Raw genomic sequence first — 288,358 nt, 5'->3', positions numbered from 1 at the left:
TGCAAACATCCAATTTTCACATTTTAATTAGAACCAACTTGTTTGGATAGCATACTAAATCACAACTAGTCAACCACATTTATGCCTAACAAGTTGTGTAAATTCAGCTGTTGTGGATAATTTATGGTAATCTTGTGAGCCCATAAAGCTGGTTAAATATCTATTCCTAAGGATAAATGTATTTTGTGGATATCTCCATGTGTTTTCTTTAGAAATTAATAAAGCTCACTTCCAAATGTCCATCAGAAGGTAGTCCAGCAGTTCTTTATAAAATGCATGCAATTGTAGAAGAGCCCAAATTTCAGAGGATGGAAGTTGTTTAGCACTTTTCTCTGTGCTGTACAGATGTTGCAAACCATACATGCATCCCAGCAACGACTTTTCTGTCCTGTGATAATTAGGAAAGTGAAAGATATTTGTTCTCCTTGATCAAACAACAGAAGGAATGGAGATCCATTAAAAAAAAATGGAAAAGTTGAAACAAACCTTCCCCAGCATTGATGCTGTAAGTCCACATGACTAAATTTCAATTATTTATTTATTTATTTATTTAATAATTAAATTTATCCCCGCCCATCTCCCCCTGATGGGGGACTCTGGGCAGCTCACAACTCATTAAAACAATAAATAAATATACAATTACATAAAACCTAAAACCTGTACAAAACAATTACTAAAAAAGAAAGAGTCCAGGAGGCCAATTGTTCAGAGCAGCAAATGCCAGGCCTCTAATGGGCTAGCCATCCCCACACTTGATGTCTTCCCTCCCCATCCCAGGCCAGATGGCAGAGCCAGGTCTTCAAATCCCTCCAGAAGGCCAGAAGTGAGGGGGCCAATCTCACCTCCAGGGGCAGGATATTCCAAAGGGTGGGGGCTAAGGCAGAGAAGGCCCAACTTCTGGACCCTGCTAGTCAGACCTCTTTTACTGAGGGGTCCGGAGCATGCCCTCTCTGTGTGATCAGGTGGGATGGGTTGAAGTCATGGGGAAGAGGCAGTCCCTCAGGTAACCTGGTCCCATGCCATGTAGGGCTTTAAAAGTGATAACCAACCCCTTGAATTGAACCCGGAAGCAAACTGGTACCCAATGCAGCTCGCAGAGCAACAGTATTATGTGGGTCCTTCTTGGGGCTCCAAAAATAGCCCGCACGGCTGCATTCTGGACCAGCTGTAGCCTCCAGATGCTCTTCAAGGGTAGCCCCATGTACAACACATTGCAGTAGTTTATCTGGGAGATAAGAAAGGCATGAATGACCGTTCAAAGGGCATCCCGATCCAGGAAAGGGATAACTGATGCACAACCCAAAGTTGTGCAAAGGCCCTCCTGGCCACGGCTGCCACCTGCTCTTCAAACAGGAGCCATGAGTCCACGAGGACTCCCAGATTATGCACTGGGTCTGTCTGGGGCAGTGCTACCCCATCTAGCACCGAAGATGACAAAGTCCCGAATACAGAGGAGCCCTTAACCCACAGCCACTCCATCTTACCTAGGTTCAGCTGAAGCCTGTCGTTCCCCATCCAGACCCTTACAGTCTCCAGGCACTGCGAAAGGGCAGTCACGGCATCACTTACCTCACCTGGGATGGAGATGTATACAGTAATTGAGTATCATCAGTATGCTCATCCCATGATGGCAGATGATCTCACCCAGCGGTTTCATGTAAATGTTGAAAAGGAGTGGAGAGAGAACCGAACCCTGTGGCACCCCACAGAGGAGGGGCCGAGGATGAGACCTCTCGCTCCCTATCACCACTGATTGGGATTGGCCCTGAAGAAATGAGGCGAACCAGCACAGAACCGGGCCCCCCACCCCCAATTCCATGAGTTGTCCCAACAGGATACCATGGTCGACGGTATCGAAAGCCACTGAGAGATCAAGGAGAGCAAGGATGGTCACACTTCCACCATCCTGCTCCTGCCAGAGATCATCCATAAGTGTGACCAATGCCGTTTCTGTTCCATAACCAGGCCTGAAACCTGACTGGAAAGTCAGGATTATCTGACTGGTCCAGATAATCCATTTCCTCCAGAACCTTTTGGAGCTGTGGTGCCACCACTTTCTTAACCACCTTCCCCAGAAAGGGGAGGTGGGAGACTGGATGGAAATTGTCCAGTACAGTAGGATCCAGGGAGGGTTTCTTGAGGAGGGGGTGCACCAATGCCTCCTTAAAAGCAGCTGGAAACACTCTCTCCTGCAAGGATGTAATAACCACCACCTGGATCCAACCATATGTCACCTCCCAAGCTGCTTTCACCAGCCAGAAGGGGCATGGGTCCAGATGGCAAGTGGTGGCCTTCACAGTCCGGAGGATCCTGTCCACTTCCTCAGGAACAACAGGATCAAACTGTTCCCAGATAACTGGGTAAGAATGATCCCCTGGTATCTCCCCAGACTCTGCCCAACGCTCAGAGTCTAACTTAGAACGAATCCGAGCGATTTTATCCTGCAGATGCTCTGAACATTCCTCCATGCGGCCCTGCAAATGAATCACCAGATCCTCCTTACCAAGGAGGGATCTAGTGATCCCAAACAGGGCCGCTGGGCAGCACTCTGCAGATGCAATAAGGGTGGAGAAGTATTGGTGCTTTGCTGCTCTTATCGCCACAATGTAGGCCTTGATAGTGGCTCTAACCTGTGTTTGGTCGGATTTGATCTTTGTCTTCCTCCAGTGACACTCTAGACATCTCTTAACCCTCTTCAGAAACCTCAACTCCTCCGTAAACCATGGGGAGTTCAGGGCCAATGTAGCAAGAGAGGTCGCATAGGCGCGATCCTGTCCAAGGCCCCAGCCGCCTCCCTATTCTAGGCAGCAGCCAAGGCCTCTGCTGGACCGTGCAGCAGATCCACAGGAATACCCCCCAGCTCCCTCTGAAACCCTGATGGGTCCATCAAGCGCTGGGGGCAGACCAATCACATGGGCCCTGCCTCCCTGAGGAGGGGAGTGGCATAGGAGGTCACCAGGATGTGACCTGACCATGACAACAGGGAAAGCTGTAAATCTCCCCTCAGATCACTTTGCCATTGCTCCAACAAGAAGACCAAATCCGGCATGTGGCCACTGTTCTTGGGTTGGGTTCCACACAATTTGAGACAGGCCCATGGCTGCCATGGTAGCCATGAATTCCTGCACCACCTCCGAGGTCCATTCCAGGGATGGCAGGTTGAAGTCCCCCAGAACCATAAGCCTGGGGAATTCCACCACCAGCCCTGAGACAGCCTCCAGCAGCTCAGGGAGGGAGGCTGCCACACAGCAGGGAGGCTGGTACAGTAGCAGCACTCCCAACTGTTCACGGGAACCCAGCCTAAAGAACAGTGTCTCACAGCCGGAGACTTGTGGAGAAATGCCCCTGAGGGCCACCAGAGATTCTCAGATGACAACAGCCACTCCTCCCCTGCCCTGGCATCTCAGCTGGTGCCACACCATAAACCCAGCTGGGTACATTTCCGAGAGGGGCGCCCCCCCTTGGGCCCCAGCCAGGTCTCGGTAATACATGCCAGGTCCGTCCCCCCCTTGGTGATCAAGTCACATATGAAAGGGGCCTTGTTTTTAACTGACCTTGCATTAAGCAGCAGCAGCCGAAGGCCAGAGCCCCTATGAATCTGCTGACCAGGGCCTGGGATGGGCCAGAACACACCACCAGTAACACACACCAGGGGCATCTTCCCCAAAGATGGCCTACCCTCTAGCTCCTGCAATATTATCCCCTACCCATCACCGCCTCAATAGTGTAGCCCACTGCACTATTTAAAAATGGAGAAGAGGAAAGAACAATTCTGGAATAATTACAGATAACTTTAGAGAACTCAGTACTCCTTTCCCATGAATAATCCTACCCCACCCCCCTTTATTAGCTGCATGATAGGCAGACATTCAAACAATTCAGCCTTTCCAGGGGAAAGGAATGTCTTCTTGGATTTCTGTTTGTAATGCAGCTGTGAAGCCTATAGCAATGGGGGTTGCAGAGAAGAGAAGATGCCAATCCTATTTGCTACATATAGAAAATTAGTCAGCCTCTTTGCCTGGAGCAGCTCTGTAATACAAGCCACCCAGAGCATGCCTTCGTTTTTCTTTGCAGATGGAAGTCATTAGTCCCTGTCAAGGTGGAGAGACCAGTTAGAAGATGATTTTGTCCTGTTATCCTAATTCCAGGGAAATGACAAACATTCCTCCCTTAAAATATATGCACACAGGCTGTACTCCTTAGGTTGTAAAAGAATATTATTGCACTTGTGCTATTTGCCAAGAAAAGAAAATTATATTAGTTATGAGATATTAGGTAACTGATTTTCAGATGCTTTTAATTTAAAAAAAATGTATGATGTATATTGCAAGCCATATTGCAGGCTCAATATAAGCTGAAAGGGATCTTGAATGTTTAAGTAATTTGTTTTTAAAATAGCTGAGTCAATGACCATGTAAGACTCCACCAGGATGGAAGAGTTAATTCAAGTTATTGCGAGAGATTTGCAGGAACCAACCCATTTTTCTTTGCTACCCATATGTGGGAAACTGGGGGTGGGGGAAAAAGGCATATAATTATAAGCCTCATGCAATGCCTTGTATTGCACACTTCATTAATGAAATGATTCACATCTTTAAAATTTGTGTAGCAACATCTGTCTCCTGAAAAAAAATGAAGGTACCAGCCAGCTTTTGTTAATTGGAGGTAATTAGATAGCTATGTTAATATTGTAAGTGTATAGAATGGCACATATTATGCTAAGGAAGCAGGAGAGAGTCACCTCAGTGGCATAAAGGAGTATAACACCACTTGAGTCAATTGTCTAAATCAGTTGTGGAACCAAGAGGGATCATGCCATAGTAACAGAGCACAAGCTCAGTATACTAGTCCTCCCTGAACCTGCTGCCCTTCAGCTGCATTGCAATTCCTTCATCACTAATCAGCTGTCATTCAATACATCTGGAAGGCACTAGACTGAGACAGGCTGAATAGTACTTTCTTTCAATTTGCAAAAGTGGTCTGCAAGGTTCTTTGGTTTCTTCTTCAGAAGAGCACAAGCAGAGTCAGCTCAAGGTACAAACACACCCTGGGCAAAGCACCCATTGAGGAGCACCTCTTCCTTCTGTGGGATTAAACAGATTTACCCAGCTGAACTGTTAGTGATCCAAATGGCATGGGCAGTTATGTCTAATCTCCCTTAAGTTTCCCACAATGCCTCAAAGCAATGCCAAGTCACAGTAATCATGGGAACTTAAAAAAAAAGTTAAAAAGAGAGGGCTTTGCAATCCCGACACATCTAGAAGGAATTATAAGATGTATTAAATACCTGCGGAGAGGATAAGTAGCGATAACACAGAAGCAACAAAGAACCAAAGTTTCCTTTTCCAAACTCCTTAAATCATTTTAAAGAATTTAAAAGATCATTTTATTTGGTAAAAAGATTTTAATAATGCCTGCAAGAATAGTCTTTCTCAATTGGATGACTTCCTCATGTGGGGGGACTTCAGCACCCATTGGTCATGCTGCCAGGAATTCTGGAAATTGTACTCTCAGCAATGTTTGCCTGTAGCTGCATAATCAGTTGCTGGTTCCAGAGAGAACATTTTCTGGATACTCTGTATTTTGTCTCCATTTAATAATAACAAATTCAAACATAGGCTGAATTAATCCCTGTTTGTTTAACCTCTGGAAAATAGTTGGAATACTTTGGATGCTTGGGTGTCCATTAAGCAACATGTGGTGCCTGCTTTTGTTGCCCCACCTTGTCTGGAAGGAAAGTGAACTTGCTCCTGGGCATTTTCACAGACCTTGAGATTCATTCAGGGGGGGTATTTCAGAGAGCTGGTCAGAAGCAGCCAAGCTCTTCACAAACGCAAAAAAAGAAGAAAAAGAAAGAAAGCCACCCATCACCCTTTGCATGTTCTTGTAGGCGAGGATTTTTAAAAAGTGAAACTCAATAGGGATTTTCCTTTCATAAAGACCATGTATTATCCAGGCACAAAGTATAACTGAAAAGGCTTCCTAGCTTATGAAATGAGGTAAACTTAGAGGTTGATTGCTAAGTTTGCTTTGGATGCCTGCAATGTGAACTATCCGTCAGCAAAATGCTTATTAATTTCTTGTTAAATACTTAAGGGCAAAATGATATAGAATAGGGAAGGAAGTGGGAAGATTGACATAAACTCACCCCCTACCACAAAAAAAAAAAAAAAATCTGGCAAAAATGGGGAGAGAAGAAAGGACCATGGGAAGGTGGCCAAAAAGGGACAAAGGAATAGGGCCAAGCCAAGGCTGATTAGTAGATCATAAAACAGAGGTAGGCAACTTTTGGGCTACAGGTTACATTTGGAATCTGAGAGAACGTTGCAGATATTCTCACAAAAAGAGGGTTCTGGAGATGGACTTGTCTTTTAAAAAAAGGTTCGGTTCAGCTTTTCCTAACTGGCAACTTTCAGATCTCCCATAAATCACAGTCAGTAGCACACACACACCCAAAGCCCAGTAGAGTTCAAAGGCACCAACAAGAGAAACATCATTGTAGTTCACATTTCAGCAATCTGTCTTTGTTCAGTGTGGCTTTGTATTACCCCAAGTTTTTCTCCGTTGATGGAGAAAAACCTCACATCTCTGAAAACATACAGTAGACCTTCTGCAAGTCTCTTATAAAAGTATCTTTGTCCAGCATTACTGTTGGACGGTCTTTTTCTATTTCTCACTTTCTGAATCTACCAGTAATTTTCCACACAACCACACTGTTGCCTGCACAGGTATTAAATGTGAGAGCTGAGCCTTCTTCCTTCACTACTGCAAAGACAATTATCACTCAGTGAGCTTGGTCTTAGAATGCTCAGTACTAAGTCACTGACTTTAACATTGCAGGCTCTAGAATATGGCAGAAATTTTCATCATGCAAATAACTCATCATTAGCTGTACAATGCAAGAAGATGTCATTTACAGCCTGCATGTAGAACTAGTTATGGGAAGTTGCTTGGTCACAAAGGTCTGAAATGCGGACAACTTTCTCCTTCTTTGCTCTATGGATGTTCAGTGCAAAGCTGGAGATATTTGGCATAGTTAAAGTCTAGCACTGATGAAATTCAGTATTATAAAATTATTCCTATCATAATTTAAGCTATGATAGACTTTACATATTAGTCAGTCTCCAGCTCAGGAATCTGCTATGCCTCTGAGCAAAATCTTGGGTGGTAAACCTACCCAGGAGCCTTGTGTGTGGAAAAGACTTCACAAAGAACTTAAATTGAAGCAGAGATTAGCATATTTTCAAATCCCAGGGCTCAGCTGTAATATACCACTGAGGACAGACAAGACCTTAACATTGAGTAATCATAAAAGTAGTCCAATCTCTTGCACAGCCACATAGCAGGAGGTCTGATTTCCAGACCCACACCCCAATGCCTCTGATTTAACAAATTATACATACGCTGTAAACTGAAAAGCAGAAGAATATTGATTATTGCTTGTGGGAAGGTTTAGGAAAACTCATATGGAAGACAGACTTCAGAACAATGCATAACTATTTACAAGATATGTCTTCATCTTAAGGTAGTATACATTAGTTATTTCTTTGAAGTACAACAGCAAAAACTTCCTTTTTAATAGTGGTATTTTTATATACAGTTATTAATCATTCAGAAGTGGAGTGTACAACAAAAGCAAAATAGAAAATTTTAAATGACAATAAACTTAAATATAAAATAGCTGAATCAATAAATGGAAAGAGGAAAATTATATTAACTGATAAAATAGTGTAAAAAAAAATCTAGATTCAAAGGGGTATATTTTCTAACCTGAAAAACTGAGATCTAGTTTTGAGGTTTCATTAACTTCAGTACACAGCTCAGTAACATTCAGTATATGCTAAAAGATAACAAGCTCAAATCTGAAACAAAAGCTAAAAACCAAATATATTGATATATTTACAGGAGAATTTTTTTTTAAAAAAAAAGTAAAATAGACCATAGAATCACATCTTGTTACCTTCAAAAGATCCTAAATAATTCATTATGTAGAGTTATGATTCATTATGGTATTGAGGGGGAAAAAACCACATTTTACCATTTTATATACATTAGAGAATGGGCTTTTATTGGAAAGTTGTTGTATAAACTGAAATTTAACCATGATTTTGTAGACTGTACAAATTCCTGTCCATTTAATCAATGCAGTTGTATAAGATAATGTACATAAATGTAAAAAATAACATAGAACATTCTGGATCTTTGCTCTTTTGCTTTTAGATCGAAATAAGGCTATATTTGCAGCTAGGTTAGTAATTTATCCTGGAAATTAATAAATGAAATGTAGATTCACCAATCAGTCAAAGCATATTCTTTCCAAATACATACCACTATTTTTTATATCTCATATAAAATCAAAACATTTATTTTAAAAATTTAGAGGCAATGGGATTAAAGCAATAAGAACCAGCTGAAACGGCTTCCCTAGTTCCTAGCTTTCAAGGAATTGGCAAATGTGATCAGTGTTGACTAATTTCCTACAGGTTCCAGTAGAACAAAATCAGCAGGCTTCCTTGAGGATAGAATTCCACAAATGGAGCTCCACAGCCAAAGAAGTCCTGTTTCTAGTCATCTTAATTTGGATGGTGACTGTACTCAGTTGTGTTCCATATGTAGGTCTCAAATTATGGAGCTAAAATATCTATATTTTGCCTTTCTGTCCCAAGATCCTTGAATAAATAAATTAATATACTTCAGTATAAAAACAAAATACTGAAGTATCATTAAAAATAGCATGAAGTAATAGTATAATTGTAAAAAAGAAGAAAAGAAAAAAGAAAAATCAATGCATTAGCACTATCATACCCATTATATCAACTGCTCTTTGAAACAATAATTAAAAAGTATCCTGACAGTCCCCTTCATGGATCACTGCCTTGTCGTGGCGAAGGGGCTTGCGTAACTCAGTGAAGCCATGAGCTATACCGTGCAGGGCCACCCAAGACGGACAGGTCATGACAGAGAGTTCTGACAAAATGTGGTCCACTGGAGAAGGAAATGGCAACCCACTCCAGTATCCTTGCCAAGAAAACCCCATGAACAATGTTAAAAGGCTAAAAGATATGACGCCGGAAGATGAGCCCCTCAGGTCGGAAGGTGTCCAATATGCTACTGGGGAAGAGCGGAGGGCAATTCCAAGTAGCTCCAGAAAGAGTGAAGCGGCTGGGCCAAAGCCGAAAGGACGTTCAGCTGTGGATGTATCTGGAAGCGAAAAGAAGGTCCGATGCTGTAAAGAACAATATTGTATAGGTACCTGGAATGTAAGATCTATGAACCAAGGCAAGCTGGATGTGGTCAAACATGAGATGACAAGACTGAACATCGACATCTTGGGAATCAGCGAACTGAAATGGACGGGAATGGGTGAATTTAATTCGGGTGACCATTATATCTACTACTGTGGGCAAGAAACCCTTAGAAGAAATGGAGTTGCACTCATAGTGAATAAGAGAGTGGGAAAGGCAGTAATGGGGTACAACCTCAAAAACGACAGAATGATCTCAGTGCGTATCCAAGGCAAACCATTCAACATCACAGTAATCCAAGTCTATGCCCCAACCACTGATGCTGAAGAAGCTGAAGTTGACCGCTTCTATGAAGACCTACAACACCTTCTAGAACTAGCACCAAAAAAAGATGTCCTTTTCATCATAGGGGATTGGAATGCTAAAGTAGGAAGTCAAGGAGTAATCGGAATAACAGGCAAGTTTGGCCTTGGAGTACAAAATGAAGCAGGGCAAAGGCTAATAGAGTTCTGTCAAGAGAACAAGCTAGTCATAGCAAACACTCTTTTCCAACAACACAAGAGACGACTCTACACATGGACATCACCAGATGGTCAATACCGAAACCAGATTGATTATATACTTTGCAGCCAAAGATGGAGAAGCTCTATACAGACAGCAAAAACAAGACCAGGAGCTGACTGTGGCTCAGATCATGAGCTTCTTACTGCAAAATTTAGGCTTAAATTGAAGAATGTAGGGAAAACCACTAGACCACTCAGGTATGACTTAGATCATATTCCTTGTGAGTACACAGTGAAGGTGATGAATAGATTTAGAGGATTAGATTTGGTAGACAGAGCGCCTGAAGAACTATGGACGGAGGTCCGTAACATTGTACAGGAGGCAGCAACTAAAACCATCCCAAAGAAAAAGAAATGCAAGAAAGCAAAATGGCTGTCTGATGAGGCTTTACAAATAGCTGTGGAAAGAAGGAATGCGAAAAGCAAGGGTGAAAGGGAAAGATATAAGCAACTGAATGCAGATTTCCAGAGAATAGCAAGGAGAGATAAGAAGGCCTTCTTAAATGAACAATGCAAAGAAATTGAGGAAAACAATAGAATGGGGAAGACTAGAGATCTCTACAAGAAAATTGGAGATATGAAAGGAACGTTTAGTGCAAAGATGGGCATGATAAAGGACAAAAAGGCAGGGACCTAACAGAAGCAGAAGAGATTAAGAAGAGGTGGCAAGAATACACAGAAGGACTATACAAGAAAGATCTTAATGTCCCTGATGTCCACGCTGGTGTGATCACTGACCTTGAGCCAGACATCCTAGAGAGTGAAGTCAAGTGGGCCTTAGGAAGCATTGCTAACAACAAAGCTAGTGGAGATGACAGTATTCCAGCTGAGTTATTTAAAATACTAAAAGATGATGGTGTTAAAGTGCTGCACTCAATATGCCAGCAAGTTTGGAAAACGCAACAGTGGCCACGGGATTGGAAAAGGTCAGTTTACGTTCCAATTCCAAAGAAGGGCAATGCCAAAGAATGCTCAAACTATCGCACAATTGCACTCATTTCACATGCTAGCAAGGTTATGCTCAAAATCCTACAAGCTAGGCTTCAGCAATACATGAACCGAGAACTACCGGATGTACAAGCTGGGTTTCGAAGAGGCAGAGGAACTAGAGATCAAATCGCCAACATTCGCTGGATAATGGAGAAAGCACGAGAGTTCCAGAAAAACATCTACTTCTGCTTCATTGACTATGCAAAAGCCTTTGATTGTGTGGATCACAACAAACTGTGGCAAATTCTTAAAGAGATGGGGGTACCAGACCACCTTACCTGTCTCCTGAGAAATCTGTATGCGGGCCAAGAAGCAACAGTCAGAACCGGTCATGGAACAACCGATTGGTTCAAAATAGGGAAAGGTGTACGACAAGGCTGTATACTGTCACCCTGCTTATTTAACCTATATGCAGAGTACATCATGAGAAATGCCAGGCTGGAAGAATCACAAGCTGGAATCAAGATTGCAGGGAGAATCATCAACAACCTCAGATATGCAGATGATACCACCCTAATGGCAGAAAGTGAAGAAGAACTAAAGAGCCTCTTGATGAGGGTGAAAGAGGAGAGTGCAAAAGCTGGCTTGAAACTCAACATTAAAAAAACTAAGATCATGGCATCTGGACCCATCAATTCCTGGCAAATAGAAGGGGTAGAAATGGAAGCAGTAACAGACTTCATTTATTTGGGCTCCAAGATCACCGCAGACGGAGACTGCAGCCATGAAATTAAAAGACGCTTGCTCCTTGGGAGGAAAGCTATGGCAAACCTAGACAGCATATTAAAAAGCAGAGACGTCACCTTGCCAACAAAGATCCGCATAGTCAAAGCTATGGTTTTTCCAGTAGTAATGTATGGCTGTGAGAGCTGGACCATAAAAAAGGCCGAGCGCCGAAGAATTGATGCCTTTGAACTGTGGTGCTGGAGAAGACTCTTGAGAGTCCCCTGGACTGCTAGGAGGTCAAACCAGTCAATCTTAAAGGAAATTAACCCTGATTGTTCATTGGAAGGACTGATAATGAAGCTCAAGCTCAGATACTTTGGTCACCTAATGCGAAGAGAGATCTCTTTGGAGAAGACCCTGATGCTGGGAAAGATTGAAGGCAAAAGGAGAAGAGGACGGCAGAGGATGAGATGGTTAGATAGCATCACTGAAGCAATGAGCATGAAACTGAGCAAACTCAGGGAGGCAGTGAAGGACAGGAAGGCCTGGCGCAATATGGTTCATGGGGTCACGAAGAGTCGGACACGACTTAACGACTAAACAACAACAACAATCCTGACAGTGTTTCTAAAACTCAAAAAGTAAGGAGACCAGGTAGACTTCCAGGAAAAGGGGTTTCAGAACTTAGGTAGAATCACCAAAAAGATTGTCCCACATATTTAGAAGGCAGGAGGACAGAAAGTGATGTCACAGATGAAGATCGGAATCTCAGGAACTATGCAGTCACTCCTAAAGAGAACCTGATCTGGCCTTTTAGGACTTTAAAAACAGTATGGTTGTTTAGCTATTAAAAACCTATAGAAGCTATATGCCATTTTTTCCAACAATGTTAATATAGGACCAGTGTAACTTATATTACTATCCTTTGGGGAGGACTCAAGTCTATGTAATAAAGTATATTTAAATCCTGGAAGACCGGATAGATGTCAGAAATATAAATACAAACTGCTTTGTGTGGAAACTAGTACTTACTGAAAAATATATCCACCCACATTATAATTGCTTTAGCGTGCATCCTTTCCTCTCTCCTTTTTTATATCATCAAATATGAGGTTATGACATGTTCTTGAATGCTCTGTTTTGAGATTGTGTGGTGTGGTTTTGAAGACATATCAGTATCCAGTATGCAAAATCTATAGACATAAATGATCAGCATGGACAGCAGAACTAGTTACCAAGACTTTGAAACTGCAATAGCTTCTCAGATGATTACTTGATGGCCCAGACTCAGTGCTCTTGGCATTCCATAGAACCCTTCCAAAGTTTAGAAGTGTATTGCCATGGCAATGAAAACATTATTTTTTCTGTTTTGAAAAACAGCTGTCAGAAATGTTGAATCTGAGAAAAAAATTGAAAGAGAGGAAATTCTGAGAAAATGAAATAAATGGGAAAGGTTTTTGATTTCAGCTTTCTGTTCCCACCCTTAAAGCAGCAACTATGAAGAAAGAAAGAAAGAAAGAAAGAAAGAAAGAAAGAAAGAAAGAAAGAAAGAAAGAAAGAAAGAAAGAAAGAAAGAAAGAAAGAAAGAAAGAAAGAAAGAAAGAAAAAGAGAAATCACTATGAAAATCTAATCTCTAGGTTCTAAGCTGTGCAAAGCTGATAAGAATTGGGGAGCATTTGGGTTGGAAAAAATAATCCCTAAAAGATGTTTTTGATTTTTCAAATGGGAGTAGAGTAAAAAAAACCAAAAATATATAAGGCAATGTGATAACTAATCAGAGGCCAGTGGAAAGGGGAAAATACCCATGCCAGAGACATTTGGTGAGGGATAGAGTATACCTATTTCTAATTATTTCAATTATTTATGGGAAACCTCAGAACAAAGATAGAAAAGTTGTAGTGCTTGGTTTAACTAAAAATCACATACAGAGTAACAAGGAATAGACAGCATACAAATGTAGGTAAATAAATGAAATATATGTTACAGTTCTACAGATGAGTGTCCTCAGGTTATGGTAAAAAAAAGGTCCAGGTTGCAGCCTCAAGGCAACCAAAGCTCTGCCTGTTTTTTATGTGCAGTGCACATTACCGAATGGGTGGAGCTTTGATCGCGACATCATGGCTCCCATCTGGACCTTTTTACAATGACCTGTAAATATCCCTGTCTACAGAACAGATAGGGAAGGATACACTGGAGCTAGCATAGCTTTTGGCCATCAGAGACCTTTGTGCCAAACAAATAAATTTCAAGAGAGGGAGCCTCCTTTTTTAGAGTCAATATGGACAATAATACCAGATCCCCAAAGTAATTTTGTATTATGGACATGGTATTGTTCACCTGAACAAAATGCTCAAGTTAATCTTAAAGTGGAAATTGAAATTTATTTATTTATTTGCCATATTTATATAGCCACCCATCTTGCAAGTCATGACTCTGGGTGGCATACAATAAAAAACAAACCATAAAATAAGCAATATTTTTTTTAAAATCTACAATTAAAAACATTCATAAATGTTTACTATTAACAGATTAGCAGCCATGCTGCCACCTTGTAATTGGGAAAATATCCAAATTAGAAAGTGGGCAGTAGAGGGTGATCTCCTTATCTCTCCTACAGACTAAATGAAGACAAATTCCAATTACACGAAGAGGCGAGCATTTTAATCATTCTAAAAAAATGTTATCAGAATAAGTCTTGGAACAGGAGGCATGTCTGCATTTAATTCTAAAAGGTATCCTTCTTGCATATTTTAGTGCAATATGTAAGTATTGTTGAATCCTATTGGGGATAGAGATCACAGGGCATAGATACAGATAGAATTTTGTTATAAACAAATCTCAAAAAAATCTATAAACAATATTAAAAACAAGCTAGGGACAGCAAGCAGAGCATGGCTTCTGGAAATCTTATTCCTTTACCGGCGGTGGACGCAGGAAGTGCTTGTGTTTTTCTGTGTTGTGTATGTGTCTCCTTTCCTTCATATGTCGCCAATGTGCATTTGTGTATGTACTTTCTCCCCTGGAACTAATGCATATATGTTGTGTGTGTGGATGGGTACGTATGTGATGTCAAAACTTTCTAGCAGCAATCAAAACTGAAAACAGACAACCAAACAGCAAGTTTCTATGAGCTCTGATTAGTAAAATTAATTGGGAAAAAAGATTAAAGTAACAGCACAAGAATTCTGACAAGTGCTTTTGCTTTCAAATGTGAACCTTATATATAGGCAATTCAAAGCTGTGAAGTTCTTGTTTCCTTTCAGTGCAGGAGGGGAGGAATCCTGTCTCTTCTAGAAGGCAGGCTAGCCGGCACCTGGTTCTTGCTTGGATGGTCTCTTTATCAGTGTGAGAATCCACTTTTGCACATGTTGCCTCTGTGTGATTCTGTTCTCTCTTCATCTTGCCTCTCCAATGTTAGAAGTATATGTATATGTAGAGTATATGCTTTACTCTGGGACTCATGACTGGCAGGGAGGGAGACTTAGAATGGAGCAGTTGGCAGTCCAAGCCTCTATTGAACTGGCCCTCTTTGGGAATGAGTTCGGAAATTGGGTGCTTGTAGTGGTAGTCCCACAGTCTCTGGCTAGATTCAGCCAATTTTTTTTTTTTTTTTACTCAATCTTTAATCTGTCAGGTTTTTTAGCACATGCCAAATTTTGTCCTACTCTGTTCTGGTTTTGCAGAATTATTCTGCTTGCAAATAGATAGCAAATAAACAGATTCCAAGCTGCTTTACATAATGCCTATCCAACATTCCACTGGGTTGGAAAGAATAAAAATAACTATGGAGCTCAATCAAGTATTAACCTTTGCCTCATAAAGCAAATCAGATGAGAAGAATGAGGAACCTGTGAAAAGCGTGAGGTGTGTCCTCTGCAGCTGGAACTGAGCCTAGGAATGGCAAAAATCTGCCCATTTTCTGGGAAAGATTTGACTGCACTAAATATGGAGTCTCTTCTTTCACTGGAATTAAAATTAGTTTCAGCCTCACATGCATGTATTAAATCTCATTTCATTTGCAGCTGAAATAGTGATTCATAGTAGAAATATCTAACAGCTGGAATTACAAAGTGTGAAAAAATATTCAGGCAAAGGAAATGTTAATGTTAATCATTCTGTCAAAGACACTAAAACCCCAAGATAATGTTTTCATCTTATATGCTGTGATGAGAAATCAAAGGGCCTCAGCTATCTACCCCAAACAATCTTCCATATGCATGCGACTTCCCCAGGGTACCAGGCAGATGTTTTAACTCGATGTTTTTCAACCTTGGCAACTTTAAGATGTGTGGACTTCAACTCCCAGAATGTTGGCTGGGGAATTCTGGGAGTTGAAGTCCACACATCTTAAAGTTGCCAAGGTTGAAAAACACTGAGTTAAAACATCTGCCTGTTACCCTGGGGAAGTCACATGCATATGGAAGATTGTTTCTGATGCAATGTATCACAAATCAAAGTATAACCTATAGTAACTTAACTAACTTAGTTATTTAGTGGGCATAGGTAACAATTTCACCCTCCTTGGTGTACAGTATGAGTGCAGCACTGAACTAGAGAACGGGTCATAGGATAGGATGGCCTTCATTTATTCATTTAGGGTAGGGGTCAGCAGCCTTTTCAGATAGTGGGCCACCATATAAGTATGAAATTTGAGCACCAAAAAGAAACAATGTTTTTAATGTCCATAATCTCACCAGATTGCCATATTTTACCCAGAATATTTCAAGAGATCTCATATAAGAAAACTGAAATCTCACAAGATTTAATGAGCTTGTAGTATTTTAGCTTTTAAAAAATTACATATCCTTTTTTGTGTTGCCTATGGTCCCATTTATGTCACCTCTTCCACCACCTATTTATTCCTATGCTGGCTGTGATTCTCTTAGAAGTTCACAATGAAGTTATACACAAAATTAAAACCTGTAGTGTTTGTGTCATCACCCGAACCATGTGTCTTGCTGCTGCCAGAAATACCTCAGGCTTCTTATCGGCATTTGACCGCAGGTTGGGTGAGGCTTCAGTGAAGGGGAGGGGCCTTAGTGAGTTGCATAGCGACACCTGACAGGCTGTAGTAGCCTGCAGGCTAGAAGTTCACCACTGCTGTTTTCAGTCCTCAAATATATTTGTGGAGGATGAGCACTAAGTGATCGTTTGTTGCACTAACTTTGTTAACTAGATGGAACCTTCCATGGACAGCACGGTACTTCTGAATATCAGAAGCTGGCTGTTGCTTGAAACTGAACCATAGGCTCTTAGAATCCTTCAGCAAAGTAATTCTTATGGATTGATTTCACAATCTGAAAATGTGCAGTATGTAGGATAACACAGGAAGGAATGGGCAACAAGAATGCAAGTGTGCGTCAAGGAATGTCAGACAAAATTGCACCAAAAGACAACAGGAATATCCTGTTCCAACCATGTTATGTATGACAATATTTAAAAATAAATAGTAATGTGCCTGATTTTTCAAGGGGTGTGTCTGAAGGGTGGATAATTACTCAGCTCTATAATTATGATAAACTACTACTTATGAGATACATAAGTGAGAGAGTTGGGATTTGCAAATAACTGGAAAAAGAGATTTAGTGCAAAGTTGAAAGTTGGCAATGCCAACTTTTCAAAACCTTTATCCCAAATGGCCTAGTTTGCATTATTGAATGAAATCCTGTCTGGGATATATCTGAAATCATGTAGAAATTTGCAACCTGCTATTGATTGTTCAGAATATCTAAGAGACAGTTTGTAGAGACATGCATATAAACTCCAATTGTCCATAATTTAAATCATATTAAAGAAATTCCAGTGCTCTTAGCTTTTTTCTCCCAACACATAGCAATTGCTGCTGTCACAATGGATATTTCCTACAAGTGTAAACAGGAGCCTACAGAATTTCTCAATTAGTATGCAATCTAGATTAGGAAAATATTTCAGAGCTCAAGTTACGGAAGAAGGATTTGAATACTGGCAGAAAACTGGGGCTTATTCATAAGTGAAAAAAATGTAACAGCTCACCCTGATACTTTGTAGCATACTTTCCTGCCCCCTATCCTCTCCAGCAACCATTGTCACCTCACTTTACATCTCCCATCACTGTGCATAGAAGATGAATGACCTCATGTGCCATGATTTTGGAATGAACACTCTGTTCACATTCTTGGACATGGGATTGGAATGTCAGCACTTAGCCTGAAGCCAGAAGCCACATTCCTTCATGATATTGCTCCCAGAAATGCTATGATTCCCATTGGAGAAAATGCAGGAGTACTGTTTATGTTGGGGTGAAGGATCCCCATTAAAAACACTGCTGGAGATCAATTACTGTGGTTGTTTTTGAACTGAAATCTCTAAAGAGTTTGGAGGATTTACAACACATCATCAGGAAAAGGACTATTGGAATTCTTGCCTTCAAAAATGCATTGTTCCCGCTCCCTCCACCCCCTGATCTGCCTATGTTCCAGCCCTTGAGGACATTTTATCAGAATGCTGGAATTTTCCCTGTATCAGACATGGTCAGATACTTCAGAAGATAAACCAAGTATTGATCAGTCAAATCAAATGACTAAACAGCAAGGAGAGTTTAGGAAAGAGAAGAAGAATTGAACAAATAGATAGAAAATGAAACATGCAAAGCTGAACAAAGTTGATTTGCCATATAATATGAAGAGATAATCTAACACAGGCTCTTTCTTATATCCTTCCACCCCCCTCCACTACTGTGATTAATTAGTTTTCAAGTTTTAGTTTGGAGTGTAAGAACACCCCAGCAGTTCTGAAGCCTGTTAAGGTGAACATCCTGAAGTTTCAGGGTTGTATGCATTCTCTGAAAGCTGTGGATGTGGCACCCAGAACCTCTCCAAAAGTTACTGCTAATTTACAAATTCAAAGTGAGAAGAGGAAATTATTAAATTCATATTAAATGTGGTAACAGTAACACTTCAAAGACCAAATAAAGTCCTTGGACAAAATAGTTTATATACTTCTAGTTAGGTAGCACCTTTTCCAATTAACACAATTTATTAAAACACATATACTTTAATGACCTTTTGAATGAATTTTTTAAGTTTGAAAAGGTGTTATCAGACTCCTTCTGATTTTTTGCCATCATAGACTAACACAGCTGTCCTCCTACAATCCACCCCTAGTTAAAGTTTATGCATTCATTTACTAGGAGTTGGATGGAAACATCATCTACATTTAGTAATCAATGAAGATTTTTATCTTCCTTGTATTTGGCTAGTGCATCCTTGACCCTAATTATCCTACTGGAATGTATGCATCTTGTCCTATAGGGCTGGTCAGCTATAAACTGTATGAAAAACATTAGCTTCCATTTACTTCTTGATTTATAAATCTTTTCCATATTACTCAAAAGATGACACTTCTCATCACCAAGATTTTCATTCCTCAAATTCTCAGATGCAGTTTGAAGGGAAGCTATGGCTGAAAATCACCATCACTACAACACTGCAGCAAAAAAAAAAAATCAATTAGCCTCTACTCTATACAGAAAAGAAAACCCTTAGCTATTGCAGCCAATTCTTTTGCAGAATTGAAGCAGCAAGAAACTGACAAACCACATGTCAGTTTCATATCTGCTGTTTCCTCTGGTCTTCTGCAAAGCCATTGGAACATATGCTTCCCTTAAGAGCTGAATCACAGAATGAAAGAGAAGAATGAAGGGGAGATTTCCAATGAAGAAATGGAAACATAACTTCTCAAAAACAAAACAAAACGAAGGACTAGCTTCATAGCATTTCAATTATATTGCATCTGAGCCAGGAATAAATCACCTCAGCTCTCCATTCTTCTGACATCATGGGAACAGAGAGATCTGGAGCTGCTTTCAAACTGGCATAGTATCCACATGTGGAAGTGGATATTAGCTCGTATGCAGCAACAATACAAATAGTACATTAATTAAACACCAAATGAAAAATAGTTCCAACAATAGCAATGCCATGCAAGCCAGAAATATCAGTTGCTGACAGATATTGGTTATCTTTCTTTTAAACTTGGATGTTAGAATGACACATGTATGTGATTCATTAATTTTACACATAGCATTCATTATTTTATATCTCCACCCACATATTTTTCCCTAAACTTTATTGACCTTTCCACATGAACACATTAAGATGCTATTTGCACATTTTATCCATTGTTTGGCTGCTCCATACACGATGATTTGGGGTATTCTTGTTGTTCAGGTGCCTCACTGTATCACTGAGGAATCTGTACAGTTGTTTATCACGTTGATTATATAAACACATGGCTGGGTATGCATTTCCATGCAAAAGCCGTGTACTGGAAAAGCATACATGTAGAAAAAATATGCTAAATGTATATGAAGGATCAATGGACTTCAGTTAGATAACGTTGGACTGTCATATTCTCCAAAGTACAGCCTTTTGCATCTTAAAAGGAGATGTGCACACCATGTGTAGCAATAGAGAAGCCCCATGCATTCGCTGGATAAAATTCTGACCACATGGGAAGACTAGATGTGTATTGGCTTTTTATTCCTATGGAAAAAAATTAATTCTGCTATTCCCATTTCTATCATATCCATTTAAAATGAGATTATCAGAATTTTAGTGAATCAGCGGGCATACCATTTAACTACATGAAATTATTACATTCTTTTTCTTTTCTTTTTTTTTTAAATGGGTTCTCTAGATTACATGCAACAGTTTCTTTCAGAGACATCAAATTACCTGTCCATTAGTTAAAGGGATGCGAAAATAAGTTTCTTCAATTATTTCTAAGCAAATATCTGAAAGGTTTTCCTCTTAAAACAAAAATCTTGCCAGTGTGAGAAATATATAACAATTGATGATTACACAGATGGAGAATTTGCCTGAAAACAGTCTGTGATGAAGAAAAACTTATGCAATAATAAATGTGCTAGTCATTAAGATGCCACAAAAATCTTTTTTTTCATTTTTATACTGGATTCCTTCCTGAAGTCATTTTTATTAAGCCAGAGTCTTTGAAAACACTGACACCTAGTGGTATCAGGGCATGCCTTAATCTTGCTTATTATATTACATTATAATATATACCTGTTATATCTTTATATTATTTTTTCTGTGCTGGTTCTCTTAATAATTCATATTGCAGAGGGCATTCCAGCACCATCATTGAGAAGATGACCCAGTGATAAAATACCATTGGTCTGTGACTTTGTTCCTGGATGCCCAGTTGGTGACTATTTTGTTTTTGCTTTGTTTCATCTGGTACTTCAAACCCACCATCTTTAGGAAGGCCAGACTTGGCCGAGATGATATGTGCCTGAGTTGATGCACCCAGATTGAATTACTGCAACATACTCTAATTTCATTTGGCAAATCTCTGAAAACTAATTTAGAATGATTGTGTTTGTACGCTAGCCGATCATGTTTTAGCCTAGGGTGCTGTATGAATCTAGCCTTTATTGTTGATCCATGGTTTAGTGAGTTGTACAATCCAAAACACTGAGCTGAATAAACTAGGCTTTAGTTAATCTTGGGTGAACTTGTTAATAGCTGATGTGTCAACAAGGGAATTTGGTGAGTAACCTCATGCTGGAAGCATGTAAGACCTCTTACAGCTGCACTGGCTTTCATTACAAGGATATCCACGGCTGAGATGGAGGTAGGGGGGAGTGATTCAATGTGTATCACAAGTCCCAATGCAAATTCTGCTGTTTACATACGTACATGCAACATTGCAATGCAAATAAAAAAGGGCAGAGGTTGCATTCTGCTGTCACAGCGCACATTTGTCACTTTGATATCATTGCAGTTAGGAATGGATGTGTCAGTAAGCAGAGTTGTAAGTAGTGATTACTACCTTAAAACCCATAAGATAAGGCTAGGGAATTTAGCGCTCTCTATATATTACTAAACTTTTTAATATTTTATAAAATATTTTATATTTTCACAACATTTTATTTAAAATTTTAATATTTTTAAGTTCCTTAGCCAGTGTTAGCAAGTTCATAATGGATATCTAGAAAGATGTTTCCTTGCCTGCCTTTTCATGATGATTTGCAGAGACGTTTATTGATGGTGTCTTGTGGTATGATGGTGGGGCTTAGATTATGAAACTTCTGCACAAGATGGTCATCTGCTTGTTATTATAGTAGGCATGTGACAGATCATGCTGAGAAATTTTAAACAATGAATACCTTTTTTCCCCAAAGCATTTAAAAGTGTAGCATTAAGTTTTATGAATGTTTTTTAGTTGTTTACATTTGTGAAAACTGCTGCAGCATTATGATCACAACAGAAGGGTTGAGTATAACTATTTTAAAGAAGTCGACACATCCTATATTACATTTATTATCTGGGTATATATATATATTTATTTTTCCAATGTGGCACATCCAAGCATAAAAGGGATGGAGGTATCAGCAAGCTTGTGGGAAATCCCAAGGTTTACACTGAAAAGTATGTAAGAAGAACAGTCATAAAGAAGTGAACCTGTGCCATGGTTTCAAAAGCCAACTAGTTACTGGAAAGGTGATGGTGGTCAATGAGGAAGCAAGAATGTAATTAATATCCTGGAAGAAGCAAGGCTGGTTGGCTGGCTAACCTGAGCAAAAAATCTGCAAGATCTACTTGAAAAATGTGTGGAACACTGCCTTCGGAAATCTAGTTTTCACTATTAAAAGTTAATCATCACCATCTCACTAAAGCTGTGTTTCTCAACCTTGGAAACTTTAAGATGTGTGGACTTCAACACCCAGAATTTCTCAGCCAGCATGGCTAGCTAGGGAATTCTGGGAGTTGAAGTCCACACATTCTAAAGTTCCCAAGGTTGAGAAACACTGCACTAAAGCAATCCTCCATTAATTGTTTTTTTTATTTTTATTTTCAAGGGAAATATAAAGAAGTATGATTTATAACAACAATAAAAACTAGGTTATATTGAATAACATTTTGCAGTCTTCCCATGATGAATATTGCCATGAAGATAAATCCTATGAATGTAATGCATTCGATACATGCTGGACTGCCACACGCTAGTTGTCTGGTAATTTTGGTTATTTTGGCCTTGGCATTCTACCAAGTGATGCTTAGATGACCAGATATGAGCTTCTTTCCACCACAAGGAAAAATGGTATCACATTTTTATCATGTGATAATTTCAACCATGTGAAACTGTAACCAAGTAGGATTTTGATGTTCTAAAAAGAAGGCATTTTTTAAAAAAATTATGAGGTTGATTCGTTCTTTTATTTAGTATTTTTTTTCAGTATTCCATCCTGTGGATAAACTCAGTGGGAGGGAGAGAGGGAGGAAGAGAGAAAAGAAAGAAAGGAATTGTTGCACTTTATTCTTTAAATATTTACAAAATAGAGTCATTCTGTATTTTATCACAGTAGCTCTATTTTTTAATCCAATGAATTCAAATTTCTAATGGTTTGGATAGATGACCCTATAATTCATTTTCGAAATAGAATCAGTCTAGAATAAAAAAAACAGTACCAGCTACAGCATACCCATTGCTGCAGAATTTATTTATTTATTATTATTTATTTATTAAATTTTTCAACTGCCCATCTCACCCCAATGGGGGAACTCTGGGTGAAGAATGATGGATGCTGGAAGAAAGGAATGGAATGGAAAAGTAATCTGGAAAAGACACTTTGCTTTCAGGGATCCAGAAGATAAGTAAATCACACAGCAGCTCTGGGTGGAAAGGTGGGATATGATTTAATCAATAAACATTTTATAGCATTCGTTTTTGATTGCCAAGCAAGTAAACATAACCCCACTTTTTGGACACTTGCAGTTCTTCTTTACAACAGGTGGTGGCAATGTAATAGCCTCTGTATTTCCACATTACTGCAAACGAGCTGCATTGGGGAGGTGGCTTCTAGTGGCATCAGTCAAAATATATTGTGCAGTTACTCTGTCTTTTCTACCTTCATAATGTTTTTGTGGCTATAAACAAGGCAAAATGTGTGGTGGCAAAACAGTGGAAGGTTTACAAGTAAAATCTGATGCTAACCAGAAATCCATCATGTTCTGTGCATAAGGGAAGATGATAAAGGTAGAGTTGAGTCACGCTTGAATCCTGGTGACTACATCAACATGTTGATGTACTTTTCTTGGCAAGAACAGAAGTTGTTTGTCCTGCCTTCTGGAATTTTTTTTTTTTTCAATTTCCCACCCTAGTCTGCAGCAAGTAGGATACGGCTATATAAATGTGATGTATAAATAAATACACAGAAGATGTGTAGTAATTGAAAGCCCATCTTATACAACGATGAAGGTGATGAGAGACCCTTGCTCAAACCCCCATTTATGCAAATTGCTCAAAGGGTGACTTGAGCCATATTTTATTTATTTATTTATTTATTTATTTTCAAATTTGTATGCCGCCCATCTCCCCCAATGGGTGACTCTGGGCATCTCACAGTAATAAAAAAGAAAAAACACAGGACTCTCCAGACATGGACATAATCTATAAATAGTTAAAAAACATATATAAAAATGGCCTAAAAACCTCCTATAATTTGGCCCTAAAAACCTGTAAGATGCTGGGGGGGACAACCCCTCACCCCACCAGCCATCTCCACAGGTGTGGGCCCCCCTCTGGCCCCCAGGCCTTCTGGCAGAGCCAGGGTTTGATCTCTTTCCTGAAGGCCATGAGGGAGGGGGCACACCACAAAAATATGCCCTCTCAGCCCCATCTGCCGCATAGATTTGTGGAATGGTGACAAAATGAAAGAAAAATAGACCACTATGTCATTTCTTTGGATTCCAAAGAAAAGGCATCACCAAAATTCACAAACTATAAATAAAAATAAAGGAATACATGTCTATACACATAGAGTGAACCTATTCTCTCAGTACAGTAAAGATGTAGGAAGGAGTATTGGCACATACAGTATCAGTGAAGTTCTTAACTAGGTAAAATGCAATCTGTACATCTTAGTGCAACTCTTGTTGTCATTCTCATTCTTAGTTGATTTTCTCGCATCCCTGGCTCTGCACTAAATTCAGCCACAGGAATTTATAAGAGTATCATATGGGAAGAGATGTCCTTGCTTCCAAAGTTACTCCACCCCCCCCAAAAAAAGGGTTTTTAATTATTATTTTAATTAACATGTTGGGATTAACAATCAGGCGTGTTCAGATGGCACACTAAACACTGCGAAATGCAACGTTCTTTCTCAGAACTGTTGTAGATAAAGTTTAAAAAAACAACCCACAGAAATAGTTACCATCATCATCCGACCTTTCTACTCATATGTACTCAACAATAAAAAATAAAATGCGAAGTTAAAAAAATTATAAGGACAGTTAAAATAGGTATTAACTAGCTCAGTTTGCCCCTTCATGGATCACTGCCTTGTCGTGGCGAAGGGGCTTGCATAACTCAGTGAAGCCATGAGCTATACCGTGCAGGGCCACCCAAGACGGACAGGTCATGACAGAGAGTTCTGACAAAATGTGGTCCACTGGAGAAGGAAATGGCAACCCACTCCAGTATCCTTGCCAAGAAAACCCCATGGACAATGTTAAAAGGCTAAAAGATATGACGCCGGAAGATGAGCCCCTCAGGTCGGAAGGTGTCCAATATGCTACTGGGGAAGAGCGGAGGGCAATTCCAAGTAGCTCCAGAAAGAGTGAAGCGGCTGGGCCAAAGCCGAAAGGACGTTCAGCTGTGGATGTATCTGGAAGCGAAAAGAAAGTCCGATGCTGTAAAGAACAATATTGTATAGGTACCTGGAATGTAAGATCTATGAACCAAGGCAAGCTGGATGTGGTCAAACATGAGATGACAAGATTGAACATCGACATCTTGGGAATCAGTGAACTGAAATGGACGGGAATGGGTGAATTTAATTCAGGTGACCATTATATCTACTACTGTGGGCAAGAAACCCTTAGAAGAAATGGAGTTGCACTCATAGTCAATAAGAGAGTGGGAAAGGCAGTAATGGGGTACAACCTCAAAAACGACAGAATGATTTCAGTGCGTATCCAAGGCAAACCATTCAATATCACAGTCATCCAAGTCTATGCCCCAACCACTGATGCTGAAGAAGCTGAAGTTGACCGCTTCTATGAAGACCTACAACACCTTCTAGAACTAGCACCAAAAAGATGTCCTTTTCATCATAGGGGATTGGAATGCTAAAGTAGGAAGTCAAGGAGTAATCGGAATAACAGGCAAGTTTGGCCTTGGAGTACAAAATGAAGCAGGGCAAAGGCTAATAGAGTTCTGTCAAGAGAACAAGCTAGTCATAGCAAACACTCTTTTCCAACAACACAAGAGACGACTCTACACATGGACATCACCAGATGGTCAATACCGAAACCAGATTGATTATATACTTTGCAGCCAAAGATGGAGAAGCTCTATACAGACAGCAAAAACAAGACCAGGAGCTGACTGTGGCTCAGATCATGAGCTTCTTACTGCAAAATTTAGGCTTAAATTGAAGAATGTAGGGAAAACCACTAGACCACTCAGGTATGACTTAGATCATATTCCTTGTGAGTACACAGTGAAGGTGATGAATAGATTTAGAGGATTAGATTTGGTAGACAGAGTGCCTGAAGAACTATGGACGGAGGTCCGTAACATTGTACAGGAGGCAGCAACTAAAACCATCCCAAAGAAAAAGAAATGCAAGAAAGCAAAATGGCTGTCTGATGAGGCTTTACAAATAGCTGTGGAAAGAAGGAATGCGAAAAGCAAGGGTGAAAGGGAAAGATATAAGCAACTGAATGCAGATTTCCAGAGAATAGCAAGGAGAGATAAGAAGGCCTTCTTAAATGAACAATGCAAAGAAATTGAGGAAAACAATAGAATGGGGAAGACTAGAGATCTCTACAAGAAAATTGGAGATATGAAAGGAACGTTTAGTGCAAAGATGGGCATGATAAAGGACAAAAAAGGCAGGGACCTAACAGAAGCAGAAGAGATTAAGAAGCGGTGGCAAGAATACACAGAAGAACTATACAAGAAAGATCTTAATGTCCCTGATGTCCACGCTGGTGTGATCACTGACCTTGAGCCAGACATCCTAGAGAGTGAAGTCAAGTGGGCCTTAGGAAGCATTGCTAACAACAAAGCTAGTGGAGATGACAGTATTCCAGCTGAGTTATTTAAAATACTAAAAGATGATGGTGTTAAAGTGCTGCACTCAATATGCCAGCAAGTTTGGAAAACGCAACAGTGGCCACGGGATTGGAAAAGGTCAGTTTATGTTCCAATTCCAAAGAAGGGCAACGCCAAAGAATGCTCAAACTATCGCACAGTTGCACTCATTTCACATGCTAGCAAGGTTATGCTCAAAATCCTACAAGCTAGGCTTCAGCAATACATGAACCGAGAACTACCGGATGTACAAGCTGGGTTTCGAAGAGGCAGAGGAACTAGAGATCAAATCGCCAACATTCGCTGGATCATGGAGAAAGCACGAGAGTTCCAGAAAAATATCTACTTCTGCTTCATTGACTATGCAAAAGCCTTTGATTGTGTGGATCACAACAAACTGTGGCAAATTCTTAAAGAGATGGGAGTACCAGACCACCTTACCTGTCTCCTGAGAAATCTGTATGCGGGCCAAGAAGCAACAGTTAGAACCGGTCATGGAACAACCGATTGGTTCAAAATAGGGAAAGGTGTACGACAAGGCTGTATACTGTCACCCTGCTTATTTAACCTATATGCAGAGTACATCATGAGAAATGCCAGGCTGGAAGAATCACAAGCCGGAATCAAGATTGCAGGGAGAATCATCAACAACCTCAGATATGCGGACGATACCACCCTAATGGCAGAAAGTGAAGAAGAACTAAAGAGCCTCTTGATGAGGGTGAAAGAGGAGAGTGCAAAAGCTGGCTTGAAACTCAACATTAAAAAAACTAAGATCATGGCATCTGGACCCATCAATTCCTGGCAAATAGAAGGGGTAGAAATGGAAGCAGTAACAGACTTCATTTATTTGGGCTCCAAGATCACCGCAGACGGAGACTGCAGCCATGAAATTAAAAGACGCTTGCTCCTTGGGAGGAAAGCTATGGCAAGCCTAGATAGCATATTAAAAAGCAGAGACGTCACCTTGCCGACAAAGATCCGCATAGTCAAAGCTATGGTTTTTCCAGTAGTAATGTATGGCTGTGAGAGCTGGACCATAAAAAAGGCCGAGCGCCGAAGAATTGATGCCTTTGAACTGTGGTGCTGGAGAAGACTCTTGAGAGTCCCCTGGACTGCTAGGAGGTCAAACCAGTCAATCTTAAAGGAAATCAACCCTGATTGCTCATTGGAAGGATCGATAATGAAGCTCAAGCTCAGATATTTTGGTCACCTAATGCGAAGAGAGATCTCTTTGGAGAAGACCCTGATGCTGGGAAAGATTGAAGGCAAAAGGAGAAGAGGACGGCAGAGGATGAGATGGTTAGATAGCATCACTGAAGCAATGAGCATGAAACTGAGCAAACTCAGGGAGGCAGTGAAGGACAGGAAGGCCTGGCGCAATATGGTTCATGGGGTCACGAAGAGTCGGACACGACTTAATGACTAAACAACAACAAAGCTCAGTTTGAAAAAGGTCTGGGTGAAGAGAAGGTTCACCCTCCTTTCCAAAATGTGGAAAGAGTGGGGTCCTAGGGCAACTCTTAAGGAACTGCATTCTGAAGTTTGGGAACAACATCTTTTGGTGGCTGCTTTATCCCAAACAGGAATGATAGGAACAAACTAGAGGGGGAAAAACATGAATAGAAAGGAGAAAGCCAGCATCCCTGATTCAGAGGAGACACCTTGTAGAAGGAGCCAGTGGAAACAACTTGAACCTTCTGCACCAGTGCTTGTTCACTGGTAAGCCCAATTCTGAAGGATTTTGGCTTACTGAGTTTTATGAATACTGGAAACCATGTGCAGCTCTGGGTGTTTATAGGCTAACTAATGTTTTCTTTCTGATTTTTTTTATTGTCCTCTGAGAGAATCAGGTAACAATAGTAAGCCAGTTACCTGAAATATAATGGGGGTCAAATAGAAATTCAGCTTTGTGAGCTGCCTTGAGCTCCGAAAGGAAGTGTGATATGTGATGATGATGGTGACCATATGCAAGTCACTATCACCTTGCTTCAATTGCTTCACAGGCATGTTGTGAGTTTAAAAAGTCATCCTTAAAATGGACAGGATGCAACTCTAATATCCTATCATCTCTGTAATATGGTGATATAGAGAAAAGAGGTGGAATACTTTCAGGGATGCTTTTAACATTTCAAATGTTGAAAAGCGAGCAGCTCTCTGAAGTTTATTTTGGGGAAAGAACAAGGAACAGGGAGTATCTTCATCTTTTCTGCCAGATTATACTCTAATCTGCTAAACAGAAAACAGAATCACGTATGACTGGAAAGTAACGCTTTGCTTGCAGCTGGCATTGTCATCTACTCATCATGACACTGTTTCAGAAATGTAGGATAAATTAATATTCAAATTACACTGAAGTCTGGCCAGCATTGAGCTTCACACAGAAATAGGCATATGAGCAATGGCCAAATAGAGAATCCTGGAGAAAAAGCCCTTTCATGCTGAGTCCCATTATACTGCACATCACACACACACACACACACCACGCCTTATAAGGCAAACAAAGGAATGGTATGTAAGCTCCTAACCACAGGGTATAATAATGTGCAGATGCTCTGCTCTTTTCCAGCCTCGATCCACATGTGAATGCTTATTCCATGTAATTGTAGAAGCAATTAGCTTATTAATGTTTCAAGGCTGTGTTTTCCCCAAATTGCCTGTATGTTCAGTGCTAAATTTCCTAAATGTTTGAGCATAGAAAGTAAAGAAGCCTCCGTAAGCCACTCTGCGTCCTCTTATGAAACTGCCCAGCTTCTGAAAGGCAGTTCCAGCTAGTGAAAGGGACTGAAGGAATCTCCATCACTATGAGCATTGATATATGAATCATTTCTACAGCAACCTAGACATTAAGCCTGTTTTTATGCTATGTATTGGATACATCATCCCCGTCCACCAAATTGTTTCTTTAATGGTGCAGAAAAAGGAGGGATTACCCAGTGTTATGCTTAGAGCTCTATTCTGCTGCTGTTGTGGATAAGAAATGAGTTCAAACTAGAATGACCAAAGGCCACTCTTTTGAGGACTGTCCATGCTAATGACCCACAGTATTGTTTCCAGTGGCTCTGGAAAGTTCTGTTTCAAACAAATGGATATAATTCTTGCATATTGTTCTTGTTTCTCTCTCACACTGCCTTTGCCTGCCTTTGACCTGTTTTGCCAGGTAAATATTTTGGATGATTGCTGATGCTTAATAAATAAACCTGAAGCTATATTTTTGCTAACTGAACTGAATATGTATGTGCTTGCTTTGATCTGGCTATAGGGATTAACTGGGAGTGTGTAGAGTGCAAACTAAACTGGAAATTACCAGCAGAATGTTTCCAACACTATGTTGGCAATTAAAAACACAATCATATATTAGAGAAAATTAGGTATGATAATTACACATTCATAAGGATATTCCCAGAAAATTTTATTACACAGACACACAAATTGTGAAAGAAAAGAATGAATTCACTCCCTTGATATTTGGTTATACATCTTCAAACATCAAGGGAGTAGGAAATGTAGCCCTCCAGATGTTGAACTCCAATTTCCATCAGCCCCAGGAAGTATGGCCTTTGGTCAGAAGGAGTTGCACTCCAACCACTTCCTTGTTTACCAGCCAGTTACTGAGCAGGCTCCTGAGCCCTGGGTGCTAATATTTGCCCAAGATCTTAAGGATTTGGTTCAAAAAGTATATTTATGCAAAAGGTTCCTAGCCAACAGGGCAAAGCTTCTACACATGTGGATTTGGATTCTGGATATTAGGTCTTGGAAAGTGCAGGCTTTCCTAGGTAACTAGATACTAGTAGCATTAGTCAAAGGTCATTGTTCACTGAATGGGAAGTAGAGCCTGAAAGAACCTGAGTGTCTCCAGATTTTAGTGGAAGTGGCAGGGCAGCCAGCTCGGGTATAAAGGCTGTGGAACAAGCTTCAGTCTGTCTGAGCAGTAATCTGGCCATGAGATGGAGGCTTCATTGTGAGGACATGTCCTCAACAAACTGTAAGTGTGGGCTATATTTGAGCTGGGGCAAGGAGGCTATATTTAGGCATTTTTGAAAAATCTGCTTCTTCCAACTAGTAATTTTAAGTGGCTTTATCACCTCCACATGTCATAGCTTTCATCTATTCCTGCATTACAGTCCTTCACAAACTAGTCTAAAGCCCATCTTTGTCCTTACTGAGAACAAGCAGGGAACACCAAGAATCAGTCAGTTTTCCCTTCAGCTGGCCAACAGGCACATTTTTTTTAAAGGCAGATTCAAACAGAATCCCACCCTCTGAGCTGCCACAGCTCCTGGAGTAACAATAATCACTTTGTCCCCATTCTCACAAAAGAAAATAGATTCCCTCTCTTCCACACCCACACCCACACCCATCTTCAGTACATTTTGTGTATGTTTGTCTGGACAGCTGCAAATAAATAAGCAGTTGTGGGCAGGAGCCATCTTAACATGAATGTTTCATTTCTTCTGTTTCTGTTTAAAGATTCTGCGAGTTGTGATGCTGGAAAGATAAAATGGCAGCATTTTTACAACCTATTTTTAAAATTGCTGTTATGTTTGTAAGTTGTAGTGTACAGTCTCTGCACATATGTATTTTTTAAGTAAGCAGTATACATTTACTGGTCTGAGATGGGCGGCTATATAAATTGAATGAATAAATAAATACATACACACATACATACATACATACATACATACATACATACATACATACAAAATAGAGATTTAGCCCAAGGTCCTCTTGTTATGCAAGGTTTGACTATCTCCCCTCTTCTATTTAACATCTACATGAAACCACTGGGGGAGGTTATCTGGTGACATGGAATTAGATATCATCAATATGCTGATGATATCCAGCTATACATCCCAACCCTTTGTTGCCCAACTGATGCCATCGAGATTCCACTTCAGTGTCTGGAAACTGTAAGGAACTAGATAGGACTCTAGATAGGCTTAAACCAGCATTATGTTTTGGAACAAACTGATTCTGGAGATTTTCCATCTCTAGTTCTGGATGGGGCTTCACTGCCCAGTCAGAACTGGTATGCACACTGGGGATCTTCCTGGGCTCAGGCCTCATGCTTGAGGATCAGGTGACAACTGCAGCTAGGACAGCCTTTGCACAAACCCATGTTATGTACCAGTTGTGCCCATTCCTGAATCAGGAGGCCCTGCTCAGGGTCACTCATCCCTTTATGGCATCTCACCTGGATTATTGCAACATTTTCTCCATGGGGCTGAAGACCCTGAACGCCACTTGGAAGCTACAGCTGGTCCAGAATGCAGCAGGATGTTGTGTAAGCCATCAGTATGTATCAATATGTGTCCTGGGAATTACTGTGCCCAGTACTATAAGTATTATGTACATCTCAACTTTGTTGGATTTTTATTAATGATGTAATGTTTGGGCTGCGTTATAATGTCTATAATCTTTTTAGCTTTGCAGGGTTGCTTGGCAAGTGGGCAGCCATACGAATTAAATAAATAATTATTCAGTATGCTTTTGAAATAAAGTGTAGACTTGTAAATCTTGTAAAAATGTTGTCTTGTAAACCTGAATTGCTAGAATCCAGTCACAGGTGGTAAATTGTATTGCTTTTCTTAATGTATAATTTCTGTATGCATTTGAAAATTGTATCACCTGGCTCCAAACAGATCACAAATCATGCTTCACCCATGGCTTGTGACATGTCACAATTATTGACCATACATGCTGGCTGGGGAATGCTGGGAGTTGAAGTCCACACATCTTAAAGTTGCCATGTTTGAGAAACACTGTCATACAACAAAGACAGACCTTCTTCACATATCACAATAAACCAGGGTTTATTGAATAAACCAGAATAAACCAGAATGGCTGCATTCATACAATATGCTAAGTCAAAACCAATATTACGGTTAGTGCAGTACATAACTAGATTGTCCTAGTCTGTTTACAAAAACTAGTCTTCTGTTTTGACAGTATCTCTTAAAATATATGTAATTCTCTTCCTTTTGAACCTTGTCTCTACAAAGATGCTTGATCCTAACAGTCAGTTTGAGCAGGTACTACTTAGTAAGCACCTTGAAACATGCTGTAATGTCTATAATCTAAAAACAGGATCCGTAGATTCAGTGCAGCTGGAGCATCAAAACCAAAACATATAATCAATAAATAATATATAATCAATATATAACGCATAATATATATAATATACAATCAGAATCAAAATATATAATCCAACTGGACTCCTTTGCAGTTTCAAATACTTGTAGTCTTTTCTGAGTATATGTTACTAAAGTGGAACTTTAATGCTCATCTTGTAATGATTTGTAACTTTCTAATAACATGGCAAAAGTTTTGCCAGTTTGGAATTCGCAACCTTATGAAGAATTCAGTGTACTGTTGAAAAAATCACACTCTGTCTTGAAATTTTTTTATTCTAATTTTATACACAGATATGTGCACAATTGTGTGCAGAAGTATAGGCATCTCTGGTCAAATTTCAATGAATCTCTAAGTGAATAGAAGCTGACACAACATCTATACACAGCAAGTTAAACATAAATTTGCATGTATTTGTGCTATTTATGTGCAACTGTTTACAAATTTATAATAAGAAAGCAATGAACATGGCAGATACAGATGTTAGGACACTCTTCCAATTGATTCAGTGCTGCTGCTTCTGCTTCTACTACTACAGTTGTGTTAATAATCCCCAAATGGTGATTGACTCATTAGGCCTACAATGAGCTGCTTTAAACTGCTGACTTCAGCATTTGAAATGGATACAGTAATTCACTCTTACCGTGAGAAACATTGTTAAAAAATGAAAGTTACAAGTGTTGAAATCAAATCAACATTATTTATAGTATTGTATTTATACCCACTGCAATTGGATATAAATACAATACTGTAAATAATGTTGATTTGACTCAGGGAAACCTGTTAGAACTGCCTAAAAATTGATCAGATCTGCAAAACAAAATCCACAGATCACTACAAATGTACTAGCTGACACTGAAGTGGATATCCACAATAAAGTATAGCTTATAGAATAGTGATCTGCATGAGAGAGTTGTCTAAACGAAACCTTTTCTTCAAGCTCATATGAAAGTCATTATCTAAAGTATGCAAAGAAAACCTTGATAAGCCTGAAACCTTTGCAACAAAGTGCTATGGACAGATGAAACTGTTCGGCCACAACAACACAAGATACATTTAGAGAAAAATGGGTGAAACATTTGAAAAAAAGAACACCTTGCCAGCCATTAAGTGGAGCGGTGGGGGGAGGCAGGTAGCTCTATTATGCTTTAGGGTTATGTCACAGTTTGTGGCACAGGAAGTATTATGCAAGTGGAGGAATGGATTCAACTAAGTATCAACATATCCTAGAAGCTAATCTCCCATAGTCATTGAAGAAATTGAAGCTGAAAAAAGGTTCGATATCTTAGCATGGCAACTAAGCATACCTCCATATAAACTGTGAAGTATTTACAAAAAAGAAAAAAAGGCTTTGGATGGCCTTCACAGTTCCCAAACTTGAATATTATTGAAAATCTGTATGGGGTCACAAACCTGCAGTCCATGGGAAGAAACCTGAGAATATTTCTAAACTAGAATTCTACAAGAGGAGTTGGAAAACATTCATAAAACAACAACAGAAAGATTCTTAGCTGGCCACAGGAAACCATTGGAACCCATTATTTTCTGACAAAGGAGATATGACTGAAAGGATAGCCAAAGTTTTGCACCTGCCATATTTACTCAATCTCATGTACTTTGTGGCATTAGAATTATTCTCTAAAATCCTTACTGTTGCTTTTAATAAAATAAATTCATTCCATTATTATTATCATTATCGTTATCATTATCATTACTCCTCCAGTGTTGGATCTGTAATCTACCACTATATCCTCCAAAATCACTTGACCCTCATAAAAGGAGGAAAAGTGGGGCCATTATTCAAAGGCTTCTTCTTGGGAAGGGTGATGTCCTGCTTTGCTCCATCCAGATTCCAGTCAACAGAGGCATCTCCCTCTTCAAGAACAGGTGTTTTTTGAACTGGGCCTGAAACTATTTCACATGGGGAAATAGCCACAACCCAATAACCCAGAATTAAGATAGAGGGTTGTGAGGATTAGGGCTTGAATTAAAACTAAATGCAATTTCCATTTGGAGGCAAGGAATTTCCCTCCCAGTGACTTCAGTAGGAAGAAATAAAAAGAGCCATCACATGAATAATCTTCATGCCAACTTCACCACAGCAAATGATAGGGAATTGTAGGATATGGAAGAAAAGACATGTGAATTTGCAGTCTGCTCTTGCCTCATATAGCCATGATCAGGATGCGGGATGAACACTCCTTGGACATTTTTCTTCTTTTTCTTTCCTTGACAAACACCTACTATCAAGATTCAGGAACTGGATGCTCCACTGCTGATTACTGCTATTGGTTTTCTATTGTTGAATAGGTTCATACATCATTCTAAGCCAGAGGTCCACAAATTCAAGTTACAGGATCATACTTGTTTCAAAAGTTATCCCTGAACTATAATACTTAAAGTGATAGAAGGGGAAAATTATTAAATGCATGAGAGTAATCATGTTTTCAGTAATTTAATTTAGCCTTCACGGCAGTTTAAATGGAATGAAATCAAGTTTATTTTTTGTTTTGGCCTCACATTATTTACAGTGTGACAATCAACACACTACCACCCAGAAAAAAGTTAAGCACCTCTGCTCTAAGCCATGGTTTATTTAACCAAATGACAATGGTGGTCAATGGCATGTTGGGATCCTCCTGATTTGTTCCAATTGGCCTGTGGACCACATTGAGGTTACAGAAACTTCCTGCATGTCAAAATGTAGCTATCCAGCCCAGCCAGGGCTCAGAGGCATTCTTGGAAATAAAAATGATGCCGGAGATTGGCACTTTGTTTTGATGAATGCTAATTCCCCATTTAAATTTCTTTTCTTTAATTAACAGAATGTAAGAGAAAAACAAAACAGACAAGTGGCCTGGGAGTCTCATGGTTGTAAGATGTCTCAGAGTTTCCAAAGGTGCCAGGTGTAGAAAACTATGCAATGCTACCATTATAAAAGTGTTTCTCAACCTTGGCAACTTTAAGATGCACGGACTTCAACTCCCAGAATTCCACAGCCAGCATCGTTTCTGTTTCTCTTTACCTCTAGCAGGTATCAGAGGCTTTTAGTAGCAACTAGAGCTTCTTTTCTTTCAAGGGGAGTTTCCATTAATGGTTTATCGATTCAGGTATAGATTCTAGTAAACAGATAGCTCATGCTATGAGTGGGTTCATACATCATACTTAACCATCTTTGAAATCATGGCTTACTAAATCTTAATTGTTTCTAGTAAATTTTAATTGTCTCTAGATATTAATATGAGGCTTAAACTCTATTTGCGAGCCACTGTGGTCAAAGGATAACCCACTACAGCAAAGCTAAACAATCCTTATAATAACTTAGAATGCTCAATGAATTCTTCTAATGTTCTAAGTGAGCACCAGGTAACAGATTCAGGGAGGACACTACTGTACTTTAGAAATGTGACGTGAGGAAAAGGAATGTGACACTTCCCATTACGCCTACAGAGAACTTTCCATGTTTATATGAAGGTTCTTTCGCGCAGGCGCGAGGAAGCGGTAGCGGGGAAAGAGAAATGCGCATGCGGAGAGGCCCGGGCCTTGCCTGTCCGCGTCGGCTCCGCTGGCTCCTCGGCCGGAGGGGCGGGCCAAGAGAGCGCGAGCGCGCGCGAGGAAGGAGCTCATGAACCCGGCCCTGAGGGCGCGAGCGCGCGTGGCCGGAGCATGAACGGTTGTCGAGTGTGAGGCCTCGGGCCGGGACCCGGTTCCCCTCCCCAGTGGGGAACCGGGAGCAAGCGATGGTGCGGGGCGGCCGGCGGGATGGAAGCTACGACGCCGACGCTGCCGCCGAGACGCGGGTCGCCCGCCGCCTCCGTTCCCTCCTGCTGCTGCTACTGTTGCTGCTGCTGTCCCCGCCCGCGAGCTCCGAAAGCCAGAAGGGCCCGCTTCAAGCACCCATTCCCGCCACCGGGCCCGGCCTCAGTGTTTATATGAGTCAAGAAGAGGTGCTGCGTCTTATTGGTGAGTGAGAGTCGGATGTGCACTCGCTCCCGGCTTGTGTGTGTGTGAGAGAATGGGGAGGATTCTGACGTGTGATCAGGGTTCTCTTGCAGGGGATGTTTTTGCGACGACAAGAGGGAGATGCCCGCAGCCAAAGAGCTCCGATCGGGTGGGAGGGTGGATTAAATGGCGGGGATTGCTCCTAGGTTGGCGTTGGGATCGTTCCTCTTCCTCTGGCCAGGCTACCCCTCCCATTGCCTGGCCCCTCGTTCCTTGTTGGGCCTTGCTGCGTTAGTGGTGCTTAACCATCTTTGTGCCGTGAGCACGCCGCCTTGGATGGGATTTCGGGGTGGAAACAAATACAGCACGTACGTGGCTGTGGAAGAGGAGGGAGAGTGCCCGTTTTAGGTTTAGCGTTGCATTTTGATGGCCCTTCAAAGGTGCTTCACCGAGCAGTTTCCAGATTACGTCCTCGTCGACAGCTGGCTGGGATTGTTGTTCTTCCCGGGTGGGAGGAAACTTAGAGCTGGAGAATTCGATTTTGCCACCCAAGCAAAGTCACGGTGAAGGCGAGAGCACTCGTTCCCCAGATCCAAGGCTAATGTTATTTTGCAAATAATTATTTTGCTTTGTAGAAAGAAATATCTTTGACAAGAAACAGTTCCTGTTTCCTATTGACACGATGATGTTTTTACAGTACTTTCAGAAGAAATGATTTTGTAAAATTTGACTCTGGCATATCATACTTAAAACTTATATATGGATAAAGCATGGCTAAATACTCCCCTCCTGCCAGTTAGCTAATGTTGATCTTGTATATTTTATATTCAGAAATGGTGTCTGTAGCTTGGAAACGTACAGTTTTCAATGCATATTTCATTGTTTGCATTTTTCTTATTTATTTATTTTATGCAATTTCTATAGCTGCCCATCTCAATCCAAGTAACTCTGGGTGGTGAACAATTTCAAATTTGTTTTTTAATTTTTATTTTTCAATTTTAAGCCACTCAGAGTTGTTGGGAGTTGGGTGGCCTGTAGTTTTTTTAAAAAAATAAATACTGCTTATTTATTTATCAACTTGTACGCTGCCTCAGTTACCAGAGTAACCCTAGGTGGGTCTGATTATACCCATGCCCTTTCTTTTTCACAGAATTTTATAGTAAATAGTAATCGTTTATTGATTGATTAGTCTTATGACCATATCAAAGAAATAAAATAAAGATAAAATATGTCTATTTCCAGGATAAAATAGGTAAAGGAAAATGCAAAATACATCTGTGCTAGAAATTTGCAGTGGAACTTAGCTAGATTGTTCTCAGTTGGTAACCTTCTGATGTTTCCCACCATTTCTTCTGCCCAGAATCATTGAGTCAGGCAGCATACATGTTTAATAAATTATTATTATCATCTTAACAGAAAAAGAATAAGAGGAAAAGATGGAAAAGTTCCATGAATTTTTATAGTATTAACAATCATCTACCTGAAAATACTTTTTGAGATACTTGTGCAAAATCTCAGTATGAATTATAGTCTGAAATGCATTTTAGAGCACTAATATTTCTACATCCAGAAAAACATGGAATTATCTGGTCCGATACTTTCAAATATCAAGATGTCTTTTACCAAATTGTAATGTTTAGTATAATAGAGATGAAAAATGTTTAAATACATGAATGGTGAGTAAGCAATTGTTATTAGGTTTAAATATCAGTGACATTCAATTCATATCAATTACATGAAAAAAAACAAACCCTCACATCCTCTAGTTTTGGATATGTTAGCCTCTGAAATAAGATTAAATTGCCAAGGGTGCCTTTTGGTCCAGAAAAAAACCTGCTATAAATCATAATGTACAAATAACAGTGACTGGGTTCACACAACAAGCCAAACCAAACTGATAAAACATGACAATATTATTTTAGGAAGCCAGGAGCATTAAGACTCTAAATGGTGCTTGTAGTTCCAGACACTGCATGTCTACAGTGCAATACACACACACATATACATACACACACATTGTATTTTCTACCATATTTCACAAAATTCTGCTTTTCATAATATTTTAAAATTTACACAACACTTAGTCCAACATAGTTTATTTATTTAAACTCAAACCATTTTTAAAACATATACAAATAGAATTAAAAAATAGAATTAAATTAGATACTTACATAAATCTAAGCAGTAAAATAATAAAACACTGATAAACAATAAGACAGTAACTGCCATTAGAAAATGAGCATTTTAGTTTCCTAAATGGCAGCTGGTTAATCCAGGCAAAGACAGGTTTAAGCCCATTGACTTAACATTCAGTTCAGTGGAACAGAATCTAGTGACTTTCTTAGACATTTTTATGGAAATACTTGCCAGTAAAAACTGTACAGTTTTGGACTCAATCCAGCCCCTTTTTCTAACAAGTGAATGTAATAATGTTGGTTGCTAGTCCTGGTATAATGGCTAGTACACTTGGATGTGGGCTGTTGCTTCAGTGACTGCTGGTGAGGTTATGCAGTGGTGATCTAGTTAAGGCAGTGTAATTGAGTTACTCATCCACCAGGTCCAAGAGTAGGGCATTGAATCTAGCTAATATAAGTGCCTTTCTATGAGGGTGAAAATATCTTCAAAAGATAGTTTGGAAGGGGGTGTGATAAAAGTTCCCCGAAACATAACTTGGAACTTCAGATCTGTCAGCATGTAAATCAAAGCCAAGGACACATTTAACCTCAGAGATAGCTTTTTCCAGATCCATCACAGTTAGCGCTTCAGAGAACAATCATTGCAGAAGCCAAAATAATTGGTAAGGGTTTTTTTCCCCCATGTGGAATTAAATTTATCTGGAAGAACAGATTACATCAGTGAATAATTTTCAATGTTTAGTTTCAGCTAGTATCTTAAGCAGCATATTTTTTACCTGGACATCAGTGGAAGGCGATCCTAGTTCAAGTCTTAATAGGGCACTGGGGATAAATTGAGGGGTATAGAGAATGATTCTTCCAAATTTGGACTGCACTGCTTCTAAAGGTTTTATGTGTTTATAAGAACAGAGTTGCATGCCGTAAAGCAGAAGGGGAATCACCTCCCACCTTGAATAGTTTACCTGCTTCAGGAACAAAGTTGTTACCTTTACAGCATACGTATCTAAGTATTTCATTTGTGGCCCTCTCTACATTTCTGGATTTGTTGATTCGATGTGGAGAATAAGTGGAAAGTAATAGTTAAATATTTAAAGCACTTAGTTTGCATTATTTGTATGCAATTGCCATTTAGGTTGACAGATAGAGCATCTTTTTTGTAAATAGGACAACTTTCATTTTGGCATAATTAATTACAACTGTTTATTGGTGGCAAAAGTTAGCCAGGCTCCCCCAGAGCCTTCATAAAACATGGAAAGAATAATGATGCCCATTGGCATATAGTGGAAGGGGGATGGGTCTTTATGTTAATGCTGGTGAATGAAACGTGTTACTTGATAAAGCCTATACTGTGCAACTAAAATAATATTGAATAATGGGGAAGCAAGAATGCATCCCTGTTTGACATTCATTATGATGGAGATAGGGTCAGTGAGGGCACCATTAGCATCATGTTTTACTTTTGTATAAGTATTCTCATGAATACTTGACTATCCGTATGATAGTCAGAATCACAGTGATCAATAGAGGTTGCTGCTAGTTTCTCCCACAGCCTTTTTCTCAAGATTGTATCAAATTCTGTCTTGAAAATAATGAAAGCAGCATAAAGAAATCCTCATGGCTGAATGGGGTATCTTGGCAAGATGGTAGAAAATGATATAGTAGTCAAAAGTTGAATGGTCAGGTCTAAAACTAGTTTATTGTGCAGTATGTTCTCCTGAAGCAAGAGCGTTGTTACATGGGTGCCTAGCATATAGCTAACTAACTACTTAGAACACTTGTTGGATGTTGGTTTAATGGATTAGATTTATCAGCTTTTTAAAATACAGGGGATAGTCTTGCAGCAGCTGCATCAGTTGGTCTGTGTTTGTAAATAAGGGTGATAAAAGAGGAACACTTTTTCCTGAGCAACACTGTTGGTAAATTAACTGAAAGTGGAATTCATAAGATTTGATGTTTGTGCTTTTATTCAATAATCTAGATTACAATCAGTATAGGTTTTTATCTGAATTTCTTCATATATGACAGAGGCAGAGAGAGAGAGAGAATGTGTTGTATATCACTTGAGTTGCTTGGATGACTGAAGCAGCTTATAAATTGAACAAAAAAATAAGCTGCATCTGTCTAACTTTCTGCAATTCTCCCATCTTATTGCAAAATCCTGTGTTACATTTTTGAGCTTCTCTTTGGTCCCCTGACCTGATAACATTGATTACACCTCATGACAAAGTATAGTAACTTAGACACCAGATATCCTAAAAATAAGTGATAAATAATAGTTTGAATCTGCCTTAGACAACTCATAGATATAACTTCAGATATAACTTTATTTAATTATTGTAAAACTACTTTCTGTGGTTTGTTGAATAAATTTACAAATGCTAAACCATGGTTTGCAGACTACAACAACTTTGTTCAAACATGCTAAGCCAAATCAAAGCCAAGGTATGCTTTGTGCAGTATGTGGGCTTCCAGAACTTTTTCCTGGAGCACAAAAAATTGACTGTGCTACCTGTTGAAACCTAGTGAAGTTGTAGTGTAGCAACATCTGAAAGACACACAATTGTCTACCCTTTATTTGGTATTAAATGTATGAATAAAGACAGTGGATGTTAACTTCCACAGTCCTGCTGGTCTTTGTAATTCCTTTTCTCCACTAGGCTTACATGAAATCAGAAACAATGTAGTATTTGACAAAAAGAATTTGCAAAGACCAATTGCATCATAAACAGTCATGCTGAAATTCATTAAGAAATCAATATAGCTCTCACAGATCAGATAGAAAGCAGAGCTTCTTATCACACTACATATGTTAACTAACTACATGCATACATACATACAGTGGGGCAAAAAAGTATTTAGTCAGCCACCAATTGTGCAAGTTCTCCCACTTAAAAAGATGAGAGAGGCCTGTAATTTTCATCATAGGTATACCTCAACTATGAGAGACAAAATGAGAAAAAAAAATCCAGAAAATCACATTGTCTGATTTTTAAAGAATTTATTTGCAAATCATGGTGGAAAATAAGTATTTGGTCACCTACAAACAAGCAAGATGTCTGGCTCTCACAGACCTGTAACTACTTCTTTAAGAGGCTCCTCTGTCCTCCACTCGTTACCTGTAGTAATGGCACCTGTTTGACCTTGTTATCAGTATGAAAGACACCTGTCCACAACCTCAAACAGTCACACTCCAAACTCCACTATGGCCAAGACCAAAGAGCTGTTGAAGGACACCAGAAACAAAATTGTAGACCTGCACCAGGCTGGGAAGACTGAATCTGCAATAGGCAAGCAGCTTGGTGTGAAGAAATCAACTGTGGGAGCAATAATTAGAAAATGGAAGACATACAAGACCACTGATAATCTCCCTCGATCTGGGGTTCCACGCAAGATCTCACCCCGTGGGGTCAAAATGATCACAAGAACGGTGAGCAAAACTCCCAGAACCACACGGGGGCACCTAGTGAATGACCTGCAGAGAGCTGGCACCAAAGTAACAAAGGCTACCATCAGTAACACACTATGCCGCCAGGGACTCAAATCCTGCAGTGCCAGACGTATCCCCCTGCTTAAGCCAGTACATGTCTGGGCCCGTCTGAAGTTTGCTAGAGAACATTTGGATGATCCAGAAGAGGATTGGGAGAATGTCATATGGTCAGATGAAACCAAAGTAGAACGTTTTGGTCTAAACTCAACTCGTTGTGTTTGGAGGAGAGAGAATGCTGAGTTGCATCCAAAGAACACCATACCTACTGTGAAGCATGGGGGTGGAAACATCATGCTTTGGGGCTGTTTTTCTGCAAAGGGACCAGGACGACTGATCCGTGTAAAGGAAAGAATGAATGGGGCCATGTATCGTGAGATTTTGAGTGAACACCTCCTTCCATCAGCAAGGGCATTGAAGATGAAACGTGGCTGGGTCTTTCAACATGGCAATGATCCCAAACACACCGCCTGGGCAACGAAGGAGTGGCTTCGTAAGAAGCATTTCAAGGTCCTGGAGTGGCCTAGCCAGTCTCCAGATGTCAACCCCATGGAAAACCTTTGGAGGGAGTTGAAAGTCCGTGTTGCCCAGCGACAGCCCCAAAACATCACTGCTCTAGAGGAGATCTGCATGGAGGAATGGGCCAAAATACCAGCAACAGTGTGTGAAAACCTTGTGAAGACTTACAGAAAACGTTTGACCTCTGTCATTGCCAACAAAGGATATATAACAAAGTATTGAGATGAACTTTTGATATTGACCAAATACTTATTTTCCACCATGATTTGCAAATAAATTCTTTAAAAATCAGACAATGTGATTTTCTGGATTTTTTTTCTCATTTTGTCTCTCATAGTTGAGGTATACCTATGATGCCCCTTCATGGATCACTGCCTTGATGTGGCGAAGGGGCTTGCATAACTCAGTGAAGCCATGAGCTATACCGTGCAGGGCCACCCAAGACGGACTTTGGTCACCTAATGCGAAGAGAGATCTCTTTGGAGAAGACCCTGATACTGGGAAAGATTGAAGGCAAAAGGAAAGAGGACGGCAGAGGATGAGATGGTTAGATAGCATCACTGAAGCAATGAGCATGAAACTGAGCAAACTCAGGGAGTCAGTGAAGGACAGGAAGGCCTGGCACAATATGGTTCATGGGGTCACGAAGAGTTGGACACGACTTAACGATTAAACAACAACAACAACATACCTATGATGAAAATTACAGGCCTCTCTCATCTTTTTAAGTGGGAGAACTTGCACAAATGGTGGCTGACTAAATACTTTTTTGCCCCACTGTATATGCCAATCATGCTATTCTCTTTCATGGTAAACTGTATTATATATAGCACAGAAAAAGAGTAAGGAGCAAGTGAAATTAAAGGCAAGAGAAAGAAAAATGAAATATAGTTAAGGCTAGTTTACACCAACTTTGTTCATTATACCTGACCATAGTTTTCTTTTCTTGCAAACCTTTTTGCTTTCATCACATCCATATACTGATTCATTTGCCTTTTGTTCTTTAAACTTACCTCCTCTCTTTTGGGTACCTCGTCAATTCAGTGTAACCATTACTTTCTCAGACTTCCCCATCCTCAACTCATTCACTCTTCCTTCATATATTGTTTTGCAATTCATTCCTCTTTCATTCTTTTTATATGGCCCAACCCTATCATCTTTTGTACTGGTCATTTTTATAATCAGTCTGCATTCATTCATTCACTTCTTTCACTATACAGGTAGTCCTTGGTTAATGACCACTTATTCAGTGGCCATTTGAAGTTACAATAGTGCTGAACAAGTGGTGGTTACAATCGGTCCTTGAAATTCTGGCCATCCTAGCACCCCCACAGTCACGTGATTGCAGTTGGGATGCTTGGCAACCTGCTTGCACTTATGACAGTTGCAATGTCCCGTGGTCACATAATCGCGATTTGCGACCTTCCCTGCCTGCTTCCCACAAGCGAAGTCAATGGGGAAACTGACAGGGAAAATTGCAGGTTGCTTGGGTAAGTCTCCCCTACTCATGCATCTTCCCCTACCCCCTCTGCACTCACCCCTTGCTGGCCCCCCCATCTTTGCACACCTTCTATGAGCCTCATTGCACTCACGCCACAGCTCCCCAGCTATCCACACACTCTTCCCGACCACTCACGCACCCTCTCCCACCCAGCAGCAGCCATCCCAAGCCCTGCGGCACTCATGCCGCACCACCCCAGCCACCTGCACACCCCCTCGCTCCCTCTCATACCTGGCAGCAGCCATTTACCTGCCTGCTGGCCTGCTTGCAACCCTCCTGGGATTTGCAACTTCCTGCCGGCTTCTCCACTGACTTTGGTTCTTGGAAGCCAGCAGGAAGTTGTGAGGAGATGCTCATTTAACGATCCACAATCCTCATTTAACAGCGGCAATGAGGACTGCAAGGATTGCCATCACTAAGCAATGTGGTCATGTGATGTTGCACTTTATGACCACATCGCTTGGCAACAGAAATTCCAGTCCCAATTGCCATGGTAACTTGAAGACTACCTATAAGTTTATTTCTTGCAACAGATCACATACTTTCCATTACCTTTTTATCAATATTGATATGTCTTAAAATTTCTTCATCCACTTTTCCATTTTCACAACCATTTTATCGATCTACTTGCTCAAATTTTCTTATTCACACTCTTTTCCCTGTTAGTTACAACCACCTTGATCTTCAAAATAGACCCCTCATTGTATTCTATAGTTTGTCTAATACTCCTGGCAAATTATTGGGTGATAAACCAATTCAGTAATGTGCAATTGTCTGCTTATAAAAGTAAGACATTTATGCTGTAAGGCAACACACCTCTAACATCATGATATTTGATTGATTAGTATCAACTGTTTAGCAACCACATAGATGGACCTTCTTTAGAATGATTTAGTGCCAACCTGGCCCTTCAGGTCTTCCAACAGTGCCCCATGGCCACTGTAAATGAGCCCATCCACTTCATTTCTTCTAGTTATCCTCTTCTCTTTTGTTCCACCTTTCCCAGCATTATACACTTCTCAAGAGACCTAGATTTTTGTATAATATGCCCTTAACAGGAAAATTTGAGATTGATCATTTATGTCTCAAATGAGAACTCTGAATTGATTTGTTCTGTGATCAATTTGTTTGTTTTCTTCTCTACCTATGGTATTCTCAGGAGTCTTCTCTAACACTAACATTCAAAACTGTCAATATTCTTTCTGTTATGCTTCTTCAAAGTTCAAGTTTTGCTTCCATAGAGTATGGCAGGAAAAACTATTGCCTGCACCACTCTGATCTTTGTAAGGATAAACATGGGATGGTATCTGAGTATTTTTTTTTTTAAGGTCTTGATTGCTACTCAAGCAAGTGCTAGTCAGCAGCATATTTCTTGACTGCTGGTTTCTTTAGTGTTAATAATTGAATCTAAAGTGCAGAAACTGTCTACCACTACTTTATCTTAATTGTCAGTTCTACCACTGGGTGCTGTAGCTGTCATTAGTTTGGTCTTTATATTTATTCTTAGTCCCATTTTTTTCACTATGCTTATTGACTTTCATGATATGAGTTTCCAAATCATTTGAATTTTCAACTCTCAGAGTAGTGTCATCGGCAAAGTGCAGGTTATTGATTTTTTTCCTCCAGTTTTAAACCCATGCTGATCTTCCAATCCAAGCTCCCTCAATATATTTTCAGAATTACAGGTTGAATAAATAAATAACCCTTGTGTCACCACCCCTTTGTTGATCTGGTACCAGTCTGTTTTGCCATATTCCATATGGCTGCTTCTCCTGTTTATAGGCTGGCCATGAGGACAGTTAGATGTTCAAGGATTCTCATTTTCGTAAGGACATGGTCAACACAATTGAAGGCCTTTCTATAATCAGTGAAAGATGCATTGACCTCTTTTTGGTATTTTTGGCTTTCTTAATTAACCCGCATGCATCAGCAATAATATTTCTTATCCTTTAGCTTTTCCTAAAACCAGCTTGAATATCTGATATCTCGCTTTCCATGTAGGGCTCTAATTTCCTAAGCATTATTTTGCTAGCATATGAAGTTAAATATATTGTACACTAGTTTGCACACTCTGCTAAGTCTCTTTTCTTTGATATTGGTGTGTAGATTGACCTCCAATCCTTTGGTCATTGTGCTGTTTTTGAACTTTGTTGGCATAGTTTGGTTAAAACTGTTATAGGTTTTGTTTTTTTGTTTTTTGTTTTGTTTTAGTTGCATGCCATATTTCTGTAGATATTCCATCAATTCCTATAGCTTTCCAACTTGGTAATGACCATAGTGCTGATTAAACTTCTAGTAGCTCTTGTAAATAGGAAATATCTTCTAAGGTATCTTGAATGTCGACATCTCTACTCAGTTTCAGTATATTCTTTCCATCAGTTATTATTTGTCCACTGGGGTCCTTTAGCATAGCAATTCAAGTTTGGAAACCCATTCTGACTTTGGAGAACTTTTGGAAGACTTTTCTTGTTTTTCTGTTTCCATCTCATCTTTACAGATGCCATTGTAATACTGCTTCTTGTCTCTTCTAACATCTCTCTGAAATAAGTTCCTTCCTCCATTATAGAAGTTACCCTCTTTATCTGAGGTTTCATGGAGTAATGACCAGACCTCAGCATATGTGTTATGGTTACAGATTTCAGGTATCTGTAGTTTTGGCCTTGTTTTTTGTTTATTTTGTTTGTTTCTTTATGCATGTCCAAAATGGTGGACAGGTTTTGCATATGCATAAAGTACATATTTTAAAGGTTTAGGTCTTCTACGTAATGTATTTGCTCATTCTTCTTGGTCAGTCGTTGTGGATATTACTGGTTCAGCTTAGTTGTGGGGCTGCATATGGCTTCTGCATGGCAACTGTCCACCTTCTTTGGAGCAACTTGCTTGGCTGCTGATGGAGATTGTTGTTCCACTTGCACCATGCTGGCTTATTAACATAATTTTTTCACAATCTTGGTGGTTTTGACTCTCAACTGCATTGCTAGATGTTTGTGTTGCTTGCAAACCGTGGCTTACTATGATGACTACATGGTGCTTATTGTTGGGGCCGTATTATTTAAAGCCTTGTGATCTAGCTCAGCAAAGTCCATCACAACTAAACAGGAGAAGGAGAACTAAATGCACTGCATAGGTGATCTCAGAAGATGGAAGAGAAAATACTTGTGGAGGAAGAGAACTACTGTAGGTTTTGGAACCTAGCCTCCCAAATCCCATAGTCTCGAGGTTTCATTGTTTGCTGCTTCATTATCTGTGTTATTACATTGTAACTGAACTCTGCATATTATAAGGACCACTTGTTATTTATTTATAAATTCATTCAGTAGTCAGGGGGACATCATACATCTCTGTTTTATTCACTGCTCAATGTTGAACTGTCCTATTGAATAAATGGAATGTGCCATGCATGCTTGACTTCATATGTCACTCTTAGTACATTCAGTAACTAACTTTCAATTCTATATCCTTATAAAACATTTCATAATTCAAACCTATTTACTTTATTTCAACAAACCAACAATGATACAGTAAACTTTCTCATGTCAGTACATTTTTTGAGGCGGGAGCTTTATTTTAATCCATAGTTTCTGTATTTCTGCCAAGAAAGCAATATTGGAGTGCCTATTTATTTTATATCCTGCATTTCCTTCAGGAGTTCATTGTACATTGCACTACTTTTTCAGTTTTTCTCCTCAACAGCAACACTGTGGAATAGGCTGAGCTGAGAGAGAGAGAAAGTGGCTTAAAATTAGTTGGGTGAGCTTCCATGAATCTGGGTGTCTCTAGTGCTATTTCAACATCAAGCTTAGTTCAAAAGAGACCTTTTAATATCTGTTTTCAGGATATGGATTACCCTTAATCTCTCCTGCCACACACTTTAAATTATTGTGGGTGGGGGGGGGCGTTATATGTGGTTAGGATAGAACAGAAAAATGTAATTTCTAGTACAGTACCCTAGTATTTTCCATCAAGAAGGAAATATATGGATCAGGACAACATCTGGAAAAGAGTTGGATTGGCAGGTGTTTAGGATGGAGAAGAGAGCAATTTTATCAAGTGAAAAGACTGAAGAAGGCAAACAGTGGAATTATTACTCTCTATAATTATAACAATGTTTCTCAAAAGTGCCAACTTGATTTATATGTTTTTTGTAGTTTTTTATTGGCATTAAAAATGAGCTTGTTTTCCCTGAAAAAAATACAGCTGTGAGCTTTTTCTTGAATTGATGTTGTTTCTTGTTATAACTTTGCTTTCAGCCTTCTTTTATTATTTTAAAAATATTTAGGTATTGATGCAGAACTTTATTATGTGAGGAATGACCTGATCAATCACTTTGCTTTGTCATTTAATCTACAAGTACCAGTAGAGACAAACAGCCTTCATTTCACTTGGCATGCGAAGTCCAAGGTAAGGAATAGCTATTTTTCTGAATGAATTAAATAGAATCATTATTCTTTGTGTGCCTTTGCAGGATTGGTCTTAAGGTGAAAATGCTGTGAACAGTCAGTGCAGGCTGAATTTGCACTCCTACTTTAAATCTGTTTTTTTCACTGCAATGAGAATAGCCAGTTGGAAATAGCAAGATTATATATTTTGTGTACTTGAAACCACAATATTCTGAGTGCAGCAAAAATCTTTACTGTACAGCAGAATGCCTCCCAATAGAAGAGTATGCCTCATTTATTTGGAGGAAGAACAATATTGAAATGAAATTAGTAATATTTTTCTTCATTTTTATGATTTATATTTTAAAATATGAATAGTTTTGTCCAAAAGTATTCAAATGTTGTTACATAACTAACAAATACTGGCATGTTTCCAGATTAGATCTTTTGAATTTAAAAATTCAAACTGCTGTTTGGTGAGAATACTTGTGCCATTGTTTTTTGAGAATATTTGTAAAAATGGGAAAAATAAATAAACTTAGCTTGCTTTCATTAAATATAATTGTTAGAGGATAATATAATCAAACATTTCACATTTTACTCTGGGAGAAAGAAAACAGCTAAATACAATAGAATAGGTTTTCTCTATATATTTTAAAGGTATTCCTACTTTTATGCATGTATGTTTGGAATACAAGTTCCATTGTGCATTACTAAGACTTGCTTTATATATATACCTTCCAAGTAGTTAAAATCACTGAAGACATTTGGATGTTTTTGAGAAAGAAAACAGCTAAATACAATAGATTAGGTTTTCTCTATATATTTTAAAGGTATTCCTAGTCTAAAGAAGCAAGAGACAAAAATACTTAAACAACATTATAAAATTCTGCTTGTTTTTATTAGTGTTCATTGCTTTCAGATAAAGGAAAAGGATAATTATGCTTGCAGTTAAGGTTAGAGGACCAGGTAGAGATTTTTGTCAGAGTCACAGTGAACCCTGGAAAGAAAGGCAGGCCTAGACTTGGAACAGCACAAAAATAACCCTCAGCTCTTCCCTTCAACACTAGAATGGAAAGCTAGAAGCAACAGTTTGGATATTACCGTATTTTTCCGACTATAAGATGATACTTTTTTCTAAAATCCTTACCCTAAAAACTGAAGGGCGTCTTATTCAAGGAAGTCAGCCGAGAATCACGGTTGCAAAACTGCCAAACTTTGTTTCTGCAGAGAGGCTTCTTCCTATTGCTAGCCTCCAATCACGAGTGAAATAGCTTGTCTCCCAAACAGACTTCCTCCAATCACGAGCCTGATGTAACTGACGTCAGCTGATGCTGAACAAACCAATTAGAGGAAGGCTGTTTGCAGAGACAAGCTATCGGCAGTTTCACTCGTGCTTGAATGTAATCAGTTATGCAAAAGAGCCTGGAAATAGAGCTGCAGAGAGACGGTTTGGACCTCCTCCCACCGAGTGTATCAGGTAAATGTTAACTAATTACTAAATAAAAATGTGTTCTGCACTATCTTTAAAATACTGATTTTTAAATTTTGGGCTAGAAAAGTGGGGGGCGTCTTGTACATGGGGGTGTCTTATTGTCGGAAAAATACAGTATATGATAGTGTTGCTCAGGATACTTAGTGTCAGATTATCCTTTGCTAGAGGATAGTGTAAAGATCACAGACAATAGTCAATTTTATGCATGTATGTTTGGAATACAAGTTCCATTGTGCATTACTAAGACTTGCTTTATATATATACCTTCCAAGTAGTTAAAATCACTGAAGACATTCGGATGTTTTTGAGAAAGTATGCATTAAAATGGGACTGAATTTGGAAGAGTAGAGACCTGGCCAGTTGTCTTGAGTATCAGAGCCAAACAAAATGTATGAACAAGGAACATGAAAATTGAGCAATGGCATTATCATTTACATTTTTTCAGTCATTAAAAATTGGACATGGTGGCCATTAATGTCTTAATTTAAGTCCTAATAAAACAGTTTATGGAAAGCAATTAGTGTAAAAGAAGGCTCTGTTGTTCAGATAGGTCAAGTAATGATTCAATTTTCATGAATATGCAGTTGATTGTGTAAGTTTAGATTCCAAATATTTCCTGCAGCCAGTTAAAAGTCTTGTTATTCTTCCTTCTGGAATGTTTTTCCAAATCTTCTTGCAGAAGTCCTCTAGCTCAGAAATATTCTGAGATTTCTTACATGCCCTGACTTGGGGAAAAAATCAAGAAAGAAGAGTAAAAAAATTCTTTTAAGATTCACATTTACTCCAGGTAGTAAGCTAGATAATTACCATTGTGTAGTGTGAATAGTAGAATCATGTTGCAGAAGAACTGATTACGTAGCTGTAATTGAGGTTCTTCAAAAAATCAACTGCAAAATTCACATAACCTGCTGTCCTGTTTTGCTCATTATTAGAGGGCCTCATTATTCCTCTCAGATTGTTGTGTCAATCCTTGGAACTGAGGGTTTCAACATGAACCCCACCTAATTACAATCCCATGCAGAAATAATGGGGTTTCTTTTCTGAATTTTATAAGCTTTAAATTACTCCAGATGGAACTCTGTGCAGGCACATACCAGTATGTGTAAATCTATTTAATTCAATTTTGGTAAATTATGTAGATGACAACTCAAATAACATCTGTTATGAGTAAATAATGAGTGAAATATGAGAGATTAGTTGCCTTTTGCTTTAAGTATTTCGGTATAGTTCAAATATTAAATATTTCAGTATAACTTCAACATTGACATTTTGGCACCCAGCTTAATAAAGCAAAGAGCATTAAATATTCCAGCATTGAACACATTTATGAAGAAATGTATATTTTTTTCAACCATAAAATTATTTCCTGTTCATTCACTTTTGGTTATCTCTGCTTCTTGATATAAAAATGATTTAGAAAGCACTGTTCCATTTTTCATCTAGATATCTCCCTCAGGTGTGGTGTTGACACCTAGCAAACATGTTTTTTGCTAACAATGTAACATTGTAAATGTAAATAGATAATCTTCTATCAACTGTATGTTTGGTTTGATATCTTTCTGCATATTGTTATAGATTGAATATAAACTGGGATTTCATGTAGATAATCTGTTGGCTATGGAGATGCCACAGGTAAATATTTCTGAACAAGGAGAAGTTCCTCGAACTTTGTCAGGTGAGTGCATTTCCATTAGAGCTGGTATATAACAGAATATTCAGATATACTGAACTATTTATTTTTATGTTGTTCCAACATGTGGACTACTAGCTCCAGGGAGAGCAGAAATAAGGGTATGACCTACTTTGGTGGACCAGAATGTTTATAAACTTAATAATAAAGCAAAGATATAGCCTTCAGTGGGCCTACCAATCAAATTGTAATTATACTTTGTGTATTCTGTCCACTTTACAATTTGCCATCAGCTGAATTCTACAGAATTTGCTAGCTTGTGTAGAGTTGAAAAGCAATGAAGCTTGGCCCTGCACAGTCATTGTATTAGGGCATCTCTTGCCTTGTATCTTGTTTTAGGAAGTTAATTTTGCTTCCAGCATTACATTCTTTATCCATCTTGTGACTTCATATGGGGCAAAATGTAATTTAGCCAAATAAAATATGTTCTGTTTATGAATGAACTGATAATTCATGTCAGTTTACCCAAATTTTTGTTCATGGGTTGATAATTCAAATTGGATTTTTTTTTCCTGCACCTTGCATTCAATTTTTTGTATCCTCAACTACTTGATTTTGATTCTTTATGAATAATAATTAAAATATTGCAATTTTGACTTCATTACCCTAACTTATTATGAATGGGATATAATCAGTTCTTTTCTTACCTGAAAGAAATATGAAGTATGTGTGGGGAGGCATATTTTTTCCAGTCATGGCTTCTTATGTTAATTAGATGTTTCTATTTGATTCTGAATGGTAGAACGGTATTATTTACTTCTCAGTAGAGTAATAAACTTTGGTATTTTTCTTAGGAATCTTATTCAAAATCAGGATCTACAATTATTGGTTGATCTTCAGTTATAAAACCAAACATTATTACTCCTGTAGTTCATATGAATGGCAGTCAAGGAAATCTGTTATCTCCCTTTCCCATTGTGCATTTCAGGCAAGATACTTGATATTGTAGTAGGATGGAGCCAGGAATCCCTTAGCTTCTTTCCCCAAGAGGAAAGAGGATCAAATAGGTTGTCTTTTTGAGTAAAACCAAAGAACTCTGGGTGCTTCTACTCAACATTGACCAAGAAAGTCTTTTTTTGTAGCTGTAGAGCATGAAAGGCTAAAAAACAGATGCTGCCAGATTTTGCTGCTGTCTAATCAGGCAAGACAGTTTGATGCCTTGCCTTCAAGCCCTTTGAGCTTATGTTAATTAGACCATGGTTGCTCACGCACTGTAATAAATAATAAATACAGCAGGCAATCAAATTGATAATGCCTATAATGCTTCTGTTTAAATGCATGGCAATTTGAGAATAAATGAAAGACAATTCATAGAGTCATATTAGCTTTTTAAATTATACCAAAGAAAATATGGTATAGGTATTTAAAACAACATACTACTTAAATAAAATAAAACATTTTATTTTTTTATTTACAGTATTTCGGATGGAACTGTCTTGTACTGGCAAATTAGACTTTGATGTTACAGTGCTAATGCAACTGAACATGACAGTAAATACTTCCAAAAATATCACAGTCTTAAATTTCAAACGGAGGAAAATGTGTCATAAAAGTAAGTCATTGTGGGTTGTTTTGTGTTTCATTTTAAAGGGGTCAGTTGCATACTTTTCATAGGATCGTCTGAACTGGAAAGCTCTATCCCTGCTCCTCTTTCTCTTTTTAACTTCATCTAGTTTGTAGATGTACAGAGAAAGTTTGTAGATTCTGCCACTAAAGTAGATAGCTACTATGGTAGTAATAGAGTACTAAGGGCACCACAATTAGGTGTGTGTGTGAGAGAAACAATTTAGATATTCAATAACAAAATTTTTAAAAAGCTAAAGGAAAATAAAGGTGAAATGAAAGACCATTGTACCCAATAACTACAGTGAAATTATAAATTGTCTTTTTATCACTGTATATGATTTTATGCTAGATAATATCTACTCATCTATTTTAATATAATGTTTCAATATTATTTGAAGAATACATTTTATTGATTATAGGAGTTTCACAGGATTTTTTCTCCATTCCATTTTTAGGTATATGAAAGAGGTCAGGGTTTGAATTTAGAATGTGAATTGCATTTAGAAAGTTAAATATTGTGTTCCCTTGAAATATGTTGGACAGATATGTTCAACTATTTATCTCTTTTTCCTGGGATCATAGTACATTCTCAATTGAATTTTAGTTTATGTTTCTCCCCGTCTCCTGTGAAAGAGCTATATTTATACAAGGGTATTTTGTTTTTAATAGATTTCAAATCAGCTGTATAGTTTGTAATCTCTTTGTTACTGGAAGTTTGGAGGTAATGGTACTGCATGCTATGGTATTTCCTCTGTAGACCATGAATTATGTAGAAATTTTTAAATGACCAAACCTTCAAAGGTTTAGGTTTCTATGGGCTCTTGGGTGAACTCTTTTTTATTCTCTTGTAATACAAAGCAGTTGATAAGAAAACTTGTCTAAAATGCCTTTTTTCTTCTCTTATCTTTAGAACTTGATTTAGAAGTAAAGCCACCAATATCAGACAAAAATAACACTAAAGCCATTTGTAAGTAAACGTTTATATACAACTGTGGGGATTTTTTCTCCTTATTTTAATTCATATTATCATTTGCATGAGGACAATCACGTACATTCTTTCTGAATTACCTGCTCATATAGAAATAAGAAACTAAATTCTTCCCAAACTGCTATTGAATTATGAAAATTTGGTCAGACCTTCAAACTTTTTTTCCCTCCTCTTGTTCATTAAAAGATACTAAGATACTTAGTACTGGGAAACTACCTTGGATACTAAGAATATTAGCCAAACTAACAGTTTATGCTTCAGCATCATCAATATCATAAAATAAAATAAATTCTACATAAAATAAATACTAAACCACCTTTCCTGGGCTAGTGCCTGCTTGATTGTGCCTGTCTGGTAAGACTGATTCTTCCATCTAATTCAGCAGGAGGGAACATTGCGAGTGCAGGTTAGAATCTGGTAGGCATAGAGTTTTGTATGCCACCCAGAGCTACCTTGTCAAAGCTGAGCAGCCATATAAATGAAATAAATAAATACATCTGTATATTTTCTGTTTGTTATTTTGATATTGTCAGTCTTCTTTATATTATGGATGGCTTTATTATTTTATACTTATTTGGGGGAGTGGGCTTTTTATTTCATGCTGTTCTTGACTGCTAGCCACCCAGAGCTTTTGGGAATGGATGGCATACAAATGAAGTATAAATAAATAAATAAAGCTGTTTCAGTATCATTAAGTTCCTGCCATGTTGTTTTTAGAGTAACTGATTCAACAGCCTGTATATTACATTTTGCTATCAGTCACCTTTATACATAAATAATTTTATATTTGTTATTAACAATATGCACTAGATATAAACTGAATTTGAATGTGGCATCAATGCATTTTTAAAATGTAAATCTCTGCAAAGGAAATTTTCAGCTCTATGTATGCATAAGATAAAAATTAATTTGTTCTTGAACTTAAAACTGTCAAATATTATGTTCATTTAGTTTTCAGTAATTCTTTGTTGAATTCTTTTTTCAATTTCAGTTGATCCTGTAAATGCAGCTCCCACCACGTCTACACGTGTGTTTTACATCAGTGTAGGAGTTTGCTGTGCAGTCATATTCCTGGTAGCAATAATATTAGCTGTTTTGCATCTTCACAGTATGAAAAGAATAGAATTAGAAGACAGGTAAACATGGCCTTACATTTTCTTCCTAGTTTTCATATGAGAAGATTATATAGAGGGGGTTGTTGTTATGAAAAAATAGCTAATATGTTTTGGCAGGGCTAACATGTTGAATTGTTTAATTTAATTTTCTTAACATTCTTAGATGAAGCATGGAAAACTTAGTTACAGAGTGGTTGCGCACTAAGGAAAACATTTTCTGATGCAACCAAATGGCACCTGAATCATGAGTTTAAAATGTATTGTGCTTCTAAATCATTGCTTTCACTCAGCAGACTGATAGAGCATGCTTTTTAATATACCACTGTCTATTTCATACTAAAATGTAAACTATATATTAGTTATAACATTTCATGGCTTAGGCAGTCCATTTTGCTTTAAGCTTTCTTTTTTTTTGCTGTATTTGGATCATTTATAAACATTTTTGGGTATGATTTTGTGATATCTTCTGCAAGCAAATGTGGCCCCTGAGGCAATGCAGGACTTTTTTAGCAGTTATAACTGAATACTAAATTGGGATGCTAAATTACGTCTTGCATTCAGTTCCAAAATTAATTTAAATGTTCAAATTACAAACATTGTATGGTGCTTTATATGACCAGTATAAATATTGTTTTCTGAAATGCCTGACATAGGAATTGAGATGTTTTTTCTTTCCCAGTTTTAAAGAGTTTATTTACAGATGTCTGAATTTGGGTTAAAAAATCATGATCCCTTAAAAATGATATATCAGTTTGTGAGACCCACCTGTGAATGTAACTAAAGATTAACTGGAGTTGATGTTGGGAAAGAAATATACCACATACATTTTACAATTCAGTCTTGATCTTCTGTCACAGGGGGTTTCAAATTTGACTGGTTTTGCACAAAGTAAGGAGAAAAGCCTAGAGCACATTTTGACAGTGCTCCTACTCTGTCTGTGCAAGGCTGATCCAATTTAAAAAACAAATATGACTCGTAAGTTATCTGTGGTGGCCATTCCCTGATTATGCAGCTTTGTGCCCCTTTGATTTTCCCTCAGAAGGATGAGAGATACAGTGGGGCAAAAAAGTATTTAGTCAGCCACCAATTGTACAGGTTCTCCCACTTAAAAAGATGAGAGAGGCCTGTAATTTTCATCATAGGCATACCTCAACTATGAGAGACAAAATGGGGGAAAAAATCCAGAAAATCACATTGTCTGATTTTTAAAGAATTTATTTGCAAATCATGGTGGAAAATAAGTATTTGGTCACCTACAAACAAGCAAGATGTCTGGCTCTCACAGACCTGTAACTACTTCTTTAAGAGGCTCCTCTGTCCTCCACTCGTTACCTGTAGTAATGGCACCTGTTTGACCTTGTTATCAGTATGAAAGACACCTGTCCACAACCTCAAACAGTCACACTCCAAACTCCACTATGGCCAAGACCAAAGAGCTGTTGAAGGACACCAGAAACAAAATTGTAGACCTGCACCAGGCTGGGAAGACTGAATCTGCAATAGGCAAGCAGCTTGGTGTGAAGAAATCAACTGTGGGAGCAATAATTAGAAAATGGAAGACATACAAGACCACTGATAATCAATCTCGATCTGGGGCTCCACACAAGATCTCACCCCGTGGGGTCAAAATGATCACAAGAACGGTGAGAAATAATCCCAGAACCACACGGGGGGACCTAGTGAATTACCTGCAGAGAGCTGGCACCAAAGTAACAAAGGCTACCATCAGTAACACACTACGCCGCCAGGGACTCAAATCCTGCAGTGCCAGATGTGTTCCCCTGCTTAAGCCAGTACATGTCTGGGCCCGTCTGAAGTTTGCTAGAGAGCATTTGGATGATCCAGAAGAGGATTGGGAGAATGTCATATGGTCAGATGAAACCAAAGTAGAACGTTTTGGTCTAAACTCAACTCGTTGTGTTTGGAGGAGAGAGAATGCTGAGTTGCATCCAAAGAACACCATACCTACTGTGAAGCATGGGGGTGGAAACATCATGCTTTGGGGCTGTTTTTCTGCAAAGGGACCAGGACGACTGATCTGTGTAAAGGAAAGAATGAATGGGGCCATGTATCGTAAGATTTTGAGTGAACACCTCCTTCCATCAGCAAGGGCATTGAAGATGAAACGTGGCTGGGTCTTTCAGCATGACAATGATCCCAAACACACCACCCGGGCAACGAAGGAGTGGCTTCGTAAGAAGCATTTCAAGGTCCTGGAGTGGCCTAGCCAGTCTCCAGATGTCAACCCCATGGAAAACCTTTGGAGGGAGTTGAAAGTCCGTGTTGCCCAGCGACAGCCCCAAAACATCACTGCTCTAGAGGAGATCTGCATGGAGGAATGGGCCAAAATACCAGCAACAGTGTGTGAAAACCTTGTGAAGACTTACAGAACACGTTTGACCTCTGTCATTGCCAACAAAGGATATATAACAAAGTATTGAGATGAACTTTTGATATTGACCAAATACTTATTTTCCACCATGATTTGCAAATAAATTCTTTAAAAATCAGACAATGTGATTTTCTGGATTTTTTCCCCATTTTGTCTCTCATAGTTGAGGTATACCTATGATGAAAATTACAGGCCTCTCTCATCTTCTTAAGTAGGAGAACTTGCACAATTGGTGGCTGACTAAATACTTTTTTGCCCCACTGTATGCCAAGACCAATAGGTTGTTGTTATTACTGTATAGTTTTTAAACTGTATTTTAATAGTTATGTTTGAATTATGTTGATTGCTTATCTTTGTGTTTTAATTGTGCACGCTGCTGAGAGTCACATGCATGAGATGGACGGCTGTGCAAATTAAATAAATAAGTACTAGGATAGGCTTAAAGCGGCAACACTGATTTATTTATTATATGCTTATACTGCCACAATCATGCGATTCTTGCCAATTTACAAAGTGCATGAATCATCCACAATAAATATAAGCCATGAAAACAATAATTAAAATAAGTACAGATAAGTTTTCCTATGATGTTCATATTGGATGGGTTTATTCTAATTGTTACTGGCTCATACTCTGTTATGATTTCCATTATTTAGCCTGTACTGCAGTTAGGTATAAGTGCATAATAGATGAAATTATTATCATGCTACATGAATGAGGTAGTCTTGAAAGTAAACCATTTATGACTTTGTAGTTATAACTAGGAAGCTACACCCATAAATATATTGGTAACCAACCCAAGGCCTACAGGACAAATGTAATATGTCAGTGGCATCTTCTGCCAATTAACACACACACCATGTATTTTGTTGCAACTGAGCAATCTTAAAAGATAGCTCCTGATGCAGCATGTCTCAATAATCTCCTTTCAGCTTTTCTCATGTGAAGCTAAACAGATGTAGTGACTGGATAGAAGGAAGCAGATCAGTATGAATATGTGTACAATAGCAAAATAGATATGAAATATGTCATTGTCTTCACTTTTCATAACCTTTGCAGTTTTGTAGAAGACTTAAAAAGTACTTTTCCATTTCTGTATATTTGAAAAACCTTATATGTTTCATAAACACAGTCAAACCTTGTTTTTGCATTTGGGGCATCAACAAGTCCTTTGCAGTCTTCTGTTATGCATATCATCGCCAAAGGTCCTGAATTTTGTTTTTATTTCTCTAGTTATTCTAGTTTGAAAAGAAAAGCATAGCTAATATTGAATCTAAATCTACAGATGTGAACACTTTTACTGCCACTACACTACAAATTGTGTCTGCGCTTTTAAAGAAGGTGTACAGTGCTTAAAGTTTGTTTTAAATTGTATTCCTCAGAAAAGCTGCTGAATGGCTTTTTCTGTTTCCTAGCTTGATTGAGGATGTTTTAGTCTTTTAATATCTTTGATGGAACGCAAATTAAATTTTGGAGCATTTAGAGTAGAAGTGCAAAAATATGATTTAGAACAAAACAGTTGAAACTCTGCTATATCCTCAGAAAACTGAAGGAAATAATTTTTGAAACTTGATGTGAAGTTTTAGAAACAATAACTCATATTGTGTTTTTGTTTTCCAAAACAGCATTAGTAACAGCAGTAGTTCTCAAGGTTTATCCCAGCCTTCAACTCAAACTACACAGTATCTGAGGGCTGACACACCTAACAATGCTACACCAATTACCAGTAAGTGTTAATCTAATTACAGGTTTGCAAACTTTGTGCATTAATCTTTTGTAACCTGGGCACCCACCAGGTATGTAGTCTTTTACTCCAAGAGTTCCCCAAGTATCATGTCCATTGCTGAGGATTCTGGGAATTGAAATTCATACATCTGGAAAACAGCCAAACTTGAGGAAAACTGCTTTATGTTAAAGCTGATTGCTTTGAAAAATAAAACTGATGTTGACTAAGAGGTAAGGAGATAAAAACACTTTGCACTTAAATTTTCAGGGCTACCAGAAAACAGAGATACACATATAATAAACCTTTCTTCTAACTTAAATTAAGGATTCAAGCCATTAATTTGAGAAGCCAGTTTTATTACACTTTCAAAGACAAAACTTCAGATCATATTACCGTTTCATTACCTAGTGATGTTAACACTATTTTTTAACCTGGAGTAAAGCCAGGCAAAGTAACTCACTGAAGGTCTGCCAGAAACACAGATTTATCACACCATTACAGATAGATCTCAGAAGAGCTAAATGTTGGAATTCTTCTTTGTCCTTATGCCACTGGGTTCAGGCAGTTCTTTTTATTGGCATAATTGAAACCACATTGACAGGAAAATAAGCACTTGACCATACTCAAGGAAGCCATTTTAAGTGGACCAGCATTCCACTGATATTTTGAATTTGCTGAAGTGGTATATAAATCATGGTTTGCATTCATGCAGTTAGGGATATTGTTTTATATGTCCATCAAATATATAAAAAAACATTAAAAGTTACCTCCTGAGATTCTTACTAAAGTCTCTGACTAGATTTAAGTCAGATTTTTTGGCCTCTAACTTAAAGGCTAATGAGAAGGGATTTACAGAAAAAGAATACATTGTATAGCAGTGTTATAGTAACTGTGGTACAGAAACTAGATAATGGTACAAGTCAGCAGTTATATGTCTTGTGCTAGTATCTGAGTTCCAGTACCAAATCTCTGATACATCAGTTGTTTTATAAGTTTGTTTTTGATATTGCTGTCTCAAAAGTATTGTGTGAACTAAGCCATTTTTGAAATATGACAAATGCTCTTTGAAATGACTTATTATTTTGTATATGGCTGAATCAGTTAAATCTGTTAGACAATAAGGTGGAATAGTGCTCATTTTCCTTGAATGATCAGATATTGATCTTGAAATAAAGGATGATTATTTCATAATCACAGCTCTTTGAGCTGATGGGAAGAATTGGGGCGTTCCATCAATTTATCTTGCCTGCTGAAGAGAATTTTCAATTAATTTACTGCTATGAATACTTTAGAACATACTTTAGGGTATACTTTAACAGTTTTCATAAATAAGCAAAATCTTTATGAAAACAATTGCTAGAAATTCTAGGAGACATTTTTTTAAAAAACTGGTTATTTTTAAAAGTATATAAAGAAAGGAACAACTTTCATATAACAGTACCTTTTAAAGTCCAGAAGATGGCAGTGTGCCTGCTTTCTTGACTATTAAAATATTGTAAGCATGTGTAGTATTTAGTAATTAGCCAAGAGGTAATTGTTTTATAATGCATCATGGGTTTGGGGTTTGGTTTGGTTTTGGTATTTTGCTCTTCCAGGTGGTTGTATTTTTATATGTTGGGCTTTTAGTTGTACGCTTGCCAGAGTAATTTGTGAGTCGGGTGGCCTATAAATTAAGTAACATAAATAGATATTGCCCAGGAGCATGTATTTTTCTTGCAGTATTAAAAGTGCCATTTTCTTTAAGTTGCAACATATTTTTGTCTCTAATAAATTGTTTAATTAAATTTGCATTACAAGTATTTGCATTTGATATTTATATTGGTATTGTTTGGGTTTGCTGGTTCCTCAGGTTATCCTACTCTACGGATAGAGAAGAATGACCTTAAAAGTGTAACTTTGATGGAGGCAAAGGCTAAAGTGAAGGATATAGCAATATCCAGAGAGAGGATAACACTAAAAGATGTTCTTCAGGAAGGTATTATTAAAAAGTTCTCATACTTTTTGCTACATTTTTTCTCTTTTCATAATTTTCTGTAAATAATTCAGATAGATGCTACTGGTAGTTTTAAGCAAAGCAATTAACCTAAATAACCAAGAAAATGGTCAATTTAAGAAATTGATTTTTAATTGAATTTCATGTTATAACTTGGTTAAACTTGTTCTTTCTTATATTGCATAACCACTGTGCTTTCTCCAGTCCTTTCCCTGTTGCACAGACAGTAACTAACAACCACAAAGTTTTCCCATTGAAACCAGTGTATTCTGAATATGCTTATATCAAAAAATCTATGGAAGGCCTAGAACTTTCCAAAAGCAGAGTGTATTAAGAAAGACATTGGACAGAGTAGGTGACTGGCACAAGATGAAGAAGCAGAGGTCTTTTTGATAGAGAAAATAATCAAATTAAAAATGAACTGCCCTAGAGGATGAGTTAATGAAGGTAAGCATAAAAATACCTTTGATTGCAGCAGTACTGGTGACTGCATCCATGAAGTTTCCTTGAAAACATTATGGAACTGGTTTTCCATTGTCTTCTTCAGGAATTTTTTTAGATTTCCCAATCTAACCAGCATCCCTGGTATTACATATGGTTTCCATATGCAATTTACTAACCAGGACTGACACTGCTTAGATTCCAAAATAAGTCAAAAGTCAACTAGATGCCGCACCCTCTGAGGCTATATCCTTCTTGCTTAATGCTTATGCAAGAGAATTTCCTTGAGTCAGGATCGGTCCAGTATAAATTATGTAATATTAAAATAATATCTATGTTTCACCATGTGTATATGTTTTCAGCGTTACATAATATACAGCCATTGCAGTAGTTTCTGTGTTTGGATATCAGGTCCAAACCATTAATTGTCCATTGATGTTGCTTCTTGAGCTTGAGCCTTCTTGAGACTTGCTCACTTCCTGGCTTTTCTAATCAAATTAATTCAGATATAACAATTTGGTATTTGAGGCAATCAGAGTGCACAATTGGAAGAGCAAGTTAGTCAAATTTTATTAGGTCTTTTGACCAGCAAAATAAAATATAGAAATAAGAACATGAAAATATTAAGTATCAAAGAACTGGCTCAGTGTATGTCATTCAAGTGTCTTCTGATGAGTACAAATAGCAGAAGAAATACAGTTTGCAACTATTGTGTAATCAGACACTCCTGACTTGGTAATAAACAGAAATAATTCATCAGATCTAGATGGGAATTTAATAGTAACAAAAATAATAAAATTTATTCCCTTGCAGGGAAGAATTACAAGGACAGATCCTCTCATTATAAGGGATACCACAATATATTCCCACTAATTATGCCAAAGCCAGTATAAACATTCTTCAATATTTCAAAACTGTAAAATTCTTCAGTGTTGAAATGCATTTTTCCAAACTTTTTCACATCAGATAACTTTAGTGGAGCCAAACTTTTATATAAGAATATCTTGTTAAGTCAGAAATTTGAAACGTTAGGTCAAGAACTGACATCAGTTATGATCAAACCAGACTCCAGTATCAAAATTGCTCTGAAACATACTGAATGCTAGCAACAAAACATAGACTGTACAAAACAGTATTTCTACAAAATGTATGTGCACTTCATATATTTAAAGTGTAGCATATCATAATGATCCTATGACCATCTTGATACTTGTTCTGAGTGTTCCAGGACCTATTAACGTGAAAAGTCATTTCTGGATATTTCTAAATCAGTACCTGCTCAGTTGACTTTTATATTGGTTGTCCAGTTATGAATAATTGGTCTTTTAGAAAATGCCATTACTTTAGTTTTCTGATACTTTAGGTTAGTAGTCATAGGCTAAAGCATGTAATGCAAAGATTCTGACTGGTGTTTTAAGATATTACACCTGCATTATTTGCATATGGTAATACAGTTTAATTATTTATCCATCAATTTGATTTAGTGTGAGTTGGGATGGAAAAGATATCAAATATCTTATTTATAGAAAAGTAAAACAATAATACAGCCTGCTTTACATTGTTCTAAGTGGAAATAGGGGCAGAAATAAGCTCCATTGGAACACCTAACTTGCCAACAAACATGTATCCTTACAGATGAGAAATAAAACTTTCTAATTTATTAAAGATGCTTTAATTGTTTCTAGCTTCTCTCTTGTATTTAAAATACTGCATAAAGAGTTTTTTCCTGTCTTGCAGTATATATTTCAACAAATTGTCATAATATATGCTGTGATCAAATACAGCACACCTTTCCCTAAAAGCAGCCACTATTTCTGCAGTTATATTTCTTATCCAGTAAATCAACCAATTTCAAGCCTAACATATACTTTGCTGATTACTTTCAGTTAACTACTAGATCAGTGATTTCCAGGATCAGTTTGACTTTTTTGTGTGTCTGTGATTCCTAAAACAGAGTGTTTTAGAAGAAGGCTTACTTGCTCTATAAGTTAAAAAAAAAAAAAAAAAAAAGGACTGCAAGGATGGGGCGGGGGGCATGCATCTTTAAAAATTTTAAACAAATCTAGGAGAATAAAATCCCAATCAAGGTTTTGTCATTGGAAGTAGAAATGTTTGATCATGCATGAAACCAGTATCATTTCATGCTTGCTTATAAATGTAGAGGAATGTTCTGTTTGTTCTGATTAAGTCATTTTAAAAATACAATATTTACAGTTTGGAAAATGACTCATTTGTATCTGCCATGATTATAGGAGTGTTCTTAGGAAACTGAACTCTTTGAAACTCTTCAATCCTTTAGTCTGGCCATGAATCTTGCTTAATGGTTTAATGAAATTTAACTAGGATGGTGATGTTCAGTTTATCTGGTGATCTGACTGGTCTTAAAAATTGACTTTAAAAGGTTTCGGCACAGTCTAAACTAGATTGTGTCTCAATAATAATAATTTATTAAATCTCTTTGTGGGGGAGTTGGGCGGTGATATAAATTTTATATATAAATAAATAAAATAAAAAATAAATTTATATGCCGCCTGATTCCCAGCGACTCTGGGCAGTGTTTTAAATTGCAGTTAAGTTGATGCGTTTGATGAGTTCTGCATGTTTTGAAAATAAGGGCTTCACTATAATTGAATCAGTTTCTAAAGTTTATATTGACAGTCTTTTTTTAGTTCCTTCAGATTATACAATAACAAATCAAAATTCAAAGAAGCTTTAGCTGTGAATGTCCTGAGGAGGAGGATCAAATGCTAGTCTTAATTACTTTTCACAGTTGAGCTGTTTGAAGTATGTGCAAGTATTTTTACTTTAATATTTTCCTTCATTTTTCTTATTCTCAGGCACATTTGGTCGAATTTTCCATGGTACTCTAATAGAAGAGAAAGATCCTAGTAAAGAAAAACAAATGTTTGTCAAAACAGTAAAAGGTAAATTTTTAACATTGAATTTTATTCTTGGGCAGCCATGCTTCTGCATCAGCACTCATTCTTAGATGTATCAAAAGAAGCGACCTTTAGGACACTTCTTGTTCAGTTCACAGAAGATTAGATGCTTCCATTCCATTACATAGGTATACATTTCAAGCACATTTTTAAAATCCAACAAAGCAGAAAAGAGGTTGGATTAGTGAATCTGGAAGATTCCCAGTGAACCTTAGAAATAGTGCTTTTATGGGGAAACTATTCCAAATTCTACTGGGAGGTCAGTTTGCAATGTGAGTGATAACAGGTAGAAAGAAAAATGGAAACACATAAAAGATATTAGCTTTGAATAATAAACTGAAACAGATGGTAGCTTGTACTTCTCTAGTTAAAAAAAGAAAAAGGCTAGAATGAAGAAAACTAGGAGGGATCTGGGCCACCTGTTTTGCTAATGAGTTGATGATCAGAATTTACTGGTCCCTTTTACTATGAGGGGTTTATTTTTTTATTCTTTATAGATGCTTCTATGCCATTTCAATTATACAGTTCTTAAGAGATTTACAGCATAACATACAATATGTAATGTAATATAATAAATCAAAATTATCAAAATTATTAGACATAGCAATAACAGTAATAAGTACTATCAACATAGATTCAAAATAATGTTAATATAATATTTATATTAATTGAAAACATAACAGTAAGCAGTCAGATTTATTTCAATTAGGTATCTCTCTCACCCTCACCTTAATCCCCAAATACACATTTAAAAGCCATGTTTTTAAAAGCTTATTGGAAAATAGGAGTGAGGATGCAGTTTGATGAGAGAGCATTCTGCGAGAGGGAAATTCCTGCAGAGAATGTTCACTTCCACGTCGCCTCTGGTCGCATCTGAGGCAGGGTGGGTATGCATTTTAAACTACTGAGTATGGGTTAGATTTGTTTTCTTGGAAAAATGGGTGATTTATAAGAAACAACAAGGAAATCATATTGATAAGAAAGCACAATAGGTTTGATCCAAAGTTTACACTGCATGAATAAAAGAGTTCTCCTTTGGAAAGGATCCTGTTGTTCATGGTTCAAATGCTTTGGATCAAATCCAAATTAGTGGAACTGTTTTAAAAGATAAGATTTGAATATCTTAGTTTAGTTTGAACGTAGGTCAGCTTTTTGACTCAGCTAGTCATGCCTGAAAAGCATCTAGTTAATAAAGCAAGTTCTTTACAGACGTTTAGGCAATAGGTAATTTCTATGCAAATAACCTGTATTGAGATTTCACTTAATAGCTTGTATCGAAAAAGCTTTCAAAATGCAGTGCATTTCATTATAGTGTCCATCTTTTGCTTTTGTTTGTCTGTTTCTGTCTCCCAATCAGAACAGTCTATCCAATATTACAAGAGAAATGGATAGGATTATGTGATTTAGATACCCTCAGAACGATCTATGTCTGCCAGAGAAAGGAGAGTTGTTATAGTTACTTACTATAACTATATACCTGGATATATGGCTATGCTTTGGTGTCTTACAGCTTCTTCCAATTGTGCAGTCATATAACTAAATGTTTAATATTTCATAGGCACATTTATTTTTGCACATCTTTGACTTTATTCTATCTATCTATCCACACACATACACACACACATTTATAATTTGGATTTATTCTATTACTTTATCCTCTCTTACTATTATTTTCACTGTAATATTTATAATGTTAGATTTCCTTCCATGTAATATTGCTAAAAATAGTACCAGAAATTTAATACAGCAGCATACCCATATCACTTTATTTCCCTCATATCTGTTTTCACGTAAGATGAAACAGTTCAGTAGATTCCTTATCTGCCTTGTTAATGCTTTTGGCAGTGTATCTGAGGAAAAATGTGCAATGTGATATATTTCTTACATAAGCAAGTTTTCTCCTTTGAATGTAGAATATTATATATAATCTGAATCTTGTTTTATTAGTCATTTACATGGAAAATTGTAGGTATGATTAGGTATGATTGTTATGTCATATGGAACTCAAGTATGGAATTGTCTCCAGATAAATATCCTTAAAATGATGTCATATACAAATACATGCTTTTGAACATGTTTATTTTATTTATTACTTCGGGATCCCAACTTATTACAAAAAAGAAGGAATTGAAGGCACCCAATTAGTTTTTTTAAAAATGCTATCAAATTAGTCTGCATCAAACCCAAGCAGTTAGGAACAGTTAGGTATACTTGTTCATCCAAACAGTGTCTTCGCTGTTCAAGTATTTTGAGTTTGTCTATTTAAGTCTGCATACTCATTTCAAGAAAGCTTTTTTCCGCCTATGCAAAGTGGCTTTAACAAAAGTTTGGCTTTTTAGATCAAGCTTCAGAAGTTCAAATAACAATGATGTTGACAGAAAGCAGTAAACTCAGAGGTCTTCATCACAGGTTAGTGTTCTTATTTTAAAGTCACACTAAAATTGTTAAATTTGTTTTGGAGGATTGAAAGGTTTATTTAAAATTTATGTGAGCAAGCAACTTTTTTTAACTTTATGGAAGATTCCAGATTTTCAACTTCTGCTTTCAGGAATATCTTGTTCATTATTTGCTAAACAGCAAACATAAGGGAAAAGAGAACAGAGGCATTTGAGGGTGATGGGAAGAATGTTTCACCAAAATCTCATAATAATATATGAAAAGAGCCAGTAATGTAACTGTGAAAAAATATTTAGAAGGAGTTGGGACATATTTTTAAAATGAAATAAATCTTTTCCGTGATCCTGCTAAAAAAAAATTCAGGCATTTCTGATTTTTGCCTTTGATCAGTAGAAAGTCAGTATCCAACTTAATATCATTAGTCATTCCAGTGAAATACTTAATCTGATGTGAAAAGTTTCACAGGCTGAAACTAAAAACAAATTAAGCTTTAAACCTGTGGAAGAGTTATTTTTGCTATTTTTAAAGCATGTGCTGTTATGAGAATTCCAGTCTTGTGGAAACTTGTTCATGTTGATGTACTCGGATATTCTGTTTCAAATCCTTAATACAGAGAAAATATTTTCTATTTTTTGTGTGACAGACCAAAGCCACATAGTTTTCTATTTTCCCAGTATAAATATTTATAGAAACATAACCGTCCAGAGTTGCTCTTTGAGTGAGATGGGCGGTAACTAAATTTGAAATATAAATAAAATAAAATAAAGAGATCATAGATTGACCTATACACTGTATGTAGGTGTGGGTGGGTGTTATCTCTTGGTTAGAGAGTTAAGTTCTAATTATTGTGTATGATTTCTTTTGTATTATCTATGTGTATTCAAGCAACTAATAAGAGCATTCTTTGTATGTTTCCTTTTATTCAGCTACTCCTTTTGATGTAATTATGAAATACCATGGTTCACTTCTCCTGAATACCTCCTAGTATGCTATTTATATAGAAATTTATTGGGGGAAAACCATATAACAGAAACAAAAAGTTTAAGAAATAGGATAATTAAGGGATGATAATTCTGCAATTTATCCAACAGTACTGATTGGTCACAGAATATTATTTGACAGTGAAATGGTATAACATCATGACAAGCCAACACTATATTTCTTTCAGAAATCTACTCCCAATCACTCATGTTTGTATTGAGGAAGGAGAAAAACCAATGGTGCTGTTGCCTTACATGAACTGGGGGAATCTCAAGCTGTTCTTGCGACAGTGCAAACTTGTAGAAGCTAATAACCCTCAGGTAAGAAGTGTTTAATCCTAGGATTCAAAATTGTCACCACTCTGGATATTACAAACACTCAGACCAGACCATATGATCTCCTGCCATGATCTGGAAGAGTTTCACAATATCTTGTTTTTATCAAAATACTGTAGCAAGGTTGGGGACTTTGCAGGCCATACGATGTAGAATAGCCTCTGATGATGTTGCCCAGGTTTTGTGGCAAATCTTGGAGAATAGGGAGAATGTTTTTAACACTTTTTATGCAGTAAACTGAATCATCTTTCACTTAAGCACAGAATAATTTTGAAGTTTGCAGCAACTAAAAGTCTCCCCACCCAACAAATTCAAATCCTGTGCATGTGCACATCAGTGCCTTGCCATTTTGCATTTATTCTGTAGGCTGTAGCCAGAAAAACATCGCCTGTCCCTGCTCTAGCATTTTAGACACTGATTACATGCACTTGGTACAGAATTCTTCTACCAGATGCCAAAGCAAGGACTGAGACAACCTTTTTATAACCTAGTCTTTCTTCTTTCTGAAGTAATATCAGGAACAGAAGTAACAATGTTGTAGCCTAACTTCACCACTGCAATAGCAAATACACTCACTGAGAGTTGAAGTCCTGATTTTCAGAGTAACTTTCAAAGTAATATAAGCACCAGCCAAAATTTTCAGCGAGCTGGAGAAATACATTTTCTATTCCAATTTTAAGTGAAATTTGGTGACAAATAATGCAATTTAAAACTGGAAGAAGTATTGAAGAAATATATTGACTGACAGACACAAATATCTATTTACAATATTTAATCTAGTTACACATATGGAACAATCATTCTAGATGCCAGCAGACTAAAAAGAAATCCTGGAGACTACCAAATTATTATCCAGTCAATTTATTGAGCATCATAAATAAGTTTTATGCTAGACACCTTTACAGGAGATTGGTAGACTGGATGTTGCAGGACAATGTTCTAGCTAGGGAACCAACTAGCCTTAGACAAGGTTAAGACTATTGCTTGCTTATTCAGCATTTAGCTAAAATATATACCAGCCATTTTTGGGGAAAACTCTAAATTTAAAAGCCACATTTTGATTTGATTCCCAGAAACAGGCTAAATAGGCTCTTCCATCAGCAGGCACCTCCTCACATTAAATGATGAGGCAATTATGATAACATGCTATACAGATCTCAACTAGCTCTGCAGGGCATCAACTCCCCCCCCCCATCCAGAAAGGGAAGAATTGGCTGTGATTTAACATCTATTCTCTTTATTTTCTGTGTAAGTTTTTTGATGTAAATCCTGTCAAGAGAATGCTCTCTAATCACACCTGTGCTAGCCAGCAAGCCTATTTCACTTTAGTTCTATGCAGATGACATGGCTATCCTTTCTGCATCTCAAGTAGGCCTGAGGTGATGGCTTAGTCACTTGCTCTTTATTGCAAAGAAAATGGTTTTATCATCACTCATGACGCAACCAAACTAGTTCTATTCTCTAGAAGCCCTTTCATATGCCACCGCTCATGGAAAATTGACAACATTATAATCAAACTGAGCCATTTAGAGTCTCTTTCTGTGCCTAAGTACCTTGAAATTGACAGGAGTCTCTTTGTAGACGCAACGTCTTGAAAACTCTATTTTTATTTCATAAATAAATACAATGGTATTAAGAATTCTCCAGCAGAAATTGAGGTCTATAGAACAAAGGGTATGAGCTGTTTGATCTATGGTCCACAGATTTGTAAATACTGAATTATGACTCTTGAAACTGTTCAGTAAAAATGCATACGAGTGTTGCTGATTGATTATGTGCCGTCAAGTCAGTGTCAACTCTTAGTGACTACGTAGATAGATTTCTCCAGGATGATATGTCCCCAACCTGGTCTTTCATGTCTTCCAACAGTGTTGGAACACTGTAATTGAGTCCTTCCACCTTGCTGCTGGTCATTCTCTTCTACTCTTCCCTTCCCCGTTACCAAGTATTTCCAAGAAGCAAGACTTCTCCAGAGAGCTTGGTTTTCACATAATGTGTCTAAAGCTGCTTCAGTCCAACTTCCACTTCCATAGAATGTCATAGGGAAAATATTTGTGTGTATTATTCTGATCTTTGCAGGTATAGTTACATCACAGCATCTGAATAACTTTTCCAAGGTCTTCATTGCGACTCTACCAAGTGCTTGTCTATAGTGTATTTCTTGACTGCTGGTTCCTTTACTATTGATAGTTGATGCTAAAAGGCAGAAGCTACCCACCAGTATCTTCACAGTCAGTGCTAAGGCTACTTACTATATCTATTATCATTTTAGTTTGACCATTAGAAGACCATTAGTTTGGTCTTCTTTATGTTTAATCTTAGCCCCATTTTTTTCACTATGCTCCTTGACTTTCATGACTAGAGCTTGCAGATCATTTGCATTTTTAGTTATTAGATTAACGTCAACAGCATAGTGCAGGTTATTGACGTTTCTTCCTTCAGTTTTAGAAACATGCTCATCTTCTTCTAATCCAGCTTCTCTCAATATATATTCACCATACAGGTTGAATAAATAACTCTTTTGCCAACCTGGAGCAAGTCTGTTTCACCATGTTCCATTCAGACTGTAGCTTCTTGACCTGTGTATAGGTTTCACATGAGGACAGTGAAATGTCCTGGGATTTCCATTTTTCTAAGCACATTCCACAGCTTGACATGAACAACATAATTGAAGACCTCTTTAAAATCAATGAAGCACATTCTGACTTCTTTTTGATATTCTTTGGCTGTTTCAGTTACCCAGCATGCATCAGCAGAATTATCTCTGGTTCCTTGGCCTTTTCTAAAGCAAGCTTGAATATCTGGCATCTCCCTTTTCATGTAGGGTTTTAATATGCATTGGATGATCCTAAGCATTATTTTGCTAACAAGTGAAATTGAGAATTTTGTACAATGTAGGTTAAGCCTCCTATCTTTGGTATTGATATGTAGACTGATCTCTTCCAATCTCTGGGCACTGTATCATTCTCCAGATTTGATGGCATCATTTGGTTAGAACCTTTACTGCTTCTTCTTCTGATGTTTGCCATATTTCTGTAGATATTCCATAAATTCCTGTGGCCTTCCCACTTGGAAATGGCCAGAGTGTTGATCTAACTTCATCTTCTAGTAATAGAGGCTCTTGTAAGTAGGGAATAACTTCTAAAGTTTCATGGATGTTGATACCTGTACTGTACAGAATTTCAGTATACTCCTTCCATCTTTCTTTGATCTTCTTGGAATAAATTATTTGTCCATTGGTGTCCTTTAGCATCCCAATTCAAGCTTGGAACCATCTTCTCAGTTGAGAAATCTTTTGGAAAACATCCGTTTTTCCTTGTCTGTTCCGCTTTTGATGTCTTTACAGATGTCATTGTAATACTGCTTCTTGTCTCTTCTAACAATTGTCTGAAATTCTTTGTTGAGTTAATTCCAGAGACCTTTTTTTTTCTTGGCTTTGGCGTCGCTTCTCTTCTTGGCAATTATCACTGTTTATTCTGATAAACAGTTTGCTTTCTTCTGTTTCTTAATCTTTGGCAGTCTCTTTTCACATTCAACCTTAACAGCTTCTTTGATTTCATTTCACAGTTCCTCTGATTCCCTTTCATTGAGGTTCAGGACTTCAAAGTGATTCCTGAAGTTCTTCTTGAAAATGGTGGGTATATGGTCAAGATCATATCATGGAAACTGGTTGGCTTTCTTCTTTCGCTTTAGTTTAAGTTAAAACTTGCACATCTGCAGTTCATGATCTGTTCCATGGTGATCCCCTGCCCATGTCTTTGCTGTTATAACTGAAAGAGCTACATGTGCTCTATTATGTATCCATCTCCCTATTAAGACTAGCATCTGGTCTGATCTTGATAGAGATTAGCTTTTGCTGCCTAAAATACTGGCTCAAATTAATTTATTTTGATAGCCCTCTGGTCTCCCTTAACCCTTCAGGATAATTTTACATCATCTTAGGTAAATTTTAATTTAAAATCCTGCGGCATATCTGTCTAATGTCTGAGTTTATTTGTGTTGGAGAGAGCTTTGTTGGCACTGAAACAGCAGGTTTTTGATCTAGACTTATAGAAAGATCTAAGATATAGATAAAAACTGTGTGATTAAGATTTTTTGGATGACCTTTCTCAGTGACCACTTACTTTTTAGGGTGAACTACAGTTTGGTCATGGACCATAAATAAATAATAACTAAATTTTGTTTGAACAGGTTAATTAAATTCCGCTTTTTATTTCAGGCAATTTCTCAACAAGACCTTGTACATATGGCGATTCAAATTGCCTGTGGAATGAGCTATTTGTCCCGAAGAGAAGTTATTCACAAAGACCTGGCTGCTAGAAACTGTGTGTAAGTCTTGAGGTGTAACGGGATAAATATATAAAGCAGTGATGTTGGCAGAACATTATTTTAAATGCCGTACAGTTCACTCAGTATTCAGGTCTTTCTCATTTAGAGGTAGTACAGGAATGTGAGGGCTCAGGAAAAACAAACTTATTTCAGATGCCAAAGTTCCATGCAGACAAAGAACATGTATTTATTCGATCAATGACCAGCAAATTTACAAAAACAATGACAGAGTAAAACTTTGGTAAAATAATATACTAAAAGACAGATCACATAATAATGTATTACATTCATTCCTCTATAACCATATTAATACATTGATTACCCAAGTAATAATAAGTTTAAAAACTAAAAACTATGATTTTGAGTAAATATACCCCAGCAACTTATTAATTAAGAAATATCAATCCAAAATGATATTAAAAGTACAAAGTAAAAATAAGAATAAAAATAAAAATAAAAGTAAAAATGATCTTAAACCAATTACTTCTTTAGCTGTTTTTGCCTTATATTCATTGCAGCAACACAAAATTTAGCTACTATACAGGTAGTAGCAGATTTTAAATCCTGGAGAAGATGATTCAGATAAAATTTGTCTGGTCTCCCCAAGAATTTATCTATTAGGGGGGTAATATAATTAGACCTTATATCCCTATAAAATTTGCAATGTAATAAAATGTGTGAGATGTTTTCTATTTCCTTATTGCCACATGGACAGATATGCTCCCCTATGGGAATTTTATTATACCTGTCTTGAAGTAGTGCTGATGGAAGAATGATGTATCTAGCTTTAAAAAAGCTATTCTCAACTTGGAGAAGGTTAGGGTTTGTAAATACCATGCTGGTTCCCATATACCCCTGTTTATCCACATTCTATCATGTTGGGACAGCCTGTTAACTTCAGTTTGGAACTCTATATCCCCTATTCTTTGAATAGTTAGATGCTTGGCTTGATCATATCCCACTGATATCAAAGTTGGAAGAGAGAGCCCATATGAAGCCTACTTATGCTCCACCACCTATTTCCAGGGAGAAAAAAAAACTGTTAAAACTAAGGGAGTTAGTCCAGCTGGGAAGAATTGTATTTTAAGCCAGTTGATTATCATCATCTTCCAGGCCCTAACCTGAATTGGTGGCATTCCTGTCTTGAGTCTTAGCTGGGCATTTGGACTTCCATTGGGAGCGGCTAAAATTGATCGCAAGAATTTTGTTTGTACGGTTTCCTGCGGCTCCTTCTTCACATAAATTCCTGTTTGTGCTCCATAAAGAAATTGAGCCAATGTTTTGGCTTCAAATAGTTTTAAGGCTGCAGGAACTAATTGTCCTCCATCATATAAAAAAAAAGTTTAATGGCGTTCATCGACCTGAAGGCTGATTGTGTCACATAATTCTGGTGAGCATTCCAAATGCCTTTTAAGTGGAAAAATACCCCCAAGTATCTGAATGTATTAACCTGCTCTAATTATACTTTTCTACTCTTCAGGAATGTTGAATGGCTCTCTTAGCGAATACCATAATTTTTGATTTATCAAAATTGAGAACCAAATTATTTTGTTTACAGTACCTTAGTGTTGCTGCTATTGCTCTTTTTAACCCAACAGGTGTTTGAGAGATTATAGCGGCATCATCAGCGTAAAGAAGTATTGGGAGTTTACACTGTGTTAGGATGGGTGCATGGAAATCTGAGTTATATAAAAGGTCTACCAGTGAGTTAATATATAGATTGAAAAGGGAGGGGGGCAAAATACATCCTTGTCACACTCCTTTCTGCACTTTTACAGTGCCAGAGAAGGTCCCAAGGGATATTCTTAGGGTAGAGTTGGAATATAATTTCTGTATAAGGTAGAGGAGGCGCCTATCTATAGTTGTATTTTTTAATTTGTCCCAAAGCACTTTCCTAGATATTGAATCAAAGGCTTGTTTGAAGTCAAGGAAAGCCACATAGAGGGATATTTTCTTTTTGTACATATATTTTTGTACAAGATGATAAAGGACCAAAATGTTGGTCTACCATTGATCTCCCCTCTCTGAAGCCTTCCTGTTCCTCTTGAATTGTGCCCTCTATCTCTATCCAGTCTTGTAATTGCTAACAACACTCAGAAGGCTAATAGGCCTGTAGTTACCTGGTTCATTCTTATTGCCTTTTTTATAAATTGGGACGATTATTGCCAATCCCCAGTCTCTTGGAATATGACCTGTCTGATCAATAAATGTGAAAACAATGACGCTAACAAGGGTGCCCACCAACTAGAATTCTTTTTAATTAATCCGGGCACAACACAGTCTACACCTGGAGCCTTATTGACCTTAAGTGATTCTATCAATCGAGATGCCTCTTACGCCAAAACTGGCGGCCAATTCTGAACTTGATCCAGATTGATCTGACTTTCGTTCATATTGCAAGCTGGATCTACATACAACCCTCTAAAATATTCTTCCCAAGCTTGAATTGGTACTTGATTGGGTGGGGGGGTGGGCGGCGATTTTCCCAGTTCTCTAGTAATACGCCAAAAGAAGGATGAATCTCTCATTCTGACTGCTCGAATTAGTTTCCACCAGCTCCTTCAGTGCTAGACTTTTCTTTTCTTTTCTTTTAAAAGGGTCTTATACTGAATCTTTAACTCCTTTAAGAGGTATGATTGTCCCCCCAAAGGGGAATTTTTACTTTTTCTGTATGCCCTATTATATGCCCTTTCATCTGAACACACTCCTGGTCAAACCATTTTTTGTTTTTTATAACCCGATTTCTAGAATAATGTTGTGTTCCTTTAACAAGAATTGATTTAAGATTAGCAATTAACATTTCATACCAATTTAAATGTGATCTTTGGGATTTATTATCTAGCAGGTGTGCACAGATTTCTGTGGTTTCTGGAGCTGCCATCCATTTAGCAACTGCTACTGCATTGTTGTCATTCCATCTAGTTCACACCACAGTATTATTATCATCAAACAATGGGGGATAAATTATATCTTCTTTTACATGTTTCCAGTGAGGTGTCAGAGTGAATAATAAGGGATGATGATCACTTTCTAAACGTGCATCTACCTCCAATTGTTGTAGCTTTGCACAGTGGAAGTATCATAGCCAATGAGGTTAATCTGAGGTGCGATTATCGCTAACTGAAAACTTCCCAATGCAGACAAAGTTTAAGAACCAGGAATCAGAGCTAATTATAGTCTTGTACCAGTCCAAAGATAAGTCAAGGAATCAGAAGCAGCACATGTTTGGGAACTCAGGTCCAAGCTTGGAAAGTTGTTTGCCAGCAGAAATCTGACTTCCGAGACCTTCTTTTATAGCACTGACTCAGGCATGCCTATTTTCCTGAGTCATGCCTTTTTCTTTCAAGGAGCCTCATTGAATATCTGTTTTGCTCATATAATGTGGGTATGAGGCCTGAGAATCTTTTCCTCCTCAGGCACTAGATTAGGTGACTCAGCCTGCTGCTATGCTTTGCAACAGATGGTTGATTACCTGATTGCTCCAGACCTGCAGGCTCATCTTCCAACAGGACTCGATCTTTCTGACCCTCATTTATAGATACCTCTGAGAGTCCACTGGCTCCTGATTTGTAAGATCAGAACCTGCCAAGCTTGTTCCTCCATTTCAGAGTCTGATCATCAGGCAGGCCCATAACACTATTAGAAGTTAGCATACTGACTGATACTACACTTGAATCTTGGAGAATGACCCTCAATAACCTGGAATCAACTATCAGATAAGAACAGCTATATTGTGGGAAATGTGATGCTCCTTTGTATGGGTGATACAGTTGTTTTTATTGGTTTATTGGTGAGCTGCTTAGGAATATTGTGCATAAGATAGAGGGCCACATAAGTTAGTTTTCTTTCTTTCTTTCTTTCTTTCTTTCTTTCTTTCTTTCTTTCTTTCTTTCTTTCTTTCTTTCTTTCTTTCTTTCTTTCTTATAGATATAGATATAGATATAGATATAGATATATAATGTTTTGATGGAATATAGCTGTTTCCATCATGCTCTGTAATAAACTTCCAGTATCATCCTTGTTTCCCACTATAAAAAGCAGCTCTCAACATTCCTCAGACTCTTTATGATGAAGAAATAAAAATAAAACCTAGGCTGAGATTATGCTGATGGGTGCTAGTTTAATTAGGTCTCATGGGGTAGAAAGCACATTGTAATACCTTTGTTCTAAATTAAAATAACAGTTGGATGCTGAATTTGATGATACATTGCTTTGATGGTAAATCTTGTCTTTCATCATAATTGTAATAGTAAATTAAAATCCAAAAAGGTTGTATTCCCTGGATTCTACAGAATACAGACTATTCCTTGCTCATATTCCATCCATCATAATGGAAGATCTGTTAATTTTAAATATGTGTTGGCATTGAAAGTAATGAAAAGTTTTACAAATCATGGTTGCCATTCTGTAATTCCTTATTTAGTCAGCTTTATGTAATTGATAACAGTTAAATACCCACTTTATGCTATATTCCTTCACATAATTTTTTTATATATTTGGATGAACTGTAGTAGCAGTCAAATGGGATGGGATGCACTTAGGTTTTAAGGAGTGTCAAATCCTTAGCAATAATTAAATGAATAATTTTTGCACTACTAATATTAGACTATATTATACATTGTTATTTTGTGAGCTTTGTATGGGAAGGAGTTTAAAGATGACTTAAGACTTACCTATAAAAGTTTTACTGGCCTGCCTAAATGGTTGTGCATATATATTTCAATATGCAGCATTGATGATGCACTTCAGGTAAAGATTACAGATAATGCTCTATCCAGAGACTTATTTCCAATGGATTATCATTGCCTCGGAGACAATGAAAACAGACCAGTGCGTTGGATGGCTCTTGAAAGCTTGGTTAACAATGAATTTTCTGGTGCTAGTGATGTGGTAAGTTAACATAAATCATTCAACATCAGATTAGAATCTTTTAAACCATAAATATATATGGACAATTTTTCAAATCACAATACATCACAATTTGTGTTTGCAGACATCTTTCTTAAAGTGACAAATATGGTTCTTTTTGGTGATGATCTTAAGAAAGCGAAATTAGTTGGAGAAATATCCTCATATATATCATTAGTACCTGGAAGGGGTTTGAATGAATTACCCATATTCATTATCGGCACCATAGCCATAGTACTACTTTGCCTCTATCTTTTATATAAGAATGTGTGCAGAGACTGTACAGATTCATTGCAATAAGGAAATGAAGATGGAATGTGTCAGCTTAGATTTCATTATCCAAAAAATGCAAAACATATGACAATATCCTTTCTTGAACTTTAAAGGGAGATGATATATTATAAATTAGCCCTAGATTGTATTTTATCTAATAAGATCCAGAACAATTCTTTTTTGTTTGGGCTCATCATTTTTGTTTGCTTACTTTTAATATTTCTTACTCCTTTATCAGTCTTTCTAACCAGCCCTTAAAATTACATGTAAAAGTCAAGCAAGCAGAAGATACATTCCAAATGCACCGGAGTGCATTATTTGGGTTACTTTAATTTTTTTAAAATTATTATTACATGAGATATTTGATCTTGCACCTTGCATGGCTAGAATAATTTAATGGCTGAAACCAACCTTCCTTCCTTCCTTCCTTCCTTCCTTCCTTCCTTCCTTCCTTCCTTCCTTCCTTCCTTCCTTCCTTCCTTCCTTCCTTCCTTCCTTTTTTTATTTATATATCAAATTGTCACTGCCCATCTCATTAAAAAGCAACTCTGGGCAGTTTACAGATGGGATAAAATCCATTAAAATACAATATAAAACTATCTTAAATAATAAATTCCAAGGGATGATAAAATTGGCAAATATTTTTGCACTACTGTGTGGGCACTGAGTGTCATCAGGGTGCCAGCCACCCCCAGGATTGATTACAACTCTTGCTCCCCATGCAAGCTGACAGAGCCAGTCTTACTTTGTTCTTTGTTCTTCTAAGTCTACATGCAGGCTGCTTGATTGTAATGTATGAGCTGTTTATGCATGCTTTTTTATTTTTGTTCCTAAGTCTTGTTTTTAGAAATTCTTGTAGCAAAACATTTTGATGAATTGCTATGCCCTAATGAGTGATACTTTGCAGCAAAAAGCATTGAACCACCAGATGCTACCACCACTACTTTGGGGTCCTTGAGCCACCACTATAATAGCAGTAAAATTCTCCAGAATAATAAAGGAGTAAAGACTATAGTTTTAAAATTTTAAGTCAGATTTAAACCTTATTTCCCTTCTTCTAACAGGAAAATTCTGCCATACTATTGCTTTTGGAAAGTCTGGTAATTGTTGAGCTTAAGTCATTTTAGCTGCATTATTTGCTGAAAGGCTGTTAGACTCAAGCAACTAAAGCTCCAAACCACTTTCTTGGGAGTCTGTCATATTGAGTTTTGCAACATGCATTCTGTGAAAATGTTTACAGAATTATACTTTTGTTCCCTCTTCCCAATCCAGAAAAATACACTGCAGGTACATAATACTTAATCTGTGCTATCCTGCCACAGAACCTTTTAGTTTATTTGCTAGCTTGCATGTTCTTGATAGCTGAATTGTTGAATAATTTATATAGAAAACCAAAACTATCTAATTATGTTTCCGCTAAATGGTATTTGTAATATCTGGAGAGTATTTTTCACTTTCATTGTTTATTAAAGCAGTTCACTGAATTTTGTTAGTTTTGAGATAAGTTTGTTTTGTTCTCAAGAACTATGTATTAAATACATCTGTCAGACCAGTTCCAAAGTTGAACAGAAATGGCCATGACAGTGGAATCCCTGCTTCTTAAAGCTGGGCCAGCTCAGGGCATTCAGGGTGAGTTTATCATTTTCTTTCAATTTTTTCCTCCCATTTTCTCTTCCATTGATACAATGAGAAAAATCAGCCACCTAGAAATTAGCATAATTTATCAATCCAGACTATTAACATGTCAGTGGAATGAGAAGGGTTTGGTTACTGCCATATTGGAATACCTCTGATATAGAAAGAATTTCATTGATGGTACTCTGCAGTGACAATTGTTTTTACTGGTCTTTGGGACAGTTTTTAGGATTGCTCTAATTAGCAAACTTATCTCAGTGCTAAACCATACCTGTTTCTCACATTTTTGTATTAAGATTACAGGAAAGGTTTTAACCAGATTATTTTGAAACTGTAAATTCTTTTACAGCATAATGATGAAAAAAATGATAGTTTAGTAATGTGATCCTAGAATATAAAATACACTGTTTTTAAATTGAATATATTTTACATATAAGTTTGTGCATACAGGTGAGGTTACCCTGCAGGTGTGTTTTCTGTCATGCTTGAATACCAAGTGGTAACTTTTTGAAGTAACATGAAAGACATAAAAGAGTAGCTAAGTAACCTTGTTACTAGGGCTGATAGGAGAGGTTACACTGCAATTCACCTGTATTTAAATTTTAAAAACTATATTAAATATTTTATAGAAAAATGAGCTCTGAATCTCTTATTTAAGTAGGAAAAATATTGAGACAGTATTTTTAAATTTTGATCAGCTATTTTATCCAATGGTTTTTCTAGTGGTCTTTTGGAGTGACCTTATGGGAATTAATGACTTTAGGACAAACACCATATGTAGATATTGATCCCTTTGAGATGGCTGCCTATCTAAAGGATGGATACAGAATAGCTCAACCAATCAACTGCCCCGATGAATTGTAAGTAGAGGCTGTTGGAGTTGCATGGTAATTCTCAGAATAATCAAGTTGGAAAATAATATACATAATTAATAAATAAGAACTAATTTAAAACTGTTTAAAATAACTATACATTCTGCATTTTTCTGTAGCAGGAGTGGGCAAACAAATAAGCTTGAGAGCTTATTTCACACATTTTCATAGTTAAGGCCATAGTAAATAGAGCCATAATACCGGTTAGTGAGTTGAGAGAAAAATTCCAATCCCAGCAAAAATCCCAAAGTGCTTTATATTAAAATGTATACAAAAGTAACTTTCAGATCTTAAACTGGATCTTTATACCAATTGTGCTACAGTAAGTATGACAAGTTTACTTGACTTCTGCTTGCTTTTGCTTTTTTAGATTTGCTGTGATGGCTTGTTGCTGGGCACTAGATCCTGAGGAGAGACCTAAGTTCCAGCAGCTGGTGCAGTGTCTCACTGAATTTCATGCAGCATTGGGAGCTTATGTCTGACAATCACTATTCTACTTAAAAAGCAATGCTGCATTCACAGAGAAAACATTTCCATCTATTTATGCAAACTGTAACCTCCATCTTAAAATACCTGGAAGAAAATTCTACTAATTTTTGTGGAGTCTTCACATAATATGAACATCAGGGAATCAACATACTAAGCAGGAGCTTCAGTAAAGGATCTTTTTCCAAAATCACTGTGCCTTAAAAGTAACGAGGTGGGGAAAACCCACTCTGGGGAAGATTGGGGATTATTCAAAATGACACTTATTTGGGGAAAAAAAACCTCTTCTGATTTCCAAAAAGAATTCATGTAATATGGTTGACAAGAATGTAAAGTTAATTTTGGCACTGTTAAGGTGGGTGCAAACCTCAAGGAAATAACTGAGAAATATGAGCTGTTTAAAAAAACAAAATTCAAGTGGCAAAAGTCACCCACCCTTTTTTTCTCCCTTCCTTATTCCCAAAAGTCTTTCGTGTGTTGCAGCATCAAAATATTTAAAATTACTTGACTGGTTTTGGTGTTCAGGTTTGTAGTTGGAATTCTTTGTATCAGTTGCTTTTCTTTTAAGACGATAGCACAGTATGGTTGGAATCACAAGTGGCCTTTTCTTATTTTTAATCCCATTCTTCAGTAGCAGTTCTTACTGGGAAAAATGCTTTAAGGTGCATTGTGCCCCTCCTAAGACAGCAAGAAATTATTTAAACATTCTGGTTTATTCAGTTAAAGTAAAACTAAGCCTCAAATTAAATGGTAAAAATCTAACATACTATTCCAAGTGCTAAAAGTGTTGAAGCTGTCTTTTTATTAGAAGCCTTTCATCCTGGATTATAGAATGCAATTTTTCTTGTTAAAATGGTACTGGTTTATGTGTGTAGGGTTTTTTTATGACCTGAAAAGGAATAAAATATATATATATATTTTAAGGACACAGTTGATGAGTAGAAGAAATTGTTATTATGATTTAATGAGAAACTTTAAATCTGATACTGTAGTGTTGCATTAAATGCATTAGTCAACATTTAATTCAAAATTTGGGGAAAATGAAGCCATTTTATTATTCGTTACATACTGAAGTCCACTACCAACAAGTCAGATTACTTCTCAGATCTCATATTGATTTTAGAGGATGGTAAAAATTGGTTTAAAAATGTTGAACTTATTTATATAGTTAGGTAACAGTTCTGCCATTTTATCTGAAATGCTATTCTCAGACAATTCAGATGTAACTGACAGATAGTTTTCAGAGTTTATAGAAAAATCCCTGCTACCATAGAAATTAAATGTAGTTTAAATCAAGCTTTTTAAAACATACGTCCAAAAGATTTTCTCATACACATTGAAGAAACAAGTTTTGCCCAGCATGGGTTGCTGTTCTCCTGCCATTGCGCTATATACAATATGTGCATGGTGTTTTACGTATGTCAATTTTTTTTTGCAGTTCTTATCAGTGTCACATGGGATCAATCACAAAACTATAGTTGGGTAGGTCTGGGGAATACAACAGCAAAATGTTGGAAGAAGTAAAAATAAAAGTGTTAATTTTGACACATTATCTTTTGATCCAGTAGAAATCTTTTTCTTAGTTCTAGTTTGTGCAGATATAGGTAAGATATGTTAGGATTTCTATCTTTGATAGAACAGATGCATTGTTCAAATCCACATAAAATATCAGCTTTTACCAATGTGCTGTAGATATATTGGAACTTCCATTGGCCCCAGACAGAATGAGTTGTCCAAACAGCTGGAGACATCTGGCTAGGGAACATAAATATATATTAATATGATATAGAAGACAGGATACAAAGTCCAAGGTATAACAAGGAAAGTTCAGCATGAAAGTCCATTTGGTTATTTCATGTAGTTTGCCATTCGGACTTCAATAATGGATGGAACATTTGAATTCTTCCTAGAATGTTGGACAGCAATTATTAACATTAAAACAAACCAAAAGTACATGAACACAAAAGGGAATATGAAGCAAGTTGACCTGGTGTACAACATACAAGTTACATGTATGTCCTTTGTCACAAAAAAAGATTATTTGGCACTGTTGTACCTAATGTGCTAGCAACAAGGATCCAGTTTTGGTAGGAGTAGTGTCTTTTAGAACCCGATACCAATCTGAAAGTGAGTATTCATTTAAAACTGCATATTTTTCTAATGATTTTAATAGCAGTGGAGTTAGGCCAAAATTAAGCACTTCTGAAGATTTCCATCCTATATGCTTAGCTCTAGCTTCAGGGAAGAATGCTTCTTTCGAATTCATTATGTACACAAAAATTGCACAATCAATGGTCAGTGTTGCACACAATGGTACACAGTGTTGCACACAAGGTTTAAAGAGAAATTCAGTCTGTAGTAAGTAAACTCTCAGTTGATTTATGCCTTTGCTTTAATACCTGGAGCAAATTGGCTGGTACAATCAACATGACAGAAGCACTTATTAGTTTTAATAAAACATCCAAAGAGACAGTGAAAGAAAAATGTGTAACCTGAAGAGTGAGCAAAGAAGGAAATGAAACAAGCTGATGGAGACTAGTCTTCAGTCAGTAGTAAACAGTCAAATGACCAAAATATTAAACTGGTGCTATGCAAGATGATGTTATATATAATGATGTAAGCTATTGAAAAGAGGTTCCAAAACTGGATCTACCCATCTTTTTAAAGACAAGTACCTCTCATAACAAAGTTGCTTACATTTGGGAGCATGCCCAAAGTAACTCTATGGAAGCCATGGGACAATTTGGATTGTTTTATTTTTCATAGTAGTATGGACAATTAATTTGTTTCTCAGCTACATTTTCTCAGCTCTCAGTTTTTCATGAATGAACTCTTAACTTACTATTTTTAGGAGTAACAAAAGGAAATTGCTTTCTTAGAATAATCAAAGATGATACTGGCAATAATGGCTTCAAGGTGTCAGAATGAACAAGTTTACAAGAAAGCTTACCTCGGAATAGGGAATAAACAATCCAATTCCTCCTGGACAGACAGTTCAGGGTTTTGAGCCAGTAGATAATAACCTGCTTTTTCTAAAGACATGTTAGGTCAAATAAAATCATTGTTGTTTTTGCTACTTGCCTGATGCATCTAGGAAATCTACAACCAGCCAAGACCTGATAGCAATAACTCTGTCCTGTTGTCACTTTTCAGTTTGCCATTGAGTCTGGAGGGTCTATGTTGCCAATAATGACAACCAGACATTGAGAGAACAGGGCATCCTGAAGAATTTCTTAAAGCTCTGGAATACCATGTTTTATGGGCAAGGCATGCCAATTCAGTGAACTCAATCAGCATTACATCATCTTGAGATAATAAACCCATATATGAGGTCATAACTGCAGTTTCTTTTTTAATTTGTTTTTTAATTTGCAGTTGCTTTTTTAATTTCTGTAACAAAACCAAACAAAAAATCTTTACACGGAAAAATAGGTCAAGGAGATTACATTGCAACCTTCCTGAGCACGTAACATTTTCCTAACTCCTGGATTTAGCAGGAATTGTCATTGACTTGCTGCATCAGTGAGATCTAACCTGGAAATCATCCTTGATTCTTGGTACTCATAAAATCCTAGCCTAAGTGCAGTGGTGGTGATTAGCCTTCCATGATGACAGTGGAAGACTAGTGATGGAGATAGAACGGGAATCATTGTGGCTTCTAGGCCATTGCAGTTTTTTTGTGCTCTAGTTCAGAAACCTATTTCAGACTCAGAAATAGGAGAGAAGTTTTTTTTTTTTTTTAAAGCTACTTTTTATCATAAGATTGATATGGAGATCTATAAACTGAAAACCATCCCTCATAATGATAAATTAGACTCCTGTACCCTGTAAATTCAATTACTCTGAGACACCATTACACAGGAAATTGTTACTGTAAAGTGCCTGACAGAAAGAAAGGGCTATTATGTTAACCTATTCAACTAGAGGAAGCAAGTTAATAGTTGAAGAATAGTCCAGTCTCAAGAGTCAGTGCTTTGTGTCTTTGTTTCCCATTTAGAAATTAGTTGCACAAAAGAAAAATATATGAAATATGACATATTTCATCCTTTTTTAATCTGAAGCTAAAGGAAATTTAAGGTACTGATAAGCGGACAGTTTTCACAATGGAAAGACTAAAAGAATTAGAGTATTTCCAAAATCAGTACACAGTTCAGCACTATTCAGCTTATTCACAAATTATTTGACATTTGGGGAGGAGTAAGTAATATGATCAGGCTTGCAAACGGTAACAAGTTATTCAAGATTTGGAAAGAACAAGTGGCCTGTAAAGAAATCAAGAGTATCTACAGAGTACATACACAAGAAACAGAATAGCAAATTGACTTGAACATAACTTTAGTAGCATAATATGTTTTGGGATCCCATGTTTTTATTTACTAGAATTATTTTACCTATTCTGTTCATTGGAGGATGAGGGAATTCTGATGAATAGTTCAGTGAAAATTCTTCTATGTGGCAAGAGTCAAAAATAAAATCCCATGCTATGTCATGAGTACGTTGAAAAATGTCAAATTTATAATGTTTTTATATAACCTATATTAACAACTTTGGAATACTATACTGTATCCAGTTTCACTCTTTTTCAAACAGGATTCTATTTGTAATTATTTGTCTACTGTCTACTCAATTCTATGCAGCTTACAATTTCTAAAACAATGACACATCCATAAAGCCACATTATACAGCTGGAAAAGATGCAGTGATGGGTAACTAAAATGATCTGTATGGAGCAGCTTCCTTATATTTGGTATTTTATATTTATGCAGTGAAGGAAATGGAAAAACAAGAAGGAATGGAACCTCACTGATTACACCAGTTATCTAGTTCAGAATCCTGTTTCACACAGTAAAAACTCAATGGGTAGTTGTTTTTGCACACAATTCACAATTCATGGAATTTGGCAGCATATATCATGGGGATAGCTATTAGTTAAGATGTATACAACATGAGTTTAGACAAATTGATGGAGAATAAATCTAGCCATACCTATTCGCTATGATGGCTGTGTGAAAACCTACGTTCGAAGTAGCATGCCACTTTACACAAGTTATGGAAGGCAACAATGGAAGAACTGTTATTTTTGGACTTCCTGGAAAATACAATAATTTCCCTTAGCAGGACCACCTTTGCATTTGTTCAGACAATGAACCTGCTGCTAACCTGCTCCTTATATTACAATTGGCATCTCAAGCTCATTGCACCACTTGTCAGCAAATTCTCAGACCAATCCCAGTCAGCAATCATAGATTAGCTATTGTAAAACCAATCTATAGAAATCACCAGGAAGGACACAAAACTTCTACCTGTTGCTATTACCATTAAAATCCACAGGGCACATCCCACAATAAATTAAGACTTGATCACCTATGTACCTTTGTACCTATGAAGCTTGTCCATTTAGCCTTCCCTTTTCCATCAAGCTCTGTATATGAAGCCAGTCTTGCCATGGCAATCCCCTTTAGAAAATGTTAGGCCTTATCCATATATAGCTATGGATTGTTATGACTGTTTCCTTGTTTTCTAGGTTGATCCTGAAGTTCAAATGTTGACAAGCTATATCTCTGGTCTTTGGCTATATATCAAATAAGTAAATTAATAAATAAGATTGATCTCTGGAGAAGAGAAGATCTGTTGATCTGATTCAGAAGAGTTCATTATTTATTTCTGTAATTCCAGCACTCATCAGAACAACAATCAATGTGAATATTCATTATCAATGTGAATATTCAAACCAGAGTGATGCTGTAATTTTACCTACATGTTGCTACTTTTGTGCCCTGATCCTATCTCCTTGGAACTGAACTTTATTTTCTGGATTAAATATATAGATTATTGCAATCTATTTTGAATTAAACATTAAATAAACTGATTTTATGTTCTGCAGCAACTGAGGATTTTGCAGTATGATCATGTCATGAAGGCAAATTAAATCAATAGAAATGTAAGTAGGATCAAATAAACTGAGTTTTACTGGCATCAAAAAAGAAAAAAGAAAATATGGTTTCAATACTGCAGAAACTATTCCACAAAACAATGAGTCATTTTTGGCTTGGCCCAAGATTTACTTTTCAAGTAGCAGTTGTTTTCAGTTAGCCAAAATTAATTCCAGGCTCCTGCTTTAACACTACAGTATGGTTCTTAGATCTATTGCACCTATAGATGTGTTGGTCCGTTAAGAGATACAGATCGGCATCCAACAAAACACACTTGCTTTAAAAGGGATTATATGATATGGGATAACTTGGCATCAAACACACTTTTCATGCTAGAGAGGAATTGACACAATGATCACACACACTTTGACCATTGTCGACATATATGGGCTGTGCCAGTCAGATATGCAGTGACCCTATAGTGAAGTGTGTTTTTCTGTGCACATTGGTTGAATACCCAGGCTCTGATTTTATATTCATGTAGCTTTATTTCTAAGCAAGGTATACAAGGGGGCTTAAGTGATTAGAAACTACTCCAGCTCTTCTTTTAGCAAGAATCGAAACCGAAGTTACAAGTTACTCTGTTTTCTTTATAAGTCACTTATTTTAATGTTCCATCTGTTGATAAAGGACAGGCTTCCTTTGAACAACATTTTTCCTTCGCGGGGTTCATATTGTCACAGGTTTTTTTAAATTGTACCCAAATGGATTGACACAGACTCGAGAGACACGAAAGTACTGGATACTGGACAGGTGTTTTTTTATATCTTCCTGTAAGGGTTGGGGAGATGTTTTATATATAAAAAAAAGATATAAATATGAAATTTGAGTGCTTCCTACATTCTGTTCTATTGCTATCTCTGTACTGTTACTATGACAATTACTATTCCTATGACCATGTTTATTCTATACTCGATATACTATTACCATGTAATATACTATATTACCATTACCTATTACTGTCCTCTATTACCTATCATCTATATACTATGCTCTATACCAGTGTTTCTCAACCTTGTCAGCTTGAAGATGTGTGGACTTCAACTCAAGCTGGCTGGGGAATTCTGGGAGTTGAAGTCCACACGTCTTCAAGCTGACAAGGTTGAGAAACACTGCTCTGTATTATTACTAGTATGCATCAATGTTCCTTTCTTACGCTTATTCTGTCTTAAGTCCCCTCTCTCTTGCACCTTTTTTACATTGTGCTTTGTCTTGCTGGGCCTCTATACTTCGTTTCTTCTCTTTTGGACCATCCACTCCTTCTGAAGGAAAAACGCCTTTGTTTGGCTGCTGTACTCAGTTTGCTGGTGGTTGCAGAGCTCCGAAGCATACGTCTCCTCCGTTCTCCTCCCAAGGCTCAAATGGGAGGAAAAAAGGCAGCACAGGTGCCTGTACTTTTTTTTCAAGCAGCTTGCTCTTCCACACACATCACAACCTCAGAACAGAAATCAAGCTCTCCCATATGGAAGTGAGACTATTTCACAGAATTATTATTCTTATTTATTTAAATTTACTATAGCTGCCCAATTCCAATGGACTCTGGGCAGCATACAAAACTCCCCTCCCCCTAACACATCTGATAAAATCTAAAACCAGACAAACAGCCCAGACTAAAGCAATCTAAAACCGAAACCAATCAAAACACAACAGTTCCCAACAAAAAAACTAAAATAACTCCAAGCCTGGGACCAAAGCCCGATTTTAATAGCTTTCTGGAACCCTAGAAGAGAGGGTGCTGTCCTTATCTCTTGAGGGATGCTGTTCCAAAGGGTGGGGGCTGCAACAGAGAAGGCACACTTCCTTGGTCCCACAAGGTTTAATAGAGGGGGCCTGCGGAAAACCCACTCTGCCAGAACATATCAGGCAGGCAGAAATGATTGGAGATAAGTGGTGCCTCAGATATCCAGGCCCTGTGCCATACAGGACTCTATAGGTAATAACCAGCAGCTTGAATTTTACTTGGAAGCCAACTGGCAAACAATGCAGCTCATATAGCAGTGGTGACACACGGGCCCCCATTACTGCTTGCCCCACTGCATTTTGAACCAGCTGTAGCTTCCAGGTGGTCTTCAAGGGTAGCCCCTGTAGAGTGCATTGCATTAACCCAGTCATGAGGTGACCGGGGCATGAGTAACTGTCTGAAAGTCCTTCCAATCAAAGAAAGGGCACAACTGGTGCACCAGGTGAACCTGTGCAAAGGTCCTCCTGGCCACAGCGGCCATTTGCTCTTTGAGAGGTAGCTGTGAGTCTAGAAGGACCCCAAGTTGCACACCAGTCTTGAATGGTCAAAGGCAGAACTGCTAACCCTAACCAATTACATTTGGCGTAACATAGATAGGCTGGAAAGCAACAGCAAAATAGTAGTAATAGTGGTCAGGATTTCACAGTTAGAAGCAGCATCAATAGCTGTTGCTTGACTGTCAGCACTCAGGAGGAAGGTTAATATAAAGTGTAGCTCACATTATAACTCACCAAGGAGAATTGACAGCATGGTGTTTTTATGTTGTTTATCTGAGAATGAAAGTCTCCAGAATAGTCAGCTTTGAGTGACCCTGAGACTAAATGACATGAGGTTGAGAGAATCACAAAGAGTTCAGCATCTTAGTCAGAGTCTTCATTATATGTTGATATATTATTATAGTCTGATGGAATGTGGTGGCCAGGTCATTGATTCATCCAGTTTCCGTATCGTCTCCCATGAAAATTGAAACTGGCCATTCATTTGCATATACTTTTAAATACATAACATTCAAATGCCAACAAATCCAATAGTTGAATATCACCATACATCTAGACGCTGCTTCTAAAATAATATGGTGCACACTCACGTATGCCAACATTCTTTGCTACTGTACTTATGAGACTTCAAATGAAATCAAAAGAGAAAAAAGAAAAGCCAACAGGAAACACTTAGGAAGTAAAAGAATCATATGCAGAGAACAGCAGCAAAAACTAACCAAGAAAATATAACTAATAATAATAAATCATGCATGCACTATAATTCAAACTGCACTTTATAGTATAAACTTACAAAGAAATACATTTTTAGACTTCTATATCAGTGAATCTCAATAGAATGGAAATAATTTTGACTAACAGGTAGAACTGTATTGTCAGAAATAAACAAGTTACATACTGTATATTTACTTGTTTATTCCCAAAACACTCACTGCACCCTAACACTATTTGACATTTGATAAGACCTAGTTTGCATGCCTGAAGGCCACCCATCATGTCATCTAACTTAGTATGCTGGTACAAAGATGGTTTTAAGATAGCAGCATTTTTTATCTTCATCCCTTCTTTTTCCTCCTTTAAGTTCCCTAATGAGGACTTCTTGACACTTGATTTGATCATATGCCATCAAATCAGTGTCAACTCTTAGTGACCACATTGATAAATTTTCTCCATGATGATCTGTCCCTAACCTGTTTCCAATGGTCTTGACACTCGACAGCTGGCCTAATAAAGTTACTGCTTCTCTGGACACTAGATTTTTGGCATTTGAATGTTATGTATTTAAAAGTATATGCAAATGAATGGCCAGTTTCAATTTTCATGGGAAACCATATGGAAAGATACAAATGAATTGCAAGTTTAAATATTCATGATAGAGATTTGTTATTTGCATTTTATTTTACCTTATTTTGCTATATATGTTCATAAAACTCAGAAAAAGGACCCTTACTATAACATGCTGGGATTTATATTAAAATAATTTGGTGCATAGCACTTTTCTGTGTGTTTTTTTAAAATTTTCTTGAGTTTGGTCATCCCATTTCAAAGGTAACTAAACCAGTGACTGCATTTTGACTTCTGTACTATATGAAGTGCTTTCTTTGTTGGTAATTTTCTGCCCACTAGCTTTATCAGATTGATTTATTTATGAAATTTATCCAACCAGTAGAATTCCGAGTGGTGAATAAAAATGAAAACATATCCAATCAATTGAAAGAAAAACCAAATCATGGCCCCTATAAAAACATCATTTCCAGCCTCTTACACACCAGAGCTCCATTAACATCCTGGTCCCAGTGCCTAAGGGAAGAGCCAGGTGTTCACTGCTTTCCAAAACGACAACAGGGTCAGGGCCATCCATAAGAGATACTTGGTTCTCATATCTCTTCCTTTCAAGTTATCTCAAAGGTTATGTATTTTCCTCTTTTCAATTTTTTTCAATCATCTTTAATGAAACATGTGAAATTGGGTTCACAGCAAAAATTCTGTCAGGAGAACACAACTTGAAAACTAGAACAGCCAAAGACAACTTTAAGCTGCCTCACCTGTGAGCTAGAGATGAGATGAAGATGGTTCATATAAAAACGGTTACTAAGATATGTTCATGCCATAGATGGGGGAATATGAGAATATACATGCACTGCTTTCATACACAGAATGTGCTTTCAGACACATTAATGGGGTTAATATGCTGTTTCTGGGAACGCCTCCTTTAGTCACTCTTGGTTTGTTTAGATAATTTTTTTAGAGATTAGAACTTGCAAATGTCAACAGAGCAAGTTTCACTATTGTGTGTTCATCAACAAATGTAATTGTGTTTTTGGAAAGTCCTTTGCTCTTTGAGACAATACAAAGGTCACTTGCCTTGTTGGAAAAAAGAATATCTGTGCATCTCCGGAGAATGAAGCAGGAGAGACCTTCCTCTGATACCCAGGTATTTAAAGATATTTGGGAAACAGAACTTAATTTGGCATTTACCCCACATAATATATCTGTTCTGTGGGAAGCTGGTGAACTTTTCTTGCTTTAATCTTTCAGTAAAATTCTCCTAGAAAGATGTAACTACTGGTTTTTCTATTAAAGAATTAAAAAGGGAAGAAATATTTGCTTCTCCAATTAGAGTCCAATCTAGAAAGCTGATGTACTGAAAGCTGTCATAGAGCTGGAAGGGGCCATTTAGGCCATCTCCCTGCTTAGTGGAAGAATTCAGTTTATATTAGTCTCAAAAGATAGTTGTTCACTTCTCTGAGTTATTAGTCCACTGTCAAACTGTGCTTACAGTTTGGACATTTTTCCTAGCATTTAACCCCCCTGTTATTTAAATTCATTATTCTGTGTCCTGCACAATGCGTGATAGGAAACAGACCTTGATCTCCAGTGTGTGTCTCTTCAGATATTTGAAGAATATTTATATTTCCTTCCCCACTTTCTCAAGGCAAAGCACACTCCATTTCCTCAATCTCTCTTCATACCATTTAGTTTCTGGTTTCTTGATCATTCCTGTTGCCCTGCTTTGCATCTATTCCAATTTGGCTGAATTTTTCTAAAACTGGAATTCCAGAACCAGAGATGGGACCCCACCAATGTAGAATAGAATAGGCACAAATGCAAAATCATATTTCTGTGAGCACACTGGTAGAACACAATACATCTGGCAAATTGACAAAGTATTTATGATTTTAGGCAGTACATGTTCCATTTTTCCTGTTAACTCTGTTTCTCTTCCTTGACTATTAATATGGATTTTCTTTGGGAGGAAAATCCAGAACAGAAGAAAAATCTTTCATGGTATATGTACATTGTAGCCAACTTATTTGTATTTGTAGTCCCACGCATTTCCTTCTAAAGTGTGGGACTACAACTCCCAGAATTCTCATAAATGATAGGCCAGTTGGTCATGGATAATAGAAACTGTAGCTCCACATAACTACAGGGCATTAGGTTGGAGAGGACTGTATGTAATTTTTCATTATAAACAATGTAATTCATTGTCTGCCTCTCGGTATTCCATTGAAGTTGCTTGAAATAACATTTCTTGGCTATATACAAGTCTATTGAAGGGTATCTTGGAAAAGTTTTGGTACCACTTGTTCCCTGAACAGTGAGTGAGGTCATTCAATTAGCAAACATCCCACCCTGCCCTCCACCCTTTATATTAGATTTACCTCCATTGTGTAATTCATTTACATGTGCGTACACATATGAGCAGTCACAAAAGTATAACACAGAGCTGAAAGATTTATGAGGGGGCCTGAACTGGTCAATTGTAATGAGTTGAGGAAATATACTAGTCAGAAGCCAAACAATAAATCAACAGGATCTTGAATAAGAAAACAGGTTTTTAGCAGGGAAGCTGGACATAAAGAGAGTATTCTGTGTAAATAATAATTGCCAAGTGGGCTTCTAAGTACTTGAGCTTCAGAATAGTCTGGGTGAAGTTATCTATGGAAATTTCACAGTGACAAGTGATGCTTTCTGTATATTTCCAGCCCATATTTGACTCCTTTGTCTGAAGAAAGAGCAATGCCAATAGAGGCAGTTGCTGATCTAGGAAGGAGACCCCACAAAAATTAAAGCTTTGGTTGCCTCCTTCCATTACAATTTGCAATCCAAATTTGGGGACAATTGGAATCTAACCTAGTCATACAAGATTTCTCACTTCCTTTTATATATATATAATTTTATTTTTATTTTTTCTAAAGCTAAATTTTTAAAGCTAACAGAAACTAATATAAAGAAGAAAGAAAGAAGAAAAAAAGGAAAGGAAAGGAAAAAGAAAGAACAAAGCCAAAAGTGCAGAGAAGAAAAGAAAAAAGAAAGTATAAAGAAGTAGCTTCTGATTTTCTTTATAGCAGTTATAAGTATAAATATAAATTTACCTCTATGCTTACATCATGATTTTCATTTTTTTTCTATAATCTATTTTTTTTATCATCGAAACCATAAGTCATAAGTTCATCTTTTTCCATTTCATGCAAAGTCTATAAAGGGTTTCCAGTCAGCCATAAACTTAGATAATGTCTTTTCTCTAATCAAAGATGTCAATTTGGCCATCTCTGCAACTTCCTTCATCTTCACCATCCATTCCTCCATTATGGGTAATGTTGGATCTTTCCACCTCTGTGCATATAATATTCTCACTGCAGTTACCATGAATTAAAACAAAGTTCCATGACTTTTTCCAGTTGTTTATCAGCCAGTCCCAAAAGAAAAGTCTCTGGTTTCAATTATATATTAATCTTTAAAATCTTCTGAATTAGTGTATGTATTTGAATCCAAAACTTTATGGCTTTTTTACACATCCACGAAGCATGATAAAAAGTCCCTTCTTCTTGTTCACATTTCCAACATAAATTTGAAGTACCTTTATACATTCTAGACAGTTTCTCTGGTAACATATACCAACGATACATCATATTATAAAAATTCTACTTAAGATTAAAACATAGTATAAATTTCAGTCCTTTCAACTACATATTCTCTCATTGTTCCATCTGAATATTATAACCAAGTTTTTAGCCCACTTTATCATACATTCCCTCACTTGTTCTTCTTCTGCCACAAATTTCAATAGAAGTTTATACATTTTAGCAATAAAATGTTCATCATTTGTACACAGTTCTATTTCAAACTCAGTCTTACAGTGCTGAGAATCAAAACAACTTATCTACCTTAAATCTTTCTGATAATTGTACATATGTAAACAAACCATTGATAAGTGTATCCTTCTGCCACCAAATCTATGCCCTTTGGGAAGAATTAAAAAACACAACTATTGACAGGCTTTCTGATACAGAAATTATACACCAACACCACCTTAAGAGTGAGTGCAATACCCAAGAGTCTTTCTCTGGCACAGTAAGTGTTCAGAAAGGAGTGAGACAGGAATGTATCCTTGGCCCCTCTCTTTTCAACTTGTACATCATTTCACTGGTGGACCTTCTTTGTAGTCTGGATTTTCACACACCTAAACTAGCAGGGTGCAAAATCCCTACACTCCTCTACACTGATGATGCTGCCATGATTTCACAAAACCCTACAGAGCTGAAAAAAGCAATAGCAGCAATATTTTGGTTCTGCAGACAAAACCACCTGGTTCTTAATTTTGATAAATCTAAAATTCTGGCCTTTGCTAAGAGAGCCACCCAACAATCCTGGAGAGTGGAAGGGCACAAGTTACAGCAGGTACTGCATTTAAATACCTTGGGGTGGTTTTCTATTCTAAAGGCACCTGGAAAGCGCCTTTAGAATCGTGTAGTGCAGCTACCTCTTAGGTCTACAAGTGCTATTAAGTGCTTCTTTTATACAAGCTTAGGACAATTAATCTCTGTGGCGTTAAAACTTTTTGAGGCCAAGCCACTGGCCCAAATCCTTTATGGGACACAAGTAGGAATTTATGCAAAGAAGGATGCACTGGAAACAGTGCAAGCAAAATTTTTGAGATCAATCCTTGCTGCACCCAGTGGAACAGCAAACGCCCAGTTAAGGCTTGAGACAGGAATGCCAATCCAGGTAAGGGCTTGGAGGGGGAGGATAAACTACTGGCTGAAAATCCAATTTTTTCCAATCAGACTGACCCCTTTACTTTTAATAGACAATTTTCTTTCTCCCTGGAAACAGGACGTAGAGCAGAAGTTGGCATTATATGGCTTTCTGTACTATTCCTAATTTCTTTAGGATATGACCAAGCCAAACAACTGCTCACTCACTCAAAGAATAAGGGATCGGAATTTCAGACTGAAGGCTGTCCCAACGTGGCAGAAATTGGATAAATAAGGGCACTTGGGAACCAGCAAGATATCTACAAAATCTAACTTTCCCCAAGCTGAAAATAGCATTTTTCAAAGCCAGGCATGACATGTTACCATCTGCACTGCTGCAAGGCAGATACTCCAGAACCCCATTAGCTGAGCGTACCTGCCCCTGTGGCGACAAAGAGGTCGAAACCATTATGCGCGTATTACTACACTGTAAACTCTACAGGGATATCAGGCCTGCTTATATTCTGCCCCTGATATGTAAATTTCCAGGAAGACCAGACAATTTCTATGTGAACCATCTTCTAGGAGATTTGAAACCCTTTATCACTGTGCAATAGCCAAATTCTGTGTTGCCACAATGAAAATAAGGCATAACTGGTTACAGAAATAATCACTTCTGTTTTATTTATCACTTTATATTTAACACATACTATCTTGTTTTTAGATGATATATATTTTACTTCATAGTCTGTCATATTTTAGATTAACTAAAATAATGCACAATTATAGCAGTGTATGTCACATTTTATGAGTTATTTTATCTCTGTTATGCTAGTATTTCGTCTCATCTATTCGATTTTATTTTGGTGATGGTGTTGTTTTTAATTCTTACTGGTCATTGACTGAATAAATTATTATTATTATTATTATTATTATTATTATTACCACAACCACCACCACCACCAAATCCTCTCTCAACTTTATTTTTATTTTACATTCCCCTTGACAAAAATTCTAATAGGTCATTGTAAGTTAGCCATTTCTGTTTACTTATCATTTCTCTTTTATAATATGATATAATAATATAATAATATAAGATTTCTCACTTCCCAAGGAATAAACCCAGGACTGAGTGTGTAAACATTCTGTGAGCACAGAGGTGCCTAAGAAGAATTCATGAGAATATTTCTAAAAGGCAGTCCCTGAATATTCAGCAAGCTACATTTAAAAAGTGTCCTCACAAAGACAGGGTTGTGCAAACACTATTTTCTGTTGTCACAAAAACATCTTGGAGGGGAAGAGTTCCAGAAAGTCAAGATGGAGCCATGACCATGTGATCTAAGTCCTGCCCCTTTTTTACATGCATCACATGTGCATTCAAAAAAGAGTCAGGGTTTTGATCACATGTTTGCAGCCACTGCCTTGACTTTTTGGACCTGTTTGCAGATGCACCTGTCTGTGTAGAGCTATTGGATAATAGACTATATTCATATAACGTGTTCTCCTAAAAAAAATTAATAAGCACACGCAACACCATTTGACTCAACTCTGTATATGGCTTTTTACCCAAGCTCTGTAGCTTTACTATATGGTGAACATTCAACTTGGCTATCCTTTTGGGGGGGGGGGGTGGAACCAGAGACTTGTAACCACATGATAACATGCTCATTTAATCTCATGTGAATCTAGCTACAGATCTGATTCATGCATTACGCTAAGCCTTAATGCAATTTTGTTTGATTTTGGTTTAATGTGTCCTGTGTGAACAGGCACTGTGATCTGTAAATCACAATTTATGGTTTAGCATACTACATGAACCCAAATCAGTTGTGATGTCATAAACTATTATTATAAAGTTAAAATGATGTGTGATTCCAGTCAAAGATTAAAAAGGGTTGAGAAAGAGCTCTTGCCAGAAACAGAAATTTTAGTGGAAAGGTCTGTCCTGGTCCTGCTCCATTTTCTCTGTGTGCGTCTATAGATGTAATTAAGAAAACATTTGGAACCAATACCTCTATTTCTCTGCAAGTTACCCAATTTAAGCTTTAAAATAGAATGTGCCACACCAGTATACGCAGAACAGCCTTTATACATTGCCAATATGCATTCAGCGTGTGTCTAGAAGTCCCTGGTAATAATTCACAGCAGTGTCAGACAAACATTTCCTCCATCTTTCCCTAGTCGTTCTAATTTGGTAATATTAAAAGGGATTTCCTTTAAAAATATTTTCAAAGGAGAATCAATTTCAATCAAATTCCTATGACTAGTGTTCTTGTAGTGAAGAGGTGATCAAGGAGTGTGCATGAATGTCCTGTCTTTCACTGTACAGTCATTGTTGAATCACTTCTTTTTCTAGAGAAATTTAAAGGAATTATCACCACCACCACTCCATTGTGGTGGAGCATTTCAAAAGCCATTTGTGCCATTGAAATGGGCTTTAATTAAAATCTGAAAGTTCAGCTCAGCTGGCTCTCGTTGATCATTACCCTCTGTAAAACTGCAGGTGGTTTTTGGAGAAAGTGCAAATGGCCTTGCAGAGTTTATAGTATTCTAGATTAGCTCTCTTCAGAATAGTCTTCAGAAGAAAATTGTTCTTCTGCCAGGCTCTTGCCAATTATCAAGAATACAGTAGTCCAGAGTTCCTCAACCTTGGCAAATTGAAGATGTGTCAACTTTAGCTCCCAGAGTTCCCCAGACAGCATGGCTGGCTGGGCAATTCTGGAAGTCCACACATCTTCAAGTCGTCAAGGTTGAGGAACCCTGCCATAGTCTCTTTCTACAGTCAGGAAACGGGAAACTTGAAACAGTATCTCCCACAAAAAAATTTTCCGGCTTCCTTAACAAGCCCCCATCTCAAATCCTTGAAACAAAATTTCTTTGAATTTGAAATTCTTAGTAGGAACCTCCCTGCTCTGTGAACCCATCACAGTGTATCTACATTTTGCCTTTCCCCCACCATATTTGCCTATTTATTTTCTCACAGCAGCACTGCTTATGCTCCCATTGTGTGAGAAGCAAGAGAACCACTTTTCATCAATTTATTCTCCCTGCCAAGTTTTAATCACCTTTGTTTGACAACTAGTTACCTGCTGACGTCAGTTTAATAGCTCAGGGGGGTTTCCAGAGAAGTAAAGGCAAGCCTCTACTCAAGCCTACTTGTAGAAATGCCTGAACACCATAAAGATCTCAGAATTTGGTGAGTGAGTTATTACATAGGCAGCAGAAGCAGCTGTGATGCCATTATCAGTGGCATGCAAAGCCTTGGGGACCTGCATTATGAATCCATAACTTGGCAAAATCAGACCATCCTCGTGTTAAAACAACCCTCAATAATAATTAACAAAAGTTATAACCCTGTGCTGCTATCTTTTGAAGATCTGGATTCCTTCAGTTCTGGCTTGGTATCACTGTGAGCTTGCTTCAGGCTGTAGAATGTCTTATATATTTTACTGCACAATTCATTCGTGTTTAGAAATGTAAACCTTTGTATGCAATACTGTGAACGATTACTTGAGGGTATCTGTAGATTAATTAGCATAGCAAACAACTAATCCAGCTCCAAGTTCCATCCGGTTCTATCAATACCTCAGCCTCTTTCTGTATAGAAGATAGTCCTGGCCAAATTTTTCTGTTCAGTGCTCACTTATTAAGAAAATGCTGATTTAGCAGACACACTTCACCATCTACCTAGTCACAAATGTGCCTTTGTTAGGGAATTATCCCAAGTTTCTGACAGGAAACAATGATCTAACAGAAGTTGTATTGGTCTGAAGGGAAACTGTATTTTTAAAAACATTTGAATGCAGAAAGCTGCTTTACAGTCAGACCACTAATTTATGCAGACTTCTGGCTCCTTCTGAAGTTGTAGCATGTCAAAAACCATTAAGCTTAAAACATAGGTTTTCTTTGAAATATTAGAATTGCAATTGTGATTACAGTATTACCTGCCTTGGGTTTCCCACACTCCCAGCTTCACTAAACCTTATTAGTTCATAAAAGCTTGAGGTATGTCTTAGCTGAAGCTCACCCAAAGCAAAACTCACAATGGCCAAGAACTTCCAATTATCTTGTTCCAAGTCACACACATTCTGGGCTGACCTTTGCAAACCTTGCTTCTAAGGGAAACTGCTGGGTACTTTTTTTCCTAGTGCTATAATCTTTTCTGTTACCAAAAATTTGGAGACTAAAACTTTAGCATTTGCAAAAAGTGATAAGCCCTGTTATTAGATAGAAATAGCTTTCCTCAACCTGCTGCCTTCCAGATGGAACTTCTAAGGTACTGGAAGTTACCTTAAGAATTATACACTCAACATAGCTGTTAGGTACCAGGATGGAGAAGACTGGTCTGGATATGCAATTTAATTTAATGGGATCAGTTAATAAGGAAGGAGCCTGCCAATGAAGGCCACCAGCTAAAGAACTGGCAACTGTGATTTCACGTTGTTGTGTACACAATAATAATAACAATAAAAGTTGTACTTCACTAGTTCATCAGTGAGACAAAGGAAAAACAAAACAGGTTCACACCTATCATGTTCCCTTCAAGAGGGACAGGAAGCCCAAGACAAAATGGCAATGGAGGGCCGTGATCAATGACTGCAGGAGAGAGGATTTCCTGCCACTGTGCACAGTAGTCAGTTGCAGGCATTTGCATACAATAAAACGAAGTGCAGCAGGTGAACTAGACAACACTCTGTACTAGCACAAGTTGGAAAACACTATTTTCCATGTGTAGCCAAAAAAAGAGAGAGAGAGAGACAGATGGAGGTTGCCTTCCCACTGGCTGGAGCTGGGTTGAGAATGAATCGTGTGTCCTGTCCTGACACTGCAGCAAGTTGGTGGTTCAGATCAGCCCTGACTGTTGTTTTGCCCAGTCAAGGGCAGTGCCCAATCTATGATGTCTTGGGTCTAGCCAACAAACCAGAACTTATCCTAGTGACCTTTGGAATTAAAAATGCACAATGTGATTTTTACCAGTTATAATTCTGTATACAGAGGAAGGGGTTATAAAAACTAAATTCTATCACTTCAGACTTTTTAGTGTGGGGTCAGTTTATCAGATGCTTTAGGGGGCACTGTTGTGCCATAGTAAAACTAGCACAAATATCTATTTCTTATACTTAGATTTTCCTTCTTCTCCTGTCTCTCATTTCTCCAACTGATGCTTCATTTTCTTGCCTTCCCATATGCTCTCATCAGCTAATCATTCTGGGATATTATTAGCCTTTAATTTGTCTAACAGTGTGGATTTGAATCATGGAGAAAATCTACCTATGTGGTTGCTAGGAGTCAGAAACAACTTGATGGCGCATAATCAATCAATCAGTGGATTTGGAATAAGCCTAAAGATTAGGTTTGCTCAAGGCTTTTGAAACACTCTGAATAGGTTCACACAATGTAGCTAACCAAGTTAAATGGACACCCAGTTGACAACACATGATAACCTTGGTTATTTTTAACTTTATTTTGTCTGTGGCTCAGCATGTTGTGTGTGAGCCCACTATTTTGTTATTTTACAATTCAGCATATTGCGTGAACTTAGAAAATATTTCAATTTAGTAGCCACTACCATGTTAAGTGTGTTCTATGAGACCCCAGCCTGACAATCCCAAAGGGGAAGGTACCGTTGAGCCCTTCCTACTGCACCTTCTATCAGTGTATTTTTTTTTCTCCACTGCTTCTCCCCCCACTAAAAAGGCCAGGAGGGAAAACCTAAAATACCAAAAGAGCTCCCAGAACTGTCTTTTAAATGCTTGCGTTTGTCCCAGATAAAAATATTCAATCTATTGTTACAGATTGTGAGGCATCCTTTGGTGGGGCTCCATCGATATCTAAGCCTTAGGGCAGTTGCTTTACTCTCCACCGAAAAGCCTTGGATTTGCTAAGCTACAATGTAGATTTTCACTTATTGGCCTGAGGGGACACTGAACTTTCCATTTTAATATGCCATTAATAATTAGACTTACATTTTCTGTTTCTCCGACCTAAGAATAAGGATTTTAGGGTACAGCCATTGCTGATAGGGAATCTGATGGGAGAAGAGGTTCTGCCATTCAATATTAACTCTGCCCCATAAAGATGAAAGTTCATTGTTCACCATAAAGCCACAAATACCCAATTTGAACCCTTTGGTGACTACAAAGTGTCCTCCGATAAATCTGTTCTGCTGTATAATTGGCATAGGTTTATCTATCCAAGTCAAGATTTTCACGCTTTTGCTCATCCAAAGAAACAGGGTGTTTTTGGCCCTTTTTTCAGAACCGATTTGGTGCTTATCTTTGTGCCTGAAAAATTCTTACTTCAGTAAGCAGCCAAACTGAAATGATAATAACCAAAATGGAATGCTCTGCTGCTTAGTGTCAGTGCGGTTTACTGGCTCAAGAGAGTCACTTGGGACATCTGAAAGACGTCATTTCTTTATGCCTACACTGGCTTTTGTGATTAGTCCTGTCCCTGGCCAATGTGATGTTTGCAGAGATCTGTCCTTCATTTGCCATGCCATTGTTGCATGCCTGGAATGTGTACTTAACTTTGTGTGATAACAGGATGTACCTTGTGAATGGGACTGTTGCATCTCAGCAGGCCTTATCCTGTCTAAATGCTGAGCAAATGAAAAGAAGCCAAACAGGCATCTTGAGAAAACACAACAAATGGCTTACAATTGGCCATCTGCTAAAAAGGAGGAAGGTAAAGATCCTGCAGTTTCAGAGTACCAATGTTTTCCCAATGATTTTTGCTTTATTCAGGCATGTCTGCATAATAAGACTGGGAATATATATTTCCTGTGATGCATTTATGCTAATTTATTTTAGCCTGGAAATGAGTAGGAAATCTCTTAGCACAAAATCATCATTGTCATCATCATCATCTGGCTGACTGTGCAACCAACCGTAATAATAATAATTTACTTATATCCCGAGTCCAGCTTCACAGACATTGAGACTTTTGTACCCTTTGTTCTGAAGTGTATTACTGTTAGTTATTTACTTCGCATATTTATTAAAATGGTTATAATCTGTCGTACCAGAGGGCCTTGGGACAGAATACAAACAGTAAAAGAAATGCAAACAAGAAACTACAATAAAATAATAAAAACATAGCAATATAAAAATAACAGATTCTATAATCCCAAAACATGAAAAGTGAATTAAAATCAAGCTATGAAAAGTAGGACTAAAGTTTGAGTGAGTAGCCAGTTGATAATTATATATTTTTTAAAAAGTGGGTGTGTGCCAAATGGTTCAAGCTGAAAAAGCATTTTCCAGTCTGAAATATGTTCTGAGTTTGAAATGGGCTGCTCTGAAGTGCTTTGGGTTCAGAATGGCCCCTTTCAAGCTCAAAAGTACTTTCAGAGTGATCAAAACATTTAGAACAAAACAGCTCTAGCACCATAATTAGTACAGCAGCTTTGCCTGAAGAAAGGAAGTGGCAAAGATAAGAAAAGGGGGAAATTCCTCTAAGCCCTAGGTAAATTATGCAGATTGTGTTACTGCAATCCTCTGTAAATAATATAAGTCTCAGAGCAGGGAAAGTGCACATAAATCCAAAATTTCTTCTTGAAATTTGGTATTTCCTCTTCTATAACATGCTTTGGGATAGACTGGATCCAGCCAAGTGAAACAACCAAAAAGTAATCATGGTTTCCATGATTCAGTTCCAGCTAGGCATCTGAACTTAAAAGCTGCCATCATTAGGCACACATGTGTTGAATTCACTTATATCAGGAATGGACAAGCTGAAGCTTCTAGAGCAGTGTTGTCCAAACTTGGCCACTTTAAGATGAGTGGACTTCAACTCCCAGAATTCCCCAGCCTGGCTGGGGAGTTAAAGTCCACTCATCTTAAAGTGGCCAAGTTTGGACAACACTGTTCTAGAGCATAGGTAGTCCTTGGATCCCTTTTATGTTGTTCTTGACAGCCTCTGCTAAAAATTAATGGTATACATTCCTCTAGTGTTCAGGCAGGAAACATACCCAAACTACTTTGCCCTGTAGCCTTAGAGTTCCCCCAAATCATTAAGAGTAATTTCCAACCATCAACACTTTGTTCTATAATCAAAATTAATCCAAATGCAAAGAATGGGACAACATACTTCTCAGGAACTGATTTGCAAAATAGCCAACTCTTTTCCACACATGCCTGTTTTCCAAATTGGAGACCAAGTATTCCTACTTTAAGATGACTAAGAAAGATTCCCCACTGGAGAACCTGAAAGACTAATTTTAGAGCCAAAATCATGGTTGGATCATGAATGTGTAAGGCCAAGGAAGATCTGGGAATAATTTATCATGCATATAACACAAACTCATGTTCATGTACAGTTGGTGATACAGCATAAAAGGCATTACAAAGAGCTGATTTCAAAGAGAAAAGCTATAGTAGAGGAGTGGAATCAACTGCTAGCAGCTGCTATATGAAATTATACTCCTACTTTCTGAAGTTTGGTATCTGCTTATCTATATACAAAGCCCCATATCCCTGTAACTGGAGGGAAGATTTTTTTTCTGAGCTATATGCAAAGTTGGTGAGCTCAACAAACTTGCAAAAGGATTTTAGACTACTCCTACATTGGCCACAAGCTTGATGTCAGAAATCTCTAGACTGATGGGTCAGATGAAATCTGGAAAGGCACCAAATACAGATTTGATCCCCCTAAAGTTGAGCAAAAGTGATTTGGCCTCAGTATTCACATACTGTACATAGACAAAACAGTCAGATTCACTAAGGATTGGGGTTTGGCTATAATTATGCCAGTCTTTAAAAAGGGAAGAAAAAAATCTTTCTGATACCTATCAGCCAATAAATCTATAAGGTACTAGTATTAAAATATATGCAAGTCACTTAAATTGGAAACTTTTCAATTTAAATTTCCAATGAATGGAGTTAGAAAATATTATGGCAAATGAACAGGTGGGTTTCAGAATTGGCAAAAGTACAAAAGAGCAGGAATTTTTGTTGCACTGTTTGGTGGAGAAATAGATTGCAAAATCAAGGTCTGTCTTATCTACTGCATTTATTGGTTTTAAGTAGATGTTTGATAATATCTCCAGAACAAAATAATGGGAAAAGCTTAAGAGATACAATACTTAATTTCTGACTGCTAACTCTTTTCTCTAAGAGGGTATGAAAATACAATCTTAAACTAAAGTATAATGAGATAGGTCAGCTATCTAATTTGGTCCCTACTGATCTCAATCTCAAAGTCCTTAACTCACATCTGATAACTACCCACAACATTGTTACAGCCAGTATGTGGGTTTAAGTGCTATGGGTCCACTCACGTAGCATATTCTTCCATTTTTGTTTGTTGTGGTCTTTAACTTCTATCAACCTGAGTCTAAATTTCATTAGAACTTCTTCCACATACTTCAGCCAAGTTTTCTTTGGAGCTGATTGCAGTACTTTCCAACTCACAGGGTGTGATTTCCAGAGCAGTAGATAAGGAAGTCACCATGGGGGCAGATAGGTCCAAACCTTTACATTCAATGTATCTGGATTTCATTGACTACAATAAGCCAACTGCAGCACCATTCTTTAATACTTTGATTTTCTATTTTTTTATATATAGATTAACATCCCTAATATTTGGTGCAGACAGTGCATTTGGAATATTTTGAACTTTCTCAATAATTTTGAAGCAAGGTCCAAGATCCTGCATCATATAGCAGCATTGGAAGGTAGTGTCAATGACTGATAGATACACATTTGGGTAGCAATGCTGATGCTGCTTTTTCTCCAGAGGCATCATGCCAGTACTCTGAAGGCTGAAGCAGTCCGGGCAGTTCAATTGTTGATATCGGCCGTTGCAGCTACTTTCTGTTCATTAAATTGTTCAACTTGCTCCAGCTGAGCTCCATCAAGTTAGATGGTTTCCTGGGAGCCATCATTTGCAGATACCTTGGTTTTATCAATATTGATAGTTAAGCTACTATATACGGATAAGCAGCAGCTTTTATAGTGAGTAGGATTTCAAAAGCTTCTCTTTCACTTTCTGTAAAAATCATGCTCTCGTCAGCAAACATAAGATCTGTGATGAATTCATCTTGTCCAAATTTGACACCACACCAACCAAAACTTTCTGCATGACTGCACTGAACAGCAAGGGAGATGCAATGCAGCCTTACCTCACACTAGTACGTACAGGGAAGTCTTTGGACATTTTGACATTAACATGGATAGGGCTTTGTGATTCCTTATATACCTGCCGCAGGAGGCTATTATTTTAGCAGGCATTCGTTCTGCAGTGTTGGCTGATGAATACTATTAAATGCCACTGCAAAGTCAATGAACGCAACAATGAGGCTCTTTCCATACCTATGTGTTCCTGAGCAATTATTGTACTACACATATTTGGTCACAGCATCCTCTTCCAGGAAACCAGCCTGTTCTTCTTGGGATATAGTAGCTGTTTCTGAAGGCTTCATTGATTACTTTCAAAAATACCTTGCCCGCAATTGAGAACAAGCTAATCCCACAGTAATTCTTGCATTCTTGTTTTTGAAAATTGGAACTATTATTGCCTGTTTCAATGAATTTGATATTTTTGAGGCTTCCAAATCATTTGAAGGAGTGGAACCAACAAATTAACATGTCACTATCAGCCTTTAACGCTTCTATAATGACTTCATCCACTCCAGAAGATTTCCTTCTTTGTAACTGATGAATAGTAGTTTTCATTTCAGAGATTCTGGACTTATATTCTTCATATGTTCATCTGGACCATAAAGAGTTGGTGGTTCTACTGGAGTATCTTTAAAATGTGACTTTAAAAGAGTGGGAAGTACTTGAGCTAATGATTCAATTGTGCAGTTCCACAGCACACAAAATTGCTTTCTGGGTTTCTGATATTGTCATTTGAACATTGAAATTTACTTCTGAGGCAGCATAATATGAGTAAAGGCTGTGATATTCTTGGCAATGTATGGCTTCTTCAAATTCTTCTGCACTATTATTCCAAAAGCATTCTGTTCTCTTTTGAGACAGGTACAAACTTGCTTATTAAGCTGCTGATACTGTATCACATCTTTGAATTTCCACTGTTTTTGTTTGTCTACTAATGCTAGGCATTCATCTGAAATCCATAGTTATGTTCACTGTCTTGCTATAGGACATGTTTCTTTGGCACATTTTTTATTACTGAAAACTATATTGCTTGATCACTTACATCTTGCAGATGTTCATGGGTGGCAAATCAGTTGGTAAGCATTAGCTGGAACTATTGCTGGCAAGTAGGATCTTGTAGCTTCACCCAGTCATAACATTTGGGTGTGGCAACATTACAAGCAATTTGTTTCAATTGGAGTTGTAGGAATACCTGTGCAAGGTGATGGTCAGAGCCACAGTTGGTGCCTCTCAGACCAGACATCCTTGAGTGATGTTTAAAAACTGGTGTTGATTAGGAAATAATTGAGGACTTACATATCTTTTCCACTGGGTGAAGTTTGTTTTATGTGATGTTTTAGTGGATGATGAAATCAGCTGTTTCCAATTGTTATCTCATTTGCTGTTGCAAATGATAGCAGGTACAAGTTACTGTTGTTCATCTCTCCAATACAAATTTGCCCAGGCATTTTCCCAGCCTTGCAAATTGTTAGCAACATGGGAATTTAGGTTACTGGTTATCAGAATTAGGTGCCTCAATGGCAAGAGTTGGACACGACTTAACGACTGAACAACAACAAATGGCAAGAATCCAGGATTATTTGTATATGTGCGTAGAATTCATCTTTTGTCTTATTTGTACTTATTTTTGTAGGACCATAAGCTGTAGTTATGTGCATTTGTATTGTTCCTGCAACTGATAGAACTGCTAATTGACTTGAGATTCATTGGAAATTCATAATGTTTTGGGAGGCTATGTGGTCTATAGCAAAGCCAACACTTTTTGGGTATTTCTCACCTCCAGACCGATACAAGAACATCCAATTGTCACTCTCTGGTATGTGGACATGGACATTTCCAGATCCAATGAGTTGTAATTTTGATAATGCCACACTAAAATGTCATATTGAAATAGATTTTAAACAATGATTTCATTATGTCTGACCTGGAAGCCAACTTCAGCATTCCAAGTAGCCAAATTTAAAATGTTTTCTTGGCTTCACAATTCTGGATTCTTGCATACTTTTCATCAGCACCTTGACCTCAGTTATCTGCTAAATTTCAAATGTGATGTGTTTTTCATTCCCATAAGTTCATGCCTGATTTATGGTCCCTCAGCAGGGAGTCAGACCTCCTCCTTTATCCAGACTTGGGATTGGCAGCAGTTGCAGTGTAGTGGTCCCTGTTAGAAGAAAATTAAACAAGGCTGCATTATTGTCTCATTGTTATTTAATTTCTGTATCCATTCCATGATCAGTCATTTAATTAAAACAGAATTTCATCCACATAATACTGCAGGTAAACAGGTACACTGCCTTGTTGTTCCGCTGAATACTGCAGTAGGCTGCCTTGTTACTATACACAGATGATGCAGTGATACTATCACTATCGCTAATAGGGTAAAGAAGATGCTTCAGTCTGTCACTCTTCCTCAGGGAGCAGCAGTTACTGTGAAAATGCAATATAAACAAGTTCATGGTATTTTCAAAAAGACCTAGAACCTTGACCTGGACCATTAAGAGGCAGAAAATTGAGGAGGTACTTTGTTTTAACTATCTTCGGGTGTTCTTCCACTCATTTGATAATTGGAAAGCACATTTTTTATAGGCAATCCAGAAGACTCAAAGAAGCATCGCGGCTATTTTGTTTCCCTTTACCCAAGGGGAGCTTGATGTAGTTCAGATGCCATTTAGCTTCTTGTGGCCAAACCCCTAGTGCAATTCCTTTATAGAATGGAATTAGGTTTAGGAAGCATGATACTTCTATCTGAGACTATTCGGTCCAAATTTCTAATGAAAAGATCCCAAGGGGCATCTGGCATTCCAAATGCACTTGGAGGCAGGCCTAATAAGAGTTGAAATTAGAGCCTGGATGAGATATTTTCAATTATTGCCCCAACTTTATTGCCATCCTCTGGGTTACAACACACAGGTCAGAATAGAATCTCTGGATCTGGTTACATAACTTTCAGGCAATCCAGTATCTTAAGTATTTTTAAAGTATCTCAGAGTGTCCACCTTTATACATTTTAACATCCTCCTTTCAACAATTCTCAAGGGCAGAAATAAGAACATGCTGTTACTGCTACTCAGGAATGACTCAGCCCATGTGGGGAAGGTGCACCAGAAACATTGGCCCATGTTTTTTTTGTACTGCCCCTTCTCAAAGAACATCCATAGTTCCATCTTAACCTTCCTATTATAAATAAATCCCAGGGACCTGGACAAGTTTTATATAAACTTTCTACTTACAGATAAAACTGTTTGGCAAATAGCAAGATTTTGTTTGGCAGCTTGCTGAGTACAGCACTGTTGTAATGAAGAGCACAAAGTGTAGAAAGATAGAAATCTGGGGTCTTCCCTTTTACTTCGTTTTGAATTGATTTTTGAAATGTTATATAGTTGTATTGTTATCTGAAGCAATGTAATGAATCTTTAACACTAGTTTGACACTAGGTAGTATTTTAGCATGTTATTTGTTTGCTGGTTTAGTAATTTAATGTTTTTGTACACTAGTATTTTTGTATTTTACTGTTTTAACTATCTGTACTTTAGTAATTATCTTTTAGACATATTTTTATTATCATTTTAATATTTGCACTTATGTGGTGTTTTAGCTCATTTTACGTTATTTCTTCTGTTTTCCAATTATCTGAATTTTTGGATCTGTAATTATACAAAATTCTGGTCAGTAGCTGTTCTAAAGGTTATTAATCGATCCCCATAGGGGATTGATCAAGTTGTTGAATGCAAAAATAGAGAGTCAGTGATGAAAGTGTTGGCCTATAACAGAGTATACCTGCTTTAAGTTTACTCTGAGCTATGGAAGCTCACAGGGAAACTTTATACCAATCATTGTCTCTCAGCCCAACCTCACAGGATGGTTGTTCTGGAGAGATATCAGAGGAGGAAGTGCTGTGTACATTGTCTTGAGTTCCTGGAGGAAAAGCTGGGTATAAATCAAATAAAACATTAATAAGTTATAATATCCATATTACAGACTGTCTTCTTCAGCATAACAAGGCTCTGCTTTGGATTTCCCACCTACTGAAGTACAGCAGGATGTGTAAGAGCCATGGCATCCCAACCTTGAGGAAGTCTCCCATACAGGTAAGGTATGCTGTATTTAAATTTATTGGCCGCCCAACTCCCATTTTAAGATCTAGCTTTTCTGAGAAATGTTTGGTATGGGCTGAGTTTGGGACAATTTATATTTTTTTAATTCTCCTCTTCTGCTTCTGAGTCAAGCATCCCTGACATCTGCTGCTTCATTGCCTTTAACATCAGGTTGTTTACTAGTGCTATATAATGCTGTTTTTTTTTTTATTATGATTGGTTTCTATTTTCTCTATTTTGTTGTAATGTGATTTTATTTCCAGATGTAAGATTTTGAGGTTTCAATCTGAAAGAAATAGAAATGTTGAACTATTAAATATTGCCATTGCTAATAGTATTAATACTAATAAAACAAACAGAAAGGAGCATGGCATTAAGATCATGTTATAAAGCAACTATATTACCAATTTTGTGCTGGAAAAGTATGCAGGTGAGTCTCATGCATACTAATTCATATCAAGATTATAGCTTAGAATACTTTCAAATCATGAGCTGAATCCGTAGACCCATGAGCTGCTGTTTTATCTCATACTAGGAAAATCAGTTTGCCATAAAAAAAGAACAATCCTATGTCACGGAAGCTCCTCCACACTGCCAGCATTCCATGTCCAACTGATAGAGCTTACTTCATTCCTCATGTGAGTAAGAGCACAAGAAGAGCCCTGCCAAATCAAGGCAAAGGTCCATTTGGTACATAGATCGGTCTTCCGTATCAGTCATCATCATATTTCCAAGAATCCAACACGCTTCTCCTGCCACCAATCTCCTGCAGTTGCTGTTCAGTGGGATTCTGCTCTTCAGTCATGAGCAGAAATTGATTCACTTATCCTCTGTTCATTGATTATTGGTCTCCTAGACTTCTTCCATAGAGGGTGTGAATATTTGTAGAATCTTATTTGTCAGAATATAAACTGATGAGGATATTCCCTAACACACCCTTTAGACCCAAAGGATGATATTAATCTTCCTCAGCATACCTTGCATCTAAACAAAGCGCTGGCCTGCAGCCATCAACCATTTTTTATTTTTATTATTTTATTTTTCAAATTTCTAATAATGCCTCTGAGACATAGAAACATCCTTGGAAAGAAGTGTGCTGATGCATGTAATGCTTTTCAGCATGCCAATGGCTTTGTTTTTTTCCCCTAAAATAAATTCAGTTGGAATGGGAAATTTGGAGGGTGAAGTGAAATGAAGTGGAGAAGATTCCAGCTGTTCATAATCTCTGAAGGATACAACTATTTCAAGCTAATAAATGAATTAAATACAGAGTAAAAAGAAGTCATCGCTTTGTAGATCCCTTCCCCCCAAAACCACCACCAAATCCATAGTTGAATAATACCATGATTGTTGTTTTGTAACCTGATGTTACAAAAATCAGTCAGTTAGAAAAAAGGGGGGAAAGTTCTTTCTGCTGGCAGATTCATGTCTAGATTACTGGAATGAGTGCTGGACTAAAATGGCATTGTAGCAGAGGCTTTGTTTATTTGTTTGCTTTTCTAATACAGTACACTGGTAATGAAAGAAAGTTTGTTTTATTCTGTATAACTGAAGTTCCATTAGGGAGCAAATGTAAGGGGTGCTAGGGATTTCCCTCTTTTTTTTTCCTTTGAAAAAGATTTGCTGTCTCAGTTTGCCATTTTCTAAAAGAGTTGAGAAACTGCCTCCAGAGTGCTGCCATGCTGTAATTAGTTATTATTAGGGCCTTTAAAATAAATAACTAAATCAAGCAAGGAAGCTCCAAGAGGAAATGATTGCTTTCAGAATTCTTCTGTTTAAGAATGTTTCTTGAAAGGAATTGGAGATGGCAGTGCCTGACTACAGGAAGGTGAGGGTTGCTGACTGTTTCCATTGAGTAGAGCAGCTGGGTGGCCATTAGTGTTTCCAATCAAGAAATGATACTTAAGGGAAGGTGGGGGACAGGCAGGGAAATGGATTCCCATCAGTGCCTGTCCTAGGGAAAAAATTAGAAGGGCATAGAATCAAGGGGTCAAATAACAGGAAAAGTTGCTGTGGAAAATGGCATCTTAGATTGCTCAAAGCCTTTTCAAAAGTAGTTTGGACTTGAGTCATGTGTTTTTTTCCTAAGTCATTTAATAGGGAAACACAAAATAGACTGTTGTATTGTCTTTTTGGCGCCACTTGTGAGTGGATGGGGTCTGCCTGGTGTTGATTAGGGTGAGAATTTACTTGCTTGGTTTAAGGAAATTCAAGGCAGGTATCCTGTGGGGATTCCTATTATAACCTGATCAACCCGATAATACGTCTCCCAAGATTAGGAGCCTGCAAGACAGAGAAAAACAGAGAAAGCCAAGCCCTCCCCCTTGCCCCAGCACAAATGTCTGATTCAGATTTGTTTTTCAAATGTGAAATTAATTTAGACATCAAGACAAACTCCCACAACTTCAGTTGAAGAATGGCAAATTAAGGAATTGTCCATACTTTCCAATGAGAAGCACAAAGTATCCTAGCAACTGTTTGGTTTACTTTGTAGAAATATGATAGTTAATAGAAAAATGGCAGGTAGGAAAGGGAATTCAGCTTTTAGAATTTAGTTCATTCTATTGTGAATTATTTTCCAAAATTGTTGGCCTTTACAACATTGGCACTAAATAAGAACAATGATCTATCCTGATCTGTATATTTTCAAACAGTTTTTAGAAAATCAGTTGCCAATTTTAGCATTTAATACTGGAGTGATAGACCATTGGTAAAACATCTTACACTACTTTTCTCTGTTAGTTATGTTAATTGTAAACTTACTATTTTTATTTCATTGAAATTCTCATTGCTGCATATCAATTGTTCTGCCTAAATTCTGCAGCCATTTAATGATACCATTTTTAAAATTTTCAGTTTCTGGATCATATTTCACCAGCAACTTGTAAATAAGGCCTAGCAAGTGGTTTGGGTTTTCTGTTATAAGATTTTAAAATTCAATCAAGTCTCGAAATGTTGCCTTGTTTTAGTAATTCCTTTAAAAGAATGCTTATTTGAAGATATTGGAACTGGTCAGGTGGTTCTCATCATTCCAAAGAGAGAGCCTCAAAGGTCTTCATCTTTGCCTTATTGACAATTAAACCTCCCAAATTATTATTTCTCCACTGTCAAAATTTCTTTGCATTTTCATATTCATGAAACTGAATGTTTAATAGTGGAGCAAGAGATTATAAATCCAGGCTAATTCTTTTTCTAGTTTGTTTCATACTTTTATATGGTGCTAATTATTGCCCATCTGCAAGTGACCAGATGATGGCTGGAACAATGAAATATATATTCCAAAATGTCAGGAGCTGGTTTTCTAAACCATGAGTCCTAGTTTAGTCAAGTGGGTTTTATCCGTGTTTTAAACAAATGATTTTTGTAATAAACTATTTGCTGTTACTGGGTCTTAATTATTTTAAATAATACTATGGGCATATAAATAAATCTCAAAATTTATTTTTATTTATTGCTGGTATTTCTTTGCTACTCTACACCAATTTTTTTTAGTGTCCTGAAAACATGACATGCTCATTAATATGAATTTATCTACTCCTTACTAATTTATGTTTTACATACTCACACTACTACTCCATACACTGAATTTTCTACAAGCCCATGCAAAGTATATAATATCACAACTTTCCCAAGATTGTACCCCACTGATAGGTTGCACAATAATCCTACCGTTCCCAGGCAAGTGACCAGATGATGGCTGGAACAATGAAATATATATTCCAAAATGTCAGGAGCTGGTTTTCTAAACCATGAGTCCTAGTTTAGTCAAGTGGGTTTTATCCGTGTTTTAAACAAATGATTTTTGTAATAAACTATTTGCTGATACTGGGTCTTAATTATTTTAAATAATACTATGGGCATAGAATTTAATAGATTATACTTTCCCTACAGTTGCATTAACGCTTATATTTCTGCACCCAAAAAGGTATAGCTTATAATCCTAGCCAAATTCACATTTATTATTTATACTTCTAGCTGAGAAGAAACCTCTCGCCCCATTAGATACAAATGAACGTAACTGAAAGTCATCGTATAGTCTCTTTTCCTAACACTTGCACTACCCTGGGTAGATTTGTCTGTGGTTTGTGGTTTTTGTCCAAAGAAAGCACATGATTTGAACTCTTTTATCACCTTCCTAGCAGCAGAGATACTAAGAACAGAATTAACAGGATAAATCTACTTTTCTAATTCCTTTCATCATTTGTGGGAAGCTATGAAATGTTCAACAAATTTTCTGAGCAATGCTGCTGTTAGAGATCAAGTCCTCAGCCCGAGGCTTCCAGGTAAACAAAACTATATTGTTTCATTCCCACAGTTCCATTATGTTAATAATGTATTTTTAGCTATTTTTAATTTCTTAGTTTCACTATATCATAAGAAAAATAGATCTGTGGGGAGAAAAAACCCGAAGTATTATCTCAATGCAAGCTGTCTCTCAAAGAGACTCAGGCAGGAGGACTGTTTGTATACATCTGTGAGAGTGAGAGAAAAGATGAATAAATATGAATTGGAAAAAATATCTGGAAGAGGCATAACAGAAGAACATGTCCATTCATAGATTGGAATCCATAGAAACTGAGTTTCAGAGAAGCAATAGTGTTTAGGAGGTGAAGGGCCATCAATGAAATACTCCATGTTCTAACAAATGAATATTACCCAGTACATCTGAAAACAGTCTACTGAAACAAAAACACAAAGAAATCTTGCTTTCAACTTCCTCTTTTACCATAGAAATGGGCTTTACCTCATAGGGAAATATGTAACAATATTTCCTGAAATCATTCATATCTTACAATAACTTTGATAATTACACTGATTATTTTTTCTGAGCAATCCGGGAACAGCATTTTTTCCACCAAAGATTTCTCATATAATGGGTGTATCAAGAAATATATATCATTCTTTACAAAGGAAATAAAAATGGATCATAAATCTTTGCTCCAGTAAAAGAATGTGCTTTAAAAATCTACAAGGTTTATTGCTAGCTTAATCTCATTCAGTCCTATTTTAATTTTAATATTTTTGGTGTTCTCAAGTCCCCTGTTAATCAAATTGTTTAGGAATATTTTTGAAATAAATCAGCTACTTGGAGGTATGGTCATTAGCTATCATAAATTTAAAAAGTGGGATTTTGGAGAAAGACGGGATCAAAAGAAGAAAGAAGTCTTTAGTGTTTTAATGCATAATTTTAGGGATAGTGAAACTCTTTTAGCTAGCAAATAGAGAGGAGAATCATGAGAGTTTTTCAATCATTTGCTTAACTAAGATAACTCAGCCTTGGCAACTTCCAAATGCACAGATTTCAGCTCCCAGAATTCCCCAGTTAGCAAGGCCATTAGAGTACTGAAAATGTTAGATGTTGAAGTTCACACATTTAGGAGTGGCAGAAGTTGTAAATACTGAGTTGACTTGTTATTTAAATCTCTGTCTTGGAAAGATTTTTAACAGGTTATTATAAACTGACCAAGTTTCAGACAGGTGTAATCTAGTGTAGCTGCCATCTCTCAGACAGATAGACAGGTGACACTAAATTGGTATAACTGGAACTGATATCAAACATATGGAGCCCTTTGTATCTCACAGATGTATCTCCATCTATTGTGGAATCACAATATCTACCCTAAAAACAATAATGGTAAAAAAATAACCCTTGATCCTCTTTCTTGCAGCTCCCCAACCATGTAATTCAATTTTAGCAGTGTGATACAAAAAAATCAGCAGTGCCATAAGCTTTTTTTTATATTAGAGTTTATGCTATAGTAAAACTATAATGTAAACCCTAAAGGAGATTAAATGGAATTTTAAAAAATCCTAATCCACAAACCTGGGATAAAACTAGAACATTCTAGACCAGTCCAGACCAGCCTCTCTACATGCACAGATCCATTAACTTTATCCCACTGTCCCACCCACCATGGCCCTCTCCCAAATATTGTTAATTGAAACTCTACTTCTACTAAACAACGAAAACAATGTATTTGAAAAATAGGAGAATAAAATGCAAAGGAGAAGGAGAAGGAGAAGGAGAAGGAGAAGGAGAAGGAGAAGGAGAAGGAGAAGGAGAAGGAGAAGGAGAAGGAGAAGGAGGTTATTATAAGGAAATGCCAACATAACAAAATGTGACATAGATCTTTCTGTTGAGACAAAATGGCTGCCTTAATGCCCAGTTGGATCCCTAGCTGGGCTCCTTGATCTTGTTTCCAAGTTGGAATCCCCTTGCCTCTATGCCCTGTTGAATAGAAATTAATGGTATCCATGGCAATGATAGGCTTGCCCCAGGTAATCACTGGCTAAACACATTATCTCAAGATTTAATTATAATTTTCTTTTACATCTTTAAAAAATGTAAATAGGCAGAGTACATTTTTCTCATATAGCATAAATATGTTTCAGCTACAGAAAGGCCAATACCCCACCAAAAAAGCAAGACCACCCTTTGTGCTCAATACACTTAGATGATTTGGACTTCAATAGCAGCCAAAACAATTTAGACGGGGATCAGAAAATGTCTTTCTACACTGAAGAACTGCACATCCAATTAAAACAACAGCTTTACAATGATACAAAAAAGCATTAGCAGGATAAAAAAAATCAGTTCAAGTATTATCTAACTCAAACATCATTTTCATAAAAAATCATCATAGAAAGACTGCACTCTTTTTATACGTTTATTTTTTAAATCCCTTACTTATTGTTTTTAGTTCTTGAAAATGTTCAGAGTCCAACACTTAAGTTAAATTTAAAATGCAACATTATATATAAAAAAGAATGGTCAGCAAGAAACAGTAATGTAACTAGTTTCATTTTGTAAAGGCTTCAGGAAAATACAGGCTCTATATTAGCAATGGGAGTTAAGAAGGATGCTGCAATGTTGACTAATTTCCACTGATGGTCATTTCACCATCCTACACTTGGTCTTTTAAGTACTAACACAAATATTTGAGAACCTGTGGAATGAAATATGAAAGTAGCATGGGTAGGAGAGAAAAGAGCGTCAGACAACATGGAAAAGATTATAAAAATAATCTAGCAAATAATAAATCTATCAGAAATAATTGAGAGAATCGCATTTTAATGAGCCAGCAATGTGAAGCTATGGTAAAACAACTTCACACTGCTGGCTAACAAATAAAATTTTCATTTCTGTTAATAAATATTGAAGCCAGGCTAGTGCCAAGGAGAAAAAGTAGCTTAATCTAGAATGTAATGAGGTGTTCTCCAGTTCTCGGTCCCTGACATCATGAATATGATTTCATAGAAGCCCAGGCCTGAAGGTACAGTAAAATGTAGGCCAGTCTCCTGCTAATTACAAGATCTAACCAAGCCAGAGACTTTATGCTGAATATTTCTGATTCCCTTCTGCAACTGAAGAGCACTCTGAGACGACAAACAGTATCTGGTAGCTCTCTCAGATTGCTCTGATTGTACAATCAGATCCTGAAGGTATGTTTTAAAGACTAGATTTCATAATAGTAAAAAAATTGTGAGAAAAGCATAAAAAAGGTCATTGCATTCTGCTCTGAGCAGGCTTTCTCCAAAATAATTCCCCTACTCTTTGATGCTGTACACTTCACAAAAGGCATTGACGAATGGATAAAAGTTCAAAAGCCAAAGATAAGGAGTGTTTGGAATGCAGACCTATGAAAAAATGCTGAAGCAGCTGGGCATATTTATTCAAGGAAAGAATGAAATGAGAAAGCAATCAAATGTTCTTTGAGTTTTTACCCCAGCAAAAAAAAAAAAAAAGAATCAGACTGAAGCAGATCACCTACTACATAGGCAGAGGAGAAAGTTTCCAGTGATTTTTAATTCATTTTAATCGCAGGATGCCTTGCTTGTTTGGCAAAACATTTCTCACTACATTTCTCCCATAGCAAAAGTCCAGTAAGAACATATTCCTCCTCCTGCTATCCCACATCTCAGTGCATCCCTCCCTTTGCAAATATTTATATCTTCAAAATCAGCATTCCCTCTCAGCAAACCACTTGACACAGACGCTGAAACTTTCAGCTGTTGTGAGACATAGCCATTTTAGTCTAGACTGGTACGTGAGCTGAGTGGGCAACATTTTCAGCCCTGAAGCTCAAGCAGGGTGCTAAATGGGAATCTAGGACTGCAGGTGTAATCCCACAATACCTCCCCCCAACACACACACACACACACACACACTTACGCCTCTCATTTCTTTCTCTCTCTCTCACCAATGTTATGCTGTCAACTAATAGTGGGTAATCAGTGATCTGGCCTTTCAGTCCAGTGATGAGATAGTGATATCTCTGGTGGATTGATTTCCTGCCATTAATCACAAAAGGAAACCTCCTGATCAGCAGGCCACCCTTTTTGTGGCTGAGGGGCACTTGCCACTATCAAACCACAGCTGCCTTCCATTCATTACGGCAAAGGTGGACAACCCTCTTGCAACTGTGGGACACCCTTTCATTTTCATATTTTTCGTCTTCAAGGCTGCAGGGAGTATGACCAGGAAAATGTTGGATCTTTTCTGCTTGGGATTAATAAAGGGCTAAATCAATTACAGGGCCTAATTATTACCAGTTTGTCCTTTATTTTATCCAAATAAGATGAAAAATCATAGTGCCCAATATTGGTGCTTTTGTTGTCAAATTTCAGCAGTGTGATCCTAGAATGTTCTGGAGACTTGTGCTCTGTGGATTAACCCTCCCTGGCCTGCAGCACTGCTGAGGATGAGGGTTGTTGTAGTCTGAGATATCTGAAAGGCAACAGGTTTGGGAAAAGCTAATCCAGAAACAATGAACAGAATGAAGATTCAGGATGCCACAAATCTTTGAATGTGGGGTTTTTAGGGGGCTGAAATGTGTTCTTTCAAACCCTCCCAAAGTTTCTCAACAACTATGCAGTCCTTCTAATCACACCTTCTCTGATACTAAATCAAATGCTCTTTTCATATCCATGTGTGTACAACCATTTGTTTGCAACCTATTTTATCTAAAATATTCATGTGCTCCTGTTTTAAAAAATACAAGCAGTCTGCAATTTTAAAAAATCAGCAACTAAAACAATAATATATAACAATTACTAAAGACATAACATTAAAATAGTGTGTTAAATGGCATGCTACTGCCCTTGCCATTTCTATATGCAGAGGAATCAGATACAAGTCTTTATTTTGAAAACTCAAATATTGCAGTTATTTGCTTTAGAAAATATCCTGCCATAGAACACTTGAACATTCTCCAGAACATTATCTGTCAGATGATTGTTTTAGTTTGCTTCCTGTGGCAAGAGTTAAATAACAGCTGGGGACTCAGGACTATCTATGCGAAACTTGCCTCCCTCCTCCCCCCCACTCGAAATGGGCATAGGAGAAGAGAACACCGTAGATAATTGTCTAACTTCTCAACCAGTCAGCTACTTGATACTTAGCTGATCCCTTGCAAGCTTTCCATGATTCTTTGAATTTTTGAATTGCGTGAAATGCAAACTGATGCAAAAAGAAGCATGTTGGGATTCACTTCTGCTTTTTCTTGTTCCTCAGAAAAACATATTGTGTAACAAGAGCTCAGAAGATTCAGAGTAATTCTAAGAAGGTAAGAGAAACCCAGATGGATCAGACCAAAAGCCTGTGTTGTTCAGCACCCCAGAAACCATCCGGAGCACAAGTAGAACATCAAAGCAGAACCACTCCACTTCCCATGATCCCCAATCACTGATATTTGGATTTATACTGCTTCTGAGGATAATTCTGAAGGTCCCCAGAAATGCCTTAGTTGATTTTTTAATGTGACTAAAAGGGAAAATTATTAAAGTCATAAGAAACAATCATAGTAAATGCATTAAATAAACAAACTGAATTGAATTGAATTGAAATTTTCTTCTTAGTCCTGGCTCCACCATTTTCTGGAATGGGCCTCTTGGCATGCCTTTCAAACGCTAGGTATAGCCCTCAGCAAAGGGTATCCCACTAACATCACATGTGGAATAATGTAAACTACTCATTTAGTTCTCTTTTATTTCTTTAAATAAAGCCAGTAGGCATGCTTTATTTCTGCTAATGCCAAGATATTCCTTCCATTCCAATCTGATAGTCTTTTTCTTTTCTCAAATCTATGCTTGTGTCATCCATTCCTTACCTGAGGAATGATGCTGAGGATTCTCTGGTTGTTTTCCCACATAATATACTATTTTAAATTTTATTTTTATTATTTTGATAATGCTGTTCCTCCCAAAGAATCCAGAGTGATCTAGCTCATGTTAAGGATTAACTAAACACACCAGAAACAAGCCAGATTTGCCAATGGTGTTTATGGCCAAGCCTCATTCTTTTTAAGCAGTTTCTGCCTTTTAGTTCTCTGGTTTGGTTATGATCTTGGATAAGTCACAAAAACAAATCAGGACTAATACAGAAACCCAGAAACCAACTGTGAATTCACATTTCATATTACATGCATAGAAAGCCAACAAGCTACAATATATTCACTGATCTCCATGTGCACATCGCACCAAGCAAAAACAAACACATTTCATTTGTGAAGTGTCCTATTTCATGTAAATAGTCACCCTCTTCCACCTTGTTTCTTGAATTTGTTTTGTTTACATTTTTAACATTAATTCAGATTTGCCCATTTTTTCCTTATCCCTTGGTTTATCTGCTTTTAGGATGGATGGGTACATCAAGTGATTATCTCCTGGATGATTGAAAGCAGATGAACAGCCTTAAAGTCAGTCTTTCAGTACATACTGGTGGGGATTGAATGAAAAAAGGTCCCAGCTTTGGAGGGGGGAGAACAAGATCTGGTTATTGTTAAAGCTTCTCAGAGAAAACTGTTAAACCTGTGAGATATACAACATAATAAAAATAATACAGACAATCCTCTATTTACAAACAGATTATGTTCCAAGGGTAAGTCTGTTTTGTTCGTCAGTCCAACCAATCAAGTAAAAATAAAAAACCACACACAATATAGTTCTTACCTTACGGCAATGGCATAGGCTCATCCTCCAGAGTTGATAGAGCATGTTTTTCCACCTTTCTGAAGAAGTGGTCCAGTGAAGTTTGGGTGGTAGCCTTCCTCTTTTCTGCATAGATGATGCTGTAGCAGTGGATTGCATCATGGACAGCTGAGAACAACTTGGTGAAGTGTTCAACATTAGCTAACAGGTCATCAAAGTCCTCCTCCTCCAGGTCAAGCTGAAGCTTCTTGCTGAGGGCAACCAACTGACAATGCCTTGTGACTCCTTTTCCACCACCTCAAACCCTCGAAAGTCATGAATGAACTGAGGCACTGATGGTTCCACTCTCTGTTTATGTTCGTAGGGGGTGACCTCAAGCCAGGCTGCATCAATGTTCTTGATAGCTTTGTAGATGTCATAGGACTTCCAAAACTGGTGCAAGGTCATCTGGGAATCCCCTTCAGTTGCCTGAACTGCCTGCCTAAACATGCAGCAAAGATAGTATTTCTTGAAGTTTGCTATCACCCCCTGGTCCATAGGCTGAAGGAGGGAGGTGGTGATCGGAGGCAGATACACAACCTTCATATCTGGATGGAAATTGCCCAAGTAAGGTGGATGACCCAAGGCATCATCCAAAATTAGCAGAATCTTCAAGGGGATGTTTTTCTTGCGGCCACTTCCGGGATGAACCAGTCTTCAAAGATGAGAAGGGTGACCCAAGTTTTCCAGTTAGCCTTCCACACAACAGGAAGTGAGCCCTTTGAAATGTTCTTGAGAGCTCGTAGGTTCTCAGAATGGTAGACTAGCAGTGATTTTAGACTCAGGTCACCAGAAACATTGCCATCGAGTAGGACAGTTAGTCTATCCTTCATAGCCTAGCATAGTCTTCTACTCCTCGTATGTTCTGTCTGGCATTTTCTTCCAATAAAGCCCCATTTCATCCACATAGAATATTTGCTGAGGCAAATAGCCACCTTCCTTGATGATGTCCTTAAGGGTTCCAGGAACTTCTTGGCTGCATCCTTGTCCACACTCGCCATCTCGCCCCCCACTTTCACATTATGAAGGTTTGCATGAGCCTTAAAGCACACAAGCCTCCCACGACTTGCAGCAAACATCTCAGCAGCACCTTCACCAGGCTTCTGTTGCAAGTCATGGAAGAAGCTTTTAGCCACCTTCTGGATCAGCATTAGGCTAAGCAGCACATGCCTCTGATGCTGATCTTCAATCCACATGCTGAGTAGTGTCTCCATCTCTTCCATCACTTTTCCTCTCCTCTTGCTTATTATCATTAATCGCATAGGCACTGAACTTTTCAAATGTTCCATGATCTTCTCTTTGTTCTTAAGGATCATTCCATCCACATTGGCCATCTTCTCCCACTGGTCAGTTTTCTTTAATATCTCTACCTTCATTTCCATCAAGATGGATTGATGCTTCTTAGCATTATCCCCTTCCTCATTATCACTCTTCCACTTAATTGCAAACATATTGTAATTCAAAGTCACTACACATCAACGAACAGTAGCATCCAAAATGGTGCACGCTCACCTCTCAACGTGCAATGGGTGCTGCCAAGCATATGTATGCAGCACGCCATAAACTAACCCTTCCCAGCCTTGTCCCACCTTCTGGGAGGTTGGAGGTTGGAGTTGGAGTTCCGAGCAGGTTTGTCCGTATTGGCAAAAGTTCGTAATTCGAAAGTTCATAAGTAGAGGACTGTCTGTAATACAGACACCTCTCTCTTTAATCTAATGTAAAAAAATACAAGTGCTCCAAGATCCTAGATCCTTCATTTGCCCTTTCACCCCAAAACTCTCCCTTAACTTTTACCTCACTACATTCCAGCATGAAGTCCTCACTCCTCCAGCTCCACTGTTCTTCACCACCCAAAGTCCCTTGCTCCCACAAAAGAATTAGTCCTTTATTCTTGCTTAGTCTGTGTTTGGAATTCTCTTCTGGAACATCTGCTTCATGCTTCCTCTCATTTCATTCAAATCCCCCCTAAAATCCTGTTTTTCCACATAATTTTTTAAACAATCCACTAGTCTCCAGGCCTTGTTACAATTTCACCTATAACAGAGGCTTTGCTAATTACTTGTGCTAAATATACCATGGTATTCTGTAATGGCACATTTGTTTGTTTGTTTGTTTTGAATTTATTAGCCATCCAATGGGCTCTGGGAGGCATACAAAACCAAAAAATCCATAAAAACAGATAAAACATCAAACCAAACCAAACCAGCCCAAACTAAAATGATCTTATAAACAACATGAAATTAAAAAAACAAGGGCCCCAGAAATGCAATAATACAGTGATTAATCAACCCTGGGCCTCTAACCAAAACCAGGTTTTAAGAGGTTTCTGGAGGCCTAGGAGAGGGTGCTGTCCTTCTCTCTGGGAGGATGCTGTTCCAGAGGGTGGGGGCCACAATGGAGAAGGCACATTTCCTCAGGCCCACAAGATGGCATTTAATACAAGGAACCTGCAGGGCACCCACTCTGCACCCACTCTACCAGAATGTACCAAATTTACTGAATGAATCAATTTGCCTGGATCTGCACTACAGATTGAACCATAAAATTGTGTTCATACAAAACTGAACCACATTTGTGCGTTATGAAGCTAGCCTATATCTAAGCATGTGTAACAGTCACATGTTTCCCTACGTACACTCCATACTTCACTTTATCTGTTGTTTTTCCCCTGTGTCAATTATTAGATTCCAAACTGCTAAGAGTTAGGACCATGGCTAGGTTCATACCAAGTCACAATTTTGTTAACCATGGCTTCCAGCCTTGAAAGCTACCAGGCACATGTTGTCATTAACAGGTAAGCGATTACATTTTGATCCCGAATCACATGAGAAATTGACATTGTGAAATAACCTAAATTTGAAAATAGCAGGGAAAATATTTAATTGGAATGCTTGGGTCAAACAAGGGATCAATACCTTGAATCAATTGATTTAAGGTTGATGCAAGGTTGCTTTAAAGACTGAGAGATTGTGTTTTGAACACAATTTACCTTCAACATAACATATACTTCTTATACTTTAAAAATTGATTTCTCAGAAATATTATTTTGTGTTTATTGGACCCCTTAAAGATGTTTAAAAAGAGGATTGTTTTTTGTTTTTTTTCTTTGTTTTTTGTTTTGTTTTTGCTGATGCTATAAGAAATTTGAGGTAATATGATCTGGTTTTGTCCAGGTGTAGCTTCATTTTGATATCAAATCATTACATATGCAGCTCCAAATTTCAGATTGTACTATCATGCCAGTTGCCTAACATGGATCTCAGAATGGATTATATTTCCTTAGGGTTCCAGCAACTTAATGGAAGAGGCAGGCCTTTCACGGGAACTGGAATTGGTGGCTAATGATATCGCTACATACAACAACCTGCCTGTGCATGTATCTAAGCTGAAAACTAGACCAAATATTGTTCCTCTATCTATAGCTGTTCATTCACTGAGCCAATAACAGCCTACACTGAATCAAATATATTACCAGAGTTGCCAGCTGTTACAAAATCTGAGTGTAAACAGCTGATTTCAGCCCTGGTCCTCAGAAAAGCCCCTGGAGATGATATGATACCTTCAGATGTATATAGGATGAAAGATTCCTGGTGGGTTCCTATCCCGACTAGATTTTTCTCAAAAATAGACAAAATATGTGTTGTACCTTCCCACTGGAATCAAAGAGTTATGTGTCCAATCTTCAAAAAGGGCAATGGCAGGAGTAATTACCACCCAATTAGCCTGCTAGACATTTCATCTAAGCTTTACATCCAATATCTTTTGAACATATTAGAAGATTGGGAGAAAGAAACAAAACTTATCCATCCGGACAAGCAGGATTTCAAAAAGGACGTAGCACAATAGATGACTGTGCCACTCCGAAGGCTCTCATTCAGAAATATATAAACAGACATACAAAACAACTCTGTCATCTTCATTGAACTTACCTCTGCCTTTGATTCAATTGGCAGGTCCCGATTATGGAAGAAACTTGCAAGGACAAACATCAATAACCATCTTCTCAAACTAATAATTGAGCTAAGTAATGACATCATGGTCAGAGTGGAAATTAAATTCATAGTTCCTGCACTTAAAATATTCTAGGGCGAGGTTTTAGCCCAAATGCTGTATGGGGCTAGGTGATAGACCAGATGCTGTATGGGGCTAAGATCTGGGGGTGAGATGAGAAGGTTATAGCCCAGTTGGAACAGTCCAAAACAATTTCATAAGGAAGACCTCGGGACTTCCCCAGAGCACCCCTGCTGCTTATCTAAGGATAGAGGTAGGGTTAACTTCCATCACCATCAGAGTACATATTGCATTGCTGGGCATTTATAAGAAACTAGAAAGCCTTCAAAAATCCTATTAAACAGCTGGGAATCAATAGAGTAAACTTTTGTTGCCTAACCTACAAATATATTCCCTATTCCCTTTGGAACAGAGAAAATATTAGAGATAGGTGTTTTTTTTAAAGGATGCCAGTAAAAATGCTACTACAGTACAGACACTGTACTTTTGTAAGCACCCTGCTGAACAGCATCTCTGTCCCTGTGGTACCAGTCAAATGAAGGACATCATTTACTACTGCCCCATTTACAATGAGATTAGGGCCAAATTATTGATGGTAGGTGAATTGAAGGACTTGGACCCTGAATGGTTGAACTATCTCCTTGCAGATGTGTTTCCAACTATTAGTAGTCAGGTTGCTACTTTTGCTTTGTCATCATTTAAACTCAGAAAGATTTTTTTCAGTTAATTGTAGCTCTGACCTTATCTTGTTTTGACTTATTTGTCTCTAGCACTCTTTTTTAATTTTATTTTATTGTGATTTTGTTTTATTGTATTTTATGGTATGTCACATTATTATGACCTATGGTTACAATAATAAACTTATTACACAGGGACTGGGTTAATACATAAAAATAAACAATTTTCTAGAGACTATCTAATATTAACCTATGAACCTCTGAGATAATTACAGAAAATGAGTAAGTCTCCCGTCTTGCTTCTTTATTGAATATTTATTTTTATGATGAAGAAAATACTAAGAAATTTGTTTAGAGTACAAGATTTTATTATTAACAGGACAAAATTAAGATCCCTCAAGGCTTTTGTTGCACAATGTTCACCCATACTCAGTTGTTTCCAATACCCTCAAGTAAGCAACTTGAGAATTATGGGAAACAAAAGGGGAATACTGAAAAATTTGGCTGAATTTGGAACTCTTATACCCCATAAAATTGAACATTTTCTGGGCACAATTGTATAATGAAATACAATTCAAAACCTGAACAAGTTAAAGATTGTATGATCAAATGGATGTAAAATTTCAATACAGTTATAGACATGAAACAGTGGGAATTTCAGTGGAAAAAAGAATATTACATTCACATTATATTTAGAGAGAAGTAGTATAAGATGTTTTATCGCAATCATGACTTCAGTCATGATTGCTAAAGGGGGTGGCTCCTTTTCTTCAAAATGCTGGAAATACAATGGACAGATTGGCTCTTTCTTCCACATGTGGTGGTAAAGTTGCAAAGCTCAACAATATTGAAAATTAATTCATCATTTATTGATATTGATAATGCTATATAAATAATAAGAATTCAAAACATTTCCAAGTATAGAAACCCAAATAAACACAGAGTTCAATCATTGTTTGTATTTTTATGCCCAGATCATTGATCTGGTTTTTATTCTTTCCACACCAAGGATAATTATGAACAATATAAAAGTTCTACATTAATGATTTATCAGGTAAAAGACAGATCATCTAGCTGGGCAGGGTTTATTCTAGGTTATTTTTTTTCAGCTTGATGTACCATTGTCCATGCTGACTGTAGATTATGAGAACATGAATCCAGAACATCTGGAGGGCATCCATTTTGAAAGACTTTTGTTCAGAGTTTCACTGTGGGTGCTTGAAGCTGTTCCTTTTCTTGCTAATAGCTGACTCACAACAGGTAAGAACACCTTCTGTATAAAGAAACATGTGTGCAGCACTGAGTCACTGAACCAACATTTTAAAGGAAGAGGCACCTGAAAGAAAAAGCAGGTAGACTAGAATGTTAGCTAACCTTAGTCATTCTTACTTAAAATATGCATGAGGCTCAAGTTCAGAAGAATGTTATGAACACTGTTCATTTTTCAAACAAATGTTTACATCCCGCTTAATAAGCAAATATTCCTTTGCAAGCTCCCACATTCAATATTGTCAAAGTTGGCTGCAATTTAATTAAACAAAGAGAATATTCTGAGAATTTGTAATCCATCAAATCCTCCTCACTTCCCCGCCATAATATTATCTACATTGGCTAAAAGAGACTCTTCAGAGTTTCAGGTAAGTTATTTTCCCAGCCTTACCCAGAGGAGCCAGGAGGAGCTTTGACCTTCCCTGTCAAGCCCATCTGGGATCACAAGGTGCAGCCTTCCCGGCAACCTATTGCCTACTCACACACTCCTAGAGTCTATGCTGCTAGATGACTGCAAGTCTGGTTCTAGATGGGAACAGCAGGAAGCAAGGGATTGACCAATCAGGGCCTGCCATTGTCCAGACTAAGCATCTGCCTAGCCCTGTTGCCAATCCACTGCAACCCAGAGTAGAATGTTTAAAGCCACCTTCAGGAATGGCCAGGAGCAAAACGGGAGGAATTGCCCTCAGTCATATGTGAGAACACCAAAATCCAATCAATTATCCTCTGTTTATATGCCTATTCCTCCGAGAATATTAAAGCTGATGAGAAAAAAGTAGGTGAAAAGCCTAGCAGAACAGAACAGCCCACTCCTCAGCAGCCAATCCATGCCTATTGCTTCTTACCTGCCCAGGTGGGGGTAAGGACTAGAGATGCCATGATACTCTGCCAGGACTCTCCTGGCACAGAGATTCATGGGACATCAGGCATTTCCTGGAGAAAGTTGGCAGGACCACTGTATTCTCAAATGGGGACTTTGATTTAGTGTGGTTGGGTGTTGCCAGAAGCACCAGTAAGATCTGATACAGATAATAACTCACTAGGTTAAATATATTATGGGTGCAGGGCCTATATTAGCACCTTGGCTTGCTAACTAGATTAACTCATTTTGAGGGTTCACACACAACTGAGTAAATCATAAACTAAGCAAATGGCTTGGGTTCTTACATGCTACCCACCCCCCCACAAACAACAACCCCTAATCAAGGCTAAAACTACTAGCTAGGTGTATAATTGATCTGAACCCAGTCACACATGAGCACATTGTTCCAAATGAACTTCTCAAAGTCTAGTTCTCTTAATGTCCTTCAGATTAAGTAGGTCTGAAGTGATAACATGTCCCAGAGTTAGAGGTCAGTCTCTGTGAGCCGCTGACCTGAGAACCTTCTTTGTTCTCCCGAGAACCTTTTCTGTATTCATGCCAAGTAATGGCTACAAGAAACTTTTTCTGTGGCAGTGAGGTGATTGCCTTAAAGAAGTCCACCAAATATTTACCATAATATTTTATTTTATAATAGCTTTATTAAATTTGAAAAAGCAGAAAGATAAAAATGAATACAAACTAATAATCAAGGAAAAGAAAAAGAAAAAGATAGAAAGCAAAAGTGCTAGAAAATAGAAAAGGAGAGGAAGAAAAACAAAAATACAAAAAGAATGTTTACCATAATATTTTCAGTGTTGGTCATAACATTATTTTCCCAGTCTTGTAGTTTTTTGCTTCATTCTTTGAATTCTAATACTATTGTACTTTTATTATTGTATTTTTGCTATTTTTATTCTCTGTGCCACTCAGAATAGGGAAGCCTATAAAATGCAAAGAGCTTAATACATAAATTTCCTGATACTGTTTCTATATATTTCTACATTTTTACCAGAGGGCTTTTTACTGATGTCCAGTAAATCAGGTACATGTTGCAGGGAGTTTTCTCTTCTCTTCTCTTCTCTTCTCTTCTCTTCTCTTCTCTTCTCTTCTCTTCTCTTCTCTTCTCTTCTCTTCTCTTCTCTTCTCTTCTCTTCTCTTCTCTTCTCTTCTCTTCCCTTCCCTTCCCTTCCCTTCCCTTCCCTTCCCTTCCCTTCCCTTCCCTTCCCTTCCCTTCCCTTCCCTCCTCTCCTCTCCTCTCCTCTCCTCTCCTCTCCTCTCCTCTCCCTTTTCTTATTTTTCTTATCATATCTTTATCTTATTGCTGCAAGATGTTGCCCTTCTAGTCAGAGCACTACCAACATATAGAGACATAAAGATGCTTTTGCCCTGTGGCAAGATAGAGAGCCTCCATTTAGATGGAATCTTTAAGATCCCAAAAAACAGCAGTCCCTACAGCAATGTAAAAGATGGAAGAATGATATGGTTGGGCTCATCTATTTTTGCTGCTAGGTACCCTGTCAGTACAACTTAACAAATAGTAATAAAAAGAATCTAAAATTTCATTCCACTCATCCTATAGCTGCAATAAATCACTTTGATGTTTTCTGTGGCCTAATACCACATACAAATCTATCTATATGGTTGCTAGGAGTTGAAAACAACTTGATGGCATGTAATCAATAAACACACACACACACACAGACTATGCAGCTTAACCTATTGAGCTTCCAAGAAGAAAAAAGTTTTAAAAAATGAATATAGAGACACATGGATCTTAAAATGGAGGACATTTTTGAAGAATGGAATGAAGGCATCTCTCTCTCTCAGACACACAATGAAAGAACAGCGTGAGCTCAGTTTTGTAAGTGATGAATACTATAGTTGCTATTCAGCAACATTTGGGGATTGATTGCACCTCCAGGGATATTTTCTTGCCATTTTGCCAAGATGGCCCCTGACCAACCAAAGTTTCATTTGGTCTACAGAAACGTTACTACAGCAATGTAAAAGATGGAAGAGTGATATGGTTGGGTTCATCTATGTATGAAGATAGCAGGAATGCCTATCATTAAAGGATGATTTTTAAGAGCATGAAGTTCATCTACTCCAGCTTAAATTTTGTGAACTGTTCGGACTGCACCCTGTGTTAATATTTTAAACTAATCTTTGCACCCTACAGGGACGTGCTTCACTTAAGAAACCACATATCCCTTCTCTGACTTAAACAAAAGAAAAGAAAAGAAAGAAGAATAAGAGAACAGTTCTCTACTCAGAGTTGGCTAGGTCTATAGGCTGCTATTATATCAACAGAACAGCCTATGTAATTCCGTACTTGCTCAGCCTAGGTTGGGCAAGTTTTGATAACACAAACCTGGTATAAAAATAGCAGACATCCTCCTGTTCCCATCCAATGAGGACTCAGATAATGCCAATGATGATAGCTCGATGTTACTTATTTAGCCAGTAAAAGCATGAAGATGGCAACAGGCATCACCACAATATAATACACAGAATAACACCAGAGTGCTTATGATTTATTTCCTACTTTTTTTTCAAAGGAGATTTAGGTTGCAAGTGTAGGATCATTTCTCATTTTATCCACAGAACAACACTGATAAAGCCCCATAACCTGCATAGTTGAGAGGGGACTTAAATTTGTTCCAGTCCAATATTCTAACCGCTATACAACACTGCTACTCCCACTCCCAACAATCTCAAGGTGTGTGGGATGAATCTTATACTTGTGGAAGAGAGTATCTTGGAGAGCAAAATGCAGACTGGAGCACCAAGTCCTTGAATCTGGATATATGAGTAATGGAAAGAGTACCTTTTGACTACTCCAGCATCATACTTGCTTTATCTAACACATCAGCATAGGCAAAAGGGAAAAAGGACAGAATAATAAATGTCCATGGAGGATACTGCTAACTGAGAAACGGCAGCGGAAGTACATAAAGCTCTTCCTTTTTGTGATTGCAATGGATCTCTGTGGACCTGTTAGCCAGTGATACTTACCTGGGTTAGAGGGAGGTTAGTATGTTGTGAAAACAAGAAAAGCGGGTTAACGGACCTTTTCAGAGCTTGGGGCAGTTTAGATGTAGCCCCAAACAAACCTACTCTTATTTGGAGTTCAAGTACCCCCATTCCTTTCAGCAATACTACATTATCCAAACAGTTGACTAGGAAGGATAGTTCACACTCTGCCATTCCACACTAAGGCAGGTCCTAGAGAGACCCCATGAAGTCTTTAGACCAGTGTTTTTCCAATTTTATGCAATCATTCAGTAAATTCAGCAATCACTCAGTTAAGCAAACTCTTATCCCTATTGGCTGGTGTGGGTCTTCTGGACTAGTCTACAGAAAACCCACCCACACAGACCGGTACCTACACAAAAACTCCAACCACCACCCACGTCAGAAAAGAGGCATTATCAAAACCCTCATGGATCGTGCCAATCAGATCTGCGAAACCCAATTCCTAAACTCTGAACTTAACCACCTTAATTGGGTCCTACAAGCGAATGGCTACTCCAAAAATGAAATAAAAAGAGCCATCAAACCAAGAAAGCAACATGCAACTGAAGAAGAAAAACAGCCACCCACCAACAAAGTATTTCTGCCCTATATCAAAGGGGTCACAGACCGCATGGGAAAACTGATGGAAAAACACAATTTCCAAACAATCTTCAGACCCACCAGAAAAGTACAAGAAATGCTAAAATCAGCAAAAGACAAAAGGGATCCCCTCACCGCCGCAGGAGTATACCGCATACCATGCAGTTGTGGGCAAGTATACATCGGGACCACAAAACGCAGCATCCATACCAGGATAAAAGAACACGAAAGGCACTGCAGACTACAGCAACCAGAAAAATCTGCAGTAGCTGAACATGCTGTCAAGCATACTGGACACAAAATCCTATTTGAAAACATAGAGATACTGGACAACACCAACAGCCACTATACCAGGCTATACCGGGAAGCCATTGAGATTCACAAACACCAGCACAGTTTCAATAAAAAGAGGAGAGTCTAAAAATCAACAAAACCTGGCTACCAATCCTGAAAAATACAGCCTGCAAAAGGTCAACGAACTCAGCTCAACCACCAGGACATGTGAACAGTTCACACAATGAACTTGCTAATCACCCCCAGCAGCCCCTCATTAACAATTCAATAGAAGAAAAAAACCCTGCCTAATCCCCAGGAAGATACACACAGATGCTGACACCAAAACAAGCAGCCACTCAGTAACTCAACCCCCCCACACACACCCAATCCCCCCTTTCCCCCCTCAGATCTCTATAAATACCCACAAAAGGGTCACATCACCCTGGGCACAGAGAGAACTGCTCCTGTCTGTGCTCCTGCACTCTGAAGATGCCGGTCACAGGTGCTGGCAAAACGTTAGGAAACAAAACTTCAAGAACACGGCCACACAGCCCGGAAGACCCACACCAGCCATCGTATGCCGGCCGTGAAAGCCTTCGACAATACATCTTATCCCTATTGTTTTGTCTTTAAAAGTGTGAGACGTCACATCTTTGGGCAAATAAAATAATGATTATCATTAATTTGTTTGTGCCTTCCCATACCCTCCATTTGAAAAGGTCTTTCAGAACTAAATTTTGTACCCAAAACATTTAATCCAAAATTAAGTATTTACTACATGAATTAATGTATGTAGCCCATGCCATAAAAATAACAAACGTGTTAGTATTAATAATAAACTTGGCTCAAACTTGTTAGTCAAGAACGTTCTTTAGTAGACATTGCTAAGTATTAATGGGGTATGGAAAAATGCATCTCCAGCCAATGGACACCCAATTTTGAGTATTCATTGTCATATTTCCTATTCACACTTTTCTTTGGGGATTACCTGTATAAGACCACGACTCCACTTAACACAATATCTGGATTCACAGTCAGTAGTTGCACTCAAGACCTGTGCCCTGTTGTCAGTTTTCTGAATTCCAGTTCTCAGGTTGCTACTTTCATTATCACTTGTATGCTTCAACAGATCAGTTTTCAGCCCCTGATAAGTTGCTGTGGATCAGCTGACTGGGAGAGAATGTAGAGGCAGGACTGAGGCTCTGACCTGGTCAACTGACAGGTAACAAATGTGGGAAGCCTGCAGGGGAACTCCTGGCGGATAGCCACAGACCACAGCATGAAGATCACAGCTCTAGACACTCCATCTTTGCTACCATTAGAGTTTTACCCTCTTGGCTGATAGGGGAATGAATAAGAGCAGAAAGGAGTTGCACAGGTAAGCCCCTTGAGATTGTTCATGGTGACACTGATATTGATTATTGTCATGCCCTTCAAAGATGAATTTTGTGTGTATGTGTGTGTGTGTTTATGGGTGCCTTCAAGTCAGTGTTGACTCCTGGCGACTGCTTGGACTAGTCCCTGCAGTTTTCTTGGCAAGATTTCGGAAGTGTTTTGCCATTGCCTGCTTCCTAGGGCTGAGAGAATGACTGGCTCAAAGTCACCCAGGTGGCTTTGTGCCTAAGGAAGGACTAGAACTCACAGTCTCTGGTTTCTAGCCTGATGCTTTCACCACTACACCAAACTGACAGTCAGTCAGTCAGTCAGTCAGTCAGTCAGTCAGTCAGTCAGTCAGTATAATTAAGCAGTAGAAAATGGTGAAGAGGAAATTACAGCCTGTTAAATTTTATTGCATGAGCTGGAAGTCAAGATGGCTGGCAACTAATAGACTTGTCTATCCTAGACTGTGCTATAGATGTCCAAAAGTGAGTCAACCAATCATCTCTATCTATGAATCTTAACCATGGTTGAAGAGGCGGAGCTAGCCTACCAGAAGTGGAAAGGCTGGGCTTGTACACTGGCATCCAGAAAACCTACCCCCACTATAAAGCCAGAAATGGAGCTTGTCAACTGACACTCAAAGTGCCATGGCTGCTATTGTGCACATGCACAAAGGAGGCTGCAGTCAGACCATTTTTCTCATGAGAAAACACCATGTCCACCATTTTGTGCATGCATGTCCAAATTGGCAAACGTGCCATAAGAGAGGGGAGAAATTTTTTATTTCTTTACATGATTTATGTATCTCACACAAATGATTCTGGGTGGCTTACAAGATTAAAGCAGACAAACCCACCAAACATAACCCCCAGCACCCAAAGATAAATTGCCAACCCTCAATAGCAGCAGAGTTCATCCACCCCTTGACCCAAATGCCTGGGGAAACAGTCAGGTCTTCAAATGCCTTGCAAAAGGCTAACAGGGTAGGGCCATCCAAATCTTTGGGGGGAAGCTGTTCCATGGGGCAAGCCTGGCCACTGAGCAGGCATGACTCCAGGGTCCAACAAGATGACATTGTTGAATAGAAGAGACCTGGAGGGGGTGCACAGAAACAGTAGAAGAAAGGCAGTCCTGAAAGTTACTGCGATTCAACATACAGTATTTTTCCACTCATGTTCCACAGTGTTTTTTTTCCCAGTCATAGCATGAGTGAGAAGTACACAGAAGTATTGACCATTTTTTATTGCCATCATTAATTTATATTGAACCAATTGAAAAGTGGTGCTTTACATAGAACAGATTTGAAAATTCTCTACTCAAAGGGCCTTACAATCTATTAGGCAATAATGCTGTTTATTGACATTTCTATGGCATTCCACACATATCACCATACCTATATTCACAACCATGAGGGCTAGGAGCTTGCTAATGAAAGTTGTATGTTGAGAGTCTTAAAAACAGAAGTCTCTTATCAACAACACCCCATCCTGAGATTTTATTGAACTGCATATTTAGTTGTTATTGAAATGTCTTATTGTCAGATAAATTATCTATATTAAATTATTTGTTTAAATGCCTCATTCCAAACAGGCCATCTTTAAGCTGCATGGGAGCAAGCAATGTGTATTTTACCTCTACTTTCAAAGCTGAATGTTGAAGTGCGTGCATACTGCTGAATCTAATGGAATTTGTATGCCAATGTGTGTACCTTCATGTTATATCTTCTTGAAAAAAATATGTGTTTCAGGAACTCCAGCAGAAAATGTCCTATTATGGCACTGAGATATTTTGAATCTGTTGCTTTTCCATGACAATTCCAAGGAAAAGAAGGGGGACAAGTGATTTTACATGTGCCATTACACTGTTGCACAAATGATACGAATTATGAACTGTATGCCATTTGCATTACATAACTGATGCAAATTATACAATGATAGTATGAAGCACATGAAATCATCATGGTTTCTATGGAACGCTATGAGACTTCCCAACAACTAAAATTATTGCTATGCGTGCACTGGCTAGCAAAACTGGAAGGTTAATTCAGTTCATTACAGGTTAGATGGATTTGTGAATGAAATCAAAGAAATTGGGACAGAGAGAATTGTTGAGATATGGTGATTGCACCATGTTCTTTTGGTGTTGTTACTGATATTCAGTCCTAACAGTCTAAGACTGACTGCATTTACATATCCTGACAGAAAACTGGATGGAACAGCTAATCTCTTCAGTGTCAGAAATAATATTCAAACAACCTTGAAAGCCTAGAGAGATGGCATGAAATTATTAGAATTAAATGCATAGACACAAAAATATAAAAATCTTCACTTAGGAAACAAGAATCAAATGCACAGGCATAGGATGATGGATCTCTGGCTTAACAATAACACTTGTGAGAAAGTTTTTACACTAGCAGTTAATTATCAAATGAATATGTATCAGCAAAGTGCTAGGGCTGCCAAAAAGGCCAATGCAATTTTAGAATTCATCAAAAGAAAAACAACTGAGGCGGGATATGCTACCTTTCAAACTTCTGAAAAGATGACATGTGGATGGCCAAGAGTGCAGGATATGAAATAAGGGATTTAGTAAAGCAGATTCTCACTGAGCATTAAGTGGCTGGGCAGCCTTTTTTTTTTTTTTAATCCATTCAATCGTACCTGATTCTTGGAGACTGCCTGGACAAGTCCCTGCAGTTTCCTTGGCAAGGTTTTTCAGAAGTAGTTTGCCATTGCCTCCTTCCTAGAGCTGAGAGAAACTGACTGGCCCAAGGTCACCCAGCTGGCTTTGTGCCTAAGGCAGGACTACAACTCATGGTCTTCCAGTTTCTAGCCTGATACCTTAACCACCAGACCAAACTGGCTCTCAAACCTTTTGCTAAGGATGCTTTAATTTGGATTCCAGCATGGAGCAGTGGATTAGAGCGTTCCATGCCTCTTTCCTAACATTTGAAGAAAGCCCATCCTATCCACCTTTCAAAAGACTGAAAAATTATTCTTGAGAAGCATGGTGAAATGGTGCTGCCATACATCAAAAACATCTCAGAAACAACCAAGAGATATTACATTACTGCATGGCATCACCATACCACATAAAGCCCTCCAAAACATCTCAAGCAAACCAAAAGACCCAGTAGCCCAAGAAGAAAAAACAGCAGCCATCTACAACATACAGTATAAGGTCTGCAACAGCCACTATGTAGGACAGACAGGCAGAAGACTAGCAGGGCACATCCATGAACACTAAGTAGCAGTCAGAAGACACGATGAAAACTCAATCTCACAACACATGGACAGGTTTAACCATAGTTTCAACTGGGAAACTGTCAGCATCTTAGATCAAGCTAAATCAAAAAATGTGAGAGAATTCCTGGAAGCTTGGTATTCAGACAAGTCAGCCATCAACAGGCACCTAGAGACAAACCACACTTACACAGCATTCAAAAGAGACAATAAAAAGGAAACAAAAAGACCAGAACACCTCCTTGCCAGCAATCAACACCCAGATGTGCAGGGATTAACATCAGGATTAACACCAAACAAACAATCAAGCAGTAAACAATACCCTAATCAAGGAACTACCAACTCAGATAAGCAATCAAACAGTAAACAGCCTAATCTAGGAACTACCAGGGAAAAAACAACACCCCCACCAACACTGGCAGGGCAAGCTACTGTATATAAACAGAGAACAAACCTCACTCCCTTCTAGCACTGAAGATGTTACCTAGTCAGGTAATGAAATTTCTGCAAGAAAACAGCCAAACTCAGAAAACCCCAAGGACTCTACAGCGTACGAGATTATGTGAGCTCAGCTATTGCGACTCTTAGCCCAGGCCTTTGGCCAGGGTGACTGAAGCCCCTTTCTGGGTAATGTGGATTGCTTTGGTTGTTGTCTGCTTTGTGCCATCTTTTGCCTATTTTGTTTTTATTATTATATCAATTTATTGTTCTACATGTTTTTATCAGTGAACCACTCAGAGTTGCTGGCAGTTGGGCAGTTAAAATGTAATAAAATAAAATAAAATAAAATAAAAAAAACAAAAAAAACAATGGATACTAGCTGAATATCTTGTATGAACACAGTAAATTATGGTTTATTTAATAAACCATGGTGAAGCATACCTCAGCTTAGTGCCATGTGCACCTGAGTACTTCTTTTCATATAGCTGTGTATGTTTCCATTCAATGACCATGTCACATCCAGCTTGACAGACTCTTTGAAACACCGTGGAGACTCTCTTTAGCGTTACTGTGTTTCCATAACGTTGCTGAGGTTCCACAGCTGAACTCTTAACTTCCAGTTCAGCAGTAGCACGGGAGGACAGGCAAGGACAGTTCTGCAGGTTGAACTGAAAGGGTGAGGTGGTGGGTGCCTCCTCCCTGGCCAGAATTCTTGCCTGCTGGTATCTCCCTGCTGAAAGCAAGGGGCCAGGCACCATTTCACCATGCTTCTCAAGAATAATTTTTCAGTCTTTTGAAAGGTGGATAGGATAGGCTTTCTTCAGAAAAAAAGAGAAGAAACACGCAGAGCTCCATATAGGACATAACCATTTCCTAATCCTATCCAGGATAAGAAGGAATGGATTTGAATAGGAGTCTGTTTCTATTGTATTTTATTACAAGGACTGGAGAGTCAAGGGGGTTGGAGAAAAAGGAACAGGGAAGCAGTTATTCTATTTATAGGCTGGATCTAAAAATAAGTTAGATGCAGTTAGTTCTCATTAACTTCTATAAAATTAAGCTGAGCTAGAACTAATTTGTTCCTTGGTTTCATTAGGGAAAATTTAACTGTTACTTTGGATCCTACTCTGAATCTCCATGGGTGGTGCTCTAATTCAAGAAAGAAATAATAATAATAGTTGTTATCATTATTTATTTATTTATTAAACTTGTATGCTGCCTGACTTTCAACAACTCTGAGTGGCTCACAACAATCAAAGACATTACAATAAAATCAGTAAAGACCCCATAGATGAGGCCCTCACTATTGATATGCTATATTAATCCAGACAAGTTCAATATCACAAGGATAGCATCAAAGCTTTATATGAACCTTACCAATTTCAACCACATTATCTCACTTACAGAATATATAAACTCCACAGTTAAGAAATAAAACTTTTCTAAAATGGGTAAATTATTTCTGGCCTTTGTGTAGAAGACAGATCAGAAAATTAAGTTTCGCTGATGGACATCATGTCTCCCATGTACACTTTAGAAATGATGTTCACTAGTGAAACTTCATTTTAAAAATGATTGTGCTGCTTTCTGTAAAGGAACAGAAGTTAAAAAGTTAAATGCCAGACACCAAGCAGGGGCATCCCCAGAGTGTCAGAAAAGCATGAACGTGGCAGCCGTTGCCACTCCACCAAAGCCCCATCCCTTTTTCACGTTTGCAGATGCCATCTTGACATGCCCTGCAGAGCCCCTTAGACCAAGCAAATGACAAAATACGCCTGGCTTGACCCCCCCCCCCCCCGCCAATTTGGCAGTGTACATTTGATAGCCTGTAATTTTATTCACTGAAGTATTTAAGGTTGCTGACAACTGTAAAATATGTTCAGTCCCATGTAGGCTTCCTCTTGCTCAAGGATGACCGGGAGAACAGAACGTGCTTACTAAGGCTACGGAAAGTGTATGTGACTTCAGTGGATAGGAAGAAGCACGAGAATGGAAGTCACGACAAAGTGCTAGGAGGTACACGTGGGTGTACTGAGCTTGAAAGTAGTTTTGTTAACATACTCCAACTTCCTGGAAGTAAAAAATAGTATAAAAAGAAGCTGGTTTTGGTTGTTGATCTGCAGGCTTTTGTTCTGGTTTCTTTTTTTCTTTCTTTGTGCTTGAAGTGAATCAGACCCTCCTATTATCTCCTTCAGCTTAGCTGATAAGGCTGAGATCTATAAGCTCAGATCCCAGCCATGCTGAGGGAGGGGTAGATAATATTTAATTGATCTGCTTCATTCCTGTAGGCTACTCCACCTCAGCAGCTTTGAGGTGTGGACTTCAACTCCCAGAATTCCCCAGCCAGCATGAGACATTCTGAGCAAGAGTCAGATAAATTCATCTGCCCAGCAGTTCCCAAGTTCCGCGAGGGAAGTCCGGATTATCTCAGTTACACAATGGGCTCCCATCTTTTCAGTGAGGCACAAAAGGATTTCTGTCTTTGTTAGTTCTATTGCTAAAATAAATAAGTTTAAAAAATATGTACAAGTTTTACAACCCCCCCCCAAATGGAAAAAAACCAAAGACAAACATGTTAAAAAGACAAGAAAAAGCAATTAAAACTAAACAAAAAAGGAAACCAAGGATAAAAAAGGGATTTCAAACTATCTATACATATCATGTATCCGTCAAACATTAAACGGCATTTAAGTTTCTAAGTCTAAATGAAAGAGAATAAATAATAATACTCTTCTGTGGCAACAGCCATAAAATCTGTGCCAAAGGGCAACATTGTAAGCCGTTCTTGCGATTTCCCTTCCTCTGCAGAGCCGGGAAACCTCCGAACCCCACGCGGCTCGTGTGACCTAGACGCGTCTCTTTTCGTAGATCTTTAACGTTGGAGGCGTTTTGCTGAAAGACCGAGCCGCCGGCCTTGCGTAAAGCGGCTTCAATCAATATTTTTGCGCAAATCCCCAAGAAGTGAGAGTGCCCCTGCCGTTTGCAAAAAAAACAAACAAAAAAAACCCCGCAAGAGCCCAACGGGTCACAGGTCGCAGACCGAAATTGTACCAGTGGAGGCAGCGAGGGAAGGAAGCGCGGAATGTGCGCGGAATGTGCGCAGGCTGCTTGGACAGTAACGCGCGCTTCCAGCCCCCAGACCGCGCGCTGCCTTATAAATACGTCTGTTCACAAGGAGACCCCGCTGAGCTAAATGGGGCGCATGTTGAGATGCGTATGTTGGGAAACAGCTGGAAATCGTAGGGAAAAGTGTGCGCAGAGTGAGCGCGCTTCCCGGAGACTGGAAGGAACCCCCTCCCGCGGGATCCCCGCAGCATCTCCCCTCGGCAGATTTGAAGTTGGGACTTGGAGGGTTTGAATTTGCTGACGTTCCGAATAGGGTCTGTCCGACTTCCTGCTGGCTCGACTTTTGCCCCAGCTCTGCAAATAAAGCAAAGCAAAGCAAAGCGGGGCTTCGGGAGGGGCTAGGAAAAGTCCCCAGAGAGAGCAAGACTGGAACCCACACCTGTTTCTCCGGAGTAGCCGCCGGGCACCCGACCGCTTTTACGTAGCCGAGGAAAGAGGGAGGGGAAAGCCGCGTTTCCTCATCACATCGGAGCGTAGGGCAGGCTTATAAAAACTGCAGCTCCCGCTCCTTCCATAGAGGCTCATGGAAAGGGTGAATAAAAGCAAACGCGGGTTCCGATCGCTGCTGGTGCTGCGAGTTCTTCGGCCAGCAACGGAGGCGCAGCGCGGACTCGGAGCTAAATCGCGCGGGCACCTCGGCAGTCTGAGCAGACAATGGGGCTTCAGTCCGAAAACAGCAAAGCCCCAGCAACCGATGATAAGCCTCCGAGATTAAACACCTGCCCGAGCAAGGTCTTCTGTAACATTAAGGTAAGAAGGACCTTCGCTCTGAGAGGAAGAGGGGGAGGTGGTTGGAGAGGAGCCCGCCTCGCTCCAGGCTTTGTTCGCAGCGGACGGACGCGTGTTCCTTCTTTCTATGGACCGAGCGGGGTCGAGATGCCCCGCTGCTGTTCGCCTGCTGTCAGTGAAGCCCTTGCTTCTTGCCTGGCGCCTCGTCCAAGCCACCTTCAAGCTCATTTTAAAATTAGCAGGGTTTCAACTGTGAAAATGCTATTAGACTAAACCTACCTGTATTCAGCTGAGATTCCTAAACCTAATGGGTTCCTTGGAGGCTGTATGCAGCCTTTAAACTGGACCTATCAAGACTGTGTCCTCTCTGTGCACCTCTTTCCTCAGTTATTTACCATATTTCTAAGGCCACCTGACTCTAGAAAAACTCTCGGTGACATACAGCATTAAAAACAGCAAAGAACAATATAAACAGAAGAACAATGCATGTCCGGAAAAAAATGCAAAGTATCCTACAAAATCTTATACTGTAAGAAGCTTGCTACCCATTCCAGCTCAAGCCCTGGAGAAAAAGGTCGTTAAATGCTGTCAGTGTAGGGGCCATGCAGATCTCGGGGGGGGGGGGGGGGGGATGCTGTTCCAGAGGGCAGGTGCTGTGAAAGAGAAGTCAGGAGTAAGACTCCCAATTTACTGGGAAGTAAACCATTAAGGAAATACCTAAGATTTTCCTTCCATGGCAAGTAAGATATAGACCACCCTGTGCAACTTACTTGGTAGGAAGCCTATGAATATACTGAGGATGAAAGTGTTATTCATTTCTGAATAAACAACCATGGATAAATTTGTTTAATAAATAAATAAATGTGTTAACTGAATGTAGCTCATCTGGTTAAGATGTAGTATAATTATCATTTTGCAGTGTTCTGCTAGCTAAGCATATGCTGTGGATTGCAAAAAAACAAAATCCTTTCAACAAAAGAAGGTTTACTTGCCCACGCCTATGTGTTTTTACTCTGATTCACAGTTTAATTAAGCTGCAGTAGTTAGGTGACACATCAAGTTGGGGTTGCCTCTTAGTGAGCATACAGACAAATGCTCATCTCCTCAGACTATCTCCAATACTAGTCACAGCTCTTCCAAATGCCATCCTGTAGGGTTTTTTTACAGCGTCCGTCAATCTTACCTGGTATCCTCCCCCTTTTATCCTTTTCTAAACATAGTTGTTTCATGTTCATCATCTGTTTGCATCTCATGTCCAAGTGGTATGAATTCCTACGCACTAGTCACTGCCTGAAGGGAGCAGTCAGCCTTTACTTGTCCCAGGATTGATTGCTGGTTCTTCTTGCAGTCTGTTGTTCTTATATGAACCATCTCTAGATTACAAGGCATTTAACTTCTTTCTCTGACTTTTACGTAATGCCCAGCTTTCATAGCTGAATGTTATCACTAGAAAATAATTGCTTTAGCTTTTTTGATCTTTGGGGACATCCTTCATGATCTTGCCTAAATCTATCATTGCCTTCCTTTCCAGAATATCCCTCCCCTGGCAGGTTGTCCATCTTTATCTACTACTGAGCCCAAGAAAATAAAATTATCCACCAACTTCACTTCTTGTCATCCACTATGCATCCACTAAGCATTACTGTTCTTAATATTTCACAGAAACCCAGGTATTGCTTTTCCCACTTTTACTTTCATAATGAGCTCTTTTAAAATGTCCTTTTCTTTTGGCAAACAAAGTAGGGTTACCGACATATTTTAAATTGTTAATGTTTCAGCCTCCTATTTTGCTAATAAATTTGTTGTAAATTTATTTTTTGTTGGAAGTGAGTCTTGTCTTGCCTTCCTATTCTGAACTCTTTCAAATTCAGTTCATGCAGTACTTTCTTGTACATTGTAAAAGTACTTCCAGAAAAAATACTATATATGTTCTGACATGAACTACAAGCTTTGCTGTAGTTAATAAAGCAAAGATAAACCATCTTTGTATTTTACTTTATTCTATAAAGTAGAACACACCATCTTACATTAGCTCTCTGTTCTATCTGTTCATGGGTCCCTCTGTTTTTTCTGACACCTGCCTATTCATTTGGCATTTCTCTGTCCCTATATGGCTTCTTTGTAAGACACTTGTTTGCATGAGAAATTAGTGCACTGGTTCAGTAATTTGCACATTCTGTGCCATACATATAATCTTTTCCTGTCTCTAGGCCATATAGTGTCTGTGTTGAAATAAACTGAATAGCAATTTAGCAGCATTTCATCCTGTAGCTTTAAACAATTTAGTGGTTACTTGATCTGCAACCATGCTTTCCTACTTGACTGCCTATTGTACTTCACTTTTTTGTGGGATGATTTCTGAATATATTCTCTTTCTGTCATTCTATAATCCTGTCCATAAACAGCTTGAGTAAAGGGTTTTCTTTTAATTTCCTTCAATCACACTTGTCTCTATTGGATTCTTCCACAATTATTCTTGAGCATTCCTAACTATGATGCAAGCCTCCTGTGATTTCTCTTATCTTCTTATTTTAAAAGTATCTCTCAGTTTATTTTCCTCTATTAGCTGACATTTTTACTCAGATAAGTTTCTTTGTCTTTTATAGCTTGATACCAGAAGTATACATTCAGTTGATATATATACTTTTTCTTGCCTAAGGATAACTTGTTCTGAAAGCAACTTGAATCTTTTCAGTTTGAGAATATTGTTTTTCCTCTTTAGTTTTCACAGTGTCCTTAACTTTCTTCATAGCTCCTCACCTTCGGTTTCACATAAACTAAGTGTGCTGAATATTATATTTTGATTGCTTGTCCTCTAAGTCTCATTTTATTGGCATTCCTACTCTTTTTAGCTTTCCAGGTTTAGCCCATATATTTTGATATCTGTAATTTCATGGTCTGTTCCACAGTCTGTCCCTAGTAGTGCCCTGGATGACTGGATTGCATTTATCTATCTTTTGTTTTATATTATATAATCTATTTGATTCTGATGTTGTATATCCAGTGACACCCATCAGTCGAGTTATTGACACTGTTTAAAGCAGGTGTTGACAATAAATAAAGAATTATGTTCTATTAATGTATTTACCAGGTCTAAATATTTCATTATTTCAGGTTCTTCCATTTCACCCATTTTTGCCTAACAAACACCAGTTAGTAATATTTCTTGATAGTGTATCTAGCCACATAATTTCTCAATATTTTCTTCTACCAGGTGTATCATAAAACCTGTTGTTCATTGGGTTATGACCAAGCATCTTTTTGGGCTATTGTTGCCACTCCATTCTTTCATATGGTTTTATGACCTCAATAATTTAATCATGTGAGTTAGAGTGGCCCATTGTGGTTCACTTATGCTTACTTCTCCCTGCTTTATTTCCCCTTTGACGATTTAAGTTTTTCTTGCTCATGTTTCCTAAATTCCTTGTTTTAATTTTATGTTTCCTTGTAAAGTAAGGAATTCTTTAATTGCTAGCACTATCAGTGACCAGACTTTCTTATAGCTGGGCATGTCAACATTTCTAGATCAATTTTTGGAACTTCACAGTTTTTTCCTAGTAAGTAGAGGAGTTCCTCTGTCCTAGGGTCTCGTCATCTGACACCCAACCCAGCCATATCCAGAAAGTTTTATTGGCAGGAACACAGAAGCAGTTTTCCACTGTCTTCTTCCAGTTTGATTTTAGAATTCCTTATCTTAAGTAGGTTGGCTTCAGTATACAATGCAGAGTCCCACCTGTTCTCATCTCTATTGTGGATTACTCTTAGCTTCACCCCTCCCAGTTTAACTTTAACAACAAGGATGACCCTACCAGGAGCTGATGTGGGTGATTGTTGATTATATGCATCAAGTCAATGTCAATTCTTAGTAACCTCAAAGACCAATACTTCTTGAGAAGAAACTATCCACAATTTGACCTTTCAAGTCTTCCACAGGTGCACCTATCACTGCTGTAATCAAGTCTGTCCATCTTGCTATTGGTCATCCTCTTCTTCTCTTTCCTTCTGCCATTCCCAGCATTCTAGATTTTTCAAGATCTTTGCATAATATGTCCAAAATATGATAATTTGAATCTGGTCATTTGTGCCTTGAGTTAGAACTCTGAATTGATTTGTTCTATGATCATTTGTTTTCTTGAGTATCCATGGTATTCTCAGAAATCTTCTCTGACATCAACATTAACAAATATAAATACTCTTTCTATCCTGCTTCCTCAGTGACCAAGTTTCATTTCCATAGAATATCCCAGGGAAAACCACTGCCTGTACAATTCTGACCTTTTCAGGTAAAGACATATTCCAGCAACTGAATATCTTTTCCAACACCTTTATTGCTACTCTGCGGAGTGCTAGTCTTCAGCATATTTCTTGACTGCTGGTTCATTTACTGCTATCTATCTACCACTTCAGTATCTTCATTGTCAATTCCAAGGCTGGCTGTTGTACCTATTTTCAGTAGTTTGGTCTTTATATTTAATCATAGTCCCATTTTTTAACTGTGATTCTTGACTTTCATGACTAGAGATTGCACTTCATTTGCATTTTCAACTGTCAGAGTAGTATCATTAGCATAGTGCAGGTAATTAATCTTTCTTCCTCCAATTAACCCCCTCCCCATCAGTCCCTACTATGCTGCTTCATCATGGTGGGGGAGTATGCCTGGGAAGTATGAGCAAAGAATGCTGGGAGTGTACACCAGGAGTATATACTCCCAGTAGGGTCACTCAAGGCATGAAGATAATCCCAGTTGCCCAGCTAAAGCAAGCAGGCATTTATATTGGATAGTAGTGATATAGGAAGATGCTGGAGGTGGATGATAACTGTAGTGACATGTCATACTGTATGAAAAAAGGCAGTGGTAAACCACTCTTGTATTCTACCAAGAAACACATGAGTAGACACTGATGTTGCAGAAAGGTTCAGTAGCTTTAGTGAGAGAAAAAGGCTGGAGATCCTAGCACCATCTTCCTTGCTGTAGTAGTAATCCCCTGGGATTAATGTTCTGAGATGATTAGTAACAACAAGAAAAAATAATTAGAGATAGTAAATGCTATTTAAGAAATAAGAACATTATTTCTATTATTAAATAGTTCTTTTTTATTTTTGCCCAATGACTAGGTCTTTATTGAATGGCAGTTGCCAGGATGAATTATGGTTTTGTCTGTGGAACTGAAGATTTCAGAACATTTGCCATCTGGATATCTTGTCCTCTGTTTTCTTTTTGTTGGTATTAATCAACTCCAAACAATTGAATTATTCACATATGCTCTTCCGACAGTAATGGCTCTCCTCTGTAAATGGTTGAAAGTTGGCTGGAGCACTTTTAGGCACAATGGCACCACTTCCAAGGGCAGGCATCCTGCCCCTTATTTGCAAATTCAAAGAAAGCAGCACGCATTGGTGCTCTTGCTGACAGAAGAATGTCAAAGTGATGAAGGATGTAGTCCCTGCCGTGTATACCCCTGTTTTTTGATAGATTGTTCTAGCTGGGGAAATCAGGGCATCTGGGAGAAGCAAAAAAAAGACTAGGTCATTCACCTGGTAATGAACAACTAGAAAGTAGAGAGAGAAGCAGTGGAACACAAAGAAAGAAAAGAGGATTTCCATCAGAGAGAAAAAAAGGTGCCAGACTATATGCTAAATTTTGCAATTTCTATGAATGTGGCTATGTGTAAGGTTTTAGCTAGATTCTACCTCCCCACCCCTACCTTTTACAATTCTTCCTTCTTTAAAGGCACCTGAGCAAACTGTGCCTTTTCTGAATTCTGGCAGGTGGTGCAATTTCAAGTCAGAGCATATATATATATATATATATGAGTATTTGCAGTTGAAAGCATTTCGTGTCAAGTTTAATACTTTGTACTGTTTTTAATTCCCTGCAAAAGAAAAGAAAACAAAGGCAAAGTTGCAATTTTCTACATAAATTGCTTCCAGATTTTTATAGCATGGATCACTGCATAGACATCAACCAGACTCACTACAAGTGAGCATTGGAATACCAGAAACAAAATCGTGTGCACAGTTTTTGGGAGCCGATGGGTCAAATCTGAGAGGACAGATTCTAGACCTAAGTCCATGTCAACACATGACAAGAGAGATCAAGATCAAGAGGGAAATGAATCTAAGTTTTTGTTTCTTTGCTTGTTTGAATGAATCAAAACTGGGAGAGGGGAAGTCCCAGAGAAGGCAAAGCATAGGGTGAGCACAACTATATAGATGCTGGAATAAGTAACATAATCCATAATCGGCTGGAGGGAAACAGCTCTCTTCAGGCCTTTCCCTACTACCAATTGATATAGTCAGATACCACCCAAGTTCTATTCTTCAGTTGGCATAAACCAATTCCAATTAACCATCTGCTGTTCTGTCTCTGTTGCATAGTTTCAAGTCATTGTGGTCTGGTGTTGTCTTGTGTGACAGTTGTTATAGGCAGGGTGAGTGGTGTTGTCCTCTGGCTTTGTTGCTGTTCTTTTCTCAACAAGTCACCAGCCAGTAAAGAAAATACCCATCAATCAAGGCATGCAAGCAAGAATGGGGCAGAACTAACTTTGAGATTTTGCGTGGACTTTTCTAGGCTGGTTTCTCCAAACTTGCACATAAGGAATAGAATAAAACTTTCTTGTCCTGAATTATTTTCCTTTCTATCTCTTTCCTTCCCAGCATTCTCGGGGTTGGAATTGATCCAACAACTGAAGTGTACCTTTGTGAATGCAAAAATTGGCTTGCTATAAGAGGCAGCACCAGCAAAGCCTGACAAACCTTTCTTTGTCAGGAAAAATTACCATTGCTCTAACTCAGTGTTTCTCTATTTCAGCAACTTTCAGATGCATGGAATGATGGCTGAGGAATTCTGGGAACTGAAGTCCAGAAATGTTATAGTTGCTGAGGTTGAGAAACACTGCCCTGTGTTACTTTGCATTCTTCTTATACCACGCACACTGGTGCAGTGTTCTATGTGGGCTTGCATGTTTTAATGACATACATGATGAAACTTACAGTCTTTGGACAATATTTTGAAGTTTGAAGAAAATGTGTTGTAGTTACGCAATATTTCTTGGAAGGAACTCAAAGATGGTTCTTCTAAGGAGCTCAAGAAAGTAGACTGCTATGGTCACCTAGGGCTTTGTAGCTGATGGGGACTTCAATCTGGGTCTCAAAGGTAATCCAGTGCTTTGTCTGTTACGCTTATTCTGCATTTATTAGATGAGTGGAATTTTAATGCTGTCATTTTTTCATAACAAATATCTGAGCAGCATGTGGTGTTTCTCAGCAAATGAGATTCTCTGCAAAGGTTCCCTGCACCTGTATGCAGTTGCTAGTCTAGCGTATTTGGATGTAGCACTATCAAGAGAAACTATGCAAATGTTTTCATATTTTGCAGCATATGCACACATTTTGTTGACATCGCCTCATTATTTGCTTAGCATTTCTGAGGTTTCTTCTGGTTTCCCTTGCCATACAGATACCTACCACTCTGCATCGTTAGCTCAGTGCAAAAGATAGAGCAGCATCAAGAACTTACCTGTGCCAAACGCGTTGGCTCTATCAAAAGCTAAGCAAACAGTATTGCTCTCACAAGCCCCTTTCTGTCATTACAATACACAGCATTACTGCTTTTAAAGGTACCACAATCTGAGCTCTGTTAGCTCAAGATAATGGAGCTCCTGTTTGTTTTGCAGCAATGTTTATAGAGTGCCTTTCTTAAGTTACTCCAGCAATAACAAACATGGATTTCAGCATAGAGTCCTATGTACAGAGCTTTTTTTCCCCACCCCTCCCTTTTAAACTTATGGATGAGCCTCACCATATGGTTGGATCACTTCCCCATGACTCTTAAGGTGTCACTGGGTTGTTCCTTAAGAAGGAAGAAGCTAAGCTTTCTTATATCTTTCTGCTTTGCTATCTGCTATCTGAATTGTGGAATGATGGGTGTCACAGAGAGATGTAGGGTGGGGAACTGGCAACTGAAAATGTTCAGTGATTAAGCAACAAGTTTTTATGATGGAAAGCTCATACCAGTTTTGCCTTTCAGCACTAAGGAGAGGCAGGCTAAGTCAATTATCATGGAGCACCCATTACCCGCTGATTATAGGAGATGGGCAAACAGTAGGTTAAGCACCTTTAAAGGATTCAATAATATTGTTGGCTTTCATATAACAGGCTTTCAGATGTGTTACAGTATTAATTCCAGGAATTCTCCAGAGCATGAATGAAACCTTTCTGGAATCTGGGACTTGTCATCCCAGTTTGGGGAGTATTGAGCTGATTAGAGAAACGGTGTGTCCTCCGTGATTGGTCTTAGAGGGAGAAAATGTTAAATAATTTAGTAATGAAACAAAAACAGTGCTCTCTGGGATCATTTACTTAAATGGCCATTCAGTTATAACCAATCATGGCAGCAGTGAAGATGGAAACACTACCTTCCTTGTTTAATGGGAATCAGCATAAAGAGACTCATACTGAAAATGTAACAATTTTGAGCCAAAGAGAGGTGGCTTTGGTAATTTATAGGAATTGAAATCTGTTTTGTGTTGATATATTCTGCTCCTACTAGGCTTAGAAATAGTCAAGGAGCTCTTCTCAGCTTCTTGAATTTTACCAGATGTTTCCCTCCAGTTTCAAATGTCTTTATAGTCCCAGGGACTAAAAAATGTGCTTTAAAAGACACCCTTGGGGGTTGAGAGCATGGAACTTTCAGCTAAAAAAGGTCCTGGAGTTATAAGCTTTGAAAGAAGCCCTCCTTGGAGACATTGTCTCATCTGGATTGGGGTCTTTGCAACTGTTAAGTTTACAAATTGAAGGATTTGAAAGAATTTAAATTGTAAGACTAAAAGAGATGGTTAGAACTGCATCTAGCTGGACTCATAGCAGAATCAGTCCTTCACACAGCATCATGCTGGCTGTGTAGTATTCATTAATTTTAAAATGTATCTTGGGAAATCCCAAGGCCATGTAAATACTGCTGGAATCCTAGAATTGGAGACCTGGGTTTAAGAATCTGTCCACTCCATGGGAGTTCTTAAATGATTTTGGGTTGGTCATACTCTCCTAAGCCAATGTGTTCCATGGTGTGATTGTGAAAGTTAGTTGGCAAAATATTTCACAACTGAACACCATGGCAAGAATAAGTAAAGGAGCAACATAAGAAAACAGTTAAAATGTTTCTTTACCCATCTGAAGAGCTCTTAGACTGTGCTAGAGTGTCAGTTACAGAGGCAACAAAAAGATTGAAAGCATTTAAAACAGGAAAATGAAGAAATGTAGAAAGTAATTATTTACTTTATCCTGTCTAAGAGACATGTTCACTAACAATTTTGCAGAAATTCAGCAGAGAATAGAAAATGCAATCCAGTACTCTTTCAGGGTTTTGCAACCACAGGGAAAGGTACTTGTGACAATAAAAAAGTGGGTAAGGAAGAAGCAGCTGTTTGGATTGTGGTGTTTGATGATACTGAAAGATTAAACTTCAGTTTGTACTAAACCATAAATTATATTTTGCAATACAATATACAGCCTGGAAGACCCACATCAGCCATTCGACAATACATTATACTTTGCAATGCTTTACATTGTGTTTGGGTTTATACAACACCTTAGCAAACTAAGTTATGCTTTATGGGTTGTATGAACTGTTAGTCAAAGCCAAAAAGTGGTTTGCAGAAACAGCTGGTTATCTCCAAATGTTGCTGAAGCACAGCTCCCTGCTGATCAGACTGGCTGCAGTTTCTGAAAACTAGAGTTCAGCAACACTGGGAGAGTAGCAACTCTGAGTGACTCAATACCCATTACCAATATCCCTCAGAGTCCATATGACCAGTTTGATATTACAGTATAATTGTGAGTATTTGGATTGGACCAAGAATGCCTTTTCAGATACTTCCTTCACCCTGGGAAGGTTTACTAAGAGGTTTGGACTATGTTGCAAGGATAGAATGGGAAAGTGGGAAAATTAAAGAAGCTAATATTCCTCTGTGGCTGAATGACAGTATCAAAATGAGTTCTTTGTTTTTAGCAGCGCCAAAAAGCACCCTCCTTTTGCAGGTGCAAAATCCATGCAAAGTGTATTTTTGTACAGTAGCTGCAAGCAATCCTTTCTCCTATTGCCTCTCAGGCATGACACATTTCATTTATTTATAGCAGTATATGTCAGCTGCCCCTGAATGGCTTACAGAAATATAAATAACTAAAATAAAGGATTGTCCTTTATATTTCTTAAATAACACTGAAGAATAAAATTTTAATGTGTAACCAAGTTATAAATAATGCATTTAATGTTAAAGTAGTATCCAAATGTCTTTTCATTCTGAACCCGTTTCCTCCCCACAAAGCCTTGATATTTTTATGAAGCTTACCTTTCTGGTCAAAACCAGCATGCTGCATTAGGTGGACTTTGGATCATCCAGCAAGTCCATTTTTAACTGGTTGTCTCCAAAGCTGCATTTAATTTCCTGACCCTTAGATAGGAAAAGCCAGAATATATTTTTTTTTTAATCTGTAATGCTGCAAGTGTGGAAGGACGTTCTTACTGCAAGTTAAAGAAATAAATCTAGAGTAGAATTGACCAAAGGGGGTGAAAAATGAAGCAAAAAAAAAAAAAAATCTTATAAGACTCTAATGATTTTTTTAATTTTTTTTTTTTTTTTGGTGCCTTCAAGGCAGTGCTGACTCTTGGTGACTGCCTGGACAAGTCCCTGCATTTTTCTTAGCAAGATTTTGGAAGTGGCTTGCAATTGCCTACTTCCTAGGGCTGAGAGAGAGTGACTGGCCCAAGGTCACCCACTGGCTTTGTGCCTAAGACTCCAGATGGGTTTGTTTTCTTACAGTTCTTTAACTTAAATGTAATTAAAGGAGAAGTAAGCATACTTTGCATCAAAGTACCAGCCTCAAGCACAATATTTATTTCCAAGAGTGTTTCTAAGCAGGGCATACACTTATAAGCATCCTTAGGAAATAAAAATGAGACTAGGGTATACTACTGGATGATGGTCATATTGGTTCGAAAAAGTTGAGGACCCCTGGAGTGGAGTTAAGGAAACCTAGGATTTTAAATCCTTTTTGGAAATGTCACGTACATTCTTTGCAGCCCCTCTCTTTGAGGGTTGTTATAAAGATTAAATGAGGAGGAATTCTATAGCATTTGGTACTGTTTAGAAGAAGAATTAAATAAAAATGAAATAAATGAAATAGGCATTCATATCTTGTGTTCTGATTGATAGATTTGCAATAATAAAGATTTGGAGTAGGGGCAGAATTGGGGAGATTTTCCAGGAGCAAAATACAGTACATTGAAGTCAGAAAGGTAATATGTAATCTTGAAGGGTGCCCACTGTCAGACACCTTAAAGAGAGAAAAGAAGAATGATTTCATAGTTTTAAAAAATGAGGTGAGAAGACAGACTGCCTACTGTATTGCCCAGAAAAATGTGCTTAGAATTATTTCCAAACATGTAAGTGAGCATTGGTGTACTAGTGATTCACAAATGGGACAGGGCATATAGTCTTGTTACCTCTGGCAAGCAAAAATTACCTTTGGATAACCAGGTAGTTCATTGAAAATGGGGAGAGTGTTGATTGATTTAGGATTCTTAAAGTATCCTAGATGGCTTTCTCAACTGATAGCTGAAAACCTTTGAAGGCTAGAAAGTTTCCTGAATTTATTTGCAAGGATAGCAACCTTAAACTTTTTGCTCAAGATATAAAATACTTACAAAAGCAGTTCACTGATTTCTGTGAAAATGCTCAGTTTAAGGAGGGAATGAATATATTAAAAATTCAGAAAATCCAAAGCAAACAGAGCAGAATTTGTCATGCCAAATGAGTCTTTGCAGCCAGGTATATACCTAACTTTTGTAGCTGATTCTGATACCATTCCTTGAATTGTTTGCAAATTCATGAGTCTTTGAAGCCAAATTCCTTGGAGGTTTTGAAAATGTCAGCTTTAGCTTAGAGGAAGCCTCAGTGCTTAAAATATGTTGCAAGGCATGTCTGCCACCGCCTTTCTACCTAGCTTTTGAGATGTTGGTAGGAAAACAGGATGTTGATCACTGGAAGTTGAGTCAGGATGTGGCATGTGTTTGACTTGGCAGCCCTGCTAACAGAAGGGATGGTTCATAGCAAAAAAGATTTGTACAAATGAGAAAGACTTGATATAGAGAATATCCTGTTTTCCTTTGCTCAAAGAAGCGGTCTTATTCTGTTAGTTTGTTGTCCTGGTCTGTTTAATGAGTTATTATTTTAATGGACCATTAGTAATTAAGAGGCAGGTGAGCCCATAAGTGCTGCTGTAGTTTTAGTCGGGTCACTTAAAGTAGATGTGAGCAGCCTAAAGGATGTATGCACTCCTGTGCTCCCATTTTTATCCCCCTCCCATTTTTACCGCCACTTTGACCTGGTAATGTTTTTTCCTGTTGTGAACTGTAACACCTTTTTATTTGTTTCTTTAAAGAATGTTTTCTTGCCCTGCCCACTTATACATCATGTTTCTGCCCTCCCTGACATCAAGGCCTACCCAGTGCACAAAAGCAGCCCTTGTCCAGGGAAAGAGAAGCGGGGAGAGGGGCTCTTAAACAGTAAAATGCTGTTCATTCTTGATTTTGGGAAAACAAGATCACAAAGGCTAATTCTTTCTGTATGATCTTTGAGAAATCCCATAGAACTGGTGAGGAGGGCATTTTGTTTTCCTTCAAAATGAGGGGAAAGGGTCTAAGAAGCTACAGACCAGCCAGTCTGACAGCAATAACTGAGAAGGTTTTAGAGCAAATATAAAGAGATTGAGCTGTAAGCACTTGAAAACAACATAGTCATTATCAGAATCAGCATGGATCGTCAGGGACCAGTTTTGCCAGACTAACCTTATCAAATGTTTGACTAAATAGCTATCCTAGTAAACCTAGTAAAATCTAAGTTGTAGAATTTTATTTTTTATTTTATTTTGTGCCTTTGAGTCAGTTTTGACTCCTGGCAACTGCCTGGACAAGTCCCTGAAGTTTTCTTGGCAAGGTTTTTCAGAAGTGGTTTGCCATTGCCTCCTTCCTAGGGCTGAGAGTGACTGGCCCAAGGTCACCCAGCTGGCTTCATGCCTAAGGTGGGACTAGAACGCACAGTCTCCCAGTTTCTGGCCTGGTGCCTCAACCACTACTCCAGACTGGCTCTCCCAGCCATGTCTAGCCTTCTTTATATCACTCCTTGCCAACATTCCTTTGGACTGAAAGGAGAAAGGGAAATAGTGCTCTGTAGTACATCTGTGCCAAACTGAATTCTTATTGAATCTCTCCAAATTCATCTCAGATAAGCGATAGTTAAGGATTTATTTATTTATGTGCCTGCAGTTTCCTGGGCAAGATCAGCAGTGGTTTGCCATTGCCTTTTTCCTGGGCCTGAGAGGGAGGGAGTGGCTCAGGGTCACCCAGCTGGCTTTGTGCCTAAGACAGGACTAGAACTCATGGTCTCCCAGTTTCTAGCCTGCTGCCTTCACCACTACACCAAACTGGCTCTAATGTAGATCTAATAATCTTGATTTATGCAAAACATCTGACAGTGTATCCCACAATTCTCTTATTAACAAACTAGTTAAGTATGAGCAGGATGGCAGAACAATTAAGTGAATATATAGCTGGCTTGAAACTTATATTCAGAGTGCTCGTCTAACTGAAATTTGTTAAGGTACAAATAGGATGCCACAAAGATTGCTCCTGAATTCTGTACTCTTTTGTACTCAGTCCTTTTCTTAATAGCTTGGATGAAGATATGGAGGTAATGCTTGCCATATTTATATAAGATATAAGTGTGAGTGTGATAGTGAATCTCCTCAAAGATAGACATAAAAATTAAAGTAGTCTTAATAGGTTAGAGAAATTAGAATGAAACAAGCAAAGTTCTTCATTTGGGAAACAAAAATGAAAGGCACAAGTACAGAATGGGAGATCCCTTGTGAAAACAATCTTGGAATGTTAAGATTGTTTCAATAGTAAGATTGATTTCAAACTCATTGGGAAGTGTAATATGGCTGCAAAAATGGCAAATGCTGCTCTAGGCTGCATCAACAGAAATACTGTATTCAGTCATGAGAAGTAATTGTGACTGTATCATAAGAGTTATGATGAGAGAATGAAGGAACTGGGAATGGAAAAGGCCGGGGAGAAGATATGCACTTCAAATAACTGAAAGGATGTCAAACAGGAAAAAAACAACCAAGGCTTGTTCTCTACCATTCCAGGACACCAGATACAGTATAATAAATTAAAGTTATAGGAAGGCAGATTGTATTGTATATTAGGAAGTTGTCTCTAACAGAGCAACTTGTCAGTGGATCTAATTCCTGAGGGAGGTGGATGTGTTCAAATAAGGCAAAATAGTCACTAGGAATGCTTTAATCTGGATTCCTATGTTGAGCAGTGTTGGACCTCATTGCCTGAAGACAGATTCCAGGTTCTGATGCCTTAAATCTCAGTGACGAATGCCCCTCAAAGATAAGGTTAGCCTAAGAAGAATAGGAGGATAGGTTGTTTAATACTGGAGCAGCAAGGGCAAAGTCTAGGGTATTAGCAGGAGGGGAAGGGTTTTGATAAGGTTTAGGTCAAGAGAAGTGAAAGTGAACTGAAAGATTATAGGCTAAGAGGGAGCTATAATTAGTCGCTGCTGCTTATTTGCCAAATGGGAAAAAACAAAACAATAGAAACTGGGAATATCCAGCCAGCATGGAGTAAAAACATACACAGGGAGGAACTGTGAGTTCACAAATAAACCATACTGAAACTGCAGGGTGGTTTTTAACAACAGCGATAGGAACTGCTTTATCAATTGCTAAGAAATCTGAGGGGCTTGCACTGCAGGTTTCAGGAAGAAATTTTGGATTCTGCTAATCCGCAGATAGTAGAATATTTCTAAATAGTTTTTAATCCTATCCTTTTCTCAAGGAGTTCAGGATAGTTTGCACAGGTTTCTTCTGTCTCCCCTCCCCCCACTTTTATTTGTGTTAATAATGGCTGGGTTCATACATGGTTTTGGATGAACTTCTGTTTAGAAATCACGAAGGCTGGGTTTTCAGAGCACACTATAAACCAAAACCAAATAACATTTTTTTATAGCTCAATGCGCAGACTAAGATTTCAGCCTAGGTCTTCTGTAGTCAAAACCTCTTGCCACTTCTAAGAAAGCCAATGCAAACATCTCAAGCCTTAGGGCAGTGCTTCTCAGTCTCAGCAACTTTATGTGTGGACTTCAACTCCCAGAATGCCTTAGCCAGTCCACAAATTATACAGTTGCTGAGGTTGAGAAACACTGCCTTAAGGGACAAATAAGCTTGGGCTTCAAGAGACTAAATGGGAAAAAAGATGATTGTGGGCAAGGACCAGTGCTCCTCTCTGATTTGGAATATTAGAGTTAATTCAGTGTAGCAAGTTGGGGTTTTGACCCAAGGAGCCTTGGATTCATACTCCAGCAATACAATGTTATTTCCTGAACGATAGTTATGCTGATTACCACATGACACCATGTGACCAGTTTCATCCTATTGGGACTCACCAGACATGGGGAGCCAGATATTATTCTATGAGGTTCAAATCTTCTACCAAGAACTGAATTCACAGACCTTTGCGCTTTCAATGACTATAGACAACACATTAACTTTAAAAGCTATCCAGGTTCTGGGGTTTAACTTGCAGGAAGAAATACATCTGATGAGTCTGATGAGTTCCAGTAGGATGAAACTGGTCACATGGCGCCTCCTGGTGGTCAGTGTAACTGAAAATACTGTACTAGGATAGGATATACAGTACAGTGTGTAAAATAGAGAGTCATGTAAAACTCCACACATGGGGGCATGACATAATGTAACATCTGTATCTCTCTGGTCCCAGAGCTCAAGGGAAGTTGGACTGTATATATTACTTTTATAGCTGTTTGAATGATGGGTAACCACTCTCTGTTTTACCTCCCTTTTAAGGGCTTTTGAGGTGATAAAGCAGATGGGAGGAGCTACACAGCAGATTTAAGTCCCATTTCAGCATGACAAAATAGGAGCTCTTAATAAGTCCTGTTCCCATGCCAGTGTTGCTTAAATTATATTAGCATCCTGCAGTCATTCATACATTCAGCGTAAATGTCTCCCACTGAAGGAGCAAAATTGCTGGCATCATGCAGCCCCTCAGCTCTGTGTGTGTGTGTAGGTGGAACCATAATAATACAAACAGGCATTTGTTTGAAATATTAATTTTATTTGCAGTCTATTCAACATCATCCAGATCTTTATAACCATGATAGGGAAAAACAAGGGAGAGGTTAGTGCTTTTCAAGACATTGCTGAAATTGAGACAAGTGAGAATGTTGGGAATTGCTTAACAGAATGTCCTAAAAAGGCCAGTGCTTTTTCAAACATTAACTTGATCCAAATTCCTCACTGTTTGCTAGCAGAAGAGTATTAAGGGATTATTTAAGGGATTATTGCTGCAGTTTCACTAAAAGGGCAGTAGAATTTTCTCTCTCAAGTAATGTATAACTTCACCAGCTTTGGGTCAAGTAGCAATCAGGTGCTGTGCAGTTGAAAATTAACCTGTGTGCCATTGCTGCAAGCACAGACAACCTGATGCTTTCCAAATGTTTTGAGTTGTGGCTCCCCCAATCCTTGCTAATGGCCTTGCTGCATGTGTTGTTCCAAAACATCTCTTTACATAATAACCTTACCTACTTGCATACTTCTGCTTTATTGGAACTTTATGTTTGGATGCACTGATCATCATTTTGAGGACATAGTTAACATTGAAACTTACAAATCTTACTTTTCAGCCACCACCCTCCACCTCTCTCTCCCCTACCCCCTTCTTGTTCATTCTTTACTTGTGACACTCTGAAACCTGGTTGATTAGAGTTGGGCAGGAGTAGTTAATTGGTGGCAAAATCTACCCGTGATAGGGATTCTAAGTTTTACTACCCTCATCTCATCATGAGCTTTGATTCTTTGATTCAGAACTGGTCACAGAACTACCATGACTGTTATAAAATAACTTGCAGCAATTTTTCATTCCCTAAACTTTCTATGGTTGGAGTGTCTGTAATAACCTGTTTGGAGTTGCTCTTGCTCTCCTTGTGTTCCCTTTTATTTTATTTTTTCTGATCCTTCTGCTTCAGTGGTTATATCTGATTATTTAAAACAGACTTTAAAGCTTCCCCAAAATCGTGTTAAAGAATCGTGTTAAAGAGTATAATTGAAGTTGTCTGGGCCAGCAGGTATAAATTAGGGTCTGATGGATTTGGGATCCTCATATAACCTCTGCTCTGTTTCCTAGATTCTATTGTTATAATTGTACAATTAATTATTAAGACTGTTTTTGCCCCAGCCTCTTTCTTAGTACTGAAAAGCTTGGAAAGGCCACTGAGTGAAACAACCGCAAGGAACCTCTTTTGTCCCTACTGCTGTCACGCATGTCAGTTCCTGCCCTGGTGAGCAAGCTGTTATTCTGCCCACTCCTAACCAAAGCATGTTTTGGCAGTGCAATCTCAGGGGGCAAATGGGTTGTTCAGACTGTAAGTTGCCCACCCCTGGCTTAGAACAATGTGTGAATTAGGTCCATTTAAAACACCATGAAATCTGTCCAAAGTTTTCAGCTCTTACAGTTTTTGTTTTATTTTTTGGCACACCTAATAACAGTATTGCTCTTAGATAGATATGTGGACCTTCATAGAAAGTGTTGGTAAGCACAATTTAGGGCTAGCTGATCATATTTTAAGGAACAATAGAGATTTTTTTAAAGCTTAATTTGCTGTGTTCTGTGAGACGCCTTTAAAATTTTATATTTGAATCATTTTTAAGTACTTCCAGATATGGATTTCAACTCTCACAATTTCTGAGCATTAATCGTGTTACTGTGGACAATGGGAGTGGTCATCAGAATGATCAGAAGGGCACTACGTGCTTATTCTTGCAAACGTCCCTGCATTAACACTATGAAACATGTTTCAGGCCCTAGTCTGTCATTCTAGATGTCCTAGTAGTTTAACATAAGAATATACCTTAAAGGAGGTTTTATACAACTGATGTATGTACCTGTCACACTTAACCCAAAATCTTTAGGCAGTGAAACACCTCTGCTGGCTTCTCTCAAGATCACAAGTTTGAAACTGCCTCTCAAACAGTTCTTTACAGACATGTCCTCATGACACAACCTTCCCCCCCCCCCCCACTCCCAGGCAATAGCTGAGGCCAGCTGACTTCAGGTTTTTCTGATCTGAAGTGGAGTGAAGCAGTGTTTTCCATTGTCATCTGACATAAGTCTAGCTACAGTATATGCACTATTTGTACTGCTTGGTGACAATCACAGAGGGAATGGAACTTGACCAGTTCCTATTGGCTACTGTGGGTACACTGTCTCTTCCCCAGTCACTGATGAATTTCCTCTATGGACATATTGGTTTGTCATACTGGATTTATGTGATACCAGGAGAGAAACAACAGCACCAAGATTGCCAGAGAAGGCAGTAGACCGGGACTCTCTAAGCACATTGTATTGCTATTGAAGGAGACAAGATTTCTCTAAGTTCAAGAGGTCCTGGTCTAGCAGTGGTGATACCACTAAAAAAAGAGTAGTCCAGGACCTTTTTAAACATGTAGAGAGGTCAACTGTCAAGGGAAGTTCTGATCCTGATCTACTATTTCTAGCAATACCCAGGTTGCTAGTGAAAGTTATAGAGTGGTCCTGCTTCTTGTGGCTATTTTTCTTGACAGCTAGGAAATCCACCCATTTTTGTACCTTAAATTACCCCATAGTAAACTGTTTAGGACCATATAGTCACTGGCTTCTGTACTGAAGCCAAGTAGAAAAGGGCTGTGAAGACAATTTAGGTTGACATACTTTATGCCAACTCATGAACTGGAGCAAACCATGTTAAACTGGCTGTTTACATGGACCTTTCCACTAATAGGGCCTAAAGTAACGTTACAGCTAAATTTTCCATATCTTTGTGTATGTGTGTTAGGTACACATACACACAAACACATTAATACAATATTAGAAGAGAGCAGAAACACACACAGGCAATAAGCATATCCCAGCCTGATTATACTGTCATGGACATACATATACAAGCAACATGAATGTATACCCCCTAATTAGTCCCTGGGGACACAGTGGATGGACACACAATATATTATTTCCTTACACAGAAAAAAATACAGGTACCTCCTGTGTCACTCCTTGTAAAGTGTATGTAAAGAATTCTAGAAACCATACTCTGCATGCTTTCCCTACCTTGTTGTAGGAGGGGAAATCTCCTTAATGGTGATCATGATTTAAAAAAAAATATTCAGAAATTAGATGCAAAGAAAGAAAAATCCACAGAAGAACAATCTGTTATGTAGTTAAAAAACTAGCTGTATTTATATATTAATGCCATGTTATAATTGAATTATTAACATTTCAGTATGTACGACAATAGGAAAAATGAGATATTAAGCATAAAAACCAATATATGTAATCAAATTTCTAAGTAGGCTCCCAAACAAGATTCCTTGTGGCACAATCATTGTTCAAATAAGGAAAAAGGTCTTCCAGGCCAAAATTAACACATGTAATAAAGTATTCCAAAAGGGAGCCCTTCTATCCCATGATCAGATTGTATGAACTGCATTGCCCATTTTCTTTTACAAAGACTCTGTTGTATACCATCCGGAATCTGCAGGGTGGGCAGGTTACCTGAAAACCCTATTAATAAATAAAGATGTCTAGGAATTTTTGTTCAAGTTAATTTAATTTTACATCTGTGATATATGGATGCGAAAATGGTCTTCCTTTGGCATTCATGTGTTGGATATTTCAATTCCTTACTCTGTGCTTCCCTATTTATTTATTTATTTATTATTTATTTATTAAATTTATATGCTGCCCATCTCCCCCAATGGGTGACTGTGGGCGGCTCACAATTAAAATCAAACATCAAAACAGTAAAAAATATAAATATCCACATTAAATCCCTTCCCTGTACTCTTGAAATCTAATTATTGTATTCTAACTTCAATCTATAAACTACAGTATACTTAGTTATTTTTCATGGTATATCCTTTAGTTCTAAAGGGAATTTTGAGGCATGTAGGACTTTAAGCTCATTCTAATTGAAGAGTGTGCCTCTCTATACTATAATAAATACTCTCATTACAGCTGTTCAATAATAAAACAGCTACTACATGATCTATTAACTGGTTTAAGGTATGTACACTCTACATGCCACCTAGGTTCTCCAATGGAAAGCCTGTCTTGCTATTTTTAATTTTTGATTTTCACATAATGTTAATTTTATATGAAAAGAAGGATCAAACCCAAGTTGGTGTACTACTTCACACCATACCTCCCTAGTAACCCATATATAGGATGAGGAATGTCATTCTTTCCATTTGGACCCTAACTCCCTAAAGCTTTTAAAAGGTGATAAATATGCAGATTCCAAGTTTGTCCATAAGTACAAGTTCCCAACAAGCAAATTTAAACCAAGAAAAATATATACTTTGTGGTATAAACTTAAATCTGAGAGATTTAACTGACAATTAAAGCTCCTGAGTAGAGAACAAGAGGGAGAGGTTCCCTAAGTAAACTTCAAAAACAGTGTACAGTATTGGATTTTATGCAACAGCCTTTTAGCAATAAAGAAACACCCCATGTGGTATAAATTACCAGTGGTAAAACATTCAATTTTTAAAAATTAATTTTATCCTGAATACTCAGTTTAAGTGAGAATCATCTGTTCCAATCTTTTGGGGATTACGGGTTTTAGCTGTTTGAAGCTTTTAACTCTTTAAGTATTTATGCCATATTCTGCTACAGCTCCTCTTTCCCACAGCTTGGTAGCCATTCACACCTCAACAATTCCCTTTACGGTACTTAGACGTTTTTAAACTGGAAAAGCTACAGTGCAGGTGAGGGTGACTGTCTCTGGTTTCACGTTTTCCTTTGCTCAAGATGATGAGAAGGCTTTCAGACACCCCCCTCCCTCTACTTTTCCTCTGACAAAGGATTCCTTCAGATGAAGGCTTTGTGCCAGACTGAGATTAGCTCTGGACTGTTCTCTTTCATGACATCATCTTGCACGATAGGCTGAGTCGGTGTTTTGTTCCTGATCCCTGATTTTATATAAAGGTAAAAAGGGGAAGTTGCTTTCCTGGAAACACATAGCGTAAAGGGCCTTAACTCTAAACCATAGAATTTTCTTGATAATTAATTCCAGGGAATTATTATATACATGAACTTCGAGTTGTTAGCTAATGCTGCAACAACGGCACAGACTCTCTTCTGCCAAATTTCTGGAAATGTTCAACAGTGCTTATATTTTATAGCAGATGTTTGAATGTAGCCTGTAGAAGGGTAAGCAAAGTTGTTGATTGTGTTATTTTACATAAGCTACTCTGGTTGCCTAATGTGGACTGGACGTATTTGCATTAATTGTTCTGGTACCAACACCAGAGAGGAAACAGATTTCACTGCCTTATGCCCTAGGTGCTATGCATGTTTCAGATGCCCAGATAAGCTATAACACAAAAGCTCATAATGATTAATTCCCCTTTTTCAAAAATAAAAACTCCAGCAGCGACCTAGATCCTTCTCCATATATATTTCACTTAAAGCTTACTGAAAGGAAGGTAGAAAACAAGAAGCAGCTGCATTCTCCAATTCTCTTCTTCGTTGTGCTGCAAATCTTCTGCAGCTAACTCTTAGAAGGTAGACCATTCCATCAGTTCTGCATTCTCAAAGTTTTCATTTCCTTTCTTATTCAACAAGCCCTAATACATGTATTTCTGTATTCAACTATTCCCTAATAACTACATTTTTATGTAATTCGTACACAGAATTTTTGCCTATACAATCATTCTGACATGTAAGTTTCTATGCATGCATCTTTTTCTAAGAGATGTCTTTTTCTGTCATTGAAGATAGGTATGTATTATGGATATGTATTATTATGTATATTATTCCATTCTGGCAAATCATAGGCTTGAAAATAAATCTGTGATGTTTTTGTAGCCTTTCTATTCTATAGAATACGTGAGAGAATACGCATTTTGAAAGTAAATTGTGGTTGGAGTTAAGCCGTTTCTTTAAACAGTTTGCAGTCATGGTCATTTGTCCAACTTTCAAATAAACATCCAGATGATGAATAGAGGACTTCGGAAAACACAAATGCAGAATGTTGGGTGACAGTGTTGAGACTCTTTTAAAATGTTCCCCACTATGTCAAAGGGAAAACTGTTTTGGCCTGAGGGACTGGCTCTGTGCTGTACAAGGGATACCTAAGAATGAACTAGAACTACCATACTTTTTTGACAACTTTAGCTTCCCTGGATCAGTTCATGTGAAAAGTCATAGGCTTGTAGGACTCGTCTACACTCACAAAGATGAATGGCAGATTGAATGGCCCTTGCTGAGCACCTTTTATGACCTTCCAGGATCACTCTTCCCTAGTACAGTGTCCTCCTAATGTGTTGGAACCAGGCTGACATATTTTTACCATTCAGTTCAGGAGAGCCACAAATGATGTTCTGCAGTTGGTTGTATTAATGGAAAGAAACAAGCTTCTTGGAAAATGTTAATATATCTCAGCAGGAGCCAGTGTCTCACTTCCTGTTGAGAAACCTGTCTAGCTCAGCTGATTTTAGCCAGATGTATCTTAATGGCCAATTCCACAGGTTCTTTTCTGTCACTTAAGGCTTAAATGGAGCATCTGGGTAGCAACAGGCTCCCTTTTCTCCTCATCTTCTAACATGCATCTGCCTAAGATCAGGCCACTTTTGACCTCAGTAATAAGCTTCTTTTAATTGATTTCATCTGACTTACTTTCAGGGAAAGGTTAACTGTTATGCCCATCTGGATTGTACTTCCCATTATTGCTTGCATTATCTTTTTTTCCCCATGGGAGGAAATATCTTTAATTCCTGAGATTAAAACACATATTTATTATTTGTATGTTGCTTGATTATTATAAGAACACATGGTGTCCTCTACATGCGTACATTAGAATAAATGCTTTTAAATTCAGTAGGTTTGACTGAGTAGACAAATATATTTTATTTATTTATTTATATATCAAATTTGTCACTGCCCATCTCATTAAAAAACTACTCTGGGCAGTTTACAAAGAAGTTAAAATCAGTTAAGAATAAAATATAAATTGGTCTTGAATAAATAGAAAATAAATATCATTCAAGAATAGGTTTTACATTGGCAGGTAGCTCAAGGAACGTCATCAAGGCACCAGCCACCCCCAGGACTGGGTAAAATTCTTATTGCCCCACACAAGCCTGGCAGAGCCAGGTCTTTAATCCTTTCCAGAAAGCTGGAAGGGTAGGGGCCTGCCACACTTCTGGTGGGAGAATATTCCAAAGGGCAGGGGCAATGGCGGAAGGCTCTCCTCCTGGGCCCTGCCTGCCAACATTCTCTCACTGACAGGGTCCATAACATGCCCTCTCTGCCTGACCGGGTGGGATGGGTTGATCTGATGGGGGTGAGACAGTCCCTCAGATAACCTGGACCCATGCCATGTAGGGCTTTAAAGGTAATAACCAACACCTTGAATTGGACCCAGAAGCAAACTGGGACCCAATGCAGCTCCTGCAGTAAAGGTGTTATATGTGCTATTCTTGGGGCACCCAAGATTGTCCACGCAGCCACATTTTGAACCAGCTGCAGCTTCCTCATACTCTTCAAGGGTAGCTCCGTGTAGAACGCATTGCAATAGTCTAACCGAGAGATGACCAGGGCATGAGTGAATGACTGGAGAGCCTCCTGATCCAGGAAAGGGTGTAACTGGCGCACCACATGAAGTTGGGCAGAGGCCTTCCTGGCTATGACTGCCACCTGCTCCTCAAGCAGGATTATGCACCAGGTCTGTCCGGGGCAGTGCAACCCCGTCCAAAACCAAAGATGGTAAATCCTTGGATACAGAGGAGCCTCCAATCCATAGCCACTCCATCTTATCAGGGTTCAGCTGAAGCCTGTTGCACCCCATCCAGACCCCCACAGACTCCAGGCACCGCGAAAGGTCACAGCATCACTCATGTCACTTGGGATGGAGATGTATAACTGGGTATCATCTGCATATTGATGATACTTCATCCCATGGTGGTAGATGATCTCACCCAGTGGTTTCATGTAGATGTTAAAAAGGAGAAGAGAGAGTACAGAACCCTGCGGCACCCCACAATGAAGGGGCTGTGGGCTGGACCTCTCACTCCCAATCAGCATTGATTGGGATTGACCTTGGAGAAAGGAAGAACCAGCGCAAAATTGTGCTGCCCACTCCCAACTCCCTAAGTCAACCCAAAAGGATACCATGATTGATGGTATTGAAAGCTGCTGAGAGGTCAAGAAGAGCGAGGATGGATGCACTATCCCCATCCCGTTCCCACCAGAGATCATCCATGAGTGCAATCAATGTCATTTCCATCCTGGTCCTGAAACCTGACTGAAAAGGGTCTAGATAATCCATTTCCTCCACGATCCTCTGAAGCTGCAATGCCACCACCTTTTCAACCACCTTCCCCCAAAAGGGGAGGTGGGAGATTGGACAAAAATTATTCAGTATGGTGGGATCCAGTGATGGTTTCTTGAGGAGGATATGCACCAGTGCCTCTTCAAAGGCAGCTGGGAACACTCCTTCCATCAAGGATGAATTCACCACTCCCTGGACCCACCCACATGTCACCTCCCGAGTAGCCTTAACCAGCTAGGAGGGACATGGATCTAGTTGACAAGTGGTGGCATTGACCAATGGGAGGACCCTGTCCAGTTCCTCGGGTTCAACAGGATCAAACTGTTCCCAGATAACAAGGTAAGACCGTACCCTGGGCATCTCTACAAACCATGCCTCATGCTTGGCATCCAACTGGAACTGGATCCGAGCAATTTTACCCTCCAGATGCCCAGAAAACTCCTCTGCGCAGCCTGTAAATGGGCCACTGGGCCCCCCTTTCCCAAAAGGGTGATCTTAACCAGGACTGCCAGGCAGCATTCTGCGGGTGCAATAAGAGCGGAGAAATATTGATGTTTCGCCACTCTTACTACCACAAGTTAGTATAGAATGGCACTGTAAGGTAACATCAAAATGGCACCAACAAATGCCATCTTAAAGGTATAGCTGTGAAAATAAAAACAAATTGAAATCCAATTCAGATTAGCAAATCAAAAAGTTCATATACAGAAAACAGCCCCCCCATCACAAATCAGCTTAATGTCAACATAAATACTGTATGTACAGAATGGGATTTTTGAATGCCTTGATTTATTTCCTGTATATCTTGCCTTTCTTTCCAGAATGAAGGGACGTATTTTACAGTTTTTTTTATTTGTAATTGTTTTTATGTATTTCTTTTTAATTGTTGTACGCCACCCAGAGTCACTTTGTGTGAGATGGGTGGCTATGTAAATACAATAAATAAATAAATATGATCAATAAATAAATATGATCAATAAATAAACATGTCTTATTTGTTTGTTTAAGCAAGCAAGCAAGTAAGTATGTATTAGCTGCAAGTAGCAACCTAATTAGGTCAACTGAAAGGCTACAAGGAATGGGCCCTTTGAATAAATATATTAGCACATTTTCCTGGTAAGGGGTTTGGATTTCCTTCTTACGGACACCATGGCTTCATTGCTTTTCTGCATTGTTTGTGTAGAATTGAACAGAATTCATATTACTTCGAGAATGCATAGCTGCATGGAGGTTGGCTGGGGAATTGAAGTCTCGATGCATGGAGGGTGCCATGTTGGGGAATGCTGTTTTTTACTGCAAGTTACTTGGGGGTCAGCATTGGTAATAGCTTATTGCCCTATCACCAGACTTCATCATGAGCGAGCATGATAGAGCTTCTTTTAGCACTGCAGAGCTTCTTTTCAGCCCAAACAATAGAGATAGATCCATTCACCTAAGGACTAATTGCCCTAGTAAGGTGTAAAACAGCATGGAAGGCAATCTGCTTTGCTTTTTTTTTAAAGGAGAACTAAGCTTGTTTGATGCTCACTTCATAAATGTTCTGCTTCCTAAAGTGCTCCTCTCTAGCTGAGGGAGAATCACTAGCATTTTTAGAGCTTGGCTAAGAAATTTTGGGAAGTGCAGTGAGCAGGGGAAACTATCTCAAAGGAAAGAGTAGGTAGTGTTTTTACAGGGAACATTTGGGGTTTGGGGGCAGGTATCGAACATTCTCATGAAATGGTTACCAGACAGTTACAGCTGTCTTATTGCTTGATCATTCCTGATACTGAGAAAAATTATTTTCAGATGTAGCCTATTGTCCTTTTAGAAATTTAATATTTGTTTCAGGATTTGTTGTCACTGCTGTTCTAACAGAAAGGTGGGGGGAGGGTTAAAATCAGAGGGTAGGTTAAGTCTCTGTCAGGTAGTTTTAATGTGTTTGTAACTTGGCCAAGGCCAGTGAAAAGATGGCAGCTTCATCCACAATTGTTAAAAAGCCATACAGAAAACATACTGTGCTGAACAGTAGGCTATGTTCCTGTGGTGTCAGTCTGAATTCCAAGAAAAAGAACCAAGAATCTGATCTGGATACCATTATGAAATTCTAGTGTCTGCTTTTTTGATCTAGGTCCAGATCTTGGAAATGCTTTTGATTTCCCTTTTTATATACATAAATCAGTTTTCCAGTGTGTCTCTTTCCTGTAGGCCATACTGTATTATCTCAAGAGGCACTGTTTTCTGGGCCAAGGTTAATGTTTTTTACCTCTGTTTCTTCATGCATACTTGGCACATGCGGGTTAGGGGAAGCTCACAAATGCAGCCTTTCTTTTAGAGTGATCTTAAACTGTACACCTTCCTGTTTGTCATTCATAAGTAATGTATAAATAATACTGGCACCGTTGGAACGTTTTCACCAAATAATAGAAGCTGAGTAAATACAGACTGGAATAGAGCAATAGCTTGCTTTCTTTCATGAGTAAAAAAGTTTCTTAGATTACAGTCCTGTGGATACTGCCAGGGAGTAACCTGTTTTGCACTTAATGATGCAATAAGTTATGTCCTGAAAAAGACCAGCCAACACATCCATTTTTGTCACGTATAAAAGAGTTTTGGGACATCTTATAATAAGAAACTGTATAGAATTAAAAAAATAATAATATAAGGAGGATTTGGCATGAATTTCTCATTCTCCCTTCAAACTGTAAAACTCTTTACTTTATCCCTTCCTTCTCTCCCCCCACCCCCCATTTTTCTTTTCTTTCTATGTGTTTCTGTCATATTTGTTGAATATTATTTGAGTTAAGAGCTGCAAGAGGGGAAGGAATGTTCCAGTGGTGGCCTTGATTGGGAAACTGTTCTTTATTGTCATTGCCTAAACAAAAATGTCATGCTAAAATTAAGTTTGCATGTATGCACACACACACACACACATGTATGAAATGAAATGATTATTGCCAGCCTTGGTGTTGGAACAGAGGCCCAAGGATCTTGTGGATGCCTGTTCTATGTCAAGCATAAACAGATACTGGAAACAATTATGTTTATGATAACCTTCCTAACAAAGGCCAATCAGCAACAATGGGGAGTTGAGGATTAGAAAAGCCGAGAGTTAGAAAAAGTGTACTCTTGCTTAATTTGCATTTGTCATTTTAGTATTTATGTAAATATTCATCTACCTGTAGGGCAGTACAGGCTTTTAACTTAGGATCTTTAAGCTCTTTTGCATTTCATATTTCAGGTTCTGATTATTTATTGATTTATTTGATTTCTATCATGCTATTTTGTTTTATATTATTTTTGGCCTTCTTTTCTTTCACTCAGGAATACATACATGGATGCTGCTCCTTACCATAATTGGCCAAGTAAGATCATAATATCTAACACAGAAATGTTAAATAATAAACAATAGTTAATGCTGCCCTCCAGAGAGATCAGTTTCCATGAGCACAGCAGTCAGCTTTCAGTTAAAGATTTTACTACTCTCCTTATCGAATATTCCCACAGTTGTTTTCTTTATAAAAGCTCCAGAAAGAAATTAAAGAAAAGTAGGCCATCAAACTTACATAGCGCTGTGCCAGGCATTTGCTCAACACAGCTGGGTTTGTGAGAAGGGTGGGGGGAATACTGTTGCAAAGGGGCTGATCAAGTAGAACAACAGGTCTCCCTGAACATATTTTGTGTACTTTGAAGGAACCTTGAAGGCCTGAAGGAACTGGGAATATTTAGACCTAAGAAAAAAGGACTGAGGGGAAATACAATAGCACTCTATAAATACCTGAAAGAATGTCACACAGAAAAAAAATCAAGGCCCATTGTTTATCTTTCAGAGTGCAGGACAAGGAAGAAGGGATTTAAGCTACAGGAAGGCAGATCCTGTTTGAATGTTACTAAAAAATTGAAATAGTAAGAGCAATTCAGCAGTGGAAGCAATTAGCAGTTCAGAGATGGATTTACAATCATTGGTTGTGTTCAAGTGGAGGCTAGCCAGCCAGATGTTAGGCATGCTTTACTTTGCATTCACTCATTGAGCAGGGGTTGGACCTGATACCACAAATGGCTCCTTCACATTCTGTGGTTCTATTCTACATGTTACCTTATTCCTCCATTAGAAACTTACTTCACTTTTATTCCTGTTTTTCTATGATACATTTGCTGTTTTAATCCCACGGGATCTGCAGTATTTGGCTACAGTATTTCTATTGTTTTTTTAATGGCATATTCAAATTAGTTAGGGGTCTAGTCACTAGACTGCATCTTTCATCTTTTTTAAAGGCTTTATTTTTATCTTTATTGTATTAACATACCACATCTCAAACAAGCAAGGGTTTTTTGGTGGTGGTGGTGGTTGCCAAATCCTAGAGAAGTCTTTTAAACACAGTGTACACAAGGGAGTATGGACAAAATGAGACCACCAAGAAAGAAAAGGAAATTTAGCTCAAAGTGTTCAGAAAGGCAAAAAAATAACCATGTTAAAGAAAAACTCCAAAGGGATTAAAAAACCAAACTCAGACCAATCCAGTAGCAGAGGAGAGGAAAATTATGGCTGCCTGGATCACAGAGTTGGAGTGAAAGAATAACATAGGTCCAGTTTCTAAAGAAAGACAAATGCCAGATTTATTTCCTTGTTTGTTTTAAGAAGCATTTATTTCATGTTAAAAGCAGAGCATGAAGACATCCCTATGTCAAACAAGAGTTAAACTAATTATGATTGCAGCAGAAAGCTTTGACCATCAGAAGGTAATGCCTTCAGCAATCAGTCTGTGTACTGTGTAACTTATTGTCAGTCTAACATGCTACAAAAAATTACACAAATCAGAAAAGCAAAAAGACTTCTCCTATCTTCTTTATAATTCCTGTCACAATATTTAAACCTTTCTTTGAATACCGTAATTCTTGGAAGTATATATAATGGAGCAAGAATCCCAACATTAACAACCAAGTAGCTGGATTTGTAGAAAGCTCACGTTTCACTTTGACTAAAAATTGAACCCTTCAAGAATCAAAAATGTGAGCTCATTGATCTTGAAACCAGCATGTATCGCAATAGATCCCAATAAAAAATGCTTGATTTTCAGATAAGTAGATCAATCCTATTCAGGTGTTTTTGACTTTGGTTTTAAGTTTACATAAACATTTGGCTACTATTTTGTCTGTGTCTCAGAAATCATCCAACTCAAGATAGATACTGGTACTTTCTAGCCCTCCATCATGGGAATACATCTAACTGTGCATCTTCTTGCTGACAGGTGTTTGTGATCTGCCATGGCCTGATGCAGCTGTCTCAGCTCCTCTACAGTGCTTATTTCAAGAGCAGCCTGACTACCATTGAGAAGCGCTTTGGCCTCTCCAGCTTGTCCTCTGGTTTTATCTCCAGTTTACATGAGGTAATTGCATCAGATGAGCTGCTTCAGGGTGAGGCCGTGGTAGGGTTACTCCAGCTGAACTTCCAAAAAAGTGATGGAAATGTGGTTGTACTGGTAGCTACTGAATTATGTTGGATTAACAGGTTATATATATGGTATACAAATTTTAATGCATGTTAATGTGAACATATAAAATGAGGAATAATGAATATGGTATGTATCACATGTTATCTACATAAATATATATGCAATGTGGAGTGTCTAATATACCATGTGCTTTCTATGGCATCTACATTAGAAATGAGGATTGGTAAGCAGTATTGCAAAATATGTATGTCTGTACATGAGGTACTGGGAAGCATAAGATGGAATATGTGTGCTCCACTTCGGGTGATGCATACAGTAGGGGGCCTCAGTTCATTTCTGTGCTAGTGTATGTGTGTGTGTGTGTGTATATATATATATATATATAGCATCATCCAGCCATCAATGAAGTGAGTTTGGTAAAGCAATGCTGGTTGACTCTAGAGCAGTGTTTTTCCAACTTGGCAACTTTAAGATGTGTGGACTTCAGCTCCCAGAATTTCCCCAGCCAGCATGCTGGCTGGGGAATTCTGGGAGCTGAAGTCCACACATCTTAAAGTTGCCAAGTTGGAAAAACACAGCTCTAGAATATGCTATAAGTTGCTAATATGGAAATGGTCTTAGAATGGAGGAGTCAGCAGCACTTTGAACCATTGCCTCTAAATGGATGCATTTAGGGATATATTTTTTTTCTGGAATATTTTTCACTGCAACCTCAAGCCAGATCTGGTCCATTTTTAAAGTGATAATCTGGCTTTTGCTGGCTTTTCCTATCGTGTCAAATTTGGTTCCATTCTGTTTGGTTTTCAGAGAGGTGATTTGCTTATGGAAGGAGTCCCTGAGCCCTTTTACACAATTTCTTTCCCATTATTTAGGTGGGTTGGAAAGAATAAAAAGGAGAGCAGGTCACTGATTAGGAGAGAGTGTTGTATTGTTCCACAAGGAAAAGGAATTGCCAAATCTCACATTAACTGAGAACATAAAAGCAACTAAACTTTATTAGTACCTCTCTTTAGATATTGTAGTAGGAAAAAAGCCCACTTAAGTAAGGAACCAAGACGCTTGGAGATAAATGCAACAAAGTATCTTTTTTTTAATAGTAATGTTTATTAAAGTTTACAGACACAAAGATAAAAAACTAATGCAAACTAAAATTTAATAGAATTTTAAACAATCCACAGGAAGGTTTCTTGTAATTAATTTCAAAATCTTATTTCAAATCCATCTGGACTCTTACTCCAGTTATAACTTTCCAAAATCAATGTTCTAATCAGCCTTTTGCTGTTTATTCCAAAATAATACTGTAATTTTTTAAGTCCTTAAACTTGCATAAAACTTCTTTCGCCAAGGATTGAAGGAAACTCACCCAGTGTAATGAAACTTGCCATTCTGAAGGATCTTAATATCCAAAAAAAACTCCTGTTCATATGTAATTTCCAGAAGTAATTAAGAAAGGAAGTATGTGAGCCCAGTGTCTGTTTGAAGGCGCTGAACCGTGGCTTGGGCAAGATGGCTTTCCCTCAGCTCCCAGAGCTCTAAAATCTGCCAGAGACCGCAGCAAAGTATCTTTTAATGGCACAACGACTACAGCAGTCACTGGGTTCCTTGACAAAGGAATGCAGAAAAGCCTTGAAGCCCCCAGGGTTACAGGTTATACACCCTCTGAAATGATACATAAGAATTACAAAAGGCAATGTAAGGTATAACATGGCCTTTATAGCCTGAATGAAGCATTTGAGAAGGACATGAGGTGATCTTACTATGGGCTGATCTGGAACCTCTAAATTCAACTTTTCTAAGGAGGCTCCAAACCTACCCTTTCTACTGATACCAGCACCTTCTAACATAAAAAATGTCCTTTATTGTACCCATGTATTGACTCCCTTCACACCAAGGAAAAGACAATAACCTGGTTTTTATTATCTGTCTCTTGCCCCTCCAGGGTCATCAGGCAGTTTCAGTTTGCCTCTACCTTCTGCTGTGCAATTCAAAATCTCTCACAGCAATCGTGTTTATGAGGATAACTATATTATTTGTTCCCCATAATATGTTTCCCATTCCATTCTCCAGGCTATTTTAGAGTAAACCAGTCATTCTGATGCCCATCTTCTTCATCAGCTTCCTCCAGATTAAGGGTGCAAACTCATGCCTTCCTGATGGTTCAGATTATAGTTCCCATAATTTCTTGCAATTGATCATGGTGGCTGGGGCTGATGGGAATTAAAATTTAAGAGGGCTCCAGGCTACTTGCCTTTATTCCAGAGGAAGCACATAATTCCAATAATAATAATCATGCATTTCTTTCAGATTGCTCAATAAGACATAATGGGCAAAATGGAGAAAGCCAAATGCCAATGTTAGACTCCTTGAACCCCTCCTTAACTCATTTCTTTTTAACCCATTTTATTCAAGTTTCCAAATTGTTGCTTCTGGAGCTGTTTCTCACTGTTTTTAAATAATTTCTTTGAGCAGCAGATTTATTGACTTTCCCCTGGACTTGAAAGTGGCAGAGAGAGCCAGTTTGGTCTAGTGGTTAAGGCACTAGGCTAGATTCCAGGAGACTCTGAGTTCTAGTCCTGCCTTAGGCATGAAAGCCGGCTGGGTGACTGGGCTAGTCACTCTCTCTCAGCCCAACTCACCTCCCAGAGTTGTTGTGGGGAAAATAGGAGGAGGAAGGAGTATTATGTATGTTCGCTGCCTTGAGTTATTTATAAAAATAAGACAGATGGGATAAAAAAATCATAATAAATATAAAAATAAAAAATAAATCCCTCCTAAGATGTAAAATAAGGACAAAAATTGCTTCTTTACCTTTCATTATGGTGAATGTTAAAATATTTCTATCAACTCATCAAACCATAATATTAACTTCATTGTTCAGGACTTTTTTAGGGTAGCCTTCCTAACTTTGACTCTCCAGATGCATTGAGACTAGAACCCCCAGAATTTCCAGTCAGGGTGTATATTGGCTACCCTGACTGAAAATTCTGGGAAGTTAGTTTCAGTGTGTCTGGTAGCCCCTGGGCCAGCCAAGACTGTTTTTAGATCATCCCCAGAACTATTTTATAAAGGTTATCTACAGCTGAGAGTTTTATTTTGGGAAGACCAGGATATGTAGCTCAGTGGCAGAGGGCATGATTTACCTGAAGAAGGCCTAAGGTTCAATCTTCAGCATCACAAGATAGAAGTTAGAGAGCCACTGCCAGTCAGCATGATGTGTTGTTAAGTCAGGTATGTGAGGTGTGTCTGAGTGCACATTGATTTTTACACACCTCTACAAATTTGGGTTCCATGTCATTTGCTTTTCTAGGGGTATAGGGGCTTTCAATGGGGGGTTGTTTGAAGGTCCTGAAATTGGGCTTGTATAGTGGAATCTAAAGACTGTATATTTAGAAGTGGATCTTATTAAGTCCAGTTGACTGCATATGTAAAGACTGGATTCACATATCATATTAAGCCATATTATAGGTTGTTTGGATTTGGTTAGTAAGTCATATGAGCCCAACTAAGTGTGATTTATTATGTAAATTATAGAATATGTACAAATTCAACAAAATGTCTGCAGATGCATTTCTAAGGATCAGTAGAAATGTTTTGCTATGAACGTGTCACAAACATCAAATTCTTTGTCTCAAGCTGAACAGCCTCCAGATGTGTGGACTACAACTCCTAGAATTCTCAGCAATGGCTGTGCTGGCAAGGAATTCTGGGAGCTGGTTCACGTACCTAGAGGACATCCAGGTTGGGGAAAGGTGCTCCATCAGAACTCTGAAGCACATTGCCTCATTTACAGTGGGAAATACAGCAATTTTTCAAGTACTTTTTATAGAAAAAAGATGTGGTCTTACTCTTGAGGGACACCATAGTGTCTGCTTTGTGATGTTCTTCCCTGAACATTTCCTCATGGTCACATTCATTCTAAACCACAAACAACTATCATTACTGTCCTGCCAAGTACATATGTTTTTGCTTGAAACTATTTTTCATACTTTTTCTACAAGCTCCTCTGCCTGACTCACTGGGATTGTAGGTTTTCTCAATTATGTATTAGAATGATTCCAGCAGCTGGGCTAAAAAAAATGGTTATTATATACATATGGAACAATGGGAAAATATGTGGCTGAAAGGTTTGAAATTTACATTATGCTATAATCTTAAAGAGAATTTTTTTTAAATGATGCACCATTGGTATATGTCACCAGAAAAATTGTCTATAATGTATAAAGGCAGTTCAAATTTATGTTGGAAATGTGAACAACAAGAAGGAACATCTTATCATGTTTGGTGGACATGTAAGAAAGCTAGTAAATTCTGGATTCAAATACATACACTGATTCAGAGGATTTTAAAGATTAATATACAATTGAAACCAGAGGTTTTTCTTTTGGGATTGATCGATAAACAGTTGGAAATGAGTCATGGAACTTTGTTTTTATACATGATAACTGCAGCAAGATTATTGTATGCACAAGGATGGAAAGATTTGGCACTACCCATGATGGAGAAATGGTTGGTGAAGATGATGGAACTTGCTGAGATGACCAAATTGACTTTGATCAGAGAAAAGACAACATCTATGTTTATTGCTGACTAGAAACCCCTTATATAATTTTTGCATGGAACAGAAAAAAATGAACTTATGATTTATGGTTTTGATGATTAGATACAATAGATTATAGAAAGAAGAGAGTTTTGTTGTAACCATAGAGTAAGAAGTAAATCTATAATTGTACTTATAACTGCTATAAAGAAGATTGGAGGCTATTTCTTTATATCTTTTTTCTTTCTTTTCTATTTTTCTTTTGCTTTTTTTCCCTTTCTTGCACTTTTAGCTTTCTCTTTGATTTCTTTCTTCTTTTTTCTTTCCCACATTATATTATATTATATTATATTATATTATATTATATTATATTATATTATATTATATATTTTTTTTAAAACATCTTTAGTTAATGAGAGAGAGAGAGAGAGAGAGAGAGAGAGAGAGAGAGAGAGAGAGAGAGAGAGAGAATTGCAACAGCCACAAAACCAGGAAAGGGTGCCAGTGTATATATATGAAATGAAATTAGAGTAACCTAAAATATTAAATTCACCTCCAGATCTAAATCCATCTGGGTTATTGTAACTTAATGTAACTTGCCCATTATGTTTAAGAGTTAGATCTCATGCAGTAGGTATTTTGAGACAACAGATGGGAACGGGCTCATCTGTTCTAGACTGAAGGTCCACATACTTCTAAGTACCTAAATTCTGAAATCCAGGTTCTTTAAGAGACAGTGAAAGAATTGTTATTTAAATCACATGTCCACATTTGATTTAAAGTGGCACAAAACCAACCACTGAAGAATGTTCAATTTCAGTGCATTTTGAATCTGGTGAAATATACATGAGGCATATCCTTCCCTGGCATGAGCGGCAACTCAATTAAACATGTTAATCTGTACAGTTAAGAAATAATACAGCATGACATAATGCTAGATCCTTTAGCAAGTGAACTGGGCCCCAAGTGGAGCCAATTTTGGCTCTAGAGTAAAGCTATCTGTGGAGGAGGATCTGAGGTAGCCAAAAGAGGCAGCAACCACCCTCAGCCTGTCCTCTACTTTTCCTGCTTGGTCATTTGATCGCTGCCCACAACTCACGGCCCAACAGAGTTGCACTGGACACACCTCCAGCATAGGCCAGATCAGTGCTGGGTTTCAGTGTCCTGCTGTGATTTTGTTCTCCTAGACCAAGAGGCTTGTTAGGAGGCTTATTGATCAAGTGCAGGGCATTTCCTTCAAGCATTACATGGAGTAACCACAGGCACTTCCTACAATTTTTTCCCAAGCCTGTTGTCCTCCACTGCCACCATTTCTCCTTGACTAGAGTTGCTCTATGCTACTTCACTGTTATTTCCTTTCTTTTCTTTCTGGTTCAGGTAAAGAAATAATCATCTCATGGAGGCTGATATTCCCTTAACCACACCATGGGGGGAAAAGCTGCACAAGAGCTGTCTGGTCTCTCTGGCAGCCACAATACAAGCATGATCTTAACTCTTAATTTGCAGAGCCATCTTTCTGCAACAAACTGTGATGGCATATTATCACTGGAAAGTACATTTATTTAAATGTCCATGGAGGTGTAGAGAACTCCAGATGGGAGGGTTGAAGCCTAGCAGTTTGCTGACCCTCTGAAAACTCTTTGTCCATGTGCACTGGAATATCTGCACAGGAGGTCTCCTTCTGTTTCCCATGGAAAACAGCATTCTCCTGCCAGATCGCTTTGGCCTGGCTTCAGCCTGCCTCAGTAGAAGGCTGGAAACAACATAGAATCTCTGTTATGAAGACATGTCCTCAACAAATGGTAAGAGGGCATCCTGGATCTAGGGCAAAGAGGTGTTGGTACAGGCCTAAGACTGGGGAGACACAGATTTAAGTTCACCTTCAGCCATAAAAGTTCAGTTGTTAACATTAGGCCAGATTTTGTCCACAAAACATGTCACAGGTTTGTTCTTGTGGGGGAATAACTGAATGAAGGAATGCAACATATGTTGAGTTGAGCTTCTGGAGGAAAGGTGGGATATAAATCTAACAAATAAATAAACAGAAAAAACAAAGCGTTTTGCTGCACCTCAAGGTCTAAGCAATTATGGCATATGCACTGTTAACATTATGGTGTCACAAAACTCTTTATTATTTTTTATCATGAAAGCCAAACACTGCTGTCCTTTGGGAATCATATATACTTCCTTACCCATCATGCAATTTCCTTTTGGAATAAACAGTGTTATGCAAAGTGCAGAAAAAGAGTAAAATAATCAGGAAAGTAAATTAAAGGCAGAGAAAAGAGAGAGAAAAATAGCTTCCGTCACTTCTCAACAACAAAATAATATCAAAACTCACTGCTCCCAACATTCTGACACATCCAAAGAATGAAACAGAGGAAGAGAAGCTTCTTTTGCAGGAGAAGGAAATTAGAACAGCAATTTTGGCATTGTACTATATGTTCTAGTTTTATCTGAACTAGACAGAAAAAAGCAAATTAAGGAGGAAAAGAAGAGATACAGATGATCATCCTCATCTTGTGGAGTCGCTGACCTATGCCCTCCTTTGGGACCCTCCTAACACACCTTTGCACCTTTGTCTCTCCACAGATTGGCAATGTCATCCTCATCATCTTTGTGAGCTACTTTGGTAGTCGAGTTCATCGACCTCGGATCATTGGCCTGGGAGGTTTGCTGTTGGCGCTAGGGGCCTTCCTTTTGACTCTTCCACATTTCCTTTCTGCTCCGTATCAATATTCTTCAACACAGATCTGTACGTAACTTTCCAGAACTCTCTTCTTCCCCAAGCCCTCCATAGATATTTGAAAGCTTAGTGTAGCCCCCTGCCCTGTTTATTTTGCTTTCTTTCCCACCTTCAGTTTGGAAGGATCCCCAAGTTCTTGATTTGTTCTTGTTAGATCCTGTGTGGTTGGTATATGTTTCTCCCCAGCAGGTAAGTCTGAATGGTTAGTTGCTTGTTAAAGTAACTTGGGCTTTGGCCATCTTAACTTCCAACATCCCCGGCAGGATATATGCAATCTCTGTGTAATGACTTGTCTACTGTGGGCATGCCAAGCTGGATCAGGGCCAGGTGAATCTGAGGCAGTGCAAGTTCTGGTCATGTCTGGTGTCAGTGGGGCTTGTTCTGTGTATTGAATTGCTGCTCTGAAAGTATCAGTATCCTTTGATACTGCCAAAACTCAAAAATGAGTAGAAACTCTGTCTGCTGACAGAGAAGTAATGATAATTAGAATATTGCTGCATGGCACAGGCTTTTCCCTTAGTCAAAGTCCTATAGCAGAAAAGGAGAATTTTCAATGTATATATGATACAGTATTTTATTTGTATTATTTAAGTAAAAAAGCAATGGAAAAAACAAAACAAAAAAATGGGCAAAGGAATAGAATACATAAACATAAATATCTACACAGCAGTGTAATCCCTAACTCATCTATGATGTTATTTATCTTTTTTAAAATTAATGATGTTATTGCTGTGGTATAAGCTTTACACTGAGGTGAGGATTGAAGTGAAAATTCAAAAGATGAGATTTGACGTAGTGATTAGAAAAAAAAATTAAATAAAAATTTTAAAAGAGGAAAGAGGAAAAAATATGTGTCTCTAAGGAAAAAAAATTGAAACTGCCCCCTCTCTTTTGTTCTTTTGTTCTCCTTTTGTTCTTTTTTTTTCTCTCTGACCCCTAAATGCTACTTGAATATTTGTATACTATGCTTTAAACTTCTGTATTATTGCTCATTTCTGTCTAACCTAAAAGGAAACTGTTGATTTATACAATGATTCATTATATAGTCAACTTGGCTTCCAGGCATTCCCCCCATTTCATTTTAATATCAGGCAGGAACACCAGGATCACCCAACATCTGGTTGGCAGGAGCAATTGTTTCTAGTGACATCAGCTGGGCTTGACTGCTATGTTGCCAAAGATTTGGATTCAAATTCTGAATTTGTAAACAGTATGCTCTTCATCAAAAAGCAATCTAGGATGGTGGGTGAGAGAATTTATTTAAGAAGCATTGGCAGATGCACTTGGCTCCTTCTAAACCTTCTAATCATACATACAATCATGTAATAGTAACTCTTAATTCTGCTGTCATGATATTTATCTTTAAAGTATCCAGCAAGTATGCAAGAAAACATTGTTCTCACTTGCCTCTGAAAGGGGAAATCTAGATATCCACAGTCATTGACAAGCACAAGAATAACATCTTACAACATCTTCTCCTGTACTAGGAGGGATTTTTGTTGTAACTGTCACTCTACAGAGCCATCTTTCTGTACAAACCACAATGGAAAGTAAGTTTATAGAAAATGCCATGATCTTGAAGACGAGTATGAATTTGGCAAGATAGATCTTGGGAGCAAGATTCAGCAAAAAATTATTACCTAGCTTGTAGATATTTACTATGGCTCTGCAAATCCTTCAAAAGATTGCTTCGGAACACGTGAGAACATGTATGAAGTACCTTTTTTGAAATCATTAAAGAAGCTCAGGCTTTTTTTAAGCCTACGCAATTGCTTTGAAAGCGTCTCCCAGCTGCCTCTGCACACATGTATGTGCAGCCACTTCAAGTTACTGAGAAAAATGTGAAGCTGAGAAATGCAAAGGCAAATGGCTCTGTATTACTATTTCAATAGCATCTGCATGAGGCTTAAGGAGAGTACAGTAACAAAAAATTGGCAGATTGGATGAAGAACTGAAGGATGTAGGCTATATTCAACCTGCAGGCAATGGTTCCAAACTGCCGTTACTGTATTGTGCAGTATGGGCTGTCACTAGATAATTCAGAGGAAAGATCTTCATCCAAGTTATACTTCCAACAACCCCTAGAAACAAAAATTAAGGCTAATGAAGAGGTGCTGATGATTTTAGGGAAGATGTAATCAGTTCTTTGGAAACAAAGTTATTATGTAAGATTCACTTGGCAGCAGTAAAGGCTGTGAAGACTGCTCTGTCTGGGAATTTCTGGGGGTTTAGTAATTTATTAGTGGCAGCATGAGGCTGGGTATCTTTTAGCTAAACTTATTAGAAATGTTCAGACTAAATGATCTTGCAGATCATACCTCCTTAATAAATAGAATATATTCTTACGCGTATTGAGGCATTTTTAAAAATATAGACTTCTTCTTCATGGAATTTATTCATTTTCATAGGTTTGTCTCCAGTATACTTTTTTAAGTAGGGTTGCCTCTTGTTTCTAATTAACAATCCCTAATTACCACTTTATATGTCATCTGTAGATTCATTTCAAACTCCACACGTATAGCTAAAACATATTTTACCCCAACTGTATGTGTGTGAGGGCAAGAAATTCCAAACCATTTTCTTTTCCAGTATGATCCTCTCTGATCTGCTTGGCATCTCTTTAGTAAGGGATGGGAAGTGAAAATTGGGAGCATTTATGTAAAAAGAAAGAGAAAGAGGGGGAGAGGGAGAGGGAGAAGGGAGAGGGAGGGAGGGAGGGAGGAAGGGCTGAATTTTATTATTTTTCTCATTTACCTCCAAATGGTTTCAGTTTTAAAAAATTGTACTTTGGCATGAGATGCATCTCTAATGTGGTCCTGTGGCAATTGAATTGCACAACTAAATATGAGATGGCTAGGAAGGCTCCTGCATTTTGGGATTACATTCTAGTCTCCTGTACTGTAATATTATTGCTGTAATGAATGTACTGTATATAGCAATGTCAGTTCAATGTATTAACTGAAATCCCCAAATTAACTGCTCAGCATGTTTTGTTTTGGTCATTTTCAGATTGATAGAAGTACAGGACACAAGCCTACAGGGTAATTGCTGAAAGTTTGTGGCAACATCTGAACCAATTGTGAAACTATAGAAATAACAAGACCCAAGATGTACTGTAGGAAAGCTGGGTGAGGGGCAAGGACACTGTGTTTGTTTTAATTTTGCTCAGGTCCTGCATTCTTAACTTGCTCTGAAAATTTAAACATTGTTTTGCTCTCCTTTCAGAAGGACTGCAAGTTCTTTGATAAATAGATTGGAATTGGTTTCGTAGTAACCTATGAACAATGTGTTCACCATTAAAGTTAATGGGTAATGTGGAAGCACTTAAAACTCCTGCACAAACCACAGCAATGCCTCTTTTAATAATATCCACTTGTTTTTTGATGTCTCTCTCTCCTTTTCCTCCCTCTACCCTTAGAACTAACAAATCCCTATAAACATTGTTGTCATATCTTGAAAGAAAAGGTGATGACAGCTGCTAATTAAATTGAGGAAGTTTACAGGTCTGGCAACTCTCCAGCAATCCAGGAATGAGAAATCATTAAGGAAGCTTGAAAGTGTTTACTCTCCAGTTGTGAGGCTCCCTCCAAAGCATAAGAGACTATTGGAAAAGTCAACTCAGTGCCCCATTTTGTGTGTATGTGTGCGCGTGTGAATGTGTGTGTGTTTCTTTTTGTATGTGGACCGTTGGATCCCAATTACAGTTATTGTCCCCCCACATCCTCTGTTGTTAAATGATTCTTTGTTCATCTGGATCCTAACTATGGATACAAATGCCAGTGGGGAATGTGGCTTGGGCCACCTCCTTGATCCTCATCTTTCTTCTTCCTGAAGCTTCCATAATGAGTCCTGAGAAAGACAGAAGTTACATTTGCATTGCAAGTGATTATGTATGGATAACCTACCTGCAGATTGACTCTCAAGTTGGCTGTTTCCCCATTTTTATATATACCAGAGTCATTTTCTTTTTCAAACAAAAATGCTAACACTGGATTTGATATGAGAACTTGGTATCATAAAGAGTTAGTTTCCAGTGTGTTCCTCTGAAATGCTTGTTGATCTTGTTCCAGATAACCAGAGCAGCCACACCAGGTTAGAGCTCTGCCAAGGGGGATTTAAGTGTTCCAATGCCACTGTGAACATCCAGGCAGAGGCCAGCATCATGTGGGGATTAATGATACTTGCCCAACTCTTGGCTGGAATTGGAACAGTCCCTATCCAGCCTTTTGGAATTTCCTATGTGGATGACTTTGCTGAGCCAAACAATTCTCCCTTGTACATAGGTAAATATTTGCTTGAAAGATATATTGTTGTATCATCCTTACTGTCTGGTTTGCATTGCTTTAATATCAGTGTGGCGCTGGCTGAGAAGGAATCTGCTAAGTAAAATGTCACTGCATCACTGATATTGAAGAGCTATTTCTGATGTAACATAAGTCTGTGTCACAATCTTGAATTAAGAATCATTATCCTGGATGGACTTGAGACCCATATTTAGTTGTGGGAACTTTTGACAACATGATGATATTGGAGGGACTTAAGGTCCGTGCCTGTGGGTAATGGCCATTTTTGCCTACTAAACTTCTCTCAGAAAGAAACTTAAGCAGTAGACTTAGAGCAGTGTTGTCCAAACTTGGCCACTTTAAGATGAGTGGACTTCAACTCCTAGAATTCTCCAGCCAGCCATGCTGGCTGGGGAATTCTGGGAGTTGAAGTCCACTCATCTTAAAATGGCCAAGTTTGGACAACACTGACTTAGAGGTTTTCTGCCATGAGATATGTGGCATTGGCATTTCGTATGGTAAGGTATTTGCAGTGTTATTGCAATCCAATAAGATCCTCCAGAGCTGATGCTTTGCTTGCCTCACCGGTAGAAGTCTTCAGGCAGTTGCCAGATACCACCTCTCCCCAGCTTATCTAGCAATTGCAGCATTATAGTGCTGCATTGTAGCACCAGTGTTGCTACCACTATAAAATAACCCTCTTCCCTACATGATGAAGCAGGCTACCCACCAGCCTCCGGCTCCTGAGCACTCTTACCGGGTGCAACTTCTGGTAGGCTTAGGCAAGAACAGAGAGGAAGGGGAGAAAGTAGCAGCCACCGTGCTGGCCTGCATGCACAAGACACGTAGTAGAAATCCTTAGGCACCAGTCAAACTCTAAATACTCTTAAGACATTTTACCACAGGTTTTAATTTGGTATTTATTTATTAATTAAAATAAGGCATTTGTTTGTCGTCTGGATTCAGTCTGAGAGGGTGTTTTTTATAAGAGACTGAGGTGAAAGGCGTTTCCTCCTCCAAAAAAACACTTTTGGCCCTGTTTTAAAAATAGGATTTAAAAATGAGATAGAATACAGTAGGTATGGATAGAAACTGATAAAACCAGTTATATCCTGGCTTTGTTTCTACGATTCTTTGGTCATCTACATATCATTTCAGAATTGTTGGTTTAGTATTGATATACCAGTGTTAGTTGCCAGTCCTTTTGCCAGGATAAAACAAGACCAGCATAACATTTGCTACTCCCACTGGTGATTCTATCCTGCCACAAGTGAGAAGATATCACCAATCGCTTTCTTTTACATGGAGAAGGCGAGTGTTTAATAAGATGCTAGACCAGCATATTTAGCTATCTGTCAAAACACTCTGGGTTTTTTTGGCAAGTGTTTGGCCTATATAAGTTCAAAGGAAGACCACTATCAGCGGATAGTCAAGCTCCTTTTAGACACAGGTTTAACCCTCTTCCAGAATGGCATTAAACCAATGTTCAAAAGCAGCCAAAACAACATTTGACAGGTGTGGGAGAGCTGTGCTGTGAAAAAGGAGAAAGGACCATCTGTCTTCTGTTTCACTGTTCAGTTCCCACCATCACCATCACTTGCTCTTCAGCTGCTGCTCAGGCTGATCAAATGCAGTGGGACAGTCCAGTTTAATAAAGTAGCTAATAGATGCTGGATTGCATACATCTCCTGCACCACCAGCAAATAGTTGGTGAAGTACATCAGATGGTATCCACAACCTAAATACAAACCTGGATACAAATACTGTTGTAACAGTGGTACAGTTAAAAATGATTTAAGGCTGGCCCAGTAGGCTAGGCATTAGATTAATGTAATATTATGAGGATGCTGCAGAAAAAAAGAGATGGCCAGGGCATGTGTGCTCAGCAGTTAGATATAAGTGAAGAAAGGTTATTTGGCATAGCATAAGGTTGTTTCTTTTCTCAATGCAAAAAAAGTTCTTGAATAGCTCAATCAAATAAATTATTGGTGCTCTAATGCTATTTCATAATATTTTTAGGACAATACGGTCTTTTGCTCTGGGGTATTCAGTGATTCTGTTGTCCCTTTGCATACAGAAGATTAGTCTGAGAGTCTTTGTGAGCAAAAAATTACAGATCTAGCAGCTGAAAATGAATGAGTTCCACGTATTCTTTAGATCCAAATACTTCCACATTGTTGTGTTTCTGCACTGCACTGCACTACACGATTTTGTACATTTAAAGTGGGAGTTGCTCTTTATTTTAGGAAGATTGTTAGAATTTATTTGAGTGGCAAATAAGAGTGGCTTTGCTAAAGAAAATGTGTAACAATTGACTTCAGTAAGTCTTAATTATACAATTTACTTTGAATAGAGTTTTACACAGTTTTCTTTGTAGTAGCAATAAAAACCCTTGCTTTAGAAATTCAGCTCAGATCAAACTTGATTACAGCCTTGGAAGAATTAAGACCAATGCATCGTAATTGAAGAGATTTAGCCCGTACAAAGTAATCCACTTTTTCATTCTTTCTTTTCAGCAATCTTATTTTCCATCGCAGTGTTTGGCCCAGCTTTTGGCTACTTACTTGGTTCTGCAGCATTGAGGATATTTGTGGATTTTGGACGGGTTAACCTGAGTAAGTGCTCAGTCTAATTTAGGGAAGCCTTGGATTCCTACACATATGTTTGAATAATTAGAGACCTGGACATTAAGCTACAACCACACAGAATGTGTTCCTGTCTCCATTTGCCACTTGGCAGATCCTTGACACACTGCTGGGCCTGCCTCAGTTAGAGATACTGTGAAATTCTGCAGTTCTTTATTCTTGAAGCAAAAAGCCATTTATCCTTGTTATGGATAGATGTTCAGAAACTGTAGGAAGTATGCAGATATGTTTATTAGAATATTATCCCTGTCATCAAATGGGGGGTTTAATTGAGCTGTTCACATGGTGAAATCAATTGGGTGTGCATATATAAGCTATTCAGGCTTGTGTGATGCTTTGAATGAAGGATTATGATGTGCACTTGTGGATAACAACAGGCATGTAATGTGTAGCCAGGACTCAGATCAAATTTATAGAAACTATATGTCTATGTTTGCTGATAATTCTCCTAAACAAGTGGTGGTATAATACATGAAGGTGAATTCTACTGAAAGAAACCAAGAGCTTCCATTGTAGACCTTGTGTCTGTGCAAAGAGGAGCATTATGCTCTACTGCCTAGTGGCAGAAGATTATAGTGGAATACAGGTGACGTGGATGGATCTCTTGCACGGACGGATCTCCTCGGTTCAGCTTCCATCTCTTCTTGTCCCATTCCCCTATGTCCAATCTGTATCATAATATTATTTCTTGATGCATCTCTATTGTCTGTCATGGGGTTTCTAGGGAGAAATTCATGTTTTATTATAATAGGTTTTGCAGAATAATATGTATCTGATTAAGAATTTGGGTTTACAAGCTTAGATTTGATCTCTCTTTATATCAGTTCTCTCCAGTACACATATACATGTATGGGGTACACAGTGTTCCTTCTAGCAGCCCACAGGCTTTCTTTCTCATCATATCTCCATGCTAAAGACATCCAGGCAAACTGGGATTTCAGAATGGTTGCTGACATCTGGTCCAACATTAAGCAAATAAATGAGCTGAGAGCGGGAAGTGGCAGTGGGTTTCTTCTCACTAGTTGCCCCTTGATGATGTCACCTAAGCTTGAATAGGCTAGTCACATCCAGGAAAGCTATGCCATTGTTTAAATGGGGCGTGGGCTCTTCTTGTCTGCATGCTTTTAATGTTGAAGAACAGGAAGTCTGGACGGAGCTGGAAAAGTCTGAAGATTGCTGTTTATTCCTTCCTGCTCATTAACAATGTGGAGCGACACTTTCTATGCCAGCCTCAATGATCTCCCGACTCCTTGAAGCAAGACCTCCTGCTGGGAGGATGTCCGTTCTCAGAGTAGACTGGCTTGATCCCAGGAGAGTATAGATTCCAAGTGTCAGCCTTATTAAGATAGCTGCTCCACTGAGATCGGTTGCCAAAGTGTCCTTGAACTTTAGCCAAGCATCTTTTGGGGAACAATGGAACACAAGATTCTTTCCAGTTAGCATTCCCAGCTACCTCGGCTATACACACTGTTGGCTACTGAGTTTCAAAAACCATCAGATTTCTAGGAAAAAAGAATAGAATGGTTTCTATAATTAATATTGCAATTCCACAAATGAATCATTTAAACAAATGCCATTCACCACACGATACTAAGTTTCCACAGTTTTCTGCCTCAACAGAAGTTCATGTTGGTGCCCAGTCCTATAGATAGGTTTTCTTTGTTTCCCCATTACTTAGACCTCTTTATTCATAATTCCATTGGAGGCTGTTTCTTCCAAGAAATTGTCATTCAATAATATCGCCTGCCTTTGACTGAAAAAACATACTTCTACTATCTAGTAATGATTTCAGAGCAGTTTGTCCTTTAAAATCCTAAACATCTTCTTCAACCCAATTTAATGAAATGATGCCAAATAATATGTAATTATTTTATTTTGGTTATAGACCAGCATAAAACTAATAACAGTCACTCTAAAATAGAAATAAAAATTAAAAATCACATTGATAAAATAAAGTAAATAAAATTATTAACGTAAAATTACAAAGGACAGGAATCAAAACCCGAGAGAGACCTATAAAATTACAATCAGTTTTACAATCAGTAATCTAAATGCTACAGATAACTAAGATAGATAACTATAAAAGGACATAAGTAATACTAGGATTTGTAAAACACTACAAGAATGTAAAGCTATGCAAACTTATATTAAGTCTAATACTTGCTGAAGCCCTGCTAGGCTTTGTTGGAATTATTAACATTATGATCAAACCAACTGCAGCAAAGAAATAGGGTTAGGGTTATAAATAATATATAATTGTGGTTGACAGTAGCTTTAAAGAAGTGGGAGGGGAAACAGGACCACAGACGAAGTGTGACAGTGTTGTTGTTTTTTAAGAAATCCTGAGACGGATTGGCCACTGAGAAAATAGATCCTAACTATAGAAATAATTAGGATTTCATGGCATTTAAAATAATTCACTGTGGAGGAAGGATCATATTTTCAGTATAGGCAGAATTGTAATGTAACATTTTGCTATGCAATTACCTAGCACTGATTTCTCTAATCTGGTAGCTTCCAGGTGCATTGGGATTGCAATTCCCAAGGTGGCCATGGGTCAAGCTGGGAATTCTAGAAGTTGAAAATCCAGAACATTTGAAAAATGCCAACTTTGGGAGTTGGACAGGTGACTTCACTTCTATTTATGATTTTTTTTTTCCTTATGTCTCTTAGAGGATGTAAACCTGACCCCAGGTGACCCACGTTGGATTGGAGCATGGTGGTTGGGCCTTCTCATTGCCTCTGGTTGTTTACTACTCAATTCCATTCCCTATTTCTTCTTCCCTCGATATATGTTTAAAGGGAAGGTAAGTCTCAAGTATTGGATTGAAAGATGAGCTTTCTAAATTGCCACTGTCAAAGAGCCCTGTTCATATATCATGTTATATAAGAGAAAAAAACAATTTACTTCCATTTTGCTAGGTGGGAAGTGATTAGTCCCTGTCCAGGATTAAGCATTTTTAAAAAACACAAACTCTTCCTTTTTCACTTGTCCTGAAACTCCCTCTGGTTATTTTATTTGGCATTTCACTTCTTCAGTTTCTTGATGTTCTTCTCCTTGATGAAGGTTCTGGGATGTTACCAAAGTTCTTATGAAGATAAATTCTAGGGAAGGAATAGTAGATTTTCAGGAGCAACTGTGTTCCTACTGAGTAAAGGTTTGCACCTTTAAAAGAAGCACCAAGAGCTTTTCTTGTTACAGTGATATGGGAGGATTCATAGCAATGCTGAAAATGATCCTGAATAAATAAAAGCTATTTGCGTTATGACACAGAAGTTTTTTTTCTTATTCTAGACAACCTATTTTTTTAATGCTGTGCAGGGGCATATGGCAAAACACTGAGTAGAGCCAAGACAAGAAATGCCTTAAAGTACCCTTTGGCCCCACTGACTTTGCCACACCCACCCACAAAAATGACGAAAACAGATATGGGAAATAACATAATCATTGCCAGATGAGCTTCAGATATTTTCAGTTCTGAAAATACCCCCCATATTGAAAATATGGCAGATGAGGAGGGAAATAAAATGATTAAAATAATATATTTTTAATAACACTGAAATGATAATAATCTCATATTGCAGACTTGTGATAGTGCTTCCATCTTTTCCATTCTTCTTCTTCAGGGCAGCAGGATGTTCCACTAGGGAAGCAGTTGTCAACTTTCCCAGCATCCTTCTCTGTAAACAACAGGGGCCCAAGCTGAAGATGGCTCCAGGGGCCTGGCTAGTCCAAACATGGGAAACCCATGGCCCTCCAAATATTGCTGGGTTTCAGTTCCTAGCACAGAGAAGAAGTCCTTGACTTCTGGAAAAAAAGTAACATGTAATCCACAAAAATAAATAGAATTGGGTCTCCTCTACCTATTAGATGTTTATTGGTTGTCCTGGTGCTATGGATTATAGAATAGTTCCCATTTTACCCAATGACATTCTCAGTCCTGATAGCTTGCTACCAAACACTGCAATCCCAGTCAAACAAAATATGTATTGTTTATTTATATAAAGCATGTTCCTGACCTACAGGCCAGCCTGAAGTGGCTAACAGTGGAACTAATAATAAAATAGGGAAAAAAGAATAAAAAAAGAATTTAATAAACTATCTAAATTCATAGACAAACATCTTGATATACATAATCAAAACAATAGGTCCAGAGATAATGAAAAGATAAAAATGATACCATATGTTAGCAACTAAAAAAAAAAAAAAAAACCACAGCAAAAATGCATGGCTACTCTGGCGTAAAGAATAAAAATTTGTTTTAAATTTTTTCTTAAGATGTAATAATGGATGTCTGGACAGGAAATTGCAGTGTTGGTATTGCCACTGAAAAGGCCCTAAGCCTAGTTGCCTTGAGCATGAAACTGAGCAAACTCAGGGAGGCAGTGAAGGACAGGAAGGCCTGGTGCGATATGGTTCATGGGGTCACGAAGAGTCAGACACAACTTAACAACTAAACAACAACAACAACTAGTTGCCTAGTTGATTCCAAGTGGGTTTCTTTGTGGGACTGCACCCATAAAAGGCCCTTGTCTGCCAAATGCAGCTCCTGGGAACAACCTACGGAAGAAGCTCTTCTTTCAGGTGGGAGGGGACAAAGCCATATAGGACTTTATAGGTAAAATCAACATTTTTATTTTGGCATTAAAGGCAACTGGAATTCAATACAGCTTATCCATATACTGGTATACAATAGCACCATGAGACACCCAGCGTAAGCCTGGTTGCTGCATTTTGGACATGCTGCAGTTTCTGTACCTCTTTTAAGGGCATCTACATACGCAATATGTTATAATAGTCTTAGTGAGATGTAATCAGTGTATGTATAATAGTAGTTAGGTCAGCCTTCAATCTGTCAATAGCAAATTATCCTCACATGGTGATAAGTGTTCCTAGCCCTTGCACTAACTTAAGCACTCAAGAACAGTGGAGGGTTTAAGATCACCCCCAAACTATATGTCTGACCACTAAGAAGAAGAATGCTCCCTTCTGGGACAGAAAAGACTTTCCCAACTGATTGAGATTTTCCATAACCATCATACTCTCAAAGTTGTCTGGATTCAGTTTCAGTCTATTACACTTCATCTAGACCTCAACCCAGTCCAGGCAGGAGCCCGTGAGGGAACCTGGTACATGATGAGCTAGGAAAAGAGAAGTAGACCTCGATGTCATTTGCAATAAAGCTGCACAGTCCCTGATGATTATTCTCAGTGGATTTATAAAGATGTTAAATGGCATGGGAGATAGAACTAAATCCTGCAGCACCCTACAGCCTAATGACCACAGAGTGTTCCAGATTACTGCCTGAAAGCTACTTATGTGGTAGGAACAGAACCATGACAAAACTACGCTCCCAATCCCCAATTCTCAAAGGCAATCTAAAAGGATACTGTGTTCAATAGTATCAAAAGCTGCCAAGATATCTAGGAACACGAGGAGCAAATTTCACCTATTGCACACCTTACCAAATCATCCATCAAGACTACCAAAGCCAGCTCTGTGTTATGGCCCAAACGGAAATCAGATTGAAACAGTCCTTGGAGTTATTCCATCACCACCTTCTCAACCACTGTAGCCATGAATGGAAGGTTTGAAACTGGCCTAACATTATCAGAAAGGAAGGGATCTAGTTTTGGTTTCTTTAGGAGGGGATGTCATATCATCTCCTTTGAGGCTCTATGCCTCCACATTCTATGACCTTCCCAGCCATCTTCTGTCTTCTTACATAAAAAAGCTTTATTTCATCTCATAGCTCATTTATTAATCTTTTTCCATCACATACTCAGCGCTGATATTCACAATTTAGTTTTCATCTCCACTTATGCTATTCTTTCTCTTTTTCTTTCTGCTATTTACACCTCAAAGAGTCCTCTCTTCCAATCTCAGGTCTTCAGGAAGAGTACCAAAAATGTTGTAATGCTTTAAAACAGAGTCTGGAAAAATAATATGCACTGGGCTCCCAGCAGTGACTTATTTTTTGAAAAACAAAAATTATTTCTCTTCCATCAGGGGGCATCTGACGTGGATATCCTGAAGAAGATTGAGAAAGCAAAGGCAGAGGAAGAGTCCCTGATGGTTTTTATCAAAAGTAAAGTGATCTTAATGAAAGTGTATTTCCAGTAAAAGTAAATGGTTGTTTTGCTAAATAATTACACCTATTATTAAAAAAAAACAAGATTTCTCAACATCCACAATAGCAACCATCCTGTTAATCTTTGCAAGTTCATATGGATTTATTGTTTGGATGTTTCAAGTCAACCCACACCAGATTTGGTTTCATTTTTGCAGCAATACGTAAAAAGCAGGATACAGGTAGACCTTGACTTACGACCATTCATTTAATGACCATTCAAAGTGCTGAAAAAAGTGACTTACGACCAGCCCTTGCGCATACAACTGTCACAGTGTCCGCACGGTCACGCGATCAAAATTCAGGTGCTTGGCAACTGGCATATATTTACAATGGTTGCAGCGTCCCAGGGGCACATGATCGCTATTTGTGACCTTCCCATGGGGCTTCTGACAAGCAAAGTCAATGGGGGAAACTGGATTCACTTAATGACAGCGTGATTTGCTTAACAACCATGGCAAAAAAAGTCATAAAATCAGGCATGACTCACTTAACAGCTGCATTGCTTAGCATCAGAAGTTCCGGTCCCAACTGTGGTTGTAAGTCTAGGACTAACCTAAACTAACTGGGTCCTAGTACTCCCTTGTGTAACTGGCTACTTGACTTCCTTACTGAGAGGTCTCAGTTGGTGCGAGTTGGAAATATCTCTAGCTCTATCACTCTGAGCATCGGCTCCACACAGGGCTGTGTCCTGAGCCCATTGTTGTTTACCCTGATGACCCATGACTGTTGTGCCAGGTTCACCACCAATTCCATTGTGAAATATGCAAATGATACAACAGTGGTGGGTCTTATCAGGGATGACAATGAGTGGGCTTATAGGGAGGAGGTGAAGGGCTTGGTGGAGTGGTGTAAGAAAAACAGCTTGGTCCTAAATGTGGAAAAAACAAAGGAGATTATTATAGATTTCAGGAAGAATTGGTGTAGCCACACTCCACTGTTTATTAATAACATAGCTGTGGAGTCAGTCAGTAGCATTAGATTCCTAGGGGTGCTGTTAACAAATAGTCTGACCTGGTCCCTTAACACTGCATTTTTGGTAAACGAGCACAGCAACGTTTACATTTTTTGCGCTGGATGAGGAAAGTACATCTCCCATCCTCTAATCTCCTTACTTTCTATAGAGGCACTATAAAGAGTGTACTTACCAACTGTATTTCCATCTGGTTTGGAGGCTGTAGTGCCTCAGACAGAAAGTCGGTGCAAAGGGTAGTAAGGGCAGCAGAGAAGCTAATTGGGATCCCTCTGCCTCTCATCCAAGATCTAGCATATGCGCGCTGTTTGTCTAGAGCTCGAAAGATTGTCAGTGACGCCTCCCATCCTCATCATGGCCTGTTTTCTTTGTTACTCTCTGGGAAGAGGTTCTGCGGTATCTGATGTAGAACAGCCAGATTGGGAAATAGCTTTGTCCCCCAGGCCATCAGATTCTTGAATGAATGTGTATAGAATGTATATTTTATAGTAATTATGGTATCTTGATGGTACTTCTAGTGTCTGATTGTAATTGTGAGCCAAATGCAACAGAATTTCATTTTATTATGCACTTGGTGTATAGTGGAATGACAATAAAGTTGTTATTCTAATTAAAAATGGCTATTTATTTCTTACCCATTCTGTTATAATTTGAGTTAGCCACCTAATGGACATACCTTTTAATGTTTTTAGGTCTCATTACAGCAGCTGGCCTGGCTGCTATAGGAATTCTCAAATTCTACTCTAGGAGCCAATAGATATTCCAAACTGAAATATGATGAAAAAAATGGTTCTAATAATCATTTAAGCATATAGTAATCTCAGAAATTTGTTTACTAGTTCCAAATGATGGCTAGTTACTTAACTCAGCTATCTGGCATATATCTCCAAATAGGGTTGTTGTCTTTTTTAATAGAAACCTCATTTCCATGGTAACTCAGATGTTCAAGAGGTTTCCCTCTTCATCCAACAATGTGACAATTAGCAAATCCACACTGTGTCCTTGCCTGAGTGCAAGACTAGCCCACTTAATTGTTTCAAGGACAAGCCTGCATGCCAACATCCCTCTCATGTTGTGCATCTGCAATTGAATCAATCCAAGGACGACGTTAAGGTACTCTACTCTGGAAGTTGTGTGTTCTGTTATCCCACCTCCAGACCCTGCATGCAGGTAATATAGGATGCATTGATATTCATGGGAGAGGTGGCTTGAAATGACAGGCTCCTTGTCAACAAATTTGTGGCTCTAATTGGTTCTGCCACTTTCCTGTGGGACTACTCCCATCCAGTCCCTGACCTGTTCTCCTACCTGTAACTCTTTTGGCTATGTGAGAGACCAGAATCTTAGTTTTGATGGCAACTTTTTTTTCATTTTTTAAATGAGTTGGTGGAGAGGTGGACTTAGAGAGTGAAAAGGTCCCAAATTTATTAGCCATTGGTGGCTTAATCCACGTAATTGGGAGTGTAATTAAAAGGAGTATCTCTTATACTTTTGTGGACTGTGTGCTTGAGAATTCCTTTCCCAGTGGCTGCTGCTCCCAGGGAAGTCCTGCCTCCTCACTTCCTCTCCTCACGTTAGGCCCTTAAGGTAATTTACAGCTGTCACAATGGTCCCAAAAGCTAAACTCCAGCTTTTCAACAGCACTTATCCAGCAACTGCACAAACACAGATGACCACTACATGATGACCAAGAGATACAAACAACTCTAATTTGTCATTGCCACTTAGTGGTCAGTAGGTTGAACAGTTGTTGAGTTCACCTATATTTTCATGGTTGAAGAAAAAAAAAGTTCAGTTAGTTGACAGAAAAGAAAAAAAATCAGTGCACGTAATCAGGTAACTAGAGCAACTGTGCAACCAATTGGAAGAAGCTTTTCACATGGTGAATTATGTTGAGCAGGGCTGGAATTTCAGCTGGAGGAACCACCAGTCATAGCCCTTAGAATGTTTGCATTAGAAATAAATAGATATCAGTGCAGCCTGTACCTGTTATGGGAGCATAATTAAGGGCCAGCACAGCAAGCTTGTGCAGGTGTCAGCAAGATTTTGCACAGCTTATATCTTGATGGCTCTGGAAAGAGATGGGATGGGAACATGGCAAAGTAGCTGTGTGAATGTAGCTCATTACATTCACGCATATAAGATTAATCTCAAAACTTTCCATATGGCATCTGAGCTTGAAGTTTCTATTGAGGTGTACAGACCTAATCTTATAGATTACTCTACAACCTGGTTCCTTCTTCCCATCCAAAAGTAATTTTATATCTTGTTGATTGTGGTTTTGCTTGTTGACTTTTGCTTGATAAGCATAGGGGAAGGTCCACGAGGTAGGGGAATATAGCTCTGAATGAAATATGTGCTTTGCCCATTTGACAATCTTAGTCTCTGAGACTCCAATTCAAAGATAGCTCTGAGCATAAGATGGTGGAAGCATGAGTAAATATTATCTATGTTACTTGTCTTATAAACTTCTTTTGAACTATTGTGAGGTGGGGGAGGGAGACAGAGGGGGAGAGAGATTTTAAAGAGTCTTGTCTTTTGATTTTTCCATGAGCATTTAGCAGAAAGCAATTAAAGCCTAAATCTGGTCTGGTCTTCCCCAATCTGGTGGTTTCCAGATATGTTGAACTGTAACCCTACATTTTCATCTAGTTAAATACAACTGGAGAATATCAGATTGAGGAAGACTAGTCTACGAAAGCATCAGCATCTTTAAGAATAACCTACCTTAAGAATTGGCCTTCTTGTTGCAACTGACATCCTTAATAAGATGCTACAATAATTCTCTGGGTATACTCATGTCCTGAAGCCCCTTTCCTTTCCTTTCCTTTCCTTTCCTTTCCTTTCCTTTCCTTTCCTTTCCTTTCCTTTCCTTTCCTTTCCTTTCCTTTCCGGTCTTCACACTCTTCTATTTTTATTTTCAGAGTTCCCACAAGGCTTCCTAAGACTGCTTCTCAATCCACTCTTCATTTTGTTGGTCTTGACACAGTGCAGCTTCTCCTCTATTCTTGCTGGACTCTCTACCTTCCTCAACAAGTACCTGGAAAAACAATTTGGTGCTACCTCATCCTATGCTAATTTCCTCATTGGTGAGTAAACTAGAGCAGCCCATCTAATTTGAGCTAGTGGCTGAAGCTTTCTCAGAACAGCATTCTCAGAACAGTGCTTGGCTATGTTCTCCATATTCAGTTCATCTGGTAATGCACCAGACAGCAATCACACTATTGAGATTGAAGATCAGATCTGAGAAATTGGAAGGCATAGAAAAATCAGCAAATAGTCTTCCATGGGCTGCCAGCAGCATACCATCAATGAACAGATGTCCCTTAACAACACTAAATTGAGGGCAATGAAAACTAGTTAGAAGTTGAGGCAGAACTTGATCTGACAAATCTTTTAAAATATGTGGGGTTGAAACCATGCTGCTTTATAGCTAAGTCAAAAATTCTCTCACCGAGAAAGCTGCCATGAGTGCATCTGCAGTAAGTGGTTGACAGATGTCATGCAGGTGTCCGTCAAGCACTTCTACCCATCCTAGTTATGAATCTATCCAGAGTCCTTCCCTTTTTCTCATTATGCTTAAGTTTGTTATTTGTTTAAGATACAGTGGCTTTGCAACTCTACCTTTGCGACCTGTATTGCTAGCTTAAATGGTTAAGCAGCACTTTGCTTGAAATGGATGGAATAACTCAATATCCCTGTGATAAATTAAATGTCCTTGGGTACAGCAAATAGATACCATATAGGAGGTCAGAGCCTAGGGCTCTCTACGTTGCCATTGTTATTGTGAAAAAAATAATCGGCTCCAGTACAGCTTCTCTTTTGCCTTGTAGCAACAATGGACTAGGACCCTTTTGATGACAGGAGCATGTTCACTGTTTTCCCTGTCACTGAGAACATTATGTTGGAAGGAGACAATGTCAGTTTTCCCCTGGCTTACATGCATAGGTTGCCTACAGCTTCCAGCAACCATTTTGTACTTTCCCAAGACATTTTTGGAGTGAAGAACATCAATATTTATCTCTTCCTTTGGGTTTTGTGAGGGGGGTGTGGTTCAGGATGCTACATGGATGCTTTAATTTGCAAAACCTTAAGGCACCCATTTCACTTCTTAAAAAAAAATCACAACATGTATTTTCTCCTCCTTTGAGGAGAGTTAAAAGGCAAACCAACAATTTAGCCCATCAAAACTCCTACAAAACCCAAAGGAATGACTGGCTGACATTTTTGCTGCATCACCTTCTAGTAATGTCATGATAACAAGAGCAACTCTACCTGTAACTCTGGAAGGGTAAACAGAAGCACAGCATTGTCTGCAAATGAGTTGGCCACCCCTGTGTTACAGCTGCCTTTCCTCTAGAAATTGAACTCTTAGTGTCCAAGATGCAGGATTCCTTCAGATTTGTATGCAGGAAAAAAAACTCCAATAGGAATTTCAAAGTGCAGTAGCTAGGAACCTAAATTAATTATTCAGTCCTATGCAATAACAATAAAGGATGGTTTTTCCATGCAAAAAGAACATGGCAGTCCCTTCTGTGTCAATTATAAGACTGATTCCGTCCTGTTGCCGTCAAGAGATTTTGTCTTCAGTTATGTAGCGCTATCTCCAATTGTTGGATTTATAACTCTCCTCAACCCCACCCTTTCCTTTACAGGGTCTGTGAATTTGCCTGCAGCTGCACTAGGGATGCTCTTTGGAGGGTTCCTCATGAAGCGTTTTGGTTTCTCACTCAAAACCATCCCACGTTTCACCGTTGTGGTGTTACTTTTCTCCACCCTTTGCTATCTTCCTCTCTTTTTTATGGGCTGCTCCTCACAGAACGTGGCTGGAATTCATCTATCCAGGTAATATGCTGTACTCTTCCTGCAATACTCTGGAAACTAGAACTTAGTGCCATAAGCTCTAAAATCATGGCCCAGAGATTTCCCTTTATCTTGTATTGTCCTGGCTTTCTTCAGACCTTTATTTAATTGTCCTCCTTATCTAATGAATATGGTGATTGATTATGGTGATGAAACCCAAAATGGGTTCTTTAGCCCATGTTTTGTTGTGGTGGTTTTGTTGTTTTTGCTAGTTCACAGTGCTGACTTGTGAAGTCTACATGTTGCTGAACCTTTTTGTGCAAGGATATCACCAAAAATATCTCCTCTGTTTTCTGAGGATGCTTTACACATCTCCTTTTTACATATTATGGGCCTTTACCACTGGCACTGCATGTTGTTTGGGATGAACTTTTCTCCATAGAGTGCATATTCAGACTACGCATAAGTAAGTTATGGAATTAGGTGGCGATTAGATGGTTTTAAAAGAAAAGTAAAGGGAAAAGGTAGCTGCAACTGTTAGTTATGATGGCTAAGTTGGTCTTCCCAATTCCAGGACGTGATGCCAATTAATGCAAACTGCTTTGGGATAACCATTCAAGAGAGCTACTGTCCAACTCTGCGAATATTCCAGTAATCCTTGTGGTACACAGGATATCAGTTCAGATGAATTTTTGGCCTGATTTAGTAGAGCTATTCTTATATTGTGTACTGCAAAAAAGCTCCAAACTATTACTTTTAAACTATTTGGAGGCTTGAAAGCAATATCAATTTTCACTAACTCTTCCATGCAAGAACTTGAGCCTATGCTCAAGCTGTAAAATGATGGAAGACTTATTGATTCAAAAGATTATAAGCTCCTTCCCAGAAGAGTTTCAAGGAAATCCCAATATTCAAGAAGCATTTCCCATGATATTTTAGAAAGATGAAAATTCACTGATAGAACACATGATCTGTGCTTATAATGAAAGTGGCTGCAGTCTTAGTCATTGAGAGACCTTATGTAATTAATTTCATTGGCTCATGGTGTAAAATTGTCATAGGTCAGGGGTTCATAATTTTGTGGGGATGAGGGGTGCAAATCAAAAAGTACCTTGAGACAAGATAAGAAAGTGGTCAAAGCAAGAACAAAACAATTTGATTTGATCTGATTTATATTTCTCCATGTATTTAACAATATCCCTCTTCATCACATTAACAATTTTAACTGTCTAATTTTGTGCAGCTTGGAAATTGTGCCCAAGGTTTTTGGAGGGCTGCATCATAAAACTCTGAGCCTTAGACCATGCACCTGTGTTTTAAGTCCAAATACATAGTATTGATTTAGATAGCAGCTTTCAATATTTAACACAATGCAATCCTGCCCGGAGAATGTACTTTGGCCTTAGAAGCTTTCCCATTTTAATTACAGTCTCATTTTGGAATCTTTTTTCTTGGTTTTCTACCTAATTTCTACTGAAAGGCTTATATCAGATAGATTATTTCAGGCATCAAATGCATTTCTACCCAAATTATCTGCATGTGTTTGCATGTTTGCATGTGTAATAATTGTAAATGATTTAACTGAAAAACATCAGCGATACCTTCAGAAGGCAATAGGCCAAGGTTCAAGATGGCAAGAACCCAAAAATAACAGGCTGGGAATCACCAGCGCACTCAAGAAAACATATTTCACTCATTCTGATTTCATATTATTTTGTCTCCTTTTTCTGGCAGTACATCAAGTTCCCCAGAACAGGATCCATGTAACCATCAGTGCTCCTGCTCAAAGGATCTCTTCCATCCAGTCTGTGGAGATGATGGTGTAGAGTACCTCTCTCCCTGTCATGCTGGCTGTACTGGTTTCTTCTCTAATTCTTCAACTTCTGGAATTGTAAGAGCTTAAGGATGCATAGGGGCTCTACTGGGTTGCTTATGGGGTTCAAATCTATGTAACATATAGTATCTAATGTGTAGATAGGATGGGAGTATGGCCAAATCACTTGTAGGTAAGGAAGCCAATATGCCATACATTCTACATGAGCTTCAGGTGCTTTCTTGTTTGCTGATAGTGTTTAGAGCATGATTCATTGCTAAGTCTCAGAACATGTGCTTTCCATGCAGAGAATCCCAGTTTTAATTCTGAGTATTTTCATTAAAAAAAGATACTTCTTAGGAAAAAGAATTTGAAGAAATACTGCCATTCAGAATAAATATCAGTGATCCAATAGCATATAAAGTGGCTTAAGAAGACAAAACTAGGTTTTTATTGTCTCCCAGGTTCAAGATGAGCCCTGTCCAACTTTTTAAAGAAGAATCCATATCTTTAATATATCATCACACTTCATAATGTCACTCTGAAACAGGAGTGCACAATTGTTTTCAGGCCAGAAGATACACTTAAATTTTGAGGAGTTTTTGACACTCCCCTCAAAAAATGGGTCAGGCCAGAACAAAAATTATTTTGTTGTTTAAATTAAAATTTAGCATCAGATCAGTAAATTAAATATTGTAAATAAGTTTACTGTCCATGTATTTAATCATTTCTCCCTTCTCTCACATTAAAAATTACAGTATATAACATTTGATTGTTACAGGCCTGAGACCACAGATTGTGTGTTGGTGTGCTAAACAACCTTCTTATAATACCTGCTCTTTACCATTGGATTTTCACATGTACTTCAAGAGGTGCAGAAATCAAAATCTAAGTTAGTTTTAGAAGCCCTAGTTTACATTTAGAATTGCTTTTTGTGGTCAAGGTTAAATGTTTAAGATGCAGTATCAGCACTGTGCTTTTTAATTTATTTATCTACTTGTGTGATTGTATTTAATTTATTAATTCCTGCTCTAAACTTTCAGGATACTGGACCACAAATGCAATATCAATATATAATTTTAAATGTGATGCATACAATGTCTGTAATATTAGAGTAGTACTACAACAGAATTCCATGCTGTCCTTTTTCCCTCAAACATTTTCCCACAATTCCTGCAGTCAAATAGTGAATCTACCTTGGTCATGAAGAAATTAAGCCATGAACCACTAGGACCTGATTTATACTGTATTAAACTATTTGCTCATCTCAATGTTGTATATTCTGACCAGTTGGGCATTTAAGGCAGAGGTTTTCTCAACATTTGGTACCTCTCCGTTTAACTAGAAAGGCCAGGGATTGAACCTGGGAACTTCTGATTTCAAAACATATGCTCTGCTATTAAGCAGTGGTCCCATCTTGAAGTGAACTGATGTCCTAAGATTGATTTCCCTTCTGTGCTCTTTCAACTAGATCTACACAAATTGCTCCTGTATCTCCACCAAGAATGGACAATCCTCAGCAAAGACTGGATCTTGCCCTGTTAGCTGTGCCCATCTGTTGCTGCCTGTTATATTCATCATCTCATTTGCTGCATTGATTGCCTGCCTATCTCACAACCCTCTCTACATGATGGTATTACGGTAAGAGGGGCTAGGGCCATAGTGGATGGTCCCATGCAATACATCTGTAATTTGCAGGCATCATTGGCTTTTATATGTATAGTTGATGATATTATGCTGTAATTGCAATTATTCCTGACTATTATCCATCATGGCTAGGAATTTGGAGTTCAACAACACCTGGAAAGCCACATGCTGTCTATTTCTATTTTAGTGGAATTACATTTCTTCTGTAATAAACACATATATCAACTGTAGCATAGCAACACGGAGTAAAATAAAAGAAATCCTAAAAGCTTGTGTTAATAAGCCTTTCCCAATCTGAGTGTTCTACTGATGTTTGGACCAACTTCCAGAATTCCTCAGTCAGTATAACCGTTGCTGAGTATCCTGGAATGGAAGTTTAACATCAATAGAACACCCAAGTGGAGGAAGACTTTTTTAACGCCATATAAAAGTAAGACAGATTAGGTTTCACGTGGTCTCATTATGCAAAGTATAGAATTTATGGAGTGCTACCACCAAAAAGTTTCTGCTTTACATCTTTATAGACCTTTTTCAGTTTTAACCCTCTTTTTATGTAACTAATCCACTATGGCCATCCACATCCATTCACTATCATCATCAAGTTTCTTAGCATTTCCCAGAGCAGGAACAAGTCATTGATCCCCATATCTTGCTTTCTTATATACTTTATTTTGATTCTAAACAGAGTGGTGTCCTATGATGAGAAGTCTTTTGCTATTGGAGTCCAGTTCCTATTGATGAGATTACTAGGTGAGTGTCAGCCTGAGTCTGCAATCCTAAAGATATTTATAAAGCAATAACACACCCTGAACATAGTGGGGATTTACTTTTGAGTAAACATGCAAAGGATGTTGGTAATACTCAATAACTGTATTTGAAGGTATTTATCAGGAGTGTATAGTTCACATTGTCATTCCAGGTAAGATGAACTAAGGTTTTAAAAAAGGGAAAAATACTACAGGAGTTATATCTGCCCTTTTTCCAAGGAGAATTTTTTTAAAAATGAGAATTCAGGAACTTCTGCCACCAGATGTTTTTGGGTTCCATAGACTCATGAAATTGCAAGGGTCCATTTAGGCCATTAATTTCAACCCTCTATGCAGTGCAGGCATCCAAATTAAAGCATTCCAGACAGATGGCTGGCTAGTGAAAGAGAGTTCTCTGGATAATTTATTCCATGATTGAACTGTGTCTAGTGTTAGGAAATCAGCCACAGTGAACAGGGATGAGTAGAACTACAATGTGATAGAGGGCAGAAATTCCACGTTCTTGTTTTAAGATATGACATTTAGTTCAGAATGGGGACCTGTCATTCTCCAAATGTTGTTGGTCTGTACTATCCTTCGGATACAATCAGAGTCATTGTAGGGTTGGGCAGCCTTATAAATTTAATTAATTAAATACAATTGTCTAGCTCAGCAGTCAGGATGATAAGAGTTGGAGACCAGCAACATATCCCACCCACAGCCCCCATCTCACACACATCTAATTGTTTCTACCAAGGACAACAGTTACCAAGGCCATTCTTAAGTAATTTCTCCTTTCCTTTGCTATGCTAAATGTAATGCTGTGGCCAAATATGGAGTTAGGATTGGTAAGAAAGGAGCCAAAGGACTTATTGAAGACAGTATGTTCTGAATAGAGAAGACGACTCAGGGATGCATTGGCTAGATGTACTGTACATACTGCACTTAGCTTGATAAGGTTTCTTTTTTTAATGTTTTAATTGCCTTTAATCTACCAATAAAAGGGAATAAATTAGCTAAACACAAAAGTTTTAAGAAAGAAAAAAAAGAAAAAATAAAACAAAAATTGAAAAATGGATGTTATGATAAACTCAAGTTTTAAGCCACAAATTAAATTTTGATCACACAAAATCATACTGATCGGACTTTCCATAATATTGATAAAAAACCTAATTGTATGCAAAGTTGTACGTACACATGTCTTCCTCCCAGGGTTTTAAATTGGGTGCAGATAATCTTAAATCCATCATTCTTCATATTTCAATAAGTTTCACGTTTCATATATATACTGTATATATATATATTAATAATTTTTAAGAAGAATATAAAAACCAACACAAAGTAATATAAAATAAGAAAAAGAAAAGAAAGAAAAAGAAATCAAAGAGAAGTGCTAGAAAGGAAAAAGAAAGTAAAGAAAAATAGAAAAGAAAGAAAAAAGATACAAAGAAGTAGCTTCCGATTTCCTTTGTAGCAGTTATAAGTACAATTATAACTTTACCTCTTACTCTGTGGTTACAATATACCCCTCTTCTTTCTATAATCTATTTCTGTTTAGTCATCAAAATCATAAATCATAAGTTCATTTTTTTCTGTTTCACACAAAAAGTCAATAAAGGGTTTCCAGTCAGCAATAAATGTAGGTATTGTCTTTTCTCTAATCAAAGAAGTCAGTTTAGCCATCTCAGCAAGTTCCATCATTTTCACCAACCATTCCTCCATTGTGGGTAATGCCAAATCTTTCCATATTTGTGCATACAATAATCTCATTGCAGTTATCATGTACAAAAACAAAGTTCTATGACTTTTTCCAACTGTTTATGCATCAGTCCCAAAAGAAGAACCGCTAGATCAGTTTGTTCTTAACGTATGCAAATAATGTTGTTAAAATTTGTAATTGTCAGCTGGCAGGTAGGACTGGACTCAGGCAAGCTCAGAAGATTCCAAAAGTTCCTGATAGGTAATTTTTATTAAAGGAAAGTTTATTATAGAAAAAATATTATTATAGAAAAGTTTTAATCCATAAAAAAGAATTTCAACTCATGAATAGGGCATATGCTTGAACTATTCAACTCCTAGAATAGTTCAAGCATATGCCTTATTCATGAGAGCAATTAAACAGTGGAACCACCTGCCTCCTGGAGCCATGGGTCCTCCATCACTGGAGTGGGGAGGATCCTGGTATGGAGCTTCAAGGTTACAGGGAGGGGGAGTGACATTCCAAGCATCTCCTCAGCCCCCAGCTGGACTGTGTGAAAGTAAGGAGGAAGAGACTGGCCCCTCCATGAGGGCTTGATGGTTATAGTTGCTCCTGTTGGGGAATTAGAGTTAGTCTGGCGAGATTCTGTCTATTAGGTGCAAGCTAATAAAGAAGCTGAGCTGATTTCCGGACTCTCTCATGTGATTCTTGGGCTGAACCTGACAGGAGGCTTTCAAACAAAGGTTGGAGAGCCATTTGTCTGGAATAGTCTGAGGATTCCTGCCTTGGGCAGAGAGTTATTCTAGAAGACCTCCAAGTCCCTTCCAATCATATGATTCTGCAATTCAGTATTCAAATCCTTTTCCACTTCTTTCTTTTGCCCACGTATGCAATGGACTACTTGCCGTCTGCTTTGGGGAAGAGGGAGGTCATGTTTTCATCTTTCCCTTGTTTATTTACTTACTTACTTATCAAATTTCTAGGCTGCCCAGTTCCATATGTGAACAATAAAATCAAAAATAAAACCCAGTGTCATCCCAAAGGAACAGCAACCAATTCTCTACCCCACCAGCAGAAATAAAAACAGACAAAATGTTCCCTGATCACCCTAATCCAAGGCCTTGGTGAAGAGTCACATTTTTATTGCTATTTTAAAGACTGGTAAGGTGGAGTCATGCAAATATCTAGGGGGATGCAGTTCCAGAGGGCAGATTCTACAACAGAGAAGGCCCACCTCCTGGGTCCTGTTGGAAGACATTGCTTGATCAATAGGACCAGGAGTGAGCCAACTCTGTCAGATCTTACAGAGTGGGCTGAAACTGTAGGAGATGGACAGTCCCTCATATAAGTAGATCCTATATCATGTAGGGCTTTAAAGGTGACAGCCAGCACCAATTTAGAAAATGGTCTGAACTATTATCATGTTGTCCTTCTTCAACTGTGTCATACAGTAGTTATCTGACTTTAACATGAATTTTCTATTCCACAATGCTCAATTTCAATACAAATGAAATGCCATGTACCTTAATTAATTCAACAGCACTGTCAATAACAGGTTTCTGAGGGATAGTGGAAGAAAGTGTTAGGAATTCTGAAAAATGTAGTTTTTCTAGCTTTCTAAATTCTTATACTTGGGGAAGAGTACATTTCCCAGGATCTCTAGAATGCAGGACATTGCATCCTCATTCAAGCATCAGGAAAGTGTAGTGGGGTAGGGGTGGGGGTCAGATAAAAAAAGAAAGTAGAGGGATTTATGTCCCATTATCCTTCCAAATATTCAACTGGATATGCAGTGTAATTTACATTTTGCTACTGGATTTGGGGAAAATTTTACTGTTTCATTTTACTGTAATTTCAAATCAAAATAGAGGAAGACATAAAAAAGTGTGATCTTTCATATGCTTGAAAATGTAATATGAACTGCTACATTAAATTAATTGTAATCTGGATCCAATCTTGGTTCAGATGATACCTTGATTTTTTTTTTTTTCTTGGAAGAGATAAACTGAGAGATAAAAGGTCTTAATCAGACTTGGCCCTTTGGGTGTTTGTGAATGTAAAAACTGTGTAACATGTTGTTTGCCTGGAGTGTGAAATACTAGATTTTCCTTTTCTTTTTTCTTTCCAAGCCTGGTTGCCAGCTCCTACCCTCTTTGGCATCCTCATTGACTCCTCCTGCATATGGTGGAAGAAAGACTGCAACAATAAGAGTGGATCCTGCCATTACTATAACAATAGCTTCTTCCGCAGCAGGTAACCCTTCTCATTCATGAGATGGGAATAATGCCAGTTCTCTGTGTGAATTAGACGAGGGCTTTTCTTATCTGTGGTAGATAGATAGAACTAATGGATTGCTTGCCTTCTATAAATCATATCATGAAACCAGTATTTATTGGGCCCTCCAAGAAATGCAAGTATCCATTAATAAATTATTATTAATTTATTAATGTCAGCCAGATGTTTAGACTTGATTTAGCATTTTATTCCCCTATCCAGTCATTCCCAAGTACCTGGGATAGGCAGATGTTGCTATTGTTGGTTGCACAGTCAGCCAGATGTTTAGACTGGATTTGGCATTTTGTCCACCTATTGAATAATAATAATAATAATAATTATTATTATTATTATTATTATTATTATTATTCCTATTAATTCCATCATAAGCTCATAACAATCTTGCAGTGTACATTAATCTGACAGAGTAATTTGCCCAATATTTTCTGTACAGTATTGTGCTTAGCAATCAGAGTGTAAGTCTGCTGCACTAAAATCACTTTTAAGCTATGCAAAGTAGAAGTAAAATTAATAATTGCAAAGCTTAAAGCAGCAGGAGGAAAACCTTCTGCTCATAATGCAGCTTTGTTTCACTTTTCTCCCTTAAAAGACTTTGATGCAGTTATCTCAGTTGTTTGGGGGAGACTGAATTATTTGAGCTCCTGGAGCCTTGTGTGTCTTGGCAGTCCTTTACAACTGCTTAGGACTTTTTTTTTTTTGAGACAATCTTTTGAGAAGACTTGTTTTGACTTGGCTTTTGAGGAGGATGGGAACACCCAGGAATTCCCCCATCCCACTTTCTCAGAACTTTTGCCATCATGCCTCTTCTGTAAGCACAAGCTCCTTATCTCTCTCCTCAGAAAGGACCCCCATCCTAGTCCAAAAGGCTGGTGCCTTTTTAAAGATACCATCTTTTTCACTTATTTTTAAGCACCTTTGTCACAGGCTTCAAGGGAAATATATGAACTGCCATTGTAGTGCAATTGGTAGCATATTTGACTGGGTCTACAGAGATCTACATTCAAGTTCCTACTTGAAGTTAGAGTTCACTGGGTGACTTTAGATAATCACTTTCCCTGAGCTCAAAATGTCTGACAGGTTTATTGAATAAAATGAGAGAAGACCATCCCTCCCCCTTGCATGACTTTGAAATAAATTGTTTTTTGTGGAAATGTTTGTATATTGAAGGCTAGAAGAACGTTCTGTGCATTATGACAGTTAATTAGCTGTGGCTATTCACCTCTTGAAGGGGAAGAGAAATTATTTCCAGGACAGGCCCTTTACGGAAGCTGGGAAAGAAGACTCCCAAAGGTTTAATTTGGAGGATGAAGGCTCCCTCCCCTTGATCCTTCCTGCCATCATCATGAGAAGCAAGCTCCTACAGGACACAGCCCTTGCAAGCACACATTTTAAAGAAGGACCTCAAGAAGAGTTTGACTAGCACAAATAGATCAGAAGAGATGGAATGCATCTTGCCAGGAAATCCTTAGTAATCTGTTCCATGAAATCTGCCTTAAGAGCAGGGACATATACACTTTCTGCCCTTGACTCATGCCTGCCCCTGGCTAGGTGAAGTTAAGAATACATGTTTGACTGCTAACACATTAGCACAGTTTCCTTATTGGGATGCAGATGTCTTGGGCTTTCCTTCACTGAATCCATCCCACCAAACAAGCCTCCAGCAACCCCAGAATTGGTAAAGCCTTGAGACTTTAATCAGCAGCACAGGAAGTCTTGGCAATGGCCCTTTGGCATCTCTTACCACATTCTCCAGTGGCTGTTCTGTTGGTGCCTCAGGAGATTCGCCTCAGAAGGAGTCTCAGATATTTCCTAGCATTCCAGCCATGGGAGTGAATTAAGTATACATAGAGTACAACCTCAGCCAAGACCCTGATTTTCAGCTTGTTCCCTCATTCCTCCTCCCAAAGAACAACTGGGAGGTGGAGGTGACTTCCCTTCCTAGAACAGAGCAGTTACCAGGGCTAACTGATAAGAGAAGAAATAGCTGTGCACAGTTCCACAACTACCTAGGATGTAGGAACTTCAGTCAGAGCCATCCGGAGAAGACTTCTCCAACTTGCTGCCTCCAGATAGGACATAAACTGTCAGAGATTTAGGGCTTGCAGTTCCAACACATCTAGCAGTGCCAATTTGTGCATAGTGGAAGATAGAGCCCCATACACTTGGTGGTTGGGAAGAGTGCTATATGGATTCAAGGAAGGAAGAAGTTTTGTCTTAAAATGAGACTGAAAAGCAAACCAGTCTGGGGCAAGCATATTCCTGCCTTTTAGAAAATCATGAACTTGGCTTGCACATCTTATGACTTACAGACAGCAAAGAACATTTGGGCACACTGAATCATATACTAACCCTATCTGCCATGATAGGAAATGCTTCACTAAGTAACTATGAACTCCTCACTTGTAAGCTATTGTTGTTATCTTATGACCTTAATCCTTTCTCTTTTTAAAAAAATCATATGGCTAAGAGTTATCTGCAAGCTCAGCACAGCTTGAGCCTGGAAGATTTGTTAATACCAGCCAGGAGTTACATTCCAGATCATAAAATGATTGAAAAATTACTATTTATCTCCACCTCATTTTTATTCTCCAAAAGAAATATTATATCACTTTTGGGAAACCTATCGGAGGGAAACTATTTTCTTATCCCTGAAAGAGGAGCTTCTCCCCCTTCTAATGTTCCTTTTCTTGACAAGATCAAAACTCACACCCAGATCTGGAATTTACATTTTTATAGAAACCTAAAAATTCCTGAAGTTCGTATTTCTGCATTCATAACTGACTTAGATCATTTTGGAAGTGTTCAGAGCTTAAAACAGCATTTTGAAACACTTAAAAACAATTGAAAGAGCCAGTTTCAAGAGTGAAACATTTGCTTTGCACTGTTCTGAGTTCAAAACAGGTTGTTTCAAATTCAGCATTGTTTAGTTTAAGATGTTTTGGAAACCACTCATTTTTTCTCAGTAGTCACTCAACTAAGTCATATTATTGCATCCCTATAAATTTGATTGGTTTCATTTCAAAATAAATTATCCCTCTCTCTCTCTTTCTCTCCCTCTGTCTCTCGGCAGGTACTTAGGCCTCCAGGTTGGCTACAAAATTATTGGCATTCTGCTATTATCTTTCATCAGCTGGAAGCTGACCAAGAACAAGGAATACAATGTGCAAGAAAAAGCTGCTGGCCTAGTGTAGCTCTACACTACAACAATACCTGCTTGAAGCATCATTTTGTATCATGTTTGTATTTACTTAACTTGGCCTTTGTGCCTTTCTTTTTTATAATATGTTTTTTTACAATACAGGCACCATTTCATATTAGGAGCTGAACTTTAACTCCTACATGACCAGTTTCTGCTGCATATAGTCCAACTAAATGAACATGCTTGTGCTGGGAAACGGAGGGGCCAAACATCCACTCAGTATTGAAAGAGATTACACAGCGAACTCACCTCACTGAAAGGATTGAAATGAAAACATCTACAGCCAGCAAAGGGGAGCCCCGAAGCTACAGCAGTAGAGGCATCTTCAGGACTGGGCGTGAGATGGATCTCTCCCATCCTGCAGACAGACTGTTGGAAGGAAGGCAACCAGTTCTCTTGATTTTATGTCAAAACAATGGAAATAGCAAGTGAAAGCTGTTACAGTTAAAAGAACCATATGTGTTGCTTAGAAGTTGCTAAGGGAGCAGCAGTCCAGTTTGGCCATGGGGTCTTGGGCTGTTCAATTCAATCAACTTTGTTGCATTATCCAGACTTGGCCAAGGGAGAAACAACTTCTACCACCACCCGGTCTGCCCTCTCTCGTGCCTTTTCTTCTTCTTTGTCCTTTACTAGGGCCAGAGCGGATATAAATACCCCTCAGTGTATAAAGTTAATTGTGGTGACATGCTGACTTTTAAATAAAAATGTTTTTTCTAGTTTGTTCTTCCTTTTTTTTACTGACAGATTTTGAAGAAGCCACTTTGCCAATATTTTCCCTGCTTTTGAGCCTCCCTGTTGCTATAGGCATACCGTGTTTGACTGGGATTTTTTAATATGGTACTAATCCAAATTTTCATTCTCTGAATCCTTTTAGTAATGCAACAGCTTTTAATTACAGTAATGAAAATATATGATTTTTCATCAAGAAATAATTCATTTCTGATGTTATTTTCTTTTTAACTTGAAAGTGTGTCTCATTATTTTGGTCTTTCCCCATCCCCCAAGAAAGAAGAGTAATTGGGGGGGACAGAGAGAGAAAATCTGTTAAGTGTCTTAAATCTAAAACAAACCACTAAAGATGCTATTTAGTTTATGGCAAATTAGGTATTTGAGATTTGACCCCCTTAATCAAAGGTGGCATTTGGCTTTTTAGCTCATGGGTCTCTATTCTGCTTGAGGACACGAATGAGAAAGACGCAAATGAATGACTGGATTAATACGTTGATTAGGAAGCATGCCTTAAGGAGAGAGATATACTGTGGTGAACAACTGTGTGCATGGATTTATACAATTTAAAAGTTAGAGGGACTTGCAGGCCATCTTGCCGACTCCGGGATAAATGTGTGTGGCACATTCAAACCTTTTTTTTAAGCATCTGCATAAAAGAATAAAAACCTACCACAAGCAAATGTTGTACCACCACCTAGTGGCACATTGATTTATGACAGACATATTTTGGCAATGGAAGTGAATATGTGTAGCTCAGGGTTGAACTGTGGAGTCCTTGGGGTTCTCTGAGCTTGGTTCTTTTCTTGCAAATGTTTCATTGCCCGGCTAGGTAACATCTTCAGTGCTAAAATGGGATGAGGTTTGCTCTCTAAAGCAGATAAATAGAGAGCAAACCTCATCCCATTTTAGCACTGAAGATGTTACCTAGCTGGGTAATGAAACGTTTGCAAGAAAAGAACCAAGCTCAGAGAACCTCAAGGACTCCACAGACATATTTTGTTATGCTTAACATTCAGAGTTGTTTTCATATACTGTATGCCAAGGCTGAGCAATGGATCAATTTAAAGTACAGCTTTTTTTGCTTATTTCTGGTTTTACTAACAGTATGAAGATGAAATACATATTATAAACAAAGCCAGTGAGAGAGAACCACATGAGCCATTTTAACTTCCAAGGCATAAGAATGTGTGATTTTAAGCATTATGTTGGCAATGGGAGTAATGGTGCTTAAACATTGCTCACTTTTCAGTTGTACCCAAACTCTCCCTTGTTCCTAGTTTCTACCGAGTTTAACATTTATTTGGGAACCCAATGATAGTAAAATAAAAGTACAGTTTGAATAGGAAAATGGTTTGGAGAGTTATATGTGTTTTATGTTCAAGAATACCATTCCTTCTGCTGCTGTTGTAAACACACACACGTACAACATACACTTTTGATACACATAATAAATGTGTTTTAAAATCAAAGGATCTGGGTTGTTACTTATTGCACGTCTTATATGGTTACCAAATCCACACGTTTAAAAACAGTAAAGGAAATTTTGGCATTTGAGGGGAAAGTTAAATAGTACCCAATCTAATAACAAATATGAATACTAACAATTTGCCACATTTTTCAGGGTCCTGAAACTGGCACCTAAAGCACTATTTCAGCTGCTGCTTATAATAATTCTAGTGTAATGCACTTAACGCAATCTTCTTTGTTTTTACAGCATGTCTAAATCACATTTTAAAAAAGCAAACCAGTTTTACTGAAGATAGGAGTGCAAGAATATGCTTCTTGCAACTGGATTTGTGACAAGTGCAGCAAATAGTTCAATCTGCAGATTTTAGAAGATTGGGGAACTGAAATTATAAAATTGTGAGGTTCAAATTCTAGTAATTCTAAATTCAGATCAACAAAAGATTCCAGATGGATTTCAGTGAGCAGGAATTAAGAGATTGCTGTGTCGGAGAAGAAAGTTGCAACTAAATCTCGTTGCTGCACAAGTAAATATGAGAATTGACTAAAAGGATTGCAATACTCCTTCCCTTTCCCTTTCTCTATATAGAAGCCCACAGGGTTGGCAGCTGTATCTTAATTCAGTCCAAGATAGCAGGCACCCATATAGGTTAGATTGTGTTGTATAACATAATTTTATCCTTCCCATGCCTTCCCATTGTTTCTCTGAGTGTTTGCTGTCTGAAAGCATGTAATTTGATTATACTGCAATCCCTCTCCATTACTTTAACATACAACACCCCCCCCCCAGCTTTATACAACGGTAAATCATATTTTGCAGATTGTAGTGTGAGGAACAGGAAATGTGAGCCCAGAGTGTGTGTGTGCATGCATGTGTGTGTGTGTATGTATGTATGTAATGGAGATAAGTGGAAACCTGGTTGAAAAAGAGAGTAGGAGGAGAAAGAATAAGAATGGGGTGATGAATGAGAATGGAAGAGGAAAATCGGGTTGAAACTAAATGGATGGGGAAAGCTCTTGGCCACTGGTTTATTCAGAACTATGGATTACCTCCATCTTCAGTGGCCCCCAAACCAGTTTGCAACATCCATGATTCCATTACCGGGGGGGGGGGTTTGTGATATATATACACAGCATGTTTTTTCCTGTTCCAGTGAGTATTTCAGAGGAAGCTAATAAAACAGTGTGCGGGTGACAAATCTGTATGGAGGTGTCTGTAGCATCAGGATAAGAGCCACCTGCTCAGCAAGGTGCTTCATTAACTCTCTTCAGTGCCTCCCTGATAACGGAACCATTCGCTGTTCAGCAGAGCCATTTTTACCTCGCCAATAACCAAAAAGTATCTGAAATGAACTGCTAGCTCAGCAAAGAAGTCTTACTTCAGCTGATTAAGGGGAAGACTTTCATTTGATCCAGCTGCTGGCCGAGCAGCTTCACGAGTTTGTTGCAAGCAGGCAGGGGCATTGAAGATGAGAGGAGAATCACCCTGAGCGATAGAATTCCTATGTGACCTGTGAGGAACTCATCTCCTGGGAGACAAACCTGTGTTTTTCTCTAATACACTTCGATACAAGTGGTGCATGGGTGACCCCAAAGCAGGCACGAGGCTTTTTCCTGCAAAGAATAGCATAATCCAGAAGCTCACAACCTGAGACCTCAAGGTATCGTGTGGGTCCAAAGAAACTTCCAAAAGTTGTTACCAAATTATAAATCTTAATGTGCCAGAAAGGAAGAATTATTAAATACATGTCTGGAATCATATGAATTATATTTAATTAACTTTAATTATGATATGAAATCAAATAGAACTTAGTTTTTGTCTTAGCTCCATCCCACATTTCTTTACAGTGTGGTTCCCCCATCATACCACTCAACAGGTAAGTGTGGTCCTCTAACTAGGAAAAGTTTGTGTCTCGTGTAATTTCTGCAGATGTCATGTTATCAAGAGCCTGCTTGGGGGGGGGGCATTAGGGGGAAGGTGAGGTCAGTTTTGTCACATGCAAACAATGGGCCAAGGAAGATCAGTGTGAAAGAAAGCAACCTGAAGAAGCTTAGCAGGAAGGAAACAGAAAATGCAACTATGTGATTGCTATTAGTGTAGTGAACTAATAGTATATATACCATGCAAGAGGCTAGGAATAAATGACCTCAGCAGTTCTTGGAAGTTCTTGTTTAGTTCTACCCCCTCCTCATCACCTGGGTGTGCCACTCACAGAATAATTGGCAAGCATGTCAGATTTTTCGCACCTTGGACTTACCTTGGTAGTGGCCAATTTAAGGGGGGAAATGTTTTAAAATCAGAACAGCTAAGCATGATTTAAGGCTGCCTCAGGGGCAGATGGGTGAGATGAAAGCAACTTGATGGCAACACATCACAAAAAAGATGTTGCCAGGGCAGGTCTATGCTGTGGTTAGGTGCTACTGGAGAATTTTTGACTCCTGCAGGGTTTTCCTTTCAGGCTTTGTGGGACACTGGAATTCTTCACATCCAAACAGCAGAGTTTTGCTTCTTCAGTGTCACAGGAACTTTTTTAGCTAGACATTGTAAACAGCTGGTCAACCTAAGTTGTCTAAATTTGTATATATTTACTTGCCTCTGTATGATTTTTTGAGAATGGCTGCTGTCCCACGAGTGCTCAGTACTGTTATACATCTTTGCTGCAAAGCAAGTGAAATAAAATCAAAGAGATGCAAACATTTGGCTAATGTCTCTTTTCCTGCAGCTATTATTTCCAAGTGCAATCAGTTGATGCTTATGTTTTTTAAACATTCAGAATAACACCTTTCATAGCCCTATTCTCTCAGATAGTCTAATGATCCCAAATAATTTAAGCTAGGGAAATCTGTATCCCAGTTAGTTGACAATTCTGCCCAGGGCTGATAGAGATTAGAATTCATCAACAGTTAGACAGCTCATCCTCCAAGTAGCCCACTGGTGGCAGGTTGTAGTTAAATTATAGTTTAACATTCTCTTTCTTCTGGAACTTACTTTGGGAGGAGAGGATAACATTCTTTAATGGAGAACTTTCAGAGTTCCTGCTAATTATAATTATCAGGATGTTTTAGGGGAAACCATTACAAGTATATAGACACTGTGGGTTTTTAGGACAAGTATGTCTGGGTATTGTTCACTCCAGATCCCAAAAGTAGTCCACCACTTCAAAAAATCCTGTTCTGGAACAACAATTCCACTACTGACTCTGTTCTTCTGGTTACTGAACTTGACTTAAATGGGCAGCTTGAATTCTATGAGTTTATGAACTTCGGAGAAAAGGTTTAGTAGCACAGATTCTGCAAGGTTTAATTGTTTTGCAAAGGGTCAGAGCTTCTTGATGAAGTCTCTGATTTCATAGGCTCTGCACTGGTAGTGGATACTTGAATTACCAACAGAGAAGCTACATTATACATTACTAGCCCTGGCAATAGCAACAGTTTTCTGTAGTCACAGATTTCAGCCTTAACCATCTTCTGCCATGTGGCCCTTTCAAATGGAAATGGCAGAAACTACAAAGTCTATCTGCAGGGAAAACATAATCTTTTGACATACTGAGGCGTAACCTCTCGGATATCCTTTTTAGGAATGTTCATTGAAAGGTACAAACTCAAAATCTGAAGACTAGATTTCAAAGTAGACTTGGAAAGATAATTTTAAAATTTAGTGTCTCACACTCAAAACTGGCAAAACTGGTTCTGAATTAATATCTGAATTAGTGTCAGGCCTAGCCCAAGGAACTTCTGGAGACCATGTAGGTTCAATCAGCAAGGTTTATTAGCTAGTGCTTGTTTACAGAAATCATCTCAGACTGCCGGCTAGTTCCCAGGAACAGGAATTCACTATCTCCTGCAATGATAGGGGTGCATCAGCTTTCGCCTCTTATCTCCAGGGCGTTGCTCTGGAGATGAGATCATGTTCTTTACCCCCCTTCCAGTCCCATGCCATTCCATCACAATTAGATGGCTTTTGAAAAACATAGCCTACGACAATCTTTGCAGGCCAGGACTTCAATTTGATTTGCTCATTCTCCCATCAGACAAACCACCAGCTTCCTTAGAAATCTTGACCATCTAGGACCAACTTTTAACTCATAATTAGCCTACATACTAATAGGTTGGGTTTGCACAACAAGGGAAGGAGTAATCTGTGGTTCAGTGCAATGTCGAAACTCAGCCATTCTCTTAGCATTTTATGCAAACAAGACCATCATGATACATCATCATATGGCTTATTTGTTTGGGCATAGCATGCTATCCAAACCATTAGAATTGTGTTAAAAAATAGCTGGTGATTTTTATTTTAACTAGATAGACATGCATATGAGAGCAATATTGGTAATCCTAAGGTAGGAGTACAAAAAACTGTGGTCCATGGACAACACACAACCATCATGTTCTTGGATTGCAGTACCTTCATAACCCACCACTTCTCCCTCCATTTATTGACATACTTTTCACTGCCTGTCCTTCCCTGAGCTTGCCTATGTTCTTTTTTCACTATCTGCTTTCCCGTACTTCTCCCTATCTTTCTACCACTCTACTGCTTCCTTGCCTGTTCCCTGTTCCCCTTTATCCTCCTTGTGCTGCTTCTCCAAACTCCTGCCCAATAATTCCGCTTCCAAAGTTCTCACTTGCCCACTTTCCTCCAGCCTTCCTACATTGCATCTTTCAACTTTCACCCAATCCTTTCCAGATGTGCTACTCTTTTGACAGTTCCCAAGGATACTTCTTTGTATTTTCCTTATGGAAATAACAAGAGAAGCATATTGATACATTTTTTTTATGATGCTACAAAAAGTGTCACTGCCATTTCTCTCCCCCACCCCCACTGATGGAAAAAAAACCTGCATCTTTTTTCAACCATAGAAGAAACTGAAATAAGTCTACACTGCCCTCTACTAATGCAGAAAAAAAATTGCAACTTTTGGGGGGGGGGGAGTTTTGCTATTAGGAAAAATGTTTCAAAATAAAGGCAATAAATAAAAATTTTAAAAATAAAAGTGGTTCTACCTACTTCAGATCTTACCCCATCTCTTAATACAGTTGTGCAAAGTTTGGTGCAGCCTTCAGACTGACAGAGTTTTTGTGTCTATGCCCTATAAATATAAAATGCTTTGAAAGAAAAGATTAAGTGGGGAGAAACCCCAGATGAAGCCCAGTGGGAAATAAGTAAGTGCAGTATTCAAAAAATCTTACATGTGACTGAGGGAAGGGAAGCTGTATGAAAACACTTCTGGGAGTCCACCATATTACTTTCATCAATACCTTCCTTTGGTTGCTTAGTAGGTGGCTCCCTTCCAACAACAATTTTGAAGAAAAAAAGCAGATGAGACAATAGAACAGTAACCAAAGAAAGGAAGAAGACAGCACAGAAAATGTGCAGCAAGCCTAGGTGGGAACCACAGAGCTCCATTACCTATGCAGTCCACACCATTTATATTTAATAGAACACAGATCCAGTTGTAATTTCTGATGTCAAACAGAATTTGTTATGTAATTATGCAAGAACAGAGCAAAGTTGCTATGTGTGTCCACAAAGAATAATCAATCCCATTGTTGGCTTTCAAATCAGTACTAGAAATTAAAATTCTTTCACATTCTTGTTTTCCTTTTAACTCTAAGCTGGAATATTAAAAGGAAGTTGAGAATAGCACTTTTTCCCCTCTGTTTATTGCCTCCTTTTGATACATTTTTATTATTCTGTGGACATCTTGCCAGTCAATAAATAAAGTTCATAAAGAGTATGAAATCCAACAGATTGAGGATGCACCTTCATATATTTCAGGAAATGATCTGGATACCTAACAAAAGGAAAGGATAATCAGAATGTGGATAGGAAGCATGCAGCGGTTAGGAGATCCAACAGAGTTGAATATCCGGTGCCTGTCTGTTATCATCTGACAAATGGCATACTTAAAAGAGTAGTGGAATTGTGGGGCCTATGAGTCACAAAAATATTAATAACACTTTAACAACTGGGATTTGGTGTTTCCCCAGTTTCTGTTTGCTTAGTGGGCTCTACTGTGCCCATGTCTCAGGTTCTGCCCCTTTGAGCCCACACATGGGGTGAAAGCCAAGGCACTTTAGAACTGACGCAGCACTAGTGAGAATGGGGAGAAATTCTCACTAAGGTGAGTATCCTGGATTTTGTGGTCAGGCTCCAAAATTCACTTAATTCGCTGAACACAGGCTGCAAGAGGCTTGGATGAGGGGGGTTGGTTTATCACTCAATCTATTTCCAATTATACTGATTGAAACATTGCTCAGAAATGTTGGATTTTAATGCTCACTGCAGATAAGATTACCTTACTATATTGTTTCCTTGTATGTTGGGTAGTCTTTTTTTTCTATTAAGTTTTTATTTTTATTTCACTTGCAGATGCACAAAAAGAAGGAAAATATATATTGGCCCTCTCTGTGCATTTACTGGAAAGTGAAATCCATTAACTCTCTTCAGATGGCATAGATTGCTCTCATTTGTCTTACAATGTATGTAAAACTAATTGGATAAATTGTCCATTATCTAGAAGCATTCACCTTTTGTTAACATACTTTTTTTTAATTAATTGTTGCCCAGTGTGGTAAGACTCCCCAGGTTTCATGGACAGATACAGAACATGGGCCACAATACTGTTTTCACTCTGCTAAAAAAGTGCATGTCCCTTCTGAATTATGAGAATTTTTTTGTAAAGATAAAGTATCCCACAAGGTTGTCTTCTATGTTAATGTTTCTCAACCTCAGCAGTTTCAAGATGTGTGGACTTCAACTCCCAGAATTCCCTAGCAATTTTAAGATGTGTGGACTTCAATTCCCATCATTCCCCAGCCAGCCTGGCTAGGGAATTCTGGGAGTTGAAGTCTGCAATCTTAAAATTGCTGAGGTTGAGAAACACTGTTCTATGCCATATGTCTGAGATCCATATAGTAAGGGCAATTGTCTTTGGTACAAACAGATACTTTTAGATAGCACAGAACTGGATTCAGTGAGTTCTACACTTAAAAGTAACATTTCCTCAAATCAAACTCAACTCCTGTTGCTTCTATGGACATGTCTGTGTTGTCTTCTTGGCAACTGTATGGAAATAGTTTCTCCTCTAACTTCTTCAGAGATTTTTTTTTAACACGTCTAGTCTATAACCTTAGGATTGCTTGGTAGTCTCCCATCCAAATACTAACCAGGTCTGACCACACTTAGCTTTTTCAAGATCACCTTAGGTCAATTACATGCTGTCATTGCTGTGACTTGCCCTTTTAATTTAGGATTAATTTCGTAGATAGGTAGACGTGCACACACATACATACACAGCCCACTGAGATATAATGAAAAAATATATACCAGCTCTCATAAATTTGGGCTTGGGCTTTTTAAACAATTGCCCTACTCAATGCATGCAGTTGATCCCATTCAGAGTATGATTATTTGAAACAATCAGATAGATACTTTCCCTCTTCACAGTCCATTATCCTGGTGGACTAACTTCAGATTAAAACAGTCAGATTGCCATAGAATGAAGTTGAAAAAGATGCATGTGTGGCTCAAATGATCATTCTCACTTTTCTCCTTCCTCCTTTCAGATTTTTGAAAAGGCTCCTAGCTTGATTCCTAACCATTAAATGAATATGTATAGACATGTCTTTCTCATAAACAGCAGCATGGTGTTGATGCACGTGGGAATGTGTGAAGAAACCAAACTTTTCTAAGGAATTCACCAAATCAATAAAATATTGTTTATATAGACAGCCAATGTTTACCATGTGATATAAAATGTTTCTTAATAACATAGATTTCAGGCTAGATATATTCTTCTAAAAAGAATATGAAAGGGTCTTTATCTTCACCTTTGTAGCCACTACTTCATTTTCCACCTTAAGTACAATCAGCAAGACCAGATAACTTCTCCATATCCATCAGTTGGATCCAGATTTAGTCAGTACAAGCCTATGCACATCTACTCAGAAGCCTTATGGCGTTCAGTAAGCCTTATTCCCACACAAGTATGAGAATGCAAAATTTAGTCCCACTGAATCAGTCCCAGATATTGCTGCCTCCATGTTTTCATCATTGTACAGATCATACTTGACCTGACTCTGATTTCTTCTGGTTACCACCACTAACTCACTGAAGCAAGCTTAAGTGAGCTAATATCTGAACTCATTTTATAGCTGCAGCTATATTATAGCTGTTTGACTGGTTTCAATGGGACTCTGTATTCAGGTGATTCCAAACCATTTGACATATATCCGTCAATTTTAAAATGACTTTATACAGCTAATGAAGAAAATTCTCTAGCACATCAGGTTCAAGAAAGCAGGTACTCTCAGTCAATTTGGACTATTAAAATGGTGCCCAGTCTTTCTCTAGATTTTTTTGCGGGGGGCGGGGGGGTTGCCTTTGAGTCAGTGTTGACTTCTGAAGACTGCCTGGATTAGTCCCAGCAGTTTTCTTGGCAAGGCTTTTACAAAGTGGTTTGCCCTTGCCTGCTTCCTAGGGCTGAGAGAGAATGACTAGCCCAAGGTCACCCCGCTGGCTTCATGGGATTAGAACTCTTGGTCTCCTGGTTTCTAGTCTGGTGCCTTACCAGACTAGACCAAAACTGGCTCTCATTAGGAATAACATTGGGTTATTATTTCATGTTATTTGATTGCAAAAATATGGATTTTATATCATTGGACAAGTATAAAATAGGAGTACTTAAACAGGCTGTACAGAACTATGTGTATGCATTTAAAAAGCATTACCCCCGAATCCATGAGGTCACTAGTGCTCACACTTTTTGCCCATCTATCTCTTGATCTGTTCATTACCCCTAATTTCCACTGCCACACCCAACAACTATAATACAGCCAGGCAATTCCAGGCTGGCTACTATGTGTTACCAATACACCCATTCGCCCACCTCTGTTGCTCCCTGCTCCTGAGATAGAGAGTTGATAGACAGATGCTCAAAAATAGTGCAAATCTCCACTGGCAACTGGTGTTGCTAAAACCACCAGAAAAGAATTAGAATTCCAGATTGTTTAGTGCCAAGTCTGGGAGTGAGGAGCAATTCATCATCAACCAGCCAATTTGTCTGCCTTTTCGTACTCCAGAGACACACTTGTGGCTTCCTTCGCACCTGCTCAGTCCCAGCAGGTGCCGTTGAGATGCGGGGGAGGGAGGACACCAGCTGGGTGTGAATGAGAGGCGACAGGAGCAGTTAGGCCTCTGCTCCTGCGGGAAGGTGCAGCCAACTCCTTCTGGGATTGGGATCACCCTCTTCACGGGATCACACACCCACGAGCCCCTCCTTCCCCACCAGCAATCCGGGTTCGTGTGTGCACAAGCACAGCCCTCTCCTGCAGCACCGCATTGGACTGCTGGCGCTCCAGCATGACATCAGGCTGGCCAGGATAGGGCCAGAGCGCAGGCGCCGTGGACTGGGGAGGGAGGCGAGGCGAGGCGAGAGGCAGGCGGCATCCAGGAGCAGCAGCAGCGGCAGCAGGCGCAGGCGGCCAAGAGCAGCGCGCTCGCTCCGGCATCTCCCGCAGCACTCCTCCGGTGCGGACGCACGTCCTTGCCCGCCAGCTGCAAGCTGCGCCCCGCTCTGGCGGCTCCCCTGTAGAACGCCGAGGTCGGAGCCTCCTTCCGCGGGTGGCGAGGGCAGGGGAGCGCTAGGGTCGCCCTGAGCGAAGAAGCCAGTCCGCAGACGCTGCTTCTCCCCGCCCTGCCCTCGCTTTCCTCCCGGCGCAGCCCTCTGCCGAGCCAGGCGCATCATGTCGACGGGAGGCGATTTCGGGAACCCACTTAGGAAATTCAAATTGGTGTTCCTGGGGGAGCAAAGCGGTAAGTGGCCGGCGCGCTTTCTCTTTATCCCCCGCTCCCCGTCCGGATCGCCTTCTGCCAGGTAGCAGCTGCGAGGGGTGTCTGTGCGCTTGCTGCGGTCCCCCCGGCTTGCTGCGGCAGGTGCCCGGGAAGCCTCGGCCGCTGCGTGCGCGCCGAGAGGGACGGGCTGGATGCGCCGGCGGCGCCTCCTAAAGCCCTGCGCTCGTGGGCGCTCTGCACCCGACCGGCTCTGGTCTCCCTTCCGGCAGGGGAAGACGAGCCCGCTTCTGGCCGGCTCTACTGCGGCAGCTCTTCCGTCGCCGGGGCGCTGCTTCGCTCCTTCTTTTCTCTGGCTACCCTGCGCTGTCGGGTGGGCTGTTACGTCGCTTCTGCCTGGGAAAGAGCATCCGGGCAGCTGGAGGCCGGGCTGCTCGCCAAGGCAGTGCCAAGGAGAAACGGGGAAAGATCGAAGTCAGGGTGTGGGTTCCGATCGGTCCGCCGTCGCTTCGCCTTTGAAAAGAGGCAGCCTCCCCGTCTGCTTTGTGAGAACTATCGGGGGCGATGGCTAATAGGCAGACCTGTCATTGATGGAGAAGCCCTGTGATCTCCTGCAAAAGAGATGGAGGCGGCGATGGGTGCAGGTAGACAGTTCAGGTTTTTTCGCCTGGTTCTCGGGACTTCCACCTCCCAGGTGGTATCGTAACCAGGTGATTATCTGCTCTCCCCGCCTTGCTAGCTGTCTGCTGCTCCTTTGGAAAAGGTTTGCGCAAATAAAGCAGGAAGCGACATACGGGAGAGAGGACACACCCTGCCGCTGGCCAAGTCTCGGCCCCCGCCCCCCATCCGCGACCAGATAGAGAACTTCCTGGGTTGTCTACAGCCCGATGCCAAGAGGGAGGAGAGCTCCTGGCGTTCCGCTTCAGGCCTACCCTGCGCTTAACCCCCCCTCCCTCCTCCCTCATTTATCAGAGGTCCTTCGTGGGCTTTGAAGAAGAGAGGCCACTTTGCAGCGGAAGGGGAAAGGGCGGCTGTTGCAGCCTGCAGGGCTTAACTTGGGTCAGGTGGATTCAGTTTGCCTGAAGGTATGGCGAGCTGTGAAACGGCAGATCCTGGCAAGCATTCTCCTAATCTCCTCCCTCTCCCACCCCCACCCTCTGGGAATCAGGGTGGCCCCCAGAATGTAGGAAAGGCCTGCATTGGTTTTTATAAATATGTTGTGTAAAGGGAGTAAGAGCACAGCCCAGCTGGAGTGGACCACAAAGACACCTGCATCCTGTTTTCCAGCAGGATGCTTCAGAGAAGATTTATGAGAGTCCATGGAAGAGATGTGAAGCTGCCTTACAGTGGCTGGATTTCTACATCAAGCTTAGCCGTAGGCTGTTTTTTTTAAGCATATAACCTATATGTATGTATGTATGTATAAAACCTATACATACCTGCATTAAACCTTAGTGTTTGAGTTTGTACAACACATTAAGCCATAATCTAACCCTCTTGGCTGGGTTCACATACCACACTGAGTGACAGATTCTAAAGACATTTTAGCCAAATGTTGTGCAAACCAACCTGTAATTTGATGTGTTTGGCTATAATTGAGGTTAGTAAGTCATGGTTTATGGCTTAATGTGGGTAAACACAACCAATTGTGATTTAACAATCAAACCATGACTTAGTGCAATGCAGTCCTAGCCATTGGTGCATCTGGTCTGGTAGTGTTGATCTGGCAGATACTCAGTGGATGTTTATCCAGCCCCTACAGTACTTAGAAATCCTGGGTTTGAATCTGGAGCCTTCTATGTGCACAGTATGCATTATGCCCCTGCTACTCTTCCGTCTCTGGCTCCAGTATGTCGCTTCCTGATCCCACTGCTGAAAAACCACAAACCAGCTTCTGCATTTATGGAATATGGAGCACATGAATTCAAAGACACTTGAGACCCATCATTTCTTTTCTCTCTCTCTCCTGAAATTAAGCATCCATTTGAGAATATCTACATAATAACAATTAAAAAAACACTAAAGGGGGGGAGCATGGATAATCACTTTGATCAGCAGTATAATAGGTCAGTCTATCCTGGGCCCATCCTCTTGGGATATACCTTCCTCCTTAAAATTTAGCACAGTAACACCCATCTGCTGGATCAAGTCTATTGACCAAGCCATTCCTATACCTAAGAGCAGAGATTCCTTTTCTCCATAAGAAAGCTTTAATAAATTTCATTTTCAGGAGCTGTTTCCAGTGCTTTCAAATCCATATCCCTAGGGTAGTTTCTCCAGCCTGGAACTCCCCAAATGTCCAGATCACAATTCCTAGGATTTCCCATCAACATCACTACTCTAGTTGTTGCATTTTCAAAATAGTTGCATTTTCTTAAAATGTCCTGCAGTATTTAAAACTCCCGCATGATTCCCCTAAAATGTATGACTGCTTTAAGAAATTGCAGACAGGTGCTACACTGATACTCCATGTGCTCCAAATCAACCTTTGGAGCCTGAGTCTAGAATATTGCAGAGCCCTGAGTAATGCAACAGTGCTATACAGCATTACTTTCTCTTTCAAATGATTCTTCAACTAATCATTTTAACAGGGTTGTCATGTTGTCTTTTGTATTTGTTCCTTATTGCTTTTAACAGCAGCTGACTGGACAAAATTACTCAGGTGAACTTCCTCTGCTTTTCTGTGAGATGACCTCTTCCTTGCCAAATTGCTGCTGCTGTTGAAAGCATAGTAAAGGGCTTAGTAAAAGATAGCAGCCATGATGAGTGCCATTGAAGGCAGTGTGTTGAAAATGGAAAGAATGGTGCTTAAGTGGCTGCTTTCTGTTGTATAGTCAACTCATATATCTTCAGGCCAGACTACAATGCTTTAAAACACAGCTTACAGTAGGAATGTCAGACAGAGAGTAAACACTAGCCTTTAATTCAACTTTCCACAGCTTACAATATCTACCAACTGATGTAGCCATTGGCTATGCTGGCTAGGGTATGATGCTAGCCATAATCCCATCGTCTTTAATCTTGGCTTTTTGCTAAGCGTATTTCAACTTCCATGCAAGCAGGGAATTCAGGGAGTTGAAGTCCCAGAATTTAGAGGATCTCCAGGTTGGAGAAGATTGAAAAACAGGGCATCTTGAACCTGGAATCTTTGTGTCCGTCCTGGCCAAGAAGGATAATAATTTCTTCTGTTCCTTTATTTGTCATTGAAGGAACTCTTTCCATCTTTTGTACTGCCTAATAAAGTGTTTTTTGCACTCAGTCATTTTTTTTAAATTCCAAAATTAGGGAAAGAATTAGTCTCACCTCTGAAGACGAAGATGGTGATATAGAAAGAGTTTAATGACACTAAGAGGGCTATCCTGTTGTACCTGGTTCTTATATTGGCTATATAAGCCTTAGGAATTTTTGCCAATGTGTGGGTCAGCAAGTGCCTCCCTTCCAGAGGGCCAACCCTACTAGTAGACATTTTGTGGCAGCTGCTGAAGCCATCACGCTATATGTGTCACAAAAGGTAACTATTACCACCATAACTATTAGCATTTACTGCCTGGTAGAGAGGGGGTGCGTTGGGTTTTCTTCTCACTGGGTATTATGCATCTTGATCTGCAGAGCACCGGGGTCACCTTTGTTACTCTGCTTTGAACAGCAAAATACTTTGTGCTGGCCCTGCTCAGAGATAGAAGGAATGTTAATTACATTTTGAAAATGTTACATTAAAAACTGTGTTAGAGCAGAAGAGGGTAAGCCAGATGACCTTGGCTGCCTGCACCCAGGCATCAGGGAGGCAGCTGCATTTCAGAGAATTATAGTGGCTTTATATTGAACAAAAACAAATGTTTGGTTTATCAATGTTTTCCATTCCTGATTATTTTCTTTCCTCCTGTCCCCACTGCCATTCCTTCCTATCCTCAGGGCAAAAACCTTAAATTAATAGCTTTGGTCTATTTCCTCTTCTTCAGCACCTCTCCTGATTGTGTCATGCTTTGACTTCCTTGTCTATTGCATATTCTTGACCCATGGGGAAAAAAATCAGTTGACTGCACTGGTTGCTGTCTGAGGCCAGTGCTAAAAGTGGAGTGAGATGCCCTCTTTATTTTCTTTCAGTTCTTAAGGCAGATACAGGGCAGAGGCATAGAAATGCATGCTCTGAGCATGAATTGGGGAAAATGGTGTGTACTTAATCTAGTAAAAGAAAATTCTTCTTTGTTTTAAGCATCATTCCTGGTCTCCTTTTTCAGAAACCATGATAGGCTCAGGACCCAGCAAAAAATCCCCAAACTGCATCCATAGGGCCAAAAGCAGGCTTGGAAGAACCTGCAGGACTACATGGCGTGAGCGCACACTTTAGCTCCTCAGTTGGAGTTGAGGATGTGACTAAATTAATGAAAAATTAAAATGTAATTAAATATCTGAAAAACAGGACCAGTTAAAGAAATAGTGGCCAGGGATCATGAAAGTTTTAATGAACTGAAAGTTTCCTTTTTTTGTCAGTACCATTCATTTCTAACATAGGTTTGCCAATTGACCAAAAAGATCTGTCTTCCCCTCCCCCCCTTCATGGTGCTGTTTCTTCCCTTTAAAACCTGGCAGGACTGCATCTTCATACTATCCTTTCTTGTCTACCTTGTCTGAATAGATAGCCTTTGTCCCCTCTTGAAAAGGTAAAGTCTTTAAGTTACATTCAGATCCTGGTGGCTGCATGGACACAGCCAGGTGGTTTTCTTGGTAGAAATACTGAAGTTGGTTGCCACAACCTGTTCCTGAGGTGTTCCTTCAACTTCATTGTCTTCCCTACAAGTGTGGAATTTGCTGGGGATAATACTTAAAGATAATCAGGAATTGTTTACCTGGGTAGCCATCCTACTCACTGCCCCAAAACTTATTTAAACTAGATAGCTACTAATGGATATCACAAGTTGTTAAAGAAAATATAAGAAATTTTGCTTCTGACGCCACTCCCAAGGCAAAGACACACGACTGCTTTAAGCTTCCTATATCAGTAGCCTGGGTTTGAACTGAACCAATTGCTTTCTGAGGTTGAACAAAGCAGAACGAGCTTGTTTTCACCTTAGTTTCCACCCTCTTATTTTTATTTACAATTCTATATAGCAGCTATCGCCATACAAGGCTCTTTTCTGTTTGTCATTTAGAAGGGGATTCATATCAAATTCAGCTTCATTTTAACCTTCACATTCTGACTTCTATTATTATATTGAAATGTTGCTTTACTGATTATGTCCTTCAGTTTATAAGAATGTGAGCAGTGCAGATTCTGAATGACACCACTGAATTTTCATGCTTATCAAGATTTTGAGCTTTTTTCCTCCAATGGTGGTGTCTTGTTCAATGAGTTGATGCAAATAAAATATCCTTTAGATCCTGCATTTGGAAGCTCAGTAATTAGTTTCTTTAAACTTTTTTTTTCTTGTCAGGGTGAATTTGAGGGGGAGAAATTGTTCTTTTGAGTTTTTAGGAAAACTTGTTGGTGCAGAGCACTAATTAGCTCTTATCTGTAACATTATGAATACATTTTTGGAACATAATTGCATTTTAATTAAAGCAATATATACTAATGTATTAAATCAAACTATAAAGGTAGAAAGGGGGGAAGGCTGATAAGTAAAACAGCATTTGAACAGGTGAAGGTAGGGGGAATTTAGTTTCTTCCAGATGCATGTGGAATAACCGCCTCTCCAGCATTTTAATTTCAGAACATACTTGTATGGGGAAATGTTACTGTGTACTGAGTTAAGCAAAGAGCTGCTTTAGACAGTTGTGGAGAACTAATAGCTTACTGAAAGTTCAGCAAATGTCACTGTACACTGGTATTCACAGGAAATGGTGATCTTGGCTGATCTCAAAAACAGAGTCAGACCTGGTTGTCTTTGAATGAGAACACACCAGGAAATTTCACAGTCGTAGATACACTTGAAAGTTCAAAGAATGTCCTGGAAAAGACAACGGCAAACCACTTCCTTATTGCTGCCAAAAAACTTTAGTTTAACTTTCCCAGAATTACCCTAAGGACTTTCTTTCTAATACCCAACTGTGGAAGAGTTTTGCCATCTGTTTTAAAGAGAGACAACTGAGGAGATTCATATATCCATTTCGAGATGAGCTCACTACATAATCTTGGGTCAATTGTTTCTCTCAGCCTAACCTATTTCACAGGATTGTTGTAAGGAAAAACGGATGGGGACAAAATCAAATACATGAGAACAAAATCATGTAGATTGACCTGAGGTCCTTATAGAAAATGTGAGTTAGAATAGGAATGCAATTAATTTAAAAAACTATGACCTTCAGTATAAATGAAAGGTGGGTAATTTGCAGTTCCAGCACTTCATATGTGCCCCCCACCTATTTTTTGGGTCCCAGACTACAAATACCAAAACTGCAGTTTTGAAATTAAAAATGTAAAAATTGTAGCCTTAGCCATCTTTTTAAAAAACAAAACTCCCTAAATAGTATCACAGGGCAATTCCACACCACACCATTTCCATATATTGCAATCTCTATAAAGCATTTTAAAGATAATAACTGATTGTCTTCATATCTGTTGGCCTCCAAAGATTAGGAATAGGAGAGCTCACAATAGCATTCAACCTGGACTTATGAGAACCCTTTTAGTCCTTTGAAAAAATTGAACATCTCCTCCCTTTACTTTTTTGTTTTGTTTTGTTTTGTTTTGTTCTTATAGCTGAGTAGCTACTATGATGGAAAATGGCAAAGCTGCAAAGGTACTATCCTCTCTTGCATGTAGAATATCTGCGAAATAATAGGGTCTTGGCACAATGCTCCAGTGGTTGGATTTCTGTGGGTAAGTGGACAGACTGGCTTCAGCCTGCAAGTTAGGAGACAAGTTGAGACAAGAGTTCCCAGCAATAGGAAACTAGTCCATTCACAAGCTCTGTAGAGGTTCTGCTCTTCCTATGGGAAAGATCATCTTCCCTATAATTTCACCACAGCAGGGATAGAAATAATCAGCACTACAGCCAAATCCAGGTGGAAGCTTGAGATCATCCAAATGCAGGACTTCTTCTGGAGAAGGCTGGAGAATCTTTGTGGCAGCCTTTACAGGGGAAAAGGAAACATTATGGCCTTACCCACATACAGTATGTGAAGCAGCCCTATTGAAGTTGCATTATCATCTGACCACTGTGGTCTTCAGGATTCTGTTCCACGAAAAGTTACACCTAGTTTCTTCCTACTTAGCCACAGTTTTGTGGCCACCAAAATGACGCTTTAGTCCCCTCATCCCATTAGGGTTTTTCAGTATCTTTGGATACAATTGCCAATGTCAGGATTTTCCCAAACCCAGTGATTTCTACCTCATCATAAATAGTGATTTATCTTGCCTTAAACCAATCTAAATCAAGCGAAGCATGCCATTTTAGATTATGCTGCTGTGGTTCATTGGGAAAAACAGTTATATTCAAGTTCACATGTATTATTTTTTGGCAACAATTCAACTTAAATTGAGGGGGAATTGTGGCTACAGGAATCAGTTGTGTTCTATACATGCACATTGATTCTTGTAACTTTCAACAAGAAGCAGCAAATCCAGAGTTGTGCTGGAGGAGGCTAGTGGGAGCCCCTTGTTTTAAAAAATTTTTTTTATAAAATGTCGCAACACTAAAGGGTAGAAAGCAGCACTGAGGAAGGGCTGGTTACCTCCAAAGGGAGTTGCAGCTCAGTCCCACTAAAGGGATGCTGGGTGCTTGAGGAAGACCTGAGAGGCTGCAAGCTCTCTGCTTATTAGCTGGAAGCATAAATGGCTTCCTTCTCTCCCTCCCTCCCTCCCAACTTGGGTTCAGATGGAAAGCAGAAAGAGAGAGCAAGAGAAGCAGGATGTCTTTATTTTTCAGATTACCATGTAAAGACTTCACCTCCCCCTCTCCCACCTAGTTCCCCACGACTGAAGAAGCCCTTGTTAACATTATTAGGAGCACAGCCCTGAGCAAATCTTATGAAGTTTCGAGAAAATTATTAATTGAGAAAGTTAGACTTTCCTGGGCTGAATGTAGTTCAGTATTTCAGTTCCATTCAGTAGTTTCAGCAGGATAACTAAACATGTGGTTCTGTGCATATTTATTCAGTTTGAAGGTCCCATGGTGCTCAATACATCTTTCTCCTTAATAAGAGTGAATTTGTTGCAATCAGTTATGGTCCTACGTACTCTTCCATAGGAGTGAGTGAGTCCTATATGAGGCTGGCGAGATTTATCTCTGAGCATTGTTATGCTTGAATCACACATTAATTGGGTGTTTTTGCTCGTATGTCAGGGATGTGGCCTGAAGCTCATCACCAGTCGGGCTGCTGGCTCCCCCTGACCTCTCACGCTTTCTTGCTCACTTTACCGCTGGTTGCTTGGCAACTGAATAGCAGCATTCTATATCTGTGTACCTGCTGTCAGGATCACACTTTTCCAAAGGCCAGTGGTTAACACAAAGCGAATAGAATAGTTTCTCCCCCACTGTGATGGAGTGGAAGTACAGCTAAAGAGGCTGCATTGCTGGCTGGTGTGATGAGGAGAGATGCACAGTTTGCTATGAATGGCGCATATACTTGAGTGTTATTTGTTCCAACCCACTGCATGGAGAGCAGCTACTTGGGGAATTGCCTGAGTGAGCAGTCAGAGGTGATGCCTGCTCCTTGCCCCAGATTCTGGGCTGCCATAAAAATAGGAATGCTCAGTGCTGCATCCTTGCCAATGCATGTCTGAGTAGCCCTCCCACTACAGTAATGTCCCCCCACCCCAAAAGCCCTGTTCATTGTGACGATGCTTCTCCTGCCCAAGCATGACTAATTGAGAGAGCAGACATGGGAAGAGTGGTTTCCACTCCATAAGACATCAGGATGGGCTTTAATTATGCATCAGGATGTTTGGCAGTACCACTGCTTGTCTCTGGTGATTTCTATGTTTCCCCTCGTAGCTCTTGTCATCTGCTGTTTTCTCAGTAGTCAGTTTATGGTTTAACTCTTTCATTTGTGCATGAATTCACATAATCCCCATATTCCTTCCTTCCTTTTTCCTGACTATTATTATCATTTACATACATGTCTGGGCACACACATACATACCCCTAGATAAATGTTGCAGTTCTGGAGTGGAGAAACATTCAGCCTTCTTTGGCTGGGGGTCCTGGCTGGGAAATGATGGGAATTTTAGTCCAGTATAGCTGCAGGACACCAGGTCAGAGAAGGCTGTTCCAAAGTATAAAAATCAATAAACGTAACTAAATTACAAAAAGGGGGTACCTTTTCATTAACATGAACACCCAACTGAGACCTAATAGCAGCTGTAAAATTTATCCAATTTTAGCCCATGAATTAAATGTAGCAGAAATAGTTGTATGTTTTATTGGAAAGAGTCACATTTGCCAGCTTTCTCTGTCAGAAAAATAAGCTTTCTAAATAGAAGAAAGATCTTTGGGGGAGTTGTTTAGAACAGTTTTCCCCAACTTGGCATTGCTCAAGATTTTTTGGGGGGTGCTAAATTGGAGAAGGCTCATCTAGGCACTCCCTTCTCCATGCCACCTCTGAAAGACTATTCTGAGAAACCAAGCAACAACTGTAGTTGCACAGAAAAGTTGTACTGTTTATGGTGCACATTTTCAAGCTGAGGGACCACCGAATTAATTGGCAATAGGAATTCTTGCTGTGACATAGGAAAAACCATTTGTTACCAAAAGTTGCTAAGCATATCACCCTAATGGCCTTACACTGTATTTTATCACTTTTATGAACTTCTATAACGTTTTCTTTGTTATTCCATCTTACCTCTGTATGCTCTGGTTGGTATACAAATTAATGTAATAATTTAGTATTCCATTCTTTGAACACCAAGGGATTTCCAGAGCACTTTACAAGATCAGTCAGGAAATTAAACACAATATAGCTATAAAACTATTTCAGCCAGTATAATAAAGATCCCAATTTAAATAAATAAATTTAATATTTAAGAGCATCTTTAAATCATGAAACTAATCCCTCTTGATGAATGGTATCCCACTCTGAACAAGTTACATATTTTGCAGGTCTCAAATACTACTCATCTTGTTGAGTTTCTGATTATCAGCTCTCACTTAGACTATTATTGGCTCCAACAGCTCTGTAGCATATACAATGAGAAGGGAATAGTTAGGTATCATCTGCTTATGCACAATGGTTTAACCTAAGTTCCCAGATGAAGTCAGAGTAATAGTTTCAGAATAGCATAACCATAGATGTAAACATGGAATTATAATGCTTTCTGGAACACCGATGGTTGCAAAAGACTGTAAATTTAATCTCAAGGACTTCTAATGGAAGACGTGTGCTGCTTTGTAGTCATGAATATAAATTGGAAGTATCTATCCATAGCAGCATCTAATATCCTTTCCTGGTGCTTTTAAGATACTTGGTATCTTCTGTTTTTCCATGGAAAATAATAAAATCTATGCAGATGTTTATAGAACTCATGAGGATGTAAAGCAGTGGTTCCCAACCTTTTCTATGCCCCATACCCCTAGGAAATGTTTGATTAATGTCCGCACCCCCTACAAAAGTAGTATCACAACCACCTACTACCACTGCTCAAGGCACACTGGCAGCTGGCTGAGTGATGACTCATGACTCGTCACTAAGGGACACAAGCCACTCTTTGTTGCACCCCCTGAAATTCCATCTCGCACCCCCTGGGGTTTGGGCACCCCAGGTTGGGAACCCCTGATGTAAAGGGTACACCAAGTACCTGCTTTGATCTACTCTGAAATCCCTGTTCCTGGCTATTCCATTTTCTCCCTGCATTGAGCAGAAAGATGAGAAACCATCAAGGCCAGTCTTGTAGTGGCCCATGCTTTTTCTCACTATAGCTATAGCAGGAACTCAGAATGAGCTAACCAGCTGCAACTGATCAAGAAGGGGGCATCAAAATCAGTTTCCAGTGGTGTCCATCACCTATCCCTGCCCTTGCTTCTTCATACCAAGTTTGTTTTTGCAACGTAAAACTGCAGAAGTGAAGATGACCAGTTCAGTATCACCATAAAGGCCCATGTAAGGACCCTGGGGCATTAAAGCAGCTTAATGGTTTGTGGGAAAAGACAAAGAGCTCCAAGTCAGAGATTGGCATTAATTCCTGCCAATGGGAAATTGGAAACTTGGAATGTGCAGTGTCATAAATTGCAAATGGAATTTGAGTTTCTGGTTCTGAAAAAAAGTTGGCCAATCCCCAATTATCTCATCTAAAACTGTTCTAAGATCGGAAAATGTCTTTTTGGCTTGCAGACACTGCAAAAATGGTATGTGTGCTTGTATCTTTTATTTATTTTTTATATATTTATTGTTTTAATTAATTGTTGTATGCTGCCTAGAGTTACTTTTTGTGAGATGGGTGGCCATATAAATTTGATAAATAAATTTAGTGGCATTTAACCATTAGCCCCACCCCCACTGCTACAGAGAATGTTAGAGCCTGTTGGATTTGTGTACTATTTAAAAATGTGATGAAGAAGAGTAGTGCTCTGTTCAAAATCAGCAGCCTGTTACAAGCAGACAGTTGTCTGTAGACAGACTACAAAACAGTTATTTATTCAAAGTCACAATACCTTTTTCTCCTCTAGTCAGTGCAGCTCAGTCAGGACAGATTTTTCCTGGGTTCCACGGATAATGTCAAAGAGGCCTATGACCTCCATGATGGATTGCTGAGGCTATTTTGTGCTAGACACCTTTGATCTAGTATTGATCTGGCTAGGCTGCCTGGCTAATGAATAAAAATTGTCCTTTTTCTTTCCCCGTCTTCCCAAGAAGAGCAGTAAAGTGGCAATTATCTCTGCCTCTGTTTGCCCAACACACTGAACAGTAAAGTAGCTAACCCATTTTAGTCTTGTGTGTTGACTGAACTTAGATCATGCTGCTAGTCAATAATTTAGTTATCACATGAACCCCCCAAAATGACTTATTTAAATTAATCATGGGCACACCTCTCTGTGAATAAAATTTCTGGGTTGGTCACAGTATACTAACTTCTAATCTGGAGTTCCAGATAAACTAGATTTTAATAATATGAAATCACACCTCCAAATCTCTGTAAGCTGATGTATGGGAAGAAACTGTTGCATATTTATATTAGGTTTCCTATGGAATTGAGTTTTCTCGTTTTGTTTCATTATGCAGCTGTTTCATTTTTCTTAATACCTATCCTTAATAACCAAGTCTATTGAATCACAATTCCTGAATGTGAAGTATGTGATTTCTTGCGAGGGGAATTTTAGGTGAACTGCTGGACTCTGAGGTGTTCTCCTTTTTCCTGCCTTCCAAAGATTCTAGATTGATAGGCAAAGCAAATGCTAAGCTAGTAAAGACTGATTGTGTTTCTGTGAAGATGGCAACAGATCAAAACTCCAAAGACCAAGCGTTTATAACCTATTCCAGTTGCCAGCATGAGATGGTCAGGGCTCTTGCAAAAATAAAAAGGCTCTCAGGAGAGAAAATCTCTTGTGAGGTTTTGCAAGATTCTGGTGTCCTTGCATGAGATCTTGTGACTGAGGAGCTCCCCTCCCTTCTTCCCTCCACCCCAGCCTGCACTTAAGAGGCCAGAACTAGAGAGCCATGGGATCCAGGTGGATCTGGAGTACTGGAAGGGATGATGCACAATTGTAGTTTTGCTTTCCAGTGTACTGATTCATGGAGCAAGGCATTACTGAATACAAAAGTGCCTTATTTAATTTTACGGACATTCCAGTGCTATTTATCACAACTTCCTTTGTTAGATCTCAGAGCGAGTCCAAAAATCACATCTTGAAGCTCAATTTATTACTTTCAGGGTGTGTTTCAAAATGTTGTTTAGAAGGGTTGCATTTCCCTTCTAGAACATAGAGCAGGATGTTGTTGGTGCATGTGCCTGGAATACAAATAGCCTGCCTGTTTCAGGTTTGCTGAGTAACTGCTATCTGTTTCTCAGGCAATGCATATGTGAAGCAGTTTTCACCACTCCCTTTCACTGGACTCTGAAAAGCTGGATTGGCTGATGCAGGTGTTACAGAGATTGTTGGCTGGATATTTGTCTCTTTCTTGGATTCTGTGCACAGATCTTGTGCTGAATGTGTGCAATGTGAGATTATGGGACCCTGCATGCAATGCCAATATTCCTACATGAAGTCCTTAGGCAAAATTAATGTGATTGGGTTAGGAAGAATAAGATTGGGTTAGGCAGAATTGGAAGAAGATAAACTTTTATTTCTCCTGTACATTTAAATTATTAGGAAATGTTTTTTGCCTTGCAGCAAGGATATGAAATAACTCTATGTTAGGTAGGAGAAGGCAGTTACTGTACAATGTAGGGCAGAGACAGACAACCTTTAAGACATGTTTGGAATTCTGAGACCCTGGGGTTGGTGCTCTTCCAAAATGGCTTTCATGGCATGCAAGATCAAGAAGGCAGACAAGTAGTGGTATAGTAGTGGTATTCCTCGCATCCCCTGGCACCTCAAGACTTCCCTTTGTGAATGCATATTGTTTCTTTTTGTTTTCTTGTCCATCTCAACATTACTTTTTAATAGAATATTATTTTATACTTTTTAACATAGAGTTTGCATTTTAACTGTTCATTATAAACAACTTCATATAGGCAAGATCATACAGGAGGGAGGGAGGGAAGATTAGCAGATGAAAAAAGCAGAACTGTAGGCCACAGAAGGGGCATCAACCAAGTATCTTCTTGTTCTCTACTACTTGACCCAGCCAAACAATGACAGACTCTTTGTCTGTACACACCATATCTTCGACATGCTCACAGATTTGAGCACAAGGACCCCTACCCCTATTTGAAGATGATACTCCCTGATTCTGAGGAAGTTTGTCTCATAATTCATGTCCTAGTCAGAACACTCTTTCTTATTTTAAATGCCACAAAGCTGTTTGTTGTTTTAGGTATACAAGAATCAGTGGCTGTGTTTGGACAACATGACCAACTGAGTCAGCTTCTCTCCTGGAGTATTAATTTAGTCCAATGTGTGACCAGTGCATTATAAAATAATTTATTAAATTTGTATGGCGTCTGACTCTCAACAACTCTGGGTGGCTCACAACAATCAAAGAATTACAATAAAATTAATAAAAGATAAAGATAAAAGATGGCAAGCATGAAAAATCAGTCTTACAGCAGCAATTCAAGAAGTCCTAGCTACTTTGAAGGAATCTAGGAGACCGTCACATCATGATTTTAATTCCTTTTCCCAAACATATTAATTTTTAAAAAGTGGTGGTTTCACCTAGGTCAGGACCACTGAGACACTCCCACCCTTTTTTTTCCCACTTGCTGCAGATGGTAACAAACATGAAAAGGAGACTAAGTACCCAGAGAAAGTCTGTCTTTTTAGGACCTCTCTAGGATATCTCTGTTTTAGAAGTAGGGAAACAGGTTGACTGGAAATCAGGATTAATTCAACTGAGTTACCATGCTCACACAACGCCTTTTTTCTTGACTCAATTAAGTTTGTCATGTGAGTAGAGCCAATATCAACCAAATGAGATATTACCTAGCAATTGGATGTTTTTATCCCTTATATAAAAACACTTTCCTCCTGCTCTAGGATACATAGACAGTAAGGTGACACAAACTAAACTAAATTCACCTGTGTAATATGGGCTTGTTGACTTTTAGATTAGCTTGTGCTCAAGCTATTTTACTGTGATGCAAAAGAAAATTTTAGGTAACTCATATTTTCACATGCAAATGACCACTTAAATCCATCCTTAGGAACAAAGCTTCATAGTTTCCCTTCTCAGTACCACTGATAACAAAGTTATGCAGCAAGTCCACATAGCAAAGAGCAAGAAAAACCTACCATGCAGATTCTGCTGTCTGATACCAAGGAACTCACTGCTACTAAGAGTATCTTCTTTCCTATCTTTCAGCCTTGACATCTTTTGTTTTGCACAATTTTCTCTTTATCCAAACTGATTGATCTTTTCACTTTTAAGCCAGTTACTATGTCCTTAATGAGATGCTCTGTGGCTGCCCTCTCTCCTCTCCCCCTTTTCTAAAAGACTGTCAGTTTGATTTGCTTACAGTTGGGATATCTTTTGTGCTGAAAATGAAAGATGTTAGAACTTTATTTGGTCTGGGATTCACCATCTTTGTCCTGGAAACTGTTCTTCTTTAGCCTCAATTTATTTTACTTCTAATTTGCCCAGTGTCCACATTTCTCTGGGCAGATTTCAGTTACAGGAAAGTGTTTTTAGAAATGTTGAAAGATCTTTGTTTTTGAAGATCAGAAAAAGAAATAAAACTGTTTTTAAAAGAGTAGGTTTTTAATCATAGGTAAATAATTGCTTATCTAAGAACTAGAAACATAAAAATTATATACCCAATCTAGTGTTGTACCGTTTGCAACATTTCTGCTAACATTTAATCTATTGTGTCCTGTATGTTAACAAACAAAACATAAAACTATTCAGGCCTAACAGCTTTCTGGAAATAGCAAGTCTCAAAGGATTATACACTGGTACCTCGGTTCACAAACTTAATTCGTTCCGCGACTCTGGTCACGACCTGAATTGGTCACGACCTGAATCAAATTTCCCCATAAGGTTCAATGTAAATATGGTTAATCCGTTCTGAACCATATGTATTTTTTTTTTAAACCGCAAAAATATGACACAAAATACAGTACGAAGAGAGAGAACGCTAACCTTGCTCGACGCGACTTCTGGCGTGGAGGACAGGAAGATGGGTGGGGAGGCGGTTATTGCTTGGAGGGAGAGTCACCCTCCCTACAGGAAGCCGCGACCACGTGTCACGGGAGGGAAAATGGCCGTGGATCCTGTTCGTCACCCGATGTGGCGTTTGCGGACGGAAGCAAAATTTTGCGAACAGAGCTGTTCGTGACCCGAATTGGTCGTGAACAGAAGCGTTCGTGACCTGAGGTACCACTGCACTTTTGTCTCTAAAAGTATTAAAGAAAATCTAACATTGGCAAATAATCAGGTTGCCAAGCTACTTATGTCTGACTACTGTACCAGCAGTTTTCAGTCACTTTATGGATTGTCCCAGAAAATATTAGGATACTTTCAGGCAAGACTTTTACTGAGTAATTTCTGTTCTTGAAATGCAAACTTTTATGGGGAATTCAGAAGCCCTTATTTCTATTTGTAATCTTCCTATATTTTCTACTATTTTGCATAACTTATCTATTACAGAAAATGTGTTCAGGACAGAATTAGATGCATGATGGTTTTTGACTGACAGTGCTAGTGGCTGTTAGCGTGGAAGATTCAGTAAAATTCTCAAATATTTCCTTCTAAGGCCTTGATCTTCAGTATAGGCATGGTTTGTTTGCAGTTCATAAATGCAAATATTAATAAAAGAATTGTATCCCCAAAACAGTAGTACTGCTGGTTCTTGTTGAAGATGCACGTCTCTGTGTGCGTGTGCGTGTGAGCGTGTGCACTCACAATATGCTGCTAAGGTTTTCTGTGTTATGTGGAATTCACTAGTGAATAGAAAGACTCTTAGAAATAAGCATGTGTGCTGTGTTACTATTATCTCTCAATGTTTGTGGTCTAGAAAGGGCAGCTGCTACAGAACGGAAGGCAACTTTGGGTAACAGGTGATGGGTAAGCTGGGTTTTTTATTATTATTATTTTGTATACAGGTAACTATAGCTAAGTTTGATAGGCTGTTTATGGGGGTAAGGTTTTATTACATTTTATTACATTTCATGTAGGTAAAGCCAAACAGAAGGTTTAGACAGTTTTTGTTTCTCTTATTAAAAAAAAAAAAAGCAGGAAATCATAGATCTGTCATTTGTCAAAAAACAGGGTTTTGCAGCTATGTGTTACCTGTAGGTCATGGGTCATCAAACAAAGGATTTCATAGAATCAGACTTGTAAGGGGTCACTGAGGCCATAGAGTCCAACTCCCTCTTCAGTGCAGGAATCCAAATTAAGGCATCCCAGACAAACAGCAGAGCCTAGAGCTTGTCCAATGAAGTGGGATCCACCACCTCTTCAGGTGATCAGTTCCACTATCAAACTGCTCTCACTGTTAGCAATTTTTTCTAATGTTAAGTCAGAATCTGCCTTCCAGTAATTCCATTATTCCATGGATTCTAAAACATGTGGAAACAGATCTTGACTTTGTTCCATGTGACACCCTTTCTGGAGTCTGAAGAGCACCTTCGCACTCTCCTTCAGTCACCTCCTCTCAAGGCTAAACATGTCTGAGTCTTTCGATCTGTCTTCATAGGGACATGGTGTTTAGCCCTTTGATCACCCTCACTGCCCTTATTGGAATTTGTTCTGTTTCTCTGAAACCTGGTTGGTGCCCCAAAGTGGACACAGTGCTCAAGATGATATGTGACCGAAGAAAAATAGGATCGAATAATTATGCTCATGTTTTAGAAATCATGTTTCTGTTGATGCAGTCTCAATTTTTGCCTTCTTTGCAACCACATCTCCATTTTAAAACAGATGAAATTATTACTGGGAAATAAGTGATGCTTTCTGCCTTTTGCTTTTACTATAGGCTAGCTGTGAACTTATTTTTATTGTCAATTCCTTTCTGCCAAGTCTGGTACTATATCTTTTAAATGCCACAAAAGTAGTCTTTCAAAGTATATCAATGAAGCTGTTTCCTATCAGGATTGGAAGCAAATCACAGGACTGAAAAATAAATCTGTAGTGCAGAATGAGAACACAGAATTTAGGTTTTACAGTATTTTAGTACTCAGATTATAAACAATTTGTTGTGGTTGTTGTTGCGGCACTTCATTCAGTTGAGGATCTTTGCAGTGAAATCGTGTAACAGCACTGAAGTGGACATGATTACAGGGTCACTTAAGAATTTCCTTATCACCATGTGGAGGTCAGGATGGCGGGAAGAGGGAATTTCCAACTGTGCAGTTTCTTAATATCTAATAAGGTTTATGGGATATAACATGTTGAATTTGAGCCCTAGATCCTAGTTCTCTCCATAGCAGATAGGAAGTAATAGACTTCCACTTTCTGGAATATTTAAGCCATGGGCCTTTATCTGTGTAGAGTAAATAAGTACATCTGTCTATCTATGTACCTACCTACCTACCTACCTACCTTATAGAACCACCCTACTCAACTGATGCTGGGTAGCTCATAATAAAAACAGCCAGTACAACCCCTTTCTCCAAATAAGATAACAAGATCAGATAAAAATGCAAAAACCCAAAAGAAACAAGGACTGGTAATAAAAAGACATACAAACAACAACTCCTCATTCCAAGGCAGGATCAGGGCAACACAAACTACTGGAGAGAGATGATTCCAGAAGGCAGGTACCACAGCAAAGAAGGCAGAAAGAATACCAGTATGTTTCCAGGGTTTTTTTTTCTTCCAAAATAAAATCAAACCTGTATAAATATTGCATCAAAATATAGAAAGAATTAAGACAATTTTCCACTTCAGCAGTTCTGAACTAAACCATCATGGATGATAGGGGAATAGCAATTTTTAGATTTAGGCTTCATCCCAGGCAGGTAAAAATGATGACTATTTAATGTTGTCATTTCTGATAAGGTAAAACATTTTCAGTGCAGAGCAAATTGTAATAATGTGAATTATAGCTTGATTTGCATAAAGGGAGTTTGTTTAGGTGACAAAATGAGGCATCTCTAAAATAAATTGTACTATATTTATATAATTTCTTATCCAAAGGTCTCAGAGTATGTAATTATACATTAAATATAAGAAGGCTATTTTTTTAAAAAAACTACTCCAACACAATATATCCAGTAAATGTTATTATTTCCAACACTTCACTCTATCTACCAATGAAGATAATACAGGATATGCTGAGATTCGGAATCTGTTATGTGTTTAGGGGAAGAAAACTTTGAAGCTAAGGGAAATATCTATAATGTTTGTACCTTCAGAGAGATTTTTTTGTTTTCTTATTTAGCTACAGACTTCATATGTTTCCTTTTTGAGTAGCTTCCATAAAAAATAAAAAATAATAAATCTTTCCTTAAAATTCATAAAGAACTATTGGCAGCAGCAGTGACACCAGCAAAGTTGTTTTAATTGTTTTTGTATTATATTTATGTCCATAGTTCTGTCCATGAAGCAGAAGACAATTCTCTTCTCACTTCCCCACCCTGATTTTATTTCACAAAAAAACAGTGAGGTACATTAAATCCAGATATGGTGACTGGCCCAGAATACTCAAAGAGATTCAGAGCTGATTGTAGATTTGAACCAGGCTGTTCACAGTTTAACTGCTAGAAGACAGCCCCACTCATATTTTGAATACTTTTTAAAATACTTTCCTTTTGTGCTGTCCTTTACCCTCTAAATCTTTCTGAAATGGATGTAGGAGTGGCAGATTATTACATACTGTGAATTATCGTAAAACTGGGTGGCCCTAATCTAAGGGAATATGTGTTGAGAGCCCTAGAGTTTCTATGCAGTTAAGCACTTACTTACTTACTTACTTACTTACTTACTTACTTACTTACTTACTTACTTACTTTATTTGTTTGTTTGTTTGTTTGTTTGTTTGTTTGTTTGCATGAGTTTATATATCATCCAGCTCAAATGTCTCTGGGAAATTTACAAAATCAAAACAAAAACAATTACATCATTAACAATAGAACTATAGCACATAATCATTGTTGCCAAAAGATTGTTACCCTGTCACTATAAATCTTGAGAAAGTCAACAAAATCTGTCACCAAATGCTTGATTAAAATAGTACAGTATTTGCTGTCTTGTGAAACACCAATAAGGAAGGAAGCCATTATGGAGAAGGACCATCTTCAGGTCCACATGCCTCTGATCCCTCTGATCTGATCCAAGTCATGAATCTTAGCATCCGCTCTCTGCACGTGCACAGATCAGACAGATTCCATCTAGAGGAGATGGTCCTAGGGTATCCTGAAGCCAAGCATCTGAACTGGATTGGACTCAGACTCCTACCAGTAACCAATGTAGCACTATGAGAATAGATGTTATCTGACACTGGTGATTCTCTCTTGTTAACATCCTAACTGCTGCATTTGGAAGCAATTGTAGCTTCCAAGTCATTTTTAAAGGCAGCCCTACGTCCAAAAGTTATAGTAAACTAGCCACGTGGTGCTAAGAAGGTGAATTACTGCCACTAGGACTTCCCAGTCCAGGTGAGCCCACAATTGACTCACCAGCCTAAGCTGGGTGAAAAAAACCCTGGGCACAGCCTCCACCTGCTTTTCCAGCAATAGCTGTGACTCTGGGAGGACTCTTAAATTGCACATATGTTCCTTCGGAGGAAAGGCAATCTCAACCAGAGCTAGCGCTGGAACCAGACCTAAGCTAACATAATTTCTGGACAAGCAGCAACTTTTTGCTGGGATTAAGTCTGAGTTTGTTTTCACCTGCCCAAATCCTCACAGCCTCCAGAAACCAAATCAAGATTTCCACAGCATCTCTTGCTTGGCTTCAGGTGCCAGTGTACAGCTGGGTATCATCAGTGTATTGCTGGTCCCTCCCCACACACTGACAGATGTCCTTTTCAAGCCTTCTTACATAGATGTTAAACAGCTGCAGGGAGAGGGATAAGGCATGTGGCACCCCCTATTGGAATAACCAAATATTGGCGCAACCAAGGACTTTACTGTCCTTCCCTTATTACTTCTAGCAGAAATGCCCACATAAAACAGTGCTTCAGTTCCCAGCATCTGTAAGTGGTCCCTCAGGATACTATGGTTAATATTATCAAAGGCCACTGATAGGAATAAGAAGACCAACAGGACCGCCCATCCTCCAGATCTTGACAGTGGTCATCCACCAAGGAGACCAGTGCTGTTTCCATCCCATGCCCAGGCCTGAATCTAAACTGAAAAAAGCATCCAGATAATCTTCTACCTATAACTAAATTGCCTTCTTAGCTCTCTTCCCCAGAAAGAGACAACTGAAGACAGGACAGTGGTTAGCGATATGGCTCCTTCAAAAGAGAGGGCAGGCTACTGCTTCATCTAAGAATGGTGGAAACCTTATTCCCTCAGGGAAGTATTTGCCACCTTATTGAATCTGCAGGCTAATGTCCAGTTGCCTATTCAGAATAGCCTGTTCCCTATTGGGCAGAGATGGGTGGAAAGTGCTCTCGCAAACCACTGTAACAAGTTTGCAAAATTCATTGTGTATAAAATTATTCATATTTGCTTGGAGATAGACAAAACACCCACTGTACAGATTATAAAGTGATGATGGGGGAAATGACTTGAGATGCTACTTGGAACTCATATGATTTTGTGGAAACCAATGAATTGGATAGAATTCTCTGTAGTATGAGCTCTGCCACTGCAGGTTGCAGGTTACTTCCATGCCACTCCTGGCTCCTTTGGTCAGATAGAAGTGTGAGTGAGTGAGTGGCTGGATTTGAGAGGTGGCAGATTCTTCTTTGAGGGAGGGTTTTCAGAAAACCAATACGGAGTAATCTAATCAAGTATTATGAAGTTATATTCACTAGATTTCCTTGCTTACTTCTCAGTAAATAAACCCAGGCTGACAATTAGCAAGTCATGTTATTGACTTGGCCTGTAGTATTTGTACCTTGTTCTTTCAATCATTATAACATGGCCCTCAAGATCTTTTCCAGATTGGAATTCAGATCTCCCATGGACTAAATAATGTTAAAGGCTTTTATTAAATGGGCTGTTATTAAAAGTTGTGAAACAGATTGGAAATTAAGTTCATTCATATGCTAGAATATCAGAAATTACAGAAATGCATTTTCAGTGGCAGCAGTAGCAAGCCATAGTGATATCAGAATAATGTGATGTTGCTATTCAGTTATGTACATGAGTCATGACACCCAAGTATGTAAGTTTCAAGATTTGTGATTACCTCATCACAGGCATGTCACATGCCATCCCTTTGTCCCTTCTATATGTACAACCATTCATGGCAATCAGTGGTAAACACGAATCAATATGTACCTAACCCACATATGCCATTCTCTCAGGCTTAAGAAAAAAGTGTTTGTCTGCATAGAGACAGTTGAAATGGATAGCATTTGTGAAAATGCACCCAAGGTAGTATGTTGCAATAAGATAGCTTGTCTGATGTATCATAGCCTATGTGAAAACTTTTCCTCTTGAAAGATACAGAAGAGTAGTACAAATGATATATCTTGTGGTCTTCTTTTTTAAAAAGAAAAAGTTGGATTTTCTGTGGTCCCCAAAAGGATTGAGATTATGCAGAATAGCTTTAGCTTTTGTGCAAAAAATAACCAGGGTCGGGACCATCTGTACCTCCAAGGGGAGAGTATTGCAAAGATGGGGCCACTACTGAGAAAGCCTGTTGCCTGATCTATGCCCCAAAATAGGCCCTTTCTAGATGTCTTGACCAGTTGGGCAGATTTTGCTTTGGCAAGGCATTGCCTGATATATCTTAGTCCTTCTGTAATAGGATTTAAAGATAATAAGCTGCATATTGAATTGGGTCTAGAAGCTTACTGGTAACCAATGCAGAAACTTTAGGTTTGGTGTGATTCTATGCTGGTTGAGTACTTCTGCCAATAATCTAACCATCACATTTTGTACCAGCTGTAGCTTCTGGGTCATCTCCAAAGGCAGCCCCACATAGATCATATTACAATAGTCCAATCTTCAGGTGGTGATCAAGAGCTGAGATGCCATTGTCAGGGAATTCTAGTCCAAGAATAAACTGGAAAGATATGCCCTGCATTATCATGCTTTGATTGACAATTCTAATAACCAATCATCACAGGGACCAATTGTAGTCTAAATATGGGCTTCAGTAGAATTTTTTTTTTTTCAAAATGCTGTTGAATAATGGAAGATAGACTATAATTTTCTCCCCTCCTCATTTTTCCCCATTGTATCTTGCAACAACCTGTCAGCATATACTTTAAAAAAATGTTATTTGGGGCGGGGGAGAGAAAGTGGATGGTTTTTGGCAGTTTCACAAAGCTCTGAATTTCTGAAGCATCTCCGGGGTACTCACATCAGGAAATACCTTTGATATCTTAGCTAACAATTAGGATTGTGCACCATCCCCTTGGCCTCTGCTGAACTGGTGAGAGATTTTTCATAAAGACCTATGCTTTTGTTTGATTCCTTTGTTTGCCTTTTTTTACAAGAGGAAAATTCCAGTGAGAATGCACAAGGAGCCAAGAACATTCTCATGTTAAGTCTGAGGTATTTCACATATATATGTTGACTGTGGATTACAAAGAGTTTGTGTACAGTGAATCTCTACAGGACCTATAGAGATGGAAAGGACAAATGCTTTTTTTTTTAAGGAATAAATGAAAATAAACATTGCATATGAAACTTCTAACTTGAATCAACATAGTCATTTCTGGCCTGTTTTGCAAGTAACTCAATGGGCTTCCATTCCTACAAACTAGAACTAAAGAATTTAACATAAAGCTAAAATATTTTGGATTAGATAGAGTTTAGCAAAAATGTGATGTCTCAGATTAATGAAAGCTTCCAGAGACCTGCCTCTTCTCCACTGAGATAAACCAGCTGATACTCTCCAGATGTTTGAGGCAACTACAACAAAACCAGTAGCCATACTGGCTGGAGTTTATAAAAATTGTATTTCAAAAATCTGGATGAGACCAGATGTTTTTGCTGATCTAAGTAAATCTCAAGAACATCCAGATATATAGTTTAGATGCTTTCTCTTTACAAGCTGCTTGGAAGCAACCATGCAACTCCACAGTCTTGCTAGATAATGGCACAAGTAGGGAACCATGTCCGCTCTTTTTTTGTTTTGCTTTTTCCTAAATTGCATAAAACTAGACTCCATCCTAAAGGATTTCCTTTCTTGTGAAAGGCAGCACAGTAATTCAGTTATTATTCTTTCCAGCCAACAGAAATTTGGAAAGAAATTAGGTAAAGGGGCTCAGCAGGATAACTCTCCAAAAACTGAATGAAACACGACCAAATTTGATATGGTGGGCAGGAGTGGGGAGAGAAGCTGGCAAAAGAAAGAACAAGTTTGGAAATGGGCCAGATCTGGCCAGGGACTACAAAGGAAAAAAATCCAGAAAAAAGAATAATCCTCCAGTGAATTCTTATGGAGGAGACAATTGGACAGTGGCTCAGAACGCTGTGACTCTTGCATCCAAAGCCCCCTCTCTCTTTATTCCTGGTTGGGTGACCCAGAGCAGACCTATTAACTCTTTCTCTAACTTGTTCTTCTACTATGTACTCCTTAGAGATGATCTGGAACCTGGACAAATTTAGTAGCATCTAAATTACTTTGAAAATAAAGTTTTCTTGCAAGATTTCCACAATGAGTTCCAGCCACCTATTAAACAGGACTAACCTTTTTTAATCCGCTTTTTGCTGCTGTGCATTGATGGGGGTGACTATTGACACTTTATCAGGTAGGGTAGAGAGCTTTGGCTCCTCTTTCTGTACTTCTTCTGAATTTAATCAAGTATTTACCTTCATGATGAAATGTATGAGCTGCAAATTATTTCTCATTTAATTATAATGAGTTCCTGCTTCACTGTAGCACTAAACTGACAAACCAGTTTTCTGTTGTGTATCGTGTGTAACTGTTTATATTTGATCAAGGAGAGGAGACTTGTGCCTCTTCTTTTTACACTGTTTTGCAACTTCCAAGTTCCAATCCTTCATGATGAAACAAATAAGCTGCAAATGTAGAAACAATGTATATGTCCATTGCAGGGAAGCTGTGAACTCTTGTTTCATTAAACAGAAGCCCCAAACTAGGTTGCATTTCTCACTCATACATTTTGGTTTAATCTCAGGGTTAACAACTGAATCCAGTTCATCCAAAAGAACTCTCATAGAAGATCCAAAATTGGATCTTTTAATATTTTCATGTTAATAGAAATCAGAGCGATGCAATTTTTATACCCATAAATTAGGAAATGCACATTTTATGTAAACTTTCTTCCTATCTTGTTCTGGGTTGGTGGATGTGTTTTCCTGATCCTTTTTGTCTTTCTTGACAATGCATAAGTGGCCTAAGGTGGAATTCTGAATTGTGTCCGTAGTGCCCATAGTAGTAACATGTGCAAGTGGTTCCCTTGTACAAGGAATCATTCCTCCCGTTGCCCCTGTTAGTGTTAAAAAGAAATTGTCTCTGGCACCAATAGTGATGGCTGCTGGAGGCAATGTTGTTTATTCTCTCCTTTCCCATTAAAGGGAAATCACTCTGCTATGTCCCCATCTAGCAATACACTTGTTTTTGTTTTGCTTTTTTAAAAAAGTGCTACAATAGTTATTATAAATGATAATAATTCCCTTCCTTTCCACAAGCTAATCATATTTTTGATGACAGCTCTGGAATGCTGAAATGCTAAATTAGCTGGCGTTAAGCCCTATCCACCCAATATGATGCTGAAGCAAAATATGGTATTTTCCTTTTTGCAGCAGGAGATTCTGATGGAATGGGGATGTGTGAAAAACTCCAACCAATAAAGATCCTTGCTGTTGCACTCCTGCTGGTGTGCCCTAAGCACAGGATGCTCATTAAACCTAAAGAGAGCTCCTATCTTTTCAGCAGGCACAACACAGAGGGAATTAGCATACTTAATTAAGGCTCTTGATGAATGGCACTGTAAAGTTTCTTAATTAACCAATGTCTCCTAGGGGGGAGATGATCTTAAACCAAGGTTGGGTTAAAATATTTTCCTTTTTGTGCATTTAATTAGCATAATCAGGAGTGCTGTTTTCTTGTCATGTGTAGAAAGGTAGATTTTCTGAGAGATGCTTTACATGTGGGAGCATGTCAAGAGAAGGACAGATCAGACACCATCCTGTATGAGTTTTGTCATTGTGTCTTCTCTTGGATTAGCATAGGAAGCCAAGAAGCTGCAGACTGCAGAAAGATAATTAATTGCACAGTCAGAAACAGGTCACTCACCTACCTTAAACTAAAGCAAGTGCTAGAAACCTTGAAACTGTGATGAAAGCAACTTTATCAGATGGAATGAGAATGGTTAGAAGTAATGCAGAAGAAGTTTCTGGCACAGTAGTAACATCAGCCTTGATAATAAATTAACATGTATTTGTGGGATGGAAATGGTACCCTCTTTTTCCCACTCTAGCCATCCCAGCCCATCTATTGGTTGGCTGGAAGAAAAGTACACTGATTATGTTACCTAGTTGGGTAATGAAATGTCTGCAAGCAAACAACCAAGCTCAGAAAGCACCAAGGACTCCACAGAAAAGTCTAAGTAATGTCCTGCTAATTTACTGAACAAAGAATGGAAGATTAGGGCCAATTTCTTCAACTTTTTTTTCCCCTCAGATCTCTGATGGGACAGAGGATTTGTTTATTTATTTATTTATAAAATGTGTATACTTCAGTCTGGATGTCTCTAATGGTAGACCCTAGAGCAGTGTTGTCCAAACTTGGCCACTTTAAGATGAGTGGACTTCAACTCCCAGAATTCCCTAGCCAGCATGGCTGGCTGGGGAATTCTGGGAGTTGAAGTCCACTCATCTTAAAGTGGCCAAGTTTGGACAACACTGCCCTAGAGCAACAGTACAATATACCATATATTGATGCAGAAATTATTAATAAAACAATACATTAAACATGACAGTGTATTTTAGCAACATTGTACATGCTAAAGGGGGAGCCGCTTAGATTCTCTGGTAAATAATACACACTTTCCCGTGTATCTGTTTATTTTCTAAAATCAAAAACTTGGCTGAAAAAAAAGGGAATTGCTTAGACTGGCTGGGTAGCTCATCGCTCTGTAGACTATGTATGCTCCTTTTTTCTTCCTTGCATCAATGATTAAACTGAAGCACACTGAAAACATTAAATCATTTGCTTAAAGCTGTACAGGCTGGAAATTTGAACCCATGCTGCTTGAATCCAGTCATATCTGATTTTCTGTTTTTCCTGATTCTAGGACCCTCAGTCAGGAAACTAGATAAAGGGACCAGCATTGCCCAATAAGATGAATACCTAATTTTGCACAGTCCTTGTAGAGTAACCAGTGGTTTGATAATATACCTGCAATGTACTGTTCCCCAAGAAACCAGATTTCTTTTAGGAAATACCAGCACATCTAGGGAAGAAGAAAAAGGAGTGTGCAAGCTTGAGACATGGCATTTTAAATTTGCATAATGTAAAATCATGGTTTTGCTGATACAGTATATGTCCCATGCAGTCCATTTTGACTAGCTTGCTGTGCTCCAAATCAATCATGTATCTGGAATGGTTGCTTTATGAGTCACACATACATTTAGATCTGGTTGGTTGGTTGGTCAGGAAGGCAGGCAGGCAGGCAGGCAGGCAGGCAGACCTCTGCAGTCAGTGTCAAAAATGTTGTGCATTCTTCTCCTTGCCAATAATAAAAGAAGAGTTGTGCTTGAATTGCAGACTCCTATATATTTATTAAATATAGCTCCCTCCCACATTAGGAAATGTTCCATCTTTTCTCAGGATTAAACACACCAGATCTAATCTTGTGATTTCTCCTTTACTTAACTTGCAAGATCATTAAACTGCCTTTAATTAAGCATTTCTTCTACTCAGTTATTTTTTTAAAAAATTCTCTAGAAAATATCTATGAATGTAACAAAGACATACTTCTAAGAAATTATTTTCATAAACAAAAGCTAATAGTAAATCATAAACTAGGGATAACCCAATATATATTGTTGTGGTTTGATTTGTTGAAGAATAGCTGCAATAATTAGAACCTGTCTATAGAATAAAAATATACATATCTGTACTGGTACCAGTATCTAGAGAGTTTAGAATGTCACTTTGAGCTTCTTGGGGAGATAACATAGTACAAAAATAAAATAAATAGTTTTTGAGTCAATCAAGTTACATGATATAACAAAGTTCTATCTTGTTACTTTATCATTTTACATTCCTGCTCATACAGCCATAAATGTTGATTCTAATCTTATTTTTTTCCAAAGCTATGATGGAATAACATAATGTAGCTTTACTACAGTTTCAAGTGAGATGTTTTCTGGAACTTTTGGGTAGCTTAGGAGTTTGAAATTGTTATATATTTAGGTATGCTTTACATGTTACAAAAACAATCAAGTATATACTTAGGCATTCGGAACGTCTGGGGTTTGAAGAGAATGAATGATTTCTTGGTGAGAGGGGTTAAAAAGGCCTTTCTAAAATGCTTCCTATTTTCCGGAGCTGTCTTTGTCAGTTGAAGGAATGAAGTGGCTGCTTCAAAAGGCAAGGTGGATGGCCTTCAACTGCTGGGCTCCCAACTTGCTACTTTGGCAACCATTTCATTGTGCCTAAAATAAAGTTCTTTGGAATGTCTGGATGACCTAGCCCAGAAGTGTACTAACTTCAGAGCAGACTGTTCCTGTCTCCCTTTTACAGATACAGCTTTGAGGAACCAATTCAAAAGCACCGTATTTAATGCTTTTCACAGCCTCTGATGTTATTTTCTCTCTCTCTCTCTCTCCCCCCGTGGTCATTTGTGAATGTTTTTAATAAATAGAAAATAAATTTAGGCACCACCATTATCACATCTGATCAGGAAATGTGTTTCTAAAATACCTGCTTATGAGCTGAATGGAGAGTACAGGATTGTGACTGATCTCAACATTCATGGGTACTGTTTAATCTCTGGTTGTTGTTTTCCTTAACAGTTGGGAAGACATCCCTGATCACAAGATTCATGTATGACAGTTTTGACAACACATACCAGGTAAGCTCTTCTACCTCCAATCACATGATACATGCTAATGAAGAAGAATGTTTCTGGGCTAATAGGCCATGGGCATGAAAGCCTGCATCGATATAAGAAGAATGTTTATTTTTCCAATCTTATTTAGTAGCAATGCCACATACCTGTTAAATTATTGTTGGTCGCACAGTCAGCCAGATGTTTAGACTGGATTTAGCATTTTTATCCACCTATTGAATCCTTCCCAAAGACCTGAGGTAGGCAGATGTTATTGTTTGATGGTGTTAAAGGTATCGTCGCAGGATGTAAGTTGTTCCAAATAAAGCTGCCTTTTGCAATTGACTGATGGTGATTTTGTCAATGCCTATGGTCTTCAGGTGTACTCCAGATGTTTTGGGATTGCACCCAAGATGCCTATTACTATTGGTACTATCTTTGCTTTATTTTGCCACAGTCATTCTATTTCTATTTGCACGTCTTTATATTTTGTGATTTTCTCCAGTTCTTTCTTTTCTATTCTCTCCAGTTCTTTCTCTGTTGGTGGTGGTCATACAGTCAGCCAGATGTTTATTCTGGATTTGGCATTTTTATCCACCTATCAAGTCCTTCCCAAGGACCTGGAATAGGCAGATGTTGTTTGGTGGTGTTAAAGGTATTGTTGCAGGATATAAGCTGTTCCAAGTAAAGCTGCCTTAAAACAGATGATGATGATGATGATCATCATCATCATCATCATCATCATCATCATCAGCCACCTGCAATTTTGAAACCATTTTCAAATGAAAAATTCATTGCCATAGTCCAACCTTGCAGTTAACAATTACATGAGTCACCAAAGCCAAATCTGTCTTCTTCAGGTATAGATGTCCCTACTTTATCAGCCAGAGCTGACAAAAGACCATTCTTGCCACTAATAATATGTGGCCATACAGCATCAGTGGTGGACTCAGGAAGACCACTAGAGTGCAAATGTATAACTATGCGAGAAATGCAACCCCATCAAGATCAAATGTATCTCCCAAAATATAAAAGTTTAACCCCTGCTTCCAGCAATAGCTCCATCTTGTCTGAATTCAGTTCACCTTATCCTCTTATACTCATTCTTTTATGCCTAGATAAACTGGAGACTCTGCTGATGTCCAGCCCTGAGTCCACAGGAAAAGTACACTGAGAAAATCAATACAGCTGAACATTATTGGCATATTGATGACACCAAGTTCCAAATTCGTGAATGATCCTTCCCAGTGGCTTCATATGGATATTAAATAACATGGAAAACAAAATGGAACCTTGAGCAAAAGGCTTCCAATATCACTTTCTATTTGTAACAGCTTGAAAAATAAAATCAGAGTCGCTGCAAAGCAGTACCCTTGTAGGATACCATGGTCAACAGTATTGAAAGCCAGTAAGAAATCCAGGGACATCAACATGATGCATCTTCCTGTCTCTTTCCCAGGTGATCAAGGCCATCTCCACCCAAAATCCATTTCCAAGTAATCCATTACATCTAAGAGTTCTCAAAGCTGCACTACAGTTAGCTCTTTCAGCAGCTACACTTATTCTTTATACCTTTTCTTGCTCCCATTTTTGGCCTTCTTTATAAGTGTACATTCTCACTCTGGAAATGTTATATGGTGCAAGAAGGCATTATTTTGATTCAGATTTGGTGATGTTGGGCCTTACTGGGTTCCAGCAATTTTCTTGCTATAGAGGCCCATAAGCAAGTTTTCTTCTAATATTAAATTCAGTTGTGTTTGAAAGCCATGCTTGATCCATGTAGATTCTCATTGGGCAACTATAGTATCCTCTGGTACCCACCCCCATGTCCATTGGAGGGATCCAAGCAAATCAGAGCAGATTTGAAGGTCAGGGACATTATGGAAGTTAGAAGATAGCTGGTCAATTGTTTTGTGCTGCTCAGAATAGCAGACATTGTATAGCTGAGCCCCATAGGGGCCCAGGTAACGTCCAAGAATGCCAGGTATTGGTGTTAGTCGTGGTCAGTACACTCCTGTATTTTAATTACTTCCTTTTCTCTAGGAACATTAGAGGTCGTAGCAGACTATAATTCCCAAAAATGGTAGAGCAATTTCTTAGCAGTTAATATGCTATAAACCCATGGTACTTTCTGGTACTGTACAGATAGGCTGTTATCTGTTTGACTGATAAGGGGCCTCTTTAAATTAAAAGCACTGAAAATCAAAAAGAAGCAAGAGTTCATCTAATCTGGAAAAAGAATAAGAAAGCAGAAGGGATAAGGTATGACAAAGGAAAAGCAGTCCTAATTGTGCCCTTACATGTTAATCAGCTCCTGTGTGGATCATTTTTTCCTTTTTCCCTGAAGGTACACAGCTTGTAGCTTCAAGCTAGGAAGAATCTTTCTATGGCCATATGCTTGCAGTTTACAATTTGAAACAAGTTTCAACCAGACTAAAAGGCTATTGGCCTTCAGCTATCATTTCCTCTGCCACCCTTGGTTTAAAGAGCCACCTGACTCAATCATAGTGGCAATTTAATGTGGTAAACAAACTCCCCTTTCACCTTTTGACAGGCAATTTAAAATGCATCACAGGAACAGCATTGCTTGAGTGAACTTTGTAGATTGATTTTCTTGTTAAACCCTACCTCAATTTCCAGAATAGCTTTGTGGGGCTTTACAAAGTCAGAGTGGCATCTTTTCTCGCAATGTTTTTCACATTTCTTTCTGGCCACCTGAATTAAATGCCAATAAAGTGCATGCAAGGGCTAGAGATGAGGGCAAAATTAATTTTGTTTGCATTTAAATGCAAGCTTATCTAATTTCATATTTTTCCAGTCAGTTTAGCTATTTATAATTTGCAGATCGCTGAATGTCTCAGTGTATTTTTTCCAACAAATGCAAAGCTTATATTAGTGAAAAATCTGTACAAAAATGCATATACTCATGAAAAGAACTTGTAAAAATGTATTATATTACTGAATTTATTTGTTTAATCAGTAATGATTAAATTGTTTGATCAGGCTACATTTTAAACTAAAGTTGGATACATTTTAAAAATCAGATTTGATAAATGGAATTTTGTAATATTTTAAAACATGCAAAACTGAGATAATTTGTTCAGGGGCTGTGTAACTTCAGAGTGACTATTTCTTCCTACAAAATAAAAAACAGCATGTAAAGGGCATGCTGTAATGTTCATATATCCACCAAATACATTGTATCCTGATGTGATATACTCCTGGGTTTAATATACTCTGTGCTTCACTGTTTTAAGTTTTCTCATAGCTGTGCATAGAGATACAACTATACTCTTCTGACTGATTCTTTTGTTATGTGTTTTTGTCTTTGTCTTTTCCCCTTTCTTGGCTTTTCATCACAGAGGAGGAAGTCATGCATTCTAGGGGAAAAAAACCAGTGTATTCTGATCATAAAACTTTTTTTCCCTTAAGGAACAAATGGCTAAGAAATTAGCACTACAGCATAGCTCAGTTAAGGGTTGTCTTCCTGGTTTATCCTATAAGGCAGGACAACTTTTTGATTTATGATATATGATTTTAGCCTTGTCATTTTCATGGTCTGCAGTGAAAATGGTATCAGTTCTGACACACAGAAATGAAAGTAGGTTCATCTGCATTCAGAAAAAAAATTAATATCACATTTAATTGCATTTAATTTCTGCGTCTTGCAAATGAAGCAAATGCATGATGCAACCAAACTGAAGCTGCTGAGTGGAAAGCTATCAGGGGCAACACATGTGAAAATCAGGGGATGAAGGAACTATTGTTTAGTTCATGGCCCCACTTTGCAAAATGATTTACAGAAGCTGTCGCATCTCAAAAGTTGCTGCCCACCAACATTGTTGCTTCTCATAGCAGCCTAGGGGCCTCCAAAGTGACTACAGGTTCCTAACTTCTTTCTGCTATCTTGGTTTTCTTGCTATTGACTAGAAAGTGACCATATATAACGATTTTGGCATATGTCTTTGTGGATTTAATTTAAATAATATTTCCAAAATATTATTTCCTTTCACTCTGCAAAGGAAATGTAAACTCATGTTTTTCCTTGTCCTTCACTTGAAAATATTTATGTCTGGAGATTTAATTTGCCCAGAGATTAAATTTCATGTGTAATCTGGCTTGTGTTAAACATATTTTAAATCAACTATTTCTTGTGAAACCTTAGGAGGGCTTGCCCTGAAAGATGGATGGTATAAATGGATGAAGCAAATAAGAAAAATACTGTACATGTTTGTTAATGTGGAAGGAAAAACAAGAGAGTCGTCTACAATGTGATTGAGTTTCCTGGCCAATATGGCCATTGCAATCCAATTACACATTGCGTATTGAAACCCAATTGAAACAAGAGCTGCTTTAAGCTTTGTGTGTGAAAATACCTACTCCTTTTGCCTAAGAAAAAAAGCCTAAGTGGTGCTTTCAAACAGCTCTAGCTTCAGACTGATTTTAACACTGATCTCCTGTGGCAGGGATTTCACACAAGAATTGTCACACTGCTCCATTTAATGCAGCATGTGTCTCCAACAAACAAAAGGAGGCCACTATTCCTGGAATGTTGATAGGCAGAAAGATAGCTCTCTCTTGCTATTAATATGTAGCATCTGGTAGACAGTATATGATGAATCCATACATTCATCATGTATTTCAATTAGATTTGCTAGGAGCATTTTGGTTTCTAGTTCATGCTCTTACTTACTGGTTATCTCAGGCTTTCCATTCTTGATAGTAAGAAAGTAGCTGCATCTTTTCCCATTCCCAAGGAACTTCTTAAATTAAGCTGGATAGCAGGAATTAGGTTTGGGGGATGGGAATAGAGCAACCTGTGCATGAGTGGAAATGCAGGTATGAGACTTGACACAGCTTGTTTTGAAGTGTATCGAAGGAAAATCCTAAAAGGGCAGTGTCAGAAAAAATTATGGATATTATTAAGGGCCTCTGGAATGCAAACTCATGCTGTAAAACAATTACAAGAATGGAAAATTGATATGAATATTGAAGATAAATGGAATTCTACATGGGGGGGGAGACCCTGAGATCTGTTTCTAGCAGAGTTAGAGAAAATAAATTTAAATTAATGCATCACTGGTATTGTACCCCAACCCTTTTAGCAAACATTTAAAAATGTATATCTCAGGACAGCCAGAAAGAATATGGCTATATTAAAACATACTGGCACATTGGTAGGATTGCCCAAAGACTCAACAGTTTTGGAGGGCAATCTTTAAGGAGATAAATAAAGTCTGGGTTTCATCAGTTCAAGCAGTGTTAAAAATATGCACTTTATCATTGTTTAAAGAGGAAAATGAAAATACTGAGAATACAGACATTATTAGGTTTATGCTGATAGCATCAAGAATGTTCATTGTTCAGAAATGAGGAGATAGGAATCTCCACACTGGATATTTAGTACTCTAAATTATTAGCATTGTCTCAATGGAAGGGCCTATGAATACAAAAAATGCATGGTCTTTAGATAGAATACTCATCTTAATCTAATTTATAGATTAAGTGCAATTTAGAACCAACTGGAAGGTATTAACCTCAACAGCAGGGTGAATTTTGTGGTGTGAAGATGTGTCATCATCTTAAAGGAGAGGATTTTAAGAAAGAGTCTTGAATTCACCTCTATTAGTCTTGAATTTGTTATGCAGAACTGTATTTTTCAATAATATACTTTGTTTTCTGTATTTTTTTTAAGTGAATGTTTAGTAGATGATGGCCTGCTTTTTGCAATTCCCCTAAATACTTATTTAAATTCTATTGTATTAAAAGTGATATTTGGCAAAGATTTTCTGGCCTTCCTTCCTCTCATCATCTTTCTCTGACCTCACCTCCAATATGACCCTTGCAGAGAAATGATTTAGCACAGTCTTATTCATCTCCCAGTGGCCTTCCCAAACCTTTTTGTTGCTCTATCTGACTTTCTTTTCAAATACCTTCTTACTCCTGAGATTCAAAGGCCTTGAAACTCAAAAGATTATTTGTTTTTCTAATAGGAACTGTGAATATCAGGATCTGGAGCTTAATTGGCTCCCATACCCTACTGCTTTTCTTTCTTTCATCCCACTCAATCCCCTTCTGACAGCGGCAGCTGCAAAGCAAATCAATAAAAGGGCCCTAAAGTAGAAGGACATTTTCTCCATCATCTGAACACAGAGCATTCCCAAGAAAGGTGAAGGTTTATTAAACTGTAAAGCTGAGATTCTAAGGAATGTAAATTCAGCATATCACCCTCTGAATTTCTCTGAGCAGGAAGCTTAAGTAGGAACTGGTTGTAAAGTAAGGAAGAGTGATAAGCTCTCACCAGGGATACTTGGTGTCCCCTAGGTGGGTGAAGTAGAGGCCAAATTCTGTGTAAGTGAAGACCAGGCAAGGCTGAGCCAACTAGATCTAAGGAAGGGTGCAAAGGTGGGTGGATGATTGTCTAGTCCCTTAGTGGCTTGGCATTGCTGCCTTGAACCATCAGCCTCCTGGATTTTTTCCCTTTTATTTTTGTGAATGTGTATTGTTATAGGTTTTAATTGTATTTTTATTTATTGTTTTAACGTGTTGTGAGCCGCCCAGAGTCCCCCATTGGGGGGAGATGGGCGGGAGACGAATGAATGAATGAATGAATGAATGAATGAATGAATGAATGAATGAATGAATGAAGCCCCACCTGCCTGTACTATATACTTAACCATCTCTGGCTCTTTCCCCTCTAGGTTCCAAGAGATTTTCCCTTGTGAGTTTTTTGGTTACTGCCCTTTGTATGTTTTACATGTCTTGTTGGTTGCTGTTTGGTCTTCATTATTATATTTATCAGGAATCAGTGGTGAATATTTGCGCCCTTATTGTATGGGTACAATAGACAGCAATGTGTAAATAAGATGAGCATTAATATTTAGCTGGCAGGATATGCAGCTACTCAGAATTCATGCTCACCCAGACTATCTGTTGCTATGGAAGCCTCATGAAGGCAAACACTAATCCCTCTGAAATGCAATTGGTTTAGTGAAATGTCAGAACCTCAGCAACAACCAGAAGTTCTAAATAAGTGTTGAATGGAACTCTTTTGGCCATGGGAGTCTCTCCTTATTTTTCCTCCACTATAGCTTAATGTTGCTTTTTTACAGCAATAATAGGCAGAGCAGAATAAAACGAGGCTGCTCTCAGGGCATGAATATGTGCAAATTAGATTCCATCTATTTCTTCCCTCCTCTGTGTGCTGCAATTGTAACGGGAAGGGATCTCTTGGATGTCTGAGCTATATCATACAGTAGCTTAGAACTGCTATCTGGGTCCAACAGTAGAAGATGGGTTTTTGCCATCTTATTTTCAAATTCTATTTTTGTATTTCTAAAAAAACTTGGATAAACTCAGCTCATTGTGGAGTGTTAACCATATGGAGCTAGTGCTGTGTTGGCTTGGTAAACATTGGCCAGCTGCCTCTGGAGAGAATGCCTTTGCAGACTGCAGCACACACTGTTTGATTAATCAGCTAAATTCAGAAGCAGATGTGACTTGAAATCCAAACTTCTCCACCTGAGCTCTGTGGCAGCCCCTTTTACACTGGTCAGCCCTGTAGTCATGAGGTTCTAGAGTTCCTTTGTCATATACTCAGCTACAATTTGCATATTTGGCTGGGAAATCAATGTGAAATCAAGTAATAGAAAATGACTGGTATTTGTATATACTATATCAAGTATATGCATTTTTTTTTTTTTTTTGCAGCCAGGGCTGTACTTAAAAAACAAAAATACTTCTAAGGAGCACAGCAGGTATAAGTGATGATATGATGTGGATGATGCTAGATTGAGGAAGGTTGGTTGACTGTGGACAGCGTACTGTACCCAAAGAAAGAAATCCAGATATTAATGCTGTAGCACTATTACTCATTAGCTGCACCCTATGAGGAATGGGGTCAAGAAACAGTGATAAAATAGTTGAGATGTATATAATCTATGTATTGGGAAACTGAAGGGGTAACTCTCTATGTATGATAGAACATCATTGTGTAAATTGTGTCCTAACAATTCTGCTTCTGCTTTCTATACTCAAGGAGGCTTGGGTTCTATTTTAACAATAGCAGCCTTCCATCAAATTTCTTTTCAAACTGAGACTTTCTGAAGTCTTGTTTATAAAGTCTATGATATGGTGTGGGGGCCTGATATTCCACAGGGAAAAGAATCTCACTATGTATGCTGTAATACTTGAGTGCACTTGTTTCCATTGAAGCAGTACATTATAAAATTAATTTTGAATCAAAATAGCTGCTGACATTTCTTCCATTTTCCCTCTTTCTTACAGGCTACAATTGGAATTGACTTCCTATCTAAAACCATGTATTTGGAAGATCGGACAGTAAGTGGCAGGAACTGCTGAATTGCTGATGTTCTCAAGCTCTGTATTCAGACAGAAGTTGGGGGCAAACACCAAGAGGATTTCCATGCTAAACCCTCTCATTTAATTAAACTGATAATTAACTTATCTACTGATGGTGTTTCATATCTAGTGGTAGGTTGATTTTGATATGTTGCCATGGACCCTCGTAGGACAGTGGTGTCCTAAAAAGAATTGGAATCACACTCTTTCCACATGGCCTTTTCTTGCTTTTCACAATATTCTGCTGGTGCTCTTTGTGATGCAGAAGTAGGACAAAAGAACGGATTTCTGTCTAGCAGTTATCACCTCCCATGAATAGGTCACAATTGTACCATATATAGTAATGACCACAAACCCTGTGAACTACTCTAAAACTTAAAAACATGTTTATCTGGGATTTTGGCTAAATCTTAATTTAGGGATTTGCAACTTCACTGAATTCCTTCCATAGCAATAAATAAAGTAAAATCATCTTTGAATTCAGCTTGATTGCAGGTAACTTCATGGGCACATCATATAGGCTCTGTTTTCTGGTAGTCAGATCTTTCTGCCCATTGTTCTAGTGCACAGATTAGGTAGCAGTAGATCTAACCCTTCTCTCTTTAAAGAACCTTTTCTAGATCAGTGTGCTTGCAAAAACCAGTGGACATTTGCCACCTCCCCACAGGGTATTGCAGAGAATTCAAAGGGAGAGGTTGTTTTAAGGGTTGGCCTAATGAAAAAGATGGAAGGGAGAATGTCAAGCTGCACATAGCAGTAGAATGGAGGGCACTATTCTGTGGTACAGAAGGACAGGATTGTATGTCCAGGGCAGTCTGCCCTGAAAGATCTATCGTGGTTTGCAAAGATTAACTGTCAAGGTAAAAGTCACTTGTCAGTCTACTTGAGTTCTGGAGATGGAATGTGGATCTCATCTTACTCTTTCCCTGTGGGCCGCTCTTGCAGGTGGGACTTTAAACATCTGAGCTTCCCCTATTCTCTTCATCTGTGTGCATGCATGTATATAATTAAAACATAAAGGATAGCAAAGTTGCTCTGTTGTGCATTGCTGGGAAACACTGAGAGCAGATGGCAAGTAGCCTATCTTTACTGGCCCACCTAAGGAAATGAGGAAACTCCAGTCTGGAAACTCTATTCTGCTTCCGCAGGGCCTCTAAGGCCTAGTGCCCGGATCATTGTGTAAATAAGAGCCATTGAGGTTATCCCACATTAGCCAGCAATTGAAAACTAAGAGTCTCAGATTTATGGGAATTTTTTTCAGTCCCCTTTATTGGCCACACCAGCTAATTTGTTACATTCATTCACATGGAGACCAGGCTAAGACAATCCCACTGGAAGGTCTCCCCCTATACATATGCATTTTTTTTCAAGGAATTCCAGAGGCTGGAATTTCAGCCAAGAAAATCACCAATCACAGCCTTTAAAGTGTTGTGCTAAGCTGTATGAACAGCTGTGCAGCACAGACCTGCTTTTGGATGCACTGTACAGGTGGACTCTGGGGTTAGGGTGATAGATTTAAGGTGATATGATTGCCTGCCAACTCTGGGATGAGAAGGAGCATGTGACCTCTTCAAAGAAGGGCACATGGCCCCTTTCCTAAGTGCCTATATTTTGTGATTTCTCCTCTTTTCTTAGAAATGTCACTGCCACTATTTAAAAAAAAAAAATCTTGATTTATAATTTTGGGAGAACCTTTTTGCAAGGATAATCCAATGTCAGCACAGATGGGAGTTAGCTTTAATGAGAGAGAAGCAGCAGCTGCATTAATAAGTAGCATCTAACTGTCTCGTGCAGTATTAATGCAATCTCAACCATCCATCTTAGGCCTAATGGATTGTTTCCAAGGCTTTCCAATCACTCTTATGAAAATGACAGGCTGAGTGTAATAGAAATGCAAGAGGAAAAACGCTGATAATTTTCCCTAAGCTATCCCTGAGATTGTATGATCTAGTGGCTGGAACATGAATAGCTTTCTCATTTCTGCTGCCCTTTCATTAGAAGATGCTGCAAACTAGTTATTTTCCTGGGGAAAACAGTGAAGCCACATGTACCATAGGGTAGGTTGCCAGCATTCAGAGTAGGTTTCGTCAAGCGTTCCTCTGACAAAAATTCCTGAGTCAGTTTGTATATGTGTAAAACTCTTGTGCCCAGTTGTGCTTTATGCTGACACTGTGCTTGAGTACTCCTGGTATATTGATCATCCTGGTCCCTCTAAACAGTGCAGATAGCTACAGACCATGTTGCAAATTTCACAAATCAGTGCAAATGCGCCTTGCCCATACCTTCCTTCTAGTGAAATTTGGCTGTGTCTTTCATGATACTGCTGTAGTCTGATCCAATTGCTTTTTAAACCTACTATTACCCCTCTGCGTCTCTCCTTCAAATTTGTGTCTCAGTGGCCTTTTTCATTTTGTTCCTTGTATCATAACTTTCATAGTTATAACATTGTTAATATCATAACATGTTCTCAAGATGCCAAATTTTTAAAATAAGAATTTTTAGATGTTTCAACCACATACTTTAAACCATGGATGCACAACCTTTTCTGGATCAAAGATTCCATGAAGAGAGAGCACACAAAATATCACAAGAGGTCAAAGCAGATAATACACATGTCCAAAATTTTAAATTTATTTTCTTAAATTCCATGCACAAATTAATTCCTCCCCCCCCCTTCAAATATTCCCTATTTCATATTTTGTGCCAAAACTGCAAAGTTTAATTTTGATTTATTTTCTGCTCTTCCCACAGGGAATCATTACTTTTATTCTAATCAAAACATGCAGCAGCCTTTCTCCTGCCTGGTACCTTCCAAAGGCCAGCATGTCTTAAGGACCTCAGGTTGGGGAAAACTGATACACAAGTTATAGATGGAAAGTCTTTCTTCCCATGCATACTCTATATACTCTAAATACCGAAAAAGGACATGTTTGTAATCTCGTGTGGGCATTACATCAGATTACAAATAATGCTTTGAATAACTAAAACATGATCAAACATTAAATGATCCATTTAAAAACAAAACACCTGGCTAGAAACCTCTTCTGTTTAATTCTTTATCACTTTTGTTTTCTCTTCGTCCTGTTGTTTATATCTGTTTCGCCTCCTAACTGTGTGTGTGTATGTGTATATGTCTTTCTCTTTGCTGCTCTCCTCCCCTGGCCCTGGCAGGTGCGGTTGCAGCTCTGGGACACAGCTGGCCAAGAGAGATTCCGAAGTTTGATTCCCAGTTACATTCGTGACTCTACAGTAGCCGTGGTGGTTTATGACATCACAAGTGAGTTAAGTTTGGATGGGGTTGTCTAAATGGGAGCACACTGTGAAGGCACTTGTTAGTTCAATATCACTAGAATAGCACATCGCGTGGCTCAGTATAAAATGAAACAAACAATTACATTAGAAGCCTTGTACTGAAAGGATATGAGATGTGACATTGAAGAGCTTCGCTCTGTTCTCCTTCTTTATGCTATCACAATATTTTAAGCTGCAGTAGGGTGCAAGAATCATAAGTGTCCTCCTTAGCAGCTTCCCCCATCCAGTGCCCTTCAGTCTTGTTGAAGTGAAACTTCCCTTAATGTGGAGATTTGTAATCTAGTATATCTACGTTGGGGAAGGCTAATTCTTAAGAAGTTCAATGAGTAGGAGGGACATGCCTTAATACAGTGTTTCTCAACCTTGGCAGCTTTAAGATGTGTGGACTTCAAGTCCCAGTCCACACATCTTAAAGCTGCCAAGGTTGAGAAACACTGTCTTAAGGAGTAGCTTGATGGTCAGAATAAGTATCCTCTAATTCCACATTCTGCTTCCAGCATTATTAGGCCTGACGTCACTGGGAGGTCTCACACCAAGTGAATCAGGAATCCTTTAACTATATGCTGGTTCCTTCCAGAGAAATTAGGGCAACGCTTTTTAAATCTTGTTAAGGGTATTATTTCTTTCTGTGTATGTAATATGGCCCATATGGTAAAGATGAGTTGATTTATGGGCTGAGTGAAAGTAGTAAACAGGCAAAACACTGAAATATCTTCTGATGGGTATTTTTATAAACAGGCTGTGTAAATTTCTGTGGGTCTTTTTTTAAATGGCACATTAGTTTACATCCCTTTAACGTGTTTGCATCTAGGGCGATGATACTTTCGATTGCACTCATGTATTCCTTTGCTGTATCTATCATTGTAATATTTCCTTGGCCCAAGACGGGCTTGAACTGCCATCAACAGAACAATCTGTTGCAGTTTTGCTTTGATACTGTTATCTTTGTGTACTAGTATTTCTTTTATTTATTACATTTATATCCCATTGTCTCTTCAAGGTGTTTAAGTGTCTGTAATATTTACATATACCCATTTTATCCTTATATAAGCTGAAAGGGAGTGATTGACCACATGACACCTTGTAGCTGAATGTGGATTTTAATCCAGGTCTCCAAAGTGTGATCTACCCATTCTAACCACATTGGCAAATCCAATTCATAAAAAAAGTCCACCAGATCAAACTTAAGGCTGAGTTCACCAAATGTGTTTCTTGTGACTATACATTATGGGCAGGATATAAGTGTAGTAGTTTTATCCTCAGTGGTGTAGTTTGAATTAGACCACAGGGTGAAAGTCCAGTGCCCTATGCCAGAGTACCTTCAACAGATCACTCGGAGAGGTAGGGATGATAGGAGCAATGATAAAACTGGCTGGCCTACTCATAGAGGAACCCCCTGGGGCTGATTTTTTTCCATGCATCTTCCTTTCCTGTTGTTTAAAAAAGTATATCATAGTCAGGACAGATAAATATCTATGTGATTACAGATGCTTAGGTTATTACTTTGACTTCAAAAATGACCTATTGTTTTTCTACAACAATGCAGTACCTATTCTCAAGAAACAGTATTTAACATCAGGGTAGCAGAAGCAATTACATTTGATTTCTGTAACTATGCTGGTGCTGTGATTTAAAGCATTTAAACATGCCAGATTGTGTAAGTACATAATAATTCTTTTTTATCAGCAATGGCATCTTTTCCTGGTCTGTAAAAAGTGATTGTAAATCAGGGAATGGTGGTGTGGTGAAAGAAGGAAATATTGATTGTCATTCACCACTGAAATAACCACAATCATCTAAAGAGATTCTTCATAAGACCTTGACTTCCTGGGTCTAAATTTATCTAACCTGCAGTACTGGTTATTCTTCATGAATTTGTCTGCTGCTACCATTTATAAGCCATTTGAATTGGTGGCCATCCACAAACCTTCTGGAGACAAATTCCATAGTTTAGTTCCCTCAGTGACCAATTACTTTCAGATAGCACTCACTTTCTCCTTTCCAAGGAACTTGCCTCCAAGCTGAAGGAGTTGCCAGATAAAATATTTCTGATCTTCACGGTCCTGGATCCAGGTTCTGACATGGATACTGTAACCTTTTCTGAAGCCATCTCTTGCCCTTTTATTGTTCCTACTGAAATGAATATAAGAGGAAGTGGAAAGTGACAGAAAGGAGGATCTGCCTCCCTCTGCCGGCTTCAGCTGACCAAGGGTATTGAGGAGTGAACAGACAAAGGTGACTCAATATAAATGCTCCTTTTCTAACAGATCGCTTTGGAAGGATGGAGACCATTGCTTTGGTTGCTATAGTTGCATTAACTCTGTCTCTAACTGGCAACTGATTCTCTTAGAAAAAAATGTAGGCACCAGTAATTTGTTGAATAAGAAAGCCTGGGCCACGGCTCCTGTCACAGTTAGTTCATTTTAGAAGAACTTGCAGTTGAAGCTGTTGCCAACGAGGGACACACAGGAAACTAGCTGTGTGGACAAAAGACACGTGCGAACAGATAGTCCAGAAGATGAGGATAGTGGGAAAAAGAACATTGCTGTACTTGGGATTTACTGCTGTGCTGACACAAAATTTCCTTCATAAGTGATATTTCACCAGAACAATGGCTAGATGTTGCTGCAAATTGCTAGTATAGAAATACTTAACGTGTTAATATCAGCTCTGTTTCTTGCTTCAGGTTAAAAAACAGATTAGGTGTGAATTGTATGTATGTTGCGTGTAATATGCATGTTTTAAAATCAAGTAATTGGCTAACGGGAAGAGGGAGTACTAATTACATTGTTGTTCTAACAGAAAATATTCAGCTACTTGAGAGAAAGTTCTTCAATTGGCCTTAGTTCCACCTCTTAGAGGACATAAATGAGGTGTTGCTGAGAACATTCTAATGCACATTATCGTGAAAGAAGCATTTAATGTCATGCCCAATCTCAGTTTGGATTAGAATTATAACAAAGCAACAAGTCTTCCTCATTCCATCTTCCTGTTCATTTCCTATCTATTCCCGTCTTTGTGAAAATAACTTATCTTGTATAACTTTTTGTTATTCAAATCTTCTCCCTGTTGGCTCTCACTGTCCTGAAGTTTATGTCAAAAATCTTGGTTTTGGTTTCTTTGATGATTCATTCTTATTTCTTCCTTGCTCTAGCCTCATAAAAATAGGCAGAAAAGTTTATAGCACTTCTTTATTATACAAATTCTTCAAATACTTTTATCTATTTCACCCTTTTCCCAAGGAAATCAGGCTTTCTATAAGGAAATCCAATCAGTTGTCCAAGTCTTCTTTTATTTTCAAATAATCCTGTGAGGTAGCTTTAGTATTGGCCCAAAATCCCCTGTAAATTTCACATATAAGTAAAGATTTTAAACTAAACTCAATATTCAGTCACTCTGCTCCAGTGATATATCAGCAGAGTATGTTGTCTTAAGCCCACGTGACAGTGAAGGGAGCACTGCTTTTCAGTGGTCTAGTGTTCCAACCTGCAGTCATCAACAGCCAACATGAAATGGCAAAATGGAGGCTATAGTCTTCAAATTGACTAATTCAGAGAATGGTACCTGGACCTCTCCAGATGTTGGTGGTGTAAAGCTCCCAGCATCTCTCACCTTGCTGGCTAGAAATTATTTGAGTTGTCATTCAGGAACATTTGGGGACTACAACTTTTTCATTCCCAAGTCAGATGCACAGGCATTTTATCAAATTCATTCAGCACCGTGACTACTGTCAGAAATCTTTTTCTTCAAAATTCTCCAAATATGTTGGCTAAGCCATTTCCATTGTCTGTTGGAAAGACCGGCATTTGCCTTGTACTCACCTTCTCTTTTTTCCTCACAGATCTCAATTCATTCCAACAAACTTCCAAATGGATTGATGATGTCAGAACAGAAAGAGGAAGTGATGTCATCATTATGTTAGTGGGAAATAAAACAGACCTTGCAGATAAAAGGTAAATACACACTATGAAAATGAAGGGGAAGCGTTGCTGATGCAGAAGGTGACTGCTAATTTTTTTATATACAGAAAAAATGCAGAAAGGCAATAAACCTCATACTCTGGAGGACCTGTGAGGTCTCTTTTTATCAAAGGGACAGATTTCCTAGAATGTTATTTCTTCTTGCATTTGTTATGGAAGAAGACTGATCCTGATTCCCAGGTATTCCAACTGATCCTGTTTTCCCCACCTTTCCCAACTGCAGTAAATCAGCTACCATTTTCCCTCTGTCTGACCCTAGGCAGATTACCATTGAAGAAGGGGAACAGAGAGCTAAAGAACTGAATGTCATGTTTATTGAGACAAGCGCGAAAACAGGATACAATGTAAAACAGGTAAAGCATGCTTGTTCTTGGGCACACATAAGAAATTGTGCATTTTTTATACATGAGAAAGGATACATAACAAGAATTTGGGGAGGCTGGGGGGTGGAATATAGCTGGTCATCCTGTTAGGGAAAATGTTATGTCGCAAATAGGCCTTCATGACCTGAGCATTTTCAGGATGTCGTCACTTAATACTCTATATTTAAAGTTCATTTTTATTTAATTCTTTCCTGCTTTGCAGTTAGTTGGGTCTTCAGTCATACATACTACTTCATGTGCTAGAAATTGAAATGATGCCTCCTAGAAACCTGTGGCTTTCACTGCTCAGAGGAAGGGCTTTGCCTCTGATACTAATCTGAAGAGCACTCATTCTTATAACCTTTAGCCAGTGCACTAGTGGAAGACAGCTTGGGGCTCCTCTTTTATAAATGTCACATGCACAATACTATTGCTAGTTTCAGTTTCATTTTGGATACAAAGGTCCTAATTATTGCTTCTCTTTCTCTTTAACCCCATCTCCATTGGCCTTGGTTTCTCTAGCTCTTCCGACGTGTTGCCTCAGCCCTACCAGGGATGGAGAGTGTTCAAGAGAAGAGTAAAGAAGGGAGTATCCTTTATTAATTAAGAACAGCAGTTTCTCAAATAGCACTTCCCATTTAGGAACTCAGAGGTAATTCATATAAGAAAGAAATGGGATGTTTAAAGTGGCTTTGTTGCCAGCTGGATTAGTTTGTGATTGTAGTAATAATTTGCTATAATGCTTGTCCATGTTGCATATCTTCTCTCTTCCACATTAATTTAAGTTTGAAGAGATTTCCTCCACTGCTCCCTTAACTCCTATGATCAGTGGCTGGAATAGGGGAAGGGTTATTTGTTTGTTTATTTAGAAGAACGTATATGGCTCTGCAACTGAAGCAAATAACTCTGAGAGGTTAACTGCAGTTCAGAAACTAATATAAAAGCAGAACAGAAAAATACAATTAGTGTAAAAGTAGTTGTAACAGAATACAAGATCTGAGGCATCTCAAAAGCAAGTCATGCCCCCTAAAAACACATGTCGAGCTCCTCTAGCAGCTTGGCTCTAACGTCTGAGGGAACACCGGTCTTCACAGCCTTCCATAAGGCCAGCAAAGTTGGGGCATGCAGGCCTTGGAGGAAGACTGCTCCATAGGGCAGGTGTTACAACAGAAAAGGCATGTCACCTGGATCACACAAGATGGCACTGTTTCACAGAAGAGATCTGGAGGCTTGCCCATCCTATTGGATCTGGTGGGACAGGAAAAAACAATTTTAATTATTAAGTTAGTAGAATCCAATATCTACAGCAGAGTGAAATAATTAATAGGACCAACCAAAATAATAGAAATTTCCAAGTTCTCCAGGGCTCCAAAAATGTGAAGAACATTAGTTCTAATCTAAGGTCTGTCTCTTGCCATGGACAATATATGCTTTGGCTTGACAGAGTACAGAAATAAAAGAAACAATACAAATTGTTATGTCAAGTCTGGGGAATAATTTGGTTAGTGCATTAGGTATAATGTCAATTAAACCAAGCTTTGTAGACTGGAAAACTGATCTAGGCTGTTTGTAATGCTGCCTCAATGCAAACTCAGCATTGCATCCCCCAGAGTTTTATTCAGTTTGCATTAAAATTAAAGTTGGGATAGTATTCAGGCTTTTAAATGAAAGGTAGTCCTTAGTGGTTGCAGTGAAGGACTTGAAAGTGAGCAATATGTCAGGCTGATTATAATCATCAGTGCCCACAAAACTGGGTTTTCCACTCTCCTTTGTCTCTTCCTTTATCTTCAGCCAACACAGTGGGGACAGTGAATAAGTGCATAAGGATACATTTATTTAGAACTCAGCTTTTCCTGGTGGAGAGCTTTTGGTGTTTATTACCTTGGAGAAAATATAGCTTTCCATATATTTTAATGTAAGTATATATCAAGAAGAAAATGCTAATTAAGTTCAAACTTTTTCAGCTTATGGGCAAACAATGCAGGGGTGCCCTTAGTTATTTTCAAGTTAACTATATAGTGGTCCGCCTGCGTGGATTTGAAAAGGCAACTGTTTTGAAAAGTGTTACAAATCCACATTCTGATTCCATATTTGTTTCAAAACTTTCAAGAGTTGTATGTCTTCAGAATTTTTAATCACTGATGTGTAGAAAACGCTTCAAAATGTTCTGAATGTGTTTTCCTACTGAGAAAGACTGGCTGCACAAGCCAATACACTTTGTGTCTCAGTAACATTCAGCTTGCACTGCAAGGGTATCTGAAGGCAGATGAAGAATCAGCCAACCACTTCCTTCCTATTGTGAATTCTTCAGACACTCAAAATGGCCTTGTTAAATTGAACTCAGAATCTCATTTCTCCCATTGTGGGATGAACACACCAAAGGAAAGCATTAGCACAGAGCAGCACTAATGAATATTGTTCAATTAACGGTTATTTATTTGAGATTAGTTCCTGGTTTCTAAATGAAACACAGCAGTAACGACTTCCTTCTGTGTCTGAGGCTGGCAGGAAATAGAGAATACACAGGGAATATTTGCCAATTAATGGCAGTTTATACCATGCTAACATTCTTTCTGTAAGTTATGCAAGAGGACCATATAAGTTTTTTTTCTCTCTGAATTCTTGACAAATAAGTGTGATTTAGAAACTAACTTGAACAGACTCTCTAATGTGCCGAGTGACTCTAGAAGCAGACATTGAATAACTATGCCAACACTACTTTAAGAGAGCTTTAAAAAATCTTACTTCAGCATTCCTATCTGAGTTTTAGTTTATTTAGTGTTAACAGTTGTTAATTATATTTCCTTGGTTAGCCTTAGGCCATGCCTTCATTTCCAGTCAGTCAGTCACTGCAGTGGCTCTCAAATCACAGCCAACAGTTGTGACTTTGCTAAATTACAATGTTCAGTTTGGGATTTTTTTTACAAATTTCCATTTTTCCATTTCCATTTTATTTGCTTACACAGCAGTCACAAACATAATTTGAACTTTCCACACTACCTGCTGCTCAGCTATCATCCTGAGGAGGTAGTGCATATTTCAGCTCCTCTTAATTATTGAAAAACTAATCCTGTACCAATGAGATATCAGAAATTGAAAGATTTCTGATCGAATGTCAGCTCATTCATGTGCCTTTTACCAACAGGAATGATGGACTTGGCTTATTTTTTTTCTACCTGGGCTTTGCATGCCAATACTCAGATTTTACACATCTTGCAATTCAGTCTTCCTTATTAAATGTACTATAACACAGTATTTCTCAACCTTGGCAACCTGAAGATGTGTGGACATGAACTCCCAGAACTCCCTAGCTAGCACGCTGGCTGGGGATTTTGGGGAGTTCAAGTCCACGCATCTTCAAGTTGCCAAGGTTGAAAAACATGGTTATAACACAAAGCATTTAAAATGAAGGTATAAGGCTGCCAGCACAGGAGCTGCTGCCTAAAAGCTGCCTTGCAAAAATGGGGCTGCTGTAGGACCTCAGTCTCTTTCTTCTATTACCTTTGACCCCTCCCCTCCTGTGCCAGGAGGTGAAATGGGCAGAAAGTTGGTAGGTCTCCAGTTCTGTCTGCAGTGGCACCACCCCCAATTGCAGCATGGATATTTGTATGTCTGTTTTTTTTTCATCAAGTAGATTTTTAAAATGTGACAGGTGGTCACAGCTTCCCAGCCATCTCTGGGAAATGGCCACTGTCCACCTAATGGAAAAATCTTTCATTGACCTCTGCTGGCTTACCAGGGTAGCTGATTATCCCAGAGTAGCAATGGATGGCTAAGCTGTATTATACAAACATCACCCATGTTTCTCGGTTAGAACATCCTCTCCCTGGTCATAAAAAAGTACCAGGCTATGGAGAAGGCTGCAGCCTAGTCTTTTCCATCACGTTTTTTATGCAGGGATGTGCTGAGATACATCATCTCACCACCTTCAACCTGAGGCCTGCACTCATGCAATCTAGATGGTGATGGTTTCTCCCATTCATTAGTTTTCCCTTCTGTCATATTAACAATGACAATTCAGTAACAACAGCAGAGGCCACATCCAAGGTTTTGGAAGTTGCAACTTCTGCAGTTGCAGTACAAGGTACCTTGTACTCATGGAAGAGAGGGAGGTACGATCAATCCAGACCAGCAAATACTTATCTGGACAGAAAAAAAGGCATGTGCCTTAAGTCCCTGTAGCAAAGGAGAGATAACGTCTGTCTTCTAGTCTAATTCCTACATTTTGCTTTGGGAAAGGGAAGCTCCCTTGTGGGCCTGGACTGAGTGTGATATATGTTAGTTATGTCAGCAGCACATGCAGAAAGCACAGCCCGGACTTTGCACCTGCTGTGCAGAGGAGGAGAGACCTTTACTGTGACTAGTTAAGGATGGCAGAGAAGTGACGCCATCCCTGGAAGCTCAGTGCTCTGCTCTAAGAAGCAAGATTTCCCTACCAAGGGACACAGTTCCATACATCCAAGGTGATGTAGGCGCTATACACTGTTAACAAAATACCTCTCTTGGATTGCTCTTTAAAGTGAGTATCTGTCTTCTAGGGTGGTTCAGGGAGGACTTCCACTCACCTTTTTCTATGAAACTGTTTACACTTCGAGGAAGTGCACTGAGTATATGTTCACTTTGACTTCTAGTGATTTATTCACAAAACAGGGAACTGCATTATGGCATGATTTAGGTCTTCTTTTGCCTCCTGATTGTGCATTTTTAACTACTACCAGTGGTTAACTAAATGTCAGATGTAACACTTGGCTACATCATCCGTTTCCTGACTCCATCACAGATTGCCAAATGATTGGTGACAGACCGGTTCTAAAGAGGGAACAGGATAAATGGAGATGGCACTCTTAACGTTTTCAGGGTAAAGAGAGAGATAACTAATTAGTCCCTCTGAGCTTTGCTGCAAGCATTCTTAGCAGTGTACAAATTTGTTTTTTAATCAGAATTGTCTCTGTAGTGTACTTAAGGTGGTTATAACGGTAGTTATCCTCTCCCATTCGGAGTTGATGTTACGGGTTAATACTGGCGTACTACAATCTGCAATGACATCTTGTTCTCTCAAAGGAGACGGTGCTCATTTCATAATAACCAAAGGAAGAGCTCTTTTGCTTGTCTCCCTTAACCCTTTTCTTCAGTGATTGACATTAAATTGGACAAACCACAGGAACCACCGGCTAGTGAAGGAGGGTGTTCTTGTTAATGCAACGTGCAGGATTTGTCAGCTTCATTTGACACCACGCTTGTTGTGTTGCTTCCTATTGGTTAGCTTCCTAAAAATACAAATTGAGTTATTGGATGGGGAGGATTTCTTTTCTCTCGGTGCCTCTCTAGGGTGGGGAGGGAGAGGGTGGGTGGGGAGGCTCAGACTACACAAATCAACAGCTGGCTCTAGCCTTTTTTTTCTTTTTTTGTTTTATTTAGTTGTAATATAATGTACTTTATTAAAAATGCCAAAACAATTCAGAATTTTCCACAAGACACTTTAATCATGTGTGTATACAACTTTCAGCCATGGGGACTTTTATCCTTTTTGGGGTACTTTTCTTTTTAATTGTATATTTGTAAAAAATAAAAGTCAAGTCTCCATCAAGTTGAGCTAAAATTTACAAAGAACCCCCCAATATTATACAGGCTGCCTAACTTAACATATTAGCTGTAGATGCATCTTGTAGTAACCTAATTCCTGCTTAGTTCACTGAACATTCCCATTTATGCACCAGTGACAGCATAGTCAATCCCGTTGCAACTATTATGACATAATACAAGGTCTCTGATTCGGTAGCCATAGAGAAGTGGAAGAGCAAGCTACAAGTGAATTCTAATTCACGACAGTGGCAGTCTTTCTCCATAGTATACCCCATCCTCAAAGAAAAAAACTTGGCACACTCTGTGGTGCATGTACAGCTTCCCATTCTGCATCATATTTTAATAATATCAGAAATGTTTTAAGGTCTTCACTTATGTCACGTCCAGGTGTGTGACTTTTAAAAACTTTAATGGAAGCCCTAGAACATACATATAACAGAGTGTACATGGGAAATCAGGGTTGCTGCTGTTTATTTACAAGCATGGTTTGTATCAGGGGACTCTGGGTTAGCCTTTTTCCCTGCATAAATCACTATAATCAGTAATGGCGCCATAAAATTTAGGTTGAAAAATATATATTTCTCCTTCCCATTCCCCAGTATCCTTATGCAATGCTTTCAGTTGTTAAAAGTAGATTCCTCTAATGAAACAATTCAAAACAGTTGCCAAATTTCAGACAGGATTGTTAACTACTATAACTTCAAAAAAATTACCCCATAAGATCACCTGATTTTAACCAACAGGACTATTCAAGGTGGTTTATTATTATTATGAGTGATAGTAATTTCTGCATGAACGAACAAAGATTGAGAGAGAATAAAGGGTCTGTCTCCATAGATTACCTTGGCAATGATGAAGCGATAATGTATTTAATTTTTGTATACATGTGTATGCATGTCTTATAGTGACATAAAACATACATTAACACACAGAGCTGTGTAGAGGTGTATGTATACACACCCATGCACAATATAGATGCTTGGTTTCACCCACTATTACAGTTGAGAGTGCAGCCAACAATCATTGTAAAAAATTATAGTTGCTGCAGTGTGTGGGTCTAGAAAGTCTTTGTTAATTGTTGGGGAAACGTGTGATTTGTCATGTCTTCAATAAACGAAACTCAGATACATGTGAAACTAGAAAAGTACACAAAGACATATCTCCAGATTTTGTCAATCAATGTGTGATAGTCCATGTAGTCACATTCTGAATGCACTACAGAGAAAGTGGCTTTCTGAGATCCCATCTTGGCTGTCTCTTCAGCCAAAACTACAGAAAGTGTCACAGTGATTAACTACAATGTGATCATTAATGTGTTTGCCCTTTTTCAATTATGGAATAGTACTTTTCTATCCCAGTTCTGTACAGCCAAAACATTTCACTTATATATCAGCATATACTTTGGAAATTACTTTTGCTTACTTGTAGTCCTACAGAAACATTTATTCCAGGCACAGTTTAGTTTGTCTAATTGTAGCCAAAGCTATTGATCAGCTGTCTGGAATTTTCCTTCCTTCTCAAATCCATTGACCTATTAATTTCCTTGCTGATTTCTCCTGGATGCTATCATCTTTGCAAGCACCTCTGTGACCTCCCTGCCTCACTTCTTGCTTCGTTCATTCACCACTGACAGAGGCAGCTTATTTACCTCCACTGCTATCTTCACTTCATGGTTGTCACACTTGTTTTCCACTTTGTCTTCAGAACTGTGTCATAAAAATAACATTCAGGTTTTTAACCACGAGAACCTTGAGCATTTCCATATGACCAGCCATTCCCGGCTCTGATTTCAGAGATGAAATGAAGCAAGGTTTGAGTGGTCTCTTGCCATTTTAGTTAGCAGGGTGTTGCAGTGACGTCTGCACTACAAATCTGCAATGTACGCTGAAAACAGGCTGCCAATCAGATCATGCCCTTACAGGCCAAAAAGCAACCAAGTACAAGCAAGCCACTGGCTGTCACTGAGTATCACCTCACTCCATTTGGGGTGAAAGTTCCAGTAAAAGAAACTTCGTTTCCTCCACCTGGCATAATCATCCTGTTTTGCCCAGCTGCCTTTTGATTATTCTGGGTGACTGGATGCTGAGAGGCAAAATCAGTCAGTCTTCTCATCCAATAACCATGTAAGCATCCTCATGCAAAGTGCCAGAATGAAACAGCTGTTTCTGCAGTGCCATTCACCATTGCAAGAAAAAAAAAAAAAGTGACCACAGTAATGGGAAGACAGGATTAAGTGGTATTGCCTGATTGTTTTGAGACTCATTCTTGCTGCAGATGTACTGGGGCCCGTGTTTGGTAATGCTCTTTCTGCATTTCACCATTGAAAACGCAAATCTTTTAAAGTGACTAGACTATTTGAAGTGGTCCTAGTAACACACATGTATCCCCAGGAGCAGATTATCCCGTCCCATTTTCTTTCTACAGGGGATTTCATGAAAAGAGAACACTTTTAAAGGATAAAACCAAACTTGTTGAAAATGTGTCAGCCTTGTGAGGTAGTCCAGACAAGAAGCACACCCAGATGAACTAATTATTGTAAGATTACATTAACAGAACCTTGCAAGTCTGAAAGTACATTTCTTCTCCATTGCCTTTACAGTTCAAGAAACTGGGAGGGTCCCTTCCTAGACATTTGCCATGCCCACATTCCTGCTGTGGGCTAAACTGCCTTTTATCTGACTGTTCCCCTGGCTGTGGTTCTTTCTTCCTATCTCTCAGGGTCATTCCCACATACCATTAGAAAATGGGAATAAAAAATCAAAGCAAGGTAGGGTGGTAAGGTAAATAAGTTGATCATACTTGAATTTGATAACAAACAGAAAGGCAGTAGTACAGTTTACAGTGAGCTGAATATTATAAAGAGGCCCACAGTAAGTAATTCCCAATTATTAAATTTCTAGATAAAATTAAATGGAATATAGTTTATTATTGCTGTTAACAAAGGAAAATAGCTTAGATGGACTTTCTACCTGGAGATAAACATCTACACCAAACCATTGGGAATAGATAATTAGGGCAAACATATATACCATTTATTTAATGAATAAAAGAAACAAATTTTCCCCAGCCATGAAACTTCTGTTAAGAATGGCACTCTTAACAAAAAGAGACCCTTAAAAGTGATAGCTAATTAATTTTAGCTTTCAAAAGAGTTCATATTCTAAGAATCAGCAATATCTTGGAGAATATTTGCATGATCAATATCTCTTTTATTTCCCATCCCAAAGAAAACAAAGCATACTAGGATTTATCAGAATGGTATATATACAGTGGTACATTGGGTTACGAACGCCTCTGCTTACGAACTTTTCGGGTTGCGACCAGCTCCGGCCGCAAAAATTTACCTTGGTTTGCGAACTCCGCCTCGGGGTACGAACCGGATCCGCGGCCATTTTCTGCCATGACACGTGGTCCGCAGCCGTTTTCCGCCCGTGCCACGTGGTCCACAGCCATTTTTCCACCCGTGCCACGTGGTCCGCAGCCACTTTTCCGCCCGTGCCACGTGGTCCGCAGCCATTTTCCGCCCGTGCCACGTGGTCCGCAGCCATTTTTCCGCCTGCCGCGCGGTCCGCAGCTGTTTTTCCGCCCTGCCGTGTGGTCCGCGGCCGTTTTTCCGCCCTTGACGCGTGGTCCACAGATGCCGGAATGGATTAATAGTAATTACATTGAACCTTATGGGAAAATTTGCTTCGGGTTGCGAACAAATCGGGTTGCGACCAGAGTCACGGAACGGATTAAATTCGTAACCCAAGGTACCACTGTAGTTTACCTTCCTTTACGCTATCAGAGCAGAGAAATGCAGACATTACATTATGCCATTCCTCTGTGTACGGGATGTACCTTGTAAAAACAGAGAAATCCCCCACCTCCAGGGGGCGGGGGGGTGGAAGTCGTAAAACCTGGTGGTCCTTGTAACTGCAAGCATCCTGGGCTAAATCCAAACAATAAGCATCGATTGACATTCATGTAAATGAAAAATGGCACAGCTGAGAGAATTGGAGATTTTCTAAAGGTCTGAAATCTGATGCCTTGGCAAAAGTATCGCTGCAAACCATAGAAGTCTCATTCACATTAAATAAATCTCACAAATTAGACATCCAGTGGCATTGGAAGGGCTCTTCCAAAAAAACAAATGTTACATTTTGCAGATATTCTATCCAGATGCACAAAAATAATCACAGCAATAAATTGGAGTGAACAGCACAATTTTTTAAAACTCAAAAGAAACTGAACTTGTTTTAACATTATGCAGAAAGTCCAGTTACAGCATTTCCTTTTAATATCTATTAATTCATTACCCTACAAAGATTGAAAGAACCCATGTAGAGTGCATCAGTATTAGATATCTCTAAGGAACAACTGGAAAAATCTAAAGTTTTTTTTTTAAGTGACAAATTATACAGCCTCGGTGTATAACTTTTATTTATTTTTAAATTTATTTTTCTTCTAAAAACTCAGCTGAACAGTAAAGATGAACTATAAATGAGAATTTTGACACCAGGGCGCAAGGCATTTTGAAGACACCTTGATCCAATCATAATGCATGTCTGAAGTACGTGAATTGACCAAAAAAAAAAAAGTGGAATCCGCAAGACAAGGATACAAACTCATCAGAAACAGCAGTTCACCTTACAGTTCATCTGCTTCAACTATAATGTCCTGCAACAATTATGCAATAAGCACACACTTCCATCTTTGAAGTAGGAATTTTGCTGTTCTTTCTCCAGTTCATCACAGAGATACAGGTTACAAGAGTTCCTTTCCAATAAAAAACACAAAAATGGATTAATAGATAATGTTGATAGGATGGTTTGTTTTGTTTAGAAGAGATAAGGCGACTTGGTCTGGATTTTATTCTACTATTATTTATAAAATGCAGGTTTGTGTGGGTTTTTTCCCAATATGCCTCCAAATTCATATGAAGAATACTGCCTCTAGCTGAAATTTCAGATGCATATAAGCCTATTCATAGTTTATAACTTACTAGAGAGGAAAAATTCCAGACTGCTTTCTCACCCCAATGACCAGATCATATAACTAAGGTCTTTATAGTCTGAAGGCAAACAACATGACTTAAAAGTTTCTCAACTAATACAACTAATAGTTAAAACAATCAGTGCAAACTCAAGCACTGCTGTGCAGGTCCACCCTCAAAGCAACATTCCAGTTGTACATTAGCTTTGGGTTTATGTTCTGATGGGATCTCTCACCACCAGTTGTGATTTCACACAATGATTCATCAAGCACAAAAGTGTTTTAGTTCAACATGCATTTCAAATGTCTTCTATGAATGGAATTAGCCCTATTTCTCATCATGCCACATGGCTTCACCCAAATGGTCGTGTCACACAAGCAGCAAGTCTCAGGCCGTTCTGGAGTGCATTCCCTCTCAAAATCTTTTGGGTTTTTTGGCTACCATATTCAGACAGATGTCAACTGAATGAAAGAGGACAGGAAAAAGGGGAAATAAGTATTTTTCTTCATACAAGGCCAGAATGGGATGTCTTTTTATTTGCACTTTTAGAATTTCCCAAAAAGAAAGGCCCTGAACAAAAGGCAATTTGCAATATTCCACCAAGCATAACAAAGGAATGGCTGAAAAAAGTGGTTTTGAACTTCCATCATTTTGAATCTACTGGATGAAAAGAACCCAGCTTTCATGCTGAACATATGCTGCATCCTCCATCTCTTTTCTGCATAAAGCCCGAAGCATTTTTTTTTCTCCCAGATCAGCCATCACAGGCCTGAACATTGTTATTTCTGCTGTGTGTGTCTATAATTAAACAACTACTGACATTGCCTATTAAAGCAATAAACTTCATATTCTATTTTAGCTTGATGCAAGACTCTAATTGGAAGAAAAATAAGCTCATTCTTTACATACTAGCATATAACTATCCAATGGCTTGACCCCATTTATGAGACCTGAACAAGTCTAGAACGTGTTCAAGCAGAGCTCCTCCAGGTAGCCTAGATTACAAGTTTCATTAACCCCTGGCATTGTCCATATTAGCTGTACATAAGGGATTTAGGTCAACATATTTGGAAGACACTAAGATGGGAGAATTCTGCTCTACAGCATTCCTGGGGCAATGATTATGTATTATTTCATGAGAACCCCATCTTTTTCCCCCCATACTTCATCTTAGACTTCTCTTTCCTTGAGCTTATGCGGTGGCTCAGGGCATGTCTTGAGTTTCTCCCTAGCCTGATAGAGGTTATACAATGAAATATCAACTCTCCTTGAAACTATATTTTTTTTAAAAAAATCTAACATGTTAGTCCAATGGCTTACCTCAAACACAACTTTTGTATAGTTCTTTTAGTAGTAGGTTTTTGCAGAGGCAAAACTGCATATTATTTTAAAATTCTTTATTAATGAAAGTTCCTCTAGCTATCTACAGCTACTCCTGTTTCTTGAAGACAGAGCCACAAAAGGCAGGTGCAACTGATTCCCTGGTTAAAAATATATTTAGTGAGCAAAAAGCCAATTTACTCATATACATGTGTTCATTCATACACAAACCTTTACTGTATTATGAAGATGATAAGAAGCCTGGAAGGCAAAACTTTTGCAGAATGGCTGGAGGCACTGGATATGTTTAACCTGAAAGCATAAGACAGTGGGGAGACATGACAGCTTTCTTTTAAATATCCAAAAAACCATCATGCAGAAGATGGAATTGAAAGGTTCAGAGTGGTTCCAGAAGACAGGTTAAAAAACCATTTAAATTATGAGGAGGCAGATTTTAACTGGACCTCAGGATGAATTTCCTAAACAGCTGTTCTGCAATAGAACAGAATGTCTCAGAAGTGGACTGTTCTTCACAGGCTGATCAGCCCTCTATTAGATATGCCTTAGTAACAGCTCTCAGCACAGGGGGGTTGGGTTGGACTAGATATTTTCCAAGAACCCTTCCAACCCTTTAAATCTATGATTTCAGAGATAACAACAGGATGAGGGAAAGGAGGAGTTGTTGGTGGATGACAGAAACTTGGGGACATAGGAAGCCACATCTGACTCCAAAGGATTTGTACATACACTGCCTGCTTCTTTATAATTCCCACAAATCCCTAATAAAAGATACTCCCACAACAAATCTATGGAAGTGTCAACTACATACAATTCTTTACTGCACAAAATTCTCTTTCATCCTTGAGATTTTTGAAGCTGTATACACCACCAGAAATATTCAATCAATTATCTGGAAGAGAAAGCAGAAAACCTGGCCAGTAATGTTATGCCATCTTCATCAACCATACTAGCTAGAAATTCTGGGAGTTCTAATCCCAACACATCTGGCTGCAAGTTGCAAAAGGGTGGTTTTGATAAATAGGCATACAGATTAGCTATAGGCAAACCCATATAGATAAATCATATCCCCAAAAGATTAGGGAGAAAAAGAATGAATTTTGCAGGCAGGATATTTGCTTACTCAAAATTCTTAGCAAAGGGCGCTCCCAGACACCATCAAAGGCATATCATCCTTCTCAACATATTTTTTGTTTGTAAAGACAGCAGTAGGGTTACACCTGTAAAATTCCCCAGATGGACAATGATTGCAGAATAAAAACTTAGTCTAGAAGCACTCTAGGTAAGTAAAGCTGGCAGATTTGAATTTAATGGAATAGCAGGATTCCAGGAATTAAAATGAAGTCACAGCCTGAGGTACATAAAATTGCAATATTTGCACAAGTGATACACAAGCAGAGGAAACACTGGCAAATGCTCAGAATGTAATGGCTCTGCCCTCTTCAGGCCATTTGCATTAACTTAAAGAAACTCAACCAAAAGGCAAAACTAAAACTCAAGGAACATAGCTGGGCTGAAGGGCTTTCAAGGAACAGTTTCTATAATATTCTCCAGAGCAATTTACAGAAATCACACAGGGGAGAGTCTTCCACTGAACTAATTGGTAGTTGAGAAGAAAAGCACTGGCTATAGACAAGAAAAATGGAGCAGAGACAGTCTCATTGGGACCATTTTTCACTGGAATTGGTAGGGTAATTGAACTTGATCATAAATCACAGTAATCATTCATTCCTCTTACACACATAAATGTTATGAGCCACAATTTAAAGATCCTGATGTGTTTTTTTAAGCAATACTGCTGCATGTAGGTAATAATTTATTCTAGAAAAACCACTGAAAAATCACTCCATTCAGTTTAAAGAGGATCTACATGACAACAGTATCCATTCAAAATCCTTCTATGTTTTCACAGTGCTACTACTGGTTCTTATCAGAGCCTATTTTTAATAAAGGCAGCAGAATCTCCATAAATTCAGATGTTCTTAGTACCATTAACCTATCTTAAAAAAAAATGCTGCTTTACAATTGGCAGATGGGTATTGGGCAAATAAAACTATAGGAGCTCAATATGCATTAACATAATTTTTGCAGTGGGAAAACATTTTTATCATTTACTTTTATTCCAGCAGTTATTATTTAAATAAAAGAATGCTATAACCACAAATATATATAGTTTTTTAAAATGACATAAATGGTTGATTTTATTCAGAATAGAAATTGACAACATATATTTCATTTTTAATAACAGCAACCCTAAGATGCTGTTTCCACATATTTGTGCCTTGTAATTCAGTCTGTGTATATTCACATTAAAAATATATAAAGTATTTTTATTGTTACATCTAAAGCCCCTGTATTCACACATTTAGTCCAACGTATCTCTAACTTGAAGGGTTCTCATTAAACCCAACATCCTGCAGTAGACAGATGTTTAATGTTGGTTGTAACAGTGATATAATTCTTTATATACTGTAATTTGACATTTCTCCAGGAATAACATTAACATCCTGCAACAAATTAAGTCTCTACAACATCGCTGTAGCTTCCCCCCACCCTCCCACCCCAAATTCAATTTAGAACTGGAATACAAAAAAATGTACAATAACTCCTGTTAAAATAACACATCTTTTAACCCAATACAATTTTGTAGCAAGAGTAATAAGGCTTTCACAAGCAAAAAAATATTGTGTTTAAAAATGCACTCTGAAACAATGCATTCACACATTCTATCTAAAGAAAATATTAATGACTGGGAAAATCAGAGGTGTAATTAGGCAAATATTATATCTTTATTTATAAACACAGATAAATAATAATGTAAAACTTGTGGGTTCCTATACCTTTGCAGCTTGTTCAAAGGCAACTTGAGCCATGGGCCTCATGGCAAGCCTAGCACTCATGATCTGATTGTTTTTACCACTTTTATTCTGGATTTGGCAAGAGGCTTATGAAATAAAAGTAAGGTTCAAAGCAAGAGAGCACAACTCCATACCTAAGCTCTAACATATTTAGAAGCATGACCCTGGTGTTCCACTGCCAAGTCACCCAATTTACTTACTCATGCACAGAAAGCTAATTCTGAGTCTATCTGTAATTTGGAGCAAATCATGAAGCTACTAATACTGAACAAATCGATGTACATAAATCTTCGGGACCAATTCATACAATTTAAGAACGATATTTTAATAGAACTTTGTCTTTAGTAACAGGTATGGCTCAGGGGAGATATGTGATAAGCAAGCATCCAAAAGCAACAATTGAGTTTTCTGTGTATGTGCCACTTTTTTTTTTTACAGATAATGTTTTTGGGAAATGCAACTCAAATAGAAAAAGTCTCAAGTCCAGCTTGTGACATACTAAAAAAAAATTCTAAGTAACCTATTTCTCTAATGCTTTCTAGAGAATGAAAGAGAAAATAAAGTAATGTGAATAACAAGTGGACATGGATCACAAGCATTTCAGATCAGAAGACTAATGGAAGGAATGCAGAAGCAAAGGAATTTGAATCTAGGAATATCTAAAAATGTTCCTTTTCATCTCGAGAGTTTTGTGTAACACAGGATTCCCCCTTTCAAAGGGTCTTTTCCTAAGATAAAGTAGGAAAATTACCTACGACCATGAGAATGGGAAGCAGAAAAGGGACTACACTTTGCTAGGCTGTGCTTAAAGGACAAAGATCCTTCAGCAGAGCCCTTCTGTGAACAATGAATAGAAAGTAAACATTTCCCTGAGCAAGACAGTGAATGTTCTCACCATTGCTACAGCTCCAAGTGTCACTCTTTTCCTAGCGAAACTAAGGTTTAAAACTCAAGTTCTTGCTCTATTAGATTGCATGCATCATTCCAGTTCATACTCTTCTCAGGGGCTGTCTTTGGCACCTTCCTATGCTCAGGCAATTTTTGCTAGCCATTTTTCCAAGTCATCAATGTCAGCACCACCCTCCTCTCCCTTGTTTCCTCTGGCACTACACTCAATAAATTCAACTTTCATGGGCAGCTGAGAGAAGTCAAACTCCTTTCCCTTCTTCCCAAGCTGAATGACAGATCCTGAGCTTGAACTATCCATAGTACTTGGGGCAGCGGAGACGGTCACTCGTAAGGTATTGCTGTAAAAAAGGGAGAACAAGTTTAGATGAATAGAACAGATCTGTGTAAAATCAACAACTGGCACTGTGGGCAGCTCACATCATGTTTACAGAGAGATACATATTAAACTAGCTAATATCCGTAGGATAATAACTATTCCAGGACCAAACTACTATCTGTTTTACTGCTTTTCTTTTTTTTAACATGACCCTTACTTTAATTTTTGTATTTATTCTTTTCATGTTTTGTTGGCTGTATTGTTTTTAAGATTGCTTCCTTGCAAGTCACTGTGAGCTGTCCAAGAGAAAGCATGGCATAGAAGTAAATAAGTAGGTAAATGATCCAAGTATGGGAAAAGGTCCTAATTATTAGATCACAGAGATTTGTAGCCAAAACATACAGAAATCTGGCAATAACCCATCATAATTACATTAAATATAATCTTCAATAGTTGGTCAAGAGTCTTAATTCTTCAACTGTATTATAGGAAAGGGAGAGGTGGGGAAAAGGATGACAAAGCTATATTTTCCTCTCAGCTCCATCTTTGCAATATGTTGTCTGTTCTGGTGATACTCAACCATAGGATTATAATGATTCAGGGACTGGCTTTAAGGATTAGCTTTACATAAGTCCAACAAAGAAAAAAAACATTTTTCTGTGTTGCATAATCTGCTCAGAAATTTAATTTGAAAATACAAAACAAAGTATGGCCTTCCTTTAAATTTTCCTTATTTAGAAAGGAAGGGAGGAGACTCAGGTGTATGGGTAAGAAAACAAAGTATACTTTGTTAATTTTCAATGTGAACTATAAAGTATACATAAAACTATAATTCTTCATTCAGGTTATAAAAGAAATACAATTTGGTAAGATTGGATATTGTAGGACAGTGAATTAGTAGCAAGGAAGCAATTATCCAGTTTGGGTTCTATTAATAGACATGTAATATTGGAAAAGATTTCTCAACTTTATGGCTTTCCATTTATATCAGGGAATCTATCTCCAAAGAAAAATCTGTTGCTTAACTACTGAGATGAGTAGAAGAAAACTGCGGGGACTAGTACAGGAGGTTGCCAAGAGTCAACAATGACTTGAAGGCATTCCTCCACTCAAAAAAAACTTACTGAGATACTAAATCAAGAATAATTTGAATCAAAGCATTATTTCAAAAATATGCACTACCTATAAACTTGTTTAAATTAATATCTGTGTTGCTATTTAAAACTTTAGCTATCCTCATGCGTGAAAACTGTTTGGAAATTCTATAAGTAAAATGGGTTTTGTTTTTCACTGCTCAGTGTTACTTTCTACTCTGCCTTCCCAAGTATATGAAAGTAATAAGAAAAATGTAGTTGCTACTGGGCAGTAACCTTGAACATAAAGAAAGACATATGAAGGTGATCACTGAAAAACTAATCCTTTGAACTTACAGTTCTCTTTCCAGCTGCTGCTGTATGAGCTTGGAAGATTTTGCCATTGTAACATCTATGGAAGGAATGGTAAAAAAAAAAAAAGCATATTATATTAAGTACTGTATTAGAGACAGTAATGGCTTGGTGCATTTTAAGGGCCTTTCTAAAAGCTAATAAAACTGCTAGGCCTCTCAATTCTAGGGGTGCATTCCAAAGAAACTGGAGGGTACCTAGAGAAGCCTTGATCTGAACTGTCACCAGACAAGCTCATGGCAAATGAAGGCAAATCTCCTCAGATTATTGCAAGAAGTGGGAAAGTTCACACAACAATTAAATCCAGACACAGCCATCACTCAGTCCCTAAAAAAGCAGCTACTAAACACTGAATTCACACACTGCAGTACTATGGCTTGGTATCAGATTGGCAATATCCATCCAGATGTGTAAATTATAGTTTATAATTAAGAGTTATATGCATATCTGGCCAATTGGCTGATTTCATAAAACACAGCTAAAATAAACCATGATTTCCCATCACAACAGAAACCAAATTTCAGAAACAAAGATAAAAGCTATATGTTAGTATACCAGGATTGACAAAAACTTGTTTCCAAATGTACAATTATTCTGTATCTTGGGCAAGGTATGATGAAATACTAATCACTATAAACAATCTAAATTACATGTAAATGAAGGCCAGCTTATTTCAAATATCATAGGCATTACCTTGCTTGTTGCAGACCATTAAGAGGGGAGGTGCATTTTTCAGAACTGTGTTGTCAGTCAGGAGCTGGTACAGAAATTCTGCAACATCTTTCATCTCCCGTTGGAAAGCTACACTATCCACAACAAACACAATTGCCCTATACAAAAAAATATGGAATGCATAATGTTAATTGATGTTATCCTTTAGGTGGCATATCAACAAAACAGACGAATAGACATGAGACTGCTTGTAATTAGCACTATTTTTTTCTCTAAGCACAAGTTTTGATACTGTCAAAATCTGGTATCTTAATGTGAATTGTTTTGTTTTGAAACTCTTCTCCTATGCAATTAGCAAGAAAGAAAAGTTTAGAAAAAAAGAGATGTGAACAAAATCTAACAACTGAGATGCCCATATTTCATCAGGTTTATTTGCAGCATCCCTGCAGAGGCTGTACACCGGTAACATCTTGAAAACACTTATATATCCATTCCTTTGGATACTTACCTAGCTGCAGCCTTGAACCTATCCAAGAACTGAAGCCTCAAGCTCTCATGGCCAGGAAGGTCAATTAAAGTCACATTCCTATTCTACAGGAGAAGCAATAAGCATTTAATTAACATCTAACAATATTTAAGCAGTATTTTGCTTAGGCTTATACATTTTCATTGCCTTCCACCATTATTTGAGTTTATTTCAAATGAATAACAATCCTTTTATATATGTATTTATATTCCATAAAACATAACATCTTCATCCTTACCTTGTCATTTTTTATTCTGTACAAGGCAGAACTATCAGTTATGGAAGTCTGAGTATTTCGGAAATTTCCTGTTAAGAGCTATGAAAATTAAAAGAATGCAGAGAAAATTAAATATCTCAGTTAAATTACTGACCTAATGGTTTTTGGTATTTTACATTTCTAAATGCTTTAAAAAGAAGAAGAGACTAATATAAGTTTAATCTTCCAATAACATGTGAAAAAAAATGCAACAAAATATGAATCTGAACAATAGTCTAGAAGAGATTATGAAATAAACTTGCATACCCTAACGAATAGAAGAGTTTTTCCTGAGTCACACAGACCAACCAGAAGCACTGCTCTCCGACTGCTCTTTCTTGCTTGGAAAACTTTCCAAATCACTAAAAAAGATAAACATTAGGAATCCACTGACTAACTAAGATATATGCATAAATAACATTGCTATCCATGAAAAGATGTTTGATTCATGCAACCTCTCAAACTAAAGCTGCTTCACATTTTATACATGGAGTATAAGTTGTCATCTTAAGTGATATGTGAATTTTTCCCAAACCTGTAACTGTGTTATTAGCATTCAATTTGACAGAATAACCAGGCAATTCACAATATGTATTTCCTACAAAAATCACTTATTTCAACTTTCTATGTAGCTAAGATTCTCTCATACTAGCCAGATCAGAAACACATGCACACCAACCCTAAAAGTATTTACTTAGAACAAGCCTTAGTCATTTATTTTTTTATTGATATCAGCCCCAAGGAGGTTTACAAAGGTCTGTACAAAACGATGCAATGGCTATCATTCAAAACAAATATAAGAATATTTTTAAAAGGAGCACTGCAGACATACAGTGGTGCTTAAAAGTTTGTGAATCCTTTTGAATTTTCAATATTTCTGCATAAATATGACTTAAAATGTGATCTGTTCTCCACACAAATCCTAAAACTAGATAAAGAGAACACAATAAAACAAATGAGTCAAAAACATTATATTCCTTCATTTATTTATTGAAGAAAATGATCCAAAGCTACATATATGCATGTGGCACAAATATGTGAACCTCTAGGATTATCAAGTCATTTGAAAGGAAAATTAGAGTCAGGTGTTTCAATCAATGGGAAGATAATCAGGTGTGAGTGTGGGAGGTCCTGCCTTATTTAAAGAACAGAATTCTGGGTATTCACTATCAAAGTCTGATCTTCTCTATGTAGGTATGTGTCATGGCTTGAACAAAGAAGATTTCTGAGGGCCTCTGAAAAACAGTTGTTGATGCTCACTGGTCTAAAAAGGTTACAAAACTATTTCCAAGGAATTTGGATTCCATCAATACACTATCAGGCAGATTGTGTACAAATGGAGACAATTCACCACTGTTACCCTCCCCAGGAGTGGTTGACCAACCAAGATCACATCAAAAGCAACATATATAATACTCTGGGAGGTCTCAAAGAACTCCAGGATAACATATAAGGGCCTCTTGGTGAATGTCACTGTCAATGAGAACACTGAACAACAATGGTGTCCATGGCAGCATTGCAAGGATAAAGCCACTACTCTCAAAAAAGAACATTACTGCCCATCCACAGTTTGAGAAAGACCACATGGGTAAGCCAGGCTATTGGAAGAATGTTCTGTGGGTGGATGAAACCAAAACAGAACTTTTTAGCTTGAATGAAAAGCGTTACATTCAGCGAAATGCAAATACTATGTTCCAGCATAAGAACATTATTCCATCTGTGAAACACAGGGGGAGCATCATGGTTTGGACCTACTTTGCTGCCTCTGGACAAGGACAGCTGTCATTGATGGAAGTATGAATTCTGAATTGTACCAGCATATTCTACAGGAAAATGTCAGGGTATCTCTATTCATGAACTGAAGCTCAAGAGAAAATGGGTCATGCAGCAAGACAATGACCCAAAACACACAAGTCATATGATCAAAGAATGGTTAAAGTGGAAGAAAGTTAATGTTTCAGAATGGCCAAGTCAAAGTCCTGACCTTAATCCTACAGAAATGTTATGGAAGCAGGCAGTTCATACAAGGAAACCCACCGTCCCTGTGTTGAAGCTGTTCTGTAAGGAGGAATGGGCTAAAACTCCTCCAACCTAATGTGCAGGACTGATCAATAGTTATCTGAAACACTTAGCTGCAGTTATTGCTGCCCATGGGGGGCACATCAGTTACTGAAAGCAAAGGTCTGCATACTTTTGCCACACACAAATATGTAGCTTTGGTTAATTTTCCTCAATAAATAAATGAACAAGTACAGGTAGTCCCTGGGATAAGAACACCTGGGTTACAGATGACCCATAGTTAAGAATGGAGCCTATTGTAGCAAAATTTGAGTTAAATATACAATGACTTGAGTTAAATACACAGTGGTTCGAGTTCATAACACAATACTACTTATAGAATATTATACAATAATACTGTTGTGGCTTACGTACAAATCTGACTTAAGGGTAGACCTCGGGAACAGAACTTGTTCTTAAACTAGGGACTACCTGTATAATGTTTTTGACTTATTTGTTTAATTGGGATTTCTTTATCTAGTTTTATCTTTTTTATCTAAATTGGGTTTTCTTTATCTAGTTTCTAGTGGAGACCACATTTTAGGTCATATTTATGCAGAAATATTGAACATTCAAAAGGGTTCACAAACTTTTAAGCACCACTGTAGTAGGGTAGCAGTTCATTCAAAGTAACATAAAACTCAATCATAAAACACACTCCTTTGTTCAAATTACAATTATCTTGTCAGAAATCAGTAGCCTTTTGTCAGTAAAATTTGCCTGCTTCTCACTGAGAGTTCATCTACTAACCAGCTCTCTTTCCCCTGCACTCTCATCAAATACTAAAATCCTCAAGGCAAAGTGCAAAGCAACTTTCACCAGTCTGCGGGTTGCCAGATGTGTTATACCACAATGCTTATTTTCCCAGCCACTTTATTTTGATAATAGAGCAGAAGACTAACTATTTGGAGTTGACTGCCAGAGTCAGTCAGAAAAACAGGCTGACAAGGGAAAAATCTCCCAAATCAGCCCATTAGTAGCATCCTTCAAGGAAAGGAAGAAAATACAGAAGCTAAAAGTGAAGATGATTCCAAATTCATCAGCAATCTACAGCTCTCTGCAGAAAATATATACAGACACTCTCAAAATATGGCTAGCAATCTCTACAATCTAGGGGACACTTCTTAATACCCTACCCAGTTTCTCCTCTCAACCTCTATGGCAAGACAGACAAAAGCTCCACTCCCCCCCCACCCCCGACCCTCAAATAATCCTGCTACATCATTCTAAAGATGCACCAATGATATGATTTAGGAACTCTCCAATTCTAATCTTGCTTATGCAAGCTACTCTTATTCCACTCTCTATGTAGTGTCAAGCACCATTTCCACGATATATTACAATAATTATAAATGGAAGGATTAGAGAAGTGACATGCAATGCTTCCCACACCTCCAATGCCCATCAGCCAAAGAGCTGCAGCTCAACATTCTCTGGAGGGTCACAGGTTGCTCATCACTGACAATAATGAAGACCCTCCAGAGTCGCACATATGTGCCAATTCATAACAACCACAGTATGAAATAAGCGAACATTGCACATTTTGGCTCCGTAGCGGGCAAAACGGCTGCAATTCCCAGAACAAAAATGTACGACTGTTTTCCATGGAAAAATAGTTATTGCTTTTAAAACAGGAGCCACCGCGACGTTATTTTCAACGGGCAGCAGTTGGGGAGACGCGTCATTCCCCCGCGAGGGGCTCCATCAAAGCAGAAAGGTGCATTTGCCGAACGCCCGCCCTGCAATCGAGACTTAAAGGGGCAGAGCGGTTAAAGGCTCCGCGTCACCAGGAGAGCCCGGCTCGCCTTCCGCAACACTTCCATTCCCCGGTTTCTGCGCCGCTCGAAAGCAACTGCCGAGCCGGGCCAGGCAACTCAGGGCGCGCTGAAACTCACCCAGAACCAGGACGACGAACACGGCCACCGCCACCGAGATCAGGAGCTGGACCTGCGCCGCGTCTTGGGCCGGCAGCAGCGCATCTTGAGAAGGGGAAAACCCCTCGCGCTCGGGCGTCACTTTCACACTGTTCATGCCGAACCGCTCACCACGCGCGGCAGCTTAATCTGAATAACGTGTCCTGCTCTGGAACCGTCATCTTCCGGTTTCTACGGCAAGTAGTTGGCTGCTGGGACAGAGGGTTATGTCCCAAGAGATTTATGGGAATTGTAGTTCACACTTCTTCAAGTAAGGAAAAAACGAACAGCTGTGTAATTACATTGGACTACAACTCCCAGAATTCCTAACGAAGACAGCAGCGATATGTCCTTGGTCGGGTAGGCGTAGCCTTAAAATCAAATGTTGTCCGACTTTTCGAGTATCTACAAGCTATCTCTTCCGGAGTAGCTTTTTTAAAAAGCGCTAACCACAAGTCTGCTCTGTGACCTTAATTAGTTGATTAGTGCCCTGGGCTGGCTTTCACTGATGCCTGAAATTGACGAGACCTTAATTAGTTACATGCTGAAGGATTTTGCCTCCTAACCGGCTCGCAGAGCAGGCTGGCAAACAGCCCGCACTAGCACATTCCTCTCAATGTGTATTCCCCATTGTGTGCCTGTTTACTCACTTGTCATCCCTTCCACTCCAATGAAAGTAAATACAAATATTATACAGTTACTGCACCTTCCTTCCCCCCCCCCCCCCATTTGCTCTCCTTTCCAATTGTCCCTGTCCTCCTTTGCCTGCTCAGATATCTGGTAACCCTAGGTGTACCCCCTCCTCAAAAGGCCTCCTTGGACCCAACACTTCTCAACAACTACCAACCAGTCTCCAGCCTTCCCTTTTTGGGGAAGGTTGTTGAGACAGTAGTTGGTCTGCCCCTAATAAGAACCCTGGAGGAAATGGATTATCTAGACCCATTGCAGTTAGGTTTCACGCTGAGATTTAGTACTGAGACAGCCTTGGTCGTATTTGTCAATGGCCTATGGCGGAGCTGGGATAGAGGTGGTGTGTCCATCCTTGTGCTCCTTGATCTCTCAGTAGCTTTCGTTACCATCAACCACAGTATCCTTCTGAGCCAGCTCCATGAGCTGGAGACTGGGGTCACTGTTTTACAATTGCTGTCTTCCTTTTTCCGGGGCCAGTTCCAGTCAGTGTTGGTTGAGGAGGCGAAATTACTCCCTAGGCCCCTCCTGTGTGGGATACCACAGGGTTCTACTCTCTCTCCCCTCCTTTGTGACATCTATATGAAACCACTGGGTGAGGTCA

The 288,358-nt window shown here is 38.5% G+C and overlaps 4 protein-coding genes, 1 long non-coding RNA gene and 1 other non-coding gene across 12 annotated transcripts; 5 read left to right on the top strand and 1 right to left on the bottom strand.

Moving 5' to 3' along the window:
* The first annotated feature begins 36,212 nt into the window (after positions 1-36,212).
* On the top strand, positions 36,213-82,772 carry RYK (receptor like tyrosine kinase). 2 transcript variants are annotated; one of them, XM_007437026.4, is made up of 15 exons: positions 36,213-36,662; positions 48,560-48,681; positions 51,730-51,829; positions 53,262-53,396; positions 54,321-54,377; positions 55,390-55,534; positions 59,531-59,631; positions 61,481-61,606; positions 64,903-64,989; positions 67,344-67,413; positions 68,570-68,702; positions 72,937-73,046; positions 77,777-77,936; positions 80,586-80,722; positions 81,105-82,772. In XM_007437026.4, the coding sequence occupies exons 1-15, from the start codon at positions 36,440-36,442 to the stop codon at positions 81,214-81,216; spliced, it is 1,818 nt and encodes a 605-aa protein (XP_007437088.1). In that variant the 5' UTR covers positions 36,213-36,439; the 3' UTR covers positions 81,217-82,772. The 2 variants fall into 2 exon arrangements, with proteins under 2 accessions (XP_007437088.1, XP_087987788.1); XM_088131662.1 differs by having other exon boundaries at positions 59,531-59,633; positions 61,474-61,606.
* On the top strand, positions 76,106-76,244 carry LOC112541719 (U4 spliceosomal RNA). Its single transcript, XR_015794524.1, has one exon. It is a non-coding gene; the product is annotated as a U4 spliceosomal RNA (small nuclear RNA).
* Positions 82,773-91,672: 8,900 nt separating the features above from the next.
* Positions 91,673-139,280, top strand: LOC112541717 (uncharacterized). Of its 6 annotated transcripts, none has more exons than XR_015794328.1 (9): positions 91,673-91,825; positions 109,472-109,581; positions 110,123-113,870; positions 119,102-119,153; positions 123,240-123,349; positions 124,509-124,579; positions 126,353-126,503; positions 132,395-132,643; positions 139,137-139,280. It is a non-coding gene; the product is annotated as an uncharacterized LOC112541717 (long non-coding RNA). The 6 variants fall into 6 exon arrangements; XR_015794324.1 differs by having other exon boundaries at positions 123,839-124,579; XR_015794325.1 differs by lacking the exon at positions 139,137-139,280 and adding an exon at positions 134,393-134,529 and having other exon boundaries at positions 123,839-124,579.
* Positions 139,281-139,974: 694 nt separating this feature from the next.
* Positions 139,975-209,788, top strand: SLCO2A1 (solute carrier organic anion transporter family member 2A1). The gene is made up of 14 exons (XM_088131814.1): positions 139,975-140,204; positions 169,870-170,007; positions 177,203-177,365; positions 181,427-181,639; positions 184,156-184,254; positions 186,958-187,091; positions 190,295-190,373; positions 194,313-194,477; positions 196,044-196,233; positions 197,926-198,082; positions 199,476-199,645; positions 200,337-200,401; positions 204,226-204,349; positions 207,462-209,788. Exons 1-14 carry the CDS (start codon positions 140,109-140,111, stop codon positions 207,580-207,582), a joined length of 1,914 nt encoding a protein of 637 aa, XP_087987940.1. The 5' UTR covers positions 139,975-140,108; the 3' UTR covers positions 207,583-209,788.
* Positions 209,789-219,201: 9,413 nt separating this feature from the next.
* RAB6B (RAB6B, member RAS oncogene family) lies at positions 219,202-275,980 on the top strand. Its single transcript, XM_007433383.3, has 8 exons — positions 219,202-219,600; positions 248,169-248,227; positions 256,490-256,543; positions 259,736-259,841; positions 263,718-263,829; positions 264,116-264,209; positions 264,741-264,807; positions 269,351-275,980. The coding sequence occupies exons 1-8, from the start codon at positions 219,531-219,533 to the stop codon at positions 269,413-269,415; spliced, it is 627 nt and encodes a 208-aa protein (XP_007433445.1). The 5' UTR covers positions 219,202-219,530; the 3' UTR covers positions 269,416-275,980.
* A 2,304-nt stretch (positions 275,981-278,284) lies between these two features.
* On the bottom strand, positions 278,285-287,278 carry SRPRB (SRP receptor subunit beta). The gene is made up of 7 exons (XM_007433382.3): positions 287,050-287,278; positions 283,364-283,458; positions 283,079-283,156; positions 282,823-282,905; positions 282,336-282,472; positions 281,628-281,682; positions 278,285-280,219 (listed from the first exon to the last, which is right to left on the bottom strand). Exons 1-7 carry the CDS (start codon positions 287,183-287,185, stop codon positions 280,003-280,005), a joined length of 801 nt encoding a protein of 266 aa, XP_007433444.1. The 5' UTR covers positions 287,186-287,278; the 3' UTR covers positions 278,285-280,002.
* Between the last annotated feature and the right edge of the window lie 1,080 nt (positions 287,279-288,358).

Source organism: Python bivittatus, unplaced genomic scaffold, assembly GCF_059951505.1.
Source record: "Python bivittatus isolate LINGU-HERP-01145 unplaced genomic scaffold, Pbiv_v1 ctg000980_np1212, whole genome shotgun sequence".
Lineage (NCBI taxonomy): Eukaryota > Metazoa > Chordata > Lepidosauria > Squamata > Pythonidae > Python > Python bivittatus.
This window is presented reverse-complemented; position numbering and strand designations above follow the sequence as displayed.

Excerpts from the sequence above, each read along its gene's own strand:
- SLCO2A1 (XM_088131814.1), top strand. The coding sequence starts at position 140,109 with ATGGGGCTTCAGTCCGAAAACAGCAAAGCCCCAGCAACCGATGATAAG. Across the intron at positions 177,366-181,426 it reads ATATTCTTCAACACAGATCT|ATAACCAGAGCAGCCACACC; the intron begins GTACGTAACTTT and ends ATCTTGTTCCAG. Across the intron at positions 181,640-184,155 it reads CAATTCTCCCTTGTACATAG|CAATCTTATTTTCCATCGCA; the intron begins GTAAATATTTGC and ends CTTTCTTTTCAG.
- RYK (XM_088131662.1), top strand. The coding sequence starts at position 36,440 with ATGGTGCGGGGCGGCCGGCGGGATGGAAGCTACGACGCCGACGCTGCC. Across the intron at positions 61,607-64,902 it reads AAAAGATGTTCTTCAGGAAG|GCACATTTGGTCGAATTTTC; the intron begins GTATTATTAAAA and ends TCTTATTCTCAG. Across the intron at positions 77,937-80,585 it reads TTTCTGGTGCTAGTGATGTG|TGGTCTTTTGGAGTGACCTT; the intron begins GTAAGTTAACAT and ends TGGTTTTTCTAG.
- RAB6B (XM_007433383.3), top strand. The coding sequence starts at position 219,531 with ATGTCGACGGGAGGCGATTTCGGGAACCCACTTAGGAAATTCAAATTG. Across the intron at positions 259,842-263,717 it reads GGTGGTTTATGACATCACAA|ATCTCAATTCATTCCAACAA; the intron begins GTGAGTTAAGTT and ends TTTTCCTCACAG. Across the intron at positions 264,808-269,350 it reads AGAGAAGAGTAAAGAAGGGA|TGATTGACATTAAATTGGAC; the intron begins GTATCCTTTATT and ends CCTTTTCTTCAG.
- SRPRB (XM_007433382.3), bottom strand. The coding sequence starts at position 287,185 with ATGAACAGTGTGAAAGTGACGCCCGAGCGCGAGGGGTTTTCCCCTTCT. Across the intron at positions 283,157-283,363 it reads AAACTCTTCTATTCGTTAGG|CTCTTAACAGGAAATTTCCG; the intron begins GTATGCAAGTTT and ends TAATTTTCATAG. Across the intron at positions 281,683-282,335 it reads AATGGTCTGCAACAAGCAAG|ATGTTACAATGGCAAAATCT; the intron begins GTAATGCCTATG and ends TTCCTTCCATAG.